Source organism: Ciconia boyciana, chromosome 2 (assembly GCF_034638445.1).
Source record: "Ciconia boyciana chromosome 2, ASM3463844v1, whole genome shotgun sequence".
In the NCBI taxonomy this organism is placed as follows: Eukaryota; Metazoa; Chordata; class Aves; order Ciconiiformes; family Ciconiidae; genus Ciconia; species Ciconia boyciana.
In genome coordinates this window covers 15,316,855-15,560,647 of record NC_132935.1, presented here as the reverse complement: position 1 = coordinate 15,560,647, position 243,793 = coordinate 15,316,855, and the positions used below count along the sequence as shown (strand labels likewise).

The 243,793-nt window shown below is 41.9% G+C and overlaps 1 protein-coding gene and 1 long non-coding RNA gene across 4 annotated transcripts; one reads left to right on the top strand and one right to left on the bottom strand.

Moving 5' to 3' along the window:
- Positions 1–729: 729 nt before the first annotated feature.
- SAMD12 (sterile alpha motif domain containing 12) lies at positions 730–183,326 on the bottom strand. Of its 3 annotated transcripts, none has more exons than XM_072851988.1 (6): positions 183,186–183,326; positions 163,893–164,071; positions 136,537–136,666; positions 95,502–95,642; positions 84,219–84,290; positions 730–9,934 (listed from the first exon to the last, which is right to left on the bottom strand). In XM_072851988.1, exons 1-6 carry the CDS (start codon positions 183,196–183,198, stop codon positions 9,912–9,914), a joined length of 558 nt encoding a protein of 185 aa, XP_072708089.1. In that variant the 5' UTR covers positions 183,199–183,326; the 3' UTR covers positions 730–9,911. The 3 variants fall into 3 exon arrangements, 2 of the variants coding, with proteins under 2 accessions (XP_072708089.1, XP_072708090.1); XR_012040759.1 differs by lacking the exons at positions 730–9,934; positions 84,219–84,290 and adding exons at positions 53,031–53,070; positions 53,959–54,054; XM_072851989.1 differs by lacking the exon at positions 84,219–84,290.
- Positions 183,327–185,557: 2,231 nt separating this feature from the next.
- LOC140646839 (uncharacterized) lies at positions 185,558–197,100 on the top strand. The gene is made up of 4 exons (XR_012040582.1): positions 185,558–185,829; positions 186,925–186,999; positions 189,417–189,497; positions 196,891–197,100. It is a non-coding gene; the product is annotated as an uncharacterized lncRNA (long non-coding RNA).
- Positions 197,101–243,793: the final 46,693 nt, after the last annotated feature.

Below are 243,793 nucleotides of genomic sequence, written 5' to 3'. Positions count from 1 at the left end.
CAGAATTATGGCTGAAAAGAAAAAAAACACATATATGAGCGAGCATAATATCATGATGGAATTTCAGCATTAGTTTTTCTGAAAACTACCTTATCTACTGACTTTTAAATTACTCTCATGCCATAAATGCTGAGAATAAATGGGGGGTGGGATGGGAGTGAAACACCATGCACCATAAACAGCCTAGTGCCTGCTCCTTTTGTGGTGTGGTCTCCTTAGAGGATGCTTCGCTGCTTACAAGGGCATCCCCCAAGTCTTGAGAAATAAAGGCAATGAAAGCAGAATACTTCCTCATAGTATGCAGTGTCTGCTTGCAGTCGCACCACACTAAATCGGGGGTAAATCGAGCCAAGTCAGCGCAGTCGGTCTGGATTTACACCCCAACCCCGCCGAGCAGAACAGAGCCCTTTGCTCGGTTAACACCTTCTGTCACATCTATGAATACATTGCGTTTATGTAGCACCTGTACCGCCGCACAGATACCACTGCACAGACCCGAAGTACCGCAGCTGGGGAAGGAGATGTGCGGGCGGGTGAAAAGCTTTGCCCACCTTCAGGTGCTGGAAACCCCCCGAATGAGACCGGTCAGAGTGTCAAGTTGCTGGCAAAAACCTCTACTATTTTTTTTTTCCTGTTCATGCAATGGATCAAGCCCTGACCTTGTTTAAATCAAACAAAATACTTTTACTGTATAATAAAAATTCCATGTTTTAATACATCGCCATGCACAAATGAAGTCCAACAATGCAGAGTACAAAATTGTCAAATATACAAAATGATAAAGCAGATATCCAAAGCTTCCAGAGATCATGCCCAAAGATACCAAAAATTTGATATTGATTTTAATTTCATTGTTTAAAATAATTCCTCCCTCCCACCCGGGTTTTATTTTTTGTTGATTTTTGAAAACAGAAGGAATTAAAGAGTAAATATAAAAACTGTAGGGTGGAATTAACAGTGATGGCCACTTCGTATACTAAAAATTAGATTGCATGATAATTTCTGTTTTGGGAAAAAAAGCACTGCTGTACAGATGAACACCTTGGATGCCTGGGGAAATGCAGTGTACATCAAACAAAAAGGCACACTTTTGTCTTATGCCACCTCATTCGGCTCCGTCCTTAAAAAGTTCAGCCACAGGAATAACAGTGCGTCGCTTTTTAACCATTAGAGTGCTGGCATTTTCCTAGATTTTCAACCAAGTTAACATTAAAAGGAGATCACCGACTTAGAGTATTTCCTTAGTGAATGTAAACCAGAACTGACTCCAAAGGCAGCTGGACCAGACACAACTTGCCGGCTACAAGAGACCGCTCTGACCATACAGCGTGGCCATGAGCTGGCACTCGGCCGTTCTGCATCCAGCTCTCCTGCTCAGGCCACCAGATTCCCGGGACCGTGATCCCAGCCTCCCTCTCGCTCCCTGCAGCTCAAGTCCATCATCAGCTGCCGGCGCCACTGATGTCGGGCAACCTTTGGAGACAACTCGGGTGTGGCTATCATTCCAGCTGTCCGTTATCTGCTCTTCCCAAAGTCAGGTTCAATTAACCTTAAATTTAGCTCCTCAAAATAGAGCAGCCCAAATTTAGAGCCCCTTTGCTGGTTTATGCTGCGCAGTCAGGCAGGCATTACTCCCATCTTACCCCCACTTGTGGAAAATAAATAATTTTGTGAGGCAGGTCCATGCAGCTACAGTCCCTACAAGAAACTGAAAAAAAAAGCCCAGCATGTCCCAAAGCACGTCTCTGCCACTTTCAGATTCTGCAATAACTGTGAGAAAGTTAAATATATCTCTTACACTCACCAAGTGTCCCAGCAGCTTAGTGCAAAGCGTCTTCTCTTAGTGCAAAGAGTCTTCTCAGAGCACGCAGCCTTTTTGGGGAAATGCTGGTCATTCCCATTGCCAGAGCATTGCCCCATACAGCTCATCTCTATTTTAGGGGAAGCCCAGCAGACAGCAGCAACCCCAGCTGGTGACCTGAAACACAGAGTCTGATTCCACAAGGTAATGTGTCTCCTGCAACGGCTTCAAGGGAGCACTCAGCACGGCACAGGACAGCGGGCTTCGCTTGTGGGTTAGCCCAACACAGCCCCATTCCTCCCCTTGGTCAGTGGCGTTGGACTCGGGGAGAAGGTTGAGATCTGGGTCTCATGCTGAGATGCTTTGCATAGGCTGGAAGCTCATGTCCCTCTGTGCTTTTCTCAGAAGAAAAGCATAGAAGGAGGCTCTTGCACACAAGGGATGCCAATGAAGTAAGAGGACTCCAAACATTTCTTTATCTGGACTAGTCTTGAGACCAAAGCCTGGCTCAACAGGGAAAACCTCTGTCTAGATGTAAAACTGTGCTCTCAATAAACAAAACCAACCAACCAAACAAGTCCCCTAAGCATCTGATGGGGCAGACTGTGGTTTGCTTTTTTTGCTCTGCACAGCTTCTTATTGCTTACATGCAGTTTTGCTGCAGTATCGATCTCCCTGCTTTAAAAAAACCCTGTGTATCACTATTTAATTTGGTGATTTATGATATTAAATAGATGAATTCAAGGCAAGTGCTTAATAGAAGTAACGTGACTAGAGATGTTACAACAGTGACAGAGGATCTTTTTTTTCCCGAAAAAGTATTTAGATATATTTGGAATTAAAATCAGAAAGGAGCTTTTTGTCTCAGACTAAGCCTGGCTATGTTATAATAATGCTGGCAATCCTACTTTTATGGCAGAAGCAGACGTTATACAGTCATCTGCAAGTTCAGCTTCTTCTCCGTCCAGCCTGACCCCAGATGTGCCTGTCAAGGACCGCTCTCCTCCAGCGCTGCAAGGTGTCTCAGCAGCGCGAGGACACTCATAAGCCATCACGCACCGAAGCCAGTGACTCCGCAGAATTTATTTGACAGGTGGCCGGCATGTACCAATGTTCTTTAAACAATAAATCTAGACCAAACTCATTTTCTTAGGATTTCACACTGGATTAGAGCAAGAATCCCCAAAGATCTTTATCTTCTTAGCTATGGCTGTACCTAGCTCCCTTCTTGTTTCAGCTTCTTGATGTCTATTCAATACCAATTTGCAGTAAGTATTGCTTTTATAGTTTCTCTTGTCTGCGTGAACTGTTTACTCTTTAAAACGTACATCCTAGTTTGTGCTGTTCCCCACCGCCCGATCAAGCCCGGTAGAAGGTGGCTCTGACGGTACTTGCCTCGCACCTATCGACAGTGGTTTTGTGAAGCCTTAATCAGACACCGAGCACTCCTTTGCTTATTTCTAAGGTACAACATTCAAACCAGCCAACAGTAATAGGGCCCAATCTTGCAAAAACCCACCGCTGGGAGCAGCTCTCATTACTCTGGGTAGTCCCACTGAAGTCATTTCACTTCTAGGGCTTTATTAACCAGCTCCGATGGGGCTCGTCATGATAGCAGGAACAGTTTGCTGTCTTTGAAGCAAGGAACTCGTGTACTGCGTTCAGCTGCACAGCGATACAATATAATTCTCAATCAGCACCGCAGCTTCTCTGCCTGTTGTTGACAGCAGGAAAATCTGTTTCTTGCCAGCAAGATGCTACCTCCTTAATTAAGAGGCAAACCCACAGTTGTTATTCCTTGCTCAGACTACAATTCCACTTGGCCCCATCATTTGAGTGCATCATTTTGTCTCAGGCTGTTATTAATGAAAGACAACAGACTTTCTCTATATGTCCAAGGGTTTGCGTTGTCCTTTCTTGTCTGGCTTTCTTCCTTTAATTATGCGCAGAAGGACCTTGCAACTGCAAGCACACCTACCGATGTTCAGACCAAATGCTGGCAAGCACAGCTTTGTTCAAATAAGCTGTTTAAATTAAGACCATTTTGTGTGAAAAAATGGATATAGGTTGCCCTGTCTTCCTGTAACATTGGAAACTTTAAGATATTTTTAATTTAGAAGTTTACATCTGATGATCTAGTCTAATCCTTGGACAACCCACACCTAATAACCTCATCCAGTAATTGCCGCACCGAGCCTGGATTTCAGTTTGAGGTAGAGCTTATTGACTTAGAAAAATACTCTGCATACATTTAAAGACTTTATGTGATGGAGGAACATGCCAGGTAACTAAGTAAGTTGTCTCCATGGGTAATTATCCTCTCTGTCGAGCATTTGCACTTAATTTCTAGCCTGAAATCAGTTTCCAACCAGTAGAGCATATCATTCCCTTTTCTTCTAAACAAAAGAGCTACCTGCCTTCAGACAGCACTTCCCTGCCCAGGTAGAAGATTGTGATTGCAGACGGAGATCAAGTCACCTCTTCAAATTCCCTCTGATAAATTAATAGCTTGAGCTTCATTAGTCTGACACTATAATAAGACTGTTTTCCTGCCCTTGAATGACACTAGGAGCTATTGAAAATAATCTTTCCAAGTTGTCGATACCATTTTTGAAAGACGGGCAGTAAGCAAACAAACTGGAACAGCATCGCTATTGCCAGGTCCTACATCCCAGCTGGCAAGAGCGTCTCTGGGGCTGACGTTGAACGGATTATTTATCACACCTTCACAGCCACTGTATTATTCCAGATGTACTCCCCATGCCTCTGAGTGGGACTTGCTGCCATCTCTCCTGCATTTCTGCCTTTGCCGTCCTCCAGGTTACTCTCTACCACTGACCTGCTCCATATTATTATTTACTGGGCCCCTGTTTTTGTCATCTCTGGCTGTTGCCAACAGTAATTTGCTCTTTCCCCAGGAGGAATATTGAAAATAGAGCATACCTTGGTAGGAGCTCATTAGAAATAATCTAGCTGGTGATAATTTCATATTTACAGCTATTTTTTGTGATCTAGCCTGTAATCAGTTTTAATCCACTTAATATGGGCGATATTGATTTTGCGTTGTGCTATTTTGTTCTTTATCAGAATCAAATGATCTATAGGAGGCTAAGTATAGTATGCCAGCAGAGTTTCTTTTATCAACAAGCCTTTGATATCACAAAAAATGATAGCAAGTTTATTTGGCATGATACATTTCTATAAAAATCATTTGGAGGGTTTTATCAATTTTTAATTGCTTTAATGATTGTGCCATATCAACCTTTCCATGATTTTGCCCAAGACTGATAGGAAGCTAATGAGCCTATAGTTTTCTGGGTCAAATCACTCATTCATTTGAATTATTGGGTTTTTGGTGCCATTTGAAGCTTCTTTTATGCTTTCCGGTTCTGAGGACTCCTAGGCAAGTTTTCCTTCACTTTTGGTTTCTACAAATTAAAAAATATATTTGGATAGTTGCTGCTTAATTTTACCCATAATTACTGACGGAGTAGGAGGAATTACATTTTAATGTGCAATCCCTCCTTCTACTGCTTTCAAATACAAACCAAGAATATTTGTTGGTTTTTGCATGTACTGTGAGTAATCACTGCGCCGTGCCTGTCTAACATCAGACTTAGCTTTGCTACGATGGTATTTATTAGGATATATGTAAAGTCTTTGGGCTAATCAGCCCTAACCTATTGGCCACTGACTTCCCATACATTTTTTGGCTTCCCTCATCAAACATCTACTTTTCTTACTTGCTGATTTATCCTCATGAGCCTGCCTAATCACCCATACGTTATGTTGGTGGGGTTTTTTGCAGTCCAGATAACTCTCCTGAATTTTACTATAGGAGGTCGCAGGTAATGCTGGTAGTACTTTCCCCCTCACCCATCAATTTTAATTATATCAGAGGACATTTTCTTTTTAAATTAAAATCTTATTGACCACAGTCTATATATACCAGGGTCAACTGCAGCACAGTCCTGCAGCGGGGCCGTTCAAGGAGACTCTGATGGCAGAGCTGTTAATTGTTAAAAGGGGACCAGTGTGAAAGATGCAGGATTTACTTTGCTTGCCTGAGACAATTTTGAATAACTGAGATCTTGTGGCTTTGTGGCGGGTGGAGGGAGGTTAGTTTTAGTGATGACAAAAAAACCACCCCAGGCCTGGCTCCATGGCTGACACTAATCAACACATCTCCAGAGACTTTGATGGAGTAGTGCCAATGTAAGTCTGCCAGGGGTCTGGCCTGAGGTCTTCTGAAAATTCAGGGCAAAACGAAACCAGAATTTTGTCATTTTTAATGGTTTGATTTCCTCAACGACGCTGCAGCTGCTGTCGAGCGACAACCCTTACCCTAAGGAACAGACAGGGAGGGATGAACCCACCGGTAGAGCATCGCCATGCAGCTGGGCAGGCAAAACAAAAGAGCTCACGGAGCTTTTTCAAACTCCCCTCCTGGAAGGCCGCATTTCCCTTAACAGAATAAATGGTGGGTGTTCAGGCATAGAAAGCCATGCAGATTAAAAACAACAAGGAACAAAACAGTGCAAAGGATGCTTTAAGCTGCAGAGTGTTTTCTGGGGCGAGCAATTCCTTCAGGTTTCTAGTGCAGGACTTCTCATGGTTTGAAGCACTTGGGATGGCCAAGTCTCTGTCAGCATTTCTTAGCGGGGTCTGACGGTGCAGCCTTTCTTGACATAAAAAAAACAGGCGAGCACGACGGCCGGGAGAGGCACTGGGCACGGCGGGAAGGCTGCAGGTCTGCACAGGGAGAACGGTGTCCTGATCGCAATACTGGTTTGTTTCAGAGATAATAACTAGTGATCAATATAATGGCAGCACTGGCCTTTGCGAACTTATTTATCTCCACAGGGCTGATAATTGCTGTTTTATGAAAATAGTGTTAGTCTCCTACTCTTTTCCACTGAACTAATGGCTCTGAGCGTATTTAAATTCACTTCCTTTGCCGGAATAACTTATTCGCTCCCTTTCATGTTGACTTGGTCTTTGGCACTCTCGACATAAATGATTTATTGACTAGAGATAAAGCATTCTTTCCCCTGAACTGTTCCTGCGACCCAGGCAAAAGCGGATGTGTCTGCTATTAATAAGGTGTTCGGCATAAAAAATGCAATAGACTTGATTGTCTGCACTCAATAGCCTTTCCGAGAACACAGTACCTGCCCCCATTCATAATAACAAAAATCTCTCCCACATGTTTATTTATATTAAAAAGTTTTCAGAAGAATATGCTGGGATCCAGATAGTTGTTCGGTAGATGTAGAACATTTTCATAAATATCCCTGAGGAAGCATGGCCTACTTTGGGAGAATAACAGTGATTAAAAAAATCCAAACACAATGAATAGTTAAATACAAGCCAAAAAGTACAGTTATTTCCTTATGGCTCCTGCAGACAGTTACACACGTGAAGTGTCATAGGGCTCGGGGGAACTATGCTTGGAGTTATCCACATGCACAGGCTGGCTGTAGGATGGAGACCTACACCAGCTTCAAAGGAGATTTGTCCGATAGGCACCTACAGCAGACTTCTCACAGAGTCTGGCTACACAAGGGTCTGGACTTGATTTTCACATTTCTCAGGGCCTATAACACTGCTTTTCTAGGTCACCGTAGCTAAAATCCAGGGAAGCTTTTAAAACAAACTGTTTTAACAGGAGAAGTGCACACATCTAAATTCATGCCCATATACTGGAAGATGTTCAAAACTAACATTGATACAAAAAATGCTTCTAGTGGCTCTCTGCCTAACTCAACTTCTTCTTGTACGCCCTTTTAAGATAACTCTCTCTTAAACTCTTCTTTCATCATTCAAATTATTCCGGATTTTTTCACTGGGTAGTAAAATAAGAGAATTCCTACTGCAGAAGTATAGCATTCTCCTTATTTTTAAAATAACTTATATCAAAGTGGGTTTTTTTAATTGCTGTACCAACATGAAATTGATGTCAGTTGCCAGAGCACATTTTTAAAACCTGTAGCAGAAAGAGCTGTAAAATTTGCTGAAGCTTACAGTGGACCTGTGCCACGCGCACAGCCGGGTCTCTTGGTATCAGATTCCAACCTGCAACCCTATGAAAAGCTCTAAAAAGTGCAAATGTTGCCGTTGGCAAAGATTCTTATGTCTTAAGGAGAATTTTTACACCAATTAATTTCAAATTAGGGACCAGGACTTTCAGAAAGAGAATGTAGAAGCTTACTGCCTTGTAATTCTTGGGAGCTCCATTTGAAAACCCATGGAAAGATGCAAGCCATTAGAAATCACTAGCGACTTCTGAAAATCTTGGTCATCAATAAAAATAATTTGCTTTTGGACTGAATACTATAGAAGTATCCAACATGCTGAATCTGAGATGGGTGGAAAGCTGAAACCTAAGCCCATACCCATCTGAAAAAAATTAAGCCCTAAAGATTTATCTGTTGGCTGTACGGGCACCCTCAGTGGTTGACCTTCCATTATCTAGCAATGAACTGTACAATAGTTTTTAAGAATTACAACACAGGAGCTTCCTCTAAAAATGTCCCTTTGACTTGATGTAGCTGCACCTTTTCTCCATCGCTGCATCTTCACACCAGCATGGCGTCTCACCCACAGTTTGGCATGTATGCTAACAGCGACTCTATAGTACCTGTCTATCAGACTGGAGAGACTGATGGTCTTTAAATACACAAAAAGCTACCTTTGATATTAAAGAAAGAAGGAACAAATAGGTAAGTCCCCTCAGTATGTTGATGGCATCAGTTCATTATAAAGAGTGTGTCAAGAAGGTCCTGATGTGAGGGACAGACACTAATTCCACTGAGTCCCCATGGAAGAAACAGTACCACAGCCAGCTGTGATACAGCCAAAGATGAGGCCAGCCATTCAGAGACTGAACAAAAAACAACGCTCAGATTGAATGCAACAGTCTTGAGCCTGCTACAGTATATTGAAAGGCTTATTGGAACCATTTGCTTATTCCCAGTTCCTACCAAAATACTGTTTTGGATAGAAAGTGGAAAAAGTTAATGAAGAAGTCTGCCCTCTCCAAAGGGAGTGTCTTGCTCCTTAGGAGTGTAGTCTTACACTTTACCTTGTTCAGAGAGTTTGGTTTGGACTACGATTCCCCCGCCCTGCCCAAAACATAAATGGTGTCCAGCATAAAGAACCTGAATCCTTCCAGTTTATTCTGGTTTTATTGTCATCCAAACCCAGGGTCACACACATCTCTGAGAAAGGCTCTCTCCCTTGCCTCTCCCTCGCCGAGTAAGAAAACACATTGGCACACTAGAAACGAGAACCTTTGATATTTGGCAGAGGAGAGGGAGAGCAGACACAATGTCCTACAGCTCATTCAACCTACCCTGTTCTTGGCTACCTCTGTGACAGCTGTTCTCTAAGTCTCGATAAAAGAAGTCACACCTCTGCCACGTGCAAATCTATCTACACAATCTACTGTGAATCGGTGAAGGTATGCTAGTAGTGGACTTCAGTTTGGATGCAGTCTCAGCACAAATACTGAAACGTATCCTCAGTATTTTAAAAAAAGACCATTATATATATATGGACTGTGCTAGTTCTGTGCAGAAAGCACGTATGAAGTGCTGATATTGTTTAACAGAATACCATTAGACTGCAAAACTAACATATACAAGACGTTTACATTCCTATCGGGGTGTAATATTGTGAACATATCCACTGAGATTGGAGAATTGCTGTAAGTTTTTCCTAAAACATCATGCCATCTGCATACATAATAAAAGAATCCAGTAGTTGCCATGCTAAAACAGGACTTTTAGTGAAGGGCATAGACAGTCCCCTAAAGGGAACTCAAAAGTTATGCACAGTGATGAAAACTGGAAGAAATTTTCCAGCTAAAGGTCTCTCAATGACCACGTTCAACAAATTAGGACTGGGTATTATGCACCACATTTTTACTCCACAGCAAACCAGGTCTTCCCAGAATGCATCATCTTCAGTGGGCTGATTTTACTTCAAGTTTGTCTTCAATCCTCCATGGTCACCTTCTGGCAGTGCCATTTATTATGGTTTTTTTTCAAGAAGGAAAGTTCACTTTCATATCAAGTGGCAGGACAGCAGCTTTAGAGGCTGGAAATGTTTATGGAGAGCTCTCTGCTGGGGCTGTAAGAAGCAAAACAGAAAACCAAAACCAGACAGTGAGTATAGAACAGAGCAAAGGAATTACCATGTATTTCAACTAAAATAAAAAAAGTCAAGTTTGAGCTGAATAAATGTACTTCTGCTGTAAAGACAAACTAATCCTAGAATATATATTGTGAACCTGGTACTTTTTTAAGCAACTCTACTCATCAACCAAAAAACTCAGTGCTTAATCAATTCCTTAGATAAATATAAAGCACAGACCTGCAATCATTTGTATGATTTAATAAATCCTACTTGAATTTTATTGCCTCACGTGAAAGCACTGCTTACTCATCCTCTAGTCTGAGTCCCAGAGAGCAGGCTCTTTGGTTTGGTTGGGCTTGTGTTAACTACTGAAGGCTTGATAGCCAAATGCTGGAAAGCCTCTGCCAAATGCTGTTCCCTCACCATTTCTGATGTTCCCTCACCATTTCTGCTGGCCAAGATGGCAAGAGTTGGCCATTGCTGCATAGGAGATGTGAAAACAGCTCACCTACCTCCTTCTCCACTTCAGACCCCATAAGATAATTAGGGGGTTGCAGAGAGTTTCTCTTTCCCTTCTAAAAGCAGTAAAGCACACTCAGTTTGGTGGCTGCTATTCCCTGCCTGAAAGCCGTTGCGAAGCTGTAAGGTGATCACACCATAAAGGAGGAATATGTGGAGGTTTCTTGTAATTTCTTCTCCCCTCCCACCTCTCCTCTACCCTAACTCTTGAGATGCACAGCAAAAGGACAAGAGGTAATGGACACAAGATGCAACAGAAGAGATTCCAGTTAGCTACAAGGAAAAAAATTCTTCCTAGTGAGGGCAGTCAAATTTTGGAACAAGTTACCTGACCAGGTTGTGTGATCTCCACCTACGGATACCCGCAACTCAACCAAACAAGGCCTGAACAACCTAACTTGGCCCTGCTTTGAGCAAGATGGAGTGGAATGATCTCCAGAGGTCCCTCCCAACCTAAATTATGTTATGATTATACATTTTCTGATGGGGATTTGTGTTCCCTGTTCTGCCTTTCTGAACAGGAGACGAGTGCGCGTGCAGGACTGCTCACAGTGAAGCGCATTCAGTCGTTTATTCAGTATGTAGCCAAGAAAAAGGATGTAAACCCATCACAGGCTTACGCTAGCCTCTGGAGCCAAGAAGCCATGCAGAGGCAAGTTCACCATGTTATATCAACGTGCTTGGACACAGCTTTGTCTCTTACAGAGCCCTCACCCATCACCAGTTTTACTGACCAGATCTCTGGGATTTACATCCCAGACCAGGGCAGTCCTGGGATGGGACTCATCGAGGTGGGCTTTGCACCCTTTCCAGCTGATGCCCTGCTTCTTGCATGAATGTATGTGTCTGTATGTGTGGGAAGAGCTGGATCGTTGGGTTTTTTGGGCCAGATTCCAAATTGTGAAGCTAATGGGATACTCATGCTGCCAAGGCAGCGTTCAACGTCAGCTGAAACTCAGGCTGGCAATGGATTTCTGCTTCTCACCCCTTCAAAATCATGCCCGGCAGGCTCTTCTCTGCGGGGTGCGGGCTGACTGGCTCTGCCAAGCTGTCAGTTTGCCCATATTTGCCTCTCCCAACCCCAATCCTTGCAGAAATGGACATGAAGGTCTGATCGAGCGGGGAAAGGATAGGATGCTAAACCAGCAGGTGCTGGAAGAATGCTGAATAAGATTTAAAAAAAACCCCACACCCTGCCATGAGCACTTTATCCCTCAGTCTAAATATGGCCTATGAAGTAGAGGAACAATAAAAAAACAGTCTCCTTAGCTACTTCCTTCCTTATGTGGGCATATTCGCCTGATTACGGTGCTACTTTTGATTTCTGTTTTTACGGCTGCCTTGCTTTTATTCTCAAGGTTCTCCAGAGCCATGATCCCACCACCAACCTACTGTCATCTACTACATGAGATATCCACGTCAGTAGTGGCCTGAGAAAGATGCACATTTGGGATCCAGCAACTGTTTTATTCCATGGAAGAACTGTTTTATTCCATGGAAGTTTTTGAGCCTTCAGCTGGTCTAGACAGACAACTGACTGCATCCCCCAGGACAGGAAAGAAAGCAGTGGCGACATTAAGCAGGTATGAAGATAAAGGGGAAATCTGGGGGAGGTTTTAAACTTGGAGAGAGGCAAACTGGTACCTCACCTCAAAAGTGTTTGATTCCAGGTGAACTGGAGGATATCTCCCATCTGTGTAGCATCGACAGAGATGGGTCTGTCTCACAAAGGAGAAACAGGACTTTTTTTGAGGTTAAATAGCTTGTCTGCCACAAAGAAGGGAAAATTTGAAAAGCTCTCCCAAGCAATGGAAAATACCTTGCCTAGCCACAGAGTTGCAGGACTAAAATAAAATGGGTAAACTGGCTAATTATATCAGGTCAGGCCTCAGGATTGCACTCGTGCTGAAATTCCCCAATCATCCACATTGTCTAAGCGGCTGGCTTGTACTCATGCTTAAGTTTGAAATGAGCCAGCCGGCCCTTCAGACAGAAACCAGTGAACGAGGAGAAATAGGGACTGGTCCCAACGTGAGCTCCATCTACACCGCAGAGTCAGCACAACTGCTTCCAGCCATGCAGGACACCTAGCAGAGCCAGTGTGGACACAACCGGTGACACTGACCAAGGGAAAAGTCGTAATTCTCTTAAGCTCTGCATTTAGAGCAAGCAAACTGAGGATTTAGTAGTGATCTAGCCCGTTTCTTCTCTTCTCACTATGTCTTTTGAGGCCAGGGTTTTAGAAGCACTTATTCTTCCTTGTTGCCTATATAATTTTTGGTGCCCGGCTGGAGACTCCTCTAAGGACCCTGGTTTTCTAACAGTACGTACCCAGTGCTTTCTGAAAGTAAGATCTTCTTAAAAGGTATCACAAATTAGCACTTGTCTTTGAAAACCTTGCCTGAGACTGTAAGCTCTTGGAACGAAGACTGCCCTTTGCAGGGGGTTCATACGCTTACCAACACAACAGCGTACAGATCTAATCTTATATGACATTTTCCAGAAGCTGCTGTAGAAAGACAACAATCATTTCAAAGCCAGAGATGTATTTCATTTTTTGAGTACCTGTACTGTGTGATTTTTTTCTAACTGCGAAAGGGACATATTTTTCATTCATTTTAAACACATGTTAATTCAGCTCAACCTACGGGTATTATCTGTTTTTCACATTTTCATAATTGAGGGATTCTGATAAAGGAAACAAGCATCTGTTACCTTTGCTAGGGTTCTTCTCCTGGAACTAATTTTATACTATATTTCTAAGGTCAGGACATTTCAAACATGGATTATTATGAAAAATGCCTACTTCCAACATCCATCTACCAACTGTTCCTTGGAGTCTGGTGAAAAAGTGCATTCAGGTACATTTACTAGTATTTTTCCTGTGTCAGAAAGGCCACGGGTATCTCACTTCATGCTTCTCATGTCACTTGAGACATTATAATATGCTGTACATTATTGCAGACTTGTTGCATCTTGCTACTAACTAATTAGAGATATCGCTACCTTTGAAGAATTTTGTACACTGACAAAAGGAAATGCCTGGCAGCCCATTCGCAGCTTTACCCTTTTCTTTAATGTGCATTGAATTATTACCACTGAGGCATGACAGCGTGAGGTGTCTCTGTGAGGCTCATAGAAGTTAATGTAAACCCAAAATATCTACTTGGGGAGCTGCTGATCCCAGTCAATCACCACGGTGGAAGGAGGATTAGCAGGGTCTGGGAGCTGGGAAATGCTGCTGTGGGCAGCCTCGGCAGGGACGGGAACCACTGGCCCCAGCTTAGATGGGACCCAAGTTGTACCAGAGTTTGGTTCCACTGTACCACAAAACCATCCCATTACTGTTCTGGGTGGAGAACAGCACTGGTTCTTTCAGCCTCTAGGTAAATGTAGCTGTTGGTGCACATCCTTATTACCTAACAGTTGCTGATAAGCAGAGTCAACAGTGCGAGAGATCCAAGGTTACCTCAAATGTTTGCACGCTTGTAGCTAGCTGGAGCCAGCATGGAGGAGGTGGCAAAGCAACACTCGCCAGCCTGCTCCATCCACCTCCCAGCCACCTCCTCTTGTCAGAGCAGCCCCGGCTTGTACAGGCAGCAAGTCAAGCCTCAGGGCTGCACAAAGACAGCAAGCTGCCTCGCTCAAGTGTCACAGCCTAGCAGCCTGTGTTAAGCAGTGGCACATTAATCAATGGACTGAATGCAACACCCAGCAGCCGAGAGAGAAAACAGAGATGTGGATGGTTTTTGATAAGACTGCCGATTTTGTTTTGATTCCCAACCAGTCATGCCTCGGTCTGGCTTGCCCGATTTTCCCCTCATTAGTAAGACTTGGTAGCTGATACAGTCTTGAAGGTTATTTAATGTTGTTTGTCAAATGCAGTGTCAATATAGTACAAAAATACTGAGGGGGAAAGGAAGGAAGTCTCTTCTTGCTTTTGATTTTTGAATTTGCTTGCCAAGCAGGAAACTAAGATTTTAGTTTTGGAGTAGCCTGACAGAAAATGTGGATCTATGAGCACAACATCTAGAGCATCAAACACAGTAATCCTAATCCCAAGTGTTCAATATTCTTTAATGAGGCCATGCAAAATAATTGTAAAAGCTGAAAATACATGGAATTAAAATACATGTTGCTTTCCCTTCAGCCCTATTTTTTTTAGGATACAATTAGGACATATTTGTCATGAACCATGAAACCCAACCATGAAACAAGACATTTTTTGTTCAAATGATCAGGGACATTGATGTATCCTCACAAGACTCCAAGAGCAGAGTCTTTAAAACAAACAGCAGCTGACATATGAATTGCTATTTCTGCAAGGACGAATTCAGGGTTTCTTTTTTTGAAGACACTTCTTCTTTGGGACAACTTGCTCCTATAACCAGGTACCCTTAATCATCCTTGTTATACTTTTAATATCTGTTGATACCATCACCATAAATACACTACTGAATAAATAATCCCGTTTGAGATCTACAGAAGAGAATGAATGACTTTACATGCAATAAACTCCTTGACGTTATTTATGTATTGCTACACTGCTCACTCCGAGTGGTCCAGGGTCCACACAAGGGCTTTGAGACGGCAGCTGGCATACAGCTTGCGCACAGCCTGCTCGGGCACGGCACTGTGCGTGATGCTGCCTGACACAGTGTGAAAGCCCTAATAAGCTATCATGAGTACGTGGGTATGCGGGATCCTGGCTCGCTCGCAGATTTGCTGTCTGGATCAATGGCAAATCTCATCTCAAGGAAGGCTTCAGGGTGGCCTTCAAAAGGCAGTTTAGACAGGATGCTCAGTGCTTCAAGACAGATGATGAACATTCAACAAGGTCGGGCAAATCCTTTCCCCTATAGTCCGACTCAAGAGAAAACTCACTTCTTGCCTGTGATGCTGGGCTCTATAGCCTACATCAGGCAATTCTGAGATGAAACATTTCTGGGAGAATGGATGTCATAGCAGATGCTCTCAGCAGGTAACCTTCTGAAAAGCCTATTAGTCAGAGGTTATCGCAGCTGCTCTGTGGAACACAGTTGGTTCACACAGAATGGGTTGAAAATGTAGTGGTCCAAAATGTGTTTCACTAAGCTATTCAGTGCCCTCAAATAGTCAGATTGGCCAAGAGTCTCTTCATGAGTCACACACAACTCCAGCTTCCCTACCAAAGCAAATCTCTCAGCGACTTTACTAGGTTAAACAAAATGAAGACATGCATCAATTCTGTGTACAGATGATTTATGCAGGAATTTCGGTTCCTTGCCCCTTCCTTCAAAAATTAGAGTTAATGGTGGACAGCTCTCAAAAGGGCTTGAGCTCACACTCCAGCCTTGTTCTGAAAAATATCTTAAAAGTCTTTTAGCATCTTCTGAACTTGATTTTAGTGTTAATCTGGAAGCCTCAGAACAAAAATCTGTCCCAAGAAATTATGTCCTTTTTACATCTGAGCCTAACGAGCATGTGAAAATTTCCCAAACGTAAAACTTTGGTTCAAAAACCAGGCAAAATCCTGGGAGAGACTGTCTTCTTTCAAAGTGGTTCATTCATCCCTACGCAAGATGCTTCATACATCCCACGACCTACCTGCTGCTGCAAACATACCAAGAAAAAAGAAATGTGCTTTTGCATTCAACAGATCACAATGATTTCCTTGAACTAACAAGCAGTTAAAATATTTTGAAAAAGTGCATGCAACCACTTCCTTAGCGTTTATAGCTTCTTTCAAAGAATTCTCTTGATCTGCTGCACACTTTCCCATCACTGTGAACAGTGAACTGGCTGTCCACCAGCATCCTTCTCTAGAGACTCAAATTATAGCAAACAGAAAGATTGAAAGGAATGTGATGCTAAGGAGTCTGATAGTCTCAGCTGGTGCTGTCTGAAACTGAAAATGCGTATGAGATTGCTGACTTTATGCCTTATCATGCATATCTCTCACTGCCTGCCTGTAATCAGTTCTCGATCTCACAAGTCCTTGTGGGGTGCTCTGCAGGAAGTGAAAAAGGTTGTCACAGATGAATAGTCTTCCACACTCTGTGGCTCTAAATAGCCATTTGCACTACATCGTGGGCCTTTGCATATCTATTGCTTTCGTCTCAAGAGACTGGGTTTTAATATGAAGCACCAGGAACTGTGCAAACTGAGTGAACTTAAAAAAGACATGGCCTTAAGTGGTAACTTCAGCATGCACATAAGGTGCTTAACCACACAGTCCCTGGTGGCCTGCAGTGGTTTGGTGGCTGCTCTGATCATCACCTGGAACTTGTCCTTGCATTTCTTCTGCAGCTTCTGCAGCACACTTTCAAGCCTATCTAGTTCAGAAGCATGCAGCAGCATTTGGGGATTAGTTCTGGCCATTATATCATCCTATTACTTGCTTTAGGATCTTCAGCGAAATATGCATTAAGTTAAGAAACATAATCAGACGAAACCAAAGACTTCACTAGAAAAATCAAAGTATTATAGCAAAAGAGTTTGGAAACTCTCTGGAGCTACAACTCCCTCACTGCTTATGTAGAGCTTATGCAGGATTAATAGGTGGAACAAACTATCCACCTTTAGGGAGATATTCACTGTGAGGTTCCCTGAAATGAAAGTTTCCATTCTGTGAAGTGATTAACCAAGCGAAAAGGGAAATTATACCTACTAAAACCACCTAAAAGACTGCATGTGTGCACACACACATTTGCCACAAAAAAACCCTAAACAAAAACACATCATGAAGCCTACAAATTCAGCCCCCTCCTCCCTCCTTAATTAGTTGAACAAGCAACTTTATTTAGCCCTTTGGAAGAATGAATTATGATATACCCTTTACCTGTATTATCACATCGCATTACCACCAAGTCTTTCCCAGGATCCCTGCAAGCACCAAACAACCCAGAGAAAGTGCATTTCAGTACCATTTGGTACTTTGCTTTATCCTTGCAATTCAGCATGTGGCCTACCACCTCATTTAATGCACAGCATCCAACCCCGAACTGGAAAAGACATGGACACAGTGTCCAACCATTTCACAAACAAAATACCTCAATTTCAAAACACGTCAGTGAGAAGACATCACCTTATTTTACGGTTCCTAGTCAGGCACAAAGAGAGTTACAAGGCTGCACTGGTGCTGTCTGTCCAGCTCCTGGCTCCAGCACTAAGAGCTTCAGGCCATCAGAGCTCTGCAGAGCTCCTCAGTTAGGTGAAAACCCTGCAGAGGAGAGGGGTTTGAGGAGGCTCCTGGAATATGTAGGCTGGGTCTGGAAGCTGCAGCTTCAAGGAGGGGTACAAGCAGGACCCTAAAGATGGCAAAGTCTGGGTTTGACCATCTATGCAGACTTCTCAATATGCTTTTAGACGATGCCTTATCCTAATCTGCCCCAAAGTCTGATTTTATCTGGAAACTGACCCTTACTGATTGCCCCCTGAAGGGGAAATTGCTGGACTGTCAATGTTACAATCCAGCATGGCCCTCCATGGCCACTGGGTTGTCTAGGAAAAAAGCAGTCACCATTTTATCCTCATCAATCTGGTTGTGACCAGATCGAGGAACTCTCCCTTGGCATCCTCAAAAAGGTCTACAGAAAAATTAGCATGGGGCGTACACCACTACTGTTTTAAAAATCAGATCAAATCAAAGGCCCCTGGTCTAATTCTCCTAGCTGCAGGACCAAGCTCAGGGAGAGGGAAGGTCCTGCCTGAGCCAGAGGTCCCCTTCGACCCTAGGACTGATGCTGTGATGGAGCAGGCAGCTGAGAGTGCTCGCTGCTCTGCAAGTCAAGCTTCACATCTCTGTCTGGGCAGCTGGAAAATTAACTACAGAGATCAAAATGAGTTACCACCTTTGAAGAGTTCCCTAGGTGATTATTAAGACTATATCTTGATGTACATCCACCAGAGACCTGAGATACCAGTAATGCTGCCTCTGCAAAAGGGCTTGATAAATGAAGGATGGGCTGATCGTATCAAAGAAGTTCTTAAGTCAAGCATGAAGTCGGAGGCCTGAAATTAGGTGGGCTGTATTGACCACAGAGCCAAGCAAAGAAGTAATTCATGAAAACACAACAGGTATGAAACAAAGAATATCTAGCCAGTGTTCAGAAGGCATGAGATGTTCACTCATTCAAGTTTTTAGGAAGTAATAATTAGCTCCGCACAGGAACTCTCTGACCAGTTGCAAAATCTGGCAACAGATAACAGGCAAGCTAGTTATCTAGGCTTCTTCAACAAGCAGTGGAGAAAGACAGGGCCCTTAGAAGAGTGACCCACCTACTTACTTGTCATATGGGATAAATGATTCTTTGACAATTCCTCTCTCCACTGATTACCAAGAAAGCTGAATGATGAGCTCAGAGTAGGTATCCAGCAATTAAATGGCAAACGAGGTGACAGGAATTGCAACTTAATGCTTAATTTGATTGTTACAAATTCCAATTAGCATGTGAAATGTAGGTACCACAGTGTTCAGGATTAGCATGTTTAATGCTTACATTTCTACTGAAATCAAGAATGATATAGATTCCAGTGAGAGATAAGAGCCCTAAATTCCTTTGAGGCCTTGGATATTGGAATTTGACAAGGAAATTACGCACTAAATAATCTTCTCAGAAATTCATACACACAACTGAGATAATGAGATGCTTCCTGCAAACAATCCACAAAGTACTAAAGTTTTTTAGAGGAATTATTTACTCAGCACTATTGGTATCATTTTGCAGCTGGATAATTTACTGTGTCCATGCTGCCAAATTGTTTCGATTTGCCACTGATTTGCTTTTCATTTCCACTTGCAATACATGAACAAATCGACATCACAGTCAAGGAATTCACATGGGTAAGTAAAATCAGAATAAACCAAAATAATGCTTTGTTTATTATTAAACACCTTTCATATTTTAGCTATGGTAGGCAATTAGGTTGGTAGGAATTTGCAACAGGAGAAGTTCTACCATTTTATCTCAGGCCAAATAGTTTATTGCAATTCACGCGCAGACAAACTTCTGTGCTTCAAAAATCAGGGGGAAATATCTAGTGGGATGTGGTATTTCTCTTCCAGTGCCAGAAAAGTACGGATCCCAATTAAATTTTTGCTTCAAGGAAGGAAGTCAGGAAGGAAGAATTTCTGCCACTGGAGCATGAAACAGATTTTGGCTAGAAAGAAGATGGACAAGATTTTCAAAAAACCCCAAGTGATTTGCACACCAAAGTCTCATTAGAAGTCAACAAGACTTTGATTTCCAAGTTACTTGTGAAAATTTTCTCTGATGATTCCTACAAGTCTTTTAATATTTATCCTAAACAAGTGCTGACACATCATTCAAAAGCAGATCCGGGGCTGTAACAAGTTCTGGTAACCCCTCAAGACATTTCTAATGCCTCACCCACAAGAGATTCAAAACTTCTGGCATGTCCATATGTCTGAAATCTTCAGTCTGCATCATGCATTTGTCAGTTTAGGATAATTAAGAGTATGCCTCTGTGAACACATGACTGCAAGGTAACCAGCGTCTGGATTTACTGCAGAACAGATGCTCTACTGTAACTGTCCGTGTGTATGCCCTTACCCCGTGGTAAACGCAAGGCAGCTCGGTGCACAGTCATTGAAGAGCATGCAACACATGCTCACCATTCACACTCGATCTTCCAGTTGCCTCACTGTAACTTGCTCAAGTAGCCATGCTGTCAGATGTGTTTTATAAGCCCAGCCACTATCACAGACTGCCAAAGAATAAACACGGGCAGAATGTCTTTTGCTAAGCCATTTTTTAGCCTGTTACTGCCACCTCCAACCCACCCTTCAAGGACTTTGTATTCGTTGCTCATCCCCGCTTAGGCTGCACCAGGCTGGGTGCATCATGAAGAAATGGATGCTGGCATTGGTCAGCTAGGAGGATCTGTGCCCTGGTATTTTATCAAGATGAACCTCTAGGTTCCTGGAGAGGCTGTATTTAAACGCTGTACTGATAAAATGCCTAAATGGAAAAAAACAAAGCTATGACGTTGCAGAGACTGCAAAACTAAATAGCATCCTTGTCAGAAAAGCAGTGTGAGACATTCAGGAACTGCCACTTATTTTGCCCCACTAACGAAGGGTTTTTCTCTGGAAGAGTTCCCAATTTCAGGGTTCTGGAGTTTGGTCCCAAAGGGTGTGGGAACTGAGAGCTGTAAACATGTTAAATATCAACTTCTTAATGACACTGTCATTCAGCTTCTACTTGCAATTCCAAGATTACAAAGAGAAATGATCTCACCTCACTAGGGCGTAACTACAACATGCTGCTACAGCTCAGGCCTCCCCATTTTTTCCAACTTTCTCTGGTTGGAGGCCCCTGTGAGATTACTGTATCTGCAGCCCAAATGGAGCATCCTGGAGACATCTCTGTGATAACAAGAACTTTTGTCTTCAACCTCTTGGCCCAGATCCCAGTTCAGAAATTCATTCTAATGTCTCAGGAAGATAAGTCTTGTGATAAAGTTGAAAGGTGTTTCTTCATTGCACATGGATATTGTTCATAGCTATTACACAGACCAGGCCACTCCAGTGAGCACTTCTAAATCCACTGCTATAAATCCATCCCGACCATCAGTCGGAAGTTAGGGAATTCCATCCATTCCAGATTTTCATCTTGCAGATAATACTGGCTTTATGTAGAAAGCAAAAAAAAAGCTTTTTTTTTTTTAAAAAAAAACCCCTTTTTGCTTCTGATTCAAAATCTCAAGAATTTAAGCAGCAAATAACCTGTGATATCTCTGGTAAAAAGCTAAGGCTTCTGAATCTGGTATATAAAAAAAGTGATCCCATAGTTCTGTACTTCTCTCCTGGAAAGCAAGTTTTTCTGTCTGTTCTAGCTTCTTATGTGAAAGTATATGGTTTATGCAACTCTGGGATTGGGAATATCCTTATCTATGCAAACTCCACATGGCATTTTGGGAATATCTACCTGCTTCTGGAGTATGCACATTCTGTGTCCCTTCAGGATGCCTAACAGGAGTAGTTCTGTTCACCGCCAAGCCAGCTTTCTCTTTGCACCTTCATGCAATGCTAAGAGATTCCCCTTCTGCCCGTGAGCTGAAGACCGTGGCTCTGCTTCCAGCATGCACACAATACTGGGAGCACGATTCCATGTGATGAATCACGCAACGGTGGAGACAGTGGTGGTCCTCCAATGCTTCCCTCCCTTCCTCCACTGCCCTGCTGCTGGGCCAACCCTGCTGCAAAGTACAATGGACCTGTGAAATAAGCCCATGGGAAAAGCTAGACCAAAGCTTTAAACCAATTCATTTCCCAGATCTGCTTTAGAGCTCCACCACAGCTAGAGCGGTCCTGGCAGTGAGCGGGGAGGAATGGCTGCAGGCAGTGGCAGGAGCCTCTTCAGCCAGCTCCACAGTTGAAGTATTCATAATGTGGAGTCATATCTTGTGTCTCCCCAAATGCTGACTATGGCCTCCCAAAGAATATTCATGTTTAACTCAATTTAGAAAGGTACTAAAGAATGAAGCCAGCAGCCTGCGAATGGATAGACCTGCGCTGTAGATAAAAGGCACGGCTAATTCTGGTTTTAAATAACAATAGGGACAGCAGACCCACTGGCAACAGCCAGAGCATTTCTTCAAATTATGCATTCTCCGACTTTTCTTTTGCTACTGGAGGGCCCAACTCCGCAAACTATTTTTAGTAGCATTACTTTGTCAGTGCCCAGCCATGAATCAGGGTCCCACTGTGCTATTCAAACACTTAACTAAAGGCTGGTTTCTGCCCAAAGACTTTGAAATCCAACTTACAAAAATCCCATAGGTTTAAATGGCAGAAAGAACTACATTAGCAGTACTTTCTTTTATTGTCTTTTATTACTTATTTTACTAAATATTATTTACTTCATTTGTGGCAATCAGAGTAGAGTAATGAAAAAAACATTTCCAAGCAAAAGACTGGAACTGCAGTACTGCTGGTGAAATAACAAACCATTTCAATGAAAGAAACTATAAGCATTGAACAGCCCAAAATGGCTTCCGCAGAGCCACAGCAGTATTGTATGCAAATATATAATTTAGTTGTTTTTATGTAACCTGGCTATTTTGTAATCACAGAAGTAGGAATTAGACAAATGGGGCATATGCCATTTGTAAAGAAACTACATGGGAAAAATATGCACTGCAGTTATAGTCCTGATATTTAAATTTAGGTAGTCAATAAACACATTGTCAGCTAACAGCAAATTACTCAGTTTCATTAATGATACTGATTTGGAGTTGAAGATACAGAATTAAAGTCTACATACGTACATGATCTTTTAAAACAAATTTTAATGAATGGTGATTATCTTGCCTTTATCGAGTGCTGTTCATCCAAGCGTGCTTTACAAACCAACTGCACAATCGCATACTCATTTGCCCATGAACAAAGGCGTACACTGTGTCTATCACTAGACAGCCATCATCTCTGGTATGACACCACTCGTAAGCATGCACAACACTTTTAAAACACTTTTTGCATAATAAATGCAGAATATAGACAGGATCTCTGTCTAGAATCTAGACAGGATATATGGCTATGATAACTCTAGCTAAAATGTCATAAGAAACATATATGTATCACAAAATCTATAGTGACTATATATAAAATAATCACAAGTGATCATGACTAAATACCTCCATTCTGCAGACCCAGCAACTCATCCATACCACCATGCTGAGGTATCATTTGCAATGACCTTTAAAGAAAATGACCCCTATTCCCAGAGAGCAGACTGCCTGCAGAACAAGTGTCTAGGATACGAGCTCATGATTGAGTGGCTAATATCTTTACACAACTCCAGTTCACCTGTTCTAACATGAAAAACAGTTCTAACAGTTCCATGTTTTTGCCCCATGTTTGAGATTCTGCTTCCAAAACCTTTGTAGCAGCCTCTAAGAGGTTTTTGGAAAGCTTGGTAACCTTCTCCCTTAAAGCCAAGGCTAAGACACAGCCTTCCGCGCTCCTGACAGCCACAACTTAATTGGATTTCTCTAAATGGTCTTCAAAATCTGTGGGAAGGATCTGGATCCATTCTGAAACCACATTGAGTAGTCTACCAAAGACCAGGACAAATGTACCACTGAAGGTGACAGCAGATAATTGTTTAAAATATCCGTTCCCCGTCACACAGCATTAGCTACTTGCGTTATGTAACACATTCAACCCAAAGTCTACCTACCACGCTTGGTATTTTTGGACTGCTATACCAGCAAAGGTCTTGCAAATGAAAATGTGGCCCAGATTCATCCAGCTATTTTTAGACACCTGCTGCTGTTACCTATATTATGTCTGCAGAGCGTCTACACAGTCAGTGCAGAGACAGTCACCTGCCTTCTGTCCCCAGCCCCAAACCTGATCACTCTCAGGAGATCCTTACTGCTGGCTGCAGTGGGAACACAGAGTACCTGCGGGTAGACAGGACCTCAAAATTTGATTTAGTAATGCAGAAGAGCACAGTTTTCATTGATAGAATAGTTCAGTTGGAAGAGACCTACAAGGATCATCTAGTTCAACTGCCTGACCTGTCCAGCTGTTAACCTCAGCTAACAACTGAGAAAATGAACTGTCAGCTGTGCTGCATCTACAGAGCTAAGGGGGAAAAAAAGCAACAAAACTATTTTAGTTAACCAAGGCTGCATGCATGGATCTGAATACACACAGGGAACAGATTTTTTGAGTAAGGCAGTGCCATTTTTACATACTGATGAGTAATAACACACTCTAAAAATGTTTTATAGGATTTGATTGTGAGAGACAGAATTAGTTTGGAAACTTTGCCTTTTAAAGACCATAGCAACCACTAGCAAGGTGAAAAACAGTCTCCCTGGGTCATTTCTATGGAGGTTTCCGATAGTAGCTTGGCTGGTGCTCACTTCTCTGCATGGCAGCAGAACTAGTGACTTTGCTGGGAACATCCAAGACTCCTTGCTTAATACCAAGTTATGAAAAATCACTGTTAATTCTAGTGCTGGCTATAAATTGCATTAAAATCTTTATTTGAGATTTTAAGCACCAGACAAAGGATTTGGAGGACTGGAATGGAAGTCGTCCCCTGTTGACCAGTTTCCCTGTTAATTCCATAGAGGTGCCTTGATTCTTGGACTTCTCCTTTCTCTAAATAAAAATCTGTGAAGGTCTGATACCAGCTATCTGCCAGCTGTTAAATGTCCTTCTGTGACTGCACAGTGAATCACCTGTCTATTCTGACTGGCACTAATGCAGCTCTCGTCACCCAAAAGCAACATCTATCCTAAACGGAGAGTAGCTCCCAATCCTTTTAGTCTTTGGGACTTTATGGTGTTGCCTCCACACCCCATAGCAGTTGCTTAGTGTAAGAAAGGGACAAAACTTATGCACAGAAATGTGTGTGTGCATATACATACATTATGAATAAGGAATTAGTAACTTATTCTCTAGCACCTCTTGGGGACCTAAAAACATCACCTGTAACCCTGCTGCATCAGGGGTTAGCCAGTAGCTGGTTTCTAATCACAGAATCACAGAATCACATAGGTTGGAAAAGACCTTTAAGATCACTGAGTCCAACCATTAACCTAACACTACCAAGACCACCACTGGACCATGTCCCTAAGCACCTCATCCAAACGTCTTTTAAATACTTCCAGGGATGGCGACACAACCACTTCCCTGGGCAGCCTGTTCCAATGCTTGATAACCCTTTCGGTGAAGTAAAATTTCCTAATATCCAGTCTAAACCTCCCCTGGTGCAACCTGAGGCCATTTCCTCTTGTCCTATCGCTTGTTATTTGGGAGAAGAGACCGACCCCCACCTCTCTACAACCTCCTTTCAGGTAGGTGTAGAGAGCAATAAGGTCTCCCCTCAGCCTCCTTTTCTCCAGGCTAAACAACCCCAGTTCCCTCAGCCGCTCCTCACAGGACTTGTGCTCCAGACCCTTCACCAGCTTCGCTGCCCTTCTCTGGACACGCTCCAGCACCTCAATGTCTCTCTTGTAGTGGGAGGCCCAAAACTGAACACAGTATTCAAGGTGCAGCCTCACCAGTGCCAAGTACAGGGGGACAATCACTTCCCTACTCCTGCTGGCCATGCTATTTTTGATACAAGCCAGGATGCCATTGGCTTTCTTGGCCACCTGGGCACGCTGCTGGTTCATATTCAGCTGGCTGTCGATCAACACCCCCAGGTCCTTTTCTGCCTGGCAGCTTTCCAGCCACTCTTCCCCAAGCCTGTAGCGTTGCATGGGGTTGTTGTGACCCAAGGGCAGGACCAGCACTGAGCCTCATTGAACCTCATACAGCTGGCCTCAGCCCATCGATCCAGCCTGTCCGGATCCCTCTGTAGAGCCTTCCTACCTTCAAGGAGATCAACACTCGCCCCCCAACTTGGTGTCATCTGCAAACTTACTGAGGGTGCACTGGATCCCCTCATCCAGATCACTGATAAAGATATTAAACAGGAATAGCCCCAACACATGTCGTCAGACACCTTTTCCCCTTGTTACATTCTTGGAACAGTCTGCAAACTTTCAGCCTTTTAATATTGAATGTGAAATCAAATTATATAAACAATCAGTCTCTCAATCCAGTCGAAATATTAAATTAAATTTCAAGGTAGGATATTTAGATTGGGGAAGATCTCATTTGTACCTTTACATGAAAGGCTTGTTTCTGAGGTTTATTCCCCAAAACAAAGGCCTTTTTAATGCTGATGATTTGCCCCAATTTGAGTCACTGATGGCCAAGATGAAAGGGCCAGAACCAGGACAAAAACATTTCAGCCCTTCTGAAGATGTCATCTGGACCTATGGAATGAACATTATCACTCATATGTACAGACAGTCAAATCTGCCCTGTGGGGTTTAAACAGGAAAACACCCCTTATCAACATCTATCTATCTATTTATACGGATATCAGATTTTTGTCTTGTCTCTCTGTGTTGGCACTGATGACTGCATACACCCAGATTGTCAGCAGCTCCAAACAAAAATATTTTTCACTATTCCAGTTCATCCTTTGTGTGTCACGATGCATGCCAGACTTACCCCTAAAAGTCTGCATTTAAGTGTTTCTGTTTTGTCTGTCCTTATTCTGAGTAACACTTATGGGAAATTTGCTCTTTGATTTCAAGGTAAGACCAAAATGGACGCACAGTGATACTTAACTAGGGATGATTTATGTGAAAACATAGTGTCTTCTTCATAACTAGTCCATGCAAGCCAAACGCTTTAAAAAAATACTTCGGTTATTACTAGTGCACCTGAAGCCTACTGCCAATTTTTGTGGGTTTTCTGCCACGTTTTTTCTCTTTCTCCCAGCTCAAAACAAAACAAAAAACCACCATAAGGCACCCACAGAGTGGTAAGAAAAAAATGACTTCACTTCTGATTTGCAAAGATGCTCAACTGTGGCAGCCTCCTTTAGCTTCAGGAGAAAGGAAGTGAAAAAACCAATCCTGGGTAACTATAAAGGAAAACAAGCATAGAGGTATATATATTAAAAAAAAGACCGACAACATCTTCATGTAAGTTATAACTTAAACACAAGCAAGGAGACAAATTAAAAAGATGTATTCTCTGTGTATACATTAATGTTGGTATTAGACCTCTAAAAAATAACTTCCCATTATGCACTCCTTAAGCAACTATAAATTTGGTTGGCACCTGCATGCCAACGGAAGGACTGAAGCAGCTAGTGATATGAATTGTTGTTAAACTATTTAAAACAATTACATCTTGATGCTAGCCAAAATTCTTTACTGTTCATAATCACCTTTCAGCTCTAAAATCCAAGTCACCAGAATACATACATAACTTGCATTACACTGTAAGACTGTGGCTGTAAAAGAATATTAAGGAAGAACCCTTGCCAAAATAATACTAAATAATTCCTTTCTAGTTAAGATTAACATTATGGCTAAGAGAGTAGAAGCTTGCTAATTCACTTTAATGATTGTGAGATCCACTGCAAATTACTGAATTTTGCAACTAAGTGAGAAACACATTAAAAAAGCAAGTGTAATTTATCACAAAATGCACTTTGCTCATTTATTTTGACAACTGTTGTTTAAATTATTTATGCCCCATCATCATGTACTAGTAAATGTACTGTAGTCTGTTTTGTAAAAATAGTCATCAGTGAGATCAGAGTAACATAACATCCACTATTACCCTTTGCTTGGAGGTGAGTAGAAATCAGCATTTTGTGCCTTGCCAATGCAAAACAGGGTTTCAGAAAAGGGCTGTTTTGGTGGTTCTTGGATTTTAATTTTTTGTTTAAACGATGCTGAACCTACAGCAGCTCCCAACCGTTTCAAACATCTGTATTGAAACCTAAGTGAAAGGAGCTGAGTGTTGTAACCTTGAAAGTGGGGCCACTTATTTAAGTGCCTTATTTAAAGTCTTAAAAATGTGGTATTAGGATTCCCCCCCTGGAAATCTCCATCAGTGCCAATGAACAAGGTTCTGAACCTGAACTCAACATCAGGAGGAGCTTTGCTGGAACAGGGTGACGAACATTATTGAGTACCTACTGCTTTGAATTGATGCATCTTCTTTGAAGGAAGAGAAATTTTGCCTTCTCCCTGTTTCTATTTCAGGTCTGTCAGGAGGAACAAAGGAGGAAGCCACACCTTCCTCTCCTGAGCTGTGGTTTGACTTTACAAACTTGGATCGCGGGCACAAAATTGAGGTGAATAAGTGCAAATGAGGAAGGAGAAAAGTTAAAGCAGATTTGGCTTTAGCCATTCCTGGAATCAAGTTATGTCAAGACTATGAAACACTCAGGGTGTTGGCTGGAGTTGCATCACAGTCAACCTACGCTGGTGAACACCATGTACTCAGGAAACGAGGCAGTTGGGCATCCCATGAGTATGAGCGCAGCAGGCTTGCCAGTGCATGTACTTCCATCCGTTCTATCAATTATATTGTAACTCTGAAGAAGGAAAAAATCCAACCAAAATCCAGCTCCCCACCTCCCCAGTAAGAGATTAGCTCTTGGAAAGATGCCGGACTGACAGCCTGAATTAGGGATGAGAGGGGTTTTGGCATCAGTAGTTAAGCAAGATACAGTACAGGAGATTTTTGGAAGGAAGCTGCAGGACTTCTTGAGACCTCTTTCCTCTGTTACATACAGAAATCAGATCAACCAGAGTCTGACCTTACAACTACTTAATTTATACCTTAATTAATGATGATTATTAATTACCCTTAATTACTTTATATCCCTAAATTAATGATGGTGCTTCTCAATTAGAAGTGCGGTTATCCTTGGTATTCAGTGCCTCAGCAGATGCTATGAATCCAGGCCCTACAATATTACCTTCTCACTTAAACACTCGTGACCAAAGGTACTGATATCCTTTCTGTGCACCGCTAAAAAATGGCCTTGAAAATGCTTATTGTGAAATCAAAGTTATTATCTCCTGAACCTAATAATTAGCAAGTGAGCTTTAAAACACGTTTGGGGCTTTAAAATCTGCCCCCCCAGCCCACAGGCACGTGGCTCTGTGCCTCGGTGGCTGTGAAGGGAGAGAGACGACCTCTCTGCAGGACAGAGGGAAATTTCAGGGTCCAGGAAAGCAACAAGCTTTATACTTAATTCACAGGGTGTTTTTTTAAAAGCAGAGTCTGCTTTAATTTAAAACCATAATTTAGGGGAAGAGGGGGAGAGGAAAAGTGGGAAAAAAGATTTACTGATAATCTCACCAGTCATATGCATTAGCTTCCTGTATGCTGACTCACCTTTAGCTGTTTAAACGTGTTTCCTTCGACTTTTTCCTTGTTCTTTTTTTTTTTTTTTAATGGCATAAACTTTTCTCTACTTAATATGGTGAGATGCAGGCAAAGACACGCAGGCCTTCATCCTGCTCATTTTTTCCTCCCATTTTCTTCTGCCTCCCTGGATCTATGGAAACTTAACCAGAGAGTTTCCTCTCGGATGTATCCTGTCTGAAGGGCACCCGCAGGCAGACAAAGCAAGTCTGTACCATGCCCTGCAAGTGTTACAGCTCGTCCAGCACGATCTTTTTGTCTGGAAAGACACTTTCAGATAAATAGGTTTCCAAGCAAGAGAGTTAAATTTAATGGCACAGTGTCCCCACAGCCGGAGGATGGCTGCGGGTAAGCCCGTGGTACAAACCAGTTGGATTTCCACATCAAACCCAGAGCAGCCTCATGAATGTGCTGCTTAGACATTACTTACATTTCTGTGCCATTTACAGCAAAAAAAACAGCGGCTAATCCTTCCCCTGTCTCTACCTCCACTCTCTTCAGATGCGCAAATGAATGCAAGTCAGTGACTACTTTTTAGGTAACTTACACCTCTTTTGGATGGGCTGAGGCAGCTGTGGATGTCTCGGAGCTGTTTGCTTCCCCAGATGGGACTCCTCCTGTAGGAGCCAGGAGGACCTGCACAGAGACCGAGTCTTCTCAAAACAGGGCTGAAGGCAGGGCTGTTACTAGTGGGAGTGTTTGGACCACACTATCAGATTAGTCTTGGGCTGTGGACTGACTTTTCCCTCCAGATTTAGCTGGAAACTCCAAAACACGAGCAGTTTTTCAGCCTGTGTCAGTTTGTAGCCATCTAAGAACATCGATCCTCTGGAGGTGTGGGTCCTATGCAATGCCTGGAAGCCTGCTGACCACAGTCAGTCTTGTCTTAGTTACCTCTCACCAGCCCCTCGCAACAATCCCCGGCTCCCAGAGGCTGCAGCCACTTTCCAAATCTCCGCTTTGAACAATAAAACGACCACATCGACATTTCTGGATCACGTGTGTGTGCATGGAGTGGGTATTGCTCTTTTAACTCCCGGCTGGATCTCATTAAGATCAGGGTAAGATCACAGTACAGCGTCTCTAAAACACCCCAGGAAAAAAACCAAAAATGCCGTCAACTACCATTAGCTAAACCAGGTTTGTAGTGGTAGTTTTGTGCACATAACACAGCAAATTATTAAACACACTTCAACTATACATAATAATAAACTCAAAGAAGCAAATCTTCTTAAGGTCTGCAAAACCCAATCTTAAAATTTTAGGTGCAGTTCTCTAGTTAAATTACAAAGCACTAAACCTAAAATTAACTTGCTCTGGGCAATCTTAAAATAGTAGATTGCTGGATCTAAGCTTATGGGTATTCTCAGTTAACTGCTTCTGAAGAAATATAAAAGTGGTTTATTACATCTGTAATTACAGCAAAACTTTGCCCTGTACTTTTCTCTCCTGGCTGGAGGAGACGAGTTTGGATGTATCATGTGAAACCGAGCACTGAATATCAAAAGGACAGGAATCCTAACCGTGTCTGAGCTATCAAAGCTCTTGAGATAAACCTGATACAGCCTTAGGCAGGATTGTGCAGATTTGTCTCTTCTTTTGCAAGACCACTTACAGGTGTGTACCAACACACACACATATGCATATATATATGCACTTATATGTACACACACAATTACATATATACAGATAAATAATCCTGCAGAAAAGGAACTTTCAGGGCATCTATCTAAAAATAGATGCTCTTGCACACACACATACCATTATTTTTCAAAGTATTCTCCTTTTTCCATATTTCTACCCTCATTTTGTCTATCAATAGTTTTATTTTAGTATAAAATTTGAGAACCTGATCTTGATGATAAAATATACTGCCAGAGATCACAGAATATTGACAATATTGTCAGTCTCAGCAGAAGACGAGAGGCAGACTCTCCTCCACAAAACCATAAGGCTGGGTGAAAAATCAATATGAGAGATTGATCTGCTTTCTGATTTTTCAGTTGTTAGAGTCACATTTCCAAGCTGTTCTCTCTAGACCTTGAAGGGCCAGAAACTTCTTTTTTATTGCTTAATGAAAGCTGAAAACTCATAATTTCACATTACCTCAGAAGCAGTAGCTCGTAGAGAAATACCAAATATTGTCACAGTCATGATAAACCATACAATTGGCCACAGTTTTAAGATTTTGAGGGCTGAAATGATACCTTTGCCAGCAAGTCATGCAGATGACTTTTAAGCAAGGTATGATTTGTAATAAAATCTGGAAAATCATTTTTTTTTAAATGAGAGAAAAGACAGAATATTCTATAAAGAACTCCAATACAGCATGGGTATTTTGTAAACTTTTCTGCAGGGATCGCAGCAATCACAATTTATTTTTAAATTCACTTGCTTTAACCCAGTACATGTAGAAATATTTTCAGGTAGAAGATTTCTCTTGGAGAAAGTAATGCATCTGATATCCCATGCCCTTTCATGGAATCAGATGTAGTTCCTGGTTCTTGATTGCATTTGCTACTGTATTGCAACATTTTATGATTAAGTCAGTAAACTTAACAATATTTAAACTGCTGTTCTGATTAGAGCGCTTAAAATATGTGGAGAGTAGTGGGGGTACTTTCAAAAGCTTTTAGCTGAATTTTTCTTCCACTGTATTAAATGAAAATGACTGATTCACAGAAGTATCACAGCAATACTTAGTATTTAGATCTAAAAAAATCCAAATCCTCCTATAATTCTATTTGCCCTCCACAGCTTTTTCTACTGTTTTCCAGCCTACTGCTTTTCTTGAACTTTTTCAGATTTCCTCTCATAAATTGACAACTTGTACAAAAGATTGGCAATATGAGAATAGAAAAAGCCATTCCAACAATTATGCAACCCCAAATTTACTAAAAATGTCAATACTTTTCAAAGATCAGCAGACACTTCTCTTAACAGAAGTGACTTTTAGAGTCAATACCGACAACTGGCCAGTTCTGGAAAAGTACCATGTTTCTCTTACAGACCATTTTAATACAGAAGGCAAACCTTGAAATATTAAAAAGGAAGTAAAACAATAACAAGGGAGACATATAAAGACTTCCCTTTCAAACTCTCATCTAGAGAATGAGTCCTACGTTCATTTACAGCTAAGCTTGGATTAAATTGCTAGCAGCAAATCTGCAAGCGGAAAAACAAAAACAGAACCACTGTCCAAAGATGAACTTCCCATATCAGGGAAAAACCAAAAGGATTTCAAGATATTTTTCCTAGTGTTTGTTCTGGTAAGCAAACTGAATTAAGAAAAGAAAATTATGAAATTTTAGAAAACATGAAAAATCTAATTATTAAAAATTCTCTGCTAAAACCTATTTTATGATGACACAAAGGCCCTCTGTTCCCTGCAATGCACCAGCTGCTTTTCATTAGTTTACGCACAAAAAAATGCATTCAATCACCTGTTCTACAGACTGCAATTTCAGGGAAAGCAAAAGACTGAAAAGCATTCAATACAGAAGTTCAGACCCATTCAGTACTCTGCAGCCTGTGTCAGGTCTGGCCAAAATGGTCCAGCGATGCCTCAATCATACTGATCTCAACCTAAGATAAATCTAAATTATCCCCTGCTTTTCAGCGAATGGAAATGAAGTTAAATATAATGTATGCTAAAAACCATACAATTTCAAAACTTAAAGAAAATACAAAGCTGCTTTTGCCTAGGGATTGTATAACAATCAAAAACTGATCTAAATATGAGTTTGCACATTTGCACAAGAATATACTTTTTATCGTATCAATATATTTTCCCTTTCCTCATTATCCTTTGACAAAATGACACCAGGCAGCATTTTACAGGCCCTGCAGGTGAGATTATAACCCATTTGCCGAACCCACTTGCACAAACTGCTCCCAGGGTTTCTTGTTTTCACCAGATGGTGTTAGGGTGGGATCGCTGGTGAGCATCAAACCTGCCTATTTCTGTGCTGATCCTTTCTGAAAGATTTGCTGACAGCAACATGTGAAAAGCAGAGCTGTGAAGTCGTGCCTCCTGTGCGTGAACTTGGTTTTTCACAGCGTCAGTCAACTGTCTGGGAAAGATAGCCATCCCCCGTATGCTCCCTGTCTCCTTCCCCAAACCGCTTCCAAACAGTTAAAAACAAGTTCTGACTCCAGCCAACATTTTTTTTTAATACACATTATCATGCCAAGAAATCTTGATTCTTTGGGCTTTGTGTTACACTTCAAAACAATACACAGAAACAGTGGTCCTAGATCAGCCAACAGCATGTATAGTTTTTCATTTACAGTAGCCTCAACACAGAAAGCTTTAGCATGGATTTTGTTTAAAGGAGACCCAACAGAAAGCACAACCAGCTTGTCCACGCTGCGATGGACTTGGTGTGTAATTCTTGGGGGTTTGTAAACAGAAGGTGACGTAACAAAGAAACCTGATTTTAACTGAAATTACTTGGGACAAGCAAAAGTAAACACTTTGATGTATCATGTTCCTCCATCATCCTAGGCAAACTTTGAACTAAGATGAAGGAATACTCGGACTGTGAGCAGTTTTGAGCCATTTTATCATGAGGGCTTCCTTAAGTAACAGCCATTCCTTCATTACACTTTCAGATGACAAACTACTGAGAGCATTTGGACAGTCTGTAAAAGGGACCTCTTTTAGCCCTGCCGAATAGTCTTGGAGAGCAGATATTCTCAGAAAAATGTTTGGCCCTACTATCATCTAACATCAATATTAAATTATTTAATAGTGTACAATTTCTATGTATCCTAATATCTTTAAGCATCTGCTCAAGATTTAAGTTCATTATTGTTATTCATAACCCTTTTGACTCCTTTTCTCTTTTTTTTTTTAGTCTTCTCCTCTACATTGCAATTCGGTTCATGCATTTTCAAACTTCAGTTAAGCTGAAAACACACAAAGGAAAACTTGCCTGCACTTGCTCGATACCATTTTGCAGCTAAGGTTAAGAACAATGAGAGGTCTTTCATTGTATGCACAACACCTTTGCTTGGACTGAACATGTCAGACTGCCTTCAAGCACTGGCTGTGAATGCCAGGAAAGCTGTATCATTCAGATTGCAGTTTTTGGAAAAGCTGGACTGCATTTGGGCCTATCTGGGTATGAATGTGTATCAGTCAGATACTGCTCTTTAAGCTTTTTGAAAGAAAAAGCTTGCAGAAAAAGGAAGCTGAAATTAGGACCCCAATCACATTATTTTTGCATCTAGAAATGACCCAACATTAACAAGTATGGGTGACCCTCAAATTCCACCTCATGGAATGGGACCCACAGACTTCAGTACTTCCAGGCTTTAACTTCTTAATCAGAAACTCTCATCTGATGTTGGAAGCCTAACGTTAGCAGTTCAGCAAACTAGTTCCTGGTCTGCCAGTCTAAAGAATGACAAGGTTTAACCATACCACGGGAAACAAGTGGATCCTTTAATTTTACTCAACATTCAACATACTCTGTCCACCTCTTAGGAAACAAGCTTGAGGTCCAGTGAGTCTCACAACCTGTTGTTTCAATGTTGTTGTTCTCATGAACTTCAGCAAACGGGAGTGCAAAGTCCTGCCTCTGGTGAGGAATAACCCCAGACACCAGTACACGCCTCAGCCAAATGTCTGGAAAGCAGCTTTGCAAAAAAGGCCCTGGGGGTCCTGGGGGACACCAAGCTGACCATGAGCTAGCAATGAGCCCTTGCAGCAAAGAAGGCCAACAGCCTCCTGGGCTGCATGAGGCAGAGCATTGCCAGCAGGTCAAGGGAGGTGATCCTTCCCTTCTGCTCAGCACTGGTGAGACACCTGATGGGGGGAAGTAGAGAAGATGGAGCCAGGCTCTTTTAAGCAGTACCCAGTGACAGGTCAAGAGGCAATGGGCATGAATTTGACATACAGGAAATTCCATTTAAACGTAAGAAAGGACTTTTTTTACTGTGATGGTGGTCAAACACTGGAACAGTTTGCCTGAAGTGGTTATGGAGTCTGTATGCTTGGAAATATTCAAAACCTGACTGGGCATGGCCCTGAGCACCCTGCTCTAGAGGACCCTGCTTCAAGCAGAGGGCTTGGACTAGACAATCTCAAGAGGTCCCTTCCCACCTCAGCTATTCTCTTCTGTGATTGCTTTTTCCAGCAATGGCAATTAATTTAAGATTTGTAGCTGTACTTTACTCGAAAGCCTCTAATTTTCTAAGTAAAACAGTGTAATACTTTAGGAATAAAGCAGAAAAGTATTTAATACTAACTTAACTCATAATGTACCCTATTGCGTGCTTATGATTGGAGAGTTTCCTCAAATCCTTATTCTTTACATATCATCCTTCAACTTCATCATCTAGGGTGTGTACGCATCCAAGTCAGCATCTTGTCCTCAATCTACAGATTTGAAACTGTTCAGCAGTGTTCTCAGAAACAGAACTTACAGACCTTATGAGACCCATAGGAGCCTTAGGATGAGATCTGATTGTCTGAGAGAAAAGATAGCCAAGAGTCAGCATGCAAATATGGACTACAGTAACCAGAACTACAACCTAGCCCCGGTCCCTGCAAAAGCTATGTTTACAGATTTGTCTTAGCCATTATCACACAGAGATATTGACAAATATTACAGTTAAATGCTTTTTTTTCGTGTGTGAATGTGGCTCCTCAAGCTTCTGCAGCATTATTCCTTTGTGCTCCAGGACCACCAAGTTTTGAAACAGTCTGCAATTGCAAAAATCAATGAAATCCCACCTTGACCAGTGCATTTAAACATCTTTTCATCTACAGTAGAACTGTGCTTTGGCTTAAATTCTGAGTGAATGCTCAATAAATGAACTATTTTTTTGAGCCCTGCCCTATTAATATTCAGGAAAAAGCATTTTTCATTTATAAATGCTTTTTTTCTAATTCACTTGCTTTAATCAGCAAGTAATCCATTTTGTATTTTAATGTAAACTCTCAAAAGTGCAGATCTTTGCAACAGCACTGAAAGCAACTTTATAATTAAGTCCATCCCAAACTTAACTCATATTTAGAAATTCGTCTTTATGAGAAATCATATTTAAACAGCAAATGGATTAAATTCCTACTGATTTCAGTATCCAAATATCAGCTGAAAAACTAAGTTTAAAAAAAGTAACCTTAGTCCTAGTATTTGTGGTTAAAATAAAAACTTTTACTCTACAAGTTAATGAATGTGGCTGAACAGCTGCTACAGCCACTGCTGGAGGAAAAGCAGCAATTTAATAAAGAGTAAAGTGATAATTATCCAGCATCCTGATTCATTTTAAGATACGGCATCTTCAAGCACCAGAACACACATACTCCCTTTAATTGATAACTGAAAACATTTCCTTGGGCTAACTAAATATCTAGTTGACTGAATTTTCATTAAAAAAAAAATAGTGATATGATCCCCTGGGGTGAATGTTCTTCAATTATAAACACCCATGTTTCATTTTATATTCTCCTCTTATACCTTCTTGAGAAGCCCACATTAAGCTTGTGCCATAAATCTCTTCGGAAGCAGACAGTATTTACTATCGTTCGTACTTTTTCCAGATCAAGAATAAATAAAAAGGCATTCTCCACATCTGGACAGCATCCCATGCTACATATTTTCAGCACTACTAAAGTACAACTCTTCTCTCAACTATTTTCCTCTGCAAATGGTATCAGCCACATTTCATACTCCTCCACAGTGAACATAGTTGTTCTTCACCTTCTGAAAAGCTGGTAGAGGCAATGCTCTCAGGAGATGACCTCCCATTACGCCACTGGCATGGGGAAGAGAAAGAGAATTTATGGCAAATTACGGTCATTGTTCTTGTTCTGGCCTCATCCCTCAGGATTTCTTTCTGGGTGTAGAGGGAATGTAGCAAAGGCAGAGGAACTAAGCTGAATGATCTCTCCCAGCCTCATTTTACCTGTATGTGCTGCTCTGTCAGTCCTTTCCACTGCTGCACCGCTTCTTAAATTGCTCTTCAGCCATGTAGCTCACTTAGTGACAGTATTTGGTCTCAGCTCTATCCATGCAGAAGTATAGATTTGTATCTAGATTACTAGATCCTGCTGATCTATTAATCCATATGCTGTCAACACTTTGAAATTTATCCTCCAATCTCTGACCACATCACACATTTTCTGCCTGCCACCTGCTCTTCTTCCATTCTTGCTGCCCAGCAATTCCGTACTGCACTCAAAATGTTGCTGTGAGTGCCATCATCTTCATATGCCTCTGACAGCTCTGCCCTTGTACCATGGGCATCTCATCCCATCTCTGACTTTCTCATGTGGAGACGCCCCTCTGACTCATGAAATTTGCCTAAAAGAGATCCTTCAACTTAGACACACTCCCTTTACCCTTGCCTTCCTTGTTCCCCAGCAAGACACTTCACAGTCTGAATGGAAAGAGCTCCTACAGTTACCCAACTTCAGGTCTTTTTTGTAGCATTAGCCATAACACCTGTTGATTGTTACCGTTTGATAACAGCTAGGCAGGCAGTAACTGTACTTTCTCTGGCTGCTACTTCTGAGTAGGACCCTGCGTGTAGCAACTCCACGCCCAGAGCACCACTCTCCTTTCCCCAGCCCTCATTCACCTGATTCCTTTCAGGCTGCAGACTCTCTTCAGCTGCTATTTACTACTGATTTGTCAGTCATTGAAGCTGGGAGACCCTGGTCTGGTGCTGCAAACACCTGTGTGGCAGCTAACCCTACTGAAGAAGTGAAAGGACAGTTGACAGGTACGTGAAACTTGTGCACTGTGGGGAGAACTGAAGGTAGAGGAGAAAGACGCAATGTGGACCAGTTCAGAAGATGGACAAGAAATGGGAAGGTGAAGAAAGTAAAGCAGGAAGAAAATCTATCATTGTCCTGTATGATAACAAAATTTTTGCTGATTTGTTCTAGAAACCTTTGAACAATGGACTTTGGGACCAAAGACAAGCATTAAACTCGTAATACCCTCTATGTTGATCTATGCCTGAGGTGAACTATATCACCATGGCTCAGTTTATAATGTAGGGCAGGAACATGTTATAGGCTCAGTTAATAATGTGGGGCAGGAACATGCTATAAAATGCACCTGACCCACAATTATCCTCTGTTCAGTTTTGGGACCCCCACTACAAGAGAGACATTGAGGTGCTGGAGTGTGTCCAGAGAAGGGCAACGAAGCTGGTGAAGGGTCTGGAGCACAAGTCCTGTGAGGAGCGGCTGAGGGAACTGGGGTTGTTTAGCCTGGAGAAAAGGAGGCTGAGGGGAGACCTTATCGCTCTCTACACCTACCTGAAAGGAGGTTGTAGAGAGGTGGGGGTCGGTCTCTTCTCCCAAGTAACAAGCCATAGGAGAAAATGGCCTCAAGTTGTGCCAGGGGAGATTTAGATTGGATATTGGGAAAAATGTCTTCACCGAAAGGGTTGTCAATCATTGGAACAGGCTGCCCAGGGAAGTGGTTGAGTCACCATCCCTGGAGGTATTTAAAAGATGTGTAGATGTGACACTTAGGGCCATGGTTTAGTGGTGGTCTTGGCAGTGTTAGGTTAATGGTTGGACTCAATGATCTTAAAGGTCTTTTCCAACCTAAATGATTCTATGATTCCATGATTGTTCCCCTCTGATGGCCCACCTGAGGGGCCCACTGGAGCATCCTGTAATGCTCTGCTATGTGGACTTTCTCTGTATGTAAACTGAGGTGTTAGGGTCTACTGAGAGGAGGGAACATGTGTGTCTTGCACCACTGTGGAGCTGAGCAGTAGCCAGACCCAGGTGCTGGGAAGCAGTACTGAAACCGACAGTATGGACACAACCAACATTATTAGTGGGCAGAGAGGTTCATATCAATGTATCACATAGCAGTAAAGTAAGCAAAACAGTAATTAACAGACAACCCCTGTCTATTCCAACCTGCTTGTGGAGTTTTTAGATGTGCTTTTTGGGATGGACTTGATTAAAAAAAATCCGCCAAAATAAACCCACTAATATTTGCAAAGCATATATTCATTTAAAATCTAACAGTAGTCTTTGTTCTTCCCATACACTTTGATATTCAGATGCTTTAATCTCTGTTATAAAGCCGCCTAGGACATCCCCTTACAGATTTAATTTCAATACCATGAGCATAGTTATTTACTAAATGTTTTCGGGCCATCATTCAATCCTGTTAGGATTGGTTTCATCTAGCCAACTGCAGATGTCTACAGAGCAAAAGAGCCAAGAGGTTGACGGCTACCCTCCTTTCTTCCACGATGGAGAGCGATAGACATTTCTGGTGCGCAGCTCAGCTCATCTCATCTCATCTGGAGGTAGACATTTAAATTAGGGAAGGTGTAGGTCACATCATTAGGTCTACAGTTAGGCGAGCAGAGCTCAAACTTACTCTTGATCAGATCCAAGCTCAAACGCCATTCCCTCCCCCTGGGCCAAATATTCCCTATTGGGTAGGAGCTTCAAACCATCTACTAGGAAATACAGTGCATGCACAAGAATTTAGGGTATCTCAGTCTGGGATTTTGAAGTGTACCACATCATTAACCATGTAACACAAAAACTATAATAAAACACAATTTCTTCAGAAAATTTGTCAGAAATGTAGTGGCGTTGTTGCAAACATTATAGTCGCTGATGCTTGTAATAGAAAAAAAAAGTTATTTTTAACAAGATCCTGGAACTACCAAATACCCTCCTGTCATCCATTTTGCGTCAACCAGTTGCAGAGATGTGACTGAGGAAAAAAAGCGACGAACATGTCTCTGGAACACAGGAGCAGATCCTTTAAGACACTTAAAACATCCTTCATTCGACAGAGGTAGAGTTGCCACTCAGACCTACTTGTTCAGCCACCCTGCTCCACAGCAGCTCGTACTCGAGCCCCGCGGGGTGTTGCAGCAAGTCTGCTGCCGGCACAGGGGAGCACGGGGCTGCCTGTCCTCACCCTCCCTCCTCCAACAGAATCAATCACGGTCAGGTCATGCTGCATATCCCTTCTCCAAAGGTTTTTCTGAGTGTGGGGAAGAAAGCTCTTAGTTCTGGACATTGCCATTAATTTATATGCTGTAGGTGACTATTTTTATTATTAATCTTCCGTACCTGTGCCCAGCATGTTGGATGGGTGAATTTTAAATAAATTAAATTTTGCATACTCACTCTCTTTGTGATTTTATTATGCAAATAATGCTCATCTTTTCACCTCTGAAACCATCGACATACCACAATTTCAAAGTCAGAGTAATTTATAAAAATGCTGAGAAAGGCAGATCTTTTTTAAGGACTCAATACAATGAGAACTGATTTCTGTTCCTTTGTAATCTGGAGGGTAAATGGAAGAGCCCATTGTTTTCGCATCTTTTTTCTTTTTCAGAAAATAGCAATTTAATTGTAATTTTTATCCATGGTTATATTCTGTTGTCTCCAGATTTCTGCAGGTCATCTTAAATCCCCCCTGTTCCACTGGCTGTGGGTATTTTATAATTTTCTGTGACACAGATTGCAACTCTGAAAGCAAAAACCACAATCATTTCTTGAGGTGGTCAGGGATGGATGAATTCCCAAGGTAAGGGGGGACAGGCAGGGGAACAGGAGAGGCAGGACAACGCGGAGGAAAACAAGAGGGAGAGCTGGCAGCTTTTGGAGCATTCAGATTGCTCTTTGGAGGCTTCCGTGGAAATCAGCAGAGTTCGCAGCAGGATGTATTGAAAAGATATTGAGCACATAATCCTCAGCTCCTTCATAAACGTTGATCCACAGCTGGGTCACATCAGCTGCTGCAGAGCAGGAGCAGTAGTAACAGATGCTACCAATACAGAAATATGTTGGCTTTGTTAAGCCTCAGGTTTTGCAGAGGCAGACACACGCTGGTCCCACACATCATGCTTTTTTGACTCTCTGTGAGCTTTGGGTGGAGAGGGACTCCCCTGAACACCCATTTTATCCACTGGTTCAAACAGCAGAACCAGTTTTATCAGCATTTGGGGCCGTATTGCCTAACTGCAGGCATTTATTAAAGGCTCTCAATGTATGCGTACTGATTATTTATCACTCAGAGCAAGGGTCGGTTGTTCTTGGCTAGAAAATGATGAATATTGCTCAGTGCTTTCTTGACCTTAGTCTCAAAGATTAAGTTAGTCAGCTGTCTTGGTGAACTGAATACAGTCCTGCTCTACTGGAGTTGGTCCAGTTCCAGTTCTAGAAATTCTTGGAGGACATTTTTCTGTTTTATTGGTTCCACGTACTTTTCCCTTTGAGCCTCTCTTTTCAGCCTAACTAGGAAAGCCAGTAGTCAATGCTTCTGGTTAGGAGTCCTTTTTTCTTTATTGTCTTCAGTTAATACTTTATCTTATTTTCTTTAATGAGTGCCCTGTCACCTCTGTATTATGCAAGACTTCTTAGGCGCATCCAAACCAACCAGTAACTACCAATCCCAAAGACACCCACTCTAATGATGAATCCAACAGATCAGATAGATAGAGAAATAATTCAAAGGAATCATTAGCAATCTTAGCTTGCACAAGAAAAAAAATGAAACACAATAAAAAGTGTACTTATTTGATCTGTTCACATTTAGCAACAATTATAGAGACAGTGTGAAGTAGACAGATCTCAAATTTTAATTACCTTGAAATTTGCATAGTGGTTTACTAAATGCCTTTTTGTTTATGTCTGTGTAATACAGTATTTAATTAAACCTCATTCTAGGTCAAAGTAATTTAATTTAAAAAACTTAATGCCTGTAGGTCCTATATAAACAGTGTTGAGCACACCTTGCGCTTGGAGATTGTATGATCACCGACAAAGTTGCTTCCTTGCTCAGGGACAAGCAGATTACTTAAAAACCTCTATTACTGGAAATGGGGAAACAGGGAAATGCTGTGCGATTGGTAAATCCCAACACAAAATACAGTCGTCCCACAGGAAAGCGCTTTTGTACGAAGGGCTGTTGTGGTGTAAGTGGGATCCTGAACAGCAAGCTCAGCACACATCCTCCTCTGAGTGGGAACAGGAGTGAGGGGATACAGTATTTTAAGTTACACTCCAAAGAATTTTACTATAAAACACTGAAAAAATCCCAAACACACACATTCCTCTTCTGCCAGGATGCACCTAACACAAAAGTGGTAGCTTTAGGATATCTTTAGGTACCTGTACCTGGCCCAAAGCATGTCAAATTCGATGCACAACAATCCAGTCATCATTTTAAAATGTGACAGTACAAACAGTGCTCTGCCAAGGACCTGGGCAACCTTGCACAGATTAAAAACATATTTAAGTCTTGGCAGTATTTCCCTCTTAGCCTTATAAGATTTTTCATTTCCAAATGAAAATTTGTCCAAGCTCATGACTACCTTGAGAGCCAGGGTCCATCAGCTGTGGGCTGTAACACTTCACAGGCTCTCCTAGCCCTGCTTCCCCTCCATTCAAAATGCTGCCACAAACACTATATTCCTTTTCCTCGCTTTGATGATAATGGATTCATATTTGCAACAGCAGACTCAGAAATGCCTGAAGACTTTCAAGGTCCCTCTGAGCAGTGCCTATCTTTACCCATCATTTCTTATTTGTTACTGAGCTATTGATCCTAACTCTGCCAGGGACACCAGCCTCTGCTACCCAGTCAAAAAAATCTCCGAAGACAATTAGATTTTCTCCCAAGAGGCTCCAACTTCTGGGTAGAGCTTGTTCAAAACACCTGTGAGGCCACACCTTACTATCTTCCTGAAAAATCCTAGAATAAATTTAGGAAGATTTTCCTTTACCAGGATGTCTACAAAAATTTGATAGATTTGTTGGGATTGTGGCTTATTTTAAAAAAGCTACTGTCTTATTTTCTCCAATATTTATTTGTTGCATTTACCTGCTGCTTTCGGGCATACTTAGCATGCAACCTTTTCAATCTTTGCAGTCCATATCCATAAAGCACTGAGTGCAGCAAGGTGTTGGCCCACAAGGAGGGCTTCTGAAGTGCTGTCATAATACAAATAAGTACAAAGATAGAACAACTGCATGTGGAAAGGATTAATTTTATCCTCTGCTTTTCACCAGTAAGAAAAAGAGGACTCTAATATCCAGACAGAAAATAACTAGCGCATATTGTAGACAGACTACACATACCAGTTAATGTGCAAGGAAGAGATTTCACAGTATGGCTCATGATTACCTTCACAGGGAATCAATCTGCATATCTGCAGATTAGTTTTGTTCTTTATGATGACACTGTAAATGAGGGTCCAGGCTGAAGCACACGTAGGTACCTTCACGTCTGACTTGCCTCGTTCTTGGCTCCTTCACCGCTGTTCCCTGTACTGGGGGAGGACACGCAGGTCTCCCGAAAGGCCACTCAGCTCCACACCTGGATTCATGCCCTTTGGTTCAGGATTGTTTAGCAGGATATGCCGAGGATATTTTCACAAAGTAGCAAGCACTACCACACAAACCGTCTCTCTTCTCTGTTTATCCAATTCTAAAACTAGTTAAAATGCTTTAAAGAAGGGAAAATATGCACTCAATAAGGCAGAACAGGAAGTTTGAAAAAGCATGATTGCTGCTTGATTTTCAGAGGTGTTAGGCCCTCAGAAGCTCTATGCAGGCCCTGGTGCTCTCAAAATAAACTTTTAAGTATTTCATACAGATCATTTGACACCTGTGGGTACCTTGTAAAAATCAGGCTATCCCAGGGAACACGTGTACAAAAACAGTTGCCATTTTTTGTAGGCTATGCAGCCATGTGCAGCTGCTTATTTAAGGCAAGCTTTGAACTCTGAATGAGATGCACTGATAGAAAATGTTGCAATGCTGTGGCAAATTATGTAAATATCACACACAAGGAAGCACTCTCAAACACTTGTTTGTGTTCTCTCTAAATTTCCATCAGCGTGGATTTTAACTAAACAAACACCGTTCATCTTGTGTTGTTATTTGGAGACACAACCCAGTGGGAACTCTACTTCTTCTCTGAACCATGTCCTAGATCTTTCTAGCTTAAAACCTCCACCACGCACACCCCCGGACATTTCTACTTTCACCTGCAAAAATTAACCCTTAACTCTGCCGTATCTTTCCAGATCTCAAGGCAATTGGTTACTAGGCAACTACCCCTGATTTTCCCCGGCTTGCTTGTTTAATTGAAGCCTGTGCTAAATAACATCGCCACAGAGGACAGGCACTCCCTAACAGTGAATAGTTATTACTAAAGTCATGGGTAGAGCTTTGGTATGAGGGGGATGGGTACAGGAAAGCAGTCCCCTCCCTAAAACATCCTCTTATCACCAGCAAACAATTGCTAAATATACAAGGAAAGACCTTTTGCCTATTCATCTTCTAACCCCGCAATAGGAGACCTGCGTGGAGGCTGGGTCCGTGCTGTCTGGTGACCTGCCCCAGGGAGCACTCACTCTTCCATCTGCTCGTCTCTCATCCACACCACCCGACGGAGCCCTCCGTGGACAGAGGGAACCACTGAACTGCCCTGGCCTTTCTCTGGGAAGAGACCTAGACCTGTTTCTTCTCTCCCAACTCCAGCTACGTTATGCAAGTTTGGTGGGAAAAACACAGGCTGTACTACGTCATGGCTGCACGCTTCCAGCACCAAGGAAAGAAACATCTCTCCCTCGTGCCTCATTTTCTCCTCTGTGGCAAGAGAAATTTTCCAAAGAGATAAGAATGAAACTTTGACTCGAGATCTTCAAGAACTCCAAAGTAGTTTGTGATACCCAAAATAGCACTACTGATACATTTGCTTTATATCTCATCCTGACTCATGACACATATCTTCAAGATATCCCCTGCCAGCCAGCTGATAAGACTTGGTTGAGAAGCTCCAAGTGACTAATTGGTAAGAATATATCTTAAAGAGAAAGCTTTTAATTATGTGCATTTGACATCTTTATACACGTTTCGTGAGATGATAAATACATTTTCACCAGTTCTCCATTGATGCCATATGGCAGCTCACAAAAAGCTGAACAAATTAGGTGTAATTAGGCTCATTAAAAAAACGGAAGCTCTGCTATTAACAGGAGTTTTAGAATTTGCAAGATGACTTTCAGGTGGGGGAGTTATCCTGTACGTTGCTCCTCTGGGATTTCTGGTGGATGGCCAGAAATGCCTCTGCCCCTGTCAGAGGTACCAGCGGACTTATGAAGAGAAGCAGCCTCAGGAACACTTGAAATCTGAATAGAAGGCAGAACAGAAACACCCTTCACAAAATCAGATGCAAGCCAAATGTCCTTAAAAGAGGGGAAACTGAGAGAGATGCCAGCTGATGGTAATACTGACTTAGAATCAGGTAACAGCTTCAGATGGTGAGATGACTAGTAGTAAGTCAAAGATACAAGGCCAGAAGTCCTGCTGTAGTAGTAGGGTGAAAGAACTATGGGAAAGAAATGGGAAGAAGGTTCTACTAAGGATACAGATGGGATGGTCTCTGCCTGTCCTCTCTTCTCTTGAGAGCAAAGGGGGGTCAGAATATGTCTTGATCCAACAGAAAAAACCCAAAATACTGTGGTCCTCTATGAAATACTCACAAAGGGATCACCAGGCTGAGGGCAACAGTGAAAGCAGCAGCAACGGCTGCTTGAAGAGGTTCTTCAGGGTTGGTTCGCACTCCATCAAACACGCAGCCACCCTGCTGCCAGACTGCGCACATCTTGGAGGGCAGGGGAAAGGGGGAGTCTCTGAAAAGGAGGTCAACCTCTGCTGTAACAGCTGTTTCACAGTTCAGTCCGGCAGCGTGACTGGGTATCCTCTGGAAACAGAAAGGACAGCCGCTGGAGCCTACGAGAACTGCAGCAGACCCTAAAAATGTAAATTGATCCCTGCTGTCACCTTTGACACATGCAAACAACTAGGCAGCGTTGTACCCCTTCCATCAGGGATGCCTGAGTATTTACAGTAGCACCAAGGATGCTTTTGTGTGATCTCAGAAGTTATAATATGGACACAAGCACCTCAGGTTTCATTTGCAGTGTGGCCACTTTCACTTGAGCTATGCTAGTTCGAGAAGAGCATCTTGAGCTAATTCTGCAGTGAAAATCTGTCTAGAGCCTTAGAGAAAAACCCAGCTGGTATTACTGTGGGACGTATCCACTGCTTAATTATTGTTAGAGCTGCAGCTCAGAAAGATTAGGTGGTTTATTACAGTTGCTGTCAGAACCAGCCTTCGTCCCCTCTGCTTTTCACATGCAAGTGCACGCTTCTTCTCTGACCTGGCTGGAGGACAAGCCCAATGGCCGCAACTCACCTGCTTCTGGGATCACTGGGCTGAGAGCCTATGGGTTTTGTTTGTTTTTTTTTTTTGTGGTGAGATTATCCAAGTAAAGGGACCAAAATGGATCAGCAGATCAAAGGGAAAGACTCTGTTGCCAATTATTCCAAGGTAGTCTATCGCATTGAACCTAACCCTACTCTTACCAGTATGACAGTAAAATTTGGTACCGGCATGGCACTTAGACTTTCTTTATGTCTTTGTATTTCCATTTCCCTCTAGTTTTAACAGATTTGCCAGTACCAACAGCTATTGTATCTCTAACCTCTGGCCATTTACTAAAGCTTAGTGCCTTTACCTAAACCCGTCACACTGCAAGACTCCTCCGTAGGGTCCCTGTTTTAGACATTAGCGTCTAAAATCATGCCTTCAATAGAAGCAGCAGATGCACGAGGCAGAAATAAAGACATACAGAGCAGGAAAGAGGGAGGACAGCACTGATTAAGTTTTGCTGTGTTACAGCTTGTTCTTCCAGAAAGGCTTGCCATCAGCTGTTCCCTAGCACTGTGCATGTGTCTCTTCTAGCTGGAAAGCACTGCATTGTGTGTCAGATGCAGTGCAATTTCTCCTGGCTATTGCTCACTAATTGCAGACCCACTTCACGGTCATTCAGCCTCTCCGCTCAATAGGATGCTGCATTTCACTTTTATAAAAAATCCTTCCTGGGGCATATTTTGCAGAAGACCCTACAATGAGAGGCACAATATACTAATTAAGTTACATCAGCTGTATATTTTCTCCCATCCCATGTAAAAGAGTGGTACACTTCTCTAAAACCCCTAAGGATATAGACAAAATGATATCTAACCAGTGGGGGAAAAAAAAGGGCCCCACCTCTTCTGGCCATATATCCTTAAAAGGTCCTTTCACAAGGAAAGTGCTGTTAGCCTGGGAAATTGTAATAAAGCACATTGGCTCAATCCGGTCCTGCACAGTCCAAACGATTCACAATTGGGCAGATAGTGAGGAATAAATGTATCAGAAATTATCAAAATAAGGAAAAAAAGACAATTTTTTTACTTATTTACAGCTTCTTCAAATATCCAGAGGGAATCTGTGTAGCTCTTCTTTGAAATTCCCCAAGCTAGGGAGACATTTATAAGATTTCACTGCCTCGATTGTATTTACCCTATTTTATGTTACCACAAAGAGGACTTAAAGCTGATAAAATATACCTCCAAAGAGCACATTAGTCTCCTTTTGGAATGATGAGTTTCCATTAAGACTGACAGGTATTTTCCATAATTTCCCATGGGAGACTATCCCCAGACTCCTCTAAAAGGTTTTCAAACCGCACTGCTGCTGCCATTCATAAGGCACAAGCAAAACACCCTGCTCCTGCTGTCCAACTCAAAGCGCTCTTCAAAAACAAATGACAAATTCTCCAACAAATTGCTACTGAATACAATTTGCCTGCCCTCCTTGATTTTGCTTATAAGGAAGAGTGTTTTGTTCGCATTACTCTTCCTGCCAGAAGCATATTATCACAAGCTAAAGGGGGAAATTACTTTGTGGGAGCCTTTAATTAAAAGAGGGTTGCATTTCATTGCCTTTTTTCTCTGTCATAGATGTTGCTATCCCTTCCCTCTCCTTTCTCCACCTCCCAAAAACCAACCTGGAACAGGTTGGCACGATGGTCTTTACCAAATCTACATCATCACTAAAATTCACTCCTTTTATACACTGTCAGAATGTAGCATTGCATAATGCTATAAATAACTGTTTTATTTGTCGAGGGCCTACCTGGCACTGGCTACCACACTGCTCTTTCTAGCACTGTGCAATAATTACAAATTACAATTTTCTCACCAGTGTGTTTATTTATCATTAAGAAATAATCACAAGGAGCACAGTGTCACAGTCTGGCTTTTTTAAAAAGTATTTTCTTGTACCATTAATTCAATCTAAATTCTTCAAAGTTTAATGTGCTGTTGAGAGCAACAATTAATTAAAAGCATCTTTTTCTATATTGTTAACTTTCCTCTGGACTAGGAAACTAGTTTTTCATGCCTGCTGTGACTCTAAGTGAACTGCTATGTTCATTTTTTCTTGGATGAGAGAGAGTGTATGTGTGAGGGTGTGTTTTTTTGATGATTAGAGTCTTTACCTCTGCTTCACTTCTATCTTCACTTGTCTCTAGCTGACTGAAATATCAGTCAGAAGCCTGTACCAGACATACCAGTGCTATCTGTGATCAGATATCTTTCCAGGATTTGCCACCTGGCAGACCACTGCAAGATTTTAAGACCTTCTGCAGTAATTTCATTTTTTCCTGGAAACAGAAATTTCACCTCTAAATGGATTCCCTCTTCCTTCTGGGGCTGATACACATCTATGAAGCATATCTTGCTTTCCTTGCTTAAAAACTCCTGGATCAGCAGAAGTGTGTGCAACAGTAGGTGTTAAGGGTTTCTATGACAGCATGAGGCATTTGGATGGTACACTCCTAAGCTCATTTCAAAAGAAACTACGGGGGTTTTATTTTCACTGTTATACAGCACAAATTTATCACAATTGGAATAAAAGACTTAGCAAAAAAACATAAGACCTCCTTGTCAAGAAACCATTATCTAAATAGCCTCTGAGAAGTATCACAAGCACAAAACCACATTCTTTCCTCAGGAGATGCCTTTCAAAGCCAAGAGGTAAAAGAGGCAGATAAAATACAGGGTTCAGAAAAAGATGACCCAAGGTCTATACACTATAATTCAGCATACATGAGCTCCAATCCAAAACATGGAAACACTGAGGAAAATTAAGGTAAATCACCCTAAAGAATGAAGTCATTGTGTAGGAGGTTGTGTCCCTTAAACCTACAAGTGGATGCCTTCATTCAAGCATAAAGTAGTCATAACTCACATCGTAATTCTTCTTAGAGGATTTTATGTGCTCTATCACAGATGCATTGACTTAAGGCGTTAGCACATTTGGCTTATCTTTTCCTTAAGTATTTGTGTATATATGGCCCTGCTTGGCAACAACCGATTTGAAAGTTGAGCTCAGATTTAACATGGCAATTTGCTCTATTGCTATAAATATCTCTCACCCAAAAACAACTGCAGGATGGGTGAGGAAAGGAGGGAAGTCCTGAGCACAGCCAATGCTATAAAACTATCTCCTGAACTCTACTTTGAACTGCATTTTAGAAATACTTGAACCACCTGAAGCTTTAGAATCTCCACATCATCTCTCTCAGGTATTTCTGCAAACGTGCCAGGTTACAGCCAGAGCGTTGTACCATCTTGGTCCTCTTGGTAGGAGAAAATTGCCATTACAGGACAACAGAAGCTATGACTGTTTAAGAAACAACATTATAAAAGACATTTTAAGAATCTGAGTTATAAAAGCTGTGGTTCTAGTCTAAAGAATGAGTCCATTAAAGAAGGTGTCACTAGATGTTTCCATGTTTATTATGTGCTAGTAACTCTGGGCTGAATGTGCTCAATTTGTGAGTACAAAGACATTTTTCTTCTAACAGCCAATCTTAAAAACTCAAGCTGGGATCTGAGAGGTGGGGTGGGTTTTTCATTCTCATACCTCATTACCAGTAAATGTCAATTAATATATACTTGCTTATGTAGCTGTAACTGATCCTTATTATTCTATTTTTTAATCTTGAAACTGGTTTGAATACAAGAGCTAAAAAATGCAAACCAGACGACAGAGTTTATACGATGACCCAGCGCCTATACACCGTAACTCAGCATGCAGAGCACAAATCCAAAACATCTGACTGAAGCCACAAATGTTGCAAGACTAGTAACCAAGATAAACAGTGATGATACCACAGTTTAGAGTCAAACCCTTCCCAGACAACTGCATGGGTTGTTACTGTCCTCTGAACTCCTGCCAGTATCTTTTCAGGAACGAGCTGCTCAGGGCTCAACGTATTATCCTAGACACAGTCACAAAAAGCCAGATAGGAAGGCTATTACCTCCCTACATTATCATATAGTATCTCTGTCATCACTTCCCTGGTGGCAAGCATACAGTATTGTGAATTTATACTTAACCTATGGCTTAAATGCTAGAAGGGCAGGAGTTAATCAAAATGGCTTTGAGCAACAACTCGTACTCCACCCACATGTGCTACAAGCCACCAGACCGGCTTAGATGAACCCAGCTTGGAGCTGCTGCCTCTCCCTGAGATCAAGGCAGGAAGCAGTTTAAGTCAGTAGCCATTCTGTAATGAAATGAGATTTTTAGAAGACTATCCTAAATTACAATTAGTTCATAATAATTAGCAAGGAACAACAACAACAAAAATAGCATTCATTCACTTAAAATGATTTTTAATGTTATAATGACTGGTACATAATTATACCAGAGAAGGGCTATTTAAAAGAGGGGAAAAAAAGATAACTTCAAAAGAAGAGAATTCATTTGGTGTTTATTTGCTTCAGGGTTCTAATTACTCTGGAAACCAGCAACCCTCCTGATAGGATTACTGACACAAACGCAACTGCAGCTGCAAGGAGCGCTGAGCACATCAGTTTTTTAGCGCCATTAAAACAGTCCTCTATAAATACCAGATGCATCTATCTATCTATTACTCTCCCTTCTCAGCACTTATTAGCCGAGCAGTCGCAGAGCATATCACAAAAATGAAATGTGTAGCTGTGGCAGAACTGGCGCAGTAGAGCAAGTAATTTGTATCAGGCTGTATAAGAGTTTAAGTTTTATTATTAAGTATGTGCCACAGATATACTAGCACCAGTTCATCTTTTTTTCCCCTTATAGTTCAGATTTACACACTTATTAATAAATTGCAGACGGTCATTTCAACACCCTCATTTAGCAGAACAAGCCGGTCAAATCTGGTCAGAGTCACATGGACTCCATGTGGCAAAGCAGAGAGCCCTGGCAACTTTAATTGTTGCCGTCTAGAGAAGATTTATGATGCTATCCATCCCGGTCCTAGCTAATAAATCACATCTTCCTCCAGTCTTCCATGGATAGGTCGGACGAAAAAGGCTGGTAGGTCTCAGTAGTGCTCCTGAAAGTGGCGCAGAGGTAGGAAGGGAGCCACGAAGCTCAGCATTGCTTTTGCTTTTGCCCACACAAATTCTCAGAGAATTGCTTTACCTGATGGGGTTTTGAAAAGCATTAAGAGGAGGATTTTTCCTCAGGACTAGAGGCTGGAGGGACTGGGAGCTGGCGTTCAGTTCTGGTCCCAGCACAGATTTCACACACAACCTAAAGCATGTGGTTTGGAGCCTCTGCGCCTCATCCTCCAAGGAGCAACCCTCAGATGATGCTTCCTACCACTTGTCTTGGTTAGGAGGTGTGAGCTCTTCAGGACAGCCACTGCCTTCTACTACGCATATGCAGCCATTCTCACCAGGGGCTGGCAGGTACAACAGCAATACAAAACAACAGCTAAAAGAGCTGGGAAGCATTTTCAAATGTCAAGTTTTTGTATTCTGTCCCTCCCCTTTACTTTTCTAGAAAGCTAATTAGAAAAATCAACATCGCAGAACAGTTAGGCATTTCTTAGGTCCAACCTGAACAGCATCAAGGAGAGAAAAGTAGGGATTTTCTGTAAATTAATACATTTATCAAAACACTCAGGAGGCAGGGAAATGCCAAACTGGCAGTTTCATTGAGATCAGCCTCTAATGGTGGAGAAATTAAAATTCTTACATTATACTCTTAATAACTGTATTATTTTAAGAACTGCAAGAGAGGGAGGGAGCCTACACTTACAACTACACTGCATGTGTCCTGAAGCCTGGCAAGACAAACCAGACGGGGCACAAGCAGCACACCAGTGAAGAAAAGGTGAGTTCTAATGATTTTTTCTGTCATTATAGGGCAGCTCTGTAATGTATACTAATACATTGCTTGTCTAATTCATGTGAAAACATATTTACCTGTTAGTAATGAAAACATTCCCCTACTCCTCCTGCCAAATGCATTCCCAACACAAAACAAAAAGAAGGTCTGTGCGCTAGAGCGTAATGTACGGTACAGTGATCCAAGTTTAAATGAGCTGGCTCAAGAAAAGGAGCTACGGTAGCAGAGCACAAAGCTTTTCTTCCTGCAGGCAGACTCCTCTGAGCTCCCTGGTTGGATTCTGGTTCCCTGGTTCTCCACATCATGCTGCAGAAGGCAGTGCAGACATACCCGAAGACAATACAAACACAGCAGATGCAGAGACACAAGGAAACATTGAGACATTGGTCAGCAAGACAGCAAGCAGTCAGCACACTTCAGTAGCTCAAACGTTGGCAAACTTTCAGCCAGAGAGATATAGTCATCAGGTGGGATATGAAGGAGACTGTGGAGTGACTTTGCGGTAGCTCTCAGGGAGCTCTTCCCAAGGAATAACATAGGTGATACCATCATTTAGACATGGGTGATGAGAGGTGGAATTGCAGCAATGGGGAATGACCTTGCCAGTCCATAAAAGCTGCCAGGGAGGGAGGGAGCCTAAGAAGGGCTGGAACAAAAGAGGAGCAGCTTAGGTTTCATATATACACAAGAATCAGGCCTGAAAAGGATTCCAGTCACTTTGTGGGGGGCAGTTTCCCGAAGACTGCAGAAGTTCACTTTGCTTGTGCTTACAGGCATCACAGAGGCAGGTTCATAAAGACAGTAATACTGGCCTGAAAATATTTGAAGTCTTCAATTATTTGAGTTGCATGTGTAACAGGAGGAAAAGACTGTATCATATCTTTGTTAATGACCTCATTAATGAAAACGGAATGAGACTCAGTGCTGCAAACCCTAATTGCTGGCTAACGCTTAAAATGGCAAATAGTACCTATTTCTTGAGCAGCCAGTCACATTAAGCACCACACTTACTCCTTCCTCACATTTCCGAGATGATGTTCAGCTTTCAAAGGGGAAGTGAGGGAATGAGAATGCTGCCTGCAGCCTCATAATAGCTTCAGTTGTGAAAAAGACACAGCTTCATGATTTCCAAAGTTGCTATTTTTGTGCATGCTTGGAGAAAGCGCAGTTTAACAAAACTTCACAATCAGCGATTCTCACAAAACGTTCGGCATGTATTTGCCAGTTCTTTACTAAGCTAATTCATTTTTTAAAAGCAGCTTAGCAGAGATAACTGCTCAGATTTAGATTTGCATTCTTCTGTATGATATTCTTCAGTAGAAATGAAATACTTTGGAGATAAAAACAATCATATTGTTTCATTAGCCTGAAATATCTCAGATGGGGACAGCAATAAAAATAGATAGCTTTTAGATATGAGCACAGCAGAAAAACTATGTTTCATAGTGAGAGTTCAGAATGACTCTGGCAAATAGCCTGCTCTCCTAACAGAAGAAGTGTGAGTAAGGTCAGGTCAGCACGTGGACTGACTCGTTCAGCTGATGAAGGTCTTACTGCTCTTTGAGCTCTGTGTGTTGTGCATCCTAATACACTGAGTTTCAGTGCTTCCCAGTGGTTGCTTTATCTCATAGGAAAAAGCAAACACAGAGGCAAATGTTCCATAAACTCTAAAGACAGAGCAAACCTTATGATCTACGCACGTTATTTTCCCTGAAGGCAAGTCAAGCAGGATGCCATTCACGTGTAGGTGTCTCAGTGTGTTCTTCCTCCTTCAAACTTCTGATGAGACATCACTCCTGATAGGAAACATGTATGAATGTCCCTTTCTCCAAGTCATCATAAGATTTAAGGAAGGTTGTGCAAATCAGTGAGAGCCCCAAACCAGATTTTAATCACTGCTTGATTGAACTCCTAATGCATTCATTTCTTTGTAGAAAAGCAAAAAATTAATTTCATTAGAAAAACAGGCATTTTAGAACCAAAGCGCTACCATATAAAGCAAGCAAGAGAACTCCAGACAAAATACTTCTTAACTCCTTTTCATCCTGGAAAGTTACTAAGACTTCACTAGAATATAACACCACAACCTGGTAAAGCTTTTCAGCATGCCCAGCAGAGCTGTGGCAGCCTATAAAGTCAACTCGTTGGTATTAACATACAGGAGGCAACTTAGAACTGAAAAAAGAACTAAAACAAAATAAATTATATACTGAACTTCAAGAGCCTTTCAGATTCAAATGTTATTGGTGTATATCGCTGAGGTTTAATTTTTAAACTTCTGAGGTACATCAGAAGTTATTTTGGGAAGAACTTAACTTAAGCTATGAGGCACAAGCTGACATTTTGAGGTATCATCAGAAAGATTACAATGAAATGTTAAAGAGAAGAGCTATTCCCTCTAGGCCGACTGAAGCAGGAATGGCACATCCTCATCTCTCCAAGTCCACCACAAGCCCTAAATTGTACAACAGCACATTTCAATTATTCCCCTGCTTTCAGTGTGCTAAAAATAAGACTGACATCATAAACCAATTTTAACTAACATTATAAAGCTAAGTGCATGCCAGTGTCAGTAAATGAAACGTAAAATTAATTGTGCTGCAAAAGAGGAAAGCCTTGTGAAAGAATTCACTGTAGTAGTAAACGGTGAGCGCTTTGTATGCCCTCAAGCTCCACTGAAGTCATTACTACTTAGATGTCATGAAGACTAGTTTCACAAAGTCTTTTTCAGCATGATGTTCATAATTTATTATCAGACAGACACAAAAACCAGATAGCCAAACCCCAAGACTCACTGAAGTTAGCTTCTCATGATTTCAAGGGGCAGTATTTGGCCTCGTACTTGCAGAAGGAAGGCTGTTTATAACTGAAGTTTTGACAGAACACAACATTGTCTACTCTAGAGAGAGAAAAGGTATCATTTTCTGAAATAAATACAAATGTCATGTTCTCAAAACAGGCGATCATTAACCCAGAGAGCTGAAACTTGAACATGAAAGTAAACAGATGAGGGGGACTTTTGAAAACTGGCACTCAACATATCAGCTTTCTACACATCCTCAAATCACTACTACTTACTTTCCTGGCCAAACAAGACTTGACTACTGTTAGCAATATACTCCCAGTGCAACTATGGATGGGTCAACTGACTTCTATATGCTACCTTCATGCCTTAATTACAACACTGTCAGGTAGAGTAAGTCTCTTTTGGTGGTGAATGCGTTAAGAAACAGGAGGCAGGTAGGTAAGGTTGGCAGGACAGCACAGCCAGGGGGGAAAAAGGCACCTGGTAATTTGTAAATACAAAAAGAAAACAAATAAGATGTTGAAATCCATAGGAGAGAACACATCCTTTTAGATTTCTTCCTCTTTTAAAGTAACTTTTTTTCTCACAACAACTGCAGTTTTAAGTGGTTAATGAAGCAATAAAGGAGGACTGAATTTGATGCACAAGTTTTAGGACCAGAAGCTGAAAGTACAGAGATAACTTGCTCCATGTTCCCCAAGGGCGTGCAAAATGCAGGTCTGAGTGAGTCACCGGACAGGCAGGGGAGTTCTGGGACACAAATGGCCAATTTAACAAGCATGCTAATGTCCACTGAAGGGAATGATAATTAGAAGTGCAAGCTGTGTCTTAGGGATGAGATGAAGAGACAATGAGGAGATGCAGCTGTTTGGAAGGAAATGTGTTGAGCTGGGACCACTTTATATCTCTTAACTGTGCTCTCCACCACAGAGATCCTGACTCTGCTACAAAAATATTGACCATACTGTTGTGGAAGATGGTTTTGAACCAATCTAAATATCACATTAATACATTTTTATATATAAAACATGGTCTTTGAACTCACTGTGTCTTTGTCCTATTCTGTGGAGGGGAATACTGCCCAATACACAGGGATGAACACTAATGAGTATTAGTAATATGCTGTGACTAGCTGGTGCTGGAGAACAAAGAAGTGTTAACAGCCTTGTTCCAAACACTGCTCTTGATCAAAGGCAGTTACACTAAATACATATAACTGTAGCTGAGTTATAATGAGTAAGTGTAAGAAAAATACTTTTCAGAACATCAGTGGCCATGTTAAGACCCCCAGTTCCTCAAACACTTAGCTAGTGAGTAACTTTGCTCTTGTAAGGTCATACTTACTTTGTGGTGTTTGTATGCCAAGGTATTTGCATATGCATTCACGTTTGAAGAACGGGTTCCTAACACCGTACCGCAGAACTCCATCAATATACATAATTTAACATGGCCATGTGAAATTTAGTTTAATATGCAAAGCAAAGATCACATGAAGTGATAAACATTTAACGTTAGTGGAGTTGAAGGTGACACACTACCATAAAACGGAAACATATAAAGCAGTATTTGTTCTTCCTGTCATCCTCTGCTAGACGACTTGATAACGAAATGACACACATGTATTTCCAGACTTAATCTGGATGCACAACAAAGCCTAAAATTTAAACTAACAGGCCCCAAGGATTTGGATCCAAGAATAGACTATGCCAAGAGAAAACAGTGAAATCTGATGATTACACTTTTCAGAAGAATGATCCCTCAAATGTGTCATGCCAAGATTATAAATGTAACCGAATATCCACAGAACCTTCAGGCAAAATTTAAAACAGAAACCTGCCTTTAAATACAAGAATTTCAACCTGAGCCAAAGCTGAGTATATTTTTCTGTAAAAACAATTTTTGGTAGCCTTTTATTTTCAGTGTATGAGTCATTAAAGTGACACTGTCCAGTAGTTTATTCTTGCTTACACCCATTTTTAATAATAATAATAATAATAATAATAATAATAATAATAATAATAATAATAATAATAGTAGTAATGTCTTATACCTACTGGAAAACCAACTTTCTTTGCCTACCAATTTTGACCTTTTCTATTTGGGAGACATTGATTTTTTTTTTTACCGCCTGTGTTTCTAATGGAGCTTGAAATTAACACGGCTTTTTGTTTACCTCCTAATTTGTGCACCACCATCATCAGTGCTGTCAGCACAGCTCTGGGAATAGGGCTTGTTTACTGCTTCTGCATAACCAGCAGAAGGAGCATAGGAGCAGAAAATAGGTTTGGTTTAGAGTTTTTCCTTTATTTATTTTTTTTTGCCCAGGTCCTTTTATAGGTTATATATTAACGATTTGAGTGATAATGTGGCCCATTTTGTCAATATTTCTTAAATGGAATATAGAAAGGCTTGAGCTAGCTCAGGGATATGTTGAATTCCTCTGGCACATATATCATAAAAAGTTGGTATTATTGTTGTGTCAGTCCAAAGCATCTGTCAGCCTTTTGCACAGTGGGAGTTTCAGCAAGACCTAGCACCGCCTGTCTAACGTGGAATACCAGCTAGAGAAGTCCCACAGCAGCTCATTCTCCGAGTAGCTGCTTTGGCACCATGTCCCAATCTCTGCATTAAGACAGCCTCCAATATCAGAGCCCCCGAAGTGGTACAGGAACAATGTCATCTCCTCTACTCAGAGATGAATCGAATACTCAGGATCAGTACACAGGCTTGTATTCTTGCAGATCTGCAGCCTTACCATCTCTGTGAGAATAAGCTTATTTCTCTTGGTCACCACCAAAGTCCATGGGCCAGGGGCTGGTGACATACAAATTAATTTGAGTAAGTTACCATCCCATTATCATGTCCTTCAGCAACTCTATGGTTGCTACATGATATGTCCAGTTAGTATTATAATAGGTCATTACATAATTGACATATCTGATATGCTATCAAACCATTAATATTGCCAACTAAAAATAACTCTATCCATTTTCCAGATATGACTATAAATTCTATGCACTAATTTTGTTTCAGTGCAAAGGCATGGACTACATGATCTGTGAAACCTCGCACCTGAAAAACCTGTTTTTCATTAGTATTCAACCTAGACTTTTTTCCCTAAGAAACTATGTGGTCCAAGGTGAGACAGAAAAATTCTATTCCCAAACATCCCCATGCCATGCCGTCATTCACTCTTGTAGGAATACTGGCATAATCTGTACGTGTAAAAAAACTACTTGTTCATAAAACCATTCTAAACAGTTGCTTTATTTTGTTTTTTAAACCAGATCCAGCTCTTCAACTATTATACCCACAAAACCATACAAGTCTGAGGATCTTCCTCAGCATAATCTCAATAACTTGAGTTTCTTGTTGTTCCTGTCAGAAATGTACCCCTCTTCCCCAAATTCAATATAACCTCCTACTATGCTCCCCAGTTTCCTCTTGCTTATAATATACCATTTGATGATTCTCAGAATTTAATGCTGCATTGATTCAATGCCTTTGACGATGTGCAACATATCTAACTATTAGGTATTCCTTAATAAAAATCACTCTTTGTTCCTTGTGAAGGATCAAGAGCTGTGTTTTAAACACAGTGATGCGGTATGTTGAAAATCATACCTTACCTGCTCTGTCAACTCTGCTTCTATGTCAAAATAATAGCTTTTAGTTAACTCAAACATACACTGTATTCCAGTTGTTTCTTCTTCCGTATTGTCTCCACTCCCCAGATGACAATCTTGTTGATTTCTGCTTGTATCTTCATGCCTAAAGCCTTTTTCCCCTATAGAAGGTCATTAAGTTTCAGAGGGGTTTTTTTCTGCATGAAGCTACCAAAATTAGTTTGTCTCTCAGCTCCACCCTGTTAGCATCCCAGAGACTAAACAATTCTGCTTCCTCTGGAGACAGGAACTCAGAAAGGTCATCTCTTGACCCAACCAGACTGTGCATATGCACTCTGTGTCCCTTAGGTTGTCTCTGGGCTCAGTATAAATCACTATCAAGTAGTAGAAAGACAAAAGCTAATCTGATTTTTAATACACATCTCCTGGAAAACAAAAAAACGCCAACAAAACCAAAACACCACAACAAAACAAAGCCTGAGGACTTAATAATTCTTCAGCTGAAGAAACCTGTAAGATATGAGCAAAAAAGAAACCCCAAACAATGCAATTCTCAGCCTCCTAAATTGACCCTAAGAGGAAGCATCATATCCAAGGAGGAGAGGTTGACTAGCCTTGGAAAGTGAGTTGCTTGGCCTTTCGAGGAGAGCGGATGCCCTTGTGGGGCAGGATGGGGAGACTTGTCCATTAGTGGGCATGTTAGAAAAGCATATTCATTTCTTAAGCCATCCGATCTGATTTTAATAATCTGTTTACTTCTGGCTTCAGCTACATGGAAGCAAATGACAACAGAGACCACTAAGAGTCTCCTGAGCAATCCAGACTCAGTGGATTTTCTCAAAAATAGTTTAAATAAAAGATACTTGGACCACACCACAAGCACAGTAGGTCAATTTGGGACCTAACCGTCTCAGAGGAGAAATTTGCCTGCAGAAGATTAGGAAAGGATTCTCTCCTCTTCCTCTGTAACCATATAGTGGGAACCATTAATAGTAAACATTTGTCATCTCTTTGCAAATGAAATAAAAGGGCATCTCCTATTCTAACAACTCTGTGGTTAACACAGATGCCTGGAGTGATGGGATGTGGTGCTTTTCATTGTAATTGCTGTAGCATTGTACATCTGGTTAACCAGCTCATTTGGGCCACTGCCAAAGGCTGAACGTTGGTCTAAATGGACCATGGTCTGACTGGGAAAACCAATCTCACATGTAGTTTATCCCTGAAGTTCAAAGGCAGATCTCTAAGCAGATCCCTGGTCCTATGCTCATAGGATTCAGATAAAGTTAGAAGTATGATGGAAAGACTTCCACAAGTGTTTAGTAAAGGTTTACTCAACTAAGTTGGTTTCAACAGCATGTGAGTATTTACCAGGGCAGAAAATCAAAGGATCTTGAAGGCATGATCTTAAAATAATTAAAATCATTAAAGTTTGTATTCTTAGCCACTGCTATTAGAATAATTGTCCTATAAATAGAAACATAGAATCGTAGCATCATTTAGGTTGGAAAAGACCCTTAAGATCATTGAGTCCAACCGTTAACCTAACACTGCCAAGTCCACCACTAAGCCATGTCCCTAAGCACCACATCTACCTGTCTTTTAAATACCTCCAGGGATGGTGACACAACCACTTCCCTGGGCAGCCTGTTCCAATGATTGACAACCCTTCCGGTGAAGACATTTTTCCCAATATCCAATCTAAACTTCCCTTGGCACAACTTGAGGACATTTCCTCTCGTCCTATCACTTGTTACCTGGGAGAAGAGACTGACCCCCACCTCTCTACAACCTCCTTTCAGGTAGGTGTAGAGAGAAGTAAGGTCTCCCCTCAGCCTCCTTTTCTCCAGGCTAAACAACCCCAGTTCCCTCAGCCGCTCCTCACAGGACTTGTGCTCCAGACCCTTCACCAGCTTCGTTGCCCTTCTCTGGACACACTCCAGCACCTCAATGTCTCTCTTGTAGTGAGGGGCCCAAAACTGAACACAGGATTCAAGGTGCAGCCTCACCAGTGCTGAGTACAGGGGCACGATCACTTCCCTACTCCTGCTGGCCACATTACTGCTGATACAAGCCAGGATGCCATTGGCTTTCTTGGCCACCTGGGCACACTGCTGGCTCATATTCAGCTGGCTGTCAACCAACACTCCCAGGTCCTTCTCTGCTGGGCAGCTTTCCAGCCACTCTTCCCCAAGCCTGTAGCGTTGCATGGGGTTGTTGTGACCCAAGTGCAGGACCTTGCACTTAGCCTTGTTGAACCTCATACAAGTGGCCTCAGCCCATCGATCCAGCCTGTCCAGATGCCTCTGCAGAGCCTTCCTACCCTCCAGCAGATCAACACTCCCGCACAATTTGGTGTCATCTGCAAACTTACAGAGGGTGCACTCGATCCCCTCGTCCAGATTATTGGTAAAGATATTAAACAGAACTGGCTCCAATACTGAGCCCTGGAACACCACTTGTGACTGGCCACCAACTGGATTTAACTCCATTCACCACAACTCTTTGGGCCCGGCCATCCAGCCAGTTTTTTACCAAGCAGAGAGTACGCCCGTCCAAGCCATGAGCAGCCAGTTCCTCCAGGAGAATGCTGTGGGAAACCGTGTCAAAGGCTTGACTGAAGTCTAGGTAGACAACATCCAGGGTAAGCCTGGTTTTATCCCTTTCCCCCTTCAAATCTAGTTTAAAGCTCTTTCCATGAGCCCTGCTAACTCCTGTGCAAAGATCCTTTTCCCGCTTTGAGACAGGCGTACCCCGTCTGTCGCCAGCAGGCCTGGTGTTGTGTAGACCAACCCATGATCAAAAAACCCCCAAATCCTGCTGGTGACACCAGTTTCAGAGCCAGGTACTGATCTGCTGGCTCATACTGTTTCTTCCCTCATCACTCCCTGCGACTGGAAGGATAGAGGAGAACACTGCTTGTGCTCCTGATCCCTCAACCAGTCATCCCAAGGCCCTGAAGTATCTCTTGATTGCCCTCAGACTTGTAGTTGCAGCTTCATCGCTGCCTACTTGAAAAGTCCATAATGGATAATAATCTGGGGGCCGTACGAGGGTAGGGAGTTTTCTCTTCACACCTTTTACCCGGGCCCCAGGGAGGCAGCAGACTTCCCTAAGAAGTGGGTCTGGTTTGCATATTTGGCCTGTTCCCTTCAGAAGGGAGTCTCCTATGACAATGACCCGTCTTTTTTTCTTTATGGAAGTGGTTTTAACACAGGGCGTAGACCGACTTAGCCTTGGCAACACTTCGAAGCTAGATGAACCATTGTCCTCATAGTTTGGTTCCTCATACCTATTACGCAAGGGCACCTGGGAGGGTGGGGTAGTCACAGAGCAGACACGCCTGCTGCGCTGGGCAGGAACTTGTCACCGTTGCCCCCTATCCCTTAAGTCACCGCATTCAGCCAGGTGGAGCAAGGATAGGGAATCCTCCGTATCATGCATCCCGTCTGCCTGTTGGGCCTGTCCCAGGGAAGGTAGGGTGCGATTCCAGTAGTCTGTCTCTCTCTCGGACTCCCTGATACTCCTCAACCTGCTCACCTCCTCCCGGAGCTCTGTCACTAAGCAGAGGGGTTCCTCTACCTGGGCGCACCTCCCACAGACATGCTCACTGCTGCGGTCTGGTACTGGCTCCAGAGCAGGGCACACCCTGCGGCCTGGCACCTGGGTGCCAGCGTGTTCCCGCCGGAGCTCTGTCTGGGGAGCTGCGTCAGTCGTGGTGGGTGCAGAGCTTAGAGAGGCCATGGCTTCCTGCTGGGTGGATACCATCGCTCCCTGGTCGAGCTGGCAGAGCTTCAGCGCCAAATAGATTCATGCCAAATAGCTTCATGCATTTGTTTTCATTTCAATTTTTGTCAAAGACTGATGTACCAGAATGTTAATGTTATATAATTATATGTTCTGTAAATTAAAGCGGCATGGCATACTGGTTGGGAATAACACATTTCACACTTCATTACTTCTGCTGCAACTCAACCAATGTTAAGCTCTGAATTTTCTGTTTCCAGTAGTCAAGGTTTCTTTGGTTGTTACTTTTTTAAAAAGCATTTCTGTTCCATAGTTCTTTGCTGCTTATCCTGAGGACAGCTATACTGTCCTCAGTGACAGACATGTGGATGGTGATGGTGGAAATCTGGTGGTTTCCTCTAGTAACAAACAGACATAACAGTGGAAGTGAACAGTAAGTTTGGGAAATGTATATGGGTATCACAGGAAGCATTGGAGATGGGACAGAACCAGTGGCCCAAAGTTCAGAGTACCATGGAAATGTTACGGCCAATGGACCCAAAAGCCTGACTATTCTATTTTAAACTACAGCATGTGTCCCAAATTAATCAGATTAGGATAAATACCATGTTGCGAGATTGCTATCAGGTTGTGAAACTGTTAGGTGAATTTTTAAATACAGAAGATCATACAAACTGATCTGCAGAAACATATACGAAGAATATGCCTGGTGAATTAAGAGTCCTGAAATACTATTAACAACTATCTCCTACTTTGACACTTCTGAAAATGTAATTTGTACTGGCCCTTCAAACACACAATAACTACCAAGGAATGTGCATTTTTGCTGATATAGCTATGAAAAGATTAAAACAAGATGCCACCAAAATCCACATCTTACTTTACCTCTTAGCACATTTCCATGCTGATTAGGGGACAGTTTTGATACCAGTAGTAAGAACAGGAGAGAATAACTTTGATTTCTTTTGATTTGTACTACAGAAAGAAGTCACAGCACTTTATAGACTTTTAATTTGTCTCACAAAATCCAGATTTGCTGAGTGCAAATCGGTAATGTTGTCAGAGTGGCTGAGGTACTCAACTGTAAACATAAAAGAGAGTTTAAAGAGTTGTGGGTCACCTTTAAAAGATAAAAATCTTTTAATTTATTCATATGGGTTTAAGAATTTATGAATGATGGAACTAGCCATCTGTAAGACACCAGCTCTAACCATATCACAAATGGGAGCATCGGTAGGTTGCAACACTTATGTAGTAGCTTAAAGCTGCACATGTGGATTTTCCAGGCAGCAGCAGGAGTGCCCCACTCTCCCACTGATCACATCGTGCAGCCTGTGAGCTTCCTATTATACGCCACAGCAGAAGCAACCCCACAGATGTGAATCTTTCCCCCATCCAGATCACAGACAGCTCAACTCAGAGCCTTGGGTTTCAGTTTGGCTCCTAACTAGCAAGCAGATTGTATGTAACAAAATCTGCTGCTTTCAAAGTGACGTGCAACGTGCATGGACAGCATCAGCGGGCAGACCACAAGGTCCTTCTCTGCCAAGCTCTCTGTGAAGCACTCTTTTTTTACTTTACCTTTTAACTCATTCTGAAGTAGGACCCCTTACTGAGGCTGCAGGTTACACTATGCTAACAACAAACAGATTCCCCAGGGATACAGTTATACACAGTTTCATAACGCTTCTAATATTTTAAAGGATATGAACTCTTTTCAATATAATAAACAAAAAGCTGCCATCACTGCAATGCCACAGCAGCTTCTATGTAAATAACTACTATCATCTCCTTGTGCTTACAAGCACTACGAAATACCAAGACTCACAATACAGCCGAATTTTACATATGGACCATCAAGGCAAATAAGGGTTAAGTTTCTGGTCTGGTATCACCCAGGAAGCCCAGAGCAGCAATAGAGCCAATATGTCCTGAATGGCAGTCCTACACTGTAACCCCAAGCACATCCTTCCATAAAGGTACTTTATTTCAAGATGCACATTTTTCTTTCCAACTTGGCAGTTTGGCTTCTTTTTAAGACCTTTAATTATAGCTCAAATTATGTTCAATTTATTTTTCCATGGCTGTTTTTTTCCTGTCTAGGGCTCCACTGTTTTTTTCTTCTCTCCAGAAACACCAAATGCTTTAAAATCTCTTTTGTTGTTAGCAAGCAGGAAAGGAGGAGAATTTCTTGACAATGTCTCTCTCTTTCTCCATTGAGGAAACAAAACAGATGTTGTGCTCTCCTCAGGGAGAAGGATCCTATCACACAGCAGGTGTGAGCAAAGGCTGCTTTGCATGTGGAGAGGAAAAGAGCAGCATTAAAGGACCATGCTGGAAAAGCAGCACCAATGGCGAAGGAAGTGAAGTTCATCCACTTAAAAAAAAGAAGGGGTACAGGGAAAGCAGTAGGGAAAATAACACCCTGCTTTGCACTGGCAGGAGGAGTAAGGGCTACTGCCAACTTTCCCAATAATAATCTAGCGTTTCCCTTAAAGCAACAGCTCTACAACCCAGAGAATGGCATGAAAATGTCTACTTTGTTTTTTTAAAAAGGTTTAATGCTTCATCCTGAAACCAAGAATAGCCTGAAGACTCAAATTCCCAAAACATCCGGAGCAAAATGTGGGTTCCTTTTAAACCTCATTATTTCTGAAGGGGGTCAACACTGGATTTTTTAATACTTTAGATTGACATTACTGGGTAATTTTCACAACCTGAAAGACTTCCTAAGCCCTTCATTGCAACCTCAAAAGATAAATTTAAAAAATCCCCAGCATAATAAGAAACAATTACATAATATAATTTCACCTTTTGAAACACTTTCTGTATATGCAGTTAAGAAATAATCCTGTTTGTGTTAACAGCAGTCAATCTTAGACAACTCAGAGTCACTACAGGAGTACTTGCAAAAAATCCAGCCCATTGCATATGGCAATAATTATGCCAAAACTGGCATAGTTAGTTCCAACCATTGATTTGATACTGGCTGCACTTATGATGAAACAGTCACACTCAGTCTGTATCACACAGGGAAAGAAAGGTCAGAGCAGCTTCCTCCATCTCCATGAAGACTGGTCTACTAATGTAAAGAAAAGAAAAATGGTTTCCTCTGGAGTTTTATGGAGTTTTATTTTTTGTGCCCTCACAGATCAAAGAGTATCTTCTCCTGCATGAACTAAGTCGTGTTTGCATAAATGTCAGCTCACTTTTAAGGACAGCCTTGCACTACAGGCAGCCAGTTTTATCTGCAGAGCTCGATTTAAAAAAGGAGACATCAAATGAGCTGGTCCCAATGCTGATCAAATTTAAGAAGGGACAGGTGTTCATAGGCATTATTTATACTCAAACGCAGACCCAGATGCATCCCTAGAACGCAGACCCAGATGCATCCATAGAACCTCCAAACTTCTTCTGTTACCTTCCCCTGGCATCTTTTTTCTTTTATGTGGGAATAATGCTACAGCAAACAAAACCCTGTCCACTTGGGAACGAAAGAGCTATGGTATTCAGGTACAATTTTACTTGTTTGGTTCATCTGTTTAATTTTGATGGATGCATTTTTGATAAGTCCTCAGTGAGCAAAACTGGCTGTTTACACAGGGGGCTGGGGGTGCTGGAGGACAAGCAAGACTGCTGTATACCCACATTTATAAATAGGCGACAGGTAAATGCAGCTCAAAATTGCTGAGAAGCGTTACCATATTGTATCATGAAACATCATAGCTGTACAAATGTGTGATATTACCACTGAGTGCAGCAGGAAATCAGTGGAGTGCAGCACCAGAGGTGCAGGAGGAGAAAACAAAGCCAAAGCTACAGCAGTAGGCCCCTTCAGAAACACCCAAACCCATGTTCTTAGGAACTGTATGCCTTGGTGCTGACACCACAGGATGACAATCCATCAGATCCTATACTGATGCACAATGGAGCACAGACTTCTGTTCTTTGGGTTAATTATGGCAGAGCTGCACAGGAACATCTCAGGCCAGGGCACTGTCACACCTGCACAAGCTCTTTACAGCCCATAACAGAGTCAGAGTATGGCAAACAAACCCCTCTTCCTCCAAGGACTGGGAAAAATAAAAAGATAAATCTCTATGTTTTGAGTTGCTTTTGACTGAGAAGTGAAGCCAGACAGAGTTTGGAAGTGGAAATGTTGCCTGGAATAACTACCAGCAATATTCTAAGAATCCAGTTCAGTTTTTCATAGGAACACTATTCTAAAACAATGGAAAGTTAAAAACCTGATCCTTTTCTTTTTCTGGCATCATGTTCTAACTGCAAATAGCAATTGTGGCCCCAGTGCCACCCTTCTGACCCAGCAGCAAAGGGGCAAGGGTCTGTGCACAGTGCCAGTATTGCTGCTCTGCAGTGGCCAGGAGGGCAGTGGTTTGGTCTCCTCATGTCAGTGGCAGGCCATGAAATCTCAGGAAAGCAGGTGACTTCGTCAGATCCTATAGAGCTATGCTTGGTAAGAGCAGAAAAAGGATTCCAAGTCCACCACTGTCTTTACACTTTACCTTTTTACTCTCTTGGCAGTGGAATGAAACCTGTTCTGCTGCATGCATGAACCTCTGGAAATATTAAGGAACCAGGCTAGGTTTGTCTCCATTACCCAAATGCACTCAGTATTTTCTGCTCTTGAGAAATAAACAGATTAATAAGTTTGGTCCATCAAACAATAAATAATTTGTGTGCACAAACAGATTTGATTCACAACAGCCCAATGGTGCACGCTACCAATGCGGCAAGCTGCCTGCTGTAAATGCAATGCATTCTCCAACTATAGGAAAGCAAAGGGATACAGCTGCTGAAGGGTGATGTGAAATTAAAGAGGGAATGAAACGTGTGATCTTATTTAATCACACCTGGTGCTTCAATTTTTCAATAACAGCACCCTGCTAGACTGTGTCAAATCAGTTCTACAGAGAAAAAAATTACGGATGGAAAATGAATTAACTCTTTCATGCCTGCTGTTAATACGTTATACCAGTCAGAAACATCTTTAGCAGTAGCTGTTAAGAATTCTTTTTTCTCAGATGAAAGGTGCTCGGCACCTGGCTGAACGGAGCTCAGTGGATGATAGTGCTTGTGTGCCAGCGGATGAGCATGTGCCCTCCACACTGACAGAAGCACAAGTCTTGAGTGTGTGTGTAACCTATAATTATACACAAGAAATCTTCCTGGTCAGAATCAACTTGAAGGACTGAAGTGCCACACTGGGACCAGTCGTTTCTATTTGTTTCTTTAGGTGGGTGGCACATATGTGCACAGAGACAGACAGAGGAAGCAGGACAGCTGGGGACAGCAGAATGTGAAAGGGCAGAAAGCAGCTCTTCCCTCGCCTTGGACACTCTGCTCAGCACAGATTTCCTGTAAGAAGAAAATTTATCCCTGCAATTACCTGGTTTCTGTTTCCTTTGGGCTTTCCTTTTTTGAAGATTGTTTGTTTGTTTGTTTTAAGCCTTATTTTGCAGTTTGGATTTATATTAAACATCAAACATAATTTGATTCTGCAGGCATTGTGTTGTGTGATTACTATGTCCCATTGGCTAGTCAGACACTGTTTCTCAGTGTGCCCTATATACTAATAAATCACTTGTGGTAACAGACAGCAAGGTGCTCTATCTAATGTAAAAAATGGTAATTGTGGTCAAATGTTCCATTCTTCAGGGAAAAAGAAAAAAAATTATCCTTCTACATGATTTCACTCAGCAGCAGAAAATAAAAAGCCCAGGTATAATTAGCTTAACATAACCATCTTTATATTAAATTCATAGAGAAGAAAATCAAACATGAAAAATAACTCGCAGGCTCCCATTCTGGTCTCCTCAATTGAATTAATGTCACCAGTACAGCACTGGATAAAGTAAGATATACAAGGCTACTGTCTGGATGAGCTGTGCGTTTGGAGAGTAGTTCATTTTTAGAGGGGAGAAATTTCTTTATGCAAGTGTTACCTGTTTAAGAAATTGGTATTTATTAGGACAATATTGTCTCAAGAGATGTCTAGTTTTTACAGTATGGATTCAGCCAATTTACTGAAAAACTAAGGCATTAAAGCAAATACCTCAGAACAGTTTTAAGAACATCTTAGTATCTTCATCATTACTTGTATACCTCATACTCATAGAGATTATCACATCAAGGAGCATTTTTTTAAATAAATAAAAAGGCATTGTAAAAGACCCTCATAAACAGAAGATGCTAACACTGCAACATAAGGGATTAATTTAAACCAGGATTATTTAAGATGCTGAATATAATCACAGTTCAAATGAACAAAAAGGAACCCTTGATTTAAACCAGTTTTATTTTTGCTTCACATTTTTAATTTGTGTTTTCCTTTGGTGGACAGAACCATAGATAGAACTGAAGAGGACTTCAAAAAGATCATCTAGTCTACCCCTCCACTTGAGGCAAAGACAAATATCCTCACAGGTGACCCTTACCTATTCCTCACACCTACAACCCTCCTCTACTCTCATTCCCCCAAATACTCCACTCTAATATGCTTACGCTAAGTTTCTAATACCCAAACTAAACCTCCTTAGGTACAAACTGAACTAATTACTTTCCCTCTTACATTTGGGTAGGAAGACAGGGCATGGGTAAACACCACTATGATTTTATATTACAAATCCTTTAATATACCTGAAAGATTGTGTCTCTTTCCAACTTTGTCCTTGCATCCTGGACCTAACTCTTTCAATATTTCCTCACTGGTCTTTTCTAAATCTCTGCTCACTCCTACAGCTCTCTTCCTGGCTTTCTCCAGTTTGTCTATATTGTTTCATGGTGTGAAGCTGGCTCTGGACACTATCCCAGCAGAGCGACAGAGAGCCAACACAAAAGAGTAAAGGATATCCTATAGCTTACGTGCAAGACTCCCACTTACACTAAAGTCTGGTCTCTTCCCCATTTTCTCCCCCAGCCGTATCACAATGCTGACTCATATTCAGCTTGTGATATCCCAACACCACATGCTCTTTCACAGTACTGTTACTTACTCAGATATCCCTCGTCTGCATACATACACTTGTTTTCCCTTCCTCACTGCAGGCCTTCTTACTTACATTTGCTGAATTCCCATCTTATTCATTTTAACCATTTCTGCATTTTATCAAGATCACTTTGGACTCTAAACTTGCCCTCCACAATACCCAAAGCCTACTGGAGCTTATAGTCCCTCGCACACCACACTCTCCAGTCCATCGTCCAAGACACTAATGAAAACCATGAGCAGCACGCGACCTGGGGCAGAATCTAACAGCACCACTCTTCAGGCTCCCTCCCCATCTCCCAAGTAAACAATAACTATTCCTTGAACACAGTACTTCAACCAGTCCTTCACCTGCCTCACAGTAATTCCACCTAGATGATTTTTTCCCTGTTGACTTCTAAGAAGGCTATGTGGCTTTCTGCAACACTGCCAAAAGCCTTACTAAAGACATACCTACTAATTCTATCTGCTACACTTCTTACTCCCTTCGGCAAGGAAATTAGAGAGGTTTGACACATTTTTTTTCTTAACAAATCCACACTGGCTGTTTTTCTATCAGCTTATTATCCTCTAGGTGTTTACAAATTGATTAATAATTTTCTGGAGCATTTCACCATGTATCAAAGTTAAGCTGACAGACTTCCTCATTTTAGTGTTTAAGTTTGTCCTTCCTCATCCTTCACAAGTTCTTAAAGATAAAGCTAAAGTTCAGGGATGGTCTCATGGGACTCCCAGGTACTCAGGGGTCAATTTCAAGAGACTCCGATGAATTGACTGTGTCCAGATTCCCTCCATATATTTCACCTCTGACTCCCATTCCAGCTTGTGTTCTTTTCCCTCTATTTAACTGTTCCAAGCCCACAAAGTAACAGAACTCTTAATTTCCTTCATCTTTCCCTTATTTCTATAGTTTTGAAAAACCTGAATTTTAATACCTCTTGTAGTTGCCACTCATTAAACTAGGTGTTTGTGCTACTTTACTTTCTAAGTTTTTCCCTTAGCAATGCATTCTCCTGTTCCCATTAGTTGTAGTATTCCTGATTTTCAAGAAATTGCAGAGGGCCTGAAGTACTTGTGATATTTTCTGTCTTCCTCCTTCAATGGGACACTCTGCTGCCATGTCTGTAGTATCTTGTCTTCCAAAAAAGTCAGTTCCCTTGAACTTTCTTTCCCCTCCCTTCCCAGCCCTTACCTATCTATTCCAAAGTTCAAAGAAACCAGCTCTTTTAAAGTCCTTTGACATTATTCAGCTGCTTTTACTCATTCGTTCCTCTCCTTCAGATCAGTAACTCTTTTGTGATCATTTTCACTCACATTGCCTTCTGTCTTCAAATTCTCAACCACTTCCTTCTGATGACTTAGAATAAAGCATTAAGTAAATTCCTTCACTAATTTCCTTTGTCCTCAGAAACAAAAGTAACCTTCTTTAGATTTTAACTCTTATTAGACAGCCTAGACAAGATTCACTTTACCAAAGGTAGGCATCTATTCAGCTTGTCACTCCAGAGAAGAGATCAGGATCTCCCAGAGTGAGATTCAACTTACACCATAGTAGATGCTTAAAGCTAATCACAGAAAACATCTCTAATGGCTCCTATTTTTCCTAGAGTGGCCCACAAAGGGAAGCTCTGGCAATTAGTTTACACACTGGCATCTATCAATCACAGAACTGTGCAGGATTGAAGGCACCTCTGGAGCTGTCTAGTCCAACCTCCTGCTCAGAGCAGGATTAGTGTTAGAGCAGGTTGCCCTGGGCCGTGTCTAGTTGAGCTTGAAATATCTACAAGAACGGAGATCCACACCTTCTCTGGGCCTGTTCCACTGTTTGACCACCCTTTCCCTTCCCCTTATATTTAGTTAGAATTTTCTGTATTACAACTTGTGCCCGCTGCCTCTTGTTCTGGCCCCGTGCACATCTGACAAGAATCAGGCTCTGTCTTTTCTCTGCCCTCCCAACAGGCATTTGCAGACAGCAATAAGACCCCCCAAACCTTGTCTTCAGGCTGAACAAACCCAGCCCTCACCCTCTTTTCTTACATGATGTGCTCCAGCCCCTGACTGTCTTGGTGACCTATCCATTGACTCGCTCCAGTCTGTCAAAGTCTTTCTTGTACTGAGTGCAAAACTGCACAGACTGTTCAAGATGTCATCTCATCGGTGCCAAACGGAAGGGAACGATCAGTTCTCTTGACCTGCTGGCTACACTGCCGCTTGTACAGCCCAGTATGTTGTTGTCCTCCTTCACAGCAAGGGCACACTGCTTGTTCGTATTCAAATTGTTGTTTACCAAGACCCCGAGGTATTTTTCAGCAAAGTGCTCCCTGGCCAGTCAGCCGCCAGCCTGTACTGGTGCAGGGGGTTAGTCCATCCCAGATGCAGGACTCTGTATTTGTGTTTGCCCACTTCTCCAGCCTGTCCAGATCCCTCTGAGTGATAGTGCTGCCCTCCAGCACATCAAGCACCCTCCCCAATTTGGCAGCATCACACAAACTTGCTGAGGGTGCACCCTGTCTCATCGTCATGGTCACTAAAAAAGGTATTTGGACAGTGTTGGCCCCTGTATCAATCCATTAGGGATGCCACTAAATTCTCCATTCACTTGCTGTCTACTTACCCAGTCCGTAAGTCAGCAATTTGGCTACAAGGACACTGTGGAGACCATGTCAAAGGCCTTTGTAAAGTCAAGGCATACAACATGCATTGCTCCTCCCTTGTCCATGCAGTCCCTTATCTCAACGCAGAAGGCAATCAGGCTGTTTTGCCCTTAGTAAATCCAGGCTGGCTCCTCCCAGCTACCTCCTTGTCCTTCGTGTGCCTGGACCTCTAAACCAGAAAAGATTACTTGCTCTTCTGTGTCCTCCATACAACTGCTTTCTGTTAATACTTCTTGATACTACTTGCCCTAAGCTTGTGGGCAGTAGACTCCAGATGTAATACTGAACTTGTCAGCACGTTGACCTAAATCTAAATATAGCATGTATCAGTCATAGAATCATAGCATCATAGAATGGTTTGGGTTGGAAGGGACCTTAAAGATCAGCTAGTTCCAACCTCCCTGCCATGGCCACGGACACCTTCCACTAGACCAGGTTGCTGAGAGCCCCATCCAACCTGGCTTGAACACTTCCAGGGATGGAACATACACAACTTCTCTGAGCAACCTGTTCCAGTGCCTCATCACCCTCATAGTAAAACATGTCTTCCTTATATCTAATCTAAATCTACCCTCTTTCAGTTTAAAGCCATTACCCCTTGTCCTATCACTACATGTACTTGTAAAAAGTCCCTCTCCAGCTTTCTTGTAGGTCCCCTTCCAGTACTGGAAGGCTGCTATAAGGTCTCCCCAGAGCCTTCTCTTCTCCAGGCTGAACAACCCCAACTCTCTCAGCCTGTCTTCATAGGAGAGGTGCTCCAGCCCTCTGATCATCTTCATGGCCCTCCTCTGGACTCGCTCCAACAGGTCCATGTCATTCTTATGTTGGGGGCCCCAGAGCTGAATGCAGTACTCCAGGCAGGGTTTCATGAGAGCAGAGTAGAGGGGGAGAATCACCTCCCTCGACCTGCTGGTCATGCTTTTTTTGATGGAGCCCAGGATATGGTTGGCTTTCTGTGCTGCAAGCGCACGTTGCTGGGTCATGTTGAGCTTCTCATCAACCAACACCCCCAAGTCCCTCTCCTCAGGGCTGCTCTCAATCCATTCTCTGCCCAGCCTGTATTTGTGCTTGGGATTGCCCCAACCCATGTGCAGGACCTTGCACTTGGCCTTCTTGAACTTCATGAGGTTCGCACGGGCCCACCTCTCAAGCCTGTCAAGGTCCCTCTGGATGGCATCCCTTCCCTCCAGCATGTCAACCACACCACACAGCTTGGTGTCGTCAGCAAACTTGCTGAGGGTGCACTCAAGCCCACCATCCATGTCGCCGACAAAGATAAACAGCGCCTGTCCCAATACCAAACCCTGAGGAATGCCACTCATCACTGGTCTCCACTTGGACATGGAGCCATTGACCGCAACTCTTTGAGTGCGACCATCCAGCCAATTCCTTATCCACCGAGTCATCCATCTGTCAAATCCAGTCTCTTCAATGCAGAGACAAGGATGTTGTGTGGGACAGTGTCAAATACTTGCACAAGTCCAGGTAGATGACATCAGTTGCTTTTCCCTTATCCACCAATGCTGTAACCCCGTCATAGAAGGCCACCAAATTTGTCAGGCACGATTTGCCTTTAGTGAAGTCATGTTGGCTGTCACCAATCACCTCCTTATGTTCCATGTGCCTTAGCATAGTTTCCAGAAGGATCTGCTCCATGATCTTGCAGGGCACAGAGGTGAGACTGACTGGCCTGTAGTTCCCCGGGTCTTCCTTTTTTCCCTTTTTAAATATGGGAGTTATGTTTCCCCTTTTCCAGTCAGTGGGAACTTCACTGGCCTGCCACAGCTTCTCAAATATGATGGACAGTGGTTTAGCAACTTCATTTGCCATCCCTCAGGACCTGCGGATGCATCTCATCAGGTCCCATGGACTTGTGCACCTTCAGGTTCCTTAGATAGTCTAGAACTTGATCTTCTCCTACAGTGGGCGGTTCTCCGTTCTCCCAGTCCCTGCCTTTGCCTTCTGCGACTTGGGCGGTGTGGCTTGAGTACTTGCCAGTGAAGACTGAGGCAAAAAAGCTGTTGAGTACCTCAGCCTTCTCCATATCCCGGTTAATCAGGTCACCTATTTCCTTCCAGAGAGGGCCCACATTTTCCCTAGTCTTCCTTTTATCACCGATGTACCTATAGAAGCTTTTCTTGTTGCCCTTGACGTCCCTGGCCAGATTTAATTCTATCAGGGCTTTAGCTTTCCTAGCCTGATCCCTGGCTGCTCAGACAATTTCTCTGTACTCCTCCCAGGCTACCTGTCCTCACTTCCACCCTCTGTAGGCTTCCATTTTGTGTTTGAGTTTGTCCAGGAGCTCCTTGTTCATCCATGCAGGCCTCCTCGTGTTTTTGCCTGACTTCCTCTTTGTTGGGATTCATCGCTCCTGAGCTTGGAGGAGGTGATCCTCGAATATTAACCAGCTTTCATGGGCCCCTCTTCCCTCCAGGGCTTTATCCCATGGTACTCTACCAAGCAGATCTGTGAAGAGGCCAAACTCTGCTCTCCCGGAGTCCAGAGTGGTGAGCTTGCTGTGCACCCTCCTCAGTGCCCTAAAGGATCTTGAACTCCACCACTTCATGGTCACTGCAGCCAAGGCTGCCCTTGAGCTTCACATTCCCCACCAGCCCCTCCTTGTTGGTGAGAACAAGGTCCAGCATAGCACCTCTCCTTGTTGGCTCCTCTATCACTTGGAGAAGGAATTTATCATCAACGCATTCCAGGAACCTCCTGGATTGCTTATGTCCTGCTGTGTTGTCCAACAGATATTGGGGTGGCTGAAGACCCCCATGAGGACTAGGGCTTGTGAATGTGAGGCTGCTCCTATCTGTCTGTAGAGGCCCTCATCTGCTTGGTCTTCCTGGTCGGGTGGCCTGTAGGAGGCCCCCACTATAATGTCACCTGTCCCTGCCCTCCCTTTAATCCTGACCCATAAGCTCTCGGTTGGCTTCTCACCCATCCCCAGGCAGAGGTCCATGCACTCCATAAATATGGCATTTCTTTTTTTTCAGTTAACACAACCTACACGTATTTATTTCCATGATTAGCATTCTGATACACAACTCTTGATTGATTTTAGAATAGAACAGACTAGAATAGACTGTTTCAATTGGAAGTGACCTACAACGATCATCTAGTCCAACTGCCTGACCAGTTCAGGGCTGACCAAAAGTTAAAGCATGTTATTAAGGGCATTGTCCAAATGCCTCTTAAACACTGACAGGCTTGGGGCATTGACCACCTCTCTAGGAAGCCTGTTCCAGTGTTTGACCACCCTCTCGGTAAAGAAATCCTTCCTAATGTCCAGTCTAAACCTCCCCTAGCACACCTTTGAACCATTCCCATGCGTCCTATCACTGGATACCAGGGAGAAGAGATCAGCACCTCCCTCTCCACTTCCCCTCCTCAGGAAGCTGTAGAGAGCAATGAGGTGGCCCCTCAGCCTCCTTTTCTCCAAACTAGACAAGCCCAAAGTCCTTAGCCGATCCTCATAAGACATGCCTTCCAGCCCCTTCACCAGTTTTGTTGCCCTTCTCTGGACGCATTCAAGGACCTTCACATCCTTCTTAAATTGTGGGGCCCAGAACTGCACACAGTACTCAAGGTGAGGCCGCACCAATGCTGAATACAGCAGGATAATCACCCCTTTTGACCGCCTGGTTATGCCGTGTTTGATGCACCCCAGGATGCAGTTTGTCCTCTTGGCTGCCAGGGCACACTGCTCACTCATACTGAGCCTGCTGTCGACCAGCACCCCCAGATCTCTTTCCGTGGGGCTGCTCTCCAGCCACTCCTCTCCCAGTTTATACTTGTGCCCAGCATTACTCCATCCCAGGTGCAGAGTCTGGCATCTGGACTCGTTAAATTTCATCCCATTAATCATTGCCCAATGCTCCCATCTATCTAGATCCCTCTGCAAGGCCTCTAGTCCCCCAAGAGAGTCAACAGCACCTCCCAGTTTGGTATCATCAACAAACTTGCTAATGGTCCATTCACTCCTGCATCCAGATCGTTGATAAATACATTGAACAGAACTGGCCCTAGAATTGAACCCTGAGGAACACCACTGGTGACTGGTTGCCAGCCAGATGTAGCTCCATTCACTACAATCCTTTGAGCCCTGCCATTCAGCCAGTTCTTCACCCACTGCACAGTGAACATGCTCATCCCACAGCTGGACAATTTGTCCAGAAAGATGCTGTGAGGGATTTTCATTCCTTACATTCTCATTATACTTGGGCATGAGTAATGATGGGGTTTTTTGACTAGGGTTGACTAGGATTTTTTTCTTTGGAATTCATGTTAAGTTCGAGTTGTAAAATAGATCTTAGTGTGTTAAAGTGGAATGCAATAAAAATGTTGAAGTACAATATTTTCCAAATAAGCTACATAATCAAGGCAAAAATAAGCTTATCATTCTACTTTTTAAGTAATCAGTCTCATTAAGCAAGGAAGCATTACCTTCACTTGATGAACTGAATGTCTTAGTTCTGGTTACCAAATTTCTCAAGATCTCAGAACTGGTAGATCTTATTCTCTATTGCACAGATTTTGTTTATAGATTAAAAGAGGAAAACAAGCTTTTCAGCTTTTTTTTCTCCCAAGTGGTTTCTTACTTTTGAATGAACTAGTCACTGAATTGAAATGGCTGAACAAACATGAAAAAGATATTATCTCTGCACCTGCAGAAGTAAAAAAAGAGTTTAGCTCTTCAACAACAGGTGTTTAACCAGTGACTTTCACCAATTCTGTTGTCTGACTTCCTTTGCATTTCAGCAGCAAATACTGCTATGCATTGAAAAATACGAATTTAAATAATTACAAGAACCTGTAAGATCTAACTTTACTATGCTGTCTGAAGTTCAAATATATCCAATGTACTTTTCTTTTAAAAAGTAAATATGTAGCACAGTTTTAATTTAAAATCACATTAAACATTTCATACCCACTTTGCACTGCAGTTTGCAACTGTTGGAAATGCTGCAGTATGTTAACACAATTTTTAGTTCTTTGATTTTTTTAAAGAGGAAGAAAAAAAACCCCATGACAGAGGACCTTGCTGTGAAAAAAGATGCAGGAAGCACTTGCTGCCTCATCCCCCATAGAATCCAAGTGTGTGCTGTGGGGAAGAAACAGGAATGGGGTAGATGTGAATAAAATTAGCTTTTTATATTCAGAACTGTGTTGCAATAACTTTTGAGCAAACATGTTGCTGGCTTCAAAAAGCTTTTATTTCATGCTTTTGCAATTGTAACATAGGTTTTAAAATTTCAAGCTATTCAAGCTGTAACATGTACAAAATCTTGCTTCACTACTGCCAGTATGGTTCAACCTGGCCTCTGTGCATTGAGTTTGACATTTTTCCTATCTATCTCAGACACAGCTCTGAACCAAAAAGCTGAAGATGCCAAACAATGCTTTTAAAGCTCACAAGATCAGTTTGCACTTGTAATAGTTTATTTGCCTCTGTCTTCCCTTACATTTAAATTAAAATACCTCCTCATTTATACACAGGCTAAGTTGGACAATAAAGAGAATAGTTCTAAATAGGAACTAGAGATGCTAAAAGCCATACAACTGGGCATGGATGAATTTTATTTTCTGTTTGGCACATCTGTCAAGCACCTAGATCAGATGTGTTGATAAAACAAGACAGCTTAAGGCAATAAACATGTCAGATCCATCTGTTCTTCAGGACATCGAGAAGAAAAGGAATTGCTCCCTGTGGTATTCTGTACACTTGAGACCATTTTGGAGAGGTTTCCCTGTGCTGCTGACAGCAATTCAGTTCTACCAGCCTAAAACAGCGGGTTTCCAACCTTGTTTCCTGTGTTCCACCTGGGCACGTTGTAAACCCTTGGCTTCCTCCCTTCTCTGCACGGTCTGAGAACTGGTGGCTGGGACAGCGATGCAACTATATTGGAAAGGCTTTGGCAAAGTCAGGAAACAAAACACAGAAAGCAAGGGGGAAGCCCACACTGAGTCCACCTAACCCAGGATCCTGGCTCCAGAAGTGGCTCTCGGCAGCCACAGGCTCCCTGCTCTGCATTTCAGACCAGGTTCACACCCATTACATCCTCCGCTACTTTTTTAGCGCTACAGTATCCCTTCTCATGCTATTCCCCTGCTACATCCAGAAACTCCCACCATGAATATCCCTACCAGGACAGCCTTCATACCCCTCACAACACAAGTCAGTGTTCTAAGCGACTGAAGGGAACCCTGAACAGACAACAGCTGCTCCAGTATTTGCCACTCATTTGTCCAGATCCCCAAAGTGCGGCTGCAGCCAACGTTGAACTACAACACTAGCAGCTACCAAAGAGCCAGCCACTGTATGGCTCCAAATACGGACCACACCAACTGGAGCAGAACAAGCACAGAAACAGTTGACAGCGCTGAGGTGTTCATGACAGAAATAATCTTTCAGCTGTGTTTTAACAAAATCCACGTTTGAGCCACCTGCAGCTGCATTCAAGGAGTTTGGCAGCCATTCAGGGGATGTACTACTTTCTCACAGGAAGGCAGAATTAGAGTAAAGGGGTTTTTTACAGGATATATACAACCCACTGATATTGGGATGGCTGTAGATCTTTAACTCAAGTAACACCCACTCACTTCTGGCTTTTGACTGGCAGGAGAAAAGAGGGAAGGAGGTCCCCAGCTTAAATGAACACAGGAGACCCAGATAACAAGCACAAAGCTCAGCTGCTTTCTGGAGTGATCAGCACTCAGTTTTGGCCACGTAAAGGCAGGAAACAAGTATGCAAAAGTTCCTTTGTACCATAGACTGGTCACATATCCATATTATCCAACCTACCTGAAAAGCAAACATCCAAGAAGACAGAGCTCACTGGAAAAGATCGTGCTTTGCTCAGCCCTGCCAGATTAGCCCCAATTTTGAGAGGTCTTTAACCTTGTTTCAACTTCGCCCTAAACATTTAAAGCTAATATTGAGCTGCCAGTGTTGAATCGAGGCTCTAACAGTTCTACTGAGAATGACTTGCTCTAGCTCAAAACCATGCTGACTCTAACTCTGAAGCAAGATGGCCAAACATCTTGTCCACTGATATGCAGGCCTCCACGTGCAGGTCACACACGAGAGTAGGGCGTAAATGTTATGAGAGGGGATGGAAAGGGACCATGGAACTGGGGGGTGCCCTTTCCAGAAACTGCAGCCTCTGCCATGCAGTGCCAGATGGAGCTGGTCTGCAGATCACAGATGCATGTCTGGATGTGGCACTTGGATAGGCAGGTGAATATGTATAAATCAGCTTTGCCCTTCAGCTTATCATGCAGCACGTATATAAACAAACAGGCAGCAAGGTGGGTCACAGAATGGACAGGGGCTCTGGTGAAGCCCTGCAGAAAAAGGGGATAGAGGTGAGGGGCAAATTGTAAAAGTCTCACAACACGTGAGATAGGACAAGGCTGGGTCAGACCCATACTGTCTCATTGTTGCTAAGCACCAGAGGTGAAGGATTAAGCATGTCACCCACTAGAGTTCAAGAAAGTAATGCGTATTATCAGTTACTTAAAAAGGCTGGCAAAAATTGTGAAGGAACAAAACAAGCAATCAGAGCTGAGGGTCTGATTACTGAAACCCAGAAATATCCTTTTGGAAAGCTGGCCTTATTTGCTGCAAATCAGTTTCAGCAGCCAATTTGAAGCTATCACACCAGCATGCTGTTATATGTAAGTTAATAAGCACTTACTATTGATGGTTTCTGCAGTGGCTGTTTAATTTTTAATCATATCCTTACTTCACTGTTTACGTTTTTATCCAATTAGAGTGTGTGCATGTGTGTGCATCTGTGTGACGGAGAGAACATGGAAAACTGTGTTTATTTGGAAGTACAATGCCTTGCTTTCTAAATGAGGAGATACTTGTGTCTCCTGCTTGAATTTTTTTCACACAGCCCTCTTATTTTCCAGGAGAATGCCATCTCAGGCTGCTGTGTTATGTTGCACCATTCTGCTGTTAGAAATGGGCACCACTGACCTCTCTCTGCAATGCTGTACTTGGAGTTTGGAATTGAATGTCATTAAAATACCCAGTGCTAAGAAATGGGGCAGTTTTACTGGCACTTTCCTGAAGAGAAATCCCAGCATCCCTTTTCATCTATAGATCAGACATTTAGGTAACACCCTGGGACACCCTCATCCTCCTCATCCGCATTTCAACCTTGCATTACATTCCTATAGTCATAAAAACTAGATGCACTGAAGGGATGGAAGATGGATCATTTATTTTTAAGCACTGACAATTTTTCATGGTGATCAACAATAAAGTTCTCAATTACAGGGGGAGAGTAAATAAACCAAAGAAGGACAGAGCTTCAAAGAGAGCTGGGTGATGATGGAAGGATAGAGATTAGAACATCTCAGAGTCCAAGAGATGAGCTAATCAGAAATAAAATAATATTACATTCCTATTACTACCTGACATGCTGGTTGGTGTAATGCCAGTGATTAAAAAAAAATCAAAAAAGGAAAGCCAGAAATGCACTCAGCAGAGGCATAATGTGGTTGATATGGATCCTGGCAGAGCTCTCAGGAGGTGATCTGACGCCCAGCACAACTCCCTGTGCCTGCGCCCTCCACATTCAGACTGCCTCCGGTCACAGGCTCAGCTGTACAGCAAATTAGGACAGGCAGTAACAGGACTGCATGCTCCCCAGACAGAGACTGCTCTCACTCCCAGCAGGCAGAGGCTGAAGGGAAAAGGCAGGACCCTTTGTTTCCCCCACCTAGCATCTACTTTAAGGAGAGATGATGGCAGCTACCTGAAGAGCTCCACAGCAAAGATTTAAATGCAGGTGCCTGACCAGGACTCGCAGTCTCCTCCTGCCTTGTTCATGGCTTGGCACCTGGATACTCACATCCCACTGCGGCTGTATTCCCTGCATCCTTGAGAGCTATGCTGAAAAACCCAGACTCGCATCTACTTTATTTTGCTCTCAGGAAGAAAAAAAGAGATGCAATTCTATCCCTGTGCACATATAACACCTGCAATAATAAACATCTAAAAACATCTGAAAGTCTCTATGAAAGGAAGAAACTAAAGAGCTATGGCTACAGATATCTTAACAGGGGCAGAACAGGTTGGATTAACGTGCTGAGGTAAAAGACTAACAAATAGAGAGGAGTAAACTACTTTTAGAGTAAACACTACAGGTTACAGCACCCTTTTTCAGAAGCCCATTGCACCCTGTAGCCAAAGCACTGGGCAGTTACATGCACCTTCACACAGGAACCGTTCCTAAAAACACCCACTCTGAGGAATGTTTCTGCTGAGTACTCGCAGCCCTGCACTCCAGGAACCGGACTCCTGTGTTTACAACAAAAGCCGTCTGCATCGGCCAGGCAGCTCAAAAAGGCAGCTTCAGTTCTTGTTTTCTTCTTTGCCCTGGGGAGCAGGAACTTGCAGCAAGGAAGGAGGAGACTGTGTAATAAAAGGGAGACAGGAAGGTCTCCAGCAGGCTCCAAGTCCTAAAGATAGCAATGAAACTAGCACGAAGGGAAGGAGGAAACCACCCTCCCACATAAGAGGAAACCCCAAAATAAAACCTTTTGGCAGATGGTAAAAGGCTTTAGCATTCAATAAAATGAACGAGCTGCATGAGAATGCAAGAGCGCTTTAAGGGAGACACAGAAACCAAACAAAAAGACATATGAAGAAGCTTGGTTTTTCAGTCACTCTTCTGTTTTATTATTTCAAGTCATTTTTGGATAGGTTTTACCAGCTTTTCTATTTAATTGAAACTATGCAGTTCATGGTTTTCAAGAGACTTACACCTTCATTGCCTGTACTAATGAATTATATGAAAGGGAAGAAGTTTTCAGTAAGTTTTCTGAATTACAAAGCAAAAGTTCAGTTCCCAATGAGCATTTCATCTAGGGCTCTCAGCCTGGTCCTGGCCTTCCTGTTTAAGACTGGACCCAGCTCCACAGAGGCAACAAAAGCCACAATCATAAAATAATAATAATAATAATGGTTTAATATTTGTATCAGGCTCAACCACATCCAGATGAAAGGAAGAACCCAGAGGACTAGGATCTGTCTAACTGCAGTTATTAAAGCACTCATGTCCGAGAAAAACTGCCAAAGCATAGGTAAGTTATAACCCTATCCCAAAACAATATATAAAATGAGTCGTGTCTGCTTCAGACTAAAGGACCATTTAAATTACAAGTAAGAAAACAACCCCAAAAGCCTCTTAACCCAGAACTTGTAACTCATTAATTTTAGCCTTTTGGGTTGGTGCTTTAATTCTACTACCAATGAGCAGCAGTTAGCTCAGTTAAAACAATGTTCATAGAAAGTAATAGAATATGAAAGACAATGTTATCAATTGTAGCAAAAAAAGGCAATTTAAAGGCATAGCATAACCAAATTTTGCTAACAGGTACAGGTAAAGACAATAAAAATAATATACTAAGGCAGTGGAAGATTGCTGGCAAATTAAAAGTGGGTAATGTCACTTGTTACATGCTTCATGCTGAGAAGCAAAAAATGGGAAAAGCTACCGCCTACTTTTCCTCTATTTAATTTTAGCTATCCCAAATTAGATGGCAAGTCCCCCAGCTGACAGAGGCAGAAACCTCCAGAGGGCAATGCATTGCACCTATCATGGGCATCTGTTTTAGAAGGGCTCAGATTATTTCTGGAGATGGCTGTCGTTCTTCATTGATTCTTTGAGGAATGAGTTCAACCAGACACCTAGCTTTTAGCTGGCTAATGTAAGGCACGACAAAGACACTTCAAACTGCTCAAGCTAAAAGACAGTATACTTGTTTTTATCTTTAATTATGCCATTTTGGTAAAGAACATGAATAAAAAGAGTAAGATAAAAGCAAGTTTTGTGGGTTTCATTTTCAACAGTGATTATGAAATTAGGTTTTCAAGTAACATAGTGCACATCATCAAAAGAGATTTTGAGACAAAGTGAAAAATAGGCTTTATATAGTTAAGAAAAAAGTTCTAAAGAGAATAAAATATCAAAATTGTATTTTTGATATAATAAAATTGGCAAGGGATCATATTTTTCAATTTTAGAAAGACCTATGCTGGGTTAGAGAACAGAACACTTATGCTTCTGTATTTGTGGTTTTAATTAAGTTACTAAAAAGGTTTATGGATTTGATCCAAAGGTCAGCAAAGTCATTGGTACCCTTCATTGATTTGAATGGGCTTTATAGTCTTATGCTGTAGAGGAAAAATGGGGGTGATCCTGTTCTCATTTTAACTAGTTTCACATTTTGCTGAAATCAATGGAGCATTACTCCTTCATTTGCCCTCACAGAACCAAGAGCAAAGTTGAGGTCTCAGTTTTTCCAAGGGAGATAATTGGGATAAAACCAACCCGTAGCTGGTGGTAGACATAAATTTACATTCTTCTTAGTAGAGCAGCTACACTTGCTATTTGCTCACTGTGCTAGAATTGATTCAGAAGGTGTGCATGAAGAGTATGGATCACGTTTTAAGTCAGCTAAAGACGTTCCCAAAGACTCTAGCCAAATTAATTTTAAGGAGCAGCAACTTAAGGAAGACACTAGCTTTAGGTGCTCCTAATTCCTAGAGGCATCCTTGATAAAAGGATTCCTCTCTTCTGGTCCCAGCATCTGTTTACATTCCTCACCTAAATACCCTGGGTTCTGATCACCTGGATCAAGAGAAAACACTGAAGAAATCAGTAAAACATATATTCTTATACCAGAATTATCATGTGATCAGCTAAGCCATGTAGAATTACAGTAAAAATCCCACAGTGTCATTCCCATTACTAGAGGGAACCAAAGAGATCTCAAGAATAGCAGTAACAGTATAATAAAGGAAAACATGAGTTGCTGACAAAGCAATGGTCACACATTTTAGTGCTTATCACAGCAGCTGATATTTAAGAAGGGAGAAAGAAAATTTATTAACAAGCAATTCTAGCAAGTAAATATCAGTAAACAATAATAATTCACTCAGAAAGAGCTTATTAGGCTTAGAAGAAAATAAACCACTATTTTCATGACAATAGCGGAAACAAGTCTACACCTAAAGGAAACATTTCTGGAAAAAGACAAGAAAAGCTCATAGATGTCTCATTTTTATGAAGATACATCCCAGCAAAAAGACATTCGTTACCTTGATGGGCTGTAAAGACTGGCAGCTTTTCTATGACCCTCAAAAAAACATGTTCCAGGTTTAAGTAGAGATCTACAAAAGTCAACAATATCAGTGGTTAGTGTCACAGTCAACAGCTGTAACAGAATAGATGGCAGCTGCACTGCTGGACACATTAAAGCGATTCTTGAGTCTAGAGAAAGACGCATTCAGAAACTACACAGGTGACAAGTGATTTGTCAGTGGAGCTTTAGAGGTAGGACTATCCCTCCCTTCCTCTTTCCTGTCCCTTTCATCCGAAATATAGTTTGCTTGCTTCAAAGTCTTTAAAGTTTGGACCAAGAATTATAACTGCTGGGACACCGTGGGCGTGATCAGCATAGGGAATTTTCAAGGGTCTATCTGCATCCTTAATTGCCTGACACTTTTAAAAGCTGCTCTATTGTCTAAGATGATGCTGATTGCTCCTTCCGGCATCCAAGATTCTGTAAATACGGCTGGAACATCTTGGCACTTTATGACAGAAAATCACAGGAATGGCGGAAAAGTGTTTCACATAGCTACACTGTCTGGAACAAGTTAAAGAAATTCCTCACCAGGCAACTGTAGTCTAATCAGCCCTTTAAACACTCAGGCTAAAGGAGAATCAACAAAAGAAAACTAGAGCAGGGGATATTAATCTCTTGGTCCAACTTTAACAACAATCCTCAGTTACTCAGGAGTTCTTAAAGTAATGAAAGACAAAAAGAAGTAGAGTAAGAAAGAAGGCTTTCCTCTTTATTTCTCGAGAGGACCTAACACTTTAAAGGAAGAAGGAAATGTGATTACCATTCCCTCTCCATGTTTACCTCCAACATACGCTGAAGAGAAAAGGAAACAAAAACCATACAGCTTAGAGGACTTTGGAGAATAAGTTTTAACAACAGAAGCTTTCACTACTGCTCCCTGAACAAAGGTATAATCAGTTATTAAGAACTCCCTCTTTTTGCTGTGCAAGACCTTTTTTTCTGTCAGGCCTTTCCCTCAAAACCCAGATCCTGAAATTCCTACACAACAGTGCTCTCTCAACACAACAAACAAGAACTTAACTTCAGAGTCTGCTGGCTGACATTACCGACAGTAAGCCTCCCTAACTGGTTTCAGTAAAGAACGAAAGAGTATGGCAAAATCACTTGTTTCAAGGCCCAGGTGCTGGAGATGCTTCAACTCCATCTCACATCATCAAACGCCAGCTGATGGCAGCTGGGTGTCCCAGATGAACTGACTAGGAAGATCTGAATCCTATTTGTAGTAGAGGGGACTCAAAACTCTAAGACCATGCCAATGTATATCCCTTCAGACTGCTCTCAGGCTTGAAGGGGAACCTTGACATGCCTTTTTGTTCACATGCAAAAGTCTCTAACTTGCTTATCCCCACAGTTCCTGAGGATGAGCTCAGCCCTCTTGTACAGTTGAATGAGTATGCCAGATCAGAGTCCTGACATTTTGTACCAGGCTGTCTGGATATAAAGTGATGTGCACGTTCCTGAGCCCGGCTATTTTCTAATCAGGTTGTCTTCAGGTGGAAGTCATTGTACAAGCAAAATGTATGTAAACCAACTACTTCTCCAACTATGTGGATACGCTTAACTGAGAAGAAGCTCTAGGATGTGGATGAAACCTTAGTGTGGTTGAGGAGCTTCAGAACTGTGTGGTATTGCCATGTACATACTGCCTAAGACTCAACCTGTAACTCTTACACTGAGAAAAACAGTCAAAGACTGACTCAATGCCCTTACAGGTGATACCTTTGGCAAAACACTGAGGTTCTTACAGAGCTACTCACTACAGATTTTCTCAATGCATCCTTTCTTTGTACAGGTAACTTTTAATGTCAGGTGACTGGGATGTATTTTTACTGATAAAAACTTTGAAGCTAACACTATGCATAACAGTATATATTTAAATGTTAGGGTCACACAATACAGCTGTAGCTGAACTGCAAACAGAAAAAAAGATTTATTTAAAAAACAACGATTCCCTGCCACATTTCCATTCACATTCAAGTTGCAAATCACGGCTGCTGTATTTATGCTGTCATCTGTTGGAATTAGCACTTAAATAAAAAAAACTACAGGTGCTTCATGAGTACTTAGGCTGCACAGAGGAAAACCAGGTATTTTTTGAACTGTTCAGAATTTTGTTAGAATTCAGAACTCCTTAATGTCAAGGACCACAAGATCATTGTTAATACACTTTAATTTATTATTTTATAGGGAATCAATTTCAATTAAAATCCATTCAAATAGTGACTGGAAAAATTCTATAATATTGACCTTAAGGGGGAACCAGCATAGTTAAAATTATTAATCATACTTGAGCATGTCATAAAATACTGGGCTAGTACCCGTGCTTTATGATCATGTCAAATAAAGAGTTTAAAACAACCCACCCTTTCCTTTGTGGAAGATGCCAGAGATCTGCATACTGCCTAGTAATAAAGAAACAGTTCATAACACTGCTGACTGCCTATATATAACTAAGTAAATGAAGGTGCTCTATCACATGAGGCATAAAAGCCATTAAGAGTAAACATTTATTTGAATAGAACCACATTCATTTTTAAAATTACATTACAGAAAGGCTTTTAAAGAATGTGAATGAAAAAAGAGAAGCTTTTAAATAAAACAGGTTCTTTTTACACAACTTAGAAAAGCAGCTTTACGAAGGCATAAAAAGGAGAGGGTTTTTATCCCACCTCCCTTGAATCTTTCCAGTAATTATAAATTTTTATTGCACAGGCCATAAATGCTAGTAACAACAGGAAGAAAAATGCTTTTGAACTATTTGGCAAAATTCACCTTCAGGGATTCAAAACAGCAAAACTTTATATTTTCAAAGAGGCTTTAAGCAACTTTTGTGTTTGTTAAAAGTGCCAATATGGTGAAACACTTTGCAAACAGAACGCATTCATGCAGGCGTCAGCAAGCCCAGTTTCATAAAATCAGAAAGATGGTGTTACCAAAACTCATCTGAGTAAAGAGGGCAATTCATCCAGCTTTCAGACCATCTTTTTTCAGCATAAGAGTTTACATCTAGGCATAGCGAGTGGGAATGGATCTCACCTAAGTTTAGTCGCGTACCACGTAGACAAATACATCTGGCAGCCATCCTGAGCTTTTATAACAATCAATGGAGAGCAACAGGCACAATTGATCTGATGTGTCTGAGGTGTGACTGATGTATCTGAAATACAGAGGATGTGTAGCTACTACTGCGCGCACACGATAGTAGGATTGCTTAGAGTCTCTGTGGAAGGCAGAAGATACATGCCCAACTAAATGCACGCCAAGATAGGCTTTGGCGCTTTCGGCACCAGTGAGGCTGCCAGTGACCATATTCTAGTTTGTAAAAAAACTTGCTGTGAACAGCTTGTTTCATGACAGAGTGAGACAGACACTCAATGGCTACTAAAAGAATTAGACAGGGAAGTACTCTTCCTAATGCAGCAATTCTGAATGCTAGGGAGCCCAAGGGGATGGGCACAGAGAAGGGCCAGGGTTCTAGGCTCTGTCTAAACAGCATCTGCCACTGTCAGAGGCAGAGTAGTGGGACAGAGGCATACTGGATCCGACTGAGAATGGCATTTCTTATCTTCTTATTTCTAATGCTATCCACTCAGTTTGACCATAAAGGTGTTAGTTGACAAAGACAGTTAGGTTTTGAACCAGAAGCCCAGCAGTAAAATTTCTATGTACTTTGTAAGGGGTCAGAAGTATAGTTAGGGCTCCGATTTCCTCAATTCTTTTATAAAACAACTATCAACGTTAATTTTATTCTATGCCTGATTTCTGGAAAAATCTCATTAGAAAAGACAAATATGTTACATTGTAAATGGCACCATCTTACAATATGTAGACTTGATTTATTTAAACTCTGTGTGAAAGACTGTACCTATTCCTGGAATCCCTTTTACCAGCCTGTTCTTTTCGGCTGGGTGAAAACAAGTGATTTCTACTGGCACTGATCACAAACAGCTGTTGTTAAATCACCGCCTCTGACTGCTCAAAACTTTCCTATTTAGTTGAAAGTCTTTCATGACTGGCTGCAGCACAAACAGCAATATTTTAATCTTTTTTCTTAAACCTTGAGCAAAATTGTTTTTTCTCTTTCCAATTTACACATGAGCAGAGAAATACGTACATATATATGTGTGTGTGTGTATATATATATATGTAATATCTATTCATCAAACATGTAAGACAGTTTTGGGTATGCATTAGCTCAGAGGAACTAAACTTTCCAGACCAAATTTTCCAGTAGACTGACTTCTGAGAAATTTGAAAAGCAGGTATGAAAAAAATCAATATTAATAAAATAATAAGAAAACCAGACAACTGCAATCATGTCCTTGAAATCATACAAAACAGCTAATACTACATTCCCAGTAGACTGAGTTGCAATATTATTTATAGAAACATATAAAAATGCAAGCACATCATAATATTATACAGCTAAAATCTTGCTGTAGAAGTTCATCAATACAAATTTCATAGTTGCATACATGTTTCCTTATTCATACTCGAAACTAATATACTACGCATATTGAAGGACAATTCTGTGCTAAACCTATCCAGAGTGCACTACAATGTATTGTCCAGTGTATTGGAACTTATTTTACCTGTCAGCTGCATCACTCGGTTATTTGATATGAATATGTATTACCATCACAGCAATAGCTAAAAGGTAACTAACAGAACCATAGTAATTCAATGGTCTACCAGGGACCATTGACTGCACTGCAAAGTATATTCTTCAGGTTAGAAACCAGCCACATGAAATTCAAATAACTGATGCCATAGATGGAATTTGATATTTATCGTCATTGATGCATGTATTTTAAACATTTTATCTGCGCTCAGATCCACACTCCACATACAATATTCTGCTTCAGCTAAAACAAATAAAAACTATAGAGAACCCCTCAGTGCATACTTGTAACCTGAAAAAATTGATTTTCAGACATCTTAGCAGTGCCTAAAGTCTGAAAAACCTCTCAGGAACAAACACAGCTTCTGACTCCAGAGCCTACATCCTCTGTAAGTGCTGCAAATGTCCTTGACTGGGAGTGGGAAAAATACAACAAAGACTGCTCTTTTGTACACTAACGGATGGTAGCAAAGTCATTTTATAGTCTTGGAAGAGCAGTGTTAAGAACAAGTGCTATGATTCCTACACTGGTACAGGAAAAAAGGACATACAATGGAAAGGAGTAAAAGGGATCACAGAATCATAGGATCATAGAATAGTTTGGGTTGGAATGGACCTTTAAAGGTAATCTAGTCCAACCCCCCTGCAACAAGCAGGGACATCTTTAACTAGATCAGGTGGCTCAGAGCCCCGTCCAACCTGACCTTGAATGTGTCCAGGGATGGAGCATCAACCACCTCTCCGGGCAACCTGTTGCAGTGTTTCACCACCCTCGTTGTAAAAAATTTCTTCCTTATATCTAGTCTCAATGTACCCTGTTTTAGTTTAAAACCATTATCCCTTGTCCTATCGCTACAGGCCCTACTAAAAAGTCTGTCCCCATCTTTCTTATAAGCCCCCTTTAAGTACTGAAAGGCTGCAATAAGATCTCCCCGGAGCCCTCTCTTCTCCAGGCTGAACAACCCCAACTCTCTCAGCCTGTCTTCATAGGAGAGGTGTTCCAGCCCTCTGACCATTCTTGTGGCCCTCCTCTGGACCCACTCCAACAGGTCCATGTCATTCTTATACTGGGGGCTCCAGAGCTGGATGCAGTACTCCAGGTGGGGTGTCACCAGAGCGGAGTAGAGGGGGAGCATCACCTCCCTTGACCTGCTGGCCACACTTCTTTTGATGCAGCCCGGGATATGGTTGGCCTTCTGGGCTGTGAATGCATATTGTTGGCTCATGTCCAGCTTTTCAACCACCAGTACCTCCAAGTCCTTCTCCACAGGACTGTTCTCAATCCCTTCATACCCCAGCCTGCACTGATACCAGGGATTGCCCCGACCCAGGTGCAGGACCTTGCACTTGGCCTTGTTGAACCTCCTAAGGGTCACATGGGCCCACTTCTCAAGCTTCTTGAGGGATATGGATGTATAGCGAAAATAAAACCGTATCAAGAAGAAGGATAAGATTTCTTTACCAATAATCAGGCAATTTAGTATGTTGAGTCCTGGAACATAGTTTTGATGCTATGATAAGGGATAAACTACTACCGTTGGGTAATTTCTGACAGTGTTTCCATGCCATACTTTGTCTTCAACTCACAAGGTCTCTCAGATATTTTGGAGCATAACAGGAGCACAGAGCAAAGGAAATCAGCTGGGAATTAAGTTTGCTGGAGCTCTTCTGAAATAGCAAGTGTTTTTTTCTGTGCGTTGGATAGATGCCATGTATGCAGCATATGCAAGAAACATTTGCATAGTAATTTGTGCTATAAGAAGAAAGGCCCTTCCTGACTGGCTGGAAGCTTCAGGATTAGGGAAAAGAAAAAGGTGAGGTCAAGATAATGAAAACAAAAGAACGGGTGCCTGGTAAGAGGACAGTCAACATTTCAAATGCCGCACGCCTCTGAACACCACCACAGGGACATGAAACCAAGATTCCTCAAGTGTTACACACTTCCCCCGCCAGCTGCCTGGGAAGGCGAATACACTCCCTACCTGGAGCACTCACAGAGGCAACATCTGCTGTTTTTTACAGAGAAGAAAAAGAGTATTTCTGGCGGAAGGAACTTATGATTCCTCAGGTGCCAAAACCTTGAGTCCAGAACGTACCCAGTAAAGAAAACAGTACATCCTGGAAGTGTAACAGGATGACCCTCTATCACAAACCTCAGTTGTTCTGACTTCTTTACAGGGATGACAAAGAAATGTGCTGATCTGAAGTAACACTTCTTCAAGGGACATCAAAGACAGTAGGCAACGGCAGTTCAGATACTACTGTATCCATAAAGCCTACACAGCAGGGGGAGAGCAAGCTGCAGTCATCTTCTCTTAAGTCCAAATGACCTTCCGGTTCTGTGCTTGGCAAGGTCCCATGTTCCCAAATTTTCTGACCCCACATGTCCCTTTTTAGGCAGGTGCGTAACTCCCAATCATTCATGCTGTGTACTGGAGCCAACACAACAGGAAGGTCTTCATATGTGGGAATTCAGAAGGTGGGAGTGAGTCTAGTACTTTGAGGCTTTGATTATTGAAAACGACAACAGACCTCCTCAGACGTGGTGATGCAAGCTGGAATGGCAGTGCTCAGGCTCCTCCCACCTTCAGTGTTCACAAGGAAGAAGCGGATAAGGTGAACATGAACTAGCATCATGTTTCTGACAGCCTGGGAGAGTTCAGTGTCAAACAGCTCAAATTTTGATGAAGCCTGCATTTACTCGAGTATTAAGAGGCTGATAATGCTGTAAAAATCCTTATAAACATGTTTCAGCTGCAGGGGTTTCATGGTCCTGGTTTACTCACCACATGGACCCTGAAGACAATGTTTCTGTTACAAGGTTCCTCTAAAAGCCAGTGAATGATCCATCACTAGAATACATGGCTCTTACTTCATCTTTCCTCAGAAGATGAGATGTGTCTTTGAAGGCCCTCTAGTTCCTTTCCTGGAAGAATACAGTGCTAGGGTATTATAACAGCTTTTGAATAGGACTGTTTTGGAAATTGAAGGAAGAAAAAAATCGGTCTTATTGTCATTATCATTGGTCACATATGTTTTTCAGTAGCTGAGCACCAGTGCAGGATGAGCAGAAAACTTACTGAAGAAATAATTTCAACAGGTATCAACAGCTGTGATGATTTTCAATGAAGCATAAAGCCTTATTCTAACACATTTTGCTAGCAGGAGAAATTTTTTTTTGAAGAAAATTTGGCACATTCTGTGGCCTGGCAGTATATTAAAGTAGCACTTTGTCCGATATGAAACACAGAGGAGCTTAGGAGGCGGCCCAGCGTCATCTTAAATGCAGGTATCATTTAATCCAAATCCAAAAATGCTTCTTAAACTCAGCCCTATTAGCAGATTACTGTCTATAGATACTTTGCTCATAATCACACATAGCACTGTTTTACCACTTTGAGGACAGTCTCTTCTATGCTAGCCAAAAGCAGGACTCGCATTGAAAAATCTCAAAATAACTTCTTCTCTGTGTAGTTATGTAAGGCTTTTTTAAAAAAATGATCTTTCAACTCAGGCTTACAGTGGTAACAGTAAAATAATGGTGTTTCCAACAGTGTGCAGCTCTCCCCAAGAGACATTGGAAGATATTTTGTCAAATTAGTTCTTCAACATCACTAAGTCTGGGAAAAAAGCACAGATCTGTAGTTGCGCCTGTGCGCTTCTATCCTAGTGGAGGTTGGAATAGCATTTCTGCTCATATAGCTTCAATCAGGCAGTTCTTACTCCAAAGAAAAGTCTTCCTAAAACTCAAGACAAGCCTTCAATTACACAATCACGTACTATTCTGGCTTTAAAATGCCCAGAATAGACTGGATGGTGTGTTTTGAATAAAGAAGAATGAAACAGTTGTAAGTCATTTTCTGAAACAGGAATAGAAAAGAATGCTAGTTCTCTATTGAGTTATTAAAGTGAGGTTACCTTTCTCTGTGGACAACAGAACACAAAAACATTTAAAATATCTGGTAAGTATTACGCAATGCTTTTTTAAAACTTTCCCCATTTGCTCCAGCTTCAATTGGGGTATGAACTAAAGTCAGCGGAAGTCTTTTTGCTGGCATCAATGGGCTCTGAATTAGGACCTCATTGCTTGCAACCCAGCTTGTGTGCTAAATGAATTCAGAAAGGGGGTTTAACGGCTTCTTTCACCTAATGATCTCCTGAACTGTGCCCTGAGAGACAGAGGGGTTTTTTTCCCCTCTTTTTGGAGGACATTTTGGAGGACAGCAAAGGACAGGGTAGCAATAACTACACTGTGACCTGCATTTTGCAAGTGGAATTTCCAAAAGGCAGAGACTGCTGGCATGCAAATGTGTTACTTTTCAGAGAAAAAATGTTCTTCAAATGTTCTCCAAAACAGAAAAGCACTTACAGAAAGCTATTCCAGTAACAACCTGGATTAGGAACGTATAAACCATAATAAGAATATGCATGGACATAGTTTGAAGAAACTGGGCAAGGGGACAGAACCAGTTTCGGAGAACAACTGACAGACATACAGCTTTACAGACTGCACTGTAGTTGAGAAATTATATCTTAACCATAGTACTTGCAAACAAATACTTTCAACAGACATACACTCCAACTTGGTGTAAATGAGGTGGTAAGGGATAGGAATACTGCTGTCATCCTATCACTCACCATCTCCCCGTTCTGGGATCATATGATTAACACAGCTCTGGTGCACAGGGGAATATTTTATGGACTGTTGTGCTGCCCCATAACTTCAGCTCTATTTAAGAAGGGTGGAGTGGCGCTGAAGTGCAGTGCAATGGCCAGCGCCATTATGGGGGAAGACAGCAGGAGCTGCATACCACCAGTTTTTTGTAAGCTTGTGCTAGCTTTCATAAAGCATATGATGGCATACCTTTATATGATCAGACTACATAACAATGTTCTCTCTACATGGCAGAGAGAGGCTACATTAAACACACATCAGTACATCTACCACTAAACTGTCCTTCACAGTCCAGCATAGTCCAGCATTTATTAATGCTCTTACCGAAGTCCAAAATTGTATCCTCAGCTGCATGGGCAAGGAATAAATCTCAAAGGATGCTGCCCTGAATTCTTTGAAATGGCAGTCACCACTGTCTGACTGATCATGACTCATACACCAGTTGATGTGTCCAGAGGGACGCTAGAGAGAAACAATAAAGGAGAAGTCTGGAAGCACGGTCCTCAATGCCAAATACAGGTTTATGGAGAAATCTATCTGGACTGCGGTGATCAACTGACCCAAATTTATAGCTAGTGGGTCTTCATTGTCCCATATCAATAAAATCCCAACTTCCACAAGCAGACCTAAATCAGTGATGGTTGATGACCAGAACTTCACAGTCCGGCAAACTCTCAAGTAACACTCCATCTGTACGGGAAGAAAGAACCCAGCCAACACTGGAGAAAACGACGTAGGAATAACGGATGAAAGGATGAATGGATGAAGGGAAAAGGAAGAGCTCTGAACACCTGGGGAAGGCAGATACTTCAGCATGTGCACTGCTTTTGACATGACACAAGGTGAGGTGAGGTCATATTCACAGGTCTTGGTGAAATGAAGGAGCCCTAACACTCCTCATCACAATCCACACGATACCAAGCCTGAAGGAACAATTCAGTTGAGACATCAGCTCTTTCAGATAAAATGCAGCTTACTCAACTAACCAGAGAGTTTTTCCCCAAACACAGTGAGCAAGGCTTAATCAGGAACATAATGTCATGTGTGAAGGACATTTTGTTAAAAATACACTGCATGTACTGAAGAACTCTATTTTTTTCATATGATGTGACATATAACGGGCACTGAACCAAAACACCACAGAAGTATGCGGTTTATGCTATCTCACTGGACTACCAAACAGCATTAAACATTGAGAACGTATTGCAGATATATAGTAGAGGATGTCTAAATGTTCCTTTACACTGTTACCACAATGATTGCTTTTCTTCCGTGTTACCACAGCTGTTAAAAAGCCTTAATAGAGAGCTAATAAGACAAGTCATTATAAGACATCTTAACTTCATTCGGAAAATATGTACGAGCTTTTTTGTTACCCCTTCTTCCCTGTCTTCTAATCAAGATCTCCATATTGAGCCCAGTTTTGCGTTTTCTTAGCAGCATAAATTAGAAGCAACTCTATTCAAGTCAATAAAATTACTCCAACATGAAAAAGGAATCAGCCATCTGCAAAAAACAGAGTCTAACAGGTAATTTTCCACTGACAGCTCTTACCATAAAACAGGTTACAGAGATTACTCTTTTATCTAACACTGAAAGTAAACAATTAATGCAAAATGTACAATGTCTGTAAAGACAGCAGGTTCACTACTTGTGCCCTTTATATTTAATTATTTTCATCTTAGTAAGCAGATAGTTAAGTAAGACTACCATCAAGCTGTAGATGGAGCTTATTCATCATGCAAAACAGGCAGCTGAACATCTCTATTTATTTATGCATTATTTTACCTTTTGTTCCCAACTTGGAAAGCATGTGGAATCTATGAGACATTTTCATGCATCATTTCTTGTGGGAGAACATCAAGTCACCTTTTATGCCCTCAGACAAACTTCTCCTACCTGATCTCAATAATTGTCCATGTCAAAATTATTTTTCATACCTTGTGTAAGCAGCTGGAGGTTTCGGACTTCTTCTCTCACCTTCAGCTGAAGGACTTGCTGCAGAATGTGCTGTCGCAGGCTTTCCTGGGCAATGCCCATTCGTTCAAGCTTTTTGTCAGTAAGTCTCAGCAAAGCACGGCCTGGATGCAAAAGGCAAAAAGAAAAATCACCCAAGGATTTCCATTAATGCAATAGTCTCACTCTGACAGGATAATTTGCTACAGAAAAAATTATCAGCCCTGAAATACCTCAGTCTGAGAGGTTATGTTTCATCAGTTAGGTACTTCCTTACTGTCAGAGATCTATGTTCCACTCCTCTCTTTTCTTTTGATTTTCTGTATTGTTTTGGTGCTTTGTGAGACATTTAGGCATGTAAAATAGGCATCTTGTGCCATTTTAGACAACCAATTGCCGTTCTTAAGTGGCAGCTGGTCTCCCACAGGTAGGATAGCCCCTTTAAGACTACAATTGGTCCAGGTGCCTAAATAGACCCTCACCTATTTTCAAGCATCTACATTACTGTCAAGAAACCACCAGTGAAAGTGAATTTTACCAATTCAATCAATTTAAGATATACTGAGGATTAATATTGTTGCAATTCAGATATGTCTATAGTGTAATAGCACCATTTCTCAGGAGGGCCCTGTACTTCACGGTCCAGCCTTTCAAATCCCTCTCAACAGTAACCTATCACACCAAAACAGAAAAAGGAGCCAGAGATTTCCCTTCACACTATCAGTTATATCTAAATCGTTCCTGAAAAAGCTGTTTGCCCAACTATAAAAAGACATTTGCCCACCTATAAGGAGCCTATGGTCTTTGCAGGCAATCACTCCCAGTTTGTGACTTATCTTTACCATTAGGGTAACGTTGAACCACAGTCCCACGCAGATTGTAGATGTTAAAAAAATCAAACAATCCATACTCCCCAGATTCTGCTAGTGGAACTCTGACTCCATCTTTTGGGCATCGCTATGCTATAAGTAAATAGGAGGAAGGCAGCACACTGGCTGAGCCAACACCAAGCAGAGAACCAAAGCATCAAGCAAAGCTTTACCTTAAGAAGAAAACCAAAACTTACTTTCTTTGGTCTTCACCACTGCTGTGAGCTAGTACAGGGAAGAGTGCCCTGCAGCTCTCTACTGACCCTTGATTCCCAGTACAAACATTTGCTATCCATAGGTGCCCTGGCCAATACCAGCAAATCACACTGGAGCTACATTGATACTACCTTGGAAAACGGCATGTTGTTTGGTTCACTTTTTTAAACAGACTCAACTTTTTACATCCCCTAGTTCTGACTGTAAGCATTTTTTAATTATTAAAAATCCCTTCTTTGATTTCTCAGGCTCTATTCTGAAACCAGAATAAGATAGTGAAGAGCAAGTTACTCCCTCTGCAACACAGCAGCCTCTGTGCTACCATTACTGTGGCTTTTGGATGAATGGTACAATTTAGCTCATCATAAAGTGTTACTCAATGCAGCAAGATAAGGCCCTTATTCAATCTCTTTCCTTACAAACCAGCAATGAGTACAGAATTTTTATGATTATTTTAATTAAAAAATTTAAGATAAATGCCAAAAATTTAAAGGGGCATATAATATTTGCCCCAAACCAAGCAGTTAGCGGTATAACCTTCACTAACTGCTAGATTTCACTCACCAGCAGTTCTGTGAAGTGGTTAGTGGGATCTTGATACGATGCAACGTAAAATACTGGGATATTACTATTAACAAAGCTAGATGTTATTGATCAGATAAAAAATGACAGGGTTCATACATTTTCTGCCCTTCCATGTCTCTCAAGCACTAGACACTATGGAGGATGACCTTTTGATTAGGAAAACTTTCTTTGAAATCATAAACAAGAAGAATTCTATCACTTAATGTAGTAACAAAATATGGAAATTAGTCCCCTGCAGATCAATGCCAGCTGTCCAGTTCCCCTGGTGATAGAGACAGTAATAATGACTTCAATTTTTATATCGTCTTATCACACTAAAACATCTTAAAGCAATTTATAAAGGATGTAGAGCAGTCCAAGAGTATGGTCTGTAATGTCAATCTAGCAACTGAAAGCAAACAAAAAATAAACAAGTCATCAGTTTACAGAGTGCCAACACGCATGTCATCTTAGAGGAGGGAGTCACCAACAGCAATATGAAAGGACAGACAGAGGCCATGCATCTCATCCAGTGCCCTCCCCCTCTTTTTGGCCATGGATATAGTCATTACTCCTTATTTCCTCTGGGCAACTATTTCATATTCAAATCGGTTTTCTACCCCAGTCACTGCCTTTGGAAGTTGAGTGTGCACAAAACAGAGACATCTCTTTTCACCTCCTGGCATGCCAGTTCCTCTGCGGCTTAGGCTCAAAGCACATTGCCATTGGAAAACATTGTCTTTGACTCATACTACCTGCAGCAGCTTGCACAAGTTGCCTTAAATTAACTCTTTCTTGCACTAAATCCAATGTGACATGTTGAGGCAGTGATGAGGCGAGAAGGCAAACATCCAAATGTGGCATTTAAAGAATGCAGTAAGTGACCTGAACTAAGAAAATTCAATCCTCCCCATACTTTTTTCCCCCTCAACTCTCAGAACAACAACATCCAAGTCAGAACTGGAATAATGTTTTATTCTGGTACTAAGTCATGCCTTTGAAAAGATATCGTTAATGCCTGGATCAGTCACCAAAGCCAATTAGTTACTAAGGCCAAGGTCCTGACAATCAGCTAATGATTTCGGATACTTCACTGTCTTGCTTCCTGTACTGTACATATCTGAAAGAGTTATCATTTGGTGCTAAGAACTCTGTAAGGGTTATTGAACATTGAAACCAGTTCTCCAGAGAGGTTGTGGTGTCTCCACCTTTGGAAACATTCAAAACCTGACTAACAAGGTCCTGAGCAACCTGCTGTAGTTGCCCCTGCTTTGAGTAGGGGGTTGGACTAGATGATCACCAGAGGTGCCTTCCAACATCAGCTGTTCTGTGATTCTGTGAAACAACCTGCATGAAGGATCTCAAGATAAAGATCTATTTTCTTTGCAAAAGAGAAGATTAACAAAGGAAATTAATAAGCATACAGAAAAGATGGTCATTTTGGCAAGCATCACGGTTAAAACAGAGAGACAGCTATACATTAAAACTGGAGATAGATTTTTAATTTTCAGAGAGTGCTGGATAGAATGTATTATCAAGAGCAGAACATGTAACAAACGTAACATTTTCTAAGAGTGTACACTGATCTTTGCTAGGACACAAGTAAAGGAACTTCACCTACATCTCAGGAAAATTTCCCAACACTACAGAACTGGCGCTACCTCTTAGATGTAGCAGCTACATGCATAAAAGAGACCAGGAGATTTTTTTCAAAAGCACCTTGACCAACAGAACCATAAAGATCACAGTCACAAACACCTAGGCTTTGCCTCTAGCTAATTGCAAGACTGGAAACCAAATGCTTTAAAAAGCCCCACAACTCCCTCGGTATCTCTACGCATCTTTTAACACCTAAACCCCAGCCCTCATACTCAGGACAGATCAGCCGTGGAATGTTCTGAGACAGCCCGAGGGCAGACACAGAATATAAAATACTTTCCAGATTGATGGCCTAATTTTTTCTAATATGACTTAGCTGCTGCAGATCTCATTTGATCAAGCTGGGATTAGATGAAAATTTGAAGGGAGTGGGAAACATTGCATGCCACAGAACATTAATATGAGTATAAGCATTGGTCCAATGAGGCTGGCATTGGCCCTAGAGCAAGGAATGTGGCACAGTCTGCTGTACCGAAGCAGAAATGCCTGTACCTCCCTGCACTGGTATAGCCTACTGCTCTTCCCCCTGAGCCTGTGAAGCTGCACCAACTGCCATTCACAGACATCTAGAGGGACACCACGTGAGAAGCCTTGAAAGTACACTTGTAATGAAGGTGAACTAATAGGTAAGAAAGGACTTATTAAACGTGTAGGAAGAATTGAAGAAATACAGGGAAATGAGAGCAGGTAGTTAGTAAGAGGCTGGTCTCACGCAAAAACCTGAAGAAAATTATGACTAATTTAAAGTTGATTAAAATGATAAACCACTAGTGGGAACAAATGATGTGTGTGAAATATGGCCAAGAAAGGTGATCTTGTCTCCTGAGTACAATATGATAGGTATACCTGAATACCAAGACAAGATATTCCGTTTACTTACCATGGGGCACAGAATCTAGGAAAGAAAGAACTGGGCAGAGAACACAAGGACATTCAAAAATGCCCAAATGCCAGACCAACAGCTCACCCAGCCCTGTATTCAGAGTGGCAGTAGGAGATATATTTCAGGAGAGCTATTGGGAGGGCTACTTTCTGAAGTCATTCCCTTTGTACCATGCCAGCATCCAGAACTGTTATACTAGGGTTATTATAGAGTACGGCATTTTTAGCACCTACTTATTGTCCTGATGTCCATAAATTTGTCTTTTTGATCTTCCTGATACTGTCTGCCTCTGCCGCCTCCTGGGACAGCAAATTCCAGAAGCTCACTGCCCATTTTTGTCTGTTTTATATTGATTTCTTACTAATTGCTTCAAGTGTTCTCTAGTTCTTGCATTGCAGTATTTGGTTAACAGTTCAACATTCAGCTTATCTGTTGCTTCCATTATTTGTAAACTTCAGTCATATGCCTTTTGATCATATTTCTGGATTAATCCAGCTGACAAACCTAGAAAAACAGGAACATGGGATGCACTAAGCCCCTAAATTATGCAAGATGAAAACTTTTTCAAGTTTATACTTAAATGCTGCAAACAACATTTTAAATTGTTGTTGACACAACAGGATATTCTTACTTAATTGATAATAATTTACTTCTCTAGTTTAGAGGTAGAACAATTTCAAACATATTGCTTTTGTATTTACCTCTTTAGTTCCACAAACATATTCATAATTCTAGTTCACTGCGTTCTTCTACTTGAAATAGTCTGATCACAGCTTTCCTCTTGCTTATATAGGCTGATTGTTGGCTTCTGTTCACTTCAGTGCTTAAAAACAAGCCTCCTAGGACTTACTGAGTAAGAAATCTCCATGACAGAGACACAGACATTAATATCATTGTTCAGGTGCTGGTGAGACACAAGTATAAAATTTGCATCATATACTGAGGAAAGAAGAATTCAAACAAGAAGAGGCAGAGCGAGAAGCTATGACTTCATAGTGAGGAATGGTGAAATTATGAGAGGAGGCGAGAAAAAGAATAGTGACCTATAGAATGAAAACGGCCTCATGATGGCAGTGGAGGGAGATGAACATCAGGCAAAGAGAATAACTATTAAACGAAGGAACTAAGTTGAAAAGAGAACAAATGGATATGAATACAATTGAGGATGTTAGGTTCAGAAACATCTTGTAAAAGAAGCAGCACAAACCAGAAATCAATCAAATTTTCAGAGCAAACTTGGTATGACTTCATGACGCTGTACTTGATAACCCATCAGATCTTCTACAGTCCTAGATTTTCTGCTTTCCACATGAGAACTCAAGAGCATGCCTCTCCTTCTCATGGCAGTCTCATCACTAGTCAACCAGACACATCAGCCACTTTGTCATTAATGCCCTGTGGCAAATCTACAGCTTTTCTTGCAAAAGAAGTTAGATCTGGCTCGTCTTACTAATAATTTTAACCTGAAGACTGGTGCAGACTCTTGATAAACTGCAGCTTGCATTACCACCCTCTTTGCCCCACTTCAGCTATCTAATATCTCACTAATCAGGGAAGACTCACCTGCTTCGAAAGTACAAATGAATTCATCTTTCATCTGACTCACCATAGCAGCAAACGCTTTATTGATCTACCTACTAGCATAATGGCAGCTGCCAGCCTAGGCAAAGGAGAATTAGCTCCCAAAATTGCTGTTGGTAGCTGTCTGGTACTTCTGACACGATGAACAACTCTCAACTGGGGACCAACTTAGACAGACAGGAGACACAAGGGATACTGGTACGGAAATAAAGCAGAGGGAACAATAGTTTCTAATGATAGGGACCAGAAGGAGCAAAGAAGACTATTTAACCTTGATGAATATCAGAGATCTCCAACTGAGGAAGTTCTCCAACATCAGAGCCAGCATTCTTGTGCTTTCTCATCCTGTTAACAAATGCGGCAAACCTCCGTGGAGCTGTAGGAATTACTTTCTGGTAAGTCACAGGAGTGGGAGAGGCCCATGACTCCAGTATAGCTCCCGTGGAAGCACAGGAAAGCACAGGAAGGCATTTGCTCATGTATGAAATTAGCTTTGGACACGCCTTTATTTGTTAACATCATCAAAGAAGAATAAGATTATTTTCTGTCTCTTTCTCATTCATTATTTGCTGGATCTGGATGAGGCCAGCTCTACAGTAAAGTTTCTCAAAGAAAATACTGTCATACTGGTCAATTAATGTCTGATCAAACTCAAAAAAGCAGCTATGTAAACAAAGGCACTTTCTGAATATTATCTTCCTCCTTCGTCTTCACATCATGTCTGTTTATAGTTCTGACAAGAGGAAGTGATGACTATTGTTACTGCTGACAATAAATCTACAATAAAACCAGTTTATTTCCGTAAAACCCCTCTCAGGTTGCAGTTGTCTTGCACCTTTCTGCCCTTCCTCCACAATTCTGAACTGCAAGCATGAACAGGATACGAAAGAAGCGTAACTCAATACAATCTTTAACTAAGGTGCATTTTCAAATACAAGATTAGCAACAACCAAGACATGACTTTGTTTCTAAATTTGCCTGTTTCTGACAAACTTATTAAGTGGTCAGTAATATATCTGTGAAGCTATTTAACTCAGATTACTTAGTTTGGCATAACTTCCTCTCACCTTAGCGCTGCCTTTCCCAGTTCCCTCTATATTCCATCAAATAACACTGTCATTTTCTATTCTCTTAATTCTGACACAGTCCTTTGAGCTATGTATCTCCTGGTCAACAATGGTCTCCAAAAATGCACCAAGTTAGGAGATGTCTTTCTGGCACTCAGTTTTTCCCTGGCTCTTCCCAAGGACCTCTCCCAGCTAGCTACCTCCAGCTGCTTCTCCCCAGCCACTACTACCTTTGGGGCTCCTACGGCCTGCTACACAGGCTCAAGCATGTCCATCTGCTCAGTCACAATGATGTTGGATTTATGCTATTGAAAGAAAACAACAAACATGCAGTAATGGTGAAGCCATGTAAAAATACTAAAAGACAGTGAGTTAACAGAGCATGGATCTTGAATATTCATTTTAGGGACTGCATTTTAAAAGCACTCTTTAAAATGCAGTCCCTAAAAGGAATCTCCCTGGTAGATACTTTTGTCCAGCCAAGCAGCTCAAAACAGTCCAGGTATCTTGAAGAGTCATGCTAAAGGACAAAAATCCCTCTCCAGAAGTGAGAGTCTCCTGTCTCCCACCTCATCCCATAAATAAAGCAAGCAACCCCTGCTCCTTGACTCATCCACACATTTTCAAGGAAGTATTTAATTATATACTTTATTTGTGTGGGAGCACCACACATCCTTATATCATAGAACCATAGAATTGTTTAGGTTGGAAAAGACCTTTAAGATCATTGAGTCCAACCGTTAACCTAACACTGCCAAGTCCACCACTAAGCCATGTCCCTAAGTGCCACATCTACACATCTTTTAAATACCTCCAGGGATGGTGACTCAACCACTTCCCTGGGCAGCCTGTTCCAAGGCTTGACAACCCTTTCGGTGAAGACATTGTTCCTAATATCCAGTCTAAACCTCCCTTGGCACAACTTGAGGCCATTTCCTCTTGTCCTATCGCTTGTTATTTGGGAGAAGAGACCAACACCCACCTCACTACAACCTCCTTTCAGGTAGGTGTAGAGAGCGATAAGGTCTCCCCTCAGCCTCCTTTTCTCCAGGCTAAACAAACCCAGTTCCCTCAGCCACTCCTCATCAGACTTGTTCTCCAGACCCTTCACCAGCTTCGTTGCCCTTCTCTGGACACGCTCCAGCACCTCAATGTCTCTCTTGTAGTGAGGGGCCCAAAACCGAACACAGTATTGGAGGTGCGCCCTCACCAGTGCCAAGTACAGGAGGACAATCACTTCCCTGCTCCTGCTGCCCACACTATTGCTGATACAAGCCAGGATGCCATTGGCCTTCTTGGCCACCTGGGCACACTGCTGGCTCATATTCAGCTGGCTGTTGACCCCCAGGTCCTTTTCCACCAGGCAGCTTTCCAGCCACTCTTCCCCAAGCCTGTAGCATTACATGGGGTTGTTGTGACCCAGGTGCAGGACCCAGCACTTGGCCTTGTTGAACCTCATACAAGTGGCCTCGGCCCATCGATCCAGCCTGTCCAGATCCCTCTGTAGAGCCTTCCTACCCTCCAGCAGATCAACACTCCCGCACAACTTGGTGTCATCTGCAAACTTACAGAGGGTGCACTCGATCCCCTCGTCCAGATCATTGATAAAGATATTAAACAGAACTGTTATAGATATGTAACAGCCTTAGTTGTCAAATTTTGAGGTAATTACTCTAGTGTCTAATGATTTACAGATATGTTCCAAAATAACTTTATTCTAAGACAATATTGGTTCTATACAGAGAAGGGAAGGAGTTAATGAAAAATTGTGCATCGTGATTACTGGAAGTGGTTCAGTAAGTAATTTGCTGTACTGATGGGAACTATATTGATTCCTTACAAGTCTTGAGTAAAAGACTGTTAGACGGTCCTGTTTTTCAGCTGAACATATTCAGGACCTGATGATTTTAATAGGAGGAAATATTCCCCTCTGAAATATAAATTCAGGCACAAATCATATTACAACACTTTTCAAATGTACTGTAAAATGTGAGACAACCATTTTTAGTGCTCTCAGGAAGGACCCGATAGGACCCACAAAGTAAATTAAGGATAAATGTAAACCTTTAGCAGGCAGTCTATAAATCCACATTGCTTGTTGTATATACATTTGCCAACCTACTTCCTGGCCATACAAAATTATATATTATCTACAGCTATATATAAAGATATAAAGACATATAATAATGGACTTCTATTATATTGCACATCGTATTTTTTAAGAAACAAAATCCAGGACTATTGTTTGCTGGTATCTGTGTGCTAGATTTATGGTCCCCCTACTCAAATAAATAACCTCAAGGTCTTTTTTGTTTGTGATGGAGTAAGTGAATCTGTCAACAACTTTGATTTTGTCCACCATCAGCAGGACACACAATTCTTCAATTCCTAGTTAATGTAATGTCACTCAGTGTGCAACTCATTATGTATTACATATCCCATTTCTTTATTTAAAAAAATCACATTAGATCATGCCTGCTGGCAAAACTCCTGTTAATTTATTCAGGAGTAAACACACATTCATATATTATAATGCACAGCTTCTACACAGAACAGATTAGGAAAGGGAAAGCCAATTTGGAAAGCATTAGAATCGACTGAACTCTTTACAGCAAACTCAAACAAGAGCCTTTCCTCTAACTCCTAATGGTGGACCTTACAAAAATCAGTTTTCTTCCAGAAAAAAAGGATCATTTATTACCACAAGAAAAATAACCACAAACACACATGCACACAAAAAAAAACAACACTCATTCTTGAAGCTCCCAACTCAACTGGAACTGGGAAATCCTTGAAAACACACAGAAGACTGTCTTACCTTCTGATCTTTCTAAAGCAAAAGGGGTTCTGCAGTTCTGCCTAGAAATAGGACTGGTGTGTGCATCCGGCAAAGAGGGCAAGCCCTGTGAAATACACATGTGAATTCAAAAAAAGCTGCCATTTAATTAAGTGAGGAAGAATACCTGGTCCTATCACAGACAAATGTAACCCACTGAGCTGTTTGAACTGCACTAGTACAAAACACTCACGTGGCTGAAGACGAGGCTCTGGGAGCCTGCTTCCCCCATCCAAGGGACAGAAATTGTCAGCAAATATTGCTGCTTGCCCTAATTTGCTACTCATCAATCCAATCAATAACCCAAAGGTGCTACACCACAAAATACACACCAAGGACACAATTCTTCAGTATGCAATATACGGAAGGATGAGGAAAGACAATCCATTTATATGCAGTATCTTTCACGTTTTTGTAATGCCTCGGAAGGTGATCTTGGGGGCCATCTCACTCATTCAGCAACGCTCCATCCCTTCTTCCCCCTGATTACTCTAACCGCCATACAGCATTCAGGCAAAAACCTACACAAAGAAGTAGTATTAGGAACATGAGTTATTCATTTTCTGAGTTTCTTTTAATGCCAAACTTGTGGGAAGCAAGGAGGACCTACATAACGTGACCAGACAGCTTACTGTACTGCATTACGAAAGCTCTGTGGGCCATCACAGGTTCCAGCGGACCAGAATTTGAGAATTTACATTTTCTAGTAAGATTTTCCAATCACTGCTTTGTTTAAAAAAAAAAGAGCAAAATTAAAATTTTATTAAATATTAAAATAAGCTTTCATATCCCCATGCTGAGGTACATACAGTATTATAATATTTCCCAATCTGCACCCTTAGCTCCTTCCTGCTCCACACTGTTATCTCCAAGCAGCTTTCAGTGGTGCTTTCTTCCATGCCTGCACCAGCTTTACCTTTCATTTTTTAATAAAAAATGAAATTGAGGAAGGTTTTGTGTTAATATTCATTGTGTTAATAATTAATGTTAATAAAAATGGAAAATTAAAAGCACATGCTCATAGGTTAAGCACTGTAGACTGCTTCAACTCTCCTAATCTGAAGGAAGAATCAGCCACATCTCTCCTGATGCACTTTTTGCTCTACCATTTCTCTTTGGGGGCTTTAACTAGAAGCCTGGCACTTGTCAAGCTGCACACACCACCTCTGATGGGCCCTTAACTTACAGTTTATGCTGCCCATTTTATAACCTAGGGGAAGATAATTTTCCTATTGTAAAAGTCACCTCTACTCAATTATATGCACAGTCTTACAGATACAGACACTAATCTGTTGCTACATTGCTTGTTCAGTAGCACAACAAACTTTGCAGAGCTCATTTGCATTTCTTCCAGCCTTTATTACTGTAGCTGTGAGGAGAATCAGGACATAAAGATTTTATTCTGCTGGCCTATTCTTCCTATTAATACTTACACTCAACTTGTAGAAGACTGCGAGACCGTAGTAATTTTGGATCAGAAATAAAACAGATACCTAAGCAATTACTTATTGTACCTAATTTGTAAGCAACCAGTCCCTGCAACAGAATCCAGACCTTATTTTTTTAAATTCTGCCTCCTGTACCACATGCATTTGACTCAGCAAGACATTCCACCATGCCTATAGAAGCAGGACCCATAATAATAATAATATAACAGTAACGTACAGGAGCCTTACCAGAGACTGCAGCCTGGCACTGTGGTCCAAATTGAACACGCAGCCCAGACCTCCGCTCTGGCTTTGGGTCTCAGTCTCCCAAGGAAAAATAAAAGCTCATTTTCCCCCACAAGGTGCAGGAAGGCAAGAAGACATTGTGTGACCTTTTTTATAAAAATAACTACTATAGCTAGGAGCAAGGGAGCTCTCCCAAAAAGAGGGAGACGCTTCATCTCCAAACTGCCAGGGGAACGTGCCAAAGCCCAGCTCCTCCTCCAAGTCAGGGCCCCCAAGACTCCCGAGGAAAGGCTGCACTGACCTTGCTGCAATGCACTCGGGAACCTGTACACAAGATGCAAGGGCACAAACCTCTGCCAACTCCCCGACACAGAGAACCCACTCCAGCCCTCGGGGGAGCATCCCGGCAGCGGCATTACACAGCCCTCCCTTCCCTGCATGCCAGGGAAAGCACCAACTGCCCAGGCGGGTGGTTAGCTTGGAGGCAGGATTTGAATGCCCTCAGGCTGAGGGGGAAGCCAGACTTATTCTCCCTTCTGCTCTTCTGGTCAGATTGGGACAATTTTGGGCATGCATAAAGAAGCAACTCCAGGCACCGAGGTAAATTCACGGCTAAAATAAAAAGGGAAATAGGATGTTCAGGCACCTCCAGGCTTTTTCAGCAACCACACAAGGGATTGTTCTGGATGATAATTCAGGAGTTCAGTTTGCAATCCAGAGCATCACACCTAGGTCCTGTGTTAGGCATAATGGGACCTGCGCGTGTCGCTCACTTTCTGGCTGCTCCGAAGCAGATGCCTAGAAAGGAGACTGGGAGCAAAGCGAGAATATAACAACACGTTCCCAAAATACTCTCTCAGCCTCCCAAAGCTTGTAGTTTAGGGACTAATTAACAAAAATAGAGTTAGCTAATTTGAGCTACAGCTGAGCCTAAGGTCAGTGGATGGCTTCCAGTGACTATAGCAATACTTAAGAGCTGCTTGTGAGAGGAACCTCGCCAACACCTTAAAATGGCAGAACAATTCTCCCATTCCCAACGTGATTTGATCTAGTAGGAAGGGGCAAAACAAGAAACAAGTGCTGCAAGGTAAACCCAAACTAATTAAAATGAGAAATTAGTTCAATAATGAGGCTAATTCACAATCAGATCCATCTAGCAGTGAAATGGGTGATTCTCAGGTCCTTGTGGTCTTCAAATGAAGTTTTTGGAAGAGACAGTTCAGAGGAGCTCAGGTTATTGGGGCCTGTGCAAGAGGGAGGCAGCAGTACTGGGGGGCTGTTCACCTCTGCATGAGATCCAGCATTCCAAAAGGCCTTGGAAAAACATGTGGGAAAGAGTAAGAGGAAGAAAAAGAAATGTATATAAATGAAACAAGTACTAGTAACCTCCAAAACGTCAGGAAATAGAGGTTTTTTTGCTTTATATTACATTGTCTTTCTCATAGCTTCAGTGGGTTTTCTTTCTACTATAAATTAAATTCTTTCTCTTTCAGAGAGTCTGCATCACTTCAGAACAGCAAACGTTAAAGCACTGTATTATGTATGAATCTTCAGTTGCACCTTGTTTTTAAGAAAGAGTATATGGAGAGAACACATTTGAACACATGACATGATCCACCTTTAAGTCGTTTTGTTAAAGAGGCACTGAGTTGAACAAACACTAATCAACCAATAAAATGAGATTAGAGAAAAAGCAACAACTGTGGCTAGTGAATGCATTATAACCCTTATCGACAATTTGCATGTAATAATTTATACAGAGGAAGAAGACTGGAAATTATCATCACAGAAATTTCCTACGGTAATACTGAAGAGTAGCTCTCTAAGCGGACCAAAAGAGCAGATGACACACTGTTTAAGCACAGTGCTTTTACTTACAGAATATGCATTAGGTATCAATGACACACTGGTTAAGTCTAGGGCCAGATACTTTCCTGGTGCAAAGAATGATGATTCTGACAGGTTCAATGAGGATGCATCCACTCATATCAGAGTCCAGACACAAATATACAAAATCATTTTTCCACTGGTTTACACATACACACAGAACAAAGAAATGAAATACATCATTTTCACCCTGGCAAAATTTTCCTAAACCACAAGAGTCTAGAGAATGTTTTCTGAGTACTAACACTGAGCCACAAATTTAATCCTTAGTCAAGTACTAAATTGTTTATCTTCATCTCCGTTCATTACCTTGCACTCAGTCTTCAATACAAAAGCCAAATCATTTTAGGGTTAGTTTCAAACGTAGTTTTGGTTATGCATGAAATACAATTTCTTGTTTCTACATAAAAAATAAACATTTAGGCTTAACACTCCTGGGTTGTAGATGCATGTCTTGTGAAACTCCAGCAAGTAACAATATTCACGTAGCAAGATCTGAATAGCAACAATACAAACCCAAAAAGTGACAACAGATACTAAGAAATTATTTACTTAATCTTCCAGTGTATAATTAAAATTCTAAAACAAATATCCTGATCTGTAAACACTCTTTGCTCAATTCACTTATATTTCTTCTGTAACGTTCTCCTTTGAGCCCTCTTTGTGATACACACTGTGCTTGGTTTTCCTCACCAGTGTTTTTCTGTTTTCTTCCCACTGGAACAAGTTATTTTCTGCAGTTTTCTCAGACTGCAAAACTTCCCTGGTTAAGGAATATGTTGTGCACCACGTGAGCACTGACGGTGTGAAATCCTGTCAATACCCCAGAAGTAAATCAGCTGGATGGTAAGTAGGATCACAGCTGTCTATAGATTGAAGTATCAACTACAAATCCTTCGGCACAGTTGCATAAGAAGCTGATCTAAATCAAGTTATTTCTAGCCTGCTCCCTAGCAATTTTCTGATGGCCTTTGAAGATGGGCAGGCCAAGATTCTTTCTGCAACATACAGCAAGCCATGGGCACTCCCATTCACGTCCTCAAGATGTCGTGTCTGCTCTCAGCAGCCAGATGCTACTTAAACGATAAGCAGGAGATAACATAAGGTCCATTCATAGTGGTGCAGGAAAAAATTGTGTTATTCAGCTAGTAAGAAGAGGACCTGGGATCCTGGTGGATACCAAGCTGAACATAAGCCAGCAATGTGTGCTTGCAGGAAAAAAGGGCAACAGCCTCCCGGGCTGTAGTAGGGCAGAGCGTTTCCAGCAGGTTGAGGAAGGTGATTCTTCCCCTCTACTTAACTCTGGTGAGGCCACATCTGAAGTACTGTCTCCAGTTCTAGGATCCTCAGTTCAAGAGAGACACGGACATACTGGAGCAACTCCAGCAAAGGGCCATGAAGACGATTAATGAATTGGAGCATCTATCAGATAAGGAAAGGCTGAGAGAGCTGAGTCTGCTCAGCCAGGAGAAGAGAAGGCTCAGGGGAGAGCTTTTTAATGTCTGTAAATACCTAATGGGAGGAGTAAAGAGACAACGGCCACAATCCAAAACACAGGAAGTTCCATTTAAACTTAAAGAACCTTTTTTATTATGAGTGTGCTTGAACACTAGAACACATGTTCAGAAAAGCTGAGGAGGTTCCATTCTTGGAGATACTCAAAACTGACGGGACACAGCCCTGGACAACCTGCTCTAGCTGACCCTGCTTTGAGCAGGGGGTTGGACAAGATGACCACCAGAGCTGCCTTCCAACCTCAATGACTCTCTGATTCTATTCCATGAAGGTACAGAGCAGCAAATCTGGCTGCCTGAACTTCAATAGAGTTAGCAAGGTCACAATTAGCAGCTACTGAATACAAGAGTGTTACATAATTTGTATATCAATATATTCAATTGAAATATGCACACCAAGGAACAGGTGAAAAAATACCTAGCTACTTGGAACCTCCCTCAAAATTGTTTGTATACTAGTGTACACCACCTGCCCTATCCCTCAGTAGGAGCATCCAGACATTGGATTTCTCTAAAGGAAATGCTATAACTAGCAAGGTTAGAAAAGCAGAAGGATAGGGCCTATTAAGCATGTAAAACATGGGGGTTTTCAGCCCTTTGAAGCTCACCTGATGTCGCACACTCTGAAAACAGGGCTGCGGCTGGTTCCAATAATGTGCATTCTCCACCGCTGTCCACTCCAGTAAACTAACCAGTGCCACCGCTGTCCAGGGACTGGAACTCAAGTCATTTCTACTATCAAATCACCCCAACAGTTCCTGGGATGATTCTGGCCTGGGCCACTTAATGCTTCCCCAGAAACTCCCAGGTACGGTTCAGGAACTAGCAGAGACTGGGAGCTGTTCCCTATAGAAGGTGTGAACACAGCCATCCTGTCCTGAAGCAGCCCTTAGCAGCATGGGCACAAGCCATTCCTCGCCAATCAGCCTCAGGGCCAAACGACATTTGAGGAAACATCACTCCCATCAACGTGGCAATATTACAGAGCCACAAGTTCTGTTGGCAAAACCCAACCACCTCTACTAACATAGTACATCTGCTACACAATGGTCTGTTCAATCGTAAAAAACAAGAGGACTTCCAGGATTCATTATCTCTTCCTGAAAAGTAAAAGCATAAGCTGGCTTCTCAGAAATCAGAGATTCAGAGGTGAGACAAAATTATTTCCTCCCTTGTGAATTCTATGTGTCCATTGGCATAAGTCAGAACAGTTGGAAAGGATTTCCTTTGCTGTTTCTTACCTGTTCTAAACTATTAAAAAACTTAGCTCTCTCAACAGTGAAAATGAGGAAAAGAAATGAGGAAAATGTTTGGTTAAGTTTTTAGTGACTATAGCAATTTTACTTAGATTTAATTTTCACTTCTAGGCATTTGAAGGATTCTGCTGTTTTCAGACCTGTTTCAGCTTTTACTTATGCCACATGAGAAAGGTGTTCCAACATTTCCAAACACTGGAAATGAGGAGGAGAAAGAGAAGAGACGTAAATGACTGGGATATTGTGTTTGAGGAAAGCAACAGCACATTTCTTCAAGGAATGCTGTTTCCGTGAAGTCCTGTAAGAGACAATGTGTGAAAAAGAGCCCAAAAAGCAGTAATCTCAAGTCCCATTTTGGATTACTTCTGAAGGGCAACATGCTGCATATCACATTGCACAAGTCAGAAGAGCTGTCAAGGACTGACCCATGTATTCTGCCTGATTCACAGGGACCATTAATTACAGTTGTAGGGTATGTCTGTGTCAGTTCACTTGCATTTCTTGGGCACACCCTTAATGTCTTCTGCAATCACGACCTCTAAGCCAGTACCGCTTCTGAAGCACTTGTCAGGTCACATAGAAAAAATGCTAATGAATATTTGTCTCCTCCCACCTGCAAGCACAATTAGACTGCTGGCCCAGACTCCACAGGAACAGCTTTAAAGCAAGGGCAATAAAAGTATCTGAGAAAGAAAGGAAGACTGACAAAACTCTGATAAAGATAACTTCTAAAGATAGTTACCAGGTTTTGGTCTTTACCTAAGCACAATAATTAATAGGATAAGATATCGTTCCAGACTTGGGATAAACACCACATGATAAAAGTAAATCACCTTCCTACAACTCTGCAGACTGAACACCTTCTGCAAAGTAACTTCCCCAGTATGGGAAGGCACCTGCTTGTTGCTAGCCAAGAGCCTCCTGCTGTTGCAGAGTGGCTGGGTAGTTGCAGAGCTGCTACGGGACTGCTGTAACAGAAGCATGCACAGATACCAAGAAAACTACTCTGCTGTCACAAAGGTAGTCATATGAAGACAGTTACTAATGATGTGTACTGTTAAGGTTCCTGAATGGTACAAAGCTGTTCATAAGAAACATTCTTATTGCCACTTCCCACTCCAAGTTTTGAGATTCACCATAGATATTTTCATCGGCCTCTAAAGCACCGTATTGACCACTGTAAAGGGTTTATCTGGAGAGGTGATGGAAGAGGTTAGAAAGAACCACAATGCCAGGATTTTAGAAAGGTCCTGACTCACACCCACACACATGCTGACAACAAGAACACTTGCATCTACAGACAGACGAGCATCTCCTGAGATGAGTCCTGACTTGCAGCATTTTGGAACTGCCAGCCATTCAATGCACTCCTCAAGCTTGCAAAACCTTTCACTAAACACTTGCCTAGAAAAGAGAATCAATTCAAGTCTGCCTTAAGAAGTCCCAGAATGATTGGGGGAAATGGCTTTTAAGAGAGCTGAAAGATAGGTCAGCACCCAGCTAACCAGGCTCTTAACATGGAAATGTTTCTTGCTACGACTGACTTCTGCAATGCAATCAAGGGTTTTCTGAAAGCAAGAGAGACCTGCACTTCAATATGGAGTATCAGATAATCTCAGTTACATGAAACAGCCTCTATGAAATGAAGTGATTTAAAAGAGAGAGACAGAGACACTCAAATTATTTCAAATCCAGGAGCAGTTTGTGGGAAATCCATGTTCTTAGATAAGAAATTTTATTGGTGTGATAAAGTAAAATATTGTCCCATATACACTTACCTACTTGAGTGTGAACTCATGCAAAGTGTTACTCATAACTGAGGCATTCACGCTCTCAATCATATTTTAGATCTTCAATTTTAATAAGCTGTTTATTACAAAGTTATTTGCACATAGTGCTTGTTCTGAATTTGTTATAAGACCTGCCTGGATGTTATGGCAGTAGTGCTTCAAAACAGAAAGTGAGGAGTATAAAGCCATCATATGACAAATGCAATGAAATTTCAGGATATTATTTATTATTTTTAATAATAAAAACTCAATAGTATACCAAGATGAAAGTTGTTCACATTAAAGCATTTTTATTGTAGAGTCATAAGGCTGTGCAAAGCTAGAACAGCATTTGCTTAAGGAGGCTAAACTGCTTCTCTACTAGCTAAGTTTCTATCTTCTCACACAGATACTACAATGAAAATAAAGCACACAGGTTATCCCCGATGCCTTTCTTAAAACTCTTTGTCAGGTGATATTGTTGTTTTTTATTCTTTACTATTATTTTTGGATTGTGGTAAAAATCCACACAAGTGGAAAGACAAATAAGTATAATTTTTCCTGAGCCACCTTATCACCCTAAAAGAGAAATAAAGAATTTGCATAATCTCTAACTGCTACGTTCAGTCCAGCGGTGGTGTGGCACGAAGGCAGTAAGTACACTATTTCTCCTTCCATTAAGTTCTATTTCTATGTAGTCTTAAATACTTACAGGAGTTGGAAACATGATCGGTTGACGTGGAGATCTATGATCCAGATTTCTGCTCTTGTTCTAACTTGGACTCATTGCAGATTTCTATGACTCCACCTGGTTCAGTGGGTTAGCAGCACCTGGGCTTGAATACGAGCTATATTATTCATACCACCACAAGCTTTGAAAGCAATGCGGCACATCTAACAAGATATGCAGAAAATTTTTAAGTTACAGCATCACACCTCTTAACATATTGTTGAGAGGCAATAGTCAATACAATATAGTTTGACCACAGCTATTCCATTTTACAAAGGCACTGGAGAGCACCCCTATTGTCCCCTTACTTGGAACCTGTCCTGACTCCTGCTTTTATACCTCTGTTAAGCTACTGCCTGACAGCTGGTAAAGATAAAGCTCCCCTCTCCAGGGGTCAATTACACTGAGCATTTCCAGTACATGACCACAATACAGTTGCCTGAGGCATGACTGGGGAGTAATCGGGACAAAAATATGTGATCTCCCCACAAACTAAAATTGCACAGGATGGTAACAGCCACACACCATTATTTAAAACTAGAGATGAAATCCTGCCTGGATGCCCCTGCAGCGTGAGAGAACACATCAGTCTACAAAGAGATACTGCTTTACTGGCTGTGTGAATTATGAGGAACTACTTAGAAAACTTAGTAGTCTTGCAAGAATTGCAAGAGGACACAAGGGCATCCACGTCTACTTTGTTGAGGGCAAATCCAACCCATTTCTAAGTGAATCCACTTCCAATGTGGTTTGACAACCAGATGACATACAAAGTTTATGGACACAAGGCATGTTAGTGCAAAACAATTTGAAGTTGAGTCAAACTAATTTGTTGTTCATGTTGGGTCATGGCAGTTGCAATCAGTTTCAGTGCTTTTCAATAACCTCCTGCAGAGGACAATTACATGACTGGTCACTGTGGTTTACATAAAACAAAAAAAGTTCAATATTCCAGCTATGATTCTGGTCCAAGGTCAAATTTGGCAACCTCACTTTTCTGCACTCAGAGAAAGCCATTAATTATTGAAAAACAGCAAGCTGCATATTTTTTTAAAAACTCATGTATCAGTCTAGAATTAGCAAGTCCTCAAATTCTTTGGGAAAGCTGTTTAATCATTTTGATATATTTTTGAGAGATACTACCAAAAGATACTGCTTCCCACAGTCACCCACTACCAATTATAACTGCAGGTTTGTACAAGTGAGTGTTTCAGACTATGATTGTTTCTACTGTTCTTTTACTGTGGGTAATTCATTGAGGTACAGAATGGATCCAGCACAACAGAGCTTTTGCCATACAAAAGTGTTAATGGCACTGCAGTTTACAGCGGTTTTTTCTGCCAGATGGATGATCATATTGGTGTAACAGTTCCCAGCAATTTTTGCAAGTCAGCAATAGACTGCATAAGATTTAGTGGATGCTGTTTAGCTAGAGCTTGCTTACATAAAGAGTATGCAAATACTTGCTTACTACTGAAGGATTCACTCAGATGGGATGTAAAAAAACATATTCTACTTTGCCTTAAATTTTCAAGACGACTATGACTAAGAAGAGATGAAGTTTCCATCTTTTCCTGTAAGTTGTATTCTGACATCTAGCATTCCAGAACAAGTAATAAATGCTCAGATACTGTAATTGTTATTTTACTGACAACTAAGTAGCTCTCTAATAAAGGGGAAAAACAAACAAACAAAGAGTCAGTCCTGAAGCACACCTGGTGAAAATAAACAGGCTGTCAGGGAAATGAAAGCCAGGCATCATTCATCAAATTCAACAAAATAAAAAGGCTCTGTGAGTTCTTCAGAAGTGGTGTCTCTGAAGGTCAGAACTGTATTGCAACAGTAGGGATCTGTAAGTAAATACTGCAAGTCTTTCAAAGCAGACTTCCATCAACGTTGACAGAAATATCTCAAACTGGGGTTGTTCAGCCTGGAGAAGAGAAGGCTCTGGGGAGACCTTATTGCACCCTTTCAGTACTTAAAGGGGGCCTATGAGAAAGATGGGGACAAACTTTTTAGCAGGGTCTGTTGTGATAGGACAAGGGGTAATGGTTTTAAACTAATAGAGGGTAGATTTAGACTAGATATAAAGAAGAAACTTTTTACAACGCGGGTGGTGAAACACTGGAACAGGTTGTCCAGAGAGGTGGTTGATGCCCCATCCCTGGAAACATTCAAGGTCAGGTTGGACAGGGCTCTGAGCAACCTGATCTAGTTGAAGATGTCCCTGCTCGTTGCAGGGAGGGTGGACTAGATGACCTTTAAAGGTCTCTTCCAACCCAAACCATTCTATGATTCTGTGATTCAAACACCACAAGTCTGGGTCATGTACGAAAACTGAAACAGACTCACATGGGCATATATTGTGCTCATTTAGGTTGCTTTTTCTGGATGTAAAAGTATTTCTGCCACCAAATAATCCAGAGAATACATTTTTAACTAAAATATTAACTAAGTATAAGTAAAAGCTACAAGCTCAAGAGGCACACAGGTTTCTACTTCATCAGCCTGGGGTTTTTTGTATGTGTTTTGTGAGGGTTTTTAAATACCCTTATTACTCCCTCGCATCTTAAAATGTTCATCTCCTTTAGTACAAAACACAACACCATTGCTGAGCACATGAAAAGTCAATATTAAAGCTGCACTGCTCAGATCTCAGAAATCAGGAAATGTCAGCTTTCAGGTTGGATGAGCACTCTTATCTGTGTCCTTTACTCATACACATTATCACAGAAATCTCAGCTATGTGTTCATATAGTGGCTGCTCAAACACATGAGTTATCCTACCTTGTGGAAGACTGCAAACAACAAACTGTTGGAAGGCAGAAGGGTATTAGGAGGAAATATCCTTGTCCTGTACTCACACTCCTCCCTAAGCACTACTTTTGGACAAAGAGAGGATTCTAGGCTGGATGCATTTTCGGCCCAATGTAGCACATTCATAACCACAGCTACTTCACTGCTTTAAAGATGCATACAGAATACATTTGAAAACCATGTGTACTGAGGTTTGAGAGAGAATCCATGCAAATTATTACAACACATGGAAGCTGCATATACAACATATTATTTGTAAGAAATGAAGCTTACTGATAATTATTTTCTATATAAGGAAAGATAGTGTACTTCTAGTTTGAAAAATTCATTTTTAAATTAAGCAATAAGAGAAGAAAATGAAAGCTTCCATAAAAATATACTTTTGATTCACAGAATAGCAGTAGCCCCTCTAAAGAGACATTCCCTTTACACAGAGAAATGTGCAACACAGCCAATAGAGAGACTCGTAACAATTAGGCATTGCATATATTCCTAACAAAGGAAACCAAATACATGTTTCTGTACACACATACAGCACAGGTGTTGATGACTATGATTATAGCCACTTGACACCTTTCATAATCATCAAGTGTTGCTGAACCACAACCACTGAGGATGAAAATTTCCATGTCAGTTATTTTGCATCAGACTGATTTTTGGTAGGCTTACTTGTTGTTGCCAAAATTTCAATGGTTTTCAATACAAGGTCAGGGAAAACACTTGCAGTTCAGTTAAAAGAATTAAATAACTGTTGGGAGGAAGAAAAAAACCCCACAGTTTCTAGTTGGAAAGCACAACTTGAGAGTAAGCCTTTGTGCCAACATGCTGCCTTCATGAAGATCAACCTAAATTTGTTCACGTTAGAACCTTTAAAGTATTTCAGTCTGCAACCACTCCACAGACCCACTCAAAAAGACTGTGCATGCTCCAACCCCAGGCTAAGGGACAGAGTCATTCAAGCCAGGTAGTGCTTTTGTGGAGCCAGGTACAATAAGAGAACTGTCCCTCCTGTACTTCTAAAGGTTTCCACTACTGGAAAAGAAGACTGTTCAACAGAAGGACCAAAAATCTGAAAACAGAAGACAAAAATGTTAAAAAGACTAAGACTAGGACAAGAAAATGATGGAAGGTCCCCGTTAGATATGACCAAAACAGAGCCTGAATTTGCAGTCTTTTGAATGGACATTCATCAGTACCTGAAACAGAAGACTCTCAAGACTTCCTCTACTGTCAGCCAGTTGCTGTGAAATTCACTGGCAAAATGAAGCCCTCATTGTCTTCCAGTGACTGGTCCCTGTAGAAGATTAGAAACCATCACATACATCTGTAATTGTCATAAGCCGTCAAAGACAGCTCCACTGAATTCAGCTCTCACAGTGAGCAATGTGGGAATCAATGCAGTTCAACACTGTGAGTTAAAGTTGCAGTTTGCGGGTGCATATGCATTGAAATATGTATTCTTCCATTGCAGTATCACAGACCACTCCCTCATAAGGCTCTACCTCGCTTATGGCCCAGAGAGAAGACTGCTCATGAATACTCCATGCAATCCTTCCTCTAGCCTGAGAGCTGTGCTCAGGCAAAGGTGTGTCATGTTGCAACAGTGCAGATCTACAAATTATGAAAGCGATATTAAAGGTGCAGGAAATTAGACTCAGACAATCCAGTGTCAGTGTTTCCCTTGAACCATTCACACAGTAGTTTAAGATTTAGCCTTGTCAAAAAAACCGGTCTTGTACAGTTCTATGGCCAATGTATTATTTCGACCTGAGTAGGTAACTGTTTCTACTTTTGTTAAAGTAAGTTCATGCACCAAGACAAAATCTCCTGGAAGCCTACAGTTCTTGAATTACTTTTCTAAATGGACACCAGAGAACACCTGAACTTCACAATCTGAATCCCTCAAGAGCTTTTGCAAAATCTCAAACCCTGAGATTGGGTAATCTAAACCCAAAGAAGCCATAAGCACAGAAAAAAAGAAGCAATGGCATTTGCACAAATAGAATATACTCTTGCCTAAAAATGGGACAAACACAGCCAGTGTGAACTCTGCTTTCCTTTAGATTGATTTGATGTCTGCACTTTGCAGCTCTAAGTCCCATCTCAGCAACACAGCATTAGATGAGGAAACCTTATGGCACTACTTTATGTAACTTATGGAGGCCAAAGATAGCTCCATGATTAAAATCCTTCTATAGATCTGATCCAGGCTACATGAGTTGATGGCCACACATTTCTGAATCGGAAAAAATACTTCAAGTGTTATGCCTTTGGAATAAATGGTCTTCAAATAGTTATTCTCGTTATCATTTTTATGACAGTGCAAGAGCCACTTCTGATGTTGCAAATGTAAGGAAATGCATAGCATGACGTAAGAATTAGATATCTGCCCTACAGTGCTTTTTACAGCAATTCCCAGGCAACAGCTCTAGAAGTCAGAGTCTCCTACCAGGCTGTAGGTTCTGGTACCTGTCGCAGCAAGAGAGCATCACATGCAGCTTCAGCAACAAATGTTTATCTGATCTAGAAAGAATGTGTAAATACATGGAAAAACATGGAAAACAGATGGTATTAATAGGCTATGTGGGGAATCTTGTACAGAAATGATGCCTAAGAAGAGAATTAAAGGAACAGCAGGTATGTGAGCGTCTATCAGCACCCTACTGGACTCATGAGAAATGTGTAATAGTTTACAGACGACATCATTGCATATGTCACATTCGGTACGTTTGCAAAATTCAAGTCACAGGGGAATTCTAAAAGAAGACAGAGGAGGACTTTAAATCTCAGAGTTAGGCTTTCTATATTATGTGAATCCAGCCTAACATGCTCTCTGGTCAAACACAGGAAAATATAATAGATTCAAACCCTAGGAGAGCTGTCAGGAAAATACATGTTACACATATAATAAATTACTAACTGGTTTTATCATGTAATTTCCTAAGTACAAGAACTTACCCCAAATGTGATGTTCACAACAGGGGTACACCTAGTAGCATGCAGGACTGCTCACATGCAGCTTGAAGTGGGAATACAAAGATAAGTTGCCCTTATACCAAAAGTTTTACCATAGACCTAGTCTGACATACTGATTGAACAAGTAGGAAAAACCACGTGTAGAGCACAGGAAGAACAGCTGGGTAACTGGCAGATTATTTGATCTGTAGTTTTGCTAATTAGTTTCTCCCACTATGTGGGGTGCCTAGTTCAAGGCTCATTTGAGCTTCCCAGGGGCCTTTGCTTCTGAAGGCCTAGACTCTCAAGGAGTAGAAAAACAAAATCAAATGCAAATCACTCCCTACCCAAATTCACACAACAGGATTGTAGAGTATACTGGAATCTAGAGATTGCAGATATTTCTGCTAACGGACCACTGTGACCATGCAGTCTGGGTGCTGTATGTACACATGCTTACCATATATTTTTCCACCCAGCATTCTCACCTTTTAAAAACTCAGTTCTGTCAGTGTCTACCCTCTTTCCTAGTAAGCACTTCCACTGCTGAATGACCTGCAAAGCCAGGATTCATTTTCTGATTGTTGAATCACTCAAGCTTCCAATTTCAGCTTTTGAATGCACGCTGTTGTCCTGGTAAGTCCCTATACCCAGTTATCAAGTCACATATCAACCTTCCTTTCAGCAGCTTCATCTCCTGTAACATGACAACACAAGGCTCATCTTCCAGGCTTGGGACAAGGCTGGGCTCCGCCCTCCATCAACTTCTACGCTATTCTTAGAATTAAAACATCACAGCTGGACACAGTATCCTAGTAGCACACTTAAGCGACCTGACCTGCGTATGTTACAACAGTCCCTGCTATTCAATACAACTTTTATAACAAGAGATTACATTAGTTGCATTAGCTTTGCGTTCAGAGTACGTGTAACGTGGCTAACTACAATAACTCCCAACTCATGTTCTTTGACAGCCTGCTTTCCAAGGGAGAAGAGGCCATACCTCCAGGATGAAGGGATTTCTCATATATTGCACTACATTGGCTACAATAAAACAAATTTTGTCAGAACCATTTAGCTAGATTATTTATACCACACTTGTACCATTATCCTGTCCTGCTAATTGTTTGCTACCACATCAACCGCAACACTTAGGCAACCAACACAGAAAGCCTGAACGATGCTGCACAACCAGCTAAACCAGGGGACACCAATAAAGGCCCTTTTCATTAGTGTCTCCCTACTGCGTACGGGCATCTGTCAGTAAACCAGCCTGACTCCGGCATGCAGCATACGGAATTAAAGGGCACATGTTTAATTAAGATGTCATGTTATCCTAAGCTGTATGCTTTGGGGGCAAAAAAAGATACTGTATTCCACGTGGTAGCTGTTAACTACTAAACTTGTACCCTTGCCAATGGAAAAGAAAAAAGAAAGAAAAAAGTACCATATTAGTTTGACAAGCTGGGCATCAAGATGACTGGTATTAACTATACAATGCAATTCTTTGTTGTCAGAAACCCAAATTAACTATTCCATCATTTTGGCAGAATTGGCAAGAGGCTAACAGGTCTGTAGCTCTTTGTGTTGAGTGTAATAAAAAGAAAAAAATCCGCAACCATCATTTTTTAACAGAAAGAAGATTTCTCCATGGGATGGCCTTGGAATGAGTCAGTATGACATGGGTCTGAATATGGCTTCATGTGACATAAAAAAGGACTGTACACATCTGTGAATGGCGAATTCAGAAGTAGATTAGTTTAGGATAATGGTTACAAGTGACATTCATCACAATCAAGCTGTCTTTTGTTTGTTTTTGATAAGCCAATATATGACAAGCTTTATCTACATGCGTGTAACATCCATAAACCAATGGACACAAGCATTTTAGCACTGCAATTTAACGAGTGCTTGACAGCGGATTGGATTGCAGTACTTCATAGATTTGATGTGCTCATAACAGACTGTCACATTCCTGGCATTTCTCCAGACAGTGTTTATACTTAACAACAGCAAAAAAAAAATCAGAACACGTAACAAACATTTCCTTATAGGCCATTTGGGATTATTCCACATTTGGCACTGTTTTTTGAATAACCTTATTAATCCATCTTCAGGTTCTGAGCTGTTATATATACAGGATGCATGATACGGAGGATTCCCTATCCTTGCTCCGCTTGGCTGTACACAGTGACTTAAGGAATAGGGGGCAATGACGACGAGTTCCTGCCCGGCACAGCAGGCGCGTCTGCTCTATGACTGCCCCACCTTCCCAGGTGCCCTTGCACAATAGGTACGAGGCTCTGCAAGTGGAATCGAATAATGACGAGGACGATGGTTCATCTAGCTTGGAGGTGTCGCTGAGGTTAAGTCGGCCTATGCCCCACGTCAAAACCACTTCCATAAAGAAAAAAAGACAGGTCATTGTCATAGGAGACTCCCTTCTGAAGGGAACAGGCCAAATATGCAAACCAGACCCACTTCTTAGGGAAGTCTGCTGCCTCCCTGGGGCCCGGGTAAAAGGTGTGAAGAGAAAACTCCCTACCCTCGTACGGCCCCCAGATTATTATCCATTATGGACTTTTCAAGTAGGCAGCGATGAAGCTGCAACTACAAGTCTGAGGGCAATCAAGAGATACTTCAGGGCCTTGGGATGACTGGTTGAGGGATCAGGAGCACAAGCAGTGTTCTCCTCTATCCTTCCAGTCGCAGGGAGTGATGAGGGAAGAAACAGTATGAGCCAGCAGATCAGTACCTGGCTCTGAAACTGGTGTCACCAGCAGGATTTGGGGGTTTTTTGATCATGGGTTGGTCTACACAACACCAGGCCTGCTGGCGACAGACGGGGTACGCCTGTCTCAAAGCGGGAAAAGGATCTTTGCACAGGAGTTAGCAGGGCTCATGGAAAGAGCTTTAAACTAGATTTGAAGGGGGAAAGGGATAAAACCAGGCTTACCCTGGATGTTGTCTACCTAGACTTCAGTCAAGCCTTTGACACGGTTTCCCACAGCATTCTCCTGGAGGAACTGGCTGCTCATGGCTTGGACGGGCGTACTCTCTGCTTGGTAAAAAACTGGCTGGATGGCCGGGCCCAAAGAGTGGTGGTGAATGGAGTTTAATCCAGTTGGTGGCCAGTCACAAGTGGTGTTCCAGGGCTCAGTATTGGAGCCAGTTCTGTTTAATATCTTTACCAATAATCTGGACGAGGGGATCGAGTGCACCCTCTGTAAGTTTGCAGATGACACCACGTTGTGCGGGAGTGTTGATCTGCTGGAGGGTAGGAAGGCTCTACAGAGGGATCTGGACAGGCTGGATCGATGGGCTGAGGCCACTTGTATGAGGTTCAACAAGGCCAAGTGCTGGGTCCTGCACCTGGGTCACAACAACCCCATGCAACGCTACAGGCTTGGGGAAGAGTGGCTGGAAAGCTGCCAGGCAGAAAAGGACCTGGGGGTGTTGGTTGACAGCCAGCTGAATATGAGCCAGCAGTGTGCCCAGGTGGCCAAGAAAGCCAGTGGCATCCTGGCTTGTATCAAAAATAGTGTGGCCAGCAGGACGAGGGAACTGATTGTCCCCCTGTACTCAGCATTGGTGAGGGCACACCTTGAATCCTGTGTTCAGTTTTGGGCCCCTCACTACAAGAGAGACATTGAGGTGCTGGAGTGTGTCCAGAGAAGGGCAATGAAGCTGGGGAAGGGTCTAGAGCACAAGTCTGATGAGGAGCGGCTGAGGGAACTGGGGTTGTTTAGCCTGGAGAAAAGGAGGCTGAGGGGAGACCTTACTTCTCTCTACAACTACCTGAAAGGAGGTTGTAGTGAGGTGGGTGTCGGTCCCTTCTCCCAAATAACAAGCAATAGGACAAGAGGAAATGGCCTCAAGTTGTGCCAAGGGAGGTTTAGATTGGATATTAGGAAAAATGTCTTCATCAAAAGGGTTGTCAATCATTGGAACAGGCTGCCCAGGGAAGTGGTTGAGTCACCATCCCTGGAGATATTTAAAAGATGTGTAGATGTGGCACTTAGGGACATGGTTTAGTGGTGGACTTGGCAGTGTTAGGTTAACAGTTGGTCTCTATGATCTTAAAGGTCTTTTCCAACCTAAACGATTCTATGATTCTATGATTTAAACCAAGAAAATCTGCTGCAAGATAAAATATACCAAAATTATGCAAAACAAACAGTGAAAAATGTACATTCAAAATGATAGTCAAGGAAAACCTTGACTAAATAGAACATCTGTGCCAATATTCAAAACCAAGTGGACACGATCCTGGACAATCTGTTCTAGCTGACCTTGCTTGAGCAGGGGGGTTGGACTAGTCGATCTCAAAACGACCCTTCCAACCTAAATAACTCCAGAATTTGGTGATTTTTACCTGTGAACAGGTAAGTAATCTCAATTCTGCAAGTCACTGCACCTAGCAGAACCTGCAGAGAAAGTGGCTGGGGTTTATACACATAAACTTTTTTGGGGGATCAAACACTTCTGTAAAAGACATCCCTCTAATCACAGCACAATGTCACCAGGCCCTGTGCAATGCAGGTGCCCTGTCAGTACAGTTGACAGGACTGGGACTACCTTGACGGCTTGTCTGAAATACATGGCACACTGACAAAAGATACACATTTCCTCAAGGGTATCATTGTTCGGCATTTCACAAAACAGAACAAAACCTCAAATTCCCCTTGGGGGAGAGCATTTGTTTTTTTTAGTCAGTGATTAAGAAGCAGCATTTTTGTCTGTGGAACTTGGAGGCTTCTCTTACCCGCCTGCTGGGCAGGAATTCCACTGTGCTTCAAGCAGAGCTATTGAGGAACAGGGCAAGGTCTGCACAGCCTGATGGGCTGCAGGCTCTTGAGGTTCTGAAGACTTCTGGGGATAGCTCATGTTCTGACATAATTTTGGGTTTCTTTGGGGTTTTTTTTATTTGGGTTTGTTTGGGTTTTTTTCATCCTTTAACCCTGCTTCTGCTGTAGTTATGCAGCAATGTAGTTCCAACAGACTAAAATCCACAGCAGACTGTAATAGCAGCCACTGAAGTTCAGTAAGAACAGAGAACCTGATTTTCAGCAGCAATACAGCCCTCAAATGTATGCGTTCACATATTGGATTATGTTGGATAGTAGCTGTAGTTAATAATAAGCCTTTAGAACAGGAGTCCCCCACGTTTTATCTGAGGTTAACCACTTAAGGTTGATTGCTGTATAACAGAGTTTGCCTCTGATAAGTACTTTGGGGCTCAGTAAGGTTAATGAAACCTCATGGGAGGCAAGACTATATTTTGTTGCGTTTTTTTTAAGGAGTCATGCCTTTAGTGCACCTTGTTAAGAAGGTTCATGGATTAATCTACATGTCCGTATTTCAGACGAAAATGGCTTATTAAGATCCTACTTTTTTGTGTGTCTAGGCTCACATTTATAAGTGTAGGGTTTCTGTTCACAGATAACAAAATCAATTAAAAGACGCAAGTTTCTCACAGTGGATTCCTCTTTTTGAGAAGCAAGCAATTCTTCTGGCTGCACACAGAAGGACAGAAAGCCTTCTCCTGCATCAGTTAAGTGTTGATCACCACTAGGATCTGAGGAATCAGATAAACACTTCACAGGGTGTGCAGATCCTTGTTGGGTGAAGGGCTGAAAATCAATTGCAGAATGCAGTAAGGGCTTGGCCAGAATCCAGCTTTTTTTGTTTGTTTGTTTTGGGGGTTTTTTTGTTTGTTTCAAGAGCTCCTTCCACTGAATTCAGAGGAAAATGCTGGAGCTAGGTCCTTATATCTCTGCTAAAAGAGCCAGGTATTTGTGGCCTCCCTCCACTGTGCATTCTACAATAACAAGGATAAAGCTCGGTGTCAAGTGCACTGTACCAGACCCTGTCAGACTTTCAACCTGTTCAATTAACTATATCAAATCAAACAATAATTTTCACTGGAGCACTGGGAGGCACTTTTTTACTGAAGGCTATTCCCTTGGCAAATCTTGACTTTTAGAGACCAGCTGTTTTAGCACTTGAGTGGTTCAAAAAAAAAAAAAAAAATTTAAAAAAAGCAGCTTTGGCTTTTATTTTTATTGTAATACAGGGGAGGTAGGGAAAAGAGAAGTGCTTGTTCCTCCAGTCTCTTTGCTCTCTGTAAAAGGCTCAGCTGGCTGGACTGATACTTCCAAAACCAGAACCATTTTCAAAGAATCAGAGAAACACTTCACAGGGTGTGCAAAAAATGAAAAAATTAGGGACGGACAAGCTAATTAGAAGAGGCTGAAAGGGGTAAGGGGCCCTAGGGGTAAGGCTTGGCTCGCCTTACACCCCCCTGAGCGTAGGGGTCCCCGCTCACACAAGATCACACAGATGCCGGGGGAAAGCCTCCCCTGGCAGCTCGAGGGGCCGCCGCCGGGCCGCCGCCCGCCCGCCCGCCGCGGAGCGGAGCGGGAAGCAGGCCGCCCGCCCGCCCGCCGTCAGCGCCGGCGCTGCCGCGCGCGGAGCGCGGGCCGGGGCGTTCGCCGGTGTGCCAGCCCCGCCCCGAGGAGCCGCGCGGTACTGCAGGCCGCCAGCGCCGCGGAACCTCTCCTCGGGCTTGGCGGAAGGCAGGGGCAGGGACCCGCTGTCGCCCCACACGCGTTTCCAGTTCTTTCTGAACACCAACCCGGAGACACCCGGGAAGCGCTGCAGGCTGCAGGAGGCTGTTTGCCTTCGCTCAGCAACCGCGGGGGGATTGCGGGCACAGGGCGAGCCCCGTTCTTGTTGGCAATGCCGTGAGTCCTGACAAAGGGTCCGGGGGAGAGCAAGCAGAAAGCAGCTGAGAACATGCAGCCACGACAGAGGGCAAAATTCAGGATGTGAGTTAATCCGTTTTGTCAGAGACCTGGTGCAAGAGTGGATTTGTTGGCTACATATATATATATATAAATATAGAGACAGAAGCTGGAATCGCAGCATAATCGGCAGAGCGCATCTGGCTTGAGAACAGTCGCAGGGGATTAGACAGCGGTGAGAGCTGGAAGTGAGAGAAGGAACGCAACGAATTGCAGACCGATGGGATGAGAGAGATTAAACACGCACTCGCTCGTTTGTGTCGCAAAACAGAAGTCAGGCTCTCGGCCGTGGCTTCCACAGGTTTAGATTTCAGGAGGGCTTTCTTCTGTGTTTCATCATTAGGTTAGCTGTGTTGTTAGACCGGGGAACACTGCCAAATACTTATAAGATTACACTAAGGCTAAATCCGCATATCATGAATAGCGCATGCTGGCAAGTAACAAGCTGAAATAAAAAGAATCAGCTCTAGCTGCTCACTGATATCACAAACACACACCCACTAAGCAGCAAATTAATTCACTTCTTCAAAGTGAAGAATTGTAAGGTCCTCTAACAACTCCTCCACTTAATCACAGAAGTTTTCCCCACCTAAGTTTTCCTTACCTACAACTGAGCCATAAAATGGACTTCATGTCTGCACAGCAAAGATGACAAATACTCCTTCCCAGACAATAGCACGAGTAATCTGAAAGGAGACCCTCCAATACCTCCCATTTTTGTTCTGGTTCCCACCAGAATGGGAACCAGAACTTCTGAAGCGCTGCAGGAAAGCCTAACTTGGTGGGAAATGAGAGCCCAGCAGTAATAACCAGCAGTTTAACCAAACTGAAAAAGTAAGTTCCAGACTCAACAGATACAGCAGAAGTTTTAAAAAAGCAACACAGAATTACAGCTTAATGAGACTTTGGTCAGGGCACAATACTTGGAATCAGCACAATTCATAGGAAGGCCTAAATATTTAACAGCCAGTTCTAAACTAAGGACCCCGGCTTTTGAGTGGAAAGACTCCAGGCTGTTACGTGTGATATTGAAGTCGTTCATCAGTATTAATCAAGTGGGGAAACAGAAGAAAAGGAAATAAAGAAGTGCCATCAGGGTTAACAATGCAACATCCTATGGCTTCAAGCTGTTCCTTGGAAGTCTCCAAGTAACAACAGTGCTTCACCCTGCCTAGCTTCTAGATAATGGGATCACACAGCCTCGTGATCGATCAAGGAATATGGTAAAGTAATAATGTAATCACTAACAGTTGGTGATGGCTCCAAACTGTAGGAAAAAAAACACCCTAAGACATAAAATGAGAGGGTAGAGCTTCAATCTTTGGCAAAGTGTTACAACTATTAATAAAGTAATCAATACCCCTGTAAAGCAGCTTAAAAAAAAAGTTGATAAAAAGCATGCTTCGTCAAGAACATGTGAAAAGTCGCAAAAGAAAAGCAGGTGGACAAAGGAAACAGGGTGAACACATAAGGGGTGTTTTCATAACATCTTCTCTTCGCTATATTAAGCCCACTAAATACATCTGTTTGGAGGCATCCCTTGCCCCTCCATTGATTACTTCAGCAATTTACTCTTACCCTTGGTCTTATGAATCCCACTTAAGTTGGATGCCTGAGTCACCTAAGATAGATAGGGTAAGCACCCAAAGGCTAAATCAGTAGCTCCTAAGCTTTTTGGCTCTGTCAGTGGATCACAATCAGTGTTCTGTTCTTCTTGCAGACACACTGCGCAGCCTTATCAGTAAACTAGGAAATATCACAAAGCTTTATAATTTGTTTTGAGAATTCCTGAAATAGGCTTTGCTAAGACATTTGATACAGTTTTCCATATCTTACCCTAATTCACATTTTTAGCTCGCCTCTGAGTAAGAAACATAAATTGATTTTGAAACTGGCTGCCACAGTGAGAGGTTCTGGGGGTGAGTTTTACACGATACTGATGTGAATCAGTGTTTCGTAGAGAATACAGTGGATCAGGTTTACAAAGACTGTACAGCAAAGATCTTTTCAAGAGAAGGGTAAAAGATTATACGATCGCTAGTTAGTAAAAGTTGACTAAAATAAGTAGAGCAAGATGAAATTAAAAATGAAAAAACTTGTGTTAAGAGGGAAGGAATAATCCAATTACCATTGCATGTAATTATGAAATATTAATTCCCTAACATCTGACAGCACTTGAGGAGTAAGTACTGAGGAGCAAGTAAACACTGCTTCAAATGAAGAGCAATATACCTATTTGTCCTGTCACCTAAATACTCACACTCTAAGGGTACAGAAGAACTTATCTAAGCTAAGGTGACAGGGAATTTCAAATCTGAAGCTGAAGGACAGGAATTACACCTTTCAGTTCAAACATGATTTGGATTCTGTGTTATACATCAGGTAGGAGTAAAAGCTACAGCAAATCTGGCTACCATGGCTCTTACTGAATTCTTATATAGCGACAGAGTAAAGAAAAAGAGGTAGCTATGGTGCAATTCACTTCTGAGTATGCTGTAGAGCAATCATTTATTGAAACTGTGAGCAATCCTCCCAGGTAGTTATAAGTGGAGAGAGCATACCAAGGAAAACAACCAGACCCAAGAAATATCCAAGACGACAGGAAATAGTGTAAAACATTCATCAGCTACTTGCACAGCAGATCTCACAGCTGATAACGGAGCAGGACCGTGGAAACTGTTCATTCTGAATTTAGTAGATACAGAAGCAATAACATTAATATGTCATTGGCAAGCAAGGCCAAAAATGCCTCAATCGCCCTTCAACAAGTTCCCTTTCCTATTAAACAGAACAGATGATGATATCACTTCTTCCACACAGGATTTTATGTAACAAATAATGGCATTAGACAGTCCCCACTGGTTTGCGCACGGAAGAGAAGATAGCTCCACTTCGTGACTAATTGACTCAATTTCTTCTTATGCATATAGGGCCTAGTTCTATGCACAAGCAGCAAGTTCGTTTAGCAATGAAGACTTTGTCATGGCAGCTAGTTAGAAAACATTCTCCTGTTCCAGATTAAAAAAAAAAAACAACTCATAAAAAAGATTACTTTCTGCCATAATACTCCACAGATTATTTGTCACAGAAAAGACAATTTATCAGAAAATAATCAACTATGTTAATACTTAAGTTACAACTTCCACGAAGTGTTCAAGTGCCTCACTGTCCCCTTTCTCAACTGCAGATGAGCCTTCCTGGTCATATCAGATCTCTCTTGAGCCATTACAGTTTTGCCTCCTGTTGTGGGAGTTCACTATGTATTGCATGAGCTATAATCTGACTGAAAAGCCAGACCGAGGAATCATTGTAGAGACATGAGAGAAGATTACTTTCATGCAAAATTTTCTTTATCGGTAAGATGTTGAATAATGAAAAAAAAATTTCCCCCTTCCAACTGTTTGGCTCATGCAACTTCTTTCAATTCTGTGCAATTTAATATTAATAAAAATATTAATATATTTCTGATATTTTTTGCCATGCAAAAAGAACAGTTGCCACATATGCAAACAGGTGCCTTATCCCAATGCCTGTCACACTTTGATGTGTTCCACATGTTAAAAATTTCAGAGCAGCCAAGTATGAAACAGGGAAAACTCTTTAGTCCCTCACATTTTCCAACACGAGCATCACAGCTCCACAAAGAATGCTGCAAATAAGTCTGACCTTATCCAGGCAGCAGAATAAAAGCTCTCTCCAGGGTGAAGCAGTGATTCTATTTTATTTTTTAAACCACAGATGGATGTAGTCAGGATTGATCTGACAGCCCACCAACCAACATTGCTGTTAAGACCTCACAGAAGGAGCAGGGAAAAGTGGCATAAATATGGATCGTGGGCAAGGCTGGCTTAAGCTTTGCACCACGGAGAAGGGAAGGGCTTCACAGAGATGGCTGGAGATGGAAGTTGCTTCTACAACACCACTATCAGATGAACACTGCTTGGGAGGAGAGATCTGTTGTGCTCAAGAACGCTGTCACATGCAAAACAAGGAAGATAACTAATATTTTATCGGAAATACCCTCCATTTGGACACAATTAAGGTTCTTTTTGTTTCTACTAAAAAAGTCTTTTCTTCTTCTGTGAATAAACTAGATGCTTTCTGTGATACATGACAGTGCTGCAGAATGCTCAAAACTTGCCACAGGTTTGGGACCAAACAGAGAAAAATGTGGTAAGCAAAACTTTAATAATGCTTTAAAGGAGGCTAAAGTACTTCCTACAACACCTTGCCCTGACCCAGGACCTTCTTCACTTGGTACCCGTCCTACACCTGATCATAAAAACAGTCCTCTACCAACAACAACCTAGAGGGTAGGTTGTGACCAGTTTATAAGGGACAATAAAACAATGTCCAGTAAAATAAGCTAAGGAAAGGTGCTGGTTTGTTTAGTCTTCTGCACTGTAACTACAGTAGGATTTGTGAGAAAACTCTGGAGGGCCAGGTGTCGGGTAACATAGATGGGGAAGCATCGGGATGAACACCTATTGAGGTCACCTTACAGAAGACCTCATTTTACTTCTTGCCTCAAGCCTCACATTAGGTGTGCTGTGTCATTCACCCGAGAGATATTTTGGGTCAGTGTGTTACTCATCAATAATGGAAGGATGAAGGATAACAAAGTTGGAATCACTTGCCAAAGGAAGGATCAGGAAGTGAGCAGAAGTTGTTCCAAATGAAATTGACCTGTTAACAGAAGACTCAACTGGCTCAAACGTCATTTATACACATATCACAACACACTTCACAACACTGGTATCTTTATCTCTGTTGTACAGACGCCAAAATATATGCAGGGAGGATGAACACGATCAGGAGGTCACAACGTGGTGAATAAAGCCACCTCATTTTGGTCACCCTTCCTGCCCCAGAGGTAGGAATGAAACCCAGCCCTCCTGCGCTCCACTGCACACTTTCATCCCCAAGTCACTGCATTGGTTGCAGCACAACACTCAGCTGAGTTCCGTGAAACAAAAGGCATAATTAAAATATGTATGTTCTAGAAATCAGAAAGATCTCTGGCAACACTTTGATAACAAAAAGAAGCCCTTTCTCTGTATGGAGAGAGTAACTTAGACCCTGAGGATTCAGTGTGCTTCCTAAGAATACCAGAGTAACCTGAAACAGAGCCAAGATTTCTCCAGATTCCAGTGTAGTATCTTAAACCACGAGACCATCCCTTCACCAACATGCTAAATAACTTGAGCATTTCAGCTGATATGATAAACCCCTAACATTTGCAAAGATGTTATTGAAGTAAAAAAAAAAATAAATCAATTCAGATTTTAAAAGCAACATTTTATATGAATTTCATGAAAATATATGTCAATATAGCTGATTTAATGCACGAATCTTTAGAAGTTATAGAATTAGACAGATTTTAAGGCTATTTGCAGCAGACTTTCAGCAGCAGTTCATATTTCATTTTCCGAGGTGCCATTTGGTATTTGATGAATATTCATAAGTTCTGGTCCCTTCTAAAACTAAAAAGAGGTTTTCTTGAGTCCTGTTCCTTTCCTCCTTAAAAGTTTAATTTAAAAAGGCTTGAGTCCTTTCAAGTACCTCCTATCAAATTCCTTCACTTGGACCAAGGTACCTCTTGGGTATTATTTTGACAGAATGAGGTTTGTTTAATGATCATAGCATTAAAACCTCACGCTCTGAAGACATGCATTAGCACACTGAGGAACATGGCGTAAAAACAAGAAGTGAAGCCGGGTTTCTCTCCTTCCTTCCTTTCAACAGATCACACATCAATAAGCAGTTACGCAGACATCTTCTTTATTACTTTGTCAATGGATCATTTTCCCCAAAATGGTTATTCCTTAGTCATTCTATGCCCAGTCTTGTTCCTGCTAATGCTGAGACATTGCAAAAATCTTCATTTGTTTCAATGGTACAATAAGACTGTCAAAGAACAACTCATCTCTCAAGAACTCCCTAGTCATTTAAAAGTATTGCTGCCTTGCAAATTCAAAGTCACAAATGCACACTGAAAGCAAGGTCCATTTCTCAGGTTTGGTCCCTGGATTTTACTGGTATAAAATGAGTGTAAAAAGCTGACCAGTCAGAGCAACTTTTTATGTCCCCTCACACTGGTGTAAATGCCAACACCAGTTGTAGAGCCTCTGGTGACATGGCCCTACCATTACACTGCTTTCTTGGTTGTACAGGCCACTGTCATCTTTGTTCTCCCCTTTTTATTGTCTTATTTTTCCTACCACTGCTAATTCCTATTAGGTGCCCTTAGATCTCGCTTGGTATTAGTCCTTCAGATTCTTTTGGTTCTGGCTCTGGGTCCAACACCATGAAAATTACCTCAGACCTGTTGCTGAGTAAGTCAACTTAACCAAATGCTCCACTCCCTGAACTCAAGGATTTTGTGTATAAAAAAAGTCTCCCAATTTCTTATTAGACCTTTCCGTATTTACTGCTCCCTAACTGGCCGCAAAATGCATTTCACTGGTTCTGATGTACTCAGTAAGTACTCAGCAAATCATAGGACCACAGAAGAATTCAGGTTGGAAGGGACCCCAACAGATTTCTAGCCCAACCTCCTGCTCAAAGCAGGGTCAGCTATGAGATCAGGTCAGGTTTCTCAAAGTTCTCTCTAGCTGGGGCTTGAGACTTTCCCAGGACAGAGACTGCACGACCTCTCTGAGCAACCTGTTCCAATGCTCAACTGTCATCATGGGGAAAAAGTTTCTCCTTATGTTCAGCCTCAGCCTCTTGTTTCAACTCAAGTCTGGTGTCTCACAGACCCCATCACTGAGAAGGGTCCGGCTCCATCTTTTTGATAACATCCTTTTACACTCTGGGGGATGCTGCTAGTCCCCCCATCCCACCCCAGCAAGCTGCCTCTTCCCCAGGCTGAACAAGCCCAGCTCGCTCAATCCCCTGCTCACAGGGCAAGTGCTCCAGCCCTGAGCATCTTCGTGGCCCTCACCTGAACTTGCACTGGAATGCAAGTTCCAGCACTGGAGATCCAAGAACTGGAGTCTACACAGTGCAGAGTAGAGGGGAATAATGACTATCCTTGATCAGCTTGCTATGCTCCTGTTAATACTGCCCATGATTCTGTTAGCATTCTTTGCTGCCAAGGTACAAGACTGGTTCATTTCATCTTCCTGACTAGCAAGACCACAGGTCCTCTTCACCAAAGCCACCCCCCAGCCAGCCAGAATGGGGTGCAAGGGGCTCGGCCTTCCCAGCTGCAGAACTTTGCATTTGTCTTTGCTGAATTTCATAAGGTTCCTATTGACACATTCCTCCAGCCTATGTCTGGTCCTTATGCCTAGGTCCCTACAAATGGCAGCCCTACTCTTGAGTCTGTTGACTGTTACCCCCAATTTGGTGTCATCTGCAAATCTGATGAGAGTACACTCCATCCCATGGCATCCTCAAGATCACTGTTAATATGAAGATCTTTTCTCCTACCAGGTAAATCACCAGATTAAGCATTTTTTTTCTTAAACATCTGCAGCTGCTCTTTGTCAGGAGTAGTAAAAAGGTACAAAATCTCCACAAAGGAAAGGGCATTTTGGGTTGTGTTTTTGCCCCCAACTTAATAAACTGTAATCAGCAACTAATAGTCCCAAGTAAAATGCCACGCTTTTCAACACCTATGGTTAACAACTGCTAGACATGTTTGCCCAAGACTATTTTCCTGGCTTATGACCATGCCTCAGATTTTATCTTCAAATAAAGTTTAAATGTCCTTTTCATGTCACTTTCTTCAAGTTCTTTTCCATCATATTTTTCCACATCAAAGCAGCCTGTAAAGTCACTTTAATTCCTGAGAAATTTTCAACAATCACATCACTTTTCCATAGCCATATCTGGAAACAGTTACACTACCTTGGCTTAATCTTCACATTAGTTTCCATAGTCCTTTCATGCTCTACTTTTTTTGAGCCTCAAATCCACTGTTCTATCCCCTTATTAGATTTCAAATAACCAGAGTCACAGGGACCAACAGCACTGGAAATATCCTCCCAAGTTATTGATTTTGCTCATAATATTATCACAATATACTTTTATAAAATCCGTACAAACATTGATCACGTTTCTTCTTTTCTTTGGTAGTTACTGATTTGAAGTTATTTTTTTTCCTGCAGACTTACTTTCTAACACTTGTACTAATATTTTCCTTATACCTCTTTTGTGTAAAGTAAGAAAGATTGATCTTGATTCTTCTTTTTCAGAGAGGTGTATAAAGTTTGAAATTTTACACATCTGCAATGAAACTACAAGGCTTCCATCTATGTTTATGTTGAAATGAAAACAACTTTTTCTTTCTTTCAATTTCATCTCACAGTGACTTCATTGTAAAAAGAGACAATATGATAGTAACACAGTCCTAGAAAAAATTTAAAAATAGCTTCAGTTTTTTCTGGTAGCGCTCTGGATGCAGTCAGCTCTGTACACATGGGTGGAGACACAGACTACATTCCTATGGACTGTATTCAACAGATTATGACTAAGAGGAAATGGGCACAATGGTTATGTACTAAAACTCAACACTTACTAAACCAATACAAACCACTTCTCACATAAGTGTGTATGCGTATTCATGGCTACATAGTAAACAAATATCAGTAGTTTAGTTTGCCATGTTTGCAATCATTCCTATCAGAAAGAACAGCAACAGGAATCAATGGAAAATTTGAAACACCACAAGTACACGTATACGAACAGACACAGACTGAAACATGCGTTAGTCAACAATACATTATTGTTAAGGCTGAGATTTGTATGCGAAACTCAAATCCCTGCTTGATATTAAATGGCTGAATGCACTTCCCAGTTTTGTATACCACCACTTCAGAGAACAAATTAGTGTTCCACATTAAACTTTTTACAGATTAATTACTGCCTGGGATATGATTAAAAATGCTATTTAACTCCCAGGTTACATCTGTATTTATATTAAGCCAGTTACTCTGCTAAACTGATGTCAGTTCAAAGTGGTCAGCTAAAATACCACTACAGCAAACTGAGTAGGAGTTAACAAGTCAAGCAGATCAACAAAATCAATATCAACTTCTAAAGTAAATAGGAAAATAAAATACAATGACGCTTTTTAATATATTCTTCTAAAACAAGACACCAAGTGTTGAAGGTTTGGAGGTCCTGTGGGTATCTGGGGGACAAGCCATGACAGAATAAACAAATATTTTTTAGACTAGACAAGGAAAGTACATGTAAGTGGGAAGCCCTCATCCAATAAAGGAAAGACTGCAAGAAAGAACGATTGATTGTACTAGAGCTACGCTTGGGACAGAAATCAGTTTCACTGGCTGGAAATAATAGTTTAGATTGATACCAGGAAAATACCAACTTTAAGGACCATAAAATACTGGAATAGAGAGATGTAAAAATCTCCTCCATTGCAAATTTTCCAGAACAAAGTAGACAAACGTCTGTCAGAAATTAACTTGCTGTATTGATCCTGCTTCAGCGCTAGGGAGGGGCTCAGTTGGGCTTGTTTCCCATCCTACATCTTAAAGACTCTAAGTTTAATTTAAAAAAAAAAAAAAGGAGGGAAAAAAGAATATGAACTCAAGGTGAAACACCTCAATGTAAAACTCATCTACATTTTTCCATTTTTCTTCATAGGACATTTCTTAATATTTGGGGTTTTTTTTTAATTTATTTGGAACGAACAGGGTGTGTGGCCCTTACCCACATACAGACCGACTCCTTTCCTCATTATGTTAACCCTGAATAATCTGAAATTTATCTTTTAGAGAAATGGGGAAATCACTTACCACATCCTATGAAAGCTGGTATATTTCCCCTGCTCTAAACCTTGAAACTCTCTAGTCATACAATCAACAAAAAGCCCTCAGTGCACAGTCATGATCTATTAACAACAAGGTAAAACAATTTGCCACATTTTAAATAAGTAAAATATTTCTGATAGTGCATACTTTACCAGTTATGTCATGCTGTTTGAATGATTCACTGTAGATTTGATACTGATTAGGGCAATGTTTCTTCAGCCATTTGCAGACATCCTGCTGGGTCCATAACGCCACAGGCTTGGTCAGCTTCACAGTCCCGGACTAGAAACACAGAATGAAGAACAGAAATTATGTTTAATCCACACACAAGTTTCAGAAATATTAATCTGTGATGTCCATATACGATATTAAAATAATAAATGCAAGATAGGAGCTGCTCTGACTGGTAGATATCCAGTAATCACCAGCACCTTACACAAGACCCAACTATTGAAATACATCATGCAGGAATCACACACAGTGAAAGGTTAAGATTATTTTGCATTGCATATGTGTTGCTTGCATCACAGAAACATATTGCACCATGTCTTAACTTGAATAATAGTTTAAAGAGTGACCAACTGCACCCGAAGGGCAATAGTTGCAGCCTTTGAAGCCTTCAAATTCACAAGAGGGATGTACGTTTGTGTCCCAGTTTGGATATAACCGTGGAAGACCAGGAGTATCCTCAGGCCAGGCATGTTCCTCCAGTACAGTTAGAAAAGATCTTGCAACAAAGCCCTTTAGTGCAAACAAGCTTAAAGACTGGTTCTGTCTGGGAAAAGGAGACTACGCACCAATGGAGGTAGAGCTGGTGATACCGGTTCATACTGCGCATTTCAGCTGACATCATTCCTACTTTGAGTGATGCTTACAAGCCGTTCTAGTTTTTCTGCTTCCTTTTTACCTTTAACACTCCTACAATCAGTGTTATGTGAAATAAGTAGGGCTCCTGCTTAAAACAGTTGCTTCTTTATAAATAAATAATAATAAAAAAAGACCACTGTTCAATACTTTCCTGAAAATTGTTTTATAATAGGTTATCTGAACAAATAGATTAACCATTTATACATAAACATTCATAAATTAGGTCAATTGCATTATCATATGTATAAAGTTACATTTCATTTAATCAAACAATTCACCTTTTACATACACTTTTTTTAAACCATATAAAAATGCTGAGTTCTAGATGATCTGAACTGCAGGGATTTAAAGCCTCTTGTCAAAGTAGGCAAAACAACAAAAAAAAGAAAATATATTCAAAGTTATTTCTTTTTTTTTTGCAACACATGCTGCCCAGATGACTAAGAAAATCAAAAATATAGGCAGTTATTACCAACAATAAATGTTTAATATTGGACATTGCTGATCTAAGTGGGTGTGAACACCAATGTATCCATTTACTTCATGATTCTGTCAAAGAACTGAGTCTACAGAATAAAATCAAAGTATCTTTGTTCCCACTCTGTGCACACAGAACATCTGTCCTCCAGCTCCTTGGTGGTGTAGAAGGTTCAAGAGAAGTTTTTCTGCACAAATTTGAGGTGAAGGGGAATGTCATCTCAACCATTTCTCTCCATTAGGACTCATGGCAGATTCCCTCGATATTGCCAGCCAGGGTTTATCCCAGCATTTACGCAGATGTACTTTGTCAGACAGACCTTTTCAGAGTTGCTTTGAAATTTTTCATTACTAGAAGCCCAAAGTTCCAAAGCAGTTTTAAGCTAGTGCTTTGCATGTCCTATTAAGTCCATAAAGTACATCATACAAAGATATTAAGTTAGGGCCAGGGAATATGGCAGAGCTAAAATTCCAAGCGGCAAACATGTCTTGAATTTCTCATGTCCAATTTTCCCTATCTCTTTTTCATTGCCTGGGTAGAAGTTAAATAAACAGCAGGGAAATTATACTTGGATATACAATACAATGCATATCCCTTAGCTCAGCCTTTTTTGTTTTGAACAAAAATACACTCACCAGGAACATGAATCCTGTTTCAAATACATGAATAGGCACCATCCACATTTAGAGGTATCACAATAATGCACAAAACCATCCCAAATAATGGATTCTTATCTTTTGCTGCCACCCACCAACCTGCAGCAGGCAGAAACCTAACTGACAGACTTGGTATCTACAAAAAAAGAAATTTCCAGAGGTGTTGACGGTGCACTATAACCAGGACAGTGCTTGCTCTACCACTGTCCTTTCTGAGAAGCACAGTAGGCTTCTGCACATACAGAAACCCACTCTGGGCACTGCGTAAGTCTGGAGAAGGGGCAGCCTCTGTAGGGAAAGCAAGTGCCCTGTAACTGTTCCTCACGCGACTAGGAAGATCAAGGGCTCCTCTTTGAACTTCTCTAGCCTACTTGTTACTAGCCTACTTGTCAAAGAAGAAACTGAATTTCAATGAAGAGCCCAATATTATGGTATCAGTTTGCTAATTTTTATTACACGCATATATAAATGCGTGTCCTTCACAAATACATCAAAGAAAACAAGTAAAACCAGCCATATAACACAAGCAGTCTCTCTGATTCCATAGAAATCCCTGAACAACACGGTCAAGACTTCAACGCATATCTTTATATGAGTTACTGCTTAAATTTAAAGATATTTCTTGAACATTGGAATTCTTGAAGACTAAAGTCTGTCAGTCCTTGAAAAATAAATTGTTAATGGCTTTTCTTGTACATCATAAAAATAGTTAAATTACAAATATTTGTATACAAATATATATAGCTAGCTATAGATTTACAAGCTATTTATTCATAGCTGAAAGTACACAAGTAGTGCCAATGTTTGTTTTAACTAAGAGGTTGCTCTTTTCAGTTGAGCAACTATTCTCCTCTTAAAAGGTTTAAGCACCATCGTGTTAAATATCTGAAGAACAAGTTTATCAGCAACTACATACAAATTTAACATTTCCCTCTGTGCCTGTAGAACTGAAAGACGGTTTCAAATGTAGCTATTATGCCATGCAATATACAGATCACTGCACAGCAAACATACATGCTGACCTTTTACTGTCCAATGTTCAGAATTATGATTGAAACATGTTTGACTTAAACTTATAACTGCAGTCCAAAGAGGGCATTTTTACATTGACACCATCAAGCATTATGTTTAATTTTTTAATCCATAAGGACTTGATGAGTTAGAGGAATACAAGGTTTTTAAAGCAATAGTTATAAAAAGTGTTGTTGTCGCTTTCATTTTTGGAATGTTATACCCAAAATATTTTCCAACCAGATGCTCTAAATGAAAGGCTATTAAAAAATATGCTTCCCTCCCAAAAAATTCATTTGTTAGTTTCTTCCCTGCTCTAGAGCTAGATCTTATACTAAAAATATTCCCAGTAAACCAAGGAAAATTACTCTCACCATAAACATACCTACCAAATGAGTCCCCTGCCACTAACTATCTATAAACTGCCTAGACAGGTGGAAAACATATTATGTTCTACTTTATTTCTGTTTATCAGCTCAGTCAAACAATAGGCCAAACTGATTAAAATAATATATATATATAAAAATATAATATATATATTTATAAAAATATAAATATATATATTTATATATATATATAATATATATATAAAAATCTTTGGTCCAGCCTTCCCTTTCATTTTCCTGATATAAACTCATCCTAAGATCACCCTTTGCTGGCAATGCTCCTGCCAAACACTATGCCAACTCATGTGCCAGACATAGATCTAATGAGAATAAAAGTCTTCAGTATCTGATCTTTTCTTGTATATTTGAAGGAAAACTTGTTGCTTCAGGATTTTGTGTCCAACTCTTTCTTCTAAATTGCCTAACCCCAGTTTTTGCTACGTGTATCTCAAACTATAAAAATTACTCCCAAGAAGAAAAAAAAATTAGCATATTTAATACGTGACACAACTTCATGCTCTCTCTGTTCCATGGTGCAGAGAATACAGTACTTAAAATCACCAACTCAAGAATAAATAAACAAATCAAACTTACAGCCTGTGCACTACTAGAGAGTATATTTCAGTGTTCAGAATATAACATTAGCAACCACGCCCTGCTCTTCCTAAGCAATGACCTACAAGTTATCTCTTCAACCTTCCAGGTGCAGTTTAACAAGCCTGCCAATTTTGAAGGTCAATTTATTCACCAGAATTTCATTGTCTTTATTTATTGTATTTGACTCCAGAAAGAAAGGCAGGCTTCTGTATTTTTGAGTGATGGAGGATTCAATCTCATTCCTAAAACTCCTTTACATACTATAAGCCAAGTTATTTAAAAGAGCTTCTCCAACCCAAACATTTTGTGCATTTACACATCTGCTCAGATTAAAAAATCCAGGGATTGTGGAGATCAGGGTCCTCAGTCAAACAAGGCTGCAGGTCTGCTGGAGGAAGGCTGCCTGATACTGTTTGTAATGTCCAATTTGCCAACATACTGATCCTGACATATAAGCAAAGTCAATGCATATTTACATTCAAATTTATCCAAAATCAGACCCTACAGTTTCTGCCTAAAAAAATGCTTTTATGAAACAGAGATGGATAAAAGAGGCACTACTCAAAGCATTAAGGCAGATTCTGCTCCAACACACATCATGAGAGAGACTGTTCTGGAGTTTACAGTTTAACTAGAAAAAGACAAAGCAGAACCAATTTTGTTATAGCTGTGTTGGTCAAAGCAGGACCAATTTTGTTGCAGTTGTGTTGGTCAAAGGACGTAGGCAAGGCACGGCTGCAAGGAGAAGCATCATCATTTATTAGACCAGGAGTGCGGAGCTCTGCCAGCTGTGTTTCAGACATGAAGAAATCTTCACAGGGAGTAGACATGGAGTACAACTGCTCAATATTGAACCATTATGTTAACCCAGTTAGGCAGTCTGAGAGAAAAGGGGGCCGATATCTGTGAGGGGAGGTATGGGAAGAGCAAAGGAAGGAAGTAATAAGGTCATTGCCACCTAGTAGGGACAGAAAGAGTGAGATGGGTGGCTGTCACCCCTAGAATAATGCAGAGTCAGCTGGGGCAGGAAACATGGAAATGTGTCAGAAAACCATTGATGTGCCTGCAATCAGAGAGAGAGACTGGGATGAAAGAAATGGGATCACTTCATGTGTGAAGTTGAGAAAGAAATATTTGTTAAATCAAAACAGTGTATTCTGCAAGCAAACTATAAAGGGCTAATGATATATTTAAAAATCAGAAAAATAAAAAGTTGTGTGTGATATAGATAGATACAGCAGAGAACTTAAACTACACAGCTCTAAAAGCTAAGTTATTGTCAAATCTTTCAGACTGCTTTGGAAGCAAGACTAACAGCATCATCTTCATCATTTATGACAAGAAGCAGCAGGAGCAGCAATGCCCAGTAAGAATTTCAAAAGCATGGGGTTTTTTAAACATGCTTGGGTTATATTTCTAAAACTGAGAAAATAAGAATCTTTTTCATATATTCCAAATTACTTCTCCAACATTAAACTGCCTATATAGAATTCAGAATCAATGACTAACATAAAAGCCTGTCTCAGTTCTGGAAAGAACAGAAGAAATGAGCCAGGCTTGTGAATGTGTTTTTATATGATATCTTAAAATATTGAAGAATCTGGAAAGGACACATTTTGGTTTAGAAATACACTTTCTCAGATAGTCAGATAGTCACACTTACAGATTTTTCCAGCAAAGACTAAAGAAAATTACAGTAATAAGCAGACATCCCATAAAACCACTGAAACCTCCATTGTGTTGGGCTCCCATCTGTGTTATTGAGAATTTTAATACTAAGATGAAAACAACAAACCAAAGGAAATGTGTTTATTAAAAAAAAAAACAACCCACAAACAAGGAAAATACTGTAAGACACCTTCCCTTTTATGTTGATAAAAGATTGAATGTTTAAAACTTTAATTGGATCAGAAATTCAAGGAGTCACATTCTAATTTATTACTTAAGTCACTGTGAAAACAAAAAATCAGTATGGCAAATAAAATATATTTTTAAAAAATCATTGCAATTTAGTTAACGCTCACTAAGGCCAACTTTGTACCAACTTGGCTTCAGCCAAGACATAAACTCTAATGCCACCCAGGACAGATTAAAACAGAGACACTACAGCAGCTATCATGCAAGTCATACACCTATGACTGATCAACACACAATGTCCACTTTGAAAGAAAACTATAGAGACATGGGAGACCTACCAAGACTCCCAAATTGTGCTGGAAGCGTTGTCAGCTAGTGCCTTGCATTCCCTGAGTTGCAAGCTTGTGTCTCACGTTTGCAGCCCCAAACTTACTTGCTCCACATGGAAAGATTCAAAATGCAACTGGTTGGCCTAATCTATGACCCCCCTGAGCATGGCAGAGTCATATGATGCCATGAGCAAGACGTGGAGGCTGTGCAGCTCCCAGGGCTCTCACATCTATTAACACAGCCTGATGCTCAAAGCATGCCACCAGAAGCAGCACCCGGCCCACATCTCAGCCCTTCCCCCATCACTCCCATGCATGTTGTCCAACACGTAGTCCCTCCTTCCCTGGTCCGGTCCGCTGGCACATGGCCCCACCATGCTGCCTGACATCAGGGTCCACATATGGGATCCCACAAAGGACAAGATCAGTTACAAGTACATGCAAGAGGGAGTTATGTCCCACCACCAGTCAGCAGAAGGATCAGAGTAGAGCCATAATACCTTCTGGTTCACCTAAATCCACATTCTCAGAATATATTGGGTTTTTTAAGAGAAGCAACTCAGTGCAGCTCACTATGTCTTGCAGGAGCACAAACGAAGTCCAGACAAGGTACCCGAAGCCCCAGGAGAACCACATCCTCACTGACTCTGAGGTAGTTTAAACACACCTGAAGTCCAAGGAGAGACACAAACCAGATCCGCAGAGAGATCACTGCCCCCTCAATCCAGCCACTGAACAGATGGGGACGGTCCTCTGACATCGTGGGGGAGAGAGGAGAGAACAGAGTTAGAGGGAGATGAGGATACCTGAGCAGCACCAGCTCAGGGCTCCGAGCGCACGGTGAACAGGGCCAGGTCAGCCCTTTCCAGGAAGGATCAGGTAGGGGAAGACTAGAAACTGGCAGGGAAGCCATGGAAGGTGCAGGAGAAGTGGAAAAGGTCCTGTAAAGTAGATTTGCTATTCCTATCCTCCCACTTTCTGGAGGAAAAGGAGAGGAACAAATGCCACTTCTATGAGGGCCTCCCTCCTATATTAGCAGCAGAGGTCCACAGCCTCCCATCTCTCTCACTTACAGAGTCTCTTCACCTTTTCACAACCCCAAGGGCCAAGTCAGCCCCCGGCTTCTTTTTGTTGCCTTCAGCGGACTGCTGTAAATTGGTGTCCCTACCAGGAGACTGCTCTGGCAGTGCTTAAAGCCAGCTCTGCACAAGTAGAAACTTCTACCCCAGGGTCCCAAATCACTGTAGCACCACCACTTGTTCAAAGACCAATGAACGAAGAGAGAGGTTTTACCTGGCTTTCAAGCAACACCAGGATTGACCCAACCCAGTACCTTCTGTACCGGTGCCACAAGCTTAGGTCTACTACAAACAGACTGCAAAGGGGGGGGGAAAGGAAACAAATTACGAAAAATAATGAGATTGATCTGGAAAGTAAGAAGTTGTTAGAGGGAGTTAACTCCCTCTTAAGGCTGTTAAAAGTATAACCATCAACAGGAGAGGATAAAGTTGTCCAAAAAAATACCACTCAGCATTATCCTGATCGGGACAAAGACAGTATTGCAACAACCAGCAAGGATAAATAAGGTGACACATTTCCCATGAGAGTACTCTCTTGCAATGAGATACCGCACCTGAAAGCAAGAATCATGACTGGCAGATGCCAGTATTGAGATAAATGGCAGTGGCACTATCAGCAGACTGTGAAGAACTGAAGCGTCAGGACGAGAAAGAAGACAGAGCACTCCTCAGCATTGTCAAGAAGCTTGCCTGACATCATTCTAATCACTATCAAAAATCCTGAAAGCCACAACCACGACAGACAGGCCAACAATGCTTAAAATAAAATCACAAGTAGGACAAGGAGCACAATCAATTTTAGGTTTTGACAGCCAAATCCAAATCAAAGAGTGGAATGTTTTAAAATTCACTTCGCCTAAAAACACTGCATTTTTAATCTTACCAAACTAAAGATACATTTCACTCAGCGCAGAAGATTCCTTCCAGTCCAAAAATTAAATATTTGCTTTTGGATATTTGCAGAGAAAACGCAGAGCGGGAGAGCTGCTCTGTCAGGTTGAGGGTTCCTACTTCACAAGAATACATCAATTGTTTGATATGTCTTCATTGATGTAGCTTTGATTCCCCTTCTCCACCTGAGACAATTCAAACCTGTCCAAGTCTAGGCTCTAACCATCACTATCTTATATCACAGATTACAGTCTTCACAAATCCTCCTGCTTTTACAAACAGAAACCTACTCTGTATCCTACATAGATCTGGAGAACGGACAATTTCTGTTCACACAGCAGGTGCCCTACTAGCATGCCTTGTGCAGCTATGAAGATAAAAGGTTCCTCCTTGAACTTCTCTAGCATGCTTGTTACCACTATTGAATCAAAGAAGAAACAGAATTAATTTCAATTAACAGCCCTGTATTAGCAGCAACTTACAACAAGTAATTAACTAACTTTTTTACAAGCACATGTTCTTTATTGCACTTAACCATCCACTGCAGCAACAATAAAAATTCAAGACATTCACCCTCGACATGGCGCACGTAACTTGCAGGTTAGCTCATCTTTTATCCTGTCTTAAGGACTAAGTACTACACCCAAGGCAAAGAAGATATACAGCATGAGTCTTCATCACAGAATACTCCGTTCAGACTGGTAGGAGGCACAGGAGAATGCCCCATCTTGGTGAAAGCTGTAAATTCAAATCCGTTCAGGTACACATAGGAAAGCAAAACAGGAATATCTAATAACTAAGACAGTGATTAAATGTAGCTCCCCCTTTCCAACAGTTGTCCTGAACTCAGAAATACCGTCAGAGCAACTGAAATTCCACTTTTGAGGAAGTTCAGTATTGGTCAATAATATTCTCTCCAGGTCTAGATTAATAATAATAATAAAATAACAGCACCACCCAAAACCTACCTATACTACAAAACTGACAAATTACAAAGGAGTCTCCATTCCCACTTTTTCTTTTTTTTTAAACCAATCCTGGCACTTCTTTAAGTTGCATCTTAGGCAGTTACATCTACAGTTGAACTAAACCAACACTTCTTATCAGGAATTCCATTAAAATAAATACAAACCAGGCATATAAGTAGGTCCACTGATTTGCTTGGAATTTCTCGCATACTTATTTAAAAATTATTATATAGAAGAATTTAGCTAAATTACAGCCTGTAGCAGCAACAAAATCCACTGGCCAGACTAGACTGGAAAAGTGTTTAATTTGCACAAAAATATCAATAATACAATGAAATCTTGTTGCTCTTTAATTACAGAACAATAAACAGCAAAAGACAAGAGCTAAAAATGTAAAGATCTGAAGGACAGCAGAAAGTTTTGATTTTATACTTGCAAATTCAGTAAAGAGTTAACTCTTTACTGAAGAGAAGTTGGTCTGCCTGTACTTCTTTTGTGGATCATGACAATGCTCCTGACTCATAAGCACATACATTTGGTGATGCCTTATCTGCAATTCTTCAGTCACTTAACTGGATTCTTTCAAAAACAGCTCAATTATCAATAGCTAGTAATAAGAATCATAAAACAGGCTGCCTTGAAATGAGAAGAACTAGACAGGACCATGACTGTTTTAAATACACCTGTTTTGTATTCATGTTATCCATACTTACATGGATGTGAACTGAAATGTATCAATTAAAAATTATGATGTGTAGCTTAATGGTAGAATTTTCTAAGGCTTATAAAAATTAACTTTCTTTACTAGGAATACTATTATAATTCAAATAGGTCTTTATTTAATCGGGGCGGGGGGGGGGGAGGAAGGTTGTACAGAGCAGTACTCTAGTCTTTCCAGAGATTTCAGGTAACACTAGTAACAAAACATAAATGTATGTCTAAAATCCCAAGTCCTTCTCCTTACAGATTAAATTAAAAAAAAAAAGTCTTCCCTATGTTTCTAAATGTTCAGGATATTCTAATAAAAAGGTAATTCAAATACAGGCTAAGCCTAATCTCAGAAACACATACCTAACAGTGTTGGTGGGGGTTATGTGCTTTTTGGTGACATGCTTTTTAAAGAAAAAACACATCTATGGCATAATATTTGTTTTGCCAAGGCAGCGTACCTTTCTCTGGGGGAGGAGTCATTAATGATATTGGCAGATTTTCTTTATTCTTGGGATCTAATGGTAGAGTTACCCTGACATAATAAATCTGTCCAGCACAGACCACACCTCGATCCTTCCATTTCTAATTACAGTATTCTGTCAAGAAGATACTTGACATGTCACAACCTAGGGTTTGAGAAGTAGCTGTGTATTTTTTTTAATAGCTGCTCTATGTCAGAGGTGAAGGGTACAGTCCATTTTTTAATCTTAAAGACACAGACAGTGAAGCATTTCTATATGAGAAGAGCTATAAAAGAAACTGTTACTTCAGCGTTAGCAGGAAGTGAGGTTAATTCCACAATTAGCTCAACAACAGTACCTTTGTACAAGGAGAACATCTAGCATCCTGAGAGGATCTTAATCCCTATTAAATAATGACAGGTTGTGTTCTTACAAGGTTTACCCCTTCCGAGTCAATCAGATTTTTGGCACCTTTGTTTCCAGCAGATGTGCCAAGTAAGAGGCTTGTACTGTAAGAAGTAGTATAACCTCTCCATGCCAACTTTCAGTCTTTATGGATAGGCTCATTCATATGCAGAAGGCAAGTGCAGCAGCCAAGGCATTTTATACCCCAACAGCAATCAAAGTTTTCTAGGTACCTTTGCCAGTTGACTCTTAGCTGTGTTCTCTTGAGCCAAACACATTTTGAGAACAACTTTATAGGCCAGATGTGTGCATGAGTATGCATAAGAAAAGGTCTCTGAGCCTCAGCTGACAGGTCAACCTCTTGCTTCCCAATAAGACATTGCTTCCACTTCCAGCAAAGGCAGGAGAAAAAAGGCAAATGTTGATAGAAGAGGCAGATTAGTCCAGCCATCTGATTCATGCAATAGCATTGCAGTGCCTGTGTGGAAGGTCCTCATGGATTTCTCAACTTAAATATCTAGAAGGCAGATACAGTACTTATTTTTCAAAAAAAGCAGGGCACTTCTGACGTCAATGTAATTTCTTGCTAATTACTTTTGAGAAACGAGTCTTCTCTCCCTAATAAGGGAATTCCTGTATTCTCTTATCAACCCTATGAAGTCCTCTATTCATAAAAAAGAGCTTAAGCACTACAATGCCTTTTTATCCCCTTTATTAGAGAAAGCAAAAAGCCTCAAAATGAGATTAATGAAGGCCAGCCCCTCCTGGCTAGGAAGCAGCCTAAGTTAGCCAACAGGAAGATACAGAAAAAGCCACAGAGCACAAGTCCCATATTCACGTGGAGGCCAGCCCAGGCCAAAGGGAGACATCTCTTCTCACTCACAGGAAGCACCTCTTCTTGTAGTGCAGCAAATAAACTCAAAAGCAAAAGAAAGGTCAGAAGCTTGTCCTTATTTTAAAAGGAAACAGAAGGATGTGTCAGCAGCACCGTCTCTGCTCAAAAACCTGAAGATTTAGAGCTATAAAGCCCACACAGATGGGACTCGGCAGACCAGATTCAAGGAGGGGGGGTAAGGGGGGAGGAAGGCAGGCAGAGGTTAATATTGTTGCCATGCTCTGAACATATCTCCTAGATCAGGCCATTCATGGGAAAACGGGACTTTCCCAGGAACATCCTGGCAGGCACCACAGGGAGGGCTAAGCAAGGGAGGAATGTCAGTCAAGTAAAGATTTGCATCTTCTGTTCCAGGTACCATTTGTAAACCCAGCCCAAAATGTCCCAGCAACATCTTCCTGGGGAAGGCAGCTGTGAGATGTCCCTAGAAATGTGGAGTTGAGATTTTCAACAAAAATATTATGCCCACCTGTCATGGTTTCAGCTGAGATAGAGTTAATTTTCTTCATAGTAGCTAGTATGGGGCTATGTTTTGGATTTGTGCTGAAAACAGTGTTGGTAATGCAGAGATGTTTTAGTTGTTGCTAAGTAGTGCTTATACTAAATCAAGGAATTCTCAGCTTCCCATGCTCTGCCAGGTGCACAAGAAGCTGGGAGGGGGCACAGCTGGGACAGCTGACCCCAACTGACCAAAGGGCTATTCCATACCATATGATGTCATGCTCAGCATATAAAGCTGGGGAAGAAGAAGGAAGGGGGGACATTCGGAGTGATGGTGTTTGTCTTCCCAAGTAACCATTACGCGAGATGGAGCCCTGCTTTCCTGGAGATGGCTGAACACCTGCCTGCCCATGGGAAGGAGTGAATGAATTCCTTGCTTTGCTTGCGTGTGCATCTTTTGCTTTACCCATGAGTTTTCTCACGTTTACTCTTCTAATTCTCTCCTCCATCCAGAGCTGGCATATTTTATAAATAATAAAAAATGCAGGCAGGCCCAATAATACTTCAATCACATTAATAAGGAAATCTTCATTTTTATGCAGCTTTTTATATTCATCCAACTACCGATGAATAAATGACTCCAGGTAAAACTCACAATTGCATTGATTCATTTAAGTCCTTTCTAAGAAGCATTACATTTAAAAATAAACTAATTCCTATCTATCCAGAAACAGCAGGTAAAACTGCAAAGTTAATATGCAAAAGAAAACTTCAGAACCGCAAATGACTTGCCAAATCTGCTTTGCAGTTTTATTTTAGACCACGCTATTGCAGTGTCTTACAGGTCAGTTGCCAAACTGAATTACTCTGCTATGTATTCTCCGATCCACAATGTTTGATCAAGGTTTTTATGCTAGAAGCTTCTGAATTTGTCCAAGTTCAAAACAATACACGTTCACAAGCAAAAGAAGTTGTTGAAAAAAATTCAAGGATGGAGGATGTTTCAAAGGAACCTAGTCAACACTTTTTTTTTTTTTTGGCAGTCCCTCAAAAGCCTCAGTTTTCTAATCTCCCAGACATCAGAATTCAGAGAAATGAACTGTTAAGGAATGTTACCAGACCTTTTACATGAAAACACAGCCAAACACAGGCAGCATGAGTTAAATAGCTGATATAAAGAGCACCATCTACTGACAGGCAGCATTTTGACACACCCAGACAGTTCTGCAAGGCACTGCATGCGCCTTCCAGATAATCTAGCTTTTAAGGAATTCAGCTTTCTCTTAGAAAATGTGAAAAGTACTATACATCTCCTTCTCACCTGCCCTGTCTCTTCTAGCCATTTAAGCTGTTCCCCAGCTCGCAGCTCATGAGGCAGCCCACTCACTCCAAGATGCAGCAGCACAGTTCCAGCAGTCAGGCCCCCCCCATCTTCCCATTTCTCTCCCATTTCCCTTTGTCATTGAAGCTTCCCACATGGAGTTGCTCACCCCTTGTACATAGCTGCTATACCACCATTTTACAATTATGAATTAACATTTCATTACCAGCTGTTTATGAGGACATGTTTCCAAAACCTCCTTAGTCAACAAGGATTTTCCACTGAAGTCAAACACTTTTGAACTGTCCCTAGATGAGATGCAATCACCTCATGATTAGTGAAAGCTTCGAGGTTTACTTCATGAGATGAAAAATTTTTCTGTGTTCTCATGGAAGAGATTACATGGAGGTTTCTTCCTCACTTTTATCCTACTGCTGGTTTATTTCTTTGAACACAGTACTGTAACCTTTTATTATTTTACTACATAAAATCATTAGCAGATGCACATAAGAAAAGGCTGTTTCCTGACAGACAAGAAAATACTACCAATATCCACAAATGGTTCTGATGCCATTCTCTTAGCTAGTATAATCAGAAATAACCTTTAGGAATGCTGTTTAACATCTTGATCACTTCTAAACCCAGGCATAATACACAGTAGAAATGCACTGAACTATTATGGCACATTGTTTGAAAGTACTTGCTAGCCCTATCGCAATTACTTACTATGTAAGATTTGTGTTGCAACACAGTAAGAGCTAGATTATTTTTTTATATATATGTTTGGAGAGAATAACAGTAGTAGCTTAGAATAACTTTTCTAACAAATTGGTCAAAATTCACTGGTCCTAAAGGCCTTCACTAACAAACATAAGAACCACTTGTGATAATTAATCTCGAAAGTGAAAGTAGAAAAGAAATTCATGTATGGCTTTTGCTTTGTGTTGCTTCACTGATTAAAACGTTAGTAACACATCTAAAGCTCATCACTTATATTTTTATATTTCATGCAGATTCCAAAGGTCAATGAAACTCAGTTTACTGTTTTTATACAATAATCCTTGTCAATCTACTTGGAAGAGGATTAAAAGAGAAACAACCAATATGAGCTTTGCTAAGGGAGAGGTTGTAGTCAACCTCTTTATACATGTGGCAGATCAATACCCACTAATGAAATTATGAGAGGAACTTTCTAATAGGTAGGAAAGTTAAGTTCTACCTTGTTTTATAGCCTTACTTGCTTGTGTCAGCACAGAAGTTTTATTCTTCTAGTGTATTTGTATGCAGCAGCAGCAATTTTCTGTTTTTACCTCTTCCTCAATTCTGAGATTTATAAATACAGTGGGATATTCAGACTCATTCGAGAAATTATTCTTCCTTTGCACTATATTTCATCCTCTGCAATCAAATTCCCTTTTGCTGCACGTATTCTACTGCTTTGCCTGATCTCCATCATCCACCTACTATCCCTGCAGCCTATACCTTCCTCGGCTTTTTCTTTTGATCCTTTGAGGTCAATCATATCTCTCTCATAGCCTGGGATATAACTGCACTGCTCTCCAGTCTATTGTTCATGTAATTATAGCACTGGATGCAGAGGGCTGCCACATTTCTCTGAACAAAAAATGTTTGCAATCTCCTGTTTCACTGTAAGATCACCCAATTCTCATCTCTTATACATTAGGACAAACGGAAGCATTTGGTAAAGCTGGTGAAGTGGTGTAAAATCAAAATACATCTGGTTATTAAGGTTACTGTTCTTTTAGATTGGTATCTCCTGTTCCTCCTCCTAATCTGATTCAGTCTCCCCCTAGCTCTATGTAGGCTGCGCTTCACAAACTTTTCTCTCAGCAGAGAAAGCAGCAAAGCGATACTCTCCCTAACTACTGCCAGCATGGCAAAGTGATTAAAATAAACCAAATTATCAAGGAAACACTGCCAAAGGGGACAGTTCTCACTGGTTGCTCTTGACCAACTAGTACAGAGTATTCTATCACTAATAAAAGCCAGAGTGAGATAATTCAGGTGGATGATAAATTGATCACCAACTCACTGAAGTCAACAAACTGAGCAGTCAACTCAATACAATGAGAGAAAGTAGGGGTTGGGGACTGAAACATGCTGCAGGAAATAAGCCACTACATGGGGTGCTCCATCATCAGCTCAGTTCAGCTAGGACACACCTGCATTTCCACTCCATCCTGCCCCCTCTCCAACCTGGCAGAAGTCTTTGTAAGATCCTGAAGGGAACCAGGTTTGTCCAAAAAAAAAAAAAAAAAGGCAAGGGGGGAAGGGGGGAAGGGGGAACAACCTACAAACCCAGAACAAAAACATAACCATGGGAGAGGGGTATGGGAAGAAGAAGATTATGAACATGTAGAAAAGAGTTAAATAAGAATTTCATTAACAATGACCCGGTTTTATTTGCCATCATTGTGCCACGTATAGAGGAGCTAATTTAATTTTCAAGTTCAGTTTCATCTGTTCCATTTATTTTGTATTTTTAGAATCACTTGCAATTTGCATAAAATACTTTAGAACACAACAAGAGGATGCACTCTGATGTGTTTTTTTACCCCCAAATGTCAGGCCTGTTCACATAACCTGACTACATTCTACAGTATTCTTTTTGGAATGAGAAGCTAAGACAACTTCCTTTCCAATTATTGGCTTTTATCTTCTTTTTGGCTTTTATCAGCATTTTTGTGTCCTTTGGAACCTGGAAACCAGGGGGGGGGGGGGGGGGGGAGAAAAAGTCAGGGAGGGGAGAAAGGTAGTATCTTACCTTACACTGTTTTCCTCCCAGCAGAAGGGGCAATATGTACTAATGGACACATACAACTAATTCAGTTTCATCTGAATTTGAGAGTTTAATCAACATGCTGAACACTTACCTGATCTGAGCATTTCATTTGGTACTGTTCTTTATTTTCTTCTCCCCTTCAAAAATACTGTTTAAAAATGAAACCCTTCCAATACTAAATTGTTTCAACAGAGAGTAAGGGAACATGAAACAACAACTATGGAAAACAAAGCTGATAATTATTCAGGCAAAAAAACTTTTCTGAAATAATCTGCTACCAGTTACTATGGATAATTAACTATAGTTTGCAAGCCATAAAGTAGCCTTCTCTACAGAAAAAGAAAACAGTAGTGACAGTTTAATAAGCATGAACCTTAACAAGCACATCAGATTCTTCTTCTACAGTCAACAAAGGTTTCAGAAAAGCTTAGTACATGGATTAACACTCTCAGTTTTCCTCATCAACTTCACAAATCACCATCTAATGCTGAAATGTTGACAATTAGGCTATTTGTTCTTTAGGACAAACCTGAAAAAAAGCAAAAATTCTGAGTCACCAAAAGAGAAGTAAGTTTGCAACAGTCTCCTATCTGAAGGGGAACGTATGATTGTGATAGTCTTTATCTCCAGACAAAGTTCTTCTATTTAATCAGCAAGGATATTGATTATTTAAAAATACATCTTCAAACCTATACACAAGCTTTATTTAGATAAAAGACTGCATTATCAGCTTAGGTATGCTGAAGTTCAGTCACATCTACCATTTCATAATGAAAACACATTCACAAAATCCTTCACAATCTAAAGCATACTGCTAAGATTGAAAGCAATCAGCCTTGAATGAAAGATGAATTAATAGCAGTTCTAAAACCATTAGATACAGACTCTATTATAATGCTTTTGTTTAAAGCAAGTAAAAAAAGGCAAAAAAAGTAGAGGATGTCTAGGTCAGCAAAGTCATCAGTAGTTGATGGATGCACTTACGGACATTAGAGAAAAAAGGAAAATAGGCAGAACATAATACCCACTTATGAGATTCTCTATGTTAAGGATAGAAAAAAGGCCTCAAGATATGCAGTAACTCTACCTTGTTCAGAGATGAAGGTTTTCTATTTTTAGATATGCATGTCAAGGACACATTTAACCCTAGAAGTACAGCTTGATGCATCATCAGAATATTCATTCCTAGACATTGGTAAAGTTAGAAATACTCATTCTACCAAGCACATCTTCTGAGAAGAGCTCCTACCAGTAGTAACTATGATCTCTGGGTAAGGAACTAGGAGGTAAGGGAGATGGAAGAATTGATGCTCCAGACCATGTTAATGACTGCTAGCAGTTGTGTGGCAACCTCCAGGTAGGCAGGAAATGTAATGTTTACGGTGTAAGAAATGGCCAGTTTAACAGCTTCCTATAACACAAAATGGTGGCCTTCCTCCCTCTCTCCAACAGCCCAGGCTGCACACTCTAGCTGCTTCTACTGTTGCAGCTCTTGAGGTTGCAAGGAGAAGAGTCACATCTGTGAGCTGCTGTGGGACATCAGATGGGCACGGCTGCCTCCTGAAACGCATGTTGAGCTTCTTCCACTGCACACTCGCAGTCAGACTGGTGGGAAGCCCTAAGCAGATTCTGCTGGTTATTCAGTCTGAAGAGGGCATAGGCAGGCTTTAGTAGCACTGCACCACAGGGACCAAGATCAGCATCTCCCATTTCAGGCAAGAGTTTGCAAAGCAAGATTGAATACTACATCAGTCTGAACTGGTCGTAGTTGACTCTAGTGAACTCTTTGCTCTCCATAGAGCGGTAGATGAAGAGAAAAGATACAGGCTGTAGGGGTAACAAGATCAGTTTGGCAGGTAAAGTGAAGACTGAACTGGTGGGCAGAAGATGGCTATGCGTCAGTCTGTAGGGTCTCACAGGGCTGGCAGACCGAAGGTGACAGCTGGTATACTCAGAGAATAGGAAAACATCACAAGTTTGCATGAACAGAACAAGAGACAGTTCAAAAGCTACAATATGTAAATAGCCTAAAAACAGAAGGTAATCTCTTTTCTTAAACTGTGGATTTGTTGGAGGAATTGGATTCACATTCAAGTTAATCTCTTAAAGGGAAATTACTTGTGATGTTGGATGCCACTATTACCAACAGCATTTGTTTTTTTCCAAGTCCCGAAGGAAAAGCTGCACATTAACATTGACACCTCCCAAATTCAAAGAAACTTACTGTTGTACTGCTTCCTTCCTCCCTCTGCTCTCCCATTGCAAACTCACAACACTTCTTTTAGTTTAAGAGTCTGTCATACTTGGATATCATTCTTAGTTTTGAACTAACCCTGCAAATGCCCAGAGCGGTTAACGACAGTATAAAAGCACCCCATCAACATAACTAGAAGCACAGAAGTACTAGAAGCAGGACACAGGCACTTAAAGCCATTCCCAGGCTGAATCACTGTATCAAAGTTTCACTTAATGGCATCACAGCCAAGGAAACCCCACGCTACTTACAAATCAGTCAAAAAAATTAAAGAGGGAAAGGGAAGAATTGTCTCTCATTAAACACGACATTCTCCTTACCTTCTGCTTGCCCCACTGATAATACACAGCATCACAGAAAATGTCTGCTTTAACATTTGGGAGTTGTTTCCCTGCTCCCTGCAGCGGCACATCAGCTACACAGTAATCTGCAGCTGACTGTGGAATAGAGATAAAACAGAAACACTTCTGACTGAAGTCCACACTGAGAAATAGCTAGAAAGAACTGGTATTTGCAAAACGTGAAATGAAAGCATACTGAAAAGCCTCCTTGATTTCAGAGGTCATTATTGTTGGCATTTTTGCAGTGCCTAGAGGCCCCAAATGAGACAAGATATCCCTCAGAGCCAAACACCATGCACATTCTAGTCCCCATCCACCAAATACTTCCAATCAAAATCAGAGGCATGACACAGACAAAGCACCAGCGGAGGCCTTCACCACTACTCACCACGGAAAAAAGCTGGAGGATCTATCCCATGGAGAGGAACAGGAACAGGCAGCAAACGTGCTGCTGCATTTGATATTCTCGGGCAGCCTGACCAAGCCAATGTTTTCCAGCTTTCAGGGACACATTGCAGAGCTTTTGGACAATCAATTTTACATACATACACATGCAAAAGACAAAATTTTGGTAGCAAGTTTATTCCAAATCTCAGTTTTCTACTGAAACAACAGTTTTAACTGGTCCTAATTATCGTCATTCTTCTACAGTTGGAAAGTGAGCCACAGAGCAAGAACTTCACTTCTAGTGAAGAGCAACAGGCTTCTAAAGTCCAAGACCAATTAAAAGAAAGGGGGAAAATGAAACACGCACACTCCAATCGTTTCCTTTTAATCCAAAAGACTGACATTTTTTCAGATTAAGCAGTATTTGCTTGCCAGAAGATCATCTTGAACATAGCCGTATACATGGACTAGTCTACCCTAAATGTTCAAAGTACAATTTTTTTGAGGTAAAAGCAGCTTCTGAAATACAGTCTCCTAATGCAAGGTTTCACCTCCACCAGACATTAATAACCATTTCAACATCAAACACAGAGGCTGATTAGCTAGTAAGGCAGAGGACGGAACTGAGTTTGAGATCTGCATACCTAAACTCAAGTGTCAATGCAGTCCCCAAAGCACAGACAGATTCAGCTGAGCAGTGCTCACTTCAGGTGGAGTCTGATCCCTCTCTACGATCCCAAGCATGCTGACTAGATCTTCACCAAATTGGGTTTAGACATCTAGGGGTTTATACACCTAGCTTACAAGCAGACAATTTAAGTTGTCCTCATCAGCAAGCACAATTCCACCCACAGTAACTGAGGGGAAGACAGACTCCAATCTGCCCCAGGCCACACTTTTCCAGACTCTCCTAACAAAATCCCTTCCCTCCTTAGTGCACCTCTGCGCTGAGGGAAAGCTTGACAGGTTGGTAACACAAGCAACGCCCTTCAGACATTATCAAGGCTATTACAGTCCCACACCCCTTTTGTGATTGTGACACATTTCACTCCTGGTGCTCAGCAATTATGTCAATTTTCAAAATGGAAAAGAAAAAAGTTCCCACTTGTAGAGAGAAAGGTGGACTACAGCAACTGCTAATCAGTTTTGTCAGAAGTGTCCAGCAAACACATGTGGCAGATTAATGAAATTATTGTTATAACTCAGATGAGATGCACTATTTGCAGAACCTGCAGTGCCAGCAGTGGAGCATTAAACTGCTTTCCCATTTTAAATGCTAAATTGGTTCTATAATACATTTTGTAATCCCTCTAATCACAGTGCTATTATTTTCTTTACCGGGCAATTCTATACTTTTCCTTCCCCATCAAGGCAGCTGTGTCATTAAAATACTGCTTTATTTTTGAAGCAATCTCTATGAAGCCCTTAAAGTAGCTTCAAAGTGAAAGCAGAGGGTTTGGATGGCTTTGTGGAGCAGCTTCACAATGAGGCAAGCAGCAGAACTGGCATTATAAGTACATTATGCATCCACACGCTGTATGGAATTGCTTTTTCCTCTGAAAGCCGCTCCATCTTTTTATCTGTATTTCTTTTTCCCTGAAGAGAAGTTCTTTTAAATGATGTGTCTTTGTCTACATGTGTCTATAGTATTAGACATCCCACTTATTTCTAGAGTACTACCATGGCTTTTTACTGCTTATGTTTGCTAATATGTACTGCAATTGCTGTTCCTTTTCACACTAGCATAATGGGAAAAAACACAAATTTCACATTGATAGCTTTCACAGGACAACAGGAGCCAGATCAGACTACATTTCCCTCCTTATGCTCCTTCAGCTGCCTCTTTGTAACCATCTGCTCTTGCCTGCCCTCTACAAGGACTGCATTCACTCCCTGCAGCAGAAACCAGCACTTTGCTGTGCATTTGTGCAGCCCCTAGCACGCCCCAGGGCCACAGACTGCACTTTCCCACAGGCCATCACCTTGCCGTCCTTCACATGTGTGCATGCAACCACTGAAAATGTTTTCATCGTTGATTTTTTGGTGAAAGTCCAACTGTAAAAAGCCTGACAAACAGAAATTTCTCTTCCTATTATCACCTGATGGACTGAAGTCATAGATAGAGCATGCTTGTACAGATGAATTTCATAAAGGATCCCTTTAAATAGTTTGGAAGGTAAATCAATAGTGGTCTTTGTGAGTAAACATCATCTGTGCTACTTATACCCATCTAAAGGCTAAGTATTAGTCTGAGCTAATTATTTTGACTTCCTATGGGGAGAAAGAAGAGAAGCAATAGGAAAATAATCCCACCTTGTGATGGAGGGGTGAAGGAGAAGGAAATTAATAATGGTCCCTTGCAGATGTCCTTCTTTTCCCCTCACTGTCCTGGGCAGAGCACAATAAACTAACTCAGGCAAGATCTCCCACTTACACGCAGCTGCTGTCAGGGCAGATGATATTTCAGAATCTCAGCGCACAGTCAGGGCGAACAGGATGAACAGGAGAAGCCAGATCTTTTATGCTGAATGTAGAAGCCTCGCTGAAAAACTGTGGGCCTTCATATTACACTGTTTATAACAAGAATGGATGATATAGCAATGGGGAAAAAACATGCTACAGCAAGAATACACTTGGATTCTGAATCAGGCATTTGTCCTCCTATGATAGCTGGCTTACAGGACCCCAAAGAGACGTTTCTTGTTTTCCTGGCTCGTGACAATGTAAATTCCGAACCAAGCAGCTATATTCTGCACTACAGGTAGGGTTACTCCAGCACTTCATTCACACCAGTAAAACCCCAGACCAATAAGCAAAACATCAGCCTTAGCTGCTTGAAATGTACAGAGTCACCCAGCACTCCTGTTGCACCGCTCAGGATAGAAGGTTTGTTCACTGCATGGTTCTGAAACTTCAGACTTCAGCCAGAGGTCACGATCATGAATGACAGGCTGAGAGAGGAAGATACATACACATCAAACATTTCAGCCCCCAATTTAGACACCTGAAAGCAAGACAACATGCATACTTCTAACTATGCAACACATGAAAGAAAAAGTCTATTGAAAATGAAGATAGGAGCGAGCTCACTAATTATTGTGTCTTACTAATAACCACAGAATGAAACGTTAGAAATGCACATTGCCCTGAAGTGTAATTATTTCAGCTGATATTAACATTTACCAAATACTTCTAAATCCACTTCAGACATACTGTACACTCAGATTCTGTACCTATTTTGGCTAGTCATAAAAAAGACCCAATGCAATAAGTGGTGTTTTGTCACTGATGCAGTCAAAGAGTGGGGAGAGAAAAAAAGAATTAAAAAAAAAAAGTCACACTCACACCATATCTATCGGCTTTCATTGTGGTGATCTGATGTGGACATTGATAATTGTTAACTACTTCTCCACAAAAATCAACTAAAAAAAGCAAACTTTCTCTCAGTAAAGTAACATTTCACTATCCAGGTTTCTGCACCTCCACTGGGATACAAGTAGAGGTCTGCAATTCAAACACCCTCCCACCTTGCTGCACAATTTTAAAGCAAAACCTGGAGGAGTGGAACGGCCCAGCAGGGGTTATGCTGAACCTTCACTTCAACAGGCAAAATGTTTGTAAACTTCAGCCAGTCCAGTCTGGGTTCTTGTTCACATATCCTGTGGCCACCAGAAGTTTCACAAGGGGGGATAGTTGGAAGACAAAGCAAAATGGTAAAACCTCATTGCCTCAGTTCAGCGGCCATTGGAATTTCTCAACCAATTGCAAAAGAAAAAAAAAGGGGGGGGGGGGATAAAATGGTCTTAGCATTTTAAGCAGCTGGGCTGATGAATGCATATGTTACATCATACTCATCGCCAGGACTACTGCTTGGCAAATACTGTCTTTCTCATCCAACTCATTTTATAAGCTTGCCCAAAAAGGATAAACACTGTGAAGCAGAAGCCACTGATTACAAAACCTGGAGAAGTCTTCTAAAAAATTACTTTTTCTATTCTCTCACTAGATAACAGCACCAGGACTTTTTTTTTTTAAAATAACTGACAAAACACTTCTGTATTTCTAAGAAGAATTTTATAACAACCTTATTACTCAGAAGCCTCACTCTTTTGTGCTTGGACATTTCATCACACACTTGACACACACACCCAATGCTTCCCGACCAGAGCAGAACTCCCTAGGAAGCCAGAGGAGCTGCTTCCACCCCAGTCACTCCTGAACTGGGCCCGGTACGCAGAGACAAATTCTCATCCTCTTGTTACTGAGTTCAGTCAGCCCTTCAGTGTTGTTCGATGTAATTTTCAAAAAAAGTATTTTTTTAAGAAAGCAAAAGCAACCAAAGGAATTAATGAGCTACATTGCAACAAAAAGTATAGTCTACTGGTGCCTATATAGCACTTATCAACAGAAAGCAAGATAAAAAAGCTTCTCACTTCTTTTACCAGTTTCTTTTCGTAGCGTTCATGAACATTTTAAAGGACTGTTAATTTGTCTCCAAGCCAGATAAAAAAACTGCCATTGCTAACACAAGATAAAAAGTCTAACTGTAGTGGTTGCCATTAAAAAGTCTTTATTATTTGCTACTGCTGCTACTACATAATGAGACAAAGTGTGTCACCAGATATGTACACCTTACTTAGGAATCAAAACTCCCTGAATAAATAATCTTCTTCTAATAATTGAAAGACCAGATTTGTTTGAAAGTTGCCTTCTGTTATAGCTTATACTCAAAGTAGTACAGGACTTCAAAAGTATAGTAAAACTTTTAATTTTTTTTAACAGAACTCTACTCTGTAACTCCAAATGTCCTGACTCATTGTGTTTATCTATAGATAACTATGATATTAACACCAAACAGACCAGATGTAAGAGGCAGAAGTAGCATTTTAATGAAAAAAGATAAGAACTCTAGAAAACACACACAACAGATTAGATGCAGGTGTTAAAGAAATAATATATATTAAAAAAATGTATATTAAAAACCATCCTTGCTTTCTCCAATGAAGTTTTCTGCTCTGTAAAAGTGTCCACTCAGCTGCCTGAATTTTTTTTATATACCATGAATACTGAAAAATCAATTACTGACCAAGAAAGTGTGTATATTTATGTATATAGACATTTTAAAATAAATATATAAAACAAAAAAGCTAAGTATTTTTACACTTAATATAATTTCCTTAATTTGTATTATATCCTGTACATTATCAGTCTTACTGGATTATGCACATCAGTTTAGATATGAATAATCTTGGCCTTTTCTGGACTTGCTCACATTTGTAACAAGGTGGTTCCTTAGGGAACCAGCTGAGGGAGACTGAGATCATTGTTCCATTTTCCCTTAAAATCCTACCTCAGGCAGCCTATAAAAATTAGATTCCATACTCATCAGGAACTTCTGAATGGGTGATACTTCACTCATGCTACACTTTCTGCTGTGTGCAACCCAAATACAGAAACAAATACTTGTTTAGTATTTGGGGAGTAAATACTCCCCTATTTACATTACAGTAGCTGTATAAAAAGGAACTTTGAAGCTATCTGTAGCCCATGAGTTACTACTGTTCTGCAAGTCCATAGCTGAGGACAGAAAAAGAAGGATGCACTTCATTAGAAAAGATATTTTGTTTGTTTCTTTGGACAGCAAAACCTTAAGACAGCCAGGGGTTTAAAGTGCTGGAACTGGTCCCAGTGAAGACAAATTAGAAAGCTGAAAGCAGAGAAGATGGCATCTTAAATTGTATTCAATACATTGCATTGCTTTGTGCAATCTAAGTCTCACTACTGTGGATATGAGGTGTGTGTTAATACTATTTGAATACACAGGATTGCTAAGAAACCTTTTTAAAAACAACTGAGCAATGAGGAAATATAAAACAAATGGATCTGCCCACAATGTTTTATTTACAATACTTCCCTCTATTCCCACTCATCTTTCCACTGTACAGATATGATTGCATGGATAAAGTTTCATAATGACAGCTTAATTCAATTCCTAAAGCCACACAAGTTACAAACCCAACTCTATATTCACATTTTAGAGGATAAAGCAACACGATTTTTAAATTTAAGGCAGAGCAAGCCAGAAAAGACAGGCCACCTCAGGCTATAACATACGAATCCAGATGAAAAACATCACTAAGTTAATACCACATATAAAAAACAAAGTTACTAACAAGGCAGCAATACATTCAGAAAAAACAGTCCACTTCATTAGCTTGATACTATTATGCCAAGCTTACTCCATCAAGCAAGATGTTTAGTTTTGTTTGGTGGTTTCCTTGTTTTTAAATCTGAAGCATGCCCAACTTTCTAAATAAAGCTACTGCCATCAGACATAGGAAACCAATAGTTGATTTCACTACTTTGAGAGCACTACGCTTCCCCTCTTCCCCAGCTATCTCCAGCAGGGACAGCCTTGGAAACGGTTTTCTATTCATCAATCAAACAAGTACAGCTCAGACAGTGGAAACAGGCTCCATTACATTAAATCACCAATATATTTCATCCTGATTTTCCACTGGGATGAGTTTTTTGCAAGCAAAGACAAGCTTGACCTGACTGTGTTCCACATCAACTACACATGAGCCCATTCTCAATAGGAAGCCCCACTGTGTCATTTAGCTTCTTCACATCCAAGCTTGTAAGATCTCCTCTGAGCTTAATATACCTCCTTAGCTTTCAATATAGGGCAGATTTTCAACTGCTGATGTTGAAACACAGGCAGTGTTAGCTTGCCTTTGTCTGCAAAAAGCTGGGTAAATGCATTATTAGCTGAGCTTTGTCTCAAAGCCCATCCAAAATTTGGAGGTCTTGTTACCAAACAGATGATTCAAAGCAATAACCACAGAATGGTTTGAGTTGGAAGGGACCTTAAAGATCACCTAGTTCCAACCCCCTTGCCATGGGCAGGGACATCTTTTACTAGATCAGGTGGCTCAAAGCCCCATCCAACCTGGCCTTGAACAATGCCAGAGAGGCAGCATCCACAACTTCTCTGGGCAATCTCTTCTAGTGTCTTGCCACCCTCACAGTAAATTTCTTCCTAATATCTAATCTAAATCTACCCTCTTTCAGTTTAAAACCATTACCCCTTGTCCTATCACTGAAGCACAAACCTGTTCTCCAAGGGTTCAAGAGAAATCAGCAACATGCTGATAATTGGCCACAAAACAGACTGCAAGAAGCAGTGATTTTGATCAATGCCAACCTATACTGGATCTAGTTCAATGACTTAAGACAGAATGAAATTAGTTTAAATTGTACTTATTTAAAACTAGAGATTTTAGATAAAAATCAGAATGGAGAATTCATACCAAGCCTTTATTGTCAAGGCTACTGCTCCAAACATTTAATGCTATTTTATTCTAAAAAGTGAAATACATCACAACCGCATGCGTATTATTTGTTAGATTTATTGTACTGATGACAGTAGGAAATACTCTTATTTGTTCAGTAATTGAATTAATTGTTATTGCCTTTTTTGGACCTTAAAAAAAAAAAACCACTCATTTTATTTGCTCTATTAACTCCCAAACTGTCAGATTCGGTAAAAACTCAACTTCCCACTCTGCAGAAATCACGCCCAAAACCTTGGGTTTAGGCCTTTAAAGATCAAAAAGACTGATAAGGCTTTTAAAGAATCTCTCCCAGTTTTATTTTTTTTTTAACATTCTCTTATTTTTCATTCTAGTTAAAAACATATCTAATATGACAAATTATTGTCCTATACCCAAAGCGTCTGGAGCACACACATTCACCTGCACTTGGTAGTCATGTCTGCTGCACACAAACAAGAAACAGCAGCTTATGAATGAGAACAGACACTTCATTTGTTCTTTAGGAATTCACCCCTGAAGTATGTTTATTCACTGACATACCAGACATGGAAGAATTGACCTGGTATTTTATCTAAAATTAGTTAACAGTTTATTAAACTCAGTCACCCATATAAAAATCCATATATTCATATATCCATAGAACCTCTCTCTTCCTTTACCTGCCCCAGGAAAAAATAAACAAGCAAATAAAAAACACTTAAGAAAAACATATCTATTCCCATTCTGGTTGTTACCCCAGTCATTTGGGAAAAAAGTCTCTACAGTGCCTGAAAAAGAGAGATTTCATTATTTTCATTATTTTAATTATCTTAATCTAGAGAAAAATAAAATAGTGCAATGTCCAAGACGTGTGTGGGCTAAAACTCCATGGCAATACATTGCATCTGTAACACCCACTTCCTCAGACTGTTACTTTTGCACCTTTGTATGTCTTTAACAGGATGATAAATGCTTTTTAAGCAGTAGCCAGGACTTCAAGAAGCCTGGATTCTTTAAGACTCACCAAAAAAAATAAGAACCCAGTCCTACCTACCTTAGATATTTCTGGCTCCACTTGTTGTCTCTTGGGTGTCTCTTTTGACTCAGGCCCTTTTGGAGTACTAGTGTTCTTAACAGAGGGCGATTCAACTCCTTCACCTTCAAGTTGCAGATTAATACCTTCTGTGGGGACAGGGTGATCAATACCATTTGGATTCAGATTGCAATGGATAGCTGGGAAAAAAAATACGAGACAGAGAAAACACTGCTTAGGAAAGAAGAAACCAATGTTACAAACATTTATCACGAAGTACTAAGAAGTGCCATGTGGTAACTAGAGCTATGTCAGACATGGCAGAAGAACTGTCTGTCGCTTGACGTGGATTCAGGGTGAGATATTTCAGAAAGAAAATGAGAGGCAATGCACCACTGTATAAGGCTATTTAGTGCAGGCTACTGTGTTGAACTGTGCTCTACTGAATTCACTACACCATCCAAGACCCTCAACTTACAGCTCTTACTAGGGTATGACAATATATCCCATGTATTCATCATTCAGCCATACCTTTTTTTCTTTCCTAGGCAAGCAAGTTAAAATTTTTCTATTACATTTTCCATTACTACAGCATTCTGGGTCCTAAGTAATGTGGGATAAGTAAGCTGTGCACAGCAAGTCAGCAAGTCGGTCTCTGCACAGAGTAATGACTTACCCAGCTGATTATCTCCCCTTCAGCACTTTGTACCACTGCAAATTACCACCTACACCATCCTAACAAGCAAGAGGGATATACCCTCTAGGAGCATATAATGAGGTGTGGACTAATGACAGCAGAATACGGAAAGCAGCCAGTGGAAAAAATAAAACAAATGCAAACCATACCACAGAAATGCACATTTAGAACTATGGCAGTAGTTTAATCGTTTTCTGTCCGAAATTTCAAGTTCCAGCACTCACATAGAGAGCAGCCTTAACAACCTTCTTGGCACGTGTAGCGATTTTAAAATGTGTGGATCCTGAGGCAACTTCCCCCTCATGCGAGTATCTCATTTTTGCATTCATGTTCCCGGGTAACCGCGCTACTTTTAGCACTACTCATAATTAATGGTCCCAACTTCCCCTGTACGCAAAAGAACTTTGTTCAGATACTGTGGTGCAACGTTTGACAGACCTGAATAGAAACCCAAAGCACAATTTAAAGCCAAAATAAAAGCTACCCTTTTACTCTTGCTTGGCTTAGAAGCAAAGGGTGGGAAGCAGGGGAAGGAATGAGAACTGCCAGTTTCTACCAGCTACGGATCAGCCCTTGAAAGCCTCTCAAGGGAAACAGGCTCAAGCAGCTGGAGAAGGCAAAGGGTCCTTCAACCTTTTGAAAATCTTTTGAAAATCCATTCACCTGAAATCCCAGAGTCTTAATTGAAAACTTTGAGTCTAGATTACAGCAAGTCCTTGGTGCAGAATTAAAGCAAAGGCCAAAAAGTTGGCCTTTTCTCCTTGGGATTTTTAAAAACATCCAAACATTTGTAAAAAGATAAGTGATCTGTCCAAGTACTACAATACCTGCATCTGCAAGCTAGGGATGGAAACATCTCCTATCTTCAAGTCAAAGAAACATTATGAAGAGTAATTCATTAACAACACTGAGTGATGGAAAGCAGTAAATAATTGCAACATGCTTTATTACAAATTGCTGCCATTGTGTATAGAAGAATAGAAAAATATGTTACTGGCCCACAGAAAACTAGTAAATGAAACTAAAAAAAGGAAGGGAACTAAATTTCAGTCTCACTGTGAGTAGCTGTAGGGGATTAGTCCTGGACTTCTTTTACACATTTGTAAAAAAGACAGAAATCCCTCTCCAAATAGTCAATTCTTTAGCAGACAGCACAAGAGGAAGAGGAGGAGGAATCACTAGATTAGATCATGTCCAGAGCTGAGCCCTGCAGAGACCTCCTTGGGAAGGAAACAGAAGAAGTGAACGATGCAGAGCTTCTGGAGGTGAGGCAGCATTTCTACTGGCTACTCCAGGGACCACCACAGGAGAAGGATTTCCAGCTAAAAATCCCTTCTTTCTCAAAAGGGATCCTCCATCTGCTTAGGCCTTGCATAGAGAGTTGTGGTTTTGCTTTAAAAGCACTGAAAACCCTCTGACAAGTTTTTTGGGAACTCCTGGGTTTCCCCTTCAGGCACCAATTTCTCAAAAACAAGAGCATTTTTTATTTAATAGGGAAAAAAAGCACATAAGGAAGAGGGTTCTGCAGCAGTCTGTGTGGTGGTTGTTCTTATCTGTCACCTTTCTGTCTCATTTTAGTAGGGCAGGCATCTGCAATTTCTTCCTGATACCTAGAGAGCTGCTACAGAGCCTCATTTCCCAAACCAATGCTAAGGAGCTCTTCCCTGAGTCTAGCTGCAGCTCTTCTACTTGCAAGTCTCTTTCTTCCTTGGTTCAGACCAATTCGGTAGGTTGGCTGAAGGCAATGCAAAAACTAAATCCCATTGTTCTGGCATTGCCTCTTACTGGTAAGGAGGGAAAAAATAAATTACTGTCTTCAAGTCACTCTTTTCCTCCTACTGTTTTTTCCAGCCACACCACTGAGCCAATCCAAAATATAAATACTTAAACCTTAATAGTGTTAGTAGAGGCATTTCCTAACCTTTGAGCCCTTTATTTCTAGGTACACTCCATACCTACCCCTTCCTGGTTTTTGTTTTTGTCATGACTACAAGCCTACAATGGAACTGAACTTGAATACAGCTACTGCTTGATTTTTTTCCCCTGTAGGACCTCTTTCTGTGTCAGAGAAAATGCAAAATCCTTTCTACTTCTGCAGTGATGCTAACAGGCTTCACCTGCTCTAGCTGTATGGCCATTATGGGGAGGTATCCAGAACCTCCCAAGCTGTTATGATGAAAGAAGTCTTTGGGGCTTTTAAGCTCCCATGGGATGTTTCAAAGAGATATTGTTTTGTGGCTTATATTTACATCAGTGTGTTTTAAGACACCAAAAAATTATCTTCCTGTCTTCTAGATCATACCCACCTATCATTATCAAAATTCTCTATCTCTAGATCATATTTACCTACCTGAAAGAAACAAGTAATTACTAATGACTACTTTGCTTATCCTCCAGACCACAGAAAAGATGGATGTGATCCACCAAGACAGACTTTTTTGCAGCCTAATGAGGATGGAAACTGTTCTGTTAATAGCCAAACTAATTCCCTCCTCCACAAAAAATGAGAGATATCCTAACCAACCTGTAAAAGTACTCCCAACACACTCTGCTCCAGCAAGGGCTGGAAATTAGCAGTGAAAGTCACTTGGTATGGAATGCGGTCCGTAAAAATCCCTCCAACTGCCTTCTGCAAGGATCTTACCTAGCTGAATAGGAAGACTCCTGCATACACCTTTGAAACGCTAACACACCTCAGCAGCATCCAGAAACAGACAGTTTTTGGCTGTCAGCCCCCTTCCAGTGCTCACTAGAGAGAAATCACAAAGCACAGTGGGACTTAACACTGCCTGGAAGAACACTGCCAGCAGCAAGCTTCCTGTGGATTGCAACTCCTCCCTTCCCAGTGCCCCCACACAATACAGATTAGGGAGGAGGGTGGTAAGGGATGGACAAGGAAAGCCTTCTGGGTTACAGCATTGATTTACCATGCATTACAGGGAGCAAACAATCCAGATTTCTGATAACATCGTAGAGTAAGCATCACCTGGATGGCTTAAAAAAGAAATAAATCACATGGCAGGATGCTGCTTGACTCTTAGCCCATCATTCTTTCAGGAGTAATGAATGTTAGTGCTGTTTCAGCAATGCTTTATATTGGGCTCCTTCAGGATACAAAAGAGAAAAAATTGGAGAGGCTGCTGGCAATTACATACATGCCCATTACCTTTTTATTGAAAAGAGGTGACTGGTTAAAAGAAATACAGGCTGCCTCAGGAAAGACTTTTCCAAAGTTGCTGGAGGGGGTGGGGGGGAAGACAACTTTTTTTATTTCCTAGGGGTAGAGGGAGAAGGAAAGAGTTCATCTCTCTCCTTCACCCCCACCACAGTCTTGGCTTACCATACTCTGGACTGAATCTGTTCCTTGAGGAAGACACACCTAGAACAAGAGCCTCAGCATGCGGAGAAGGCAGACTGAAGGGCAGAAGGAAAAAAAGCAGAGGTGAGGATAAGTATCTCAGCCACTTGGTAAAGCTAATCTCTCTCTCTCATATGAGCCATCTTCAGGTAGCCAGCTCTACTGTTTTCTGCTATTGCTGCCTCCAACTCTCAGCTACACAGAAGGTAAGAAGGAAAGAATATTTGCTTGCATGGGTCTTATTTCCTGTTACCACACAGCAATACATATTTCCATTTCTGTGGCAGACGGAGGTGGAGCTCTTGCCTCCTTTTAAATGTCAATACAAACCATAATTGCTCCCTTTCAAGATTTGTTAAAAACAGGGAAAGAGGTCAATAATAACATACTCTCTTCTTAAATCAGCACCTTATATAATTTTAGCTAGATAAGAGCAGCTCTAAACTCAGGATCAACTATGCAAAACTAAAGGGGCTGGGGGACTGACAGCACCCATGGTTAACATCCTGTAGAACTGAGTCTAAGCAGCTCTTAAAAAAGAATCACAAATCACCAACTTTATCATGACCCAACTGCTCTGACCTCTTAGCTGACTCTTCTTAAATCTCTTTCAGGACATAATGACATTCATCTGGAAAACATTCTACCTACAGACAAAGTAGTTTTCTGCTATAATACTTGTCCAGGCTCTTAATTCTCATTACCCTGGTATTAGCTAACGCTAGCTCACCCCACCCTCTGCATTCAGACCATTTTCCCACTCCGCTGCTTTGACAATATCCCTACTGTCTCAGCACCTCTACAGTCTACCAAATTAAATCCACCTTATCATTCCCAGACTTTAAAAGTCCATCAAGACACCAAACCCTACTTCCAAATCAGCTGACAGTATCAGCCTAAGACCACTAGATATCAGCAGTATCATTAGATTTTGAAACAGAACCTCTTCCAATATTCTTCCATACAATCTCATTATTCATATATCATCCATATGTCTCAGTAATACAACTCTTCACCCAGATTCAGAGCACTTAAATTCTCTTTTCCCTGCTGAAAACCACACCTAACAGTTGATTAATGCCATGTGTCTCTTCATGCTTCCCAACAATTGTCACTTAACTTGGATTGAAAGCTTTCTGTGGTGGGAACTTGTTTGCTTCTGGGGAGGGAAGGTGGATGTTTGTACAGCTCCAACTGCACAGCAACAAGTACATGAGGAATGATGCTGGCAGACACAATAACACAGATCCACAGATTACATTTACGAAACATACTATTATTTAAAACAAAGGTACTTAAATGCTCTTGTACTCCTAGCTCAATGGTAGAGCTGAATCTACAGGAAAATCCACTTTTCCAGAACTTTAAAGAAAAGACTGCTGAGATCTGCCAAGTTATGAGAGTCAAAAACTCTGCGAGAAAAATAGTAAGTGGAGCACCCAAAATAGAAAAATGACCACATCTGTCCTAAAAAACTAGGGAAGGAACAAAATTAATGCAATACACAGTGTATTTTTTCCACATGCTAGAACATAAACCCAGGTCCTTTCCGTGCATACAGAGCAAGAGAATTTGTTGCCCTGCAGAAGCCAATACGTGCGAGCCAAGCTCTGTGCCCATGCAGATCCCTTATGGCATGCATATGCAGTTCAAAAGGAGAGCTCGCAGGGCAACGTGAATGCTCGCTCCCCTCGCTACCTCCCTCCCATACACGCCTGCCTCCCAGATGGCAAGCAGCCAAGAGACAGCTTGCCTGAGCACGCTTGATGGTACACAAAAGTGACCAAGAGCCATAGTAAGTTACTGGCATCTGGAGGCAAGCCTTGCCTTTTACTAGAGGGTACTCTGTGAATCCTGTCTTGAGAAAAGCCTGAAGGCACTCTTCAAAACACAGCCTTGATATATCCAAAGTTTTGCATGGGCAGATGGAAAGTCTTTGTCTCTCCATCTGTAGGTTTGATCTGCTAAGCCTTGAGCCTATGGTCAATTGCTACCTCTGTGCTCTCTACTGCCTACCGTGTCAAACGCTGCATAACCACTTGTTTCAGTGGGAATACTGCTGGCTGCTTAAAATTTTAAGCAGATCAATTAAGGCTACATTAAAGCATATTTGGCAAGTACTTGAGTTACATGCAATAACAATTGCTCTATTCTGAAAAGCGATCGAGTAAAAATAGCATCTTCTTACTCATCTGCCCTGTTCTGTGTGCATCACAGTCATATGCTAGCTTTTGCTATTCAGAGACAAAAAGCAGGCACAGGAGATACCTATCCAACCTCTAACAATCCTTTGAAAACTTTCATGTGTCAAATATTGGCAAACATGCAAGCTCCATTTTATGTATTCATGCCACAGACTTAGCTGCACAATGCTAAGAGGTAAATCCATACAATCCACCCGCTACTTCCACCATAAAATTCCACCATAAAAAGCTGTACGTTAGTCCGTACAGCTGGCACATTAACAAACTCAGGTTGGACATAGCAGGGACCTTACAAAAAGGATCCCAATATCTTTTCAGTCATCTCCAGTCTTCATGAAGATTTAACAGGTATTTCCAGGAAAGGAGATCCTACCAGGCCTTTGGACAACAGCTCTCACTGGACCTGTTCCTTCCATCTCTGCCCAGTTCTTTGTCAAAAGCAAATCAAATCTCCAACCACATCAAATGCTGCAGTCAGCGCTTTCAGTCAGACTTCTATACACCTCCAGATGCTGCATTTCAATAGCGAGTAGTCAAACAGCATCCCTAAGGCTTTTTGCTTGCCATCATTCACAACCCGCTTTAACTGGGTTGATCAGAGAGGAGACATTCACATTGACAACACTGAGATTTCGTTCCAGATTGAGATGGCTGCTCACACTGACCAAACGAGCAAGAAGGATCCGCACTGCAAAGCCCTTCCCGTATTTCCAGAAGCTTGTACTTCATTAGTAACTCTGAATATCCCTAGAAAACATGGGATTATTTCAAAGATTATCTGACCTGAGCAGTTAGTACCACTTCTACACTACTAAAAAAGATTAAAACCAGATAATAAAGATGACCTTAATTTGTACCATAAAATTTAGGATTATTTTGACTACTTTATTTTTTCCACAGAAAGTTTTTTCACAGTAATCAGTTTCTATAACTCCTATAACTTCTATAACTTCCTCATCAATCAGTTTCTATTTTTGAGAAACTGTCTGGCTTTTGCCTATAGGAATTACTTCTCCATACAGTCCTATGTCCAGCTCATGTAAATTGGCACAGTTCTCCCAACCCATCACTTTGGACCAGCTAAAACTGCAAAGTTTCACATGAATACAACCTGCTGCTTATGTTGCCACCTAGTAAATACTGCTGGCAACCTGCTGAGGAAGTAACTTCAAGATTTTGCCCACTCTGTTTCTCAAATCTGCCCATCTAACAGCCACCAAATCAGCAGCATTCACACAGAGCAAAGAAGCCCACCAAATCAGTCAGGACCTTTTCTACTTTAGTACAGATAACATGAATTTATCAGAAACCTCCTCTAAGGCTGAAGTCTCAAAGTACTTATCTGAAGTAATATCAGTGTCTAGCTATCTGCTTTTGTTGGTCAGCATCAAAAATCAGCATTAAGCAATTACAAATAGGCTGTGCCAAAAGCCAGGCCAGCGCTGAGCTGTGGGATGCTTTGTAAACTGCTGATGATGATGAGCTGTACCCATAGGTTTGAGTTCAAAGCTCAGACAGACATAGACAGCAAGGCTTGGCAGACACAGCAGCAGACTGCTGTACCATCAGGTCCATCCAGAGGGTTGCTTGTCTTTCTAGCTTCTCTTTATCATGACTATTAATTGTCTACTGGATTAATCAATTTAATTATAAACTTCTTACAACATATGAATTTTACCATTAAGAATTTGTCAAAGCAGTGGGACAAGCCCTCCAGCTGGGAGGTACCTTGAAGGGCAAGAGAAGAGACAGCTCTGTAGCAAGGAAGTGGACATTGAACGAGGTCAAGATGGCCAGGGAGGGCAGAGCAAAGGGGAGACAGGTGTAGGAAGAGGATAGAGCGTCCTGGTTTTGGCTGGGATAGAGTTAATTTTCTTCCTAGTAGCTGGTATAGTGCTGTGTTTTGGATTTTAGTATGAGAATAATATTGATAACATGCTGATGTTTTGGCTGTTGCTAAGTGGTGTTTACACTAGTCAAGGACTTTTCAGCTTCCCCTGCTCTGCCGGGTGCACAAGAAGCTGGGAGGGGGCACAGCCAGGACAGCTGACCCAGACTGGCCAAAGGGCTATTCCGTACCATATGACATCATGCTTGGTATATAAACTGGGGGGAGTTGGCTGGGGGGCAGCAATCGCTGCTCAGGGACTGGCTGGCTGTATCACTGTTTTTTTTTTTCCCTTGGGTTTTGTTCCCCTCTCTCTCTCTCTCTCTCTCTCATTGTTTTCCTTCGCATTACAATTTATTATTATTATTATTGTTCCAATTATTAAACTGTTCTTATCTCAACCCACAAGTTTTCTTACTTTTGCTCTTCCGATTCTCTCCCCTATCCCACCGGGGGAGGGAGGGTGAGCGAGCAGCTGTGTGGTACTTAATTGCCCACTGGGGCTAAACCACAACATAGAGGCAGAAGGGGATAAAGCATTCAGAGGAGGGGTGTTCAGTTTAGCTTGTAACTGTAAATTATGGGGCTTTTGCCTTTTTTACCCCTTTCGATTTATCATCAGCAAGACAAAATTTAAAGTAACTCCACTCCTGATGCAGACATCTCTGAACCTCTCTAGATGGGCAACTGGGTAGTTATCCCACACTACCAAGCCAATTACTACTACAAGCCATTCGCTCACTCCAGAAAAAATGAAAAAGTGCCCAAAACTAAAGCCAAAGACAAACACAGAAAGAGAAAAAACATGAGACAATCTGCTACACTCCACATACATCTCTTACACACACCTCAGCTGTAAGAGGCAGCTGATGGTAGTGAGTCTTGTATAGCATCAGAAATATATCAAGAAACCAGAATGAGTAACTTAGGAGTTTCATCCAGAATCAAACTAAATTCATAATTTGGTTTGAGGCCATGCAAATCTTGAGTGTATAGAGAGAAGAAAGACTCCTTAGTTGTCTATAGAACAGAAACACTAAGCCCAGAAATCCTCTTCTTATATGGGTTAAGTTTGCCTTTTAAGACCTTCATCCCACCAGGATATGTATGCACTCAGCTAAGAAATTTACTTGTGCATTTTTGACAATTTTCCAACCGATAACTACTTATTTTATGTATGGCAATATCCACTTGCCATCCCTTATCTCACAGACTTTAGCAAATGCTGTAAACATAAAAGACAGTTTCTGTTACACCTGCTCTTTGGGAGACAGACTGCACATTATCACTATGCTAGATAGACCTTGGAGCCTCAGCAATGCAAGTTCTGCCTTTGTAACAACAACAGGATTTCATGATAAAAAGCAGGCACAATGACTGGACAGCGAAATTATTTCTGAAACATTTTCTCTTTCCATTTTAATAAATGTACAGTTAGTACAAGCAGCTCTTGAACTTGCACTGGCAACAGAGAGGCTCATTGAAAAATGGACCAATTCAGTGAATACCTAAGGCAAGTCTACCACAAATCCCGCACAAGTATAGAGGAATAGGAGAATACTGGCAAAGAAGGGGACTAGTGAGCTATGCAATTAGGTCAGAGCAAAATGGATCTTAGCGAACAAAGTTAAAAGGTCAGTAACATGCATCATATGTATACAGGAACATAATTTGAGCAATGGATTACAGTACAAAATAGTAATTTGTTTTGCAAACTAAGTGCGTCCTCTGTTAATAAGAAGGCTTGTGCAAGCATCTACAAAGCTTCTCCTGAAAAGTGAAACAACTCCTCTGGATTTCAAGTGTGATTGCGAGTCTGTACATCTCACAAAGAGGGTGCTACAGGAGATAAGAAGTGTAAGTATGAAAAACAAAACAATTTAAAAAAAATCAATGGGTAGATAGTGAGGAAGAGGCCTAAAATAATGCTCTCACTGAAGGAAAAGTATCCACCATACATTGCGATTGTCAGTCACCAATTGACTTAGGCAAACTCCAGACTAGGTACCACTGCTGCCCTCTGAGGATTTCACAGTGAATACAGAGAGGAAGTAGATAGAAAAGATAAAGAACACACCTGGGTAAGAAACAAGTCTTCATTAGTTCCACTATTCCTGGAAGAAACTTGTCTTGCAATCACTGCTTAGGAGATTAGCTAGTCACATTCCACCGCAAATTGTATTTCTAAGAATGCATCATCTCAAGTCTTAATAGCACTACTATTCAATTCTATAATCAGGCAGCATTACATCAGAAACCTTTTCTAAAAACTAGTGAGCCTATCCAGCATACAAAGAATGTCTCAGACACACATAGGTTAAGTCTTTGTTACGGCACCAGAGTTGCACTGTCCCAGACATGCATTACAGATCTCTGCCTTTGCCCTGCTCATGAAAGCTGGTGTCTGCTGAACATGCGGCACAGAAACGACTGCAATTCAGCTGTGGATCCAGGCTTTATTTCTTGTCCCATGAATGATGCACAAAGTCATCAAAATGCAAAGGAAAATATATTTATTCATTCTCACTAGCATAACTAGTTTGCAATCTGGCAGTTGACTTCTGTTTTCAGTCCTGGCTTTCTCTCAACTGCCCAAAAGTTACTTCCTTTATCATTGTTCGAGGCTACCCCTTCCCTTGCACATTTAACTTAAGAGCCTGAAAATGCCTTCTTTCCTTCCCCCAGTAAAATTCTTCACCTCCTACTGCTTACTCATACCACTGTATCCTACTCACTCTAGTACCCCAGCTGATTTGTGTAGCGACAAACCGTTAGCTGAGAGCATGCAATTATTTTGCTAGAGGAAAATCCAGGAGAAAGCTTCTATTTACACACATTACCATTCTTCTTTATGTTTCTGAAACAGCATTATTAAAAGCTTCTTTCTTGATTTTACTAGGTTATTTGCAGAGAAACAAATCAACTCAACTAAAATCCCCTCTGGGGGCGGGGGGGAAGCCACAAAAACAGGGCAGAAGAGCAAATGAGTAGGGGAATGGACAGAAGTAATGACCTGAATGTTCAGCTGAAGAGTATGAGCTAGCAAGGCTCCACGTTATATAGAGACAGATAGGACTGCACTAAAGACAGGCTACAATCCACCGCAAATGTCTTCCTCATGCCCTTGCCCTGCAAGCATATTAGATCCTGCAGAGTTCACTTCAGCCCCCCTGCCCACCTGCTTGCTTCATCCAGGAGCAGCATGTATTAGGGTGAATTCTTGCTGTTCCAAGTAATGAACCTGCTCTTTAATGCCAAGTTTAGCTCATGCTGCACGGAGAACGTGCAGCTACTGACAGCAACTCCCTCATCATTCTCTTTGTAGTCCTTCTGCCACAGGACGCTTCTGGAGAGAGAAAGATTACCATATGCAAAGATGAGGGAACATACAACCTACCCAAGGCAGAAGCCACTAAGGGTGAGATCTGTAAATCTGATCTACTTCAGGCTCTCCTGAAAGTCTCTCTCAGACCATATTTCACCTCATTTATGCAGGTCAGTACAGCCCTACCTGCTGTGGGGAACTGGTATTTTCCAGGATGGCATTTCTACAGCTGCAGAAATGCCCTCCTTCCCGCCCAATCCCATTGACCCAACATAGCAGACAGTTCCTCTTGCAGAACAGTTACCAGTTCTTTTATATTGGGAAAAAAAGAGAACTACATATCTTATACGTCACAACTCTGTCTGTTAACGCTTTTATAGGTCAGTGCCCAATTCCCCACCTCCTCTCTGTGTTTATTTGTTTCCTGGTCAAACTCTCCTCTCAGTTACCTGATGCAAATCAACCTGTTGTGGTGAGTGGAACTGTTCTGGATGCACACAAGATGAGCTAGACTTTGTCATAAAAGTGATCAGGCTGGGTCAGACTAAAAGTCTAGCCCTTTACACCACTGCTTAAGGAAACAGTATGAGAGCAGGGCGTACGTGAATTGATCCTCCCTTGGCAGGCTAGGAATGTCCCAAGGTTGAAAGCTGCACCTGGGGAACCATGTGTTATATGAAAAACTATTTCCTTTTTTTTATTTTAAGGACAAAACCCTACAGCTTCATTGTTCTACCTTGTGAACTAGTTCCTTTTTCACCTTCTCCAAACCATTCATCAATGTCTAAGGATTCTCTCCACGGTCATCTCTTTTCCAAGCTAAAGAATCTGAATCTTTGTAACCTGCCCTCAGAGAACATACCACATCTCTGGACCAGCCAACTATCCTTTCCTGTACTCTTTCCAGTCCTGTGCCTTTTTTGGGGCATAGCAAGCAGAACTCCAGGGAACATTCAAAATACAAGAGAATATGCAATGATACAGAAACAAAGATGTTTCCTGCCTTGTTCTGAACATTTTATCATAGTTCCTGAAATCCTAGTTGCTAGTTTGACCACCACCACCAAGACAGTTTCAGAAGACTTCAAAATTACTCCATTTTCTGGCCATTTTCTCCACCTTTGCCTTTAGCACCTTCCAGAACTACTCCCTCTACATTCTCTGCATGCTTTGAGCAAATAATTGAGGGCTGAGTTGTTCAACTGTTAATCTGCAAGGCTAAATACTTGTATCCATTCAAAGGCAACAGCTTTCATAAGAAATAACCCACTAGGATTGCGCAGTCCCAGCGTCTGAGTATCTCCGGTGCACAGAAAGGGGAGCCCTTGCCTCAGAGATCATACAGTTTGGACAAAAAGAGAGACACCAGAGAGATGGGACAGGGCACAAGAGGGTAAAGCTGTCTCAGCCAGGACAGCAGAGAAAGCTGGCACCAGAACCAGACACAGTATCCCTAACAAACACAGAAACTCAATACTCAGTGCACTGAGCAGTAGCCCTCCAATAGCTCTACTACCTCTGCAAACTAGCTGTAGCACTTTCAGAGTCCAACAGGCAAAACAAAAACTTATGGTGCTATCCAGACACCTAGGCCTGCGCTCACTAACAAGCCTCCACAGATGATATTTTGGACAGAAACCTCTCCATGGTTATCAGCTGAGCCACTCTGACACCACCTGGCTACAGTGTCTTACTCTGAGCTTCTCACTGCTGCTCTCCTGCCATAACCCTTGTGACACAGCAGTACTGGGAAGCACAAGAGACTGGCTCCAAACAGCTTGCCCTTGCCTCATACAATGAGTTGTAAATGAGAGGAACAACGCTACACAACCTCCTTGGATTTTACCCGCCATGCTTGGACATCTCAGGAAAAAAAAAACAAAAACCTCTCAAGAAGAATTCTATTTTATAATTTCCATTTAAGCAGTAAACATGGGATCTTACAACGTCACTACAGACTTTGTCAGTAATTTCCAGTAGTATGTTAGGAAATGCATCTCATGCTTAACTCTTGTCATTTGCTCACTTGCCTTCTGTTCTTGGTGGAGAAAGTACATGAACTTTCAAAGCACCATTCCTTTCCTTTGCCCATACATCACCACCACCTGACAAGTTTTAACCTTATGATGGGAAGCAATTGCATTGAAACAGCCAATTTATATTAATCAATGTCCTCCTAGAGCTTCTGAGTCTTCCAAGTATTTTAAAGGATAAGGCCAAACACTCATGGAATTCTATCTAAATTGCTTGACCTGAAAGCACTCCTGAGTTTCCAGGTACACTCTTATCCTCCAACCAGGTTTCATCCAAGGGAAATGCAGTGCCACACCAACCTATACTGTATCTATACTGATATATACTGTATATACTATACTGATCTATACTGTATCTTGATTCCTGCCTGGGTTCATTTCTAAAAGCAGGGAGGGGAAAATGACCACATAACCTGCAATCATATCCACGCCCCACTCAGCCTAAATACACCCAAAGAGACTTTAGTGCAGTGACATTCTTTGTTGTCACAGCTTCATTTTGGGGTCTCCAGTTCCCACAATGGAATGCACCTTCTGAACTTCAGCTCACAGTCTCCCTATACAATGCCTGAGGAGCATAGTGTACCTGTTCAAAATGAGAACTTGCAGTCCAAAACAGACTCCTGGCCTTAGATAGCTACATCATTCCTTTGGAAAGGGATCATTGACTATCTATCTTGTTAAAGATGGATGCAATGAACTGTGACTTTTTCAAATGTAGCAACCTAGAAAGGAAAGCTCTAAGCAGTGGTTCAAAGCAGAAGAGCACACACTGCCACCAAGCTGTATACACACTGGGGGGGTTGGGAGCGTGGTGGTGGTGTGTCAAGAAGGGAAGCCCCATCTTCTGAAGTTGCGCTGTTGCTGAGCAAGAAAGAAGGGTATGGATGTTACAGCCCAAGAAGGCTGCCACATCAATGTGGATGGGAGAAGACTTATGTTCCAGTCTGGAATCCCATAATTGCTGATGCACTTTTGCAATAAATCATCACTAAATAACATACAGAACTGGTACCAAGACCAAAGGTTGGATTTCAGGTCTTCCTCTTCCCTGTCCTGTGTGCACCTCCACCACTGGTCTTATCCATCTCCTCTGCTACGATCCGATGTGACAATTTCAACTGGAGAGGCAGATGCGTATCTCAGCCTTGCTTCCAACTGGCAGGTCTTTCCGAGCCACATGTCTGAGTCCCTCAAGCTAAGGAGTGGTTGGAAACTATTGAAGAAAGCAAGAGCATTGATGGAAGCACAGGCTATTTTTGAATGACAGGGTTTCTTACTTCTTTGCTCCACAGGCAATTAAGTGTGCTGAAAACCCATCCATTAGATCAGATTCCCTGGAAACTTAGATGTGGAGACATCTAATCTGAGCCTCGAGTGGGTGTACAAATAAGGCAAAGTTGTATAACTGAATACTTGTCAAAAGAATTGTACTTTTGGGCACACCCTGAAAGAGCGTGATCAATACCTACACCGAAAACTGCTTCAAAGCTGTCCTTCGGATGGTCCTGAGCTTTAACATTCCTGGCAGAGTTGGCGCAGCACCTCTATGAGCTCACCGTATCTCAAGTCCCTGAGGAAACATATGGCAGCATTCAATATCTGTTGGAGCTGGCTAGGCACTGAAGGCTTTCCACCCAGTCATATCACATTGCTGAAATTCAAAGGATCGCTTTGATAGAAGTTGGTTGGAGGCTGCAAATAACTTCAGTCTTGCAGCAGTTAACCTTGATGCCACACCCCAGAATGCCTTAACTTCCTTTGAGTCTCTAGTCCCCTTGAGGATTACCAAGGGGTAAGGTCAGTCATTGTCATTTTATGTCAGCAAGACTCCACTTCCTAGTAAAAAATATTCTCCAGTAGGTAGACCCAGGGTCTCAGTAGCACGAGCCCACTACAGAAGAGCCATAGGATGGCAGAAGTTTACATACACTTTCAGGAGGAGACCAGCAACAAATGTACATATGCACTTTCCAAAGCCTATAACACAGCAGGAAAGGCGTTAGACCAAACTTCATTAAACACTTACTATGAAAGAACTCCATGATACAATTAGCACTTTTTTTGCTCAGGAATCTCAAAGACACCACAGGTCAGAGCTGCAGGGGATCCAACGGAACTGTGCAGGATTACCTGCAGGTATACATTATCTGGTGGGTGCTGTCAGTCTCTCACTTTCCTATGCAATAAACACTGGCAGGGAAGAAATCACCATTTCTCTCTTCCCCTTTACCTCTGCTGCACAAGAGCAAAGAGAAAAAAAATTTTGAGAACACTGTTGCAGAGATCAAAAGCCTTTTTCTACTGGCTCTGACCTAGTTCTTTCATTCTTACTAGAGGGGAAAAAAACACTTAAAGGAACATTGTCAAAACTGTTAGGTCTAAAAATAGACTTAGCTTGGCAGTGCTCCCATCTAGATGGGCTCATATTGAGGAGTGCAAACTCACTTTCCCCGTGCACACACCAATCCTTTCATCAATCAGGAAGCACTGGTACTGCGCAGCCCAAAGGACCTCCCAGTCCACATAATCTATTTTGGGACACTCAGGTATGTATTATATATAACTGGCAAGGAACTGTAGTATCCTCCAAATTCCTACTTCATATTTGCAAATCCATCGCTGTCAGCTATCCCAGTAAAAAATTTGGGATATTTTCCTTAAGTAAACCGCCGGACATTTGTTACCATAACTAAACTCCAGCAGCCCATGCTAAGACAGCATTAAAATAATCAAATTTGAGGAAGATTTCAACAGTTTGTTAGATAAAATGAAATCAAAGATTCTCCACAAACTACAAGTTACAAAATATTTTCACTTGAGCCACACAGAGCATTTCTGAAAGAAGAAACAAAGAGTCCCTGGGTTCGTGGCTGAGGCTGACAAATGGGCAGTTTCCACAGAACAACAGCCATGGCAGAGCTGGTGGGGCAGCGGATGTTGGCTCCGGCCAGGAACTCCCATGCTCCAGGATCCGTGGCTCACTTGTTCCCCAGGGACCTCTCCGCCCCCTGCCAGTTGCATCCCAGAGCCAGCCACTTGCAAGTTCACACAAGAAGCCAGTTGGCCCAGCTGTCCAGAAGCCTTGCTACACTCTATAAAAAGGCCTGAAGACCCAGGAAGCCCATCCTAGCCAAGCTCCCAGCCGACTACCCCGAAGACTGGAAGGCTAGACAACCTCATCTTAAACCAGGTTTTCAGAGCTTTCCTTATTTCCAAGCTTCCAAAGCTAATGTAGAGCAGGTTATGTAGAGCATGCCCAAGCAGCAAACCAATCAGGAAAACATTTTTCCAATGAAAACAAACAAATCAAACAACTGGGGGGAGGGGGGGGGGGCGGTCTGTGTTTCCCGAGTCCAAAACATTTTGAGTTGGGCAAATTGGGATTTTTCTACAAAACTATCAATTTAGAAGATTTGACAGCAACTTTACTTTTGACTAGAGTAGGATCCGCATGCTGTGGTGATCAGAGCCATGATGGACAAGTAACCTCCCAGCTTCCCAACCAGAAGCTGTAATGCCATGTTACCTGCCAAAAGTCACAGTTCATGAAAAGAAAACGGCTCGCACCCAGGGCTTCAATACGGCAGAAGATTCATTAAGATAAAAGCATGCTTTTAAGCACAGTCACACAAAGAAACATAGTTCCAACAGAAAATGATGGATAAGAAAAGGCCTTAAATGTGTATGCACTATGTTCACACAAAGTTGTCACACCCGCACAGCTACTTGTGCTGAAGAAGTAAGTCATCTTGCTGTGCTAGTGTGAGGGTAATTCAATTACGCAAAGACAAGAAAGTTGAGGGAGAGAAACCCAAAATGGGAGGAAAGCAGAACATACAGACAAGAAAGCCTGTTCTGAGAGACCACAGCAGGGATGCATCCTGGGGTAAGGAAATGGGAAGAAGGAGTTAAAGAAAAAAATCCCATCTCAGGAGAAGGGAAAGGCACTGCTTCCCAAAGCTTTAGCAGAGCTTTCCTTCATTAATATTTACAAAGCTTTTAGAGATTCTCAGATGGAAGGCACTGCAGATATGTCAGGAATTATTACAGACCTGAAAAGATATAGCAAACAGACTGAGAAGGACTTCAAGTGAATAAAGAGAAGGAGGACATTAGAGAGCATACTGAAATAGGGGTTGCTGCTGGCATATGAACCATCTGGTGCATGGTAGTCCATTTCATTTATTTACTTACCCACTACCAGGCACGCATGCCCAGTTCATGTTGCTAAGTTTTTGCCACCAAAGAAGCAATGCTTCTATTCAGGACCACTACCTGGTTCTTTATATCATTACAGTTCAAAACAGCCATTCAGTTTTGCAGCCTGTGCATAAGAAATCTGTTTGACTCATGGAGAGGCTTACAGCTTAGGATGGACAACTTTGGATGTACACAGACACCTTTTGAGACCTAGTCGTTTTGTTTACCTTTACTTGAGTTTGCCTAGGAAGCTGGCTTTCAGGGATGTTAAGCTGCCCACTGCCTTTAGTAAGCCCAAGTTTTTGCTGGACTATCATTTGTGCTGCTCACTTGGGTACTCAGCAAAAAGACAGCTTCAGCATGATTTTCAGTAATAAAGCAAGTGGTCTCTGATGGAACTGTAGATCTCAGCATATCTGAGAAACAAAGCTCAAGGCGGTCTCAAGATGAGCGCCCCGAAAAAACCAACATACCCCAAATTAAGCATAAGACAGGGGTCAGATGGCTAGTTTTCACACTGTGGACTTCTGAAACTTTCCCATGGGCACAGAAGAAAGCAAGATGCGACACAAACCCCAGGATTCTCAATGCCTCACTCTAAAGCGCTAGAAAACTGAGTGAATTTCGGAAGCGGACAGTAGGCAAGCGGCTTTGCCTTTTCCCATACACCTGGTCGCATCTCTCCTCCAACTTCCCAAAAGCCCCATGGAAAGGGAACACGCAGCCAACGCCAGACTGCCGCAGGAGCCCAGCATCTATTGGAAGACCTCCGCAAAGCGTCCACCTTTCCAGTTCTTGGTAGGCACCACCTCAATTACCAGGTACTTCCCCAGGAGCGGGGCACCTCACGAACACCTCACAGCCCCCGGCTCCCCAGAAGCCGGGCACCTCGGCCCTTGGGCTTCTGCATCTCCTACGGGGGGGAAGCAGGGGCCGAGCACACCCCGGCGCCGACAGCTCTGCGCCCACGCGGGAGGACGAGCGGGGGCTGCTTGAGCTCCGTGGGTATCACGGCCTCAGGGCACTTCGTGGATCTGGGCGGCACCGAGGGACCGCGGCGCCTCGGCTCCTGCGGGAGACCGGCGCCGGGGCGGGGAAGACGCCCGGCGAGCTGAGCGGGGCCGCCGGGGCCACTTCGGAGGGAGGCGGCGCAGGTCTGCCGCCCCTGCCGGGAGAGGCGGCACCTCCGGGCCCGCCGGGAAGTTGCCGGACTGAAGCCTCCGGCTGCCGCAGGCTGCGCGGGCAGCCCCCGCTGCCTCCCCCACCACCGCCGGCCCCCACGGGCGAGCGCCCCTCCCGCGGGCCGCCGCGGCCCGACCCCGCGCTACCTGGCCCGGGGGCAGGCGCGGCGCCGGGGGGCGGCCGGGCCGGGGGGGGGGGGGGGCGGGGGCGGGAGGCGGCCGGGCGCCCCGCGGGCGAGGCCGGTGCAGCGGGCGGCAGAGCGGCCCCGCCACCACCGCCACCTCAGGCCCCGCCGGCGAGCGCAGCTGCCCCCCACCCCACCCCGCCGAGCCGGGGCGGCCCCGCCGCCGCGCAGGTGAGTGCCCGGGAGAGGAGACAGGGGAGGGACCCCGGGGGCAGCGGGCAGGGGACGCGGAGCCCTTACCTTCCACCGCCATCCTCCCGGCCTCGCATAGTGCGCCGGCCGCCGACCCGGCCCCGGCGGTGCTGCCCCGGCCGCCCCCCCGCCCGCGCGCGGGCTCCGCTCATCTGCAGCCGCGGCGATCAACCTGCAGCGCTCCCGCTGACAGGCGGGCGGGGCCGCGCGCCCGCCCCGCGGCACCCTGGGAAATGTAGTCCCGGCCGGCCCGACCGGCCTGCCCCAGGCCCGCCATCCCCGGGGGCTGTTGAGCGCCCGGCCGAGGCACCGGCTTCCCTTACGGCCGGAGGGGCCCCGCAGTCCTCTGTGGGGACTTGGCGGCGTCGGACGCCTCCGCGTTTACCTGCCGAGCAGGGAGAGCCGCGCGGGGGGCAGGCAGAGGCGTGGGTTGGGCTGTGGGAGGCTGGAGGGATGGTGAGCACCACGAGGTGTGGGAAGAAGGGGCTGAGCAGGTGCCCTGCCAACAGAGAACGCCATTTCCCAGGTGCACAGGATATTTCAGTCGTGATATTTCAGTCCCTGCGACTTCCAGCCTGACGGCTCCGGAGGACTCGGGTGTCAGCCTGTCCCGCTGCTCTGCCTCGCGCGGCTGGAGGTTTTCCGCAAGGAGGGAGAAAGGCACACAAAGAGCATCAGGAACTGCCATCAGCACCTCATCCTGGAGTGAGGCCCTCAGTCTTTCTCCATTCACCATCTTTATCCTGTCCAATCCTCACAGACCATCCAAAAAATCCAGAAAATGAAGGCATCCCGTGTCCCTAATGTAACACGGTATCTGAGCCTTTACTTCAACTCCTCACAAATCTTACACCAAACAACCTGGCACCCTCAAGATCTGTCCTAAAATGTTTGCTGTCCAAAAACCAGCTGTGGGTTTGTACCCTTTTCAGTTTTGAGATATCAAAAAAGTTCTGAAGATTTTTCTCCTTCAAAAATAACCTTTTTTTTTTGTTTTAAATGTATCAACAAATATTAACCTACCCAGAAAGAGTCTGTGAGTTCCTTCACTTACCAAAGTTATGTCATTACTAAAATCGAGAGGAACAGTAGAGGGTCCAAGTATACAAGGGCTAATACAGGTAGGGCATGAAAACATTTTCACGTGTTCCTTTTGTTTGCTAGTAGTGGTTATTGTGGCTAATAAGTGTTATTCATGACAGGTTATTTTTGCAAAACAAACCTCCATGAGTTCAAATTAGAGTGCAAGAACATACAATGTGCAAATGAATAAGGTCTTCATAAACTCCAGGAATTTTGACATTCTTGAAATATCTAAAGTAATTAAAATAAAATGGGGTCTTCATTATTTATTTTATGAAGGAAAACCAGAGCCTATACAGAATGGCCTTGAAGTCCAACTCTTTCCTGAAGCCTTCTATTACCAACTTTGCCCCGAAGACCTCACTTGTTCTTTGTTCTCATATGCATTTGAACTATTAGCCTTTGTGTTGCATATGAGTCAAGATACAAGCTCCCTGGAGCAGCAGTCTTGTCTTTCACGTGTTTGCAAAGTGGTAAGCATACTCACAGTGCATTATAAGTAATAACGATTGAGTGGATATGCTGGTATTCCCAAGCACAATACAATCACACACCTGATCCCATGTGCTGGGTGAAATGGGCTGATATTCACCTACTTTCTGCCAAGAAAATAGGGTGTTCCTAGATTTCACAGTTTTCAGCCTTCAGCAGTTTCTTCTCAACATCACTACATAAACTTTTGTGATGTATTCTGTGATGTATAACACTTTGGTGTTAAGGTGATGTATTCAATTAATCATTTATTTAATCATGACAATATTTGGAGGTATGTTAGAGTAATTACTTGGCTAATGCATATGTGAAGCAGTGCTTTCTTGGTTAGAATGAGTTAGAAGCCATAGAGTGAATAAATCAAGGCTCAAAGTTCAAGTGGCATGGATGTGGATGGCATGGATGTGGGGAGCTGGAGTCCTATCCCCATTAGTATGCTGAATTTCTGACTGGTAACTACATTTCAGCTGTGGGCCCTGAGGACATCCCTGGTGAGTACAATTTTACTAAGCCCTTTAAACAGCCCTGTAGTTTTTAATTATGACTTTGTGCCTGCTGAAGAACAGCAAAATTATGGCTGTGACTAAATAGCAAATAGGGCATGACAGATGTTAAAAGGTGTAGTGTTTGATACCTAATGTTATATGATAGCTAGTGAAACCTAGTATTTAACAGTATCTAAAAACATCAGAAACTTCTCAAATTCTGGTCAAGACTAGGCAAACTGTAATTTAATGTATGTCACTCATTAGAGAAAAGAGGCTGTAAATTGATTCAATTAATCTATGGTAAAGTACAATCTGTTTTGAGCAGAGCTTTCAAAAACATCAGTGAGAGCAATCTAACTTGCTAAAAACACCCTGCTAAATTACAGAGTAGAAAAAGACCAGCTTTCTCTGCTCAGAAAGAGCTATCTCATCATGCTTCCGTGTCTTCTTGCTTCTCTTTTTACCTTGCCTCTCTCCAGACAGGTTTATTCTAAAAGTATAGCAAACTCCCTTTAAACAGACTTGGTTTGTCACAGCCAAAGTCAATTTGCTGTGTACTTTGCCCTAGGTCACCAGATGAAATAAGCAATACTGACCAGAGGCTCCTTAGCCATTCGAACTCCTTCTAGGTAGGTCTTCTGCCAGCTAACATTAGATGAAAGTACATCCATCAAGAGCATAGCTCTACTAGAAGAGTTCTGAAGTCTAAACGAGGTTAGGCTTGTATACTTCACTACACTATCACCCATTATTATTTTTCCCTTTTTATTCCCCTTTCACCTTACAGAAATTCAACAGTCATTAAGCTTTAAGCATCCCTTTGTGCTCTTAAGTCCTTTCTGTAAAACATAGTGAAATTCTCACTCATCTTCATCTGATGACCTTGTTAGCAAGGTACTTCTGCCATATCATTGTGACCCAGGATTTTCAAACATGATTAATTATTTTGGGTGCCCAAACACATGCACAGAGCCATCTTTTAGGGACAGTGGAAGAAATATCTGAAAATCATTGACCTCAAGTCAGGCACCAAGTGTCCCAGCGGTGAACAGCATCACAGCCATGACTGAACATCTTTGGCTGTGATTTGCTTAGCTGAATGGGCCTAGGCTGTGATGGTGAAATTAAAACCATTCCAAGCTTGTCATCAAACTCAAGTGTGACAGAAATAGCCCTATCACAGGACCATCCCACCTGCCTAACAACTCAGTATCTGGACTCTTGCATTGCCTTGTGTATTGCTGGGAATCAGTACATGGAAATGGGTGGGTTTTTTCAAAGGTAACTGATGATTAGTGCATTTAGATTGGGGGAAGGTGTGAGAGGAACACGCTCAGGACTATACAGATTTGATATTGATGAGGAATAATTAGCGGGATTTTCCACTTCAGTACCTCTGCCAGTACTGAGGGTTGGAAGAGGAAGAGGGAAGGGCTGTGCAGCGGTTCAGGCACCCTCTCAGCACACGCCCTAAGCCATGAGCTGCACTGGTTTAGTAATGAAAAACAAGGAAGTTTCAGCAGAAATTTTATGGACACTACAGTGTAGGAGGTAGCTGGAAATTCAGGTGTGAAAGTGGTAAGTAGAGAATTCCCGTCCAATTCCCCTCCCTTTGTCAGAGCCAGCCACATGGCTGGAAAAACAGCCTCAGGGATACTGGGTGCCAGATCTGGAGTGAGAGGAGTAGGGTGGGGAGTTTCTATGCATTCTCTTTTTTTTTGTAGGAAGTGGCATTTCCTGAGAAGAAGACCTGCTGAGTCTCATGCAAATACCTGAAGGGCACAGGGAGAAAATGCTGGGTGCGCTGCTGATTTTTTTTTTCAGTATCCAACTTGATGTTATTAATGTCCTGCAGGGTTCTGATTTTCTTCAAAGAGAAGAAGGTGCTCTATAACTCAACTAAGCATATACTGAGAAGAGGGGAGAATCTAAGTTTAGACTTAAGTCCCATGCTCTGATCCACGGAAACAGATTCTTATGCTTTGTGGTTCCAATCCTACCATCACAGAATGAACCGAGGTACACTACATGTTGAAGTGTAAACACTAATATTCAGAAGCAGTTTTCTGGGGCCTGAGAATGACTTCAAAAGAGCTGTTAGGCAGGGAGGCTGTAGTCTGCCCAAAAATATAATAAACATGTTTAAAATATATGTAACATGATTTCAACAGTATGCCATTAAGGCACTGCAAAGCAGGTTTTAATAGTGTAGTAGTTTTAATTGTATACTAGTAGTTTTAATTGTATACAAATTATAATTGTATAATTAATATTCTTTGTCTATACTATTGCTGAAGTATACTTTGAGTATTGTTTATTTTACACACATGTATTCCCTTATTGTCAAAAATATTTTGCATGATAATCCATAATACTACAGGAAGTGCATTTGGGGGTCTGTAGGAGACTCAGAAAAGATCATAGGATGTCTTCAAGGTGTAATTTATCATTACTGTTGCAATTTCTGGTGTTTTCTCTTATTCTGTCTGTTCAGTAATAGATTTTTTTTTTCTATTTAATAATTTAAGAATATAAAAATTATATTCTTAAATAGCCAATGTCTTCTGCTCTTAGTTGCAAGGAAAAAAATTGAATGTGAGTGTTAAAATACTCAGAAGACCCATAGATTTTATTATGTTTTATTTCATACGATAGAAAATGGGGGAAGGGAAGCAGTGGGTTAATATGATCTGTACATGTCTGGGCTGGACAGCAGTATATACAAATGTCTATCCTGTTATAAGTATGAGGTTAATTCCACTCTCCTGTAACACCTATGTCTTAAGTCATGCATAGAGAGTGGTACTGACTTTTGCCATCATCAAATGATCTGATGAGTTGTTTATTTCATTCATAGCTTAGTGGTAAATTAAAGAGAAATTTTATGCAAATGTGGAAACATGCCACACATTTTCCTCCCGAAGCAAGTTGGTGACAACTTGCCCAGCAGGACAATCCAAAATCAGCCGTGGGGGTGCGTGCATAGACCACCGCTGTGGTTGCCTTGAACAACAGCTTTTTGAGTCAGGCTTTTCACAGTGGTGCATGGTGGGAGGTTGGGAGAATCTCTCTTTTTCCAGGCATAAACTGGAAAAAGAGAGATTCAGGCTGGGTATAAGGAAAACCTTTTTCACCAGGGGGACAGCCATGGATTGGAGCAGGTTGGTTGCTTAGAGAGGTTTTGCAGTCACCATCCTTGGAGATTTCCAAGCCCCACCTGGATGAAGCCCTGAGCAACATGCTCTGATCTCACACCTGACCCTGCTTGGAGCAGGAGGTTGGACTAGAGACCTCCTGAGGTGCCTTACACCCCGAATCATCCTGTGATCTTATGAACACTTTCAGCTACCCTGCGCTAGCACTGCTATCTAAAGCAGTGGTTTACCTTCCTGCTCTCTACTGCTATTATTAGCCTCAAACAGCCTTCCTGTGTACTGAAAACTAACCTGGCACAAAGCCTGTTGAGTGTTACCCCCATCAGTTACCTGCTCTCATTCACTGGTGACTGCCCAAATGCATGTGGTAGCACAAGGAATTGAGCAACATGAGGTGGGAACAAGCAAGTGAGGGTAGCGTCACCAATGCAGAACTTCGCTGTTTCAGTGATAGCCTCAGATGCGTTTGTACGGGAGATCTGAGAGCAGTGAGTGAGATTTATGGTTTCCTGAAAAATGCTTGCGTCCCTTTTCTTCAGAGAAAAGTAAAACATTGAGTGCCCTCCTTGCTCCTGATTGGAGAGTGTGAATCACTGAGCCTTACTGCATAAGCATTCCTCATAGAAAATGAAAGAACCATACCTAATAGAGGACGTATATGTAAACAGAGCTAGAGAAACAGTCTACCATAGCAGGTCCAGAAACAGTCTCCCATAGCAGGTCCATGTGACCAGTTGGCAAACAGTTGGGTACCTTGTTTAAACAATCCTGACTTCTGCTGAACTGCAACTTGATGTGGGCTGGAACAATTCAGTGCTCTCAGTAACCTGCAGTCACAGAATCACAGAGTCAATGGGGCTGGAAGGCAGCTCTGGAGATCATCTAGTCCAACCCCTGCTCAGAACAGGGGCAACTAGAGCAGGTTGCTCAGGGTCATGTCCAGTCAGGTTTGAATATTGCCAAGGGTGGAAACTGCACAGCCTCTCTGGGCAACCTGCTCCAGTGTTTGATCATTCCTCACAGTTTCTTCTTCCATCTAAATGGAATTTCCTGTATTTCAGTTTGTGGCCATTGCCTCGTTTCTTTTCACTGGGCACTGCTGAGAAGAGTTTGGCTCCATCTTCTTTACTCCCCCTCATCAGGTATTTATACACATTGATGAGATCCCCCCAAGCCTTTTCTTCTACAAGCTGAACAGGCCCAGCTCTCTCACCCTCTCCTTGTATGAGAGATACTCTGATCCCTTAATCATCTTCATGGCCCTTTGGTGGACATAGTCCAGTACCTCCATGTTCTCCAGCCTGTCCAGGTTCCTCTGAATGGCAGCACAACCATCCAGTGTATCAGCCACTCCTCCCAGTTTTGTGTTATCAGCACACTTGCTAAGGGTGCACACTGTCCCATCATCCCAGTAGGTCATTAATGAAGATGACAGAACAGCATTGGCCCCATATCGACCCCTGGAGTATACCACTAGTGTCTGGCTTCCAAATGGACTTTGTGCTGCTGATCACAACCCTTTGAGCCCAGCATATCAGCCAGTTTTCAATCCACCTCACCAGCCACTTATCTAGTCTGTATTTCATCAATTTTTCTAAGAAGGTGTTATGGGGCACAGTGTTGAAAGCCTTGTTTGTCCATTAAGCTAGTCGTTTCATCGCAGAAGCCTCTCAGGTTAGTCAGGCATGACTTCCCGTGTGTAAATTCATTTTGACCATGAGTTCCATCCTAATGGCATTCCCATCCTAAATATGGGAAATGGTTTCCAGGATTAGTTGCTCCATCACCTTCACAAGGGTTGAGGCGAGGCTGACTGGTCTGTAGTTCTCCAGATCTTCCTTGCACTTCTTGAAGATGGGAGTGACATTTGCTCTGTTCCAGTCATCAAGAATCTTCCCAAATTACCATGAGCTTTCAAAAGTAATTGAGAGTTGTTTTGCAATGATGTCAGCTCCCTCAGCACTTGCTGGGTGCAACCCATCAGGTCCTGTGGATTTATATATGCCCAGTTTGTTTAAGTGTTCCCTAACCTGATCCTCAACCACCACGGATATGTATTCTTTGCTCCAGACTTTCCCACTGCTCTCAGGGGCCTGAGATTCCTGAAGGCTGGTCTTACCAGTAAAGATGAAGTGAAGAAGGCATTGAGTACCTTGGCTTTTTCCATATCCATTGTCACTAGGGTACTTGCCCCATTCAGCAGTGGGCCCACATTTTCCCTAGTCTTCCATTTGCTGCTGACATTAACTGTAGAAGCTCTGTCCTTCACCAGATACATCTCCAGTTGGGCTTTGGCTTTCCTAACACAATCCCTGCATGCTTGGACAGCGTCTCCATATTGCGCCTGGTTATAACAATTTTCTTCTCCACTGTTTTGAGGATCCTGGACCTCTGGATCCTGTTTTGCTGTGGAGCTAAGTCAATTCTGCTTCTGTAACGTCCTTATTTTGGCAATTCTATGCTGATTTTTACTGGCTGAGCATTCAGACCACTCCTGCTACACTCACACATTAGCCATGGATTGGTGTGTGCATTGATGTTTGTACTGAGGAGCCTCAGTGTGCTCAGATTTGGGTAACACACATGCATGCAACTCTTCCTGATGGGCAGCTAGAAACATTTACACTTATGCAAAATAGATTTTAAATTCATATTGGTAGCTTTTGTTACAGCTGTAAATAACATCTGAGAAACAACATCTTAGATAGCATTATCATAGCTCTTCTGGGTCTTCCCAGAGGGAAATGCATGAACCTGTGCAGTGTGGGACATGTGCATCTGTACAGAGCATGTCCAGAACATGAGGGGGAAATGGTTAGTGACCTGCTGCACCACTTAGACACTCACAAGTCTATGGCGCCTGATGAGATCCACCCGAGAGTACTCAAGGAACTGGCAGATGTGCTCACCAACCCCCTTTCCATCGCTTACCAGCAGTCCTGGCTAACTGGGGAGGTCCCTGCTGACTGGAGATTAGCTAATGTGATGCACATCTTCAAGAAGGGCCGGAAGGAGGAGCCGGGGAACTACAGGCCTGTCAGCCTGACCTCGGTACCGGGGAAGCTGATGGAGCAGATCATCCTGAGTGCTATCTGTGGCGGTGTGCTCCCCCCCCCGCCCCCAGCTCCCTGCACAAGCAGTAACCATCAGTGGGAGTCATCCTGATAGCTGCATCCAGCTTATGCTGGACCTTGAGGACGAATGGCAACAAAGTAGCCAAGGGCTGCCTGAAGCAGGGATCTAAACCTCTTGCTGATATGCAAATATGACCATAAGTCAATCATCTTACTGCTTAAATAGTGGACAGCCCAGGGCCCTTTGAGCTCTCCTGCATGGCAGTGGGCTGCACGCCAGGATCTCCCCTTGAGCAGGGACGCCTCTCAAGGTTACTCCTCGAGGTTGAGAGATTCCTTGCCACAACAGATCCTCAGTAAGTGACTAATAGCATGCTAAACTTTGAAATCTTAGCTAAGTGATATAAAGGATTGATTGCGCATATATAATCCTTTAGACATAAACCGTTGACCAAGTCTGGGACTAGGACTGGATCTAGCTGCACCTAGACTCCTCTCTGAGAAGGAGTTTAGAAAGCAAGGGGATCCTTTCCGAACCTCATGACTCAACGGGAGGGTCTCCCTGACAGTTCTGTCTGACCCTGTCCTCTATGGAGTAAATAATCAAGTGTGCCTCGCCATCAAATCTTGTTAAAACACTGTCACATTGAACTTTGTTAACTCCCTATTCTGTATTAATAAACTATATTTTTACTTCTCTCTTACGAGTGAAATGCACTCTCACTCCATCCGCGACAAATTGGCGTAGTCGGCAGGATGGCAAGTAGTATCACTGATTATTTACGGAGGCATGGAGTGAATCCGAGTCCCAAATTCTCAGCAGAATGGACTCGTGACAATTGTCATAATTGGGAAGCCATTGAAGAACACCTAAAAGTAACTAGAGGCCACACAAAAGATGGAAAAGGGAAAGGAATTATCTGCAAGATGCTAGGTGCCTGTTTAGAAGCTGCACATCAGGAAAGAGACAACAGAAATAAAAAGGAGCAGGACCTAGAGAAGGAAATAGAAGGTAGAAAGGCAACTGAGTTGTTACTATCTTTTAAAATTGAACAACTGCAGAAACAGTTACAGGAGGAAAAGGAAAAAAGACAAAAGTTGGGAGAAAAGGTCGAGATGATGCTTATACAGGCTCCCTGCCCCCCCAACATCGTACAGATTAGGAAACTAATAGTATCCCCTGAAGACTGGGATGGAGACATCTGGGGTGATCCCGATGATAGCGAGCCAGAAGACGACGACCCTTTGTTCCCCACAAATCCTCCTGAGTACAAAGCCAGACCCATTGTTAAAACAGAAAGAACTGTGGGTCCTCGGGGTGGTCATCCGCGACATACTACGCGAACCATCCCCTGGGATCCATTGCAATTGACAAATTTGCAAGAGAGATATAGCAGAAAACCAGGTGAAACTGAAACGGAATACTTGTGGCGAGTATGCCTCAGTGGCAGTGACCGAATAATGTTGAGTGAGGACGAAGCAAGCGGCTATTGGGGTCCGGGAGTTTTCTTAAATTTAGGACCTGACCCAACAAATACACCCCATTCTATCACCAGCCGAGTAGCTTATTGGGCTGGAGGAATAGACAGCATGGAGCGAGGTGAACCCTCCATAATTCCCATTAAATCTTTAAGTGAGCTCTCTACAGCCATCACAAAAGCCGCCTGTATACAAGCCATGCACAAAGGAGGGCCCCGTGATGTCCCACTGTCTGCTACAGTAGATTTTGCAATGTTAAAACCACTGATTAGAGGAGCCCCGGCAATTCTTAAATCCCATTTAGTTGCAAAACGAGATGAGATCAAGAAAGACACAGAACACAATGAGGGACTAGGTGACAACGCTCAAAATGCCCACAAGCAGCTCCCTACCTGGGCAGAACTGATGCACGGCATTGTTAACTACAGCCGTGAGATGGGCTGGGACGATGCACCAGCTGAAAAACAAAACCTGAAGCCCCGGGGAGGAGATCACAAAGTAAGACCCATAAAACAGGGAACAGAAACTAGATGGAAGGGAAACAAATTTAAAAACCCCCAAACAGAATCTCGAGAACAGAGGAATGAATTGTGGAGGAATGCATTAGCTTTAGGCATTCCCAGAGCTGTGATTCAAGGTCAACCTACTGGCATTATTTTAAGTCTAATTGAAGCATTCCAGAAACGAGATAATGGTGAAAGGAAGGACCATATTTCAACTCCTCCTGCACCAGACCCCAGAAGGGGAGATAACCCCTTCCTCCCCCTTAGGGAGGAACTGCAGGACATGAAGTCAAAAAACGAGTAGTGTCTGGAAGGCAATTGGGCCTGCCTGTCCGGAAAGTGGAGGCTTATCAGTGGATAAATGATAACGGCCCATACATTTTAATTCCAGTTGGTCCTCAAGGACAATTGGTGAAGTTTTTAATAGATACGGGAGCACAAATTTCACTATTAACACAACAAGATGCCGAGAAGCTGGGTGTACAACCCAGACGGCAAAGAGTTAAAATTACTGGCGTGAACGGAGTGAGTGTTCAGTGCCAAACTGCCAAGGTCAATTTATGGCTCCCAGGTGAGAAGCGCATGTCGAGTACTTGCTTTGCAATTAAGGATCACCATGAAAATATTTTAGGTTTCGATGTTTTAAACGGACGAACCTGGCGCCTGCCGAACGGCAGCGTGTGGTCCTTCGGCTCGAACATCGATGCCAACCCCAGCAGAAGCCGGGAGGCTGCAGTGCGGGCACTGCGCGCAGCCCCTGCACTTCCAGAGTCAAAAATCACTAACGTACCGCAATATCCCATGTCTGCTGCGGCACGAAATGGAATTTCTGAAGTCATAGCTGATTTGGAGAAACGACAAATTATCTCCAGAACGCACTCCCCATATAACTCACCTGTCTGGCCCGTCCGGAAACCAGATGGGAGGTGGCGTTTAACTGTCGATTATCGGCATCTGAACGCCAATACAGCCCCGCTCACAGCAGCTGTGCCAAACATTGCCAACTTAACAGCTGCTTTGCAAGCAGCTGCACACCCGTGGATGGCAGCCCTAGATGTAAAGGATATGTTCTTTATGGTCCCCTTGCAGGAGGAGGATAAAGAGAAGTTTGCTTTCACTTGGGAGGGAATACAATACACCTTTAACAGACTCCCACAGGGGTATAAACATTCACCCATGATTGCTCATGCTGCGCTTGATGAACTTTTACAGACAGTCTCACTCCCCCAAGAAGTGAAACTGTACCAATATATAGATGATATTCTGATTGGAGGAACTTGCCCTGAAAAGGTTGGGGAAGCAGCAGCAGCAGTATGGCAAGCACTAAATAAAGCAGAAATTGAGATTCCACCCGGAAAATGTCAGGGACCAAGTAAAGAAGTAAAATTTTTAGGTACTTGGTGGATAGCAGGCAGTGCAGTGATTCCTCCAGATACCTTAAGAAAAATTGAAGAGCTGCAAATGCCCCAATCAAGGAAGGAGTTACAACAATTAATGGGAACTTTAGGATATTGGAGGAAACATGTGCCTGGATTTTCTATCGTTTCCCATCCCTTATACTCACTCTTACAGAAAGGCAAACCCTGGGAGTGGAAATTAGAACATAAAGAGGCAGTCAAAACTCTAACTGAAGAGTTAAAAACATATCAGTCACTGGGACCAGTGCACCCCCGCGACCCTATTATAGCTGAATGGGGTTTCACCGAACATGCTACTTACTGTAACCTGTTCCAAACTGGGCCTGATGGGCCAAAAAGACCTTTATTGTTTAGCTCAACCGCATTTAAAGAAACAGAACAACGATACTCTGAATGGGAAAAGGGACTTTTATCTTTAGTCCGAGCAGTTAAACAAGTTGAGAAAATACATCAGGGACAACCTGTGCAAAGTAGAGGACCGTTTAATTTACTAGAAGCAATCCTAAAGGGGACTACTCCCCCAGAAGGAGTTGCACAAAAACCCACTGTCCGAAAATGGTATGCCTACCTAACAGGAGTTGCACAAAATATGCAACTAACTGAAGGACATACTAAGGTTTCCAAATTGCAGATGCCCATAAACACAGACCCTTTAGCATTACAACAACCTTTTAAACCTTCACCCATTCTGGATGCACCACCCCTCACTGAGGGTACACCAACAGAAAACATTTGGTTTACAGATGCTTCAGCAAAAAGGGTAAATGGTGAATGGCAATATAAGGCCGTTGCATTAGACATTACCACTGGCAAACAAGTAGTAGAAGAAGGTGAAGGCAGTGCACAAGTAGGAGAAATAAGAGCAGTTGTTTTGGCAGCACAGAATGGAGCAAAAATCATATATGTAGACTCCTATGCTGTGTGGGCCGGTGCCACACAGTGGCTCTGTCAATGGGAAACCTTGAATTGGGAAGTAAATAGATCCCCAGTTTGGAGAAACAAAGATTGGCAATTGTTACTAGATATAGCAAGGAAAACACCTTTCAAGATGGGATGGATAAAAGCTCATGCTAAAGATAATCAACCAGCCACAAAGTGGAATCAAAAGGTAGATGAGCTAACTAAAATTAGGAAAATCACCTTAAATCCTGAGTGGTATCGACTGGGAGAATGGTTACATCAAAACCTAGGCCACACAGGTAAAGAAGCACTTTACTTTGCTGCACAGAGTAAAGGCTGGCCTATAAATAGAAAAACTTGTGAAACTATTCTTACAGAATGTCCTCAGTGTAGATTGAAATTACAAGCAGATCATCCTGCTAAAGCACCACCTTTACATATCAATGAAGGGAAAACTTTATGGTCTACATGGCAAATTGATTATATCAGACCATTCAAATCCTCTGCAGGATATCGATACATCCTTACAGGAGTGGAAGTAGTCTCCGGCTTGCTTATGGCGACTAAATGTCAGAAAGCCGATGGGCGAAATACAGTGCGAGGGCTATCATTTTGGTTCTCAAATCTACCTACTCCTGATGTTATCCAGAGTGATAATGGCTCACACTTTTCGTGTAAGGAAGTGCAAGATTGGGCAAAACAAGAGGGAATTAGATGGGTATTCCACACCCCATACTACCCTCAATCAAATGGGATGGTAGAAAGAGCTAATGGCTTGTTGAAAAGGAGTCTCAAACCACAGGAAGCTCAATGGGATACGAGACTTCCCAAAGTACTCCATCAATTAAACAATCGATATGGGCCTACTGGAAGCCCTGTAAGCCGAGCATTCTTTGTAAAAACTAAGCTTAGCGCTCCACCTACTAGGAAAAGAGAATATCCAATGACATTACAGCCAGGACAGCCTGTGATGGTCAATTTACCATCTATCGGTACTGTGCCTATGACTTTAACTAAACCTCGTGGCCCACTTGCCTGGGAAGCTACTGATAGCAGTGGTGCAAAACACAGAATTAGTTCACGATGGATTTTTCCTTCTTCTTAATGGGGTAACCTGTTTGGACTCTCCCCACTGAAACAAATCTCTGTTTTCTCTTACAGCACCCCACAGGATGGCAGACGGAAATGCTGTGTTCATGTTACTATTCCAAACCCTAACAATGCTGCTCTTCTTAGCCTGTGGTCAAAGAACCCTAGAATGGCCATGGTCCCAAGCTCGTGTTAAATACACTGGAAGTATGGGAATACACTCTAGTAAGGGGGATTTAAAGCTTTCCACCGTGGTCATGCACAGAACTGAAACATACTTAGAAAACGAATGGAGTTGGGATAAAGATGAAGCTGATGATAAAGTTCCCTGGCTCCGAGGAACAGCAGGGAAAGAAATTAAAATAGGATGCCGGATGATCAATGGGTCTACCCATGAGAAGGCATCTCAGATTTCTGTGTACAACATTACATCAAAACCAATAGCCAAAGATACGAAACTTTGCGCCTTTGAAAAACTGGACTGTTGGTACAATTTTACCTTAGTACAACCTGTTTTTGTAGTCTGCCTCTGGGCTCACCATCGTGTGGGATTATCCTTTAAATTTAAAATAGACATTATTGAGCCTAGCACAACATCCACCCTGACTGTAAAGGATGAGACAATTCTATCCCCACAGGTTTCTGAAGTTGGACCATATGTGATCAAAAATACAGGCCAACAACAAGTGTTATTTAATCCATCATGGTCTCTTAAATGAGTAGAACTACTGATGCAAATTAATATGTCCGCAATCAAACCGACCTGTTCACCATTCCTAGGTACGTCCTATGCAGGATGGTTAGCATGGTTACATGGGCGAACCCTCACCTCTCCAAGACGAACAAGGAGAGATGTGACCGGTATCATAGGGACAGGATTGGGAGTCTTAAATAGTATCGATGCCGAAGTACTCGTAAACAAACTGAGCACAACAACAAGTGATTTAAACAAATTAGAACACCCATTACGGTCTTCTCTATTAGCGTTGGGAACTAACCAATGGCTCTTATCTGATATATTACCTCAGTGGAAAAGAATTAATGAAAGGGACCACCAACTGATTGTGGATGCACTTGGTGTAGCCCAAACCAATGTTTCTCTAGCTCTCAGTTGTATCCAAGCTCAACTGTGGATGCAATCTGTGGTAGCAGCAATTATAAGAGAAGGTGAAGAGGGCACCTTACCCACTGAAATTCGAAAGGTAATTTGGGATAATGCAACTAAATTTGAGAAAGAATTCCAGTCCTGGTGGTATTTAGTCAATTTCACTTATGACCCCATTAGCAATAAGGCCACAGCTTTTGTCTTAACAATACACAATGCTTCGGTATATACCATATACCCAATCATTGCGCTGGGATTGAATCACAATGGAACTGTACTCTATCCATTAGAACATAGAGTGTGGGCCCACCAAAATGGAAACAAATGGCAAACTGTTGATGTTAATGCATGCGTTGTACGGGAACAACAAGGATTTATTTGTGAGAGTAACACCCTCAAAGCCCAAGACATCTGTCTTGACACTGAACAAAATGTTTGTCATTTTGAAATACGACCTGATAAAGCCCCTGAAACTGTACTTGTGTATACTGGAAAAGGATGTGTTTGTATGAGAACCCTTTGTGATTTTATATTTGTAGATAACGTTACTGTAGATACAAGCAATCGCTCAAATATTTGTGGTTGTAACTTTACAAAAATTGTGGGATGTGACTTCAATTATTCAGCTCCTGTTACGTCTTATCAATTGTTACAATCTAACTATACATTGAGTCAAGATTTATTGCCTACGCCCATCGGAATGAATCTTACATTGGTGAAGAAACTACTACAACATGATGACCTGTGTCAACTGCTAGAACGCATATGAAACAATGGACACAAAACTCTGATCACCGTTCATCATGATGCAGAAGAGATACACCATGTCTTGGAAAGAGTGAAGAAGGATGGAGAACACCATTGGTGGGAAACTCTTCTTGGATGGTCACCGACAGCAACGGGAGTGTGTAATCTTATGCTTCACCCAGTTGTCATTTTACTAACTCTAACATTAGTGTGTCTATTGCTTATAATTATATTGTATATAAAGGTTTGGAACATGATAAAACAGATAACCCAACTTCAATCACCCAAAACATACAAATTAACGCATAACAAATAGCAGTGCTTCACTGTCTACTTACCATGGATCTATAAGCGCACAAACTATCAATATACTATTTATGGCACAGAGGCAAGAGGTGACCATACCACCACTCTGTGAAGGTAAGATGAATTGACTATAGTCACGGGGTGGAGTGTGGCGGTGTGCTCCCCCCCGCCCCCAGCTCCCTGCACAAGCAGTAACCATCAGTGGGAGTCATCCTGATAGCTGCATCCAGCTTATGCTGGACCTTGAGGACGAATGGCAACAAAGTAGCCAAGGGCTACCTGAAGCAGGGATCTAAACCTCTTGCTGATATGCAAATATGACCATAAGTCAATCATCTTACTCCTTAAATAGTGGACAGCCCAGGGCTCTTTGAGCTCTCCTGCACGGCAGCAGGCTGCACGCCAGGATCTCCCCTTGAGCAGGGATGCCTCTCAAGGTTACTCCTCGAGGTTGAGAGATTCCTTGCCACAACAGATCCTCAGTAAGTGACTAACAGCATGCTAAACTTTGAAATCTTAGCTAAGTGATATAAAGGATTGATTGCGCATATATAATCCTTTAGACATAAACCGTTGACCAAGTCTGGGACTAGGACTGGATCCAGCCGCACCTAGACTCCTCTCTGAGAAGGAGTTTAGAAAGCAAGGGGATCCTTTCTGAACCTCATGACTCAACGGGAGGGTCTCCCTGACAGTTCTGTCTGACCCTGTCCTCTATGGAGTAAATAATCAAGTGTGCCTCGCCATCAAATCTTGTTAAAACACTGTCACATTGAACTTTGTTAACTCCCTATTCTGTATCAATAAACTATATTTTTACTTCTCTCTTACGAGTGAAGTGCACTCTCACTCCATCCGCGACACTATCACATGGCATGTAGAGAATAACCAAGGGATCAAGCCCAGCCAGCATGGGTTCAGGAAAGGCAGGTCCTGCTTGACCAACCTGATCTCCTTCTACGACAAGGTGACCCACTTAGTGGATGAGGGAAAGGCTGTGGATGTTGTCTATCTAGACTTGAGTAAAGCCTTTGACACGGTTTCCCACAGCATTCTCCTGGAGAAACTGGCTGCTCATGGCTTGGATGGGTGTACTCTTCGCTGGGTAAAGAACTGGCTGGATGGCCGGGCCCAAAGAGTGGTGGTGAATGGAGTTTACTCCAGTTGGTGGCCGGTCACAAGTGGTGTTCCCCAGGGCTCTGTGCTGGGGCCAGTCCTGTTTAATATCTTTATCAATGATCTGGACGAGGGGATCGAGTGCACCCTCTGTAAGTTTGCAGATGACACCAAGTTGGGCGGGAGTGTTGATCTGCTTGAGGGGAGGAAGGCTCTACAGAGGGATCTGGACAGGCTGGATCGATGGGCTGAGGTCAATTGTATGGGGCTCAACAAGGCCAAGTGCAAGGTCCTGCACTTCGGTCACAACAACCCCATGCAACGCTACAGGCTTGGGGAAGAGTGGCTGGAAAGTTGCCAGGCAGAAAAGGACCTGGGGGTGCTGGTTGACAGCTGCCTGAATATGAGCCAGCAGTGTGCCCAGGTGGCCAAGAAAGCCAATAGCATCCTGGCTTGTATCAGCAATAGTGTGGCCAGCAGGACTAGGGAAGTGATTGTCCCCCTGTACTCAGCACTGGTGAGGCCGCACCTCGAATCCTGTGTTCAGTTTTGGGCCCCCCACTACAAGAGAGACATTGAGGTGCTGGAGCGTGTCCAGAGAAGGGCAACGAAGCTGGTGAAGGGTCTGGAGCACAAGTCCTGTGAGGGGCGGCTGAGGGAACTGGGGTTGTTTAGCCTGGAGAAAAGGAGGCTGAGGGGAGACCTTATCGCTCTCTACACCTACCTGAAAGGAGGTTGTAGTGAGGTGGGGGTCGGTCTCTTCTCCCAGGTAACAAGTGATGGGACGAGGAAATGGCCTCAAGTTGCGCCAGGGGAGGTTTAGACTGGATATTAGGAAATTTTACTTCACTGAAAGGGCTATCAAGCATTGGAACAGGCTGCCCAGGGGAGTGGTTGAGTCGCCATCCCTGGAGGTATTTAAAAGACGTGTAGATGTGGTGCTTAGGGACATGGTATAGTGGTGGTCTTGGTAGTGTTAGGTTTACGGTTGGTCTCGATGATCTTAAAGGTCTTTTCCAACCTATACGATTCTGTGATTCTGTGATTCTGTGATCTGTGTATGCACAGTAGGGCTGCTACATCCTGAGCACAGTGTACTTACAACCAGAATATTTAGTTTGAACAATCACAGTGGCCCTATTACTGGGCAAAATTACTGGGCAAATAGAAAAAAGGGACATATCTGGGGAATTCCTGATGTACAGAAGCTCCAGCCTTGGGGAATCTGGAGCATAGAGCTTGGGATTTGACCTTTAACAACAGTAATGTTTGTCACTTACCTCAGTGCCAGTAGGAGGAAGCTATAAGTAATAATCAATGCTGCATAGACTTCAGTGTAATAACATACCTAGTGTGATCCTCTGAAGGTCAGAGCTAAAAAAATAACTTGTCTTTTTCTTTAAAAATCTTTTATGTGCTGGATTTGGATGGAAGCAAATGTGTTATTGCAGATAATAATAACTTGATAATGATCAGAGTTGATAATGTCTTAGCATGATGACCTTTACCTGCTTATGAATGACTCACAACAGTGTTGAAAAATTCAAGTGGTTGGCAGTAATTTGTGAGCATGTATTAAGGCAAATCAGATAATTGCATTTAACATCACAGATGGCTTGTATTTTCTCAAGTGCTTTTATTTCCGTGCAATAAGATGACTCAGAAACTCAGTGGGATATTATGACCCTAATTTTTCATTGCCTTACACCTCATATAGTGAAAATTCCCAGTGCAGAGGAGGTGTAGGTCCAGTATTGAAGGACTTGACACTGTTACTATGCAAACATCAACTGTTACCAGCAATGTAAAGCATCACAGCTCTATTGCCTTTCTTATGTTACTTTTCCTCATCAGTGTTATATTTTGAGATCATTCATACAGCGTTACTTTATGTTACCTTTGTACTTTGCCTGCTTTTACTACCCAGAGAGACAAGGGAATTCATAGTGACCCAACAGAACATAAAATTGTCCCTGGCATCCAGGAAAGAACACCTATTCCACATTCCTAAAAGCCTTCCACTTATTTCTGAGCAGGTTGTTTTGTTTTGCCTTTTAATAGAAAGGGAATTCCACACGTATTCCAAGCACAAGAATTCATAGTACTGCTTCCATATGGGCAAACATAACGTCTGCTATTTCTTGGCAGAGGAGCAGCAGCATAGGTCCGCTTCCTCTTGGCAGGGAGCAGGAAGGGTAGGATTCATCTCACTGAACTTTATCTATCAAAGCGTCAAGCACTCCGTAAGACCACATTTCCTAGAAGTCACCAAGGGGAGGAAAAGCAGCATTCATTGAAGGTGCTTGTCATCCTCTCTCCTGACAACAGCAGTAGCACAGATGACCAGTGAGCTTAAACATGTAACTCATCAAGGACTAGGTTTACAAAGAGAAATCCTACTCTCACGGCCTACTTGCTTTATCTTCATTTGTCCTTGAACAGAAATGCTCACAAATAGCAAGTGGGCACCCAACTCTCTGGAGCTTCAGCCTTAAAACTAGGGTTATTTCCTAGGAAGCTTTTTTTGCCACAATGTGCAACTCAACAGAGCTTAAGAGACAGTGAAAACTACTGCTATTTGCAACAGCATTGCAAAACTATAGTATTTCTGCAATGAGGCACTGTCGTATGCCAAGAACATCACTCCAGAAACAGCATTACCCAGAGAATCTGACATACGTCTCTGCTGGAGTTATGACAAAGAACCAATAGTTTCCCTCGCTGACATTTTCAGCACGATACAATGATCTCCAGTACAGGCTAACAACAGAGCTTACAGCCTAGTACAGACCTCTACCATGTAAGCTAAGGGACTAGAAGCACTGACAGGGGCAAGGTTGTAAATTACAAATAAACAAGGCAATATAAGCATGCACAGGTTTTTATCTATGCAAATGCATAGCTCGAGCTGCTGGTACAGTGGGGATACATCAGCTGGAACGACAACAAGTGATTAACAGCTCTGTCCAGCCACTCTGCTAATCTAATCACTCAGCACTGCTAATCAAATCACTCCAGTAGCTGGAGTGGTGTTTCCCTGAATGCCAGCGCTCACTAAAACTAAGCTAAGCACAAATGAAGTCATTCAGGTGTATTAACTTCAACTAATGATTGCAAATGAAGACAAGCTTTGGGAGTGCCAAGTCCTTAATTCCTACTTTCTCACACCCACGAGCATTGTTCCAGGGAAGTGAATGGCATTATTTTGGATTAGGTTGGGGTAGAAGCAAGGTGAAGATCTGACTGCAATATCTAGTGTGGTTCAGTTGACCCATAGCTCAGGAAAACAGAAATCTCTGTTCACACTGGCTGAAGTGGCTGCACATGGGCCTTGCTGTCAAGGCCAAGGGTAGGTAACAGACTGCTGAGGGTAGCTAAATAACCCAAATAATGCCCTGTGATACTTATTTGCCTGTCCTAGCAGGAGAAAAGGCCAGTCTGGGGAACAGCACATAGCTACATGCCCAGCTTAGGCAGTACCGCTGCATGGTAGCATTGGTTTCCGGGGGAAGCACACCTTTCCCACTGTCACCCAACAGCAGAAGCAACAAGCCCAGCTCACTGAGGCTCTTCTGAGCTGTTGTTCAAGCTCTCTGGCCCCTTTTCATGCTTCCCTGTGACCAAAGAAGCCTGCTGTCTCTCTCCCTGTCCCCATAGTTATGTGGAAGTGAACATTTGTGGGACAGGGGGAGGAGGTTTCTCCAGTGAAGAACTGGTAGTCAGGTGGAAGAATGTTGGTGAGAGAAGAACATGAAATTCTTCCATTTCCATCTGTATGACCATAAAACCTCCCAGAATCCCTTGACATTTTGCATCCCTAATCCAGCATTTTACAGTAACCCCAAAACCCCATTCCATTACAAAGTTGGATTTTGCTACCCCAAAGATAAGCACAAAATAAGTTTTAAGTTATTTTGTGCTCATCTTTGCAAGTGGCTTCGCCTGAGCTGCTGAGAAGCCTTGGGGAAAAGAAGAGAAGAGAGAAAAAGGAGGAAAATTTGGAAGACAGCAGTGCCAGCCAGCATTGCAGGCTCAGTACGTTACTGAAGTGCACTTGCAGCCATGGTGCTGTACCAAACTGAGTGAAGGCATCCCCAAGTGCCCTGCTCTGACACATTTCAATGGAGAAGCTCTGAAACGTGCAGTAAGCCCAGAAATGCAAGTGGTGGTTGTGACTCTGGTGCATAGATGTTCCAGCATCAATTCAGCTGTCTAAACACAAGCATCTGGTGCCCTTTGAGATTCTTTCAGTGACATCTCTGACAGTCCCTGTGGTGGACTTTTCCATCATAGTCTGGCTTCCTATCGACCAGCAGGAGCTGGTGTGACTGTCCTGTTGGGCTCTGGGACGGAGACTACACCCAGCAGTTGTGTACTTACCATTTGTTGTCCCAGCTGCATGGAAATGCCTGCCAGGAATGACAGAGACCAGGGAATGGCTCAGCCCTCTCCTCCTCAGCCCTGTGTGGAAGGTGCCAGTAGCCTTCAGCCTTGTCAGCCTGCACTCCACCCCGTGTGCATTGCAGAGTGGTTGGAGGCCACGCTCATCCCCAGCGCCAGGGCAGCGTGATGCATTCGGTGTGGTCATCCACCAGCAAAACCTGCTGGAGGTCACGGTGCACACGGGCACAGTTCTGACCCACGCGCAGCCCCGATGAATACGTTCTAGGCGCAGGTGTGCAGACCAGGAATGAACTGCGGTCAGCCACGGGGATGCTATTGGTTCGACCCACACGACTCAAGGAACTGTAGCCTGAGCTGGTGTGACTGGCATGACTACTGAGGGCAGTAAGCAACCAAGTTTTGAGCCTAATGGCTTTCATAGCATTATTTCTCCAAGATAACAGGCAAAAGTATTCTTTTACTGTGTGTCTTACAGGTAAGAAATCTGTGCCTTCTCCTAAGATTCCTATTGTAGGTTATTTTTAAGAAAGTAAGTTGTAATTAGTTCATTGTTTTTAACACACAGGAAGAAAACAAAGCACAATCTTTTAGTTATGCTTTCCACTTTATTCTCTTTTTTCTACTAGTTTGAACACATCTGCTTTGCAATCTTATAGCATCAGAAATCTGAGTTATTATGTGACAGAATTACAGATTCCAAATATGACTTTTTCACCCTTTTCCCAAACAAGAACAAAATAAAAGATTTTGTAATACACAACAGCCTTGTAAGGGTTTTAATGCTTCTTCTTTTTCCTCTCTACTGCTCTAAAAGATCCTTTTGGAGAGTTTTCTTTTAATTGAGTCTGGAAACCATCCACTTTTAATGAGAACTTACCGACACCTAATTGCCATCTGCCTCCTTCAGTTTCTCTCATAAGACTGCTTCATTTTTCCTTTGTGCTCTGAACTGCTCCTCCGTTCTTGCTGCTGTTTGTACTCCGAGTGAATTCTTAAGTCTCCTTAGCGTAAGTTTTAAGTCCTTTATTCTGTATTTCACCTCTGCTTATTCCAGAACTACAGTAAAAAGCCTTTAGAGGTAAATACTTACTAGCTGCAGAATGTAGATGCAGGCTTCCTGCCACAACATGGATGAAGTTTGCTGGTGTGCATGTTTTACAACAGTGTCTTTTCGTTTCTGATGACACCATATCAGAAAGACAAAGCAATACACGGCAATATGGTGTGAGAAAAGTACTGCAAATCTCATGAACACAGAAAGATGCGGTAACTTCCGCAAAATGAAATCTACCCTTTTACCGAGAGCCTGCGCAAGGATGTGCCTTTAATAAGGCCTCCAAACGAGCTATCAATACTGCTTTGTGGTGGCCTTCTGCCCCGTGGTGAGTTCACCCCATGTCAGAAGCAAGGAATCTTTCACTGACTGAGGGCTGAATAGGTCTTTCAAAAACGTTTGGCAAGCCATGTCTTAACATGCTCTTACTGTTATGCCATAAAAGAGTTTATAGAAAGCCTCCAGTGAAGATTTTCCCACTTCCCTTCAGTTAACAGTTTCTTTCAAAATTCTACTGACATTTTCAGGTTCTCTCGTTTGCCTGAAGGTAAGCTTACAGTGATGCCCCTGCATTGTGCTTTTCTCCCTGAAGAAGTTCAAATCCTAAGACGGTGAATTGTGATCCTTGGTCAGATATTGATTCTCTGAGATTTTCTTCCTGGCTGAAAACAGTAGAGAGAAAAGTGAGCTATAGTCACAAGTGCAACTTGTGGCATTAGTGCTATTTCTGGGCATTTCCTACCAGGAGGAGAGCCGAGCAGCAGTTAAATGGTGCATCAGCTCACAGGCCCATCATGTCTGGTGTGCTGAACCACGTAAGTCAGGCTGGAAGGGCAGCATATTGGTCACCATTATTTTCTTAGGAATTCTGTAAGTAATTAAATATTCCATATTAATTTGACCTAGAGCATCCAATACACACTCCACTGTCAGGTTTTTCTTCTGAAAATGAGTTGAAGTTTAGCATGAGCCAATTCTACATATTTTGCCTACCGTTTTAATGGAATAACAAGAGAGTGAGTAACTTAACACTGCACAATTGCATTTGGGGAAAAGTCATTTGCAATCTCAAATTAAGGTGCTTAGGATTGTTAGGCCATCTTGTTGCCAGAAAGCCACTTAACTTTTGTTGAAGCAGATGTGATGAGGAATCTCTTCTAAATAATTGCACTAACCATTCCAGTACTCCCGACAATTGCTTGTTGTTGTGCAGACACCTAGTGAAGATAAAGACTGGTTAAACATCTGTCCTGTGTTCAGTTTCTGAGCTGCTTTTTATGTCAGTAAAGATCTGAATTTATGCCTGTAAATTCAACTTTTCTCACTGACCATTAGGCATTTTATATCTCTGCTCATTTGAATCCTTCTGTTGTTCACAGAACAAAATAATCTGTATGCTGTTTGCATCTATGGCTTGAAGGGTAGTTTCTCTATTTTTATGTACAAGAGTCTTTCAACAGCAATATACTCTCTCGTGGTTTTATTAAGTGTTCTTGCCTCAAATATAGTGGCCTTACTATTATCCCAAAGGGCTTAAGTAAGCAGAGCTCTGACTTCATGGTCTGAGGCATCAGGAATCAGAGCTGCAGTAACACACGGTGAAATAAGGCAGGTGTCATGCTACTTACGATCCAGGATTTCACTGTTTCTGCAGGTTTCTGCAAGGTCTGCCCAGGGTGGGCTTGAGATTCTCTGAGGTGGTGCTGATCTACACCTCAAACAGAGGTAAGGATAAAGTTTCTATAACAACATGCAAGAAATAAGCCTATGAAATAAACAGTATGCCTGTAATTTTTCTGGCAGTTCTAAACTTTGATACCTGCAAGCAATTTCTTTGTAATGTCAAGATTAGATTCTGGTCCTGCTGGAAAAATTATATTCCTAAGAAAAGATTACTTTCTCCATCTGACCTGTCATCTGGCAAAGTTCAGCTTCTGTCCTGCCGAGTTGATGCAGTATAAGATGATCTGTGCCTCCGCTGCTTGTGCTTCTGTATTCTTTTCAAATAAAATAAAATAAAATAAAAATCATCCAAGAAATACTGGATTGTGAACTAGTTATTGAAAAACATGGACACCATTTCTGAGAAGCATTCAAACCATTGTCCAAAAAGGCCGTGCAAGTAGTTAGATTCAAAATCTTGTCCACGGACAAAGAGGAAACACACCTTATATGTAAAGTCAGTAATTTATTGTTTTTACAATTGAAATCTTAATGGATTAATCCAAGAACCACTATCAGCCCAGATTTAAGTATTGCAGAAGAAAGAAAGAATAATAAAAAATGAATATTTTATACAGAAAGGAAGTGTCAATAATAATAATAATAATAATAATACAGTTTAAATTGTTATATACACATTTCCCAGTTCCTACCCCTTTTCCTGGTGTTATGCTCACCCTTCCACTGTCCCTCTGGGTCCTCATATCCCTTGATTCAGTCTGGTGCTTGTGGGGGTGTTACGGTGAAGCACCAGCATCTGGAGTCCTTTGCCAGGAGTATGATGTTGATGGATTTTTCTTCTTCACTCTAGGATCTCCTAGGGCGTCATCTTTATATGTTTTCTAACACATTTTTATATCTTGGTCTTTCTTCTTTGGTCTGCAAGTCCATGTTACATCCATGTTTACTATATGTGCTGTGTTTTACATGTTAGATACTTGCTCTTTTTTTTCCTTGTTACCCCCCAAAACTGGTTTTATCCAGCTCCTGCTCTGCATTTCTTTAAGTGATGGTGGGTGAGCTGTCATAGCCGCTGAGTCTCCAGTTCCTGCCTGTGCCCATCCCTTAGCATCTCCCACCTGTATCCACTTCACACATCCTGTATCCCCCCTCCTCAAGTCCTCTGCTGTCATACCAGGTCTGTATTTCTTTGTACTACGTCTTTATGTTTGAAACATAAATATCTTGTTCTACACAGAATAACTACTTGTTACAACTGTCTGTATAAAACTATTGCTGTACCACACCGAGATAAGCAAAAGTAAAACAAATAAGGCATGGCCACCTGGTCAGAAGTGCAATTGCCATCACAGCTAAACCAGGTGATAACAAAGCTCCAGGCAGGGCAAGGCAAGCTCTGACAGAGCCAGTCTGACAAGCCTTTCTCCTGAATGACAATTCTGTATTACTGCCCTATAGAGTTGCAAAGCTCCATCCTTGGAGGTTTTCAAGACCCAACAAGGCCCTGAACAACCCAGTCTGAATTCAGCGTTGACCCTGCTTTGAGCAGGAGGTTGGAGTAGAAACCCCGGAGGTCTCTTCCAGCCCACATGGTTCTGTGAGTCTGTACTGATGCAAAGTCATATAGACATATTTAAAATTCAGAAGTTTACCCCCTGTAATAAATGCTGGAAGGGGTCTGTTATGCCCAGGCAATATACCTTGGGTTTACTCATTCAATCTGAAGTATCTTTTTGTACCTTAGAGTTTCACAAATACCCCTCCTAGCCCTGCTAGCTCTACGGACTTGAACCCTGTTGGTCACAAAGGCCTCATCTGGTGCTCTGTGACTTCATTGTCATTGACTTTGTCAATGACTTTGGTGTCATTGCAGATCATATTTTGTCATTCATAAGATTCAGTTTCTCCTAAAGCATCACACAAGTTTCTGTGATCATCTGTTGCTGTAAATGATAGTTGAAGTAACTTCTGTTACGTGGGATCAAATTAAGCTGAATTTTAACTTGTGAACAAATCCTGTGGCAGAATTTCCTACATCAGTGGCTCTCATAATAAATGAATGGACTCTGCACTACATTAACATCTGATGGTACTGAAGCCCAGTTCCCATCACGTATTTGCGTATTTATTGTAGCAGTACTGGACCTGTGTGCTGTTCTGGTATCATACCCATAGTCACATCTACATGCAAACAACCACTCTCGGGAATTTCATCTTCAGGTAACAAACTACACATAAGCTGGGCAAGTCTTAAAGCATTGCAAATAAACAGTCTTATGTTACTTTCCTTATGTTAGGAAAGTAAAAAATTTGCATCCAACGTTAATTAAACAAACTTCTTGTCTCCCTGACACAACAGAAACAGACAGTCAATGGTGTTGTGTCTTCATTGTATTTGAGGTTGCTTCTGTCCAAATGCCAAACAGTAACCGCTGGCACTTCGGGGAACTATCACTTGGGTGGTGCACACTGACATCAGTCACCCAAACATGTCACCGCTGTTTCTTCGCAGTGTTCCCATCAAACTTTCCTCACAAGAATGTGAAGTCATATAAAGAGGATTTTGTGGGACACCAGCAGCACCCTGGTTCCTGCTGTGCCTCTGCCTTTCCCAGAGCTTGGGGTTGTCTCTGCAGTACTGTAATTTTCTCTTGGCCATACTTTAAGCCATGTTTGTACTGCTCCTACAGCTTGAACAGCGTGAGCTGGGCATCACCTGCTCACTTACTTCTGCTGTCGCCAGCTCAGTCTGACTGGCAATGATTCTGCCATTCCTTAATGTCGGATCTTGTTCAAGCAGTATAAGTTTTCTGCAGCAAGGTTTAGATGTTCTTCTACAAGCAGGTCTCTCAGCGTTTCACCTGCCATGTTTGCAAACTCACCTGTGACCATCACTTGCCATAAAGCAGCAATGCACAAAGCAGCAGGTTCTCTAACAGCAGCAATGCAGTATCACATTTGTCATGAGCAAAAGGGCTTGGAGCCTCTTTCCTGCATTCCAGCTTAGTGCATAAGCAGGTCGGGTCTTTTTCTCTGTTGAAAGATTAATGTTATCTATTGTAAGTATCTATTTTTCAAATGTTCAGGAATTCAAGGTTTTCTCAGACTTTGGAGAAATGGTGCAGATGGATTTAAGATTTGCACTGATGTTCTTTTTGCTAAATCATTGGGCATCTTGACAGAAGGTAAATCCAGGTTTTACAGTGCTTATTCTAGATGCATAAAAGTACTGACATAACATGGCTACAGCAATTGCACGACAGAGAGTCTGACACCAAGCACGCAGAGAGAGGGCAGCCAGGAGAAAAGGGTCTGTACTTCCCTCCCTGCCCAGGAGTGCCCTCCACAGCAGGGCAACACCAACTGCACCTTTTCAAGGGACACTAGGTGAGTATCTTCCACCACATAAAATAGGAACTGCTGGGCTATCTTGTCCTTGTAGGTTATCTGATTTATATGTCCAATGGCAGCTTTTAGAAAGCTACAGTAAAACATGAAGTAATGTAGGCTTTGATCCTCCTGCAAGAGGAGATCGCTTTCTGCAAGAAGCTGGATGAGCCTAGATGACATTTCCTTCCATCCTTTTGATCTGCAGGACACTGCCCGTTGGTGAAGACAGCTTCTCCTAATCACAGTGAAGGGCTCTCGTTTGCTGTTCTTTCACATTCACACTCTTCCTCCAGAAAGAAGGAGAGGATGGAAATACCGGGAGCATAGAACCGCAAAGCATTTACTGGGCTGCAGTATCTGTGGGAGGCATTTGCCAACAGGGTGATGGAGCATCTTTTCATCTTGCTGCTTGGAGAATAAGGGAGAAGTGGAAAAGGGAGAAGCATTTCTATGAGTCTCCTTGAACAATTATATGGGAGGATGCAGACATTGCTTAGCAGAGAGATGACAAAGGTCAAGAAATGCAGAGGCAGGACTGTAGAATTTGAGAGCAGGTGTGCCGGACTGGACAAGATTGGCTGGGGAACAGGAAAATATAAATCTCCTGTTTGACCTCTGGCAATTCTTTTTGCTAACGTCTATATTTACATTTACTGCTGGATTGTGTCCAGTCCCTCAGTGAGTTGCCATCGAGGAGCTGTATGACATCACTGCATCAATATATGGTATTTTTAGTATGTTTGGATATAATTCACTTTTTCAGCTATGCATCAAAAATCTAAGCCTGTTTGCCTTATCTAGAAATGACAGAGTTGGCTTTTTTGTTTTGTTTTTTAAAGGCAGCCATCTGTCTATCTCAAACCTATTCAGAGTTCCCACAGGCAAAGTATTTTTAACTATTTCAATTATAGTTGTATCAACTGTTCTGTAATTATTGCCTTGTAGCTTTTCCCTGCTGTATCAACACCCCCTTTTCTAGTGTCTTTTTAGAGAAATCATGATCTTGTTCCCGTCACCCAGAGGAAGAACTCTCCGTGTATTATTTGCTGAGGAGCAAAACTAAGTGTTTGTAAAGCTATATTTTCATGCGGTGCTTCCACCTACTGCTGTCTAAATATCCTGCCCAAGTAAAAGAAATAAGCACATTTCTTCCTCAGCAAACTCTCTCCTTTGTTATAACTCAGCGAAAAGCATATGTTTTGTATTCACAGTCCCTGTGAATCTATTTAATTCATTCTCATTTTCTCTGAACATTTAAATTAAGAAAGTAAAATGTAAATGAATTAAAGATAAGTCAATAAGATGACCTGCTGCTGATGGCCCTGATTCCACGTAATAAAGTATTCTCAGTTAGGTAAGTAACCTGAGGATTTTATTTAGTGTTCATCACTTTTCATGTCTATATTTCTTTGTATCCTAGGCAGTGTTTTCCACAAATGTTTAATAATTGCATTTAATACCATATAATTGCACTCTGAAGTCACATGTGATTAAGTCTTCCATCTCTGCCTCAGCAAATACTACGTTTTCCTACCTAGATCATATAAATTTGAAGACTGAAAGTCATCTGACACAATCTAGCATCTAATTTCCATTCCTCTTTCACTCAAGGCAATGCATACACTATCTTATTCAAGATAACACAGTTTTCAGGAAGGCTAATATCTCTTTCTCTAACTCTGAATAAAAATTGCATTGGGAATACTGCGTGGCAACATTTGTAATGAGAAGTGAATTTTTGGAGTAGAAATAATTTTAATTACATTTGCTTTTCTCCAGAGACTCAGATTGTCCTGTCTTTGAAATAATCTAATACTTTTTTCACCATAGGGCTCTGAATATATTTTGGTATGTTATTAAGACCGTTATTTAGTTTAATACTGCAGTAACTATGAGCTGGATTGGCCCATTGCCTGCAGAAGCTAATAAGATACAGAATCAGGCAAGTATTGCAAAGTTGCTTTCACAGACTTCTCTGTAAATCTCCCCCTTTAGGCTTATGGATTTACATGAATATGGGATTGGCAGAGCATATGACGTCCTGCTGATAAAAGGAATGTAAGATTCAGAGAAACTCTATGCTCCTGAATTCTCCAGAAAAAAATCTGCATGGACTCCTAGGGAAACAGAAGTTCACCTCCTTCTACTGTGGGTAGAAGAAGACCTATTCTATAGAATAGGTGTTTGTAAAGCCCAAGCATTCTTTTACTGGAATGAATATTTATGAGTATAAAATATTACAGGAGGGCAAAAATACTGAATTTTGTCCAGCTGGTTGGTCCTGAATTACTGCCAGCACATATTAGCAATTTCTAAGATAAGTAGGACTAGGACATCTGTCCTCTCAATTGTCCACCTCAATAATAATGCCATGAGCATTGTGACCAGTTTTGTTAACCTTTCTAATATTGTTTCTCTCACTAATCACACCAGCAAGTATCTGCATGGATATAGCCTACAGTAGTAATTAAAGCTGTGAAGCTGCTTGGCATGCAACTAGCCTAACTGGTACCCATCTCACAGCACCCATCTGGCATATGACTGTGGGGTTCATGCTAAGAGCATTGATAATTACAGGTCTGGGGACAAAGAACAACTGGAGTGTATCCAAAAATACAGAATGGAAGGTGCCTAGTGTGGCAAGCGCTTCTACTAGAGCCCCTTATGATGCGCTATAATCTTCTTTGGCTGTTCTTTAAATATCCTTGTAGCATAGCAAAGGCTGACTTCCATCCACCAAGAAAAACCTTCTGCATTAAAATATCGGTAGCTTTCCCGGATACACAAGCCATCTGCATAATTTTAGGAGGCTGACCAGCCTGTTCGTTCTCCATGTCCCAGTAGCAGAGGAGTTCGAATGCAGTATCTGAGCTTCTTATTTTGTCACATCTGATTTTTCTGAGAATTGGGAGCTACTACAGCTTTAGGATGTATTCTTTATCCTATGCATTCTCAAAGTCCAGAGGAGAGAACATGAGGCTTGGAAAATCTAAACTTAATGGCATTTCTACAGTCCAGCACTTCCACACAGAGAATGCTTCTGCTAAAAAAACCCCCAGTCTTGTCATTGCTAGTGTCTCTCATCCCCCAAAAACAGGTACCAACAATATCTATACATTTATGTGTGGTGCCTATAGAATTGGATAGGGATTGCACTCTTTTTAAGGAAAGAGGCTTCTTCTGTCAAAACACAGTGCTTCCATTCTGCCTATGGCACTTGTTTGGGGAATCTTCAAGAAGATGGACCCTCCCTAAAGGCTGCCTTTGTTTGAGAGATCAGTCGTGTTCTGAGCTGAGGACACGTATCAGATGTCTTTTGTACAATGTCTTTAGAAGCCATAATTGTCAAATGGCTCTTGAACCTTGTTATGTGACAAGAAAAAGTATTATAGGAACACAACTCAAGCAATTTCTGGGATGGCAGCCAACCCACCCACCCATTCCCCTTGCTACTGACTGAACATCTGTACAATTGCAGAAGCGAGGGACAAAGAAAGAAAGAATAATAAAGACCCACATGGGTCATTCAGTTCTGTTTCATCCAGTTGGGGAAACCACGCAACAGCTTTTAATTTGTAAAGTTTCTAATCTACACCAGGCTATACCCTAAAGTATAAGAATGCATCCCAGTATCTTAAAACAAACTTCAAGTCTGTATTAGAGGAATGAAAAGTTCCATTATAATGGGCCATAGGAAAAATAGAAGAATTAAAGGACCTCATCAATGTCCCTGGAAGGAAAATATTAAATAAAACTCTTAAGTTATGCTAGGAAGTGGTCTGCTACCTTGTGTTACAGAGGGGACAGAAGAAAGAGCAATGCCCCAATTTCGCCAGACCACCAGTGTGACTCCAAATCTGGTAGTTGTTTTACTGTTGAGGATGGGAAAAGGATATACCAATCAATCACCTAGGAATTTAATAACACTAGAACGACCACTGTCTTCCATTTACATTCTCTGGGGTTGGGCAACATCTAGAATTTCATAAAAATATGAAATATTATTCTTTCTCACTCATTCCACCTCAGAAGTTGAATTATATTTAGCAAGGATAACAACATTTTCCTTTCTCCTACTAAGAATGATCCTCATAAATAAATCTAAATATGATATATACAATGTAATTTATATCATGTACAAATATACAATATACGTATGATGCAAGCAAACAGCAACACATACTTCATAGTTTCTTGAAGATACCAAAATACCAAGTACCAAAGACTAATATCACAGGCTTCATTTTCCATCTTGAGGCATTTTAGGTTGCCACACAGCAGTTTCCTGAACTTACCAGGTTGCATCTTAAAACGAGTTCAGACTCTGGATCTTGTCACTTTTTTTGGAAAACTCTTCCTGAATTTAATTCCTGAAATGTTTAAAAGTCTTCCTCGAAACTTGTATGCTAATAAATACTCATTATTGGTTTATAGCATTTGGTCTTAGACCAGTATTATAATTTCACCTAAATGTTTCTCCCTTTTTTAACAATTTCCCCTGAATATGAGGAACTGTCAATCCCCTCTGAACCTTCATTTGCCTAAGTGAAATAAACCATGATATTTTCATTTTTCCTCATAAGATGGATACTCCATTTTCCAAAGCCTTCTGTGTTCTTATTCCGACTTAGGTTTGTTTTTCTTGAACATAGGTGAGTAGAACAGAATGCGACATTCCGAACAAAGTATGTCAGTGTCTTGTGCAAAACTTCTTGTGACCCTCTACTTTCTTGGTGTTGATAATATCTCTCAGCTTTGTGTCATCTGCAAATTTCTTTAGCAAATAATTTGATTCTACCTCCTTGGCCACTAGTATATTAAGCAGCATAGGTCCCAATAATGATCATTGAGGCAGTAACCTCTGCCATCCTCATAACTCTTTTTTAAATATGACTTAGGGCAAATTTTTCCTTAAACAGCTCTCTGTCCACTTCACATCAATCCCTAATATCTTCAACTTAAATAATTTCCTATAAAGTATTGTAAGAAATGCTTAACTTAAATCTATCTAGATTATATCTGCTGCATTACCTTTATGTGGGAAATCACTGATTTTATAAAAAAAAAGATATTAGGTTAGTCTGTCATGAGCTATCTGTGATAAAACCATGCTGCAATTTAGTCTACTTTCTATTGCCCCTCCACTCTTACTTATGCATTCCACAAAAATCTGTTCTAAAGTTTCGCAGAGAGTAAAGTCACATTAAAAGGCCTAGTGTTGCTCAGAATCATGTTCTCCTCCTTCGCTGAAGTTAGGCACTGCATTTACAACCTTCTAGAGAACATTTACAGTTTTGCTAAGTCCCTCCTACTGGACTTTCCATTTCACATTCCAATTCTTTTAATGGTCTGGGACAGGAATTTCATACATCCTGGATTTTATTACATTAAATGGTCTAAGTTTTGTTTCCATCATGGAAATTGGAAACCCTAATGCTCTAACTTAATTATGGATTTACATTTGTTCACATTGCAATTTAACGTGAAGAACTCAACCTATCCATAGTTATTTTTATAGCCATTTTTTCTGCAAGAGCTTCACACCCACTGAAACAGAGTCCAAATCACCATCACTTCCTGTTGATTCGTTGACCATTTAGTAAATAAATCACTATTCCACCCTGTTCAGACCTGTACTGCTAGCAGTTTCCAATCAGCTGATGTTGGGAAATTCAAGAATTATATGATCATATACAATTTGCACTATTAGTTATTTCACCTGTTGTTTTGTAAAGAGTGTAATCCACATTGCTGTCAAAAGCTGCATTGTCATAAGAAGTCCCTCATACTATGCTTGTAGTGCTTCCTTTACCATAGTGATTTTCCCAAAGACATTCTGGTTTAAACATAGCATTGCACCTTTATTTTTTTACAGTTGAAATTTCACTACTTTTACAGAACTTTCCTAGCCCTACAGCTGCTACTGTTTTAAGCTGTCGTACACAGTCAGTCCCTAATTTAAAATATTTCAATAATATTTTGTAGCACATATGACAAAAGGAAATTGGGCACTGATTGCCTACTAAGTCCTCATTTTCTCAGGCTTTAACATAAATGTTGGTTTTTGTTTGGCATTAAATGCCGTCATCTAGGATTTTTATAATAAAATACCATGTATTTTCTATTAGAATTTCACTAGAGGTTTTATAAACTCTATCCATTATTCATTCTCACACTGGTTTTTTTTCTGTTTTGGGGTCTATAACTTTCTCTAGTAACAAATGGTTTCAGATGGAGTAGTCGTTTTAATTCATACTCATGTAGCTCTGAGCAAATCAAAGGGTCAACTTTGATCGTGGTTTTTGTGATACAGATACTAACCTAGTTAAAAAATGGCTTGAATCCTTCTCATGTTTCCTGCACGTTGGCAGTGAGTCCTTACGCATGAAGGACATTTAGCTGTATTCTCGTCTAGCATGAGCTTAGGTGCATAATGAAGCTTTCCAAGGAAAACTTTATTTCAAGCACCCAACAAAGCGACTTGATTTTCAGAAGGGCTTCACCCTCGGCAGCGCACCGAAGGGCTAGCATGGGTGCAGCAGGGAGTCTTTATCCATGAACTGTGCCTTCTCAAATCTTCATTTCAGGTGTTCAGTAATTTTCATTGTTGGCTTAAACTGCATTAAAGAACGCATTTAATAAAACCCCAAAGATGATTCAGCCCCTCCCTGGGAGCAGCAACAGTGGATCTGACATACATGACATGCATATTTAGCTACCGATAGTTCTCTGATCTCTCCACATTTCTGTGCTGTCCTAAACATGCTTGTCATTGAATGTTTCAACGTAAGAGGGGGAAACACGATTTCAGGTAATACTCACTTTTCCCACAGCAATTCATCCAGCCCCCAGTTTTTTCCCCTTTGCCATCTCTTTGCTTACCTGAGTGCTGAACCTTTGCTTACCTGAGTGCATCATGTCCACTAACCCAGCTGCAAAACACCCTGCACCTCCTGGCCTCTTGACCACATACCCGGCTTTTCTCCCTCAAGAAAACAAGGAAGGACAATATTAACCTCTGGAAGCACGAGAATTGCCCAAAGGCTGGAACTGCTGATCACAAGGTTAGCTCTAGCCTAAAACTACATCATCCAGAGCAGCTGGTATTCCTGAAGATGCCTCATGGTGTGGAAATCTCCAACGTTCCCAAATTCCTACCACTATGTCAATATTGATTCTTCATCCAACTAAAGCAACTATTTCATTTGATTAGAGCTCACCAGAAAAAGATTTCTCTCCAAATGAAAATACTGACTTTACAGAAAGTAAAAAAGAAAGGAATAACATAAATGTTTTTGGTCAAGAATCAAATTTCCACTTCAGATTCCTTAAGAAAAAAAAGGGGTATGGACATGAAAACACAGTGACCCAAGGACCTATATTCTAGATGTCTTCTTTCTGCTTCCCTGTGAACCAGGCTCCTTGGCTGAACCTTGACTCTCCAGCACTGGTCTCCTTCCCGCTGAGCCCCGTAGTGCCTACGAGGTGACTGGCATGCTGGAGTACTCAGCCCAGGGTGGCCCAGGGTGGCCCCAAGGTGATCAGCCTGTCTCCAGGGACAACTCCAAATACAGCCCGAGTGTTGGGTCACAAACCAAAACCTTTTCAGTCCTTGGAGATTAGGATGCAGGAGTGAGTGTTTGTGTGTGTTTATGTATGTGTAGGGGTTAAATCTGTTGTTTGTTCATTATTTTTCAGCTGAGTATTAGAAATACTTGAGATTAATTTGTCTGTGATCGGAGCAAGATTGAAATTACTTATCATTATTAAACAACATTGCTGGATGTCCACAAGAATCCTGTATTGTCTAGCTTTCCTACATAAATAATAATAGCTATTTTCTCTGGCTATGAATATTACATGTCAAAGCTAATCTTCAATCCCCTTTGCTTATTTTTTCAATATTTTTTGCTGCTCCTTTAAAATAATATAGAAATACTTTTCAGCATGCTAAGTGTCTGCTACCTCTTGCAGGCAGAGTTAATGTCTCCTTGGTGTTTTCCATTAATCCCACAGCAGTAGAGTTTCATTCCTTTCATTTGTAAAATTTTCTTTCTTTCTGCAAAACTATGTGAACAGTCTGCATTGCAAATCATTATTTCTAAATTATGCATCTTCTGCTGTAAGAAATGATCTTCTGCAAGTGTTTTTCTCGTGGCTGGTTTGTTCAAAAAGGTTTCCTGAGCTTTCTCCTCCGACTCCTCCCACATGTCATCCTTAGTCAGAAATATCTCAGGAAGGTGGAAGGATATTAGCCAAAGAGAAAATCCCTCTTATCATTAGCCATAATAGCTCCATGGCCAAGAGATTCAACAACAGGAGCCTGGCTTTTGGGGTACAGGCTCTTGTTCAATTATCCCCTCATGAAGAACATCACATAAGCATCCCTGCAGCTGCACATTGGTCTTGTTGGCAGCACTTGTAAGAGCCAGACCACTCTGACCATGGTTCTGCAATGTGCCCACCCTTCAAAGTAGGGGAGGCTTCATCCTAGCCTTTTGGTTTGCCAATGTACAGCCAATTACAGGATCAGGAAACTATATTAGCATCAAAGTATGATTTTAGGAGGCCTTAAAAATTAGCCTTAATTATATATGCCTTCAAGAAAACATTGGGGCACTATCTTCAATAGCAGTGGCATAGCTAGAATCAAGAACCCATTAATGCTATCCCAAATTGACACGTCCTACTGAAAAAGTGTTAAGAAAGCAAGTAAAGTCAAAAAGAAACAAAAAACCATTACTTTCCCTTGAGAGAATAAGCAAGTAACAATATCTCTAGTCTATTTTAATGGGTATGTGTTGCCATTTAATGGGTATGTGTTGCCATTACTATTGAGCCAGTGTGACACGCACTGAGCTGGTGACAAGTCACAGTACAGTTGTCTTAGGCACCATGAGAGAAGAGCTGAGTATGTCCATGAGGCTTCCCATGTGATGTCTTAGTATGGGATCTAACTCCATCAGGGCTCAGTGACAGTTTTTGACAACCAGGAATGGGGAAGAAGGTCCTAAAGGCTTATCAGAACCATTAAGAAAATTGGATAGGTGGAACCAGTGCCTCAGAGCAAAATAATATTTCACTATACGACTCCTGAAATTGCCAACGCTAATCATTTATTAAAGATGCAGCATTCCTGTTACAGCCCATGAAGCACTTGCTAGCACTGTCCATTTCAGGCAAACCATCACTAAATTCCTTAATTCTCATTCTGTTCTGCTAATGAGGATCCTGTGTGTTTCTACATCTGGGGTCCCTAATTAATCAAACACTTAAACCACCTAAGGGCAAATTATCTTCTTTGAGAGGGGAAGATGCAATCAAGGACAAAAAGGTCCAATCATTTTGGCTATCTTCTTCTTTAAGTGTTAATAGAAAAGAAAACAGAATATAAATGGAATGTCATTTTGCTTTAATTAAGAAAAATGAAAATAATTGTGTATTCTGTTTCCACTTGTGACACTTTGTTGGATGCTTAAAGTACATTAAATTGAGGTCAGACAATTTCAGAAGTGAAGGTTCTTGGCACCTGTGCTGAAGAGAAGACAGCTGTCTATAATAATGATCATCTGATATTATTTCATTTACAATCTTTGCATTCTGTGCTTGTTCACGTCTTTTTCGGCTTGAATTTTTGCTTATTTATCCTATTTTTAGTTCTAGGTTAATATTCATATAGTTATATTTTTTTTTCTCCTTCCTTTTCCCTTGTTTTCTATAGATTCTTTTCCTTCTTTGCCTGCTCCACCTCTCTTTTTGCCTGTCTCACATGCATCTGTGAAAGACCACTGGGGAGACTTTGTGAATAATTGGATCTAATTTTCATAAAAATATTTGGATGCAATGCTAGGTGATGCTGGATAATGACTGCGCTCCTTTTTGCATGGCCTTTGGAAGAGATCAAGCAATGCAAAGTATTTGACCTTGACCTTGCTACCTGAATGGTAACGAGTACACATAAATAGTGCTTCTTCTAAGAGTCAGGCAAAATACATGTGCCAGACTCTGTTCTCACTCACTGTTCAGTAGCTGCTTGGGTATAATTTATTCTTGAGACGACAGAATGCAGTTTACAACTTGTATCCTGTATACCTAATGAGACAATTATTCCAGGAGAGTCTGAGCTATTCAGCAAAATTGACACAGAGCAAACAGAAAGACTGTGCTGGAAATGAAGACTGAGTTTGTTTAACCAGAGGGTTCCCAGTTAGGCTGTCGTTTGCTTGCATGTAACTTCCATTGGTGGAAAATGAGGTCTCACAAATTTGCCCTGAAAGATGACTCAAGCCAGGTTTCCCAAGGCTGTCTACAAAATACTTGGACTTTCAGAAGATGTTACTCTTCTCTGAATGTTAACTAGGAAATTAATGGTCAATAAACTGAGAAGGGGTGAGGGGAGAGAGATGGGTCTTTCCAACTGGCACAGCAAGAGTGCTGTGTACCAAAGGAGGGAGACAGCCAAGAGACAACATTCAAGTTGTAAGCAGAGATGGCTCAATGTCTTCCAAAGCACTGTAATATAGTATGTATATTTAACACGTTATTTTTAGTTTACAAATGTTTGTTGACAGGAGTGACAAATATAATGTGCATATGAGAGTGACGAGCAGGAATGAAACATTCTGTCTCCACTTGAAATAGTCTCCTTGTAATCCAAACAAACACACACCTGCAAATTCCTCGCAAGTCAGCCAGCTGAAGCTCAGAAGATGACTCACATTGCGCTTGGCTGGAACACTCGCTAAGGTAGGCCTGTGTGGACACGGCGTTTCGTGCAATGCCATAGGATGTTGAATAGCTGGGAGTAGCGATGTTGCAATGCAGCAATTTTAAGCAAGGACTTTCTTCTTTCCAAACAACTAAAAAAGATCTGCCAGCAGAGTTATTTTTTAAAAAAGGATAAATACAGTTCAACATAGGCTGGGGAGGAGGGAGAATTTAAACACAACTGCAGGTCTGGATATGATGTTTACTGCTTTGACTGAATTTCTCAGGATCTCTTTAGTAATTCTGTGGGTCAAATTCTGGGTGGCAGCCCTTACTCAGGAAACGCTCCTGATGAGGTCAGCACAGGCTTTGACCATAAAACACAAGTATCATGTGTTAATAATATCAAATAATGTGTATTAGCCTTTAGACAGACAGCTTCCAAGGTGTGCCTAGCTGGCATTTCTGCATGGAAGTGGGACTGGAGAAGAAACCACAATGTATGATACCACAAAATCGTTACTGGGTGCAGAACTCAATGCATGTGGAAATGTATAGCTCAAAAACATAGCAGTAAAGACTAAGAAGGGGCTCATAGTTCTGTATCTTTGTCCTTTTTCATTATAATTTGAATATACTTACTCAGTTTCAAAGGATAATAGTAGTCTGTAATTATTCTTTAAAATGACATATATTTTTAGTAGGTTTAAATTATTCAGAACATCAGAATGGTTTGAGGACACATTGTTCAGTGAGCGGGCATGTCAGCACTGGGTGTTTGGGCAAGAGTGGGGTGGAAGGTACCTTTGTCACCACTCTCTGTGGGGTGCAGAGCTGGACCAGGACAGGCGGGCACAGCCATATCGCAGAGCAGGAACCAACATCAGTCCGTCATTGAGACTTTAGAGCGGTCACGAAATCCCAGCCATCACGAGTGGTGTCCTCTGACTAACAGTTCTGTCTGGACAGCTGGCAGTCATGAAGTACTTACGTCATGTCCAAGTGTTGGAAAGCGTGTTGAATCTGCGTTTCACTTAAAAAAATAAAAATATTTAAATCCGTGCTAATTTTTGCATTGATGCAGTGAGGACTATGATTTTACCATGCTTTTTATCAGAATGACACTATGTAGACCAGGACATAGTCATTACCTTCTCAAATATGTTCTTTGATTTCTTTTGTGGTGGTATGCTCTTCAAAGAAAGGGAGGCAGGAAGATGGTGTTGTCACTGGTACTTTTTGCTGGAAATGAACTCACACCTAGGCTGAAGTTTGGAGCTGGTGCTCTACTCGGTCCTTCTTTTTCTTCAGAAGCATACAGAAGAGTAGAAAACCACCTTTGCTTTTCTGGTGTTTCATTTTGTTCCCATGGCAACAGGTGCTTTGTAAATATCTGAGAGAGATGCTCTGTGCTGTGAGGAGAAATAGTTTCAAAATGCACAAGATCTAGAAAGGAGTCCTGCTCTTTTTGTCCCTTCTGCACAGACACAATATATCTCAGAAATTGAGTCCAAGGTTATAAAGAACATATACATGTCAATCTTAATTGCATTTTCTGTGTTTCAAATCCATCTTTGACTGGATTTGAAAGTCCTAATCAGAGGATTGTATTAAGAAAACAAGATCCAGCTAAGCAAAATTGAGGTTCCAAATTTGATCTTGTCTGCATGGTGAAAAAAAAAATCAAAAACAAACAAAAAAGGGATACGACTCTAACAAAAAAGAAATCCAGTACCATTTCCCTAAATGGAATAATGTTATATCTGTATGTTGGACCTGGAACAAAAATGTTATCCTTCACTTCTGTTTCTGCAACAAGGCTGCACAAGACATGGGGACAAAGAGCAAATCCGCTCCAGTTGTCTAATTGGACAGAGTTGTTGCTGAATGCCAGCCTGACCTAAATGGAACTGAAGGATTTTCACCAACCTTTTGTATTTTCTAAGGTTAATCTTCCTTCCTTTGTGTTGCTCTCACTAGGCTGCATCTGAGAGAACAAGAGGTACAGCTGAACTCGGAGCATCTTTCCATGTCCAGCTGATAAGGAGGTGGTTTGCTGGAGGCTAGAGCTAAATGACCTATTCATAATAAATGTTTTTCAATTAATTTAATCTTTTCTCTTGCACACCAGTTTGTCACAAAGAGACTAGTTTTTATAAATACATTCCTTGTCTAATGTAATTTGATTAATGCTTCAAGAGAAAATAAAGTAACCGCCTTTGTATTGCTTGAAAACTGTCACTTCGAGGCTATTTGCCACTCATTATGGCATCACTGCGGCAAATAAGAATAAGCAGACAGGCTTGTCAGGACCACTCTGAAGTTGTCCCCTGAAGGGGACAGAGCAGCAACTAGCCTCTACTTTGGAAGTAAGCTTTTGAGTTTCGGTCACTACAGCCAAATTGGTTCAAGTTTTCTTTACAACTCAAACTCGTGATAGATGATGCACCCATCCTGTTGTATTTTCCATGTATATGGTGGCACACAATACAGCTAGAGCAAAAGTTAGAGCAAGGCTGCGTTTTGCCTCTTCCTTTCCCTGGGGTGGCCACCCTTCTCCCTTTTCCCAACAAACTGCCAAAGTGGAGATGTTAAAGGTGTAAGTTGGAGGGATGAAATGCTCTAGATCATGTCCCAGCCCACCAGTACAACCAGGTCTGCTGCAGAGAGGCAGACCGTCAGGAGACGAGAGATCTGAGGATCCTCAACACTCATCCAAAAGAGCTGTGTGATATATGAAACTTTGATGGAGGGGGCCGCAGCAGTCACAAAATATTCAGAGTATCATTTAGCAGCGGGCTTGATTTACGTGCAATAGGTTGTTTTATACCAGTTAACCAGATGCAATAACAAATAGCAACAGAAAAGCAAAAAGCCTGGAAACATGATGCAGTGAGTCCTGGTTTGCTACGCTGGTCCATGGATTTCCCGTGACCCGTGCAGTCCTGCGCATGAGAGGTTTTGGTGCTTCCTCCCAGTCGCCACTGCTCAGATTAAACGCCTGAGCTCTGTGACATATGGCTGCTCCGATCGCAGTGGATCTCGGCTTGTGTCCAACGCGCTATAACTCCAGTTTACCAGAATGGCACTTATAGATGTCCAGTTAAAATGCCCTGTTTTATCAGGGAAAATGCTTTCCCAACGGTACTGTTTGCCACTGACTAGAATTCAAGAATCATTTTGTCTGTTACGACTTTTATTTTCATAAAGAATGCAGACATGAAATACTTAATGCGATGTCCTAATTAATGCAAATATGCCAAAAACCTTTATTTTCCAGAGAAAATTATATTACACTGTTACATTTCCACATTTCATGGCTGCATATTTTATATACTGTCACCATGGTTACTGTGTCATTAAAGTCTATTCAGAGAGAGTTGGGCATAGCATAGAGCTATCACAGAGAATGATTGCTTTTGTAAATTTAAAAGAAGCTCTGCAGCTAATTAGTGTGAGTTTGTGTAAATTGGACCAATGGAGAGCATGAAATCTGAAACAAATTATTGTAGAGTCTGAAGCAAATGGAGAACATTTTTATTTGATTTGGGAACTTGCCTTCTGCATCACAAGCCTCTTAAACTTTTAATCGTGTAAGGCTGAAGCCACACACTGGTATACTGCTAATAGCAGGAATGCAGACAGCCCTGATTGAGAAGGGAGGTGAATGGTCTTAAATGGGAAGTACTGGTGATGGGCAGAAAGCTGGGGAAAGGGCAGAGCATGCCTGGGCTGTTCTGATTTTGCATCGTTTGGAAATTTTAGAAGCAAATTCAGCTGCTTGGGAATTTTTCAAGCTGTCTCTTGCGTACCAATTAAGTATATGTTTCCTCCACATGATGCACTCTGTACATGGAGAGTGGGGCTCTCTCTTCTGCCCTTTAGTGCCCAGCACTGCAGGAGGAGATGCAAAGTAGGGTCTTGCAGTCACGTTTCCTTAATCTTTTTTCAAACACTGATATCCTCATCAGGAAACATCATATCCACAGCCACGTAGATGCCTAGCGGTCTTTATATTGTATAGGAAGCTGAATATGACAGCCGATTATCTTCCTACTTTGGATGTTACGAATAACTTTTCCAGCATGCCCCCCAACTTATTGATAGTTGCGTGATTTGTGGCATCCTTATATGTTAATACGAATTTCCCCTTCATCCCTGTGCCTCTGTGCTGAGCAAATACAGTTGTGTGTTTTGTTTCACCAGCCTTTGAAACATCTGCATGGGCCACTGCCAGCGGCAGGTTTGCGTGACTACAGAAGTGAGGGTACATGAGGTGACAGCTTCCCGCAGCGAAGCAGTTAATGGCCTGTCCATGTCCTGTCTCTGTCCATGTACTGCCACACACCCTCCATCTGCCAACAGCCAGGGGCAGCCATTGACAACTCTGCTTTTGACAAATTTTCTGATTTTCATATCTTATAATATTTGGCAGATATTAACTACTAAGAGCTAACTGCTCCTCATGGACTCAGAAAATCTAACACTGTCCTGATCCGAGTTGATGCTTGCTTTGTATTGTGTTGCTTGTGTAACACTGGGATACAGCAGGCATTTTTCCTTCTCCGGGGTCTCAAAGAATAAGCAGAAAATCAACAGCATCTTCTCCAGGTGCTGGTAAGCAAAAACCTCCTGTCCCAATCACTCACCTTCCCCATACTTTGAATCCTAACACAGGAGCTGTGGAAGGAACCACATTGGCCCCAGCAGCTTCAGGGAACATACTTCAAACAAAATGTATGTATATTCAAACAAAATGAACAAAGCAAAAAACTTAATATAAACTCTTCAGCAGTCACTAACAATCCCTGCCTCTTCACCATTATCCAATTTGATCCTTCAAAGCAGCTCTGCACAGCCTGGCTATCAGTACCCAGTATGATAGCCTTGGCCAGAGAAGATGCAAAATCTGGGTTTCCCATTGACCACTGCCCGTTTGGCTGGTCACAGTCTGGTGCAAGCAGCTCTCAGACAAAGAGCTGCTAAAGCAGGGGGGAAAAAAATGCTGCCAGTGCTAAAAACCACTTAGTCTTGCATAGTCTTTTCATACAAGCACATCTGTAACAAATGATTAGGCTGTTTTGATTGCAGGACTGTTAATTGAATAAATAAGACCAGAAACACGGCACAGGACTTCATGCGTGAGTCCGTCCTTCCTAACCCAATCACCAAGAGAGCTACAATTTTGAGGTTCAGGCTCTCTGCCAACCTTTTCTCCACGAAGTGTTCCTGCTTTTTTCTTCTGCATCTGTTCACTTATCAAATTTATCTGCAGGATACCTGAACCCTTACCTAGGATAATACCCTGTCAGAAGGTAGGTAATGACATGGTGTAATATAACATTGTTATGTAGCAATGCTATGATGACATATCTAGGCAGCGTGTCAGGAACGTTGTATTTATCTTTCTGTGGTATTTTTGCATCGTTTTGGGAAAGTCCAAGTATGCCTGTGATGATGTGATGTTATCAGAGAACATTTCAACACCTATTTTGCACTCAGAGAGTTAACACTGGGAGAGACAAGCACTTTAACGCCAAAATCACCGGCAGCAGGTGATCCTGTACCTCCTCATTTGCGATAGTTCAAGCAAAACCAGTCTCCAACCTTGTTTGGAAAGTCTGGGCATCACCAATACGCTTAGGCTGAGCTCTGTTTTCCTCTCTCATATCGCTCCCTGGCAGAGTATTAACTACCCACTGGTAATTCAATGTGGAAACACACTCCATCTCAGTTAAAAGCCTTAGAAGCATACATGAGACACACATTTGTGTGGGGAAAAAGAGAAAAACTGCCCTCCTGGCAAATGCAGTAAGCACATAATCCTCCACGTGATGGTGGCTTGCAGCAAGCACAATGCAACAAAACTCTGGAGCGCTCCACTTGCTACCTCAGTCTGCTGCTTTTGTTCATGGCTTCTGCTAAATCCATGTCACATTTCCCATTAAGTTGATAAATGCTCATTTCAGAGAAGCCCTTGCATTTTTTTTAACATTTCCAAAAATAAAGCATAACCAGAGGGTTCCTGTTATGTAACATAAATATTTTATTATCTTCCACATTACTGATTTGCAGAAAAAAAATCTAGAGACACTTTTGGCCTCTTTCATTAGATAGCCTTGAAAAATATGATGCCACATTGCACAAGTTGTCCTTCTGCATAACCATGGAATATTGCATTACGTATACCTAACCCTTTGCCAAGTTGATGCTTGAGAAGACAGGAGAAATGAAAGTCTACATCTTACAACAACTCCTATTGCTTTTTATCTAAAAATAATTGTGGATGGCAATGTATTCTTTCTGCATCACAGGCACTATTTTTTTGATATTTCAAAAATACAAAATTGTAATTTTTGCTAGATTCATCATTCCATATCACAGAGCTGTAAAAATTAAATTACAAATCCTGTGGGTCTTGGTCTACCCAGGCTAAGTGCTGTGCCATGGAGAGCTCTGCTGGGCTTTGCCAGGTTGCTGCACAGACGCAGCTGCTCGCGTGGGACTCCCAGTGTTGGAGGGTATGCAATTAGCTACATTGCCACAGTCACTGGACTAACTAACAGAGTGGGCATCTCCACGCTTTTATTAATTTGATGGTTCTCAGTTTCAGACTCACCATGCAATTTGCGTATGAGCATGCTTGTGTTCAAGGCAAGGACATAGGCTAATCTGGGAGGGCCGAGGGGAGAAGGAGGAGGAACCCAGGCACACATGGTGCTTTAGCATGGACCCAAGCTCTCGTTCGTGCAATTCAGACAGGTTTGGTGCTGATGAGGGCATGCACGTCACAGCCCAGCCTGCCAGAAGCTTTGCTGGTTTTCCTCCCCGCTGCACAGAAGCTTTGGGAAGCAGCCACCAAACAGTGTTCTGCAGCTTGTTCTTAACCTCAGACTAGAGAAATGACCTGTGCATTAGTGGGCAAACTGCCATCTTTGGAAATGTACCAGGCTAAGCAATACAAGCAAGGGTAACAAGCAGGACACCCTTACCTTTGGCTGCAAGAGACACATTTTCCAGGAATCAGAAACAGGTAAGGCTACTGGATAGCCAGCTTCTCCAGCATCATCGTCCTCAAATCTTCTCCAAGTGTACTTTGGTCAACTGCTTTATTTCTATAGGATTTCCAACTGTACGGTAGTCCTCTCCTGAGTGTCTGGGCCTCTACCTGTGCATTGGGCAGTTGCACAAAGTGCTCACACAACAGGCTGGACACGTCCACCAAGGGCCACCGCGCATCCAGAAATCCTCAGTGCATCCACAGCATCAGCCTTCAGCACAGGCCGACCTTCTCCAAAGGGCACAGGATATTTGGCATATGTGCTGTTCAGTCGTATGCAAAAGGCTCAGGAGGTCTCAAACATCAGGGACTAGACTGAGGAAAACCTAACTAGGGTTATGCAGCAGTCCAGTCTGGGGCTTGCTGCAGAAAGAGCCAGAGGAGAGGGGGTTATCACTGCAGAGTTAGCAACATCAAAGAAAAGGTACCAAGTTGTACAAGGAAACATGCCTCTTATTAAAATACTTCATGTACATAACAGGGAATCACCCAACACAGTCCTTGTTGTTCAAGCGCTACTTGAGGTTATGTCAGCCTGGCATAACGAAGCTCTCCATTTAGTAGATATCAGGACTATTTAAGGTTTGTGATAACATTTACAGTTGACTTCATTTTTATTTGAATTACGTGCCAGAGATACCAGTAATATTTTGGTATTCTTGCCAAAGAAAAGCTTTTAATATTTACAGACAGACTTTGAACATGCCAGCTGGCTGATGCTAAGAGTTTGAGTTCTCTTCAAAACAAAATTATTAGAGTAATTTATGTAAGTCTCACTGACAGTTTACTTTAGCTTTTATTTCCAAGACATCAACATTAGCATCTAGGATTTATTTTGCAGTCTTTTGTGGGGAAAAGAAAGCCCTCACCTCTGTATTCATATTAACATTTATATAAATCAGCCAATAATCACTTGGATCCAAGAGCTGCGTGCCATGTTTTAAACAAGATGCAGTTGAACTCCCAGGCACAAAGCCAGTAGATTGGGCCATCCAGGAAACGCACACGATAGGCCACCAACCGCAAGCCAATACTCCAAAAAGTTTTGGTCCACGGGTTAGGCAACGCTAGGTTCCACAAAACATTTTAATTGGGAAATTTAAACTGTTGATATTACATCCCTGCATCCCTGCTTCCTTTCACAGAAGGATTAAATAACATAGCACAGCTTCTTTTCTCCTGCTCCTTTTCACCAGCTTTTAGCCCCAAATCTTGCTCCTTCTTTAGGCTTTTCACAAAACCAAGCATTTAGCCCTGACTCTGTGCCTGGTCTTCCTCACCTGTGCTGTGTCACTTTGTGCTTTTTTTCTCCTACTCCTCACTTTACTTCAGATGACTCTCCTGCAAAACCACCAACACACACATTGTTCATATTTCTGGTGGACCTCAGTTTTGAATGGTGGCACGAGCTTGTGTGGATTCTGCTAATGCTGGTCAAAAAACCTGTCTGTCATTTAAGACAGCTCTAAGAAAGGAAGCTGCTCTTTTGCTCTACCTGCAATACTGTCACAATCAACACAATTGTTACAAATTAGAATGAAAGAATTATTCGTCTTATTTGTTTGCAAACTACCATGTATGATGCTGCTTTAAGAAGGGAGTCATTGGCAGGCAGGAGGAAGGTGGTTGTTCCTTGTGCCTGGCAGCTGCCCAGAGGTGAAGCCAACCCTCCATGATGGGGAGATGGTGCCCCCACGGTGAATGACGGATATGGTCCAGTGGGAGAAGCCTCCAGACCGTATGGTCTTTTGGTGGATTTCCTTCTCTGGGTCTTCATGGTGCTCTAGTGATGACTAGATGACCAGTTCCCACTGTAGTCCTGCAGGAGGACTATATATTTTGCACAGCAAACATAGTGCCATGAGGTCCAGCCGACCCCACAGGAGTTTGGCCAAGCGCTCCCTCCCAGTTGGGACCCCATTCATGCCGCCAGCTGAGCTGCGGTGTCCACATTGCCATTAGCAACAGCAGCTGGGCATAAGGAGACTTTAACTCCTTTTCACCAGGAAGTGAAGGATAGTGTAAGAGGTGTTGCTTGAGCTCACACTTAGGATGAGAGTGCTGCTTTCAACAGAGCACAAACAACTGACCCCACCACCAAGAACAGCACAGTGATATAGGCAGGTTGCATCTTTGTTGGGGGTTGGGAGGAGGCTAATGCTGGTTAGAGTAGCCCAGAAGCAACACTAAGTCACATCTGTCCCATAGCCGATGCTTAACCCTTTCCAGGGTACAACACAACCAGGATACATTTGTACAACAACCTGCTCTGGAGCAGCCTCTGCTCCTTGGGCTCCTGCAAAGGTGGGTCTGAGCTGGCAGACCTTCAGTCCCCAGAATAGGAAGAAACCCCTCAATCACCACTGCGGAGAGATACTTGTATCTTTAGAGATGGGAAGGGCGTTGGTGGACAAAGTAATACAAAGAGAATGGAACAATTACACCACGCTGTGTCCACAGACAGTGGTAGAACAAGTCTTAGGAGAGCCATGTGCTGCTTCACATCTCAGAGCCTACAGCCTACCCAGTCCCACTGATGACCACCTCTAATGGGCACAGGACAGTCTCAGCTCTGGCACCAAAAGCACATTAGCCCTTTGGGTTCCCTGATGCATGCAGACAATTTTGAGTTACAACTTTTTTCTGAACAGCTGTGCACAGTGGAGTCCTAGCTACCTCTTTCCTTCCTCGTCTTCCTCAAGAAAAGATGTGGGTCTGAAAATCCCCTGCATTCCCACATGGAGGAGACCTCTGAGAGCTGCTGTAATTCTGATGACAGCTTTTAGGACCTTTCTCTACAAAGAGTACTCCTTATTCTGTGTGTCTTGCTTAAAGTTCAGGGTACTGTGTACCTTAGCACTGCTGAAAGATCAGATCTCTTCAAATACAAAGGCATATATTTAGGGCATTAATTAGTATTTCTTCATTCCGGTTTGCACTGGCAACTCCTAAAAAGAATGCTGACTGAACCCTGACTTAGTAAGTGAAAAAAAATAGTTGTGTTCCTTCAGCATGAAAAAAATCTTTTGAATGTGTGTCTAGAATGACTTGTAAAGACTCTAAACAGTTTCTTTGCCCCATAGCAACTACTATTGCTGATGCCTTGCGGAAGTATCTGGAAATTATATTAAAGGAAGAAAAGAAAAGGTGGAGGAGGAAGCTGTATGTGAAAACATTCTTTCCCTGATCCATATCTGAATGTTCCCAGTCAACAAGCTCTCAAGTCTGCACTTGAACTGTGCATCAAAAGAACCAGCCAACGTGTCTTCTCTTGTCAAGCTCATTCCAAACTGATGCATAACAGCCGTGCACTAGCCAAGGTCACTTCGAAGGTATTTACTTTGACTGCAAACTAAATTCTCTGTTCACTCAGACATAAAGTCAGTAATATTTGTAAACCAAACGTCGTAAGGCAAAGGACTTGAAGCTGATGCTCATGTTGGAGCTGGGAGCATGAAACAGCTGCATAACAGTGATATTTCCATGGAGATGCTGACCATGACTATACAACGAAGGCCAAGTTCAGAGGCGAGGCCTTGGGAAATGTCTCTGGGGCAAGCTAGTGATACCTCCTGGGACAATACTAGAGCATCTTCAAGGGCTGCCCTGCCTGCTGATGGGTGGCACTCAGTGCCTGGCCTGACGTCTTCACCTATCTCTTCTGGCCTAGCTTCAAGTCACTGCCCATGAGCAGACCCATCAATGGCCAGTTCCTAGAAGAGGGAGCCCTGACACAGCCTGTTGCCAAGGCAAATGAGATCTGAAGCAGCCTGAAACCGGTCTTGAACAAAGTCTTTCTTAAGCTGGATCTGAGAATGCCCTCAGCTTTGGCAGCCCCTGAGAGCAGCCAGCTTCAGGTCCAGCAGGTCCTAGCTAGAGCACCTCAGTTTCTTAGGAGGTGCAGACTTGTTCCGTGCTTCTGACACATCGTTTGCAAAAGGTGTCTCACAATCCGTGGTGGCTACTAGGTGGTCAAAGGATATGCAACACGTCCCTACAGGCTGGAAAGACTCAAGGGTATGAAAATGAGAGGGTGCAGAGACTGGCACAGGCAGCTGGCTAGACAGGAGACCAACTTCTGCCAGTACCAGTGCATATTATGCACCTAATCAGGGGCAAACACAAACACCGCTGTTTTATCTGAACCCGTCTTGGCTTTTTATTTGCTTTATTTTCTTTTGTCCTTGTGTGCCACATAATATGAATTTTACTTTGTCCAATCCTGTTGAATTTTTAGCATGTGTTTACAGTGTTACCAGGACAGTGTGCATGGCTCCTTTAGCAGGCAAATATTTTTCCAAATTGCTTGAACTTTCATCTACTGTTTCTGTGGTGATAGTGATAATAAATTAACAAGAGTAGCACGCCCTGTGTAAATAAGGACAGTCATCTTCAAATCATTGCGTATGTCCCACATTATGACATTTTTATGTTTTGCAACACGAAAACAAAAGAGCATCTAACTTACCTTAATGCTGCTAATGGAAGACAAAGTGAGTTCTTTGTAGTTAACTACCAGGTTCTTGACATTTCTGACCAAATACAGCACAGGATTTCATTTCCACTGTGGTACTGCAGCTGCTAGCATTTGTCTGTGTCTAATCAAGCAAGAAGTTAACCTTGAATACCAAACACAAAATCTATAAACTAAAAGCTAGAACTAACTTGATTCCCTGAAGGTCACAGAATTTAAATAGAATGGAGCAAACCCATCTGAAAATAAAACATTCTGCATTATTCCAGGCATATAGCCATATGTCTTTGATACAGGATTTTCAAACTGCTTATTAACCCTTTCCAGAAAATTGTTTTAAGTAGTAAAAGCTTTAAGTCAAACCTGGCTGTGCTTATTCAGGGTTTAATCAAGCCAGGCCAGCACCCCGGGGCGAGGATGTCATTGGGCCTGCGCAGCAGGGAAGAAGAGAAACGAGAGTCTTTCCTCCTCCCTTGCATGAGCACAGAGGTTAACATAATCCAATTCCTTGTGCTCCAGTAAATGGTGAAGAGGAGGCAGAAAAGAGCCAGCTCTGCAGCACGGGGAGGCAAGAGCAGATTCCCCTTGACCGACGGGAGCACGGAGGCCCGGCTCATTGTATAGATGGAGTGTCGTGCTCGCTGGGTTTGCTCCATGCCTATGGGAAGAGTTCACCTCTCCTCCTTCCCACAACGGTACTTACAGCCACCGTCCATCATCCCACGTACAGCAGTGGGAATTCTGACTGAGAAAAGAATGCTGACTCAGGTCTTCTGAGATTCACAGGATAAGATTCAAAGGATATATTTAGCCACACTGTCATTTCTTTTTCCAGAACCTCATTTACAGACCAAATATTTACTGTTCCTCTTCATAAAAATTTGAGGACATTTGAGATCCTGCACTCTGGTTTGCAAGGACTTACTATGTTACCAGCATATATCCTTTAATTACAGAGCAGTTAACATTCAGCCACTGATAACACATTACAGGGTCCAGGTTCAGCTCTAGGCAATGACATCTGCATCTAAATTTAGGTGTCTGAGCTCCCATTTTGGTCAATGGAGCTCTGGGGTTCAGTCCGGGTGCCTAAACATCAGGGTCCAGGGGTGTTCAACGGAGCATCTGACACATCCGCATGGGGCTGGTGTGACCCAAAGCCTGCGCACCTTGAAGAGGCAGCCAGCTTTTCTCTGGGCTTCAGAAATGGCACTGGACACTGCAGCAAGCCTCCCCCTGCCTTTCTCACAGGCAGTGCCGGAGGCTTCAGAGAAAAGCACAGTCTTTGTTAGGCAGCTGCTTCAATCTTCCACCTCTGCTGTGCTGAATGGGAGAGGGGAATTTCTCTCTTAACCCACTTAGCAATCAATTTAACACCCTCAAATATAATGTTTTGTGGCCCATTGAATTTCCTCCTTGGAGCCGTAACTGCTGGCCTTGCTTTTATTCTCAGGTAGAGTGTCTCATCTTTCACTGAACCTTCCTGCGCTACTTGTCGCAATTGCATCTTCCAGGCAGCTCCACAGTGAGCCTTGTGCTAAAAATGTAACCCCTGGAATTTATTATAATGCTGTTATCATAGGGGAAATATGAAACCGGAGTCTAAGTTAATTAGAAGCGCGATAGGATCCTGGGCATTGGCAAGGAGTACGTCCATGTGTGAAGTCAACGGATCAACAGTTACAAACGAGACCAGGTCTCACAGACTGACTCGATGCCTCCCATTCAGCATGTTCTTCTGTTTGTAATCTTCATTATCCTAGCCCTTCTAGCTGGGAGCATAATTGTACACAGAGCTAATGGAAATATTTCATTGGAATTTTCCTTTTTTAAAATTGGTTTCATTTTTTATGCCTGATGATACTATGTTTTGGTCAATTATTTTGGTTTTCAGAAGAAGATGCTTTTAACAAAACCAAGATTTTATTTATTTAGACTGTTTTCATCTCCTCCTCATGCCACTTGTTGTTAGAGTCCACCTCCGCACAGTTCTTTCTGTATGTAAAATTCCTCAGATAATTGCTTTAATTTTTATTCCCATAGAAATAAATCATATTTTATTACTATCTGGAAGCATAACATTGTCTTTTCTGATGACCTCGAATTTCTCTACGGGTGACAGTGGAAGAAGCTAAAGAAAAATTTGTCTCTCCATGTGTGTTAATTACCACTTCAGAGACCTGAATACTCTGTTTCTCCATCTGTGTTAGCCACCTTATACAGGCAAGATCCTCGGCACTGTTTGTTCCATCCCCTACCAGTGGTTACCTGCCTAGTTTGGCCCTTTTTAGAAAAAAAAAGTCAATCTTTCAGACAAAGTGGGCCATACAAGAATGGAAGGTATTTTCGTGGTCATGCTTGAGATGGTCTTTTTCACTTAAAGGCACCATAATTTTGATGGGCATTTCTTTGGGTGATAACCTTTCAAGAAGTACGCTGCGAACTGGGAGCGTGCTGGTGGCTTGCTGGTGTGGTCATCATCTCAGGGAGTTTGTTCCTGGCAGAGGGAGGGAGCGTCAGGAAACCCAGTGGTGAACACTTACAGCATAACCTGCCAAGGGGAAAATTCGTCCTATTATTAATTAGGAATTGTCGATGCGTGCAGCAGGGAGGTTGTGTAATACCTGCAATTTTTTTCCACCCCATTTGATTTAGTATTATCCTTATAATATGTAATCTTTCTTTTAATGCCGCTAAACTCTTGACCTCAATATTTTGTAAAAATGAGTTTCACAGCTTAATTATACATCGTGAAAGACAAGACATTAATTTTTACTTTTTTTCTTTTGGTTAAGAGTGTTCCTTGCTGGCCTGAGTGTGCATGAACATTAGAAAATAATCTCTTGAGCAACCATTTCTCAAAATTTATGCCAACACTTGCTATCCTCCAAATTTCACCTCTGTGTTCATTAGAAAGTGTTCAGACACTGTTGTGTTGCAGCAGAGACAACGTACCACCGCCCCATGTAGCATTGCTCTGCATCTGTTAAGATTTTTGAAATTATGTCTTCAGACAGCCTTGACTGAAGTGTTAACTGCTCAGACCCTGACTTCCTCAAATCTAGTTAAAATTATTCTTCCCCTAACTTTCCCACAACTATTGTAACATTTTTAAAAGAGGTTAGAGCAAAGATATTAGGTTAAACCAAAACGAAACAAGAACATTGACAAATTGGGTTGTCAGTGGCACTTTCTATCCTTTACCATCTGAGTTCCATGTGGTTTGTGGCATAAACAAATTTTAATTGAGTGACAGATTGTTATTTCAGTACTGAAAATTCCTCTCCCAATTGGGGAGAGAAAATGCTCTGGTAATTCTTATTAAAATCAGTCTACAAACCATCAAGGCCAGAGGCCTTTTTTGATTGCATTTTTAGAATAGCCATCTGGACTTCCTCTGGAGATTTGAGCTTGAGCATGGTCTCTATTTTTTATAGTCACTTTGCAGAAGCACACCCTGTCCAGAAAATCCAAGACCTCAGGTGCAGCTGAGCTAATGAATTACATGCAGTGCTGTGCTTTGAGGGGTCTCTTAGGAACGCCTTGTTAAAATTCTACCACCAGCCCAGAGGCAGGAGGGATAATATTCCTCCTCTACTGAGGTCCACTGGATTCCTGCTAAATCAGCCCTGTCAGAGTTGACTTACCCTCACGCTCCTAAAAACCATCTGAAGGAGAAATTGTTTTCCTCTGTAATTACTTGCTCTACCTAGACTGGACCTGGAGCTTACCACATGCAAATATCATTTATTTATTTTGTGATAGTCTGTTATTGACCAGTATTGGCAGCACAGTGCTTGCAGACCAGAAGTGTGCAGAAGTCATTTAGTGATATTATTAATCACGTTAGCATCTGAAGCACTCTCCCATCCCAGTGATTTCGTATTTGGAATAGGATGATAATAAGTATTTTGGCAAGGGGATAATTAGCCAGAAGGTGGCCTCTTTTGTCATTACGAGACTGATCCCAAAGACCATTCACATCAAGGAAAAAATCCCCATCAGGTCTAGAAAGCCTGGACCAGGTGCCTGTAGACCCTCCGAAAGACAGCAAGTGCACCCATGGAAATGGCATACCATCGGTGACGCACTCTACGCCATCCTCATCACAGCAGCTGCACGCGCATTTTAATCCATCACAAATGCAAAGCAATTGGAATTAGGTTAGCCTCAATGCAGAGGGTTAAACTAGGTTAAATTTTTACACATTTGCTGCAGGCTGAAAGTCTGTGTGCTGACATTAGTTGTGGGTATGAGATATTATTTTGGCAACAGTGACTTTGTCTGAGACCAGAAAGATCTTCAGAAACCTCCAATGTCTTCCTAAACTGAGGAGTCTCCAGCTGATTAAAGAGCCGTATATCCAAAAGACAAAGTGTCACCACAGTAGGAAATGTCTCACCATTTTGATCCTCTGCGTCAGGGAAGCTGGAAGGTTAAGCCTGTATTATTTTTTTATTTTAGATTTTCATGCCATGGTATCGAAGTCAGTTTGAAACCACTGATTCTCTCACTCTTGTTTTTCCATTTTTTTCTCCCCTCTATTTTCAAGAGATGTTTTAGTTCTCCAGTCTTTCCCTTTCTGCTGTTGTCAGCTCTCTCCTCGAGTGCCTTCTGTCCTTTAAGTTCTGATAGGCTGAATCCCAGCTTCAGCTACTAAGGGATTAGTATTGCTAGCTAGACCGCCTCCATTGCGTACTGATGACCTGGAAGAAGGCATGTGCATACAGGGAATAAAGCTTTCCGATGGTACAAAGCTGGCTGCAGGACTGTCAATACAAATGAGGAAATAACTATGCCCAGAAGGCGCTGAATAGAGTACCAGCCAAGGGAAGAGCAGAAGTACAAGCAGGAAATTAAGCAAGAGCAAAAATGATAGGTTAAAACCTGGGGTAAGTAAACAGGGTGGAAAGATGGGGAAATCGGGATGCAGATTGGCAAGGAAAGCCCCATTCGGAGGGAGGAATTCAGAAAAACCCAAAGGAGTTGCTTGGGCACTGGACACTTGGGCTGGGCAGAGCCAGGGAGCCCAGAATAGGACTGACAGCATTGGACAGAGGAGGAAGGAGGTGGAGAGACCACAAGCTAGCCAACATGAACAACAGCGAGAACACCATGTCCGACACTGCACTTCCTCTGTGGAATTAAACACCTCCCTTCTGCCCTGGGACAGCGTGCTGGCATCCGCGGCCAGAACTGCTGCCTGCATGTCAGCAGCTGTGGGTCCTGGGCATGGATGCTGGAACACGCTGTTGCTTAACAAAACAATTTTGTCCAAGCCAACCTGAAACCCAATATTTCATTTTCATTTTTGCTGCGTAGAAAAACAATTCAGTTTTTTAAGGAAGTTAGTATTTTCACCATAAAATGCTTCTATTTTGCCTAGAAAATATTTGTTACTAGATCATTCCATCTGGACGTTCCCACCCTGCTAGGGCCCAAGTTGTTATAACAAACTTCTGTCTGCCAGGTTATAGATTTGTTAGGTCACAGTTACAAATAAATACAGACTTCAACTCAGTATTTTTCTTGAGAATCAAATCCTCTAACACAGTCCTTTCCTACAGTGCTAGACAATTTTCAGGTGGAAGATAAGAGTGAGTCATAACTCAGCTCTCGCTTGTATGACAGATACCTAGTTTTGAATATCTAGGTTAACCTAGATTAGGATGGACAACAAAGTACAACATATATTACTATAACCTGGCTGGCTTTGCATTCCTTGAGCGTCCAGGTGTGTTATCTGTTGAGACACACTAGGATTTTCCTAGTGAGCTGAGAAGGTCTATATTACTGTATTACCAGGTTCTTCATTGTGGTAAATCCATCTTGAATTAAAGCATATCCAAACTGGGGTCAGCAGGTTTTGTATGCCTGGCTGGAGAAAATTAATGGCTGAGGCCAACATAGGTGAGAGCCCGGATTCAGTGAGCAGTGAAGGGTGTGCATGAGGAGCAGACTCACGGATGTGAGGCGTGTTTCAAGAAATCTGTATCCCAAATTCCATAACACTAAAGGAATATGTGGTCTAGTTGCATGAGTCTTTACAGTAAAATGTTGCAAATAACTGCAGGTCAGAGTTATTTTTCAGGTCTGTAGGTGAATATAGTGCTGCACAGCTTTGAGGGGCTCTGCACACTGTAGTTCACCATGTTTCCTAGGCCTTAGTTGCTGCTGTTTTAATCAGCGTCCCCCATGCTTGGCTGATGTGTCACACTCTAGACATACTGATTTAAAGCTATGTCATATCAAATAAAGGAAAAAGAACTTGTTCAAGATCATATTTAATCAAACAAAAGAAATTAGCTATAGGCTGGCTATTTTGGATAGGTAATAATATCACCGATTTTTTTCCCTCACTATGGACATGAAAAGGAATTCTATTTTTAAAGAATTTCCTCCAAACTCCTGCATTCATTATTGATTTTCTTTCTACAGTTGTTTAAACATCAATATTTTTCTAACCAACCACTTCATGAAAATGCAGTTTACCAGAAGTTATTTTTATCTTACTATTCTTAAGTAATTTATTTTATATCTCAATTGCAGGGAAAGGTAAAGAGTTCAGGGAGAAAAAAAGGCAAATATCTGTGTTCCTGAATGTCTAACCTTTAAGATTTGAATTAGTTAAGATGTCTTTTACCTCTCTTTCGTTTTGTCTTCTCTATTGATATGAACAACACAGACTCAGATTTACTGCAGGATATTTTGAAATGAAGAACAAATAATGAGTGTTTGTTCAAGAGAAGACAATGTCCAAAATTCATTCTACAACAGCCAAATGTTAACAAAGGTATTTCTAAAATGGTGTGTTCCTGCCCTTCCACTGGCTTCAGACTAACCTTTTGCATAAATGTTTTGCTGTGTGTTCTTCTGTACAGTGAAGACATTATTCCTGAAGAGCTTTTTCCTCTATACTCTGCAGTTACATATTGACATTTAGACTCACAAGTCCTCATTAGCACAGCTGATTTTCCTCTGGGAGTTAATATAAATGATAGCAGCAAAAAACCCCTGCTACTGCATCTCAGCGTTGCAGTCATTCTATCACAGAGCTATCTTAGTAAACCTCTTAATTATGGACAAGCTGTCAGGTTGCTTAATGCTTCCAAGTAGTCAAAAATGCAGAGCGTTCAGCATCATGGCTCCTTTCTCCCGGATCATCCCCTCACCCTGGTAGGAGTTACCACCCAAAGCTGCCCCACCTCTGCAAGCTCCAGGCATGGTCCAGAACAGCTTGTGGTCAGCTTTACCAAAAGGTGTCGAGAAAGGTTCAAACACTACTATTTATAGCCATTCACAATAAACTTGGTAAACTACCCCGACACATACACAAAAGGGAAGAAAGGGGAGAGACAGAGAAATGATTTCTTGAGGAAAAGTGCAAGCAGGACATAAAGCAGAAATATCCTAGTCCCCATAGGACAATATTAAAAAGTCCTCAGTAATGAAGAAATTTGAATTAGTTGATGGCACTGATGTTGAGAAACAAGAAGACTCAGTTTCCCAGAGGTCAGTGGCAGTTTTGTTACTTTCCTAAGTAGAGTGGCATTTTCTCCTCAAAATTGGTCTTGCAGGTAGCTGTAAAGAATCTTCTTGTACCTAGCAATGAAGACAGGGTACACTCAACAGAAGCAAGCAATGTACTACTGCCCCTACCCTCACCTATGCCCATAGCCTTGGGCTGACTGTAGCAGAGTTGACAAAACTGCCAAGCAGCTGGACTAATGTAACAAGAAATTCTATTCATAACAAGAAACAATTGATCTAGTTCTCTCCAAGGAGAAAGCTTTTACATGCCAGCTTTAATTTCTGTTACTGGGAAGGAATGTCCTACTAAGGTGAGCACCAGAGCGTATCCTTCGCCCCAAGCTCTCAGTTTCACCTCTGCTGCCTTATTTTATTTACAAGTGATTTGCAACACACTTTTATCTCAAAGTATGGTGGAAGGATGCATACGGGGACTCTGATGAAGCGCAAGATCATTACAGATGGTCTGAAACCACCATTCATATATTTTCCAAAAGGTGCTTGGAGGGACCATTAATAAAAAGAGGGGATTGAAAGTAGAGGTTTGGGTACTTGTCTTCTGTACGGAGAAGGATCTGTAGGGTAAGGTCTCAGAAGTGAGTAGTTAAGTGGTTTTAAGATAGCAGTTAATCATTGTTAAGAGTCTTTAAAATCTCAGTGGGATATTTTAGCACTCATCTACTTTTTTTTTTTTTTACAGCTTTAATTAATTTAATCTGAAATCAACCTAGTTAAAAGAGTGCAATTCCCAGGAGTGTGCACCATTATTCCAATAAAGTGAATCACCTCTGCTAGCATAGGGCAGTTTTATATACCCCTCTTAGAAATAGTTAAACTTTGTCACAAATACTCAGTGCGTAAATAACTTGAGAGAACTGGCTTGCAAAGCAGAAGCAGCCTCTGTGGATAGCACAGATTTGAAAAGGAAGATCTCTGGCCACAACACAGAGATTGTCTCTGCCTAGACAACAGGCATTATTGGCAGACCTGACAAAAAAAATGGCCAAAGAGACAGACGTAAGGAATTCTCTTCTCCTGAAATGTGGATGTTATTCAAATCTTCTTTTTTGCTTCTTTTCAAATACATTTTCTCTCTATTTTTAACAACTCTTGTGCTATTTGGTTATTTCACATTGGTGGTTCCAGAGAAAATAGAGTCCTGGAGATGTGCTAAGTGAAGAGCTTCTGAGACCACATCCGTAACTCAGGACTCAGACAAATAAGTGAATTCTCATGGGTTAAGGAATTATTGAATGAATTTCCAGTGGTTTAAAAGTACGCATGCAAAGTGATGCGCACCTCTTCTACTGAGGTTTAAGCTGAAATGCTTTATCTCGTGTTTGCTATAGGCTAAGGACATGCACACAGCTAGTCATCAAAGCTCATCATGCCGTAAATTGTTAGACCGCTGCTGTGCCTCAGCCCTCAGCCTCTGACAATGAGGACAGAAAATATGCTCACGTCTACCTGAAATGTACACATATTGACTTCACATATTACCACTGCAAATCTCATAAAGTAGCTGTCATTGGGAATTACCGTCAAATGGGGTGTTTCTTGTGGTAAAAAGTAATGTTTATAGGGCAAAAAAGATCATTTCTTAAGCCGTGCCTTTTCAAATCAATTGACTTTTATTAAAATCAAGTAAAAGTAGTATGTCAAGAAGAAGAAATGTAGGCAATGGTTGCAGAAAAAACAACAAGAGTGCTGGAAAACAGGAAAAGAGCGAAGTGTAAGCTTTCAGTGTGCATCTTCAAGAAAAGGGCCGATATGACTAAATATGGCAACACAGGAGCCATGGGTCTTGGGATTTTCCTCTGTTCATAGTCTTCCTGATCAGACTGAAACTGGAATATACTTGCACAGATTTCAGAATGGATGTTGAAAAGTTGGAGAGTATATTGGAAGGAATAAAAATTGCCAAAGCCCTAGAGATATTCCTTACAGTGACAACTGTAATAAGCTCAGCCAGTTTAGCTAATCAGAAAGTAGACTGAGAAAATATGTGATTGAGTTTCTACCAACTAGTAAAAAAGAAGAAGAAGGAAAAAAAGACAGCACTGTAGATAAAGCCAGACAAATCCAAATTAGAAATCAGTAATAAAAATTTAACTGAGAGGGTAATTAGTCCTTGGAACAAATTGCCAAGGGAAGTTATGGATTCTTCACCTCTTGATCCTTCTTGAAGGGCTTCCTTTTCTCAGTGAAGTCAGTATGAAGATAATGGTGAAATCCATCAGAAAAATAATCTGAATCTTTTTCCCCTGAAACTTCATGAATGTGTGACGGAGAGAAGCTGAAACTGTGAGCTAAATACAAGCATTTGCAGCAAAGCAGGTCACACCAGGCCACTGGCACCACAGTGGTGGTATTATTTCTCCAGCAGTTTTCCAACACGAACAAACAGCTGAGATTATCTCATGCTGCTGCATCCCCTCCAATGATCCACTCTGACGTCGGCCAGCCACTCGGGCCCCAGATGCTGAGTGCTGTAGGAGGGAATGAATATTTATGCCCCACAGAGACAGCTTTGTGGGGCTAGCGGGAGACTGCATGCTCTCCGACAAGGTCCAGGGACTGATGAATGACTGTTTTGGCAAGATGAGCCCCCTCACTGCCTCTGGAGAGGAGGCTTAAGCTTTTGGAAGAAATCGTCTTCCTGCCAAAGGTGATAAACCCAACAGAGAGCAAGGGATGCTTTCTGCAGGGAGAGGCAAACTGCAGTGTTCGCTATGGATGTCTCACTCAGATCTAAATTACTGGTGCTTAAGACGCTGCAGGTTTGCAGGCAAAGCTCTGAAATTGGTTTGAGGCCACCTGCAAGAGCTAACAAGAGCTGAGCAGCACAAACCGTGGGCACGCCAGCGGGTGTGAAGACGGCACGGAGCTCAGCCTGAGGGCACTGGCAGAGGAACCAGGACGGCTCACACGATAGAGGACTCACGGCAAGGAAGGCTCAGCACCCCCCTGTCACAGCACCTCACAGGGACCCGAGCTGGGATGCCGGAGACAGCTGTGCCGGCGTCATGCTCGGGGCAGGATCTCCACCGCCGCTGCCCCTCCGGACAACGTGGCGTCCCCGTGGTTTGCATGCAGGGAGAGGCCTGCCACCCCCTTCCCCGTAGCCCATGCTGGTCACGGGCAGCCGGCCTTGCCGGCGGGCGGGGAGATCCGACACCCACCCACGCCCTGGGAGGCGCGGGGTGATGGCGGGCGATGGCGGGCGCACCTGGCAGGAGACGGCGGGCGGCGGCGGGCGACGGCGGGCAATGGCGGGCCATGGCGAGCGATGGCAGGCGGTGGCGGGCGATGGCGGGCAGTGGCGGGCGGTGGCGGGCGACGGCGGGCGACGGGGGGCAGTGGCGGGCGATGGCGGGCGAAGGCGGGCGACGGGGGGCG

Coding starts and splice junctions, on each gene's coding strand:
- SAMD12 (XM_072851988.1), bottom strand. Junction 95,643..136,536: donor CAAACAGCATGACATAACTG/GTAAAGTATGCA, acceptor TTTTGCATCCAG/GCCGTGCTTTGCTGAGACTT. Junction 84,291..95,501: donor CCTCCAGCTGCTTACACAAG/GTATGAAAAATA, acceptor TGACTTTTGTAG/ATCTCTACTTAAACCTGGAA.